General features: G+C 37.8%; 1 protein-coding gene and 1 pseudogene across 3 annotated transcripts; both read left to right on the forward strand.

The window, feature by feature from the left end:
• The first annotated feature begins 50502 nt into the window (after nucleotides 1-50502).
• NMNAT3 (nicotinamide nucleotide adenylyltransferase 3) lies at nucleotides 50503-194737 on the forward strand. Of its 3 annotated transcripts, XM_072613512.1 has the most exons (7): nucleotides 50568-50713; nucleotides 96426-96511; nucleotides 99017-99119; nucleotides 140896-141046; nucleotides 172922-173105; nucleotides 183900-184009; nucleotides 193476-194737. In XM_072613512.1, exons 4-7 carry the CDS (start codon nucleotides 140896-140898, stop codon nucleotides 193820-193822), a joined length of 792 nt encoding a protein of 263 aa, XP_072469613.1. In that variant the 5' UTR covers nucleotides 50568-50713; nucleotides 96426-96511; nucleotides 99017-99119; the 3' UTR covers nucleotides 193823-194737. The 3 variants fall into 3 exon arrangements, with proteins under 3 accessions (XP_072469616.1, XP_072469615.1, XP_072469613.1); XM_072613514.1 differs by lacking the exon at nucleotides 99017-99119 and having other exon boundaries at nucleotides 50562-50713; XM_072613515.1 differs by lacking the exons at nucleotides 96426-96511; nucleotides 99017-99119 and having other exon boundaries at nucleotides 50503-50713.
• Nucleotides 68429-87313, forward strand: LOC140506383 (large ribosomal subunit protein eL36-like; annotated as a pseudogene).
• Nucleotides 194738-206348: the final 11611 nt, after the last annotated feature.

Genomic DNA, 206348 nt, shown 5'->3' on the forward strand with positions numbered 1-206348 from the left:
TCAAGATGATCAAAAAACTAGGTGCATATGCCTGGCATGGTGTCTGTGCATAAACTTTTCATATGTGTTCACACTTTGCTTCCCAGCTTCTTAAGGGCGTGGACTTTATCTTTTTCCTTCTTATATTCCATGCAGCATCTACTGAAAGGCTATGCACCTGTTAGCATAGCAACTCCCGGATGGGCTCTTTCTAGCAGTATCATCTTGGACAAGTTTCTTCACTTTGCTGAGCCTGTTTCCTCTCCTGATTTGGTTTTAGTCAAGAACTGTGATTTCATTGATGAAGGAAATCCTAAATAAGGAAATTCATTCTGCCAATACAGATGGGCATCTCCAGCTTATCATCATAAAGAGTTGTCTGTAGGCATTAAGAGGTCAACTGATTGAGGCACCCAAATTTACTCCAACTGAGCCAATCGCCTTTCTCCTTCCTGGGTAGCAGCCTTCTTTGTAGTAGTTTTATGGTATACTGGAGTCTCCCTGAGATCTCCCTTGGGGCAGGTGGTCAAGTTCTCATCTGTCTCCTCTCAGTGTCTCTTCCTTCCCTCCTCAAGGGAATAAAATTACTAGTAACAAAATTACTAGTTAAGACTCTCATGACCAGAGTAGTACTAGATACTGTGAAACCTCATCACCCGTAGGGAATCAAGAATAACCCACAATAAGTAGCCTCAAACAATACAAGAAAATGTGAAACCAAGAGCCATACTATATGTTTCTGACTTAATCACTCTAAAAGTTTATAGAAGAGAGAGACTAGAATTTCAGCAGATGGGAGTGAGAGACTTGATGATCAAAGAGGTCAGTGCTCAATTAAGTAAGTGCTCTGCTGAATATAATCTAGAGCCAAAACATTTGTTACAGTCAAGAAGTGCTTAAAAGTCTCTAACCCTAGAGCCTGGGAGCATGCACCATTGTAGCATTGTTGCTCCTGTAAGTCTGGTTTTTCAGAAACATTTATCATTTCTGATAGGCTCTGCTGTGTGCCAACAGTCCCTGATGCTCCCTCTTCAATATAACCTTAGAAATCCTAACTCTACCCTGTTTCCAGCTTGTTCATTTTTCTATTTCCTTTTGTTCTTAACACTTCCTCTTGCACTGAGAAGGCTATTAAGAACTACCTTCTGGATACAACAACTATGCTTTTTTTTTCTTTCCAACTATACAGAAATACATCCGTACTCTTCTTGGGGGACCTAAGAAAACTAAGTCATTCTTTCCACAGAAAAAAGGAAACTGCTTTTCATTTATTTATTTTTTCTATTTCAAAGTATATCACTGAAAGGCAGCTTGGTACAGCCGGCAGAGAACTGGCCTCAGAGTCAGGAACATTTTGAATTTAAGTCCTAACTGGATATGTGATCATGGACAGATCATTAAACCTCTCAGTGCCTTAGGCAACTCTAAGACTGTCTTTCATTAGCAGAGGGAGTTTCCTCGTCTAGGAATAAACGAAACTGAAGTCTAGTTTTTCTTCCTATCCTAAAATGTATCCATGCTTTGAGATAATGGAAAGCAGTACCCACTTAGCCCCTACATCAGAGATGAATTCTACTAGTTTTCTAGGAGACTAGCAAAAGATTGCGCTTATCCAGGGATGAGAAACCTACAGCCTCAAGGTCACATGTGGCTCTCTAGGTCCCCAGGTGTGGCCCTTTGACTGATTCTAAACTTCACAGAACAAATCCTTTTATTCAGGGCATCAGACAGATAGATAGATAGATAGATAGATAGATAGATAGATAGATAGATAGATAGTCTTATCTATAGAGAGTCTTAGGAAGGGTGATTTGAAGGACTACAGATAGGGACCAACCCTAACACAGAACTTCACCACGGACTTGTCACAGTAACTAAAATTCTCTTATTAGAGATTCATTCCTTTGGGTCTTGAAGGTTTTTTTTTTAATTCTCGTTAGTTTCTGTTTCTCTGTGGATTGCTCCCTCTAGTGGTGGGAACTGTCAGGACCTCACAACCTTGATATTTAGGAACAAGCCCTGGTGAAGACCAGCCTGTTGCTCATTCTCATCACAGGATCCTAGCACTCAGAACTGGACACATTCCTAGGGACCATTTAATTCAACCCTATAATTTACAGGTTAAAAAACTGAGAACCAGAGTAACTTGCCTGAGGTCATACACATAGTAGGCAGTAAGGACAGGATCCAAACGCTGGTCCTTAGGGTTGGAAGCCAGTTCTCTTGCCTCTGTACCACTCACAGTTCCTCCAACCCCAGAGGGGTCATCTTTTTCATTATCAATATATTTTATATTTTTATCCATTTAGGGAGTTGCTGCAGGCAAAAAAGATGTCACCTGATGGCCAAATTCCTGATGTTGAGCTTCTTTGCCCTAAGGAAGACCTTGCTGTTGCTTAGTTGTGTCATCTCTTTGTGAATCCATGGACCATACTCTGCATGAAGTTTTTTGGCAAGGATACTGGAGAGACTTGCCATTTCATTCTCTAGTGGATTAAGACAAAAGCAGGTTAAATGACTTGCCCAGGGTCGCATAGATAGTACGTATTTGAGGCCAGATTGGAACTCAGGTCTTCTTAACTCCTGACACAGTACTCTATCCACTGAACCATCTAGCTGCCTTACTCTTTTAAGGAAGACTAGACCTTCATATATATCTATTACTGTTATTGATGTTATAAGCATATTTCCCATTAAGTAAAATCTTCAAGAGCCTCTGTTCTACTGACAATTCCCTTGAGAATACAGGATTGCTTACACACAATGATGAGGCAAGGAACAGGCCTTTTATATATCATTGTTGTTCATCTCCATGAATAATAATAATATCAATATGCCGTCTATGAAATGCTTGATCCTCATCACCACTCAGTGAGCTAGATAATGCAGGTGTTATGAGTGTCATGCTACAGATGAATAAACAGTCTCAAAATACAAATTGACCTTGACTTTGGTCACACAGCTAGTGAGAGTAGTAGAACCAGGAATAAAATCTAGGGTTTTCTTAGGTTATATACAGTACTCTTTTCACTTTACCATGCCATATCCTATGGTTTTTTAACCAACTCATTGCCAGACTCCAAATCCTTTATATCTAACTCACTGTCAGTGGGTGAAAGATGAAATGACTAAGGAAATAAAAGTTTGAACTTCTGAGCATTTCAGTGTATTATGTAATGTATGCCAATTGCTCAACAACCCGGGTCCATCCTCCTCAACTTAGGCCAGGACCCTGAATACAGGGGGAGACATACTTTTATACATTAAAAGCAATTAATCACATAAGACCAATTAATTAAAAGAAAACAATTAACCAGGATACGAAATTAGGTAATCTAATTTCTAACTGAAGGAAAGATTAGGGATTTTCCAAGTTGAAAGGGTGGAAGTGAATAAGTACAGTTTCCTGAAATCAGAAAAAGAGGTGTTCCTTTCTACCCAAGAGTCTGTGAACAATCAAAGGAACATAGAAACAATAACTGATTGATCAGTATGAGGCCAGTTTTCAGATAAGAAACATGTGTTACTTGAAACATATAATTGTGAGAAAATTCCTTGCATCAGTCTTTGGATCTGACCAAGTGTCTGGTTAGCATAACCTAACCCCCTTAGTTAAGAGTCTCCAAACAAGTAGAGGTGGTTCAGCTTCCCAGTAATGCGGAGCTAGGTTCAAACAATAAGATGATGTGTTCTCCCAGTCCCCATAACTGAATTAAGTTTTCTCACAAGACAGAAGTTGAACTAAACCCATAATTGAATAGAAAGGGAACTTAGCTAACTCCAGAATTGAGTCACAAGATGAAGTCAGCGTGGTTCACTTAGTTCCTACAATGAACCATTTGCTGTTCTAATCCTCCCAATTTCCTTACCACATAGGCCAGTGGAACCTCCAAAAGAACCTCACTTTCTCAGGAATACAGGAGACCAGATGATGCCTCCCATGAACCAATGTCTAATCCTTGATATACTCTTAACACTAGAACAAAGGTTCTTAACCTGGGATTTGTGAACTTATTTTGTAATAATTTTATTACTGGATTTCAGTATAGTTGGCTACCTTTCTAATCTATGTATTTTGTTTCCGCATTTAAAATCATTCTGAGATGGGTTTCATAGATTACCAACAAAAGGGGTCCAGGACACAAAAATGTTAAAAACCTTTGCACTAGAAAGAAGAAAATGACTATCAAAAGTTACAAGGGTAGAATGCCTTGGGTAGATCATTCTGACTAAAGGTCATTCATATTGCATATTATCAGTCATTTTTCTGAATAAACTCCTCACTCAGGCAGGCAAAGCTAATTTCAAGAGAAATAACAAGGAATAGGGTCCTTCTCCTGGGCTCTATGTACATGAATCTATATAAAGCTGGGCTAGTCCTGGAAAGATGAAGCTGCTACTCTATGCAAGAGGCCAGAGATGCAATACAAGAGTTAATTTACAAATTAGGCATCTATGACCTGGACATGCTGAGTCCTCAGCTATTGGACAGTGGCACTGTTGCCTCAAAAGATTCAGAACCATAGTCACCTCCCAGATCTTTTTACTTTGGCTCTGAGTTCCCATTAACATGAAATTATCTGTGAGAGTGTACATTTGGGCCAGCCATTGCATTAGCCTTCCTGTCATGCTCATAACCTACCACCCCATACTGGTTGGCTCTCCATGGGTTAACCTTAACTTCTCCCCTTGCCCATCCCCCTTCTAGCTTCACACTATGTTACCTGATACAATGGGACAACTCTATACTGAGACATTCATTGACTAGTAATTTCCTGCCTGGAATCTCTACATAGTAAAAAGACCCAGTCTCACTGTCCACTCTCCACTACTGGCCTGACCTACTTCCATAGCAGCTGTCTGTCCCCTCCCCCTCCTTGGTACAATGATACCTTGAATACAATGAACTTATTCCTTAATGATGATCATGCTCCCACCCTGTCATACCTTCTCCAGTATGGGGGTATGGGGTATTTATGGAAGACTAGCACTTCTGGTGTAAGAACTTGCTGAGCCCTTTTCAGGGCTACTCATTCACCTTTGGTGTCCACTTCTTACCCAAGTCTCATCTGTGGCTCCAAGAAGTTGTAGCATGCACAGTGGCCATACCTTAATAAATCTGTTTTGGAAGATGGACTATATCAAGTTGATTGTAACCAATAAACCTCAAACCCATCAGTGAGTTAGAGGGTGGGGGTTTACCTTGAGCATGTGAAGACTCTGTTGATGGCATGGTTGGATGAGAACAATTGTTCTAATGGTCATGAAGGCGGCTAAAGCAGGCATTGTAGAGTAGCACTTAGAGTTTGGTCAGAAATCAAATATGCCAAGATCATCCTCTGCATCCTAGGCCATCACCAGAAGTCCTGACTTTTGTCTTGCCACTGGACTTTGAAGAATCTGTAAGGGAAAGTGAGGCTGACAACTTTGTGCAACTCTGTCTCACTAAAATCCAATTCATGTAAGCTATCACCCTGTGATGTCATTGGTTCTCTTTGAAAGCCAGTTTGAATGAAAAACACCCTCTCTGATGATTCTGAACTCCAGCTGTCACTGAAACCTTCATTGCCTCTTCTGTCACTCTGATATTCTCATTTCCCTCAAATCAATCTACTTGAAAGTTATCTAACCTCTCCAATGTGCTCTCTGTAATACATGTTCCATAGGTAATAAACTTGCTTTCATCTTGAACTTTTTCTTTTATCAACCTCAGACACTTATGAGCTGTGTAATCCTGGGGAAGCCACTTAGCCTTTGTTTGTCTCGGTTTCCTCATCTGTAAAATGGGGATAATAATAGCATGTACCTCCCAGGATTGTCGTGAAGGTCAAATGAGAAAATAATTGAAAAGCACTTAGCACAGACCTGACAAACAGTAAGAACTACGTGTATGTTAGCTATTGTTATCATTACCATTATTATCATCATCAACAGCACCATCATCACTCCCTCTTATCTTGTTGAACTCACTGAGACCCAGCTTCCTTGGCCACCCTCTATAGCAGTGGTTGCATTTTTACTCATAACCCCCAACTCATTAGTCATAGTAGAAGAGTCAGAATATTCCTGACTTCCCATTATCATTTCCAAGTTCTCCATACACCCCCATCATTCAGTAATTTTTGCTCCTTTCGGGTTCATTCAGACCATATTTATCACCCAAACAAGATTTTGGCAGCTGCTATCTAGCAGTTATCACTTCATTTCTAAGACTCTCTCTTTGCTCAATGAATCCAGTTCCTGGTTCATAGTCTTTCTTTCCTCCCTAAATTCCATCCTCATACTAGGAGATTTCAATATACATGATACTCTTTAGAAACCCTAATGTCACAATTCCTCCACTTACTCATTTCCCATGACCTTAGCTACACAGACAGATGGTCATACTGTTGATTCTATCATCATTGACAAGTGTTCCACTTTCACATTCATAAACTCTGAAATTCCTTTATCTGATCTGTTGTCATTCACGTTTCCTTCTGCCTTGCAACCCCCAACCCTCTCTGTGACTTCAAATCCTTCAATTGCTCAGTTTTTTCTTAGGCCAGCATACTGGCTACACTTGCATTCCTTCCTTCTATTGCCCCCTTGGGAAACCAGTTCAACTTTAGGCGACCCTCTTTCTAGAGTTCTTTGTCCCTTATCCTGTCTCTGATCTTGCCTTGACACGCTTCAGCCTTAGATTACTTCCACAACTACCTCCACTCTTATTCACATGCTACTAAATGAAGATACTCACCTTCTAACTGGGTCCATTACAAATTTTTTACATAATCTCAACTAGGCCTTTACTGTGGCAAGGCAATCCTTTTATACCTCCTTAAGTAATTCACTGTATCATACCCAACACAACAGTTTTCCCATACCTTTTCATCCCTTCTAAAAAAAAAAACCATAACTCCCTCTTCCCCCACCTTGCCTCATATTTCACTGAAAAAAAATTGAGACCATTTATCAGGGTCTCTCTCTCTTTTCCCTTCCCATTTCATATTTCCCAGATGCTTCCCCAACTATTTTCTCTTTCACTGACATGATGAATTCCTAGTATGGAAACTCCTTTCCCCCAAGACAGATCATTAACTCATCAATAATGTATAGTTTTAGAGGGCTGCCTGGGACACTGAAGGTTTAAATGATTTTCCAGAGTCACACAGCTACTAGGTAAAAACCACAAGAGTTGAACCTGGGTTTCTTGACTCCCCGGTGAGTCATTTGTCCACTGTGCCATGTGTCATGATATTTATACAGTGTTTACATGAATTATCTTCCTTGAACTTCACAATAGCCCACTCAGTGGATACTCCATGTATTACTATCCCCATTTCACAGATAAGAAAACCGTAGCTCAGCGAAATTAAAGTGATTGGCCCAGGTTCACAAGCTGGTAAATGTTAGAGGCAGAAATCTAACTAAGGTTTTACAGTCAAACATGACATGGATTGTGTCATGTTATCACTGGATGTGGTGGATATGGAGTTTAGACCTTTTTGATTGGTAATCAGGAGCCACTGAAGGTTCTTTTGAGCACATAGGCAAAATTATTGAATTTGTGCTTTAAGAACAATCTGGAGTCCAGTTTAAAAGGGATTCCATCTGGGAAAGACATAGAAGAAAGATAGAAATGTTAGGGGACTATTTAAGAGGCTCATGCCATGAAGCAGTAGCCCAGCTAACACTGTTAATTGATATGTTGCCCAAATCTTTGGGATATTTATATGTAACTAAAATGTAGGCTCATGTAAGCTCAGTACAGCCATACTTTGTGGAATTCTGGCGTCTCACTCTCATCTACTAGCCTACTGGGATGTATAGGGTGTTAAAGGAGGACTAGCACCTCTGATACGAGGGCTTGCTGAGTCCTTTTCAAGGCTGCTGTCTAGGCTGGTGTCTACCTGATACTCAACTCTCACCCGTGGTTCCAAAAAGCTGTGGCATGCACAGAGGCCACGCCCCAGTAAACCATCTTAGCAGATGGGCTAAACCAGGTTTAGGGTAACTGATAGGCCTTAAAATTGTTGGTGAGTTGGGGGAGGAGGGTCTACCCCAAACATGTAAAATCTCTTTCCAGTGGAATGGGTGGATGAGAAAAATTTGTTCCAACATTCATGAAGGTGCTTGAAACAGGCACTGTGGAGTGCTTACAGAGATACCAAAGTCATCCACTACATCCTGGACCATCACCAGTCATCTTAACTTTTGTCTTACCACTGGACTTGGATGATTCTGGAAGACAGAGTGAGGCTGATGACTCTATGCAACTCTACCTCATTTAAATCCAATTCACCCACAAGTTAAAACATCATACCTTGATGTCATCGATCCTGTTTGAAAATGAAAGACAAACAACTAGCCTAGTCCTAACATCCTCGTGCTCTCATCTTTCTGCAAGTTCTTTGCTGCTATCCTGAACTCAGATCCATAAGTACTTTTGGACCAGATTATCAGAGGTGTTACAACAAAAATTAAGACCATGGTGAGCCTGATGTCTCCAATTCTAAAAACCCTGGTTCTTAGATTCATGGGCTGAAGACCCTTTTCTTTACTCCTTCATTAGCATCTCCTATTCTTTTTGGCCCCAACTCTCACCCTTCTTCAGATTTTCTAGGCAATAATTTACCTGAAGAGGTATATAAGCAGACCTGTCACCTTAACTAGACAGTCATGGAACCCTTCATAAAAGATTTTTAGACTCACTTACTGTTTGAGAGGGAAGAGATTCAACTCCTTCATTTTGCAAGTGAAGAACCTTAGACACAAAACAAATTTGTTAAATCTGCCAAAGCTCACATTCTCAGCTAATTGCTGTTATTGCTGACTCCACACCACCTTTAGCAAATCATTCAACATAACAAAAGGGGGTAGTCTGTGTCATGTCCCACTACTCACGATTGGTTCCCTCTTTATTTTTTATGGGAAAACAGGATGATACAATCATATATGTAGCTCTAGGATCAATTTAAAATACAGTTCAATCACTGACCATATTGCCTGATTCTAGAGTAAGCTGTGTCTTTGCTCTGAAGCAAACCAAAGCACAGTTCCAGGACAGTAGATATACTAGTAAATACTCAATTCCCATCACAGTATTGACACAGGAGAAAGAAAATCCCAGGAGCCTCAACACTAGAGGCATCACTGCTAACTGTGCTTTCTAGTCTCACCTGTCTGTTCCACCTATATTCTTGCCACATTGGGTTCACTATAATGTCTAGGTCAGTTTGATCAAGATATGTCAATATTATCCCTATTTTTTGACTGCAATGAGAAGCCTTGGTGTCTGGTGAAAACAATGTATAATCAGCCTTCAACTTGATCTTGCAGTCTTCCTTCTGTCCTGATGCGATGGAGGTATCCCTAGAGAGTCTTCCAGGTGCAGTATAAGTTGCTATTTATATCCACTTCTATCTCTGTGGTTCACAAAGTTCCATTACCCCCATTATACTGGCAATCATATTAGAAAAGGGATAGGAAGATGAGCTAACTCTTCTTTAAGAATACCCTAACTCCTAGTTTAAGATTTGGCCAGAGATATGTTAGTACATATACCTGTATGTATCTGTATATGTGTTTGCATACGTATGTATGTGTATAATGCACGTATATAATATGCATATATGATGTGTGTGAAAACACATAATACATTCACATAAATACATATAATATATTCACATATATACATAAACATTAACATGTGTACTCATATATAAACACAAATGTATACAGAGTGTTGCAAAAGCATAAGAGCAATTTTAAGTTACTAAAGTTGGAAATCACATTAAGACTTCTGAGACTATATGTGTATGTGTGAATACATACGCATATATGACTATATGCTTATATATGTATGTACATGTCATTGTGCATATGTGTTTACACATGAACACATAGATATACTATGTATTGTGTGAAAAAATGAGTGCACGTTTGTATGCATATATGTATGTACCATAATCCAGTGCTGGAGCAGTAGTGGTACAATCTTCTCCAGAACATAGATTGTTTACCTTTTCTGTGTTGTGGATCCCTTTGGCCTCTTAACTGGTCTGGTAAAGTCTATGGGACCATTCTCAAAATATTTTTAAATAAATATGAATAGTTAAAATGATAAATATTCCCTGTATGAAACACCATATAGAAATACATAAAAGAAACCAATTAAACCAATTATATTGAAATATAGTCATCAAAATACTTAAACAAATTCATAGATTTCATGTTAAGAACCCCTGCTCCAAAACAATGAATCAGTACAAAAGGAAAAGTGTTCATTTCTGGTGCCCTCATGAAAAAAAAGAGAAGGTAATTGATTAGCTTTGGAGTCTGGAGATTAAGGACCAAGACCTTCTGATATCCCTCTTTCAAGAGACTATAAGAGGACAAGCAATGGGACAATTATTCTAAATTTATAAAACCTGGGCTACCATTTTTTAAAATATTGATTCCCACCTCCACTCCCCCTTTTCATTTCCTCCATATTCCAAAAATATATAGGAGAAATAAATAACCCAATGCTTCTTTTCTGTGAATGGAACTGCTGCTAAAAGGGCACACATCCCCTCCCCATTAGTCAACTACATGAAACATTTAATATCTTTCTGTGATGGTTAAAAACCCAAGTGGAGAACAAAAATTCAACTTGGGAACCAGAGCTGAGCCAAACTGTCCTGGAATTGGGAAAAGTTTCTATTCAAGGGGGAAACTGAATTATTTGGGGGTGAGGGAGACGTTATGTGAAATGTGCAAGAGAATAAAGTCCTGGACTAGGGTGGGATCAATAGAAAGAGAGAGGAGGGGAGCTATGGAATACATGTTCAGTTAAGGACTTGGCAGCTGTGAGGATATAAGTATGAGAGCAGAATGAGGAAAAGTAAGGAATCAAACACGTGTAGCCTGCCTTTGGGACAGAGAGAGGAGAGTCTGACCTTAACTCTTGGGTTTCCTCTTCCCACAATTCCTTTACACATTTCAAGATTTAGAGTTTAGCTGAGCAATAGAACAGCAGTGCCATTAAGGGAGACAGGGAAATTGGGAGCAGGTTCTAGGAGAAGAATAATGACTTCTGTTTTAACTTTTAAATTTTATTGCATAGCGCTAATCATGCCAAAGATTCATCTCAGTTTACTGCTCATTGAAACCAAGTATTTTACATACCAAAATGCTAAATTAAGTTAAGTCACATTCATCTACTTTATATTTAGATCCTCTTGAAAAAGAAGTTTTAGCACAATTCAGATTATATAGGTGAAAAGAGTTTGGATTTTGGTTTGGTTTGATTTTGAGGAAGGGAGAAGGATTTATTTAGTCGGAGGTTGAATTATCAGGACAATTTCTTCAGTTCTCCATTTCATTTCCCACCAATAGACCACAACCAATTTAATACTAATCTCCAAATTTCAAATCAAGCAGTCATTTTCCTGAGAAGCTCTGTTATGGGGTCCATTGATATTCTTACCCAAAATAGTTGCTTTTGTGAAGTATCTGATTGTTCTAATGTGGATTATTTTTCTCTACAGAGTTGCTGCCAGGAATACCTAAAAGCTCTAAGCATACCATATACACACATGCACACACGCACACATCACCATCATCATCATCCTATATAAGTATATGATAGCACTTTGACTTTAGGAGCTTAGGTTCATTCCTTTGATCTCTTGAGAATCCAGAGTGTTTGTTTGTTTTTAATAGTTATTACAAAGGTTCTTGGATTTCATTTCAACTGTCCCATGGTCCCATAGTGCCACCTTGAGCTCACTCCAGCACCTCTTCCCCATCTCTCATGCTACTGGCAGTGGAGTTACACAAGGAGACCTAAGAACATAACATAAGTTTATATCAAAACCCACCATTATACCTGGTCCCCTCTCCCTCTATCTAATGCCATCTAGACCCTGCAGGCTTTAGAAGTCTGCTCAGGCCTCAACAGCCATCATAACCACAGTGGTTCAGGAGCAAAAGCATACCAGGTGCAGCAACACTGAAATACCAACATTGCAAAGTTCTAAACTGGCAGTGCTGGGGAAGACAGGATCTGAACTACTGGTGTCAAAGCCAGAAAACTGAGGAATACAGGGAGAGAGACAGGTAATCAGAACATGGCGCTGTGTTATGTAGGGAGCTATGAAGCAATCTACCAAGCCTGAGGGAAAGAGTATAGCATTTAGGGGATTGAGGGTGGGTAGGGAGGGAGGAAAGGCAGTTCTTACCACCTGTAAGTTAAATGGGGACAGAAAACTAAGCTGGTGAACTGTGAATTGTTCAATATGGGAGAAAATTAAGATTCTTTGAGATCTAACCCCCAAAGAAACCACAATCAGAGAGGAAGGAGTCAGAAACTGAATGATAAGGAAAATAAAAGAAGAAAGACTGAAAGTACCAAAAATTTCAGAAAGAAAACTCAAAAATCTTGAACATAAACAGAGAAGTCAAAAGGAAAAACATAACAACAGAAGGAAATACGGCCTCCAGGCAGTAAATGAGTTTAGGTATCTATGAATAAATATTACAAAATACAAGAAAATGATCCAACACTCGATAAGAGAAGGGACCCTGTGAAATTTGAAAAGAATATTGAACAACACCATGCTCTTCCTGAGTGGTCTAAAAGAGAAATAAGAATTATGAATGCAAAAAAAAATATTAAAAGAAAATACGTTCACTAGGCAAGCAAAACATATGGATGTAGAATACGGGTTTTGCAGAGACAAGTTAAGGATCATAGTTCTCCCAGAAGAACATGATAGGACAAAAAACATAATATCATAAGGAAGGAAATAATAAAAGACAACTCCCCAGAATGTCTAAACATAGAAAATGAAATTCCAATTGAAAGACTTCACAGTTCACTTCCAGAAAAAAACATACGGCTGTAACCTCCAAGACATATAGTGGTTATATTTAACAATGCAATTCAGAAGCAAGTGCTATAAGCCATTAGGAAAAAGACCTTCAAACACAAAGGAAAGGACATTCAAATAATGCAAAACTACTGTGCACCCATTAGAAAAAAGAAGATGGAATAAAATAATGTGTTCTGTCAAGCAATGGAGCTCAGAATGCAGCTCAGAGTGACCTATCCTGAAAAACTGATCTCTACCATATAGGACAAAAGATGTATATTCAATAATAAAGAAAAGTTTGAAACATTTTCAAAAAAGAAAACCAGGAAGAAATGGTTATTTGCCTCTAAAACAACAGAAATGCAGGAGGAGTTAATACATGCAGCAAGTAAAGACAGCAACAACAAGAGTGACAACACAGACCAGTAAGAGACTTTTTTATTCTAAATATGTACAAGAAGACAGGAATGGAGGCAGAAAACTGGTAGAGAGAACAGTAAAAAGGAAGACAAGGGGAATTATAGACACAACCTGGTGATACCCTACCTACAGGTATTTTTGTGGGTCTACATTACAACTTGGGAGGGTACATAAGGTAGAGGGAGGAGAACAGAGGGATAGAAAAGAATGAATGAAGCACTGGGGTCAAAGCAAGGGCTAGCAATGAGGGAAAGATGACCTCTGTGGTCTCAAAAAGGGTGGATTAGGAGGAAGGGGTGGATGAGGAGGGAAGGAGGAAAGATGGAAAAGTGAGGAAGGAGGCCTTACTTTGGAAGTAGGAGAGGGTTCCACTGATGAATGCTTCTATGTAAGATGGTAGGTGAAGGGAGATGAGGGCTTTATGGTGAGGCTAAAGATGTGGTACTTAAAAAATCTATTTGTCCTTGGAGAAGGGGAGTTGGAACCTCTAAAGGCAACTTACACATGGAGAAATGAGAAAGCATGAACAGAGGGAGGAGATTTCCATGCAAATGTATGAAAAAGTAGTCAACAAGAGAGAGAATAAATTAGTGATGGACTATAAAATCAAGGATGTGGTAGAGAAACTACCCTATTATGGAGTAATGTTCTCTCTGACACTACAATAATTGACTTTGTTCTGAGTGAGACATAATGGAAAGGGAAGGACTTGGGGTACATCATACAAGGCAATGGCAGAAGCCAGCTAGAAGGCAGAGTTTAAAATGGATACCTTAAAAGCTACAGTTGCATGAAGAATACACAGAAGAGAGACCACATAATTATGAGGGTCATAAATTGGGAAATTAGAGTCTAGAATAAACAGAAAGAGAAAATGAATGACAGAAATATTTCTTTAAATGGGTGCAAAAATGAAATTTAAAAACTAATGAAGTTGTGTGACCCTGAGCAAGTCACTTAATCCCAACTGCCTTGCCAAAACACACATACACACACACACACACACACACATATACACACAACAAAAACTAATGAACAGGATTAGCTGAAAGGAAGGAGGAGAGATCTACTTGATTAACTGAGAAGAAAAAAGAGGAGGAAGAAATATATAATCAGATAAAAGCAGAAGAGAAAAAAGAACTGATAAACAAAACTCTAAAGTAGGAGGGGTATCAAATAAGAAGACAGGATCAAGGGTGAGGAGAAGAGAGATCGTGGAAATAAAGTAAAGTAACTGAAGGAATATAATATTGTTTATAGCATAAGAGGGAACTTGAAACTGAAAAACTTATGCAAGGCAGCATTAATGCAGTTAGAATAAAATGGAAGGGAACAAATGGGGAAAAAAATCTTTGTATCAAATTTCTCTGATAAGGGTTTGTTATACAACATATACCAATATGTCATATTATATATGTATATATATATATATGTCATGTTATATATATATATATATATATATATATATATACACACACACACAACATATATACAACTTATATATATTTATATATACAATATATATATGCAACAAATAAATATATTAATAAATAAAAATACATGTTTTGTGTGTGTATATAAATAGATATGTAGATATATGTAACAGCCATTTGCCAATAAATGGTCAAGGGGTATGAACAACTGTTCTCAAAAGATGAATCTCAAGATATTTGCAACCATATGAAAAAATGCTCTAAATCAATAATAGTAAGAGAAATACAAATCAAAACAACTTTAAGCTTTCACCTTATCCCCTGCAAGTTGGTAAAAATAACCAAAAAATGGCAACAATCTTTTAGGGTTTGTGGAAAGGCACACTAATACATTGTTAGTAAAACTGCAAAATAGTAAGACTATTTTAGAAATAATATTAATATTAATATGCAAATAATATTAATATATAAATAATAAAATGAACAAAATGTTCATGCCCTTTGAACAAGAGATTCCATTATTGGGTTTATACCCCAAAGAAGCCATTGATAAGAAAAAAGTCCCCATATACTCCAAAATACTCATAGTGGCACTTTTTTGGTGGTATCTAAGTATTGGAAACAAAATAATTGCCCCTCAATTGGGGAATGGCTAAACACCAGAGCTTTACATGGAACATGGATGAGAAGAACTACATGAATAAGTCTTTTCCAAAGATTTAGCCAGTGACAGGCAAAAAGAGAAAGAAAAAAGGCTTGAACTTCCCATGCAAAATCTCACCCCTATTTTCTAACCTCTCATCCAAGCTCCATCTCTGTTTTAAAATTGTGTTCTGACTTTTCCGCTTTTGACAGATTAAAATTTCTTTCTTTTGCAGCACCTCCCTGGAGCCCCTGCAACAAGTTCTACAGGGATGAAATGTGTTGCAAACTTGACTACTTCTTTTTTCAGTGTAAAGACTAAAAGAAATAACTGACTCTCTGTCTCTCTCTGTCTCTCTGTCTCTCTCTGTCTCTCTCTGTCTCTCTGTCTCTCTCTCTCTCTCTCTCTCTCTCTCTCTCTCTCTCTCTCTCTCTCTCTCTCTCTCTCTCTCTCTCTCTCTCTCCCCCTCCCTCCATGATCTCCAAAGATGTCATGGCTTCAAATGTCTTCTCTATGTAAATCTAAACATCCAGTCCTTTTATCTCTTCTGAGCACTAAGCTCATGTTCCTACCTCAAACTCAACATATCTAAAGCTAATTATCTTATCTACTTAGACATCCCTCCAACTTTTCTTTTTTCCCTTGATGGCACCGCCATTCTTCCAGTCACTCAAGTTTGCCACCTTAATATCAACCCTTAAGTCTAACCAGTTTCTAAGTTTTCTCCAGAAAACTTCATCTGTTTGATTACAACCCTTCTTCCATTTGATCCATTGACTATGATTACCTCTCAACCGATGTTCCTAAATCTAACCTCTCCTTGCCACAATCCATTCTCCATACTTTGCCAAAATGATCCTATGAAAGTACAGGTATGCCCATGTGATTCCCCTGCTCAAAGAGTTTCAGTGGCTTCCTTTCACCTCTAGGATAAAATACAAACTCATCAGCTTAACATCTGAAGTCCTTCATAATCTCTAGCCTGTCTGCATAATAACTATATAGAACTTCAAGATTTGCAAAGTGCTTTACAAATATTTCATTTGATCCTCACAACATCCGTAAGAGGTCAGTGCTCTTTTTATCCCCATTTGGTTGTCCACATTACTCTTCCTTATGCTCTCTACATTAACCTTCTTATTATTCCCAATATATGACAACCATCCTCTCTTCCTTCCTTTCCTTTCCTTCTCACCTCACCTTCATTGAATCACTATCTCCCTACAAAGCTCAGCACAAATGCCACCTCTAGGCAGCAAGGTGGTACCACGGATAAAACACTAAATCTTAAATCAGGTATATCTGAGTTCATATCCTACTTCAAACTTTTACTAGTTATATGACCCTGGGCAAGTCATTGATGGTCTGTCTGTCTCAGTTTCCTCATTTATAAAATTGGGATAGTAAAAGCACCTACCTCCCTGGGTTGTTGTGTGGATCACATGAGAAATTTAGAAAATGTTTTGTGCACCTCAAGGTGCTATATAAATGCTAGCTATTATTACTGTCTCCTAAAGGAGACATGTCCTGATTCCCTTGCTTGATATCCTTCCCCACAGAATATTTTTAATCTATTTTTGCATATAGCTTGCATTTACATATGCATGTACATGTTATATCCCCCATTGGAATGTACAAGTCTTTTAGGATAAGGATTGTTTCATTTTTGCCCTTGTATCCCCAGCACCTATTACACTGCTTAGCGTGTAGCAGGCATTTGATAAATATTTATTGAATTGAACTGAATTCTTCCCGAATACTAAACTCCTAGATCAAGTTTACTGGAGAGAAAAGGAGGGGTTTTCAAAAAAAAAAAAAAGTGCTTCTAGAATCCAAGCAGAGGAGTTCAGAGACGAGTGGGAATTGGAACCAAAAATACAAAAACAAACCCCAGCAAGATATAAAGGCAAAGTGAAGGGGAAAAATGTGGACCATACTTTTTACTAGCACTGAGTTACGTGGCTTTTGTAGGCCAAGAGGAAAAAAAGACTCACCTTTTTATTGATTTCAAATTCTTTTCCACTGGTAGAGAGAGTGGAGGCCAGAATTCTGGATGACTAGATCCTTAGCAAGATGGAGCTCAATGGAAGGAAGTTTTACTTTACCCTCTAGCAAACCTAAGTGGAGGAGGGTGGGGAACAGTTGCTTAACTGCAGTAGTATTTTAAGTCTGGATTACTATATAGGTCAAGTTGAGACTCATCAGAGGAAAAGAGATCAATTCTCCAACACTAAGGGCTTTCCCCTTATTGGAGGAAGCCCTCAGCCCTAGGGAAGTACCATGGATCTGATAGGCTACATAGATCCCCAGGGAGTGCGGACGCCAATGAGAGGGAAAGAAAGTTGTCTTAACTGTCTATGGGCCTGATTGTGAGTTCTCTTTGTTTTGTATTTTAGTTGGATTAAATAATGTCTCTTTTTCTACTTGATATATTCTTAGCCTGAGTGCTTGCATGGGAGTTAAAGGTCCTTTTACCCTTTTTATAGTAAGAGTAGACATATGCTACATTCTGATGTGCTAAAAAGTGTGATTTATTAGAAGTGTCCCAATATTTAACCCAGTTTGTATAAATCTGACCCAATTCTGGGTTACAGGTTACAGTTTATTATTTGTTTTCTAGTAAAGTCAGCCTAGTTGAGGCAGAGACAAAGACAGAGACAGAGAGACAGTGGGGAAAGGGGGAGGAGGAGGAGGAGGCAGCATGTCTCAGGCAAGTTAAATCATGAACACCACTTTGACCACTTTTTCTCTTGTGAACAGAAATACATCAAACCAACAGACATGTTTGCAGCCCAGCCTCTGCAGCCATAACTGAAAAGAGAAATCATTGTGAAGAGGGGACCCATCTTCCTCATCATCACTAGACACAGCTGCTAATAAACTACCACCAGTAGGAAGTCAGTATGAGTCCTGAAAATGGCAGCACCACACACACACACACACACACACACACACACACACACACACATACACCAGATTACTGATTCTGCTTCCAGTCCAGTCCTCATAACCATAATCTAAGGAAGAAACTCCTGTGGAGAAGGGGCAACTATCCTTACCAACTGCCAGATAATTGCCACCTACAGAATAGGTAAGCCAGCCTAGCTAAAACAGAAAGGCACTCTGAAGGAAAGATATCAGGCAGTATGCACCAGGTAAATCAAACTAATATCATCACCTCAACCATCATCTCTCTTCAGACCAATGCGGAGAAAGCTCAGGACTATGAACCCAAGAGCCTTGGGAACAGCAATGCTTTTGGCCCAGCATGCTCAATCATCACCCTGGAAAGCCACCACTGCAAGATGCAGGCTGACAACTGCTCAACATCAGAAATTGATATCATTTTATCATTAGAAATGACATTAAAGAAGAGATATTGACATCTATTCTACTGCAACCATCTGAGACATTTCCACATGACTTTCAGCTGTTGGTTGTGGTGGCTGTTTCCCCCATTAGTGTGTAAGTTATTTGGCTGTCTTACTTCTCTATTTGTATCCTCAGCACTTAGCACAATGCTTTATATATAAGAAATGTTTAATCAATGGTTTTTTCCCATTCATTTATTCTCATCAAATTTACTCAATGGTTTTCTCCATTCATTTATTCTCATCTGGAGTTCAGAACTTAGTGTTCTTTAGTAGATTGTCTCTGTTTTCTTTGAGATATTCATAGTCAGGTTCACAATCACTAATCACATGAGCTAGCATAGGAACTGAGGTAGGTTAGACAGACATGGGCTTGCCTGAGATAGTGGGATGCTTGAATTGTGACTTGATTATCAACTAGAATCCTTCAGGTATTCAGCAGGCTTGTCTCAGTTATCTATATCATTCCCACTCTAATACAAAAAAGATCATGAAGAAGGAAGAATCAACAGGAAATAGGTATTGATTAGATATGATTGGTGATGAAAAGAGAAGAGTCTTAAAGATAACTGAATTTTTAAGCCTGGCTGACTGGTAACAATTATATGCTCTCATTCCTACCTCTCCCCATATTCCATCATTGACTGAGGCCATTTTCACTTTTCTCCTAGATTGTTCCACTGTGTGCAATGACATGAGTTTCAATGCTGACAGCACCAGTGGTGCCCATGTAAGTATGAGTAAACCACTTAACATTACCATTCAACAATTTCTCCATCTGTAAAATGTAGACAGTGATTCTGTCCTTCTCTGCTTCATAGAAGAATGTTGAAGATAAATGTGATAATAAGTAGGAAAATTCTTTGAAAGGAAAAAGGCTATGCAAATGAAAGGTGTCATTTATTGTTTGTTTTGCTTAAATTAATTTATCTCTTTTGCCTGATCTTAATTCATTGTAACATTTCTAGCCAATTCTATTATAATAATCTCCTGGTGACAACTGTCTAGAAGTTGCTACAAAGCAGGATAGCTCCCCAGTTACCTGCATAGATGAAGCCACCCAGCTTACTTAATTCCTTTAAGTTTTTCAAAGTTTCCACTATCTCTATTTATGCTTACAAGTTAGAGCTATAAGTAAAGAACTTTCAAATCACAGCACTTAAATGCTTCTAACTCCAGGGAAAATATGAACTAAAAAAGTAGCAATAATAAAATAAAGAGTGTTGTTCTTAGGCCAGTATTTTTTTAAAATCAAATTAAGAGTTCTACTCCCAACATGGAATGGGAACCAAGGGTGAATTGAAGGACAATACAGGAAAATTGAACAACTTGTGATCTTCCTTAAAGAGTTGTAGATTTCAAGAATGCCATTTATACCATAACATATATGGTTATATATTATATAATTGAGAAGTAGAACTCATAATTCTTTGGCTGAATAAATAATGTTCAAATTTAAGTATTTAAAAAATCCAAAGCCAACTGAAGATATAAAAGATTTTCAAATTGTCCACCATTTTGAACAATCTGTACCAATTACCTCCTGCTTTAATTAGTTCAAGTAGAAGAGAGGAAAAAGTTGACGGAATATGCAATAAAATCTAATCAAAGATAGAAACAGAAGAGTGTAAATAATGAACAGAAGGATCACAACCACCTTCAAGAAAAGATGCTTATTTTTAAAGTTCTATTTAGATACCACTGGCCTGTCTAATTTTTCCTGAGACAACCTTCCTTTCCAGTTAAGAATTGTGCAAACATTGCACATCTTCAGCATGCCTTGCTAACCACAGATTCCATTATGTGTTTAATAATTGACTATTCAATAGAGCATTGATGCATTTTTGTCGGGAACTAATTCACCTTTGTCTGTGCATCAGCATGAATGTACAGTGAATCACAGATGTGATCTTACAAGTGCTTTCAAGGGCTCTGTTCAGTTCGGTGTTCTCAGTGTTATTCATGCCAGGCACCGTTCACAAAAAATGCGTTCTCGCATGCTAAAACCATCCTGCAAATGTGATTTATGAAAGCAGGTGGATTGCAAGACTATACCTTCTCCCTTCTAATGAGAATGAAGAAATCACTATATGCAAGGTGCTTAACCCAGCCAGGAAAATTGCAGAGTGCAAAATTAACAAAAATGAATACCCTTACAGCCCATTAAGGCAGGGGACTTGCCCAACAGGAAATCAAGTTGAGATAAGTTGGAGGAGAAAGCAGGTATTACAAAATTCATACATCTCAGCTTTTCTGTAGTGAAAAACACAGGCAAGGAAAATCCCCACTGTATACTGTCGAGCTCCCACCTTCCTTTTATCGATTTGAATTTATGAATTTTAGAGGGATTGCAAACAGCACAAATGGTGCATAATATTTTGATGAACTGGTCACACTGTCCTATGTAATGCTCTCCTCTGAAGGAGAACTCATAATCCTTTGGCTGAATAAAATAAGCCCAGAACTGATGGTGTGGATCAGATGTTTAGGACGATTTGTATTATATTAACTTTTCAGGAAAAAAAAGGTTTATGAACTCATTCCACAACTATTCTTATTCACTGCAATCATCATGACTGTATTAAGTCAATTCCTCTAGACTTCATTTCAAGTGGATGCTTTGCATAGTCTGTGCTGGCTTATTCAATTAGATATAACAGACTGAGGACTTACTGCTGGTTCTGGTTACAAGTGATCAGAGTTCAGACTGCTTTGTGGAAAGAAAATAGTCCTCTGTTAGAATGGGTAGCAACATACTCCTCTGCAATACATCTTCTGAACTATCAAACAGTCTGGGTAAGGGAAAAAAATCATTCTTTCTGACCTTTGCAGAGGCTAGGTATGTGATTTGATGATTCATGTATTGTTATTCATAAGATTATCTGTTCCTTTCAAAAATCTAACCACAAAATCTGATTCAATGACTTTCTCACCATTGGAACACAGGTCACAGATTGAGTCTCTACTGTTTGGGGGTGGGAGGAAGGAGTCTATTTTTTTTTCTTTTTAAATTTGTTCTAAATTAACTATCCATCAATTTCATGAAGAGGCTCTTTGCTCTCATGTTTTAGACCTAAATGAAGCAAAGGTGTTCTTCCTAGCCCCCACAACTACAATTTTCTTTGTGCTCTTCAGTGCTTTTGTGATTTTCATCAAGTTGATTTTAATAAAGTCATGAAAATTACTATGGACTCAGAAGCCCAGGGCCTAAAAGAAACTGAACTGGATATCTCAATACATGTGAAAAAATATAACCCTTTCTTCTAATGTTTATTGGAGCTAAAATCTTGGCTTACTTGGAATTCATTTAGGTTGGAGGGAAGTTTCAAAACCTGATGAATATTAATTAATTATAAATTAATTTAATAAAAGCCACTAGCTTTCCAGACATTGCTGCCTAGTGTTCAAAACCTCTCAAATTACCTTACCTAATGTAACCTCCAAAGAAGACCATGGCCTAGGCAATCAAAGCAAATGATTGGCTTTGAAGCTAAAGAGGCTGAGTCCACATGAGAAGCCAACCAAGCTCCAAATGAATGATCAGACTGGGAGAGAGCAAGGATTTTCCAGATCACTGGGACCTAGCGTGGGGAATCAAGTTGGGAAATTAGTATGGGATGAGACAAGATAAGAGGCATTTGGAAAGAGCTGACTGTCAGATTGACCCATATCATCACAGAGTGGGTATTTTATGGAAACCTATTATGGGTTGTTGTTATTGTTGCTGTTTTGAAGGCTTTTGCCTCACCCTGCATTGATGTGCTAGCATGCTCCTCAATCCCAAGAACACTGTGGCCCAATCTGAACAAGTGATACTAATAAGGCTATATGGCCTCAGACATATTGTGAAATCAGTTTTCCTTCCTTGATTGCCTTTTCCTGGGCTCCTTCTAACTGAAAAACTACTTAGAGTTCCCTCAAAAAGTCCTAAATAATTATAGCTATTTCAGCAAAAATCATCTAGTGTAAGTGAGACAATACCATGCAGTAGCAAGAACACTGGCTCTGGAGTAAGAGGACCTGCATTCAAATCTTACCTTTGATGTTTATAACCTGAAAGAAGTTTGGGCAAGAAACAAACTCTCAGGGTCTCAGTTTCCTTACCTATAAAGTGAGGGGTTTGAACTAGATGGCCTTTGAGGTCCCTTCTAGCTCAATATGGATAAACAGAATAAGTAATCAGCTATTGCTACTTCACTGAAAAACTTGAAGGCTAAACACCATTTGGCAAGAATTCATTCATTCACTTATTCAATAGGTACTTATTAAACAGGTATAGAAAAGAGGAAGGCCAGGGCAGAAAGGTAAACATTAACCTTGAAGTCAGGAAACTTGAATTCCTGTCCTGCCTCTGACCCTCAGTAATTGTATCACCTGGGCAATCACTTAACCTGCAAGGCAAGCAACTCACTATATAAGCTACAGATCAGTTGTCAGTCTGCTTTGGTAAGTGGAGTTTGATAGTCAGTAAACGTTTATTAAGTGCCTATTATGTTTCAGGTGCTATGCTAAGCATTGCGGATGCAAAAAAGAGACAAAAAACAGTCCTTACCCTCAAGGAGATCATAATCGAACTGGGGAGACAAGAAGCAAACAAATATGTAGAAATAAGCTATGTGTGGGAAGGCTCGGATCCCTACTTAATTAATCACTCAGAGGCCTTCAAAGTGATGACAGAAAGTTTATTTATTCGATTCTCGAGAAGCAAGACAATCCTGTACCAGTTCACCTGGAGTAGGAAAGCCTAAGACAAAGGAGAAGCAGTGATATTTATAGACCCTAATGCAAGACCCACCTCCCTCCACTGACCATTATCCTCATTGGCTGAGAATATGATCTTACATTCTAGATGTGAAATCTAACCAATCCCTTTTGAAATGAAGACATCAAAGAATTATGTAAGTTTCACCCAATCATTGAGAACCTAATGTACTACACAGTTTTATATCCTTATATGGAATTATTCCACTCTAAAAATATTGTAACCTTGAGCCTCTCAGTCTTACCTCACCCCTGAGAGAAGAATTACAATCTGAGAAGTCTTCACTAAACCTATTCCACTCAGCTATATACAGGAAAAAATTAAGAGAGGAGGACACTAGAATTAAGAGGGGTTAAGAAACACTTCTGATAGAAGACTGGATTTTAGTTGAGACTCATAGGAAGCCAGTACATGGAGATGAGGAAGGAGAGTTTTCTAGACATGGCAAATAGCCAGAAGAAATGCCTAGACCTGTGAGATGGAGTATCTTTTTCATAGACTAATGAGGAGGTCAATGTCATGGGATCAAATGGCAGGGAGAGAGGTATAAGATGAGTGAAAAGGTAGTAGGGGGTCTAGGTTATGAAGACTTTGCATGCCAAACAGGATTTTGTATTTGATCCTGGAGTTGACAGGGAAATATTGGAGTTTATTGAGTAGAGAGTTACGTGGTCTGATGACTATCACTTTGGTGGATGAATGGAGAATGGAATGTATGGGGAGACACTTGAGACAGGCAGACCAGAAGGCTATTACAATAGTCCAAGAGTGAGTTTATGAGGGCCTGCACCAGGGTGGCAGCAGTATCAAAGGAGAGAAGGAGGCATATTCCAAAAATGTTGCAAGGGTGAATTAAAGTAGCTTGGCAACAGATTGAATATGGGGGAGGGGGTGAGAGTGTGTGACATTGAGGATGACACCTAGGCTGTGAGCCTGAGGGACTGGAAGTATGGTAATGCTCTTGACAATAATAGGGTTAGGAATAGGGAAGAAGATATTGAGGAATGATAGTAAGTTCAATTTTGGGTATGTTGAGTTTAAGATGTCTACTGGATATCCAGTTAGAAATTTCTGAAAGGCAGGTGGAGATGTAGACAGGTCAGCAGAGCAGTTAGGGCAGGATAGGTAGATTAGAGAATCATTAACATATAGAGATGATAATTAAATTCATAGGAGCCGATGATATCCCAAGTAAAGTAAAATGGGGGAAAAGAGAAGACAGCCCAGAACAGAACACTGGGAGACATCTATTGTTAGAGTATCACCTGGAAGAGACTCTGCAAAGTAGACTGAAAAAGAATGGTTTTGATAGATAAGAGGAGAAACAGGGTAGAGTAGTGTTCTAAAAACCTTAAAAGAAGAGAGTTATCAAGAAGATGATAATCCAAAGAGACAAAGGCTAGAATAGCCTAAAATAATGATGATTCACAAAAGGCCATTGAACTTGGCAACTAAGAGATCATAAATAACTTTGGAGAGAGCTATTTCAATGGAAGACAAAGTCCATACTGTGAGTTTCATATTGGGAATTCTCCACCTTCATTAAATCATAGGACTGGACAACCTTCTCCCTGACAAAAGTGCACAGTACTATGCCAGATGCATGGGAGATACAAGAACTTTGCAACCATACTAAGCCTAAGAAGAACATGGTATTTGAAGCTTGATAACTAGAGCTAGACCTGACTTATGGAGAACAAAGATGAACACCTGGGCCTTAGTTTTAAATACACATTCATGGGCATGCACTGATTAGCATAGTTACACAAACACACACACACCCCACATATAATACATACTCCCCTTTTAGCACTGATCAGGACACCTAGCAGTGGGAAGAAGGAGGTAGCGCTGCCATACTCTCACCTTCCAAACACACTCCTTTGGCTTTCTGTGAGTAAATTCTCTTCCACCTTAAAGGCTGCCCTTGAGGTTCTTTTAAACCCAATTTGTTCTGTATAACAATGTTAGGGGAGGTTAAAACACACTCCGATTTGCCTAAGGCACTTCAGCTCCTAAAAGCGGTTCTGGTGATGAGAATTATTGATTGCATTTTGTGAAAGGTTTTATTAGTTCTTTGGCTATTTCCATTATTCCCCTGATTCTAGCAGCAATTTATTCATTTGCTTGTTTTCTCAAAGGGGTGGAGAGCTCTTAAGTATTCTCCTTGGGATCTGAGGTTGAATTATCTCAAATTGGGCTTCAATTCTTAAATATTAGGTAAATAGATGAGTAATGAAATTGGATAAGTAAGCAGTAAAGTAGACACTACCATCAACTTAGTCATCTGGATGAGAATGAGCTACGATGTAGATTATCTTACACTGAATTTTAAAGTATTAGCCCTGTCTCTCCCCCACCACCATGGTATTGTTAACAAGTGACTTATCTTTCCTATGCTTGGGAAATGTTAATTAGTTTTGATATTATTCTAGGTAAAACATAAGCAGGACATGAAATTTGTTGCTAAAATCTTGTAAAGCATATACTAAAACCATGTATGTATTTTAAATTATCACTGCTATAGGGGCAGCTAGGTGGTACAGTGAATACAGCACTGGCCCTGGAGTTGGGAGGACCTGAGTTGAAATCCAGCTTCAGACACTTGTTAGCTGTATCACCTCAGGAAAGTCACTTAACCTTGATTGCCTCCAAAAAAAAATTATCTGTACCATAACGTAGCCTCTCTCAATTCACATGTATAAATCAATATTTGATTATGCTTATTTAAAGTAAATGTGATCGGGTAAGATGGTATGTCTCACATATCAAGACAGTGGTCCAAGTATATAATTTTTATTGTGCACAGTGAATTTAGTGATAAAGATTCTAACGATATTACATATGGTCTGTGTAGAATTTATCTTCTAAGTAGCTCATTGATCTCAACTATCTTGTATCATACAATTTTGTGTCATGATTGAGGTAGTAGGAAGTATGGCACATTGGAAAGTATGTTGGATTTGGAGTTATAAAATCTTAGTTCATGTTCTGACTCTACGTTGGACAAGTTCATGACTCCATGACCTTGAACAAGCCATGTCCACCTCCAGAGTCTCAGTTTCCTCATCTATCAAATTAAGGACTTAGGGAAGTTAAACTCTAAGGTTTAACATTCTGAGATTCTGTTCTTCTATAGCAGCAAAAAATAGAAATCATACAACCTTAGGTTCTTAACCCCCAAACTTGACATTGTCAGAGTAAAATTAGAGACCCAGTTATATGCTTCATGAAATGCAGTTAGAATCTATAAAAATCAAATGAAATCTCCTGGACTTAAATTTAGAAATCATGCCTCCCTGCTTTAGTAAAAAATAAATAGGTCTCTCACTGGCCATTTCTCAGTCTTCAGTATTAGTCAATCTTCCTAAGTAGATATGTTATATTAGAGTCAGTCTCACCCCTGTTTCTTACCTCTGCATTCCTTAGGTGAGTACATTATACAGTACTTTCAATTTACTTCTCTTGATGGCTATCCACTCTGAGACCTCCTACTCTTGCACATAATAGGCACTTTATAAATGGTTTTTGGAATGGACTGGATTAGATTTTCTTATTCAAGATTGCAACCTTCCAGTTCTTGATCTGGAAGAGAATGAGAGTCCCTAAATTCAATGGGTTAACAGCTTCATTTTTGACTAAGCTTCAAGTCAAAATACGTTGTGTTAAGACCTTAATTATTCAGATTTTTTAACTTTTCTAAGTAAAATACATTTATCATGAAGGAAAGTGTTTTTCTTCTGTTTGCAAATAATATTATTTAGTCCTTGCAGTAGGAAAGGGATTTTTATCCAGGAGGAAAAGGGGGAAAAAGGGAGAAAAATTATGTTGAACGAAAGACCTAGGGGAGATAATTACAGAAATACTGCAGGTTCTGCATTAGCTAGAAAATTGCAGCCATTTCATTGTATGAGTGAGACTACTTTCTTTTACTTCAAAGTGAATACTTCACCTTTCAAAGGGCTAATTATAGTACTGACTACATGTTGCACTCATGCTCAAATTTCATCTTTTCATTAACAACAGCAAATAACAAAGTTGTGCCTGAGCTGCAGAAATATTTCAGCTGATGGCTCACATAACAAGCAGAAAGAACATAGTAATCACTCATTTTATGACTAAGCCTACATTCTCTATCACTAACTTAGCTCCCCCACCTCCATCCATGCAGTCAGAACGCCTGCCACTTACCCTACCACACCCATACACATAAGCCTTTTGCTAAACTGTGGGCATATTCAGAAAACAAAAGAGTGGAAGAGTAGGAGAAAGGGGTTGCTTCAATGATCATGAACCAAGGATGATACAAATCACAACAGTAATAAAATGAATGTTTTGCTTGTTAAGGCACATATACCTATCACATACACAGAGAGAACTTCCTTACTGTGTGTAGGAGTTCCAATTCTGAAAGCATATTCAACCATTTGAATCCAACCTGCTTGATTGTGCATATGTCTATACATATGTATATAGAGGGGAAACCATACCTCAGTAAAAATCATCTTGGCAGATGGGCTAAACCAGGTTGAGGCCTCAAAACTGTTGATGACTTAGGAGGTGTCTGCTCCAAACATCTGAAGACTTCTCCCACAGGAATGTGTGGATGAGAACAATTTGTTCCAATGACTATGAAAGTGGTTAAAGAAAGCCCTGTTGAGAACTTGGTCAGATATCAAAGATGCCAAGGTCACCCACTATTTCTCAGGCCATAGACAACTGCTTGACTTTTCTCTTGCCACTGGACCTTTGATGATTCTGGGAGAGAAAGAGACTGACAACTTTGTGCAGCTCTGCCTCACTTAAATCCAATTCATGCACAGGTCAAGCCATCACCTTGTGATGTTGTTGGTCCTCTTTGAGAATGAAGGACAAGCAACATATGTGTGTATCTATGTATACAGATATATACATACATACATAAACACATAGATATATACATGCATATATATGTAAATAAACATATATGCATACATAGAAACATACATACAGAGGTACTGGCCAAAGTATCAGTATAAAGGCACACTTACCCTTTCTGAAAATGATCTTATGGGAAAAAATTCCTCCTTCAGGGTTTATTTCTGTGGTAAAGGCTGCTGAAGGGATAGGGCAGGCTGTCACACTCAGTCACCATCCACTGATCCTGATTTGCCAAAGGAAGAACAGGCCAATTAGTGTCTGGCAATAAGTCATCAGGTGCAAATGAAGGGAATATGCAGTCTGCTTCTTCCTTCCTCAAGAGGCACTTAGCCTCTCTTCTCTAGCAGTGATAACTCGGAGCTCTGTTGCAGGTGCCATCTGGCACCTGAGCAGAGCATGGACTTGGGCCTAAATGTGAAACAATAAAGATGGATGAAAGACTCAGGGCTTTGTGCAACCAATTACCATCATTTTGTGTGAGATCTGAGGGAGGCAAACAACCCTTCACAGGTGATCTGTGCTCTAACATGTGATATTGATTGAGTACAGACTGAAGCATGCTTTAAAAAAAAAAAAGTATTCTTCCACAGAGAAATTATCTAGACAAAAAGCTGTCGTTTCAAGGCAAAAAGGTATCTTTTGTCACTTAGAGTGCTTGCAGAAGGAAAACAAAAGGAGGAATTACTTTTCCATTGAAAGTGAGTATGCAATTTTTTTAAAAAAGAATCTTAAGGCTATGACAACAATATCTCCTAAGAAAATTGCAGAATCACAGAATTAGAAGGGATTTAAGAGATTATGTAGATCAAATTTTACCTTACGTATGAATCCTGCTGACATCATCTCCCCAAAAGTTGAGATATAACTTTAAGATTCTTTTTCAAACCTTCCCATGAAAGGAAATTCACTGTTTCAAAGTACCACATGACATTTTCAGATAGTTCTATTTGTTGGATAGATCTTTCCCATCTTGAGCTGAAGTTGACATCCCCATATTTGTCATCTACTAATCCTTGTCACACCTGGAGTTGCACATAATATGTCAAATTCTTTTTCCCCGAAAAAGATAATTCTTCAAACATCTGAAGAAAACAATAATTTCCATGCAAAGTTTTATCTTTCCCAAGCTTAACATCACCAGTTTCTTCAAATGATCCTCATATAACTTATTTCCAAGACACCTTATTATCCAGGTAACCCTCTATCTATTAAATTCTCTCACAAAATATGACACTCAGAATTGAACAAAATGATCCCAAAATGATTTGATCAGGGCAAGAAAGGTGGGCTTATTACCTCTCTTACTCTGGACATCACATTTCCATTAATGCACACTAAGATTACATAAGAGTTTTGTTTTGTTTTGTTTTGTGGTTTTTTGACAGCTACATAACATGGTTCTTTATTGAATTTATAGTCAGCTAAAACTCCCAAGTATTTTTCACATGACCTGTTCTCTGAAGAGAATATGTTGAAGTGCAAAGCATATGAAACTTGGCATAAGGCTAGACCTACCAGAGTTTGAATTCTACTTCTGACCCTTACTAATTGTGCGGCCATACACAAGTCAAACTACTTCTCTGATTCTTGCTTTCCTCACATGTAAAATGGAGAGAATACCTTTTATTCCTACGTTACTCAGTTGCTTTGAAGATCAAAGGAGATAATATGTACATAAAGCACTTATGGCTGTTAGCTATTTTTATTGTTATATCTCCCTAATTCTATGCATGGGCAGTCAATATTTTTAACCTAACTGTATTACTTTGTGATTCATTTACTAAGATGTAGCCCATTGCTCCAAAACATCAAGACCTTTTTTGGATACTGACTCTATCATTCAGCATAATAGGTATGTTTCACAGATTTATATCATCCGCAACCTGAATTAGCATGCCAACTATTAAACAAGACACTGAACTTTTTTTTAACAAAAAAGTATTAGTAAGTACAGTCTTATAACAAGTTATTAGAAGTCTTCCTCCAAGTTAACATTTATCCATCATCTGGGTAGTTTAAAAAATCTAGTCACGGTCTACCTAACTATATACACTAGATAACTTTTTATCCAGCCTATGTTTCTCCATTTTGTCCATGATAAAATATTCTTTGGTTTATTGCTAAGATTTGCAGCATAACCTTTAACTATAATTTGTGACAGCCATTTTCTTTCCCTTTCTGAGAATCATGGAATACAAAATCTAGAAGGATGCTAATAGGCTATCTAATAAAATCAGCACCTGACTGATCCTTCAGCAGCACCATCAATAGTCCTCTAACCTCTATTTATCTGCCAGTAGGCTTTGACAACCACTCAGCAGATCCTGTTCAGTTCTAAGGATCCAGATTCTGGGTAGTCTCAAGCTCACCCTGCTTGGTTCTGAGTACTCTGCTGGACAAAAGTTCTAAATGAGGGCCATATTCTCAGAGGTTCTCAGAGAAACAGAAAACTTTAATTCCACAGTTTTATCTTTGTTAAAAAGCTTCTTAAAGCTTATGGAGTCACACAACTGAGTTTGGGGGGGGGGGTCCAAAGAATTTGGCAACGGTAAAATTTTCTGACCATGTTACAACGAAAAATTAATTCAAAATCAAAAGTGTAATGATTATGAGGTGTTTCTGGCAGTGCTTGCCTGTGTCACATCACACAACTTCACTGCAGCCTTGGTTCTGAACACATAACATGCACACTTTGCACTGCACATGCCATCATGCACACAATGACAACAAACACTGCCAGAACACCCCAGATCAGATTTGAGACTATTGTATGTTATGAGTTGCAGCTTTTACTGCATATACAAAGTTTTCTGCTCTTATAGAAACATAGTAGTTTAATTACAGAAAATAAAGACTTTTAATATTAATGGATAAGTGGCTAAATTTAGACAGAGGAGGTAAAAATACTGATGATAATGTGGCAGTTTTCACTACCAGGTTGTAGTTTACCTAAATTGACAAGAAAAAGAAAATATGTTGAATCATGTGGATCTCAAGAGGGTGAAGTTTAGACAGATTATTGAAACTGAAAGATGAAGTTCTTACATTTTTGACTAAGCAGAAATCCAATTCTCTGTTAATTTTTTTCATAATGACTTATGGCTTTCAAAACTGGGCTATTTGTCACATATTTTCTAAAAACTCAATGATTTAAACATGTTGCTTCAAGGAAGAAATGGAACACATTTATGTTAAAAGATAAAATGGAAAGTTTTACTAAAAATGTTAACATTTGGAAGAATAGGGTGGAAAATGGTTCTTTAGAAATGTTTACAGCTACAGATGATTTTATAATTGAAAATAGGATTCCCAAAGATTTAATTGTAAGAATTATAATTGATCATCTGAAGTACTCTTAGAGATACAGTTTCAGAAATACTTCCCTTCAAATTTTGATTCTTAAAAATTAAGTTGGATTCATAAAAATCATACTCAACTGAAATAAAAAAGCATGAATCACCTGCCATTAAAAGTTCAAGAAGAATTTGCTGAGTTATCAAGCAATACAGGTTTAAAATCTGTTTCCTAAAAAATCGTTAAAATAATTTTGGCTTGGGATTAGGACAGAATTTCTGAATTCTGTCCTACAACCAACAATTTCTGAAATGGCCCTAAACATACTTCTGCCATTTTGTACTATGTATTTAAGCAAAGTGGTGTTCTCAGTATTGATGATAATAAAATCAAAATATCGATCAATTCTGAAAAACATTGAAGATGCTCTGCATTCTGCAGTATCAAATATTCCACCAACATTTAATTCCTTACATAAATATAAATAAGCAATCCATCTCATTAGTAATGCAAATTTGCTTTCATCTTTAATAAATGGCAAAATTATATGTATACCAAAGAATTATCTTAAAATAAATTTCTTTATAATTTATTATCTGTAAATGTTTGAGTTGTATGCCTGTTTTATATACTTATACACCCAGGGTTGTGCAAAATTTCTCAGGTGAAAAGAAGAAAAAATTTAAGAAGCATTGGTCTAGAAGACAGAAGTGGTGTGGCATGTGAATTTGTGGATTACCTAATCAGAAACCAAATCTGAAGCCCCTACCCACTGACCAAAGCTGCCTCCTTTAAGAACCTGCTTTATTTTAGAAGCCCTTAGTTATGAGACTTTGGCATAGTAGAGACAACTCTCCATAAAAGTAAACAAAAATGCTTAAGTACCATATAAAACTAAGTCACAATCTGTTTAGAATCAAAATTGCTAGAGTCACATTTTATTATTTGCATGGCCTTGAAAATTGTTTCTTAAGATCTCTGAGTAACAGACATGATCAAGTAACTTTTGTATCTTCTCCATAGTAATCTAGGACATTATTTCTCATTTAATGATTAAGTGTAAACTATTGAAAACCCGGAGAGAATATTTCTTTTTTTATATATATAATTTATTTATTTTCAGTTCTTAACATTCATTTCCACAAGAATTTGAATTCAAAATTTTCTCCCTGTCTCTCCCCACCCTCCACCCCAGGACAGCATGCTCCTCATCCACTCCTTCCTCCAGTCTGTCATCCCTTTTATTACTTACTCTTCTTCTACCCCCCTTCCCCTCTATCTTCCTGTAGGACAGAATAAATTCCTATACTCCATTGCCTATATAGTTTAATTTCTAGTTGCATGCTAAAACAATTTTTAACATTTATTATTAAAGTTTTGAGTTCCATATTCTCTCCCTCCCTCCCCACCCACCCTCATTCAGAAAACATGCAATTCAATATAGGTCATACATGTATGACAACACAAAGCACTTCCATAATAGTTATGTTGTAAAAGACTAACCACATTTCCCTGTGTCCTATCCTGCCCTCCATTTATTCCATTCACTCCCTTGACCTGTCCTCCCACAATAGTGTTTGCTTCTGATTATCCCTTTCCCCAATCTGCTATCCCTTCTATTATCTTCCCTCTCCTATCCCCTTCTTCCTTGCCTTTCTGCAGGGTAAAATAGATGTCCATATGCAATTGAATGTGTGTTATTCTTTCCTTAAGATAAATCCCATGAGAGTAAGGCTCACTTATTTCCTTTCATATCCCCCCTCTTCCCCTCCATTGTAAAAGCTCTTTCTTCCCTCTTATGTGAGATGATTTGCTATATTCTACCTCTCCCTTTCTCTTACTCCTAGTACATTCCATTCAACAGTAAATTTTATTTTTTTAGATATTCTCCCTTCATATTCAGCTCACCCTGTGTCCACTGTCTATCTGTGTGTGTGTATATATATGTATATATACACATATATATACATACATATACACCTGTATACATGCCTACACATATAAAATATATACATACATATGTACACATACATACATACATACCCATACCCACCTACATAAAAAGGTCTCATGAGTTACAAATGACATCTTATCATATAGGAATGTACACAGCTCAACTTTAATGAGTTCCTTAAGGTTTCTCTTTCCTGTTTACCTTTCCATGTTTCTCTTGATTCTTGTATTTGAAAGTCAAATTTTCTATTCAGCTCTGGTCTTTTCACCAAGACTGCTTGGAAGTCCTCTATTTCACTGATTGACCATTTTTCCCCCAGAAGTATTATACTCAGTTTTGCTGGCTAGGTGATTCTTCGTTTTAATCCTAACTCCTTTGACCTCTGAAATATCATATTCTGAGACCTTCAATCCATTAGTGTAGAAGCTGCTAAATCCTGTGTTGTCCTGATTGTATTTCCACAACACTTGAATTGTTTCTTTCTGGATGCTTGTAATATTTTCTCTTTGACTTGAGAACTCTGGAATTTGGCTATAATATTCCTAGGAGTTTTCCTTTTGGGATCTCTTTCAGGAGGTGATTGATGAAATTTTTCCATTTCTATTTTACCCTCTGGTATTAAAATATCAGGGCAGTTTTCCTTGATAATTTCATGGAAGATGATGTCTAGGCCCTTTTTTTGATCATGTTTTTCATGTAGATCAATAATTTTTAAATTATCACTCCTGGATCTATTTTCCAGGACAGTTTTTCTAAAGAGATATTTCATAGTCTACTATTTTTTCATTCTTTTGGTTTTGTATTGTAATTTCTTGGTTTCTCATAATGTCATTAGTGTCCATCTGCTCCATTCTAATTTTTAAAGAACTGCTTTCTTCATTTTGAACCTCTTTTTGCATTTGGCCCATTCTACTTTTTAAAGCATTCTTCTCCTCATTGAGTTTTTGGAACTTTTTTGCCATTTGGGTTAGTCTATTTTTAAAAAATTTATTTATTTTTAGCTTTCAACATTCATGTTCATAAGATTTTGTGTTCCAAATTTTCTCCCCATCTCTCCTTTCCCCCACCCACCCCAAGACACCATGCATTCTGATTACCCCTTCCCCCAATCTGTCCTCCCTTCTATCACACTCCTTCCTTCCCTTATCCCCATCTCCTCTACTTTTTTATAGGACAAGACAGATTTCTATACCCCATTAACTGTATTTCTTATTTCCCAGTTGCATGCAAAAGCAATTCTCAACATTCGTTTCTAAAACTTTGAGTTCCAACTTCTCTCCCTTCTTCCCTCCCTACCTATCCCCGCTGAAAAGGCAAGCAATTCAATATAGGCTGTACATGTCTAGTTATGCAAAAGACTTCCACAATAGCCATGTTGTGAAAGACTAACTATATTTCCCTCCATCCTATTCTGCTCTCTATTTATTCTATTCTCTCTTTTGACTTTGACCCTCCCCAAAAGTGTTCACTTCTAATTACTCACTCCTCCCATTTTCCTTCCCTTCTATCATCCTCCCAATTCTGCTTTTTAAAACATTCTTCTCCTCACTGGCTTTTTGGACCTCTTTTGCTATTTGGGTTAGTCTATTTTTATAAGTGTTATTTTCCTCAGCATTGTTTGGGGTCTCCATTAGCAAGTTGTTGACTCACTTTTCATGATTTTCTTGCATCCCTCTCATTTCTCTTCCCAATTTTTCCTCCACCTCTCTTACTTGATTTTCAAAATCCTTTTTGAGCTCTTTCGTGGCCTGAGATCATTGCATATTTATTTTGGAGGTTTTGGATGTAGAAGACTTGAATTTTATGTTTTCCTCTGATGGTTTGTTTTTCCCTCATCCAAAAGGATGGAAGAAAATACCTGTTCACCAAGAAAGTAACCTTCTATAGTCTTATTTTTTCCCCCCTTTTTTGGGTATTTTCTCAGTCAGTTATTTGACTTTTGAGTCCTTTGTCAAGTGGAGGGTATACTCTAAGGACCTGTAAGTTCTCAGTTCCTCCAAGGTGCCACAATCAAGGCAGAGGAGTTTACTCCTCTCCTGGCCTATCCTCTGGTCTGGTAGCAACCACAAACTTTTCTACCCTGGAACTGTGAGTAGGGTTCCCTCTCCAGAGCCTCCACTAGCTCCACCACGCCAGTGTTCCTCCTCACCCCAGGACTACTATTCAGGACTGAGACCCAGATCAGCTGCTTGATTTCCTCCAGGATCTTTAGGCAGAGGGCTCCTAAAATGGAAGCTGCTGCCACAGCAGCTGCCACTGCCCTGGGGTCAAGGCCAGGGCTGGGGCTAGACTCTGCTCCCTTCTGACCCAGGTAAAAGAGCTTTCTCACTGACCTTTGAAGCTATCTTTGGTGTTTGTGAGTTGAGAAATCTGGGAACCACAGCTGCTACCCATGATTCCCTACCCCGAAGCCTGCTCCAGTCCTGTCCTTGCTGTGTGGCCAAGGCTGGGCTGCAATCTGCTTTGAGCTTGGGCAATAGATCTTTCCTGTAGGCCTTACAGGCTGTCTTGGGCTGGACATCTCTTTTACTCTGTTGTTTTTTGGCTTCTACTGCTCTAGAATTTGTTTAGAGTCATTTTTTGCAGGTATTTTATGGGATATGGGGGTAAAGCTAGAGCAAGTCTATCTTTTTACTCTGCCATCTTGGCTCCACCCCCTAGGAGATAACTTTTTAATCTAACATGGGATACAAGCAATTAGAAAAAACAAAATGGATAACTTTGAATACGTGAGACCTAAAAGTTTCTGCACTGGATCCACTGGAGAAAGAAGTGGCAAATCAGTCCAATATCCTTGCCAAAAAAAACATTGTCCATGGGATCACAAAGATGCAGACATGACTAACCAACTGAACAATAATTACAAAAGTTTTTGCATCAATAAAATAATACACCAAGGATGAGAATGGAACCAATCAAATAAGAAAAAATATTGGCATCACATTTCTCTGATATGTGTTTGGTATCCAAGACATATAAGCAATTAATAAATTTATATATATATATGTATAGTTGTATGTATATATATGTATATATATGTGTGTATATATAAATGTATGTTTATATACACATGTATATATGTACACATATACATTTTGACTTCATATTTGTAATGGATTTTCTATTTCTTGCCTTCTCAATGAGTGTGGGAGGGAGTGGGAGAAGGAAGAAATTTGAAACTGAAAACAAAATCGAATTTAAAAATAAAAATAAACAGAAATAAAGTCAATCCTCAACTTTTGCAGAGGTAAAAATTGATGCAGAAGTAAAATATATATATATATATATATATATATATATATATGTATATATATATATATATATATATATATATATATATATATATATATATGCGTGTGTGTGTATGTATATTTATATGCAAATGTTGATACATTGACCCTATGGGAAATAGGGCATTGCGTTCCTATAACCACCAAAAACTGTAATCTTTCACTAGATTCTGCTGAAAATTTCTACACGCAATTCTTTTAACAAAACATTAATCTAATAATATGTACTTTTCCTAAGACAGAAGCCATGAAATAGCCTATAAAATGCAGTACACAAAATAAAATTAGTAACACAAAAAATATGTTTCTTAGCTAGCAATTCCCTAGAATTCTGTGACCTTTTGTGCTAACACCTTCATTTTTAAAAAAATTGATTTCATACAATATTCATTTTTCATAACAAATGAAATCTACGGTATCATATTGCACAGCAAATAAAATTCTTGAAAGTAAAGCATTTTTTATCTTGAATCTCACCTTCTTCTGTGTCAGATGGTGGTGTGAGGAGATTGTTCCCTCACTGAGCACTTAAGAGCACTTTAGCACTTTCTGTAGCAAATTCATGAAAACTTTTACTAATACTTTCCTACTTTTTATGGATATAACCAATCATTGATTCTTTAACTTCAAACTCCTGGCAGATAGCGGCTACAGACATTACCACAGTAAGTTTATCTAGCACCTTTATTTTCTCATTGAGCTGCATCACTGACTGCATGCTTGGGTTTAGAGCCCAAAGGATTTGCACTGTGCTTTGGGTATATAACTGCAAGACAAAACATGAATTTTAAAGCAAATGATGAAAATATTCAACAAATGCATGGGGGAACTCTTTACAACTGTAGGGTGAACAAGACAAGTAAAGTAGGATGCTCAGCTGCTCCACAAACTTGCACACATCTCGCCCTTCATTATTTTTCTTGACTGTGCATAGCCTCAACTATGTGATGTGAAAGTGAAAGAGGTTACTAATAAAATTAACAAATGCTTAAAGTCGCCAAAGTTAAAGGTGCAAATGTTTAAGATAGATTTGTATATGTTTAAGACCAAAAGCCAATACCCAATAAAAATGTGATCAAAAGACATGAACCAACAGTTCTCAAAAGAAGAATTATAAGATATTTACAACCACATGAAAGGATGCTCCATATGAGTAATAAGAGAAATGCAAATCAAAACAAACTCGAGGTTTGAACTCAAACATTGCAAACTGGAAAAGATGGCAACAAATGGCATCATCAATATTGGAGGAGTTGCAGGAATATAAGCACACTAGTGCATTGCTGGTGGAGCTATGAATTGGTACAATCATTTTGGAAAGTAATTTGTAATTATGTGATTAAGGTTACTAAAATGTCCATAAAATTTGATTGCTATTACTGGGGGTAAAAGTCATCACAATTTTATTTATTTATATTTTATTTCACATTATTTTATCATTTATTTATTAGTTTTCTATATATGCCATTATATAAACAACCCCAAAGAAGTAATTGATCAAAACAACATCTCTATGTACACCAAAATATTTATACTTTTAGTTTAGTTCTTTTTAGTTACAACAAAAAATTGGAAACAGAATAGATGCTCATGATCAAGAAATGGTTAAACAATTATGATACATAAATGTAATGGATTACTATACTGTAAGAAATAATGGAAGTGATGAAGAGAGAGAAGCAAGGAAAGGTCTATGTGAATTGAGGCAGAATTAAGCAAGTACAATCAAGAAAAGACTATACACAACTTCAAGGTAAATGGAAAGACACAGAGACACATCAAAAGTGAATGTTGCACATTATAAAGAACAGGCATGACTAAAGAAGAGAACTGGGAAAACACCCCAATCCTCACTTTTGCAGGTGTAGGAGGTTCACAAGTGTTGTACGCTGCACACATTTTCAGACTTTTTCAATCCATTGATTAGTTACACTATTTTTTTTTTAACTTCCTTTTTTTGTATTCAAAAATGCTATTTGTTACAGGAGATGGCTTTGTGGGTGAGGAAAGGGAAAGGATATGGCAGAAACTATGGTGATTTTAAAAATAAAAGCCATCAATAAAAACTTTTTTAAAAATAAGGCTTTATGAGCACAGAACTATAATTAGCACCCTCTGATGAAAGGGAAGCCTCTTCCTTTGGCAAATAGGCAGTGTTTAGTCTCGATTTGTGAAAATTTTAAGAGTAAGTTAATTTTTGGGGGGGTGGTGTTGCCAGTAATCAGCATAATCACAATTTGTCACTTATTTATTTTTAATTTTAACATTTCTTTTACAGTACAGCCAAATCTGCTGATTCCTTTGTGATTCTAGAATACAAGATTTTGCTATTTTTTTTTTTGAGCATAATCTGTATCTTCAAGGAAAAAATATATTTTTTTACAACACTAAAGTAGCCCCAGCACGGCCTTAAGTTCTAGCAAAAGCTCATCGTATTGCTGCATTTAATAATCTATGAACATTTCTATTGCAATTAGTATGTGTTTAGTGCTGCTGAAGATGGAAAGTGGAATACTAGAATTCAAAAAAATGTAGAAAATGAAAATAAGTGAAATCTTAAATATTTAATGAAGACTTCTATTTTCAGGTAACCAGTTGCTATCTCAAGCTTTCAAGTGTGAATGGGAGTTAAAGAACATTATTATGAATTATTAAAATAACTAAGGGGACTATTTTAGGGAAAAAATTATTTTAAACTAGAATAGAGTCTTCTAAGCTATCCTTTGCTTAAATATTTAACTCAGGATTTCACTTAAAAAAAAAACAAAAATTCTAAGTATAATATAATCATCTGAAATTGTGAATCAGATTTCATTGTGGAACTAATAACAGAAAATATTTTTCTTCCTAGTCACAGTAACTTGAATCCAAGAAAAGGCAAGTAAGGATTACTGAAAAGTCTGGATTCTAGAATATTCTTAATTTTTTTCTCCATTTAAGGTATGTATAGAATCTTGGGGCAGTTAGGTGGTGCAGTGAAAAGAGCACCAGTGCAGGAGTCAGGAGGTCCTGAGTTCAAATCTCACCTCAGACACTTGACACTCACTAAGTGACCTTGGGCAAGTCACTTAACCCCAATTGCCTCATCCTGGGTCACCTCCAGTCATCCTGATGAATATCTGGTCACTGGATTCAGATGGTTCTGGAGGAGAAGTGAGGCTGGTGACCTGCACAGTCCTCCCTCACTCAAAACAAAGTCAAGTGCAAGTCATGTCATCATTTCTGATGGAAGGGTCTTCTTCGGCAACAAAGGACAAACACACATAGAAACTAAAACTACAATAAAAGAATGATGCTATTAATAGAAAATGCTTTATAAAAAAATGTTTTATGATTCACAGTATTTATTATTTAAGATGCTTGTTTTTAAAATACTTGAGGGTGCTTGAGAAGTTTGTTCTTGTATTTATTTTAAACATTCTCTCCATTGTTCTTGTTTAATGCTAATTTTTTGCAATAAACTTTTTTCCTCACAGTCAGTACAGAGCTAAATTTTAGTGTAGGCCCTAACCAAATCATAAATTCTGGTGCAGAATTAATGACGTTTAACCTGTAAAGATTTATAAATTCCAATTCACTTTTAGAATTAGAGCTCCTTTGACCAAAACAGCCCAGAGTTAAATTGATTTATCCAGAATTTGATGCTCTTTTACTAAAGCAGTGATTTTCTAATTTTTGTAGTCTAACAACCCACTCTGGCTTCCACTTATTAGTGCCACAGTTCTCCCCCCAGCTAAAAAAATAAGAGGATGAACTATAAAGCTTTGGATGGAAGAAGAGAGAGGAAAATGAGGAGAAAGATCAGAAGAGAAATGAAAGCAAGGAGGGTAGAGGAGCAAAGAAAAATTAAAACACAGCATGAGGGAGAATGACAGAATGCTAGAATCAGAAAGACCTATGGCCTATGTGGCCAAGAGGCCACAGGCTCCTCACTCCTAAACTTTGGGATGATCTAGTAGTCAAATCTTCTCATTTCAGAGATAAAGAAAATGTGGTTTAGAGAAAAACGACTTGCATAAGAAGGGAGTAAAAAAGGCATGAGCTCAATATGGGCAAAGCATACAGGGAGAAGAGAATGTGTGGTGGTATCACAGGTTGCTTAGGAAAGAATGGTAGTGAATGAGTCACTTGCCCAGCCCCAGACACTACTGGATTTAGTCTCGTCACTTACACAAACACAAACACTACCATGTAAATTATTACATATTATCTTAGAATTTTTGAACTTCAAAGAACCTTAAAATTCAATAGATATTTATTGTTCAGTTGCTATGTGTAAGGCAATGTTCTGAGAGCTTTATGAGCTGAACCTAGATTTCAAGGTGCTGTAATGCCACTGTTCCAAAGACAAACATCTGCGTGTGCAAACACAGAGAGGCTAGACAAGATAAAATCTGGAAATAGTGGGTTAATTCGGTCTGGGAGGAGCATGAGAAATAGTATGACATTGTAGATAGAAAAAAATAATAATGACAACAGTAGCAACAACAATAATAACAGAGATTTGAGGTTTCCAAAGCTCTTTTCATGGATAATTTAATTTGAGACAGGATGACCCGTATTCAGATCCCAAGTCAGACATATATCATTGATGTGCACTGAGGCAGGCCACTTAATCAGTTTACTCCTTTGTAAAAATAGGAGTAATAATAGCTATAACACTTACCATGCAGGGTTGTTGTGAAAATTAAACAATACAACGTATGCAAAATGCTTTGCAAACTTTCCAGCACTACACATGAATGCCAGCGATTACATGAAGTGACTATGTGGATAGGTCAATTGACTAGACAGGGCTTCTTAAACTTTTTCCACTTGTGACCCCTTCAGCATTTACCAAACTATGGATTTTGTATTTTATCCTAATTAAATAAGGGAATTGAGGGGTAGGGAAGTGAAAATCTAACTTGAAGGTTTCTAGCCTTTATAACTAGGTAAATGAGAGAAGGGGCAGTTTTTAAGAGACCATAGTATCATAGATTTAGAGCTGCAAGGGATCCTATTGCTCATCTAATTCAAACCCCTCATTTAACAGATGAGGAAGCTGAAGAGTCAAAACTTAAACCCAGGTCCTCTGACTCCACTTTCAACATATGTTCCCCTAGTGTAATGGCAAGTAAAGTAGGATCTTTTGCTGATTTTTAGTATATTCAAGTCTTTAACCAGAAACAGTATATGTATTTGTATTGTTAATTATTTTAATGTGATTAAAGATCTTCCCCACCCATTAATGGGTCTGCCCATTAAGGAGAGTTTGATTAGGGGAGATTTGTAGGGGAGGCCTATACCTTTTTTTAATTTTCTAATGAGGCACTGGTCCTCAAGGGCTGTGACACCCTGTGGCTCTGAAGAGCATATAAAGACTCTGAGATGAGGTTTTTCTTTGGGGCTTACTGATTGGAAGTGTTTCTTTGACCAGATAAGACTCTATCAGCTGCTAGGGAGCCCCGTCCCTCCTCCTTTGAAAACACAGATATTGATGCTTCCTTCACTGGTAACTATGTATGTATTGTCAGTTATCTGTCTGTGGGTCTGTGATGTATTTATGGCTTACGTCAGGGACCTGGAAGCACTATCTGTTGATCTGTATTTTCTCTGAATTTCAGGCTTTTTTCCCCTAAACTACGCGAGTGATATATATGTGCTTGATTAAAGTGATAGCTGACCCCTCAAAAGTTGCTTTCCTTTTGGAAATGTAGATCTAAGAGCCTGTACAGCAGGCCCTCTTGTGTATGTTGGGGTCCTTGCTGATACACCGAGTGAATCAGATTGTGGTTTGTCCTTCATTCTCAAAGAGGACCATGGCATCAGGGAGATGACGACATGACTTGCAATTGAATCTGATTTGAGTGAGGGAAGGCTATGCAAAGTCATCAGCCTAACTTTCGCCGTCTGGGTCCAGAGGCCAGATATCAATCATGGTGACTGCAGATGGCCCAGAAGTGAACCAAAAAGAGCAATGTCAAAAAATGTCCTTGTCATTGAAAATATTGTGCCAGATCATTTCCCAATGAAGAGAAAAATGATCAAGGGATATGACCAAGACAGTTTAGAAATAAAAGGCAGGTTAGTCACTAGATTTGTGATTTCATTGCTACAGGTAACTCTAAGATGAAGGGTTTTTGATGCAGGTTGGCTCCAACTCTGTAACTAGTAGTCTTAGAGAGTTGCCTAAAAAAGAATAGCAAGAGATTAAGTGACTTGTCCAGGGTCATACAACCAGTATGCATGAGAGGTAGTATTCAAACCCAGATCAGTCTTGTGTCTACTATTTCACACTGCCTCTCATAGAATAATGCAAAGTACAACAACTCTATCAATCATCAGACTGTCAATCATTATAAAAAAATGAAAGTGACAGCTATTGGAAGGGACGGTGGCACAATGGTGTACTGTTGGTGAAGCTGTGAATTACAGCCATTCTGGAAAGTCACTGAAACTGTGCAAAATATCACCAAACTCTTTGATGTAGGAAAGTCCTACTAAGCTCATACCCAAAGATATCAAAGACAAAGGAGAAGGGCTCATATAATACAAAAATATTTATAGCAACATTTTTGATGTAATACAGAACTGGAAAATAAAGGAATTTCAATCAATTAGGACATAAATGAATGATGTTATTATGAATGTAATTACTATTCTGAAGAAATGATGAAAGTAGCAAATTCAAAGAAAGCTCAAAACACTGATGTAGAATACAGCGCATGTCAATTGGTAATTGTCAAGTTCAGAATAACAAAACATAAAAATTGTATTAAAAAAAGAAAATATAAGACTACAAGTCACAGTGAAGTCTGTGTTAAATTTTAGATGCAAATTTGGGAGTCATTGTCATATATCATTTAAGAAATAAGATTATATGAGAAATCATATGAAAATGCTAAAGAAAAGAGAAGAGGGCTTTTGAGGACAAAGCCTTTTGGGGATGTTCATACTTAAGAGGCAGGTTGAAGAAGAGCAATCTGGTAGGTAGGATCATAGGATAATAGATTTAGGGCTGGAAGAAGGTTCAAAATCCCATCATTTTGCTTATGAAAACCAACTGAGAGTTTTGAGAAGTAATTTACCCAAGAATCATTAGGCAAAAAGTGGGACAGGTTGGGAGCTGAACATAGGTTCTTTGCCTTCAAAGCCAACTTACGTGCCACAAGATCACTAGCACAATAATAATAGGTAGGATTTATACAGCACTTTAAGGTTCACACTTTACAAATATTACCTCATTTTATCTTTACAACAATCCTGAGAGGCAAATGTTATTGTAATTCCCATTTTATAAATGAGAAAAATTAATCTATCCACTGACACCAAGCTGCCTCTAGCTTCTAGCAGCATCACTATTAGGAGAGTTCAGTTTAAGATGGAAGTTTTAAAGAGACCTAGATAAGGGAAGTGATTTACCAGAGGTCACACAGCACCCATCCCAGCTGTCTGCTAAGCATTGTAGAAGTAAAAGAAATTTTTATTTAATTATAAACATACATTAATTTCATAATATAGTAATAACAAGGTTTTGAGGTGCTGAGAATCTGAGAATGCCAACACAGGGTCTCCTAGAATGAATTCACACACTCAAGCCTTCCCTTCATCAAGTGGCAAAATACTGTTATACTTTAGCAAAAGCAGGCATGTCCTTAAGAAAATTTGTGATAGATTGGGGTTTCTATGGAAAATGGGCATGGGAAATGAATGTCAGGGATACTAATTAGGTAATCTAAGGGGTTCAGATGTCTTTGGGAGTTATGGATGGGAAAGTGCAGGGATTATAACAGACATTAAGGTAGCTGTCAGAGGCGCAAACCTTTGAGATCTGGTGGGAGGAAGATTCCTTGGACCAATCAGGGACAAAAATCTTTTTGCCAGGCACCCTCTGTCCTGAAAAGATAATGTGTTCTGCAACAAGAGAAAATTTTCTCACAGGACAGGGACCTACTAAGAAATCTGTAGACTTTCAGAGACATACATGATCTTAGGACTGGAGCTTGAATACTCCATCAGTAGCATTTACAACATATTATAAAGCATGATGTAATAATATCTATAATATTTGGTAATATATTAATTTTACTTAATTAAAAGAGGCTTTTAACCTTGATGTAAAAGCAGCCTGATAATATGAAACAGAGAAGTGAAGAAGAATTTATTAAGTACTTACTATGTGCCAGGCACTGAGGATATGAGTACAAACAAAAAGTCACAACCACAGTCTATGTAAGTTCCTGCCTTGAAAGGGCTTGTAATGGGAGTATGGGGAGGGGAGAAAAAAAGATGCTGGAAATAGGAGGCGAAGAGCAAGATACCTGAGTGGGGGCATGGCAAAACATGGCAGTCTTGGGTTCCACCTAAAAATGGAGGTTCTGGAAGGAGCTCAACAAAGGGAAAAGGGAGGCACAGGGACATGGCTCATCTGGGCACTTCCTAAAAATGGAAGTTCCCAGAGGAATTCAGCAACAGAAGATGGGATCTAGGCAGCTTCCAGTATAGCGGGAAAGGGAAAGGGAGAGTCCAAAGACTTCACTTCTTGGTTCTGTCTATTGGCCACATTGTGCACGTGAGTGTAGATATGTGCAAGAAGATACAGAGGCTTATATCAGAAACTCTCCTCACATATGGAGCTAAGTCTGATTCAAATACGAACTCCTCTGATTGACAAAAGCTCTTCACAACTTGGCCCCTTCCTACTTTTCTAAAGTTCCTATACTTTATTCCTGTACTGGTATTCTGCTATCCGGCCACACAGGAACACCCAATGCTTCATATGCCAAATTGGTGTCTCTGTATTGGCTGTTCCCTATGCTTGTTACACATTTTCTCTTCACCAGTGCTTCACAGGAGGGCCTGGTGTCCATCAAGACTCAGCTCAAGTGACACCTTCTTCATGAAGCCTTTTCTGGGCATCCCCTCTGCTAGTGTGACTCCTCCCAAAAGGACTTTATACTCAATATTCTGTGGGCAGCTAGGAGGCACAATGGATAGAGTGTTAGGCCTGGAGTCAAGAAGACTCCTCTTTGTGAATTCAAAATTGGCCTTGGATTCTTACTGGTTGTATGACCCTAGGCAAGTCACTTAACCTGTTTGCCTCAGTTTCCTCATTTGTCAAACGAACTAGAGAAGGAAACAGCAAACCACTTTAGCATCTTTGCCACAAAACAGAGGGTCACAGAGAAGTGAATATAACTGAATATATTCAAATATATTCTGAATATACTTATAAGAGACAATGTGTGAGGTCCTTTTGGTGAGGCAGACCCACAATGGTGGAGAAAAGACAGGGACTCACCCGAGCTCTCCCCAAAACCCATCCAAATACTTTTAAATAATGTCCCAAAACAAATTCTGAAGTGGCAGAACTCACAAAAAGGTGAAGTGAAACAATTTTCCAGACCAAGACAATTTAGAAGGTGGGCAGAAAAGGTATCTTGCACTGTGTGTTCATCCTTCATTGCCAAAGAAGACCATGTCATCAGAGAAATGATGACATGACTTGCACTTGACTTTGTTTTGAGTGAGGGAGGACTGTGCAGGTCACCAGCCTCACTTCTCCTCCAGAGCCATCTGAATCCAGTGGCCAGATATTCATCAGGATGACTGGAGATGACCCAGGATGAGGCAATTGGGGTTAAATGACTTGCACAAAGTCACAGAGCTAGTGAGTGTCAAGTGTCTGAGGTGAGATTTGAACTCAGGTCCTCCTGATTCCTGCACTGGTGCTCTATCCACTGCACCACCTAGATGCCCCAAGGAGTTTTTCTGACTTCAGGCTGGGTACTCTATCCACTGTGCCACCTAGCCACCCTTGCGTAGATATATTATGTTTGTCCTAAAACAGATTCTTGCTTCCATGAAAGTTTGAGAAGTTAAACCTCGATGAAATGAGGACATTTCTTAGAGCTACAGGTCTGGCTATCAGGAAATTCAAAGAACTGAATTCAATGCAACATGCATTTACTGGTTACATATTGCATTGAGTCCTATGCTAGGCACTATGGGACATACAGAAGAGGGAAAAGAAACAATCCTTACCTTCAAGAAGCTTAGTATCTGGCTAGGGAAAGAAGACCAGAACACAGGAAACAAACAAAAAAAACCAAACCACAGTATATGGGATAGAAAAATCACACAATCACAAAACCAATCTTAAAGATTAGAAGAAATCTTTGGGTTAATTTTCTTTAATCTCACAATCAGAATATGAATCTCCTCAATCTCCTCCTCCCTGAAACTGGTCATCTATTATTTGTATGAACAATTCCAGCGACAGAGAACTCACTTCTTTGAGATGGCAACCTTTTTCATTTTTGGAGAAGTCATTTCACTAAACCAAAACCAGCCAAAGGGACAAGTTCTACTTACTGATTGAGGAAAAATGAATGGATGGAATTAGAAGACCTGTGTTCAAATCTCACTTCTGTCACTACCTGTGTGACCCTGGTAAAGTCACTTAACTTCAACGGTCCTCAGTCTTTTCATTAAAAAACTACAGGGTTGGACTAAATAGGTGTCTTCTAAGGTTCTTTCTAATTCTAAATCTATGACCTGCTAGTCCAGGTCTATCCTTTTGGAACAAAAAACCTCATGCTCCTTTTACTTCATTCAGATACTTGAAAGATATTGTCACCTCCTCCTCCCCCAAGGTATCTGTTTTCTCCTGGTTAAAAAAAATAATCACTAATTAAGACAATTCTGAAGGATTTATTAAGAAAAATCCCATCCACCTCCAGAGAAAGAATTGATGAAGTCTGAATGCAACATTTGCTTTACTTTTTAAATTTATTTTTCTTGGTTTGTGTGCGTGTGAATTTTCTTTCACAATATGACTTAGAAATCTGTTTCACATGAGTGCACATATATAACCTATATCAAATTGCTTTCATATTCTGTGGAGCAATGGGGAGGGAGGGAGAAAATTTGGGACTCAAAAATTATTTAAAACACATGTCAAAAATTGTTTTTACATGTAACTGAGGAAAAATAAAATATTAAATTAAAAGAGAGAGAGAGAAAGAGAGAGAGAGAGAGAGACAGACAGACAGACAGACAGACATGGTGCGGTATAATGAATAGAGAGCTGTCTTCAAAGTCAGGAAGACTTAGATTCAAGAGTCACTTCTGTTACACACTAGCTGTGTGACCCTGAGCAAGTCACTTAATCTCTTAGTGCTATATATAGGACTACAATTTTTGGAGAAGGTGCCATATTACATTGGCAAAGAGGAAGGTACTTCATCTAAAAGTTTTTTATACAAATAAAATCATAGAACTGGGACCTATTTCCTCATATGTAGACATATTGTCTCTCCTCATAAGAATGTAAGCTTTTTGTGGACGGGATACAGTTTTTGTCTTTCTTTGTACCTCTGGCACTTAGCAAACACAGTACCTGGTACATAGTAGCCTTTATTAATAGCTTGTTGTTTGATTAGTCAACAGAACAACTGTTAATATAATTACAGAAATTGTTAATATCAATTGTAATATTACCTACCATTCTTCTTCAATGATCCTAGTAATGCCAGAATTTCAGAATGTCCTTGCATTCCTGCTCTTAAGATATTTATCCTCAATTAGGTTGAGCTGAAACACATCCCAAATCCTCACCCTGAGTTCCTTGTAGAGGAACCTAGCTGGAGCTGAATTTCAACTTCTAATATTCTTGCCCCCTTCTGTTGAGATGCCAGGCACAAAGGGCAAAATAGCCAGAATGAAGTGGTTTTCCTTGATGGAACTACCAGCGGCGGCTGGCCTTGCTACCTAATATGACTCCTTCCCCTTTTTCATAAAAGTATGAGAATCTTTTTTCTGTGAGTTTGCTAGTGGCACATCACCCAGGGTGACAGGCTTACTACCGTTATCTTCATTAAAGATGCTTTATTCCTCCACTCATAAATCTTATTTCAAGACCTGACACTTTATATCTCTGACACTTAGCAAGCACAATACCTCGCACAAAGTAATTCTTTAATAATGGCTTCTTGTATCATTATTCCTCACCTACAAATGCATACTGTGTCACAGTATGGATTCACATTCACCCACGCTGACACTCAACCACAGCCATAAACAAGACTGTATTCATCAGACACACATACATACCCTTCCTCAGTTCTTGGGACCTTGTCAGCTTGGAAAGCCCCTCCTCCATGCCTTCTAATATTGGGGAGTTCCTTCCAGGAGGGCCTTCATTTTGGGGCTACTTCACCGGGCTGTGCTTCTGACTCCACCAGTATCATGCCCTTACCTGAGGGTGTTCTGCCTAAAAGAAGGTAAATTTTAATGGCTGAAACCTACCTGGTTATCTTGGGGTTTACTGCCTAGATTTCTTTCTTAAAGACCATGCCTTAAACCCAATTCACTCTGGCTCTCACTGATTGAACAGGTCCCAGTCCAAGCAGCACTTAAAGGTTATTTTGGGGGGGAGGTGTGAGAAGGGGCTCCTAGCTCACTCCTTTTATTTTTTTTATTAAAGGGTCACCCCTTGACTTCTTAACCAGGTCTGTCCATTGAATGGGTGTCGCCTCGCTCAAAGTGAGCCCTCCGGAAGACTTCAGCTTAAACAGGGCCAACCACGGTCTCCATTACATCCTGGGCCATCTCCAGATGTCCTGATCTCTCTCTCTCGGGCCACCGGACCCAGATGGCTCCGGAGGAGAAGGTGAAGCTGGTGACTTTGCCCAGCCGTCCCTCGCTTAAATCCAGTTCAACTGTAAGTCCTGACGTTCACCACTGCCATGGCCCTGCACCAGTCCCTCTTCCAGGACCTCCCCCTCAGTCCTCAGCGCCTTGGGGAGCGCTTTTTGTTTCTGTCCCTATCCCCCTCTCCAGCCCAAAGCCCAGCCTGGAGGAAGCCTCTGCCCACGCGTGCCCTTAACTCTAGCGGACATCTCCACTTCAGTCCGTACGCAGTAGCTTGCACGCGGTGTCCCCCTTGGGCCTGGACGCTCCTCGGGGGCAGGGGCTGTCTTCGGCCTTTCTTTGCACCCCCAGAGCTTAGCCCCAAGCAGGCGCTTAACAAAACGCAGGTTTGACGGACGGCTGAGAGAGGCCTGAGGCTAACCCCGCAGGGGGCCGTGCGGGCCGGCAGGCAGCCGCGGAGGCAGTCGCACCAGACCCCGCGTCCCCGCAGAAGCCTCCACCTGCCTCGAATGCCCGAACCAAGAAGAGTCCGGTCTGGCCGGAAAGTGGGGCAGCGGGGAGCGCGCTTTTGGTCGGCGGGCGGAAGCAAGAACAAATGGGGGGACGGAGCCCGAAAGGAGGCAAAGTTATATGGGAGCGGGGAGGACGCCAAGGGACAGAGCCCTAAGAGAAACAGGTGTGGGGAAGAAGGAGGTGGGGAGAAAGCTAAGGATGGCGCCCGAGAGGAGACACAGAAAGGAAAAAACGGGGCAGGGGTTTCGGGGCTTGCACGTGACAGGGCCCCAAAGGAGACCGTCAAGGTGAAGGTCGCCCAACAAGCAAGGTTAACGCAAGGTGCCAGATCCGACCCTTCCCAGTCTGTCAGGGCCCAGGGGGCGTTTCCGCCTCGTCCCGCGATTGGAGAAGCTCGCTAAAAACCCGCCTCCTACAAGACAGCCCGACCAATGCCTGGGAGGGGCCTGGGAGAGGGCGGGGCCTTGCTTCCTGTGAGCAGCCTCCTCTTTTGCTGGGACTGGGGGCGGGGCTGGGCGGGAGCCTGACCTCGTTGGAGCAGGTTTCGCGCCCGCGCTGCGCTGCTCCAGTCCCAGCCTGACTGACGGGCCGGCTCCGTCTAACTTGTGGGCAGGATTGACTGCCCGAGCCGTGCGCCTGTAAATCATGAAGCCTCCCAGGTAAGAGCCGTTCTCCCTGGTGCCCTTCGCCGCCAGCGAGCTCTCATTTCACTGCCACGCTCTGCACGGAAAGTGAAAACCACTTTTCCAAACACTGTTTGGACACGGACATAATGTGTCACCGCGCGCGTCCATCCAATTACAATGTCTCCAAGGCTTCCTCCCTTCGGGGCTTTTCCTTTTAAGCCGCTTGCAGTTTTTCCCCCGGGACTACCTTCCAGACGTCTCCTTTCTGGGGTAGATTGGGCTAGTCGTGGCTGGGCAGGAAGTTGTGATGCGATCTCCTACTTCCTGGTGTTTATAAATGTGGCCCCGGAGGCCCCCGCTGGGAGGCCCCCCGCTGGGAGGCCCCCCGCTGGGAGGCCCCCCGCTGGGAGGCCCCCCGCTGGGAGGCCCCCCGCTGGGAGGCCCCCCGCTGGGAGGCCCCCCGCTGGGAGGCCCCCCGCTGGGAGGCCCCCCGCTGGGAGGCCCCCCGCTGGGAGGCCCGGGGGTTCAAGGGCCTTTCCTAGGACAGAAGGAGGTCTGTTTTACAAACCCAGATACTGCATCATCCTAGAAAGAGAGGCTGTGCGATGCAGTGGAGGAGACACTGTCAGGAAAACTTGACCCATAGATTTAGACCTAGAAGCGTCTACTACCTGTCGTGTTCAGGCCAAACCCCTCATGTTACAGATGATGCCCAAAGAGGTGAAGGGACTCGTCCAAGGTAGCTCGGTAGTACTGAGTGGCAGAGCTGGAATTTGAAGTCTCAAACCCTGAATAAATCCAATCCTCTTTCCACTGGCCGACCTAAATCAGCACCTAAATGACACGTTGGATTGAGCGTCGGGCCAGGGAAGACCCAAGTTCAAATCCAGCCTCAGACTCTTAGTAGCTGTGTGACCCAGAGAAAGTCACTCAACCCTGTTTGCCTCAGTTTCTTCATCTGTAAAATGAGCTGGAGAAGGAGAAAGGACTGAAACATCTTAAACCCAAATCAAGTTAGTCTTCTCAGGAAAATGAGCGTTGAATTACACAATCTTCAATAATTTGAAATTATATGGTTTTGTGATACAAACTATACTTAGTTCTGCCTCTGTTTTTAAGCCTTCTCTAATTCCATGAGGCTTTCCCTGACTACTCAGACTTCCATTGAGTTTGCAGGCTGTACCATGCCACTTAGAACTTAATTATTTCATGATTCCTCTACTAAAGCTAAGAGTGCCTTGGTAAATAACAAACTACTCCACAGAAAAAAGGTGTGCACACAAAATACACTTTTAACCTGTATTATTAACATTTTCTGTGTCACTTTAATTATAGGCAATCGCCAAAATAACTCAAACTATGTTACATAGATGTGCCAATTTCCAGGTGTAAATGCTCACGCTGAAAAATTGTCTACTCCAGCACACCTCTGACTAAAATACTATTCTAGTGGGACAGTTACTTAAGACTTTTTGATGTCACACATTAGGGCAAACTCTGGCAAATCCTAGCAGATGGAAAGTCTTTTATATAGATCCCATATTGATTCTTGTCTGAGGCTAGCCTAAATTAGGGTACAGAGGCACCTTGCCAGGTTGGCTGCCAGGAGATGAATATTTTACCCCTGCAATTCAAAAATATCTTTTAACATGTGAACTATTTGCATGGGGGAGGGAATATCCACACTAATGAAATCATGAGACTTGGACGTATTTGCCATCTGTACTGTTGTTTCATAAGGCTTGTTTTGCCTGACAGCATATTTGTTACAAGTGTTGTGTTCTTTTTTTCTTTTCCTTTAAATTGATAGGGTTTGGGGGAGGAGGGTAGTACATGCTTGTTAATTTTAAAATGAAAGAAAAAGACAGTCCTTCATATTCAAAAAGGTTGGGAACTATTGCCCTAACGGAGTCAAGTGTTTGCCATCAGTTCTTTAGCCCAGTGTACTGTATCACATGTAGGCAACAACATGTTAGGTGGAGCAAAAAACAATGTGTGTGAGAATAGATAAGCTTCAAATTTATTTTCTGGGTCTTGTTGCCCAGTTTCATGAGACCAAGATGATGACTTGTATGACTGTGCATACCACAGAGGCCTTTGGGGTTGACACTTCTGGCAATGAACAAGCTAACTTGTAGTGAGAAGGCTTTTGTGTCTCCAGCCAGTCATTTTCCAGTATCAGTTTATGCCCTTAAACTAATCTATTTCCTGTTGGTAAAGGCTAAAGATTAGAACAAAATGTCCTTAAAAAAAATATCATTAGCAGTCTCACTAATTATTATATTATATTACATATGTAATATGTAATGAATATTATATTAGTCTCACTAATAATTCTATTACTATAACATTATTTCACTTAATTTGAATATTTGGTTCCCATGAATCTTAAACATTGACCATATTACTATCTCCCTTGAATCAAAGAAAAAATAATAATTCCTGTATGGAAACTTACAAAAGTAAGTTTTGGTGGTATAATTATCAGCATACTGCTTTTAGGTTGGTGGAGTTTTTGCCTTCACTAGGTTCTTAAAGTACTTGTGTAATGGAATAGCTCCTGAGTAATTTTGTCAGCAATGAGAAGAGAAAGGGATTCCATTTAAATTTTTCTCCAACACTGGTGTGGCTGTGTTCATCCTCTGTGGTCGAAGAAGACCATGCCATCAGAGAAATAATGACGTGACTTGCACTTGACTTTGTGAGTGAGGGAGGGCTGTGCAGGTCACCAGCCTCACTTCTCCTCCAGAGCCATCTGAATCCAGTGATCAGGATATTCATCAGGATGACTGGAGGTGACCCAGGATGAGGCAATTGGGGTTAAGTGACTTGCTCAAGGTCACACAGCTAGTGAGTGTCAAGTGTCTGAGGTGAGATTTGAACTTGGGTCTTCCTGACTCCTGCACTGGTGCTCTATCCACTGCACCACCTACCTGCCCCATAACACTGGTACACAAACAGATAACATTTGTATCTTTTCAAAAGTGAATGCTAGGGGTATTCATTTATGAAGAGGTTCTCTTAGAATGAATGTGTTTGTCAGTAAACCTAGTTCATAGTTGGCAGTTTTGTTTTGATTTGGTTTTTTGGGGGGGAGAAGTTCTTTTTAAACCAACTGTACTTTCTTTAGTTAGAAGCTCTAGTTTATTCTGATAACTATTTGCACTTGAAGATGGAAAAGGAGGAACCTTGACAAGATAACATTTCTAGCTCACCGCAGGAAATATGCATTTAGGATCCATATAAAGGAAAGAAAGTGATTGAGGTCTGATGCGAAAAATTTAACAGCTGTAGAATTGATACAGCTTTAGCTAGTTTCTACTCATAAGCTCATGTAAAAGCCAGAAGGAGCAGGTGTTAAGATAACTCTGCAATGTTTGTTTCCTTTCAATGAGTTCTTTAACCCAGTAGCTCATTAGTTGGTCTTATGTAAATTTAAGAAATACAGTCTGCACTTCAGTATATATGTGAGTTGGGATGGGAGGGGAGGGGTACGGCAGGCAGAAAGATTGGGAGAGGATTAAGATAAGGGATGGGATTATGAGCTCTATGCTTGGGAGTTCAGTTGTTACCCTTTGTACTCTAAGCAGACCAAAGACATCAGGAGGATAATGACTTGACTTGCAAGTAAACTGAATTTTTAAATGAGGCAGAACTGTTCAAAGTCATCAACCTCACTTTCTCCTCCAGAGTCTTGGAGTCTAATGGCAAGACATAGGTCATGATGGCTGGTGATGATCCCAGATTCAACTGGAGACATGGCCTTTTTAAGCTCAGGTCTTTCCCAGTTCTCAGTTTGTCTGATGAAATTCCCATTCAGTAATTAAAGGCTAGGTAAAAATTGAGTCAAAAGATGCTTTCACAAAGAATCACTCCGGCTGGGGGAGACCCATAGTATTTCTGGCCAGAAGAGTAGAGAGTAAGTGGATTTGAAACATCAAATTTTTAATCTTAGAGTGTGATGAAAGGGAATAAAGAATACTTGTTCAGGATTTGAATCCTAACTGTCATTTAGTAGCAGTGTAATAACTTAAATAGTTTAATTTTTCAGACTATGTTCCTTTAACAGAACCGGGATAATAATACTTGGCAATGCATACCTCATAGGGAACTTGTAAGGATCAAATTAGAGCTAATGTCACCCTAAGATACTCTATAATGTCTGTGGTCATTATTAATAACAGTGAGGCAGCAGGTTTATTGGGTGGAGAACTAGCCTCAGAGTCTAGAACACCTAGATTCATGTATTACCTCTGCCTCTTACTAGCTGTTCAATTCTGGGCAAGTCATTTAGCTTCTCAGTGCCTCAGGCAACTCTTTTGGATTATAAATTGTAGAACAGTTACTGGTCTGCCATAGTAGAGGGAGATTTCTCTTTGGGAGTTGTCTGCACCAAGAAAATCACAAGTACACAAAGAGGGAAAAACATCTTAATGATTAGGCTTCATTGGTACATAATAATTAAATCTAAGAATCTCTGATTTCTCAGTCATCAAGCCTCATAACGCCTCTGTGAGGTATATACAATATACTTGTTTCATAAATTATTAAACAGGAGTTTATTATCAATGATTTTTAAAACACTATTGACCCTGAGATATTCCTTTGAAAAGATAAAAATTTGAGAGGCTTGTTATAATAGAATCTTTTACTTAAAATCAAAAGAAGACCTTTTATTTTTTAACCAGCTGGCCTTTTGTCTTTGTGTGACTGACTTTAGAGGCACCATTGACCATTCTTTGTCTTGTGTTTTTTCTTTTAAGCCCTAACCCAAGTATAAAACAAATGGATATTTGTCACCTAAACACAATGTGTTCAAAGGGCCTTAGATGAAAAATACACCTTTATATTTATTCACAACCTGTTTTTTAAGGGAAACAAATTTGTGGACATTGACTAAATTAAGTGAAAATGACCTAGACCTTGTATCTCTTTAGCTTTGGAAGCAAAGAGCACTTAATTTCTACATCTAGATTCAAACTAGTTCCATACTGTGATACCAGCTTTTTCCCTAGGTAAGGGGGATTTAACCACTATCTGACAGGGCCGCTGCTAAAATTCTAACCCTAATTGGCTTGCTATGGCTTTTAGTAGATGGTTAGGCCTAAATTTCGGTTTCAGAGAAATCATATGCCACATCAACATAACACAACCCCACTTGGGTTGCCATATCAACAGACACATCAACATAATGCCTATTGGTTATTCAGAGGGTAGACTATTGTGTTTAGATTGTGAGTCTGCCTCCCAGCAAATGGGAGTAGGGGGGTGGGGTGGGATCTGCTAGGGCCATATAATCTCTGTTTTTGCCTTCTCTAATTGCCTCACTTTCCTGACTACCTGTCAGAGAGGGAGATGCCCTTTCTACGAGATCGATCATAATAAAATCTTGCTGCTTTGCCTTCTACCTTGAGAAGTCTCTGATTTTCATTTGAGTCGGTGGTCTCGGACCCACACAGTCTTATGTGGTTGAGCACTTCATCAGTCTTGCTGCTGGTCTTAGGTCTCCAGTAGAAATTTACTGATGTTCCAAGCTAATCAATATATAATCAGGAATCCTTGAGTTCTAGCCCATTTTATTTGCATTTTATTAAGACTAAAGGAGTGCTAGCATAAAAATTATAGGATCATGTGTTTAGAGCTAGAAGGGACCTTAAAGTTCATTTAGTCCAAACTCCTTATTTTGCAGCGGGCCCTGAGAGGCGAATAAGGGACTCATCCAGGGTCACATAGAAACCAGATACAGAGCTGGCAGAGTAGCACTGAACTCCTGCCAAGCAGCTCCAAGTTTATCAAATTTTTTTTCATTTCATCACACTGCTTTAATCTATCAGAAAACATTTATTAATCCAAGCCCTGTGTTAGGTACCAGGGATACAGTGACAGAAATAAAACAGCTCCTGCCCTCTAGGACCTTACATTCTATTGGAAGTGTGGTACATTTTTACACGTGGCAATCCCTCTGACCTCCCTCCTCCTAATTCACCCTTGCAGTTTGGGATCCTCACAGGGTGACTACAACTGCTACTTCACTCAGGGCTCTAAGGGTGACCCAGAAGGGCCATTCTTGAGTACTACCATTTATGAGCTCTAACAGTATGCTTCCCATCAGCCAACCTTAGTTAGTTTTTAGAGAGGGCATTTACTGAGAAGTTATAGCAGGGACAGTTGTTACAGAAGCATCCCCAGAATTGTGGAGTTGCCTACTGTCCTTATAAAATGAGAGTTGGCTCAAACAAAGAGAGTACATGTGGCTAGAGGGAAAAGTCACAGCTCTTGGTTATTGAAAGTGTGGGGAAAATGATTCATCATACTGTTGGGGGAAATTATACTGCTTAAATCCAACCTTATGTGACTGAAGGTTGTCCATATCCAGAATGTCTCTTGACCCCATGTAAGTAAGGTGGATTTTAGTGTGTGTAAGGTAGATTTTTGTTATTCTTCCTTAGAGTTTAGTTTCCCAGGATCCATGTCATAACAATCTCAGTTGGTGTAAACATCACCACGCTTGCACAGTGTTATACGATGATAAATAATATAAACATTTGTGCTTAAATTGTAAACCTTCACTGTGACTGCGCAGTGGGTACAACGGTGAAGTAATGTAAACCTGTGAGGCTGTTGCTGGCAATATGCCTTCTTTGTCTGTTTATCTGTAAAGCAGGTGGGCACTGATCAGTGAGTGGGGAGCACTTAAGCTGTGCAAGCTGGAATGCACAAGCTGGAATGCTGTGCGGGCTTTGATCAAAGCTTGGGGGGAATCTGTGTTTGTCTCAACTGGTCGCCATTTAAGCTTGAAGAGATTTAGGGGAGTGCATAAACAGTACTTGTCTCCATTGACCCCATTGAGATGTAGGGGTGTTTGCCTCCCCCCCTTTTTGTTGGACTCTGCAAGAAGGGTGTTTAAGGAATGCTGTAGGAGTTGGTGCTCCCATTATCAGCAACCCCTTTGAGAAGACTAAACTAGAATAAAGTAAGATTATCAACCCCTCCAAAGCTGTCTTCCTGTCCTTCCTGTCTGACCAGATCAAGAGTGAACTTGTTCTGGCAGCCCTCCTATGTGCTGGTGATATCTGTCTTACATCCCAGTACCTCTCTCAGAATGCTGCAGATGGCTACAGGGTATTTGGATCCCATCAGATCCTAGGTGCACCAATTCTTGTTTTGGGTTACCATACCCGGGACTTATGATGATCCACCAAAGCTTGTGTTTTGGGCTGTCTTGTGTTTCAGTCAAGTTGGCCCCTGGGTAAAATTGCTTTCCTATGTGGTTGTGAGGGCACCCTTGTCTAAATCCTCTGTAATGTAACCCTTCCAGAGCTGTACTAGAGTGACTTATACCTCCTTTCTGGCAAGCTCTCCTCATGACCTAATATGTTTTTTTTCTAAAACTTTCAGATTTAAGGTCTATTCTCACAAACAACAAACATTTTTCCTCTCCCCTTGTGGAATCCTCATCTAGTCTATCTCATTTCACACACAAGATAACTGAGCACCAGAAACTAAAATGACTTGCCTAAGGTCACCCAGGTATTACATAGAAGAGTCAGGATTTGAACCCAAGTTCTTTGACCCCAAATCCTGTGCTTTGGATTCTGCCTCCTCCACCTTCATTTCCAGTTCACTTATCTACAGAAATTCTGAGAAAAGCACAACTTTTCTCTTATTCTAAGAAGATATTGTCTGCATTATTACTGTATGTTTAAAGTATTAGAATTCCCTGAAACTATAAGATGGGATTCCCTGAAAGGGCCATGTCACTGGGGCTCAAGAACCAATTATCAAATGATTCATCAGTTTGTGAATCTAGGGAAGTTGGTGATTCCAGTAGCTGGGTCAGGCAAAAGTTTGAAATATAAATTAGACCACATGGGTCTTTTCAGTTCTGCAAATGAATTGAGAATTAATGAACACTGGAAGCACCTCTGGCCAGAAGCTTTATCATAGTGGGAAATGTAGCAAAGGGAGTTTAAAAGTAGAAAAGAAAGGCAACTATTTTGAACTCTGAAGAGACAACTATGTATAAAGGATAGACTTCTGGGCTTTAAAATAGGGTCAAACAAATACCTAAAGCCACATGAACTGAGACTAGGTTAGTTCAAGAAACTGGTTAGAAGTTTAAGTGAAGGGAAAAATCAGTCTGGTTTATGCTTAAATGTGTTAGACTAAACCCCAAAGATGCATTAGAGGATGAGGATTACTCTAGCATAGATAAATCTAGGAGCAGTGAAAGTAATTAGCAATATCTAGGAGGATGAGTATGATATGCAGGGAAGTGCAAGGGTAGACACATTTAAAATATTTTTTAAAAATACATTTTAATCCCAGAAAATTGCATTTCTATGGCAAGGAGGTTGTATGTACTCTGGTGAAGTCTTCAAAGCCTCCAGTGGATAGTAACCTTCTGGGGATACATTTTCTAAACTTTGCTTTAGCATTAAGATATCTCTTTGCTGTTCCCCAGGTAGGGTTAAACTGAAGATTTTCATTATGACTTTGTAATTCAGTGATTCTATACTTCAGTTCATTATTTTGTTTTATTTTGTTTTCCCACTTGATTCCTTAGGAAAGCTTTTTAACCCAGCTGAGTGTCATTTGGATTAAAGGGGAAAGAGGTTTGCTGACATCTGGCCCAGAGACTCAGAGGGAACACTGACATTCTCTTAGTTATCTCCAAGGGGGTATTTCTTCATACACCTCACCATTCCATCCCCTCTCCAAACTCAACTTTGTAATCTCCTACCTCTGTGCATTCACATAAGCTATGTGTGCCCTTTGCCAGGAATGCACTCCTTCCCCATTACTATCTTTTATAATCTCTGTTTTGAGTCAAGGCTTAACTCAGGTGCAACTATCTTTCATAAACTTCCCTAATCCCCCCAGTGTTTTTATTGTTCCCTCTCTCTTCATATTACCTTCTAGTTACTTTCTCTGTGCATGTTGTATTTTACTCAGTACAAGTGCCTTGAAGCAAGTCATTGTTTCATTTTTTTTTGTACCTTATATATAGACACTAGATTATGGATCCTTGATGTAATCAATGACATATTACAGTATATGCATGTCTCCTCATCCTGCGTGGTTCTTATCCCTATCCTCCCATAAGTTTGCCGCACGGGATCCACCTAGTTTTCTGGAGGTCTTTCTTGATTTCTTCTGTCATCAAGAGAATATCCAATGGAGAATTTAGACTATCTGCCTGTTATTCCTTTCTCTGGTCATGTGGTCATCTTCTTTTTGATCATAAATTTCTCAGATAACACCTTTTACTCAGATTCATCTCCAAAGCTCATTATTTACTATATACTGCAGCCCTCTCATAACTACCATGTCCCTCTCCATTGCCCTCTATGTGTTACTTATGTTTAGTTTCTCAGAGATTACAGTTATGTAACTGGAATAACATTGAATATTGGTATTAGAAAGATGAACCTTTATTTCTGAGAGAAGTTTGAGATCACTAACAAAGATTTTGAAATCACCAGCAGAGCTTTGCAGTTTCCTAAAGACAGTCCAGACCATTCTGCTGCCATTAGAATTCTAGACCCAATTTGTCCTTTTGTACTTCGTGTCATTCATACATACGTATGTATTTGTGCGTGTGGTTGTATATAGACATATACACACACATGCACAGTCCAGACCTTTGATTTCATTGGTAAACAGAGTTCCCCAGGGAGAAAACTATCCACTGAGGTAGATCAGCAGCTGTTCTGTCTTAACAGATTGACTGGAGCCTGAGGTTAAGTGACTCCTCCAGGGTCAAGAAATCAGTACGTGTTAGAAGTAAGGATCTGAACCCAGGTGTTTGGACTTTCTTTCCACTATGTCACATTGCTTCTGATGGATATAAATATCGTCCATCTAACATTCTCATAATCTAAGCAATTGTTTTTCATCCATTTGGATGTTCTTGTGTGGATAGTTAGGCCAAACTCTTTGAGTAGTTATTGACTGCTTCAAGGAGGCTTTTAAATATATATATATGACATATAAAATGTAAATATTTATTTAATCAAATTAATGTTCTCTGTACCTTCTAGGCACCACCATCCTCAATGTGCTAGAGTTTAGCAGGAATGTACACAGCTCAAGTGAATTCAACTATAAACATTTGGGGAAATCCACCCAACTCATCAGATTTCCCAAGGCATTTCTCTATGCCATTTTTCTTGCTTTTCTTTCCTTCAAAACCAAAGTGCTTTGAGAGAGAGAAGCTAATACTCTCCTTAGAAATATTTGTAAAAATTCCTCCTCCTCAAGTGGGTTGTTTTGCCTTTCTGATATTATGGTAATTCTTAACATTTTTATTGCTTTATATTATGGCTTTGATAAGTGAAACTTTGCTATATCTTGCCAGAATCCAAGTCACTTCCCAACTGTCTCCATACCATATGACCACCTACCCCCTGTGTGTCATCTTTGTCCATTATAATAAGCTCCTTGATGGTTGAGACTTTCTTGCTTCCTTGTATTTATAGTTTTAGCACTTAGTACAGTGACTGGTACATAATAAGCACTTATAACTGATTACCTATTGTCTATCATTATACTGCTTTGCATTGTTACCTATGGACATAGTTGTAATTAACAGTATATCTCTGTATCAGTATATATCTCTTCATTTATACCATGAGCTCCTTGAGGGCAACAAACTTGTATATTTCTTTCTAACATGTCCCATCATTAGCCTGGTGTTGGACGTATGTCAGACACTGAAACATTTTTTGATTAACTGATGTTTGGAAAATATTCTGATAAAATACACTTGTTTCTCTGAGAGAAATATCTCAAAATACCTGAGTCAGGTATTTTTATTACTTTATATCAGAAAATCAGGGTTTTTGTTAAATTTAGAAGACACCTTGAAAGGGATAGGAACTTAAAATAAGTGAAAGTTGTATTTAGTTTTAAAGATTTTTATGGAATGTACTAGGTAGAAGTGATTCAGAATTCTTGAATTTTAGATTAATTAAAACAAATATAAATTAGGCAAGCATGAAAATGGAGTTAAGAATAGCTTTGCTCAGAATAGATCTTGCAATTGGCAACAAGTATGTTTATACATCTTTAAAAGTCTGCTCCTGATTTCCTCCTGTTTTTGTTTCTCTCTTCATCGTATAAAAAAGACTTGATTCTTTGGACCTGGCAGGAACAGAGGGATCAAAGAGAACTGTTTGACTTAGAAGGTGTGACATGCTTTGGGGTAGCAGGTGACCTTAAATAATAGAGGGAAAGGGGTGAGGACATCTACAAAATTCCACAGCTGAAAATCTAGTAGAAATCATTTGAGCAATAATTTTAGCAAAATAAATGTTAGATAATATTACGACCAAATAGCTACTAGTTATTCAAATTCACATGTCAGTTCTATAAATTTGGTAAGGGTGATAAATATTTTCTGTGTTACTAATCTTTTCTAATCTTTGTGTGTTGTTGAGGAAGATACTAGTATTTAATGGATTAATTAACATCTGGAGGATCTCGCCATCCTATAGGAAATCTTTTTTTCATTTGGAGTCTGCAGGATTTTGCCCAGGACAGTGGTGAACTTTCTAAGCAGATGTCTTCCTGAGGATTGTTGATGATTGAGAATTGTTGATCATATTGTTAAAGAAAAAAATTAATACCATACCCTGCATTTTAGGCACAGGTCTGCCAGAAACAATCTTTATTAATTTAATGTTATTCTGATTCCAAGTGTTGTTCAGTTGCTTCAGTAGTGTTCGACTCTCTGGGATCCCATTTTGGGGTTTTCTTGGCAAAGATACTGAAGTGGTTTGCCATTTCCTTTTCCAGCTCTTATCATAGATGAGGAACCAAAATGAGCAGGGTTAGGTGACTTGCCCAGGGTCACACTACTAGTAAGTGTCTGAAGCAGTGTTTGAACTCATGAAGATGAGTCTTGGTGATTCCAAGTCCAGTGCTCTGTCCACTGTGCCACCCAGCTGCCTAACTTAGAGAAATGTCCAAGTTGCCATAGTGTCCTCCCCCTCCTCCCTCCATGTCCTTGGACATTTCTCTGCCTCCATCACAATCTAAGGTAACATTCATAAGAATCTTAAACAAGGAAAAGGTCATGATAGTTAAAATAAAATTTTAGGTTAATGTTAGAAAACAGTAATTACCTACTGTTCAATTAAAACTACTCAGTTCCTTCCTTGGCCACTGCCTTCAAGGACTGCTTCCTCAAAATAATCAATATCTCAATTCTTTTTGAATGGAGAATGAGTCATAGCACCAGTCTCTTCATGGAATGGGGAAGGCAATGATCTTAACTATAGAAGGGATATTTCTCCCACCTTAGCCTTTGTTCTTGACATCTTCTGCATTTTCCTAAAAGGAAAGCATGTTAAACTGGAGAAAACATTTTTTAAATGTTTTCAGTCAAACTAAAATGCTTCTATAACATCTATCAAGGATTCCTGTGTGATCTTTTATAGTCAGCTTACAGTAAACGTAATTGGATTTTGCATTTTCTATACCTCTTAACCCTGAATTGTGGTCTGCTACATAAAATAATCTGTAAATGTTTGCTTGTTGGGCCCTGGTTTTTTTCTTTTTCCAAGTTAATCTTTAAGTGAGTGTTCTTTGGGAGCTTCTGGAAGGTGGCATAGTGAAAACTCACAAAGAAGCTGAGCAAGCTCTTCAGTTATATCCTCCCTCACATTCCTGATAAACAAAAAGGGCAAGGAGCGAATTCCCCCAAGAGCCTTCAAAAAGAATGCCTCTCAGGTAACAAAAGGATGAGGAAATGAGAGAGCATTAGAAAGAGAAAAAAAGGCCTTCTAGTATGATGCACAAATATTTTGGATTAAAAGATCTAAAGGAGAATTTAACAGAAGGAAAAAATAATAATCCCAATAGTTTCCACAGAAAAAAAGCTGGAATTAGCACAAGACTTCAAACTTGATTTAAAAAACACATTAAAAGAAATGAAAGAAGTTCTGATTTTAGTAAGGGAATATCTAATGGTTATAATAGATTTTATATTAATAAAAACAAAACAAGACAAATTGACAAAGTCAACAACATGAAGAAAAATAGATTAAATGTTTGCTGGCTATTGTTTGGTGGTCATCAGGCATGTTCAGTCCTTTAGGATTCCATCCAGAGTTATCTTGGCAAAGCCACTGGAACAGTTTGGCCTTTCCTTCTCCAGCTCATTTCACAGATGAGAAAATTGAGGCAAAGAGGGTTAAATGACTTGCCCAGTTAGTAACAGTCTGAGGGCAGATGTGAGCTCATGAAGATAAGCCTTCCTTTTTCCCAGCCTAGTGCTCTATCTGCTGTGCCACCTAGCTACCCATTTGCTGGTTAAGGAGCAAGTTTGTGCTTTTTTTGGTCTTCTGGCTTTGGCACCTGCTTTAAATTTATTAAATTTTACAGGAAACAGTTCTGATCAAAGTTGGTGACTTTGCCCTTTCTCATTTCCCATTTTTTGGTCATTCAGAATAGCATATGAATCGGTACTGGACCTGTGATTTCATCAAAATCTGGGTTATCCAACTGAAGAAAATTCTTCTTAGCAATGGAGGTTTTGGCATTTTCTCTGTGACTTTAAGCCTTAGAAGTTTCCTGGACCACTGAGAGGTTAATTGACAGCTGGAAAAGGCAAACTACTCCAGTATTTTGCCAAGAACACCCCAAAATGGGATCACAGAGAGTTGGACACTACTGAAATTAGGGATGGATAGCCAGGATGTGTCTGAGACAGGCTTGAACCCAGGTCTTTCAGGCTTAGAGTCTGGCTCTCTGTCCACTAGGACAAGCTGCCTATCATCTATTGTCTGGTCCATCCTGGAACTTTCCTTTATTGAGTATCTTCTTTGGCACTATCCATAATCCCAGGTTATGTGCCTTAATGGAACTGTAGCCATTTCATTCCTTTCTCTTTTGTGGATCTATAACTGTGGTCAGAAAATGTAAGTAAGTAGAAGAAGTGTTAGATGCTGGTTCCACAAAAGAGTTAGGAAAATAAATATCACCAATCAGGTGGCAGTTTTGCTGTAATAACAAGAATAGCAATTGACATTTACATAGCAGTAGAAGGCTTGCAATTTGCTTTACACATATTATTTCATGTGATCCTTAAATAACCCTATGAAGCAGGTACTTCATAAAGGTATTATCTCCATTTTGCAGATGGGAAAACTGAGATTTTTAAATATTAAGTGACTTTCCCATATAGCTCATTAGTGTCAGGTAAGATTTGATGTGAAGCCTTTCAGTGTATCAGTCTTTCTACTATATCATGCTGCTCTGGAACTTGTGATCATTAGGTCACACACACTCCAAGGTAAGTTTATAGAAATAGTAAGTAAGGATAAAATAGCCTAGAGAGATATGGAATATAGAATTTGTTGGTGTTATTTCTGAGGAAACAAGAAAGAATGCACATTATCAGGGTTTATTTAGGGTCATTACTGAGATCATTGTAAAATGAGTTGGCAGACAAATGTTCATAAACATTTCCATGAGGGAGAGTTCTCTTAGGAGCATCATTGATATGTGTGAATAGTCAAAGGAGTTTGAAAGAATTTACAAATTTCATATCCCTTCAGCAACTATACATTTTGGAATCATTAATTATCAACACAAATAAGTCAGCACAAAACCCTGATAATTTTCTTTGCAATACACACACACGCACACACACACACATATGTATATATATGTGTGTGTATATATATATATATATACATATATATATATATTCCTTTGATTTCTCTCCAGCTCATCAAATTTATTTTCCTATTTAAGCCAATAGAATTGAGGTATGTAAATGGTTGAAACAAGAAATCAGTGTCTCACCTATGGACATTGCTAGATTTAGTAAAAGATTAGATACTATATTAGATTTATTCTTCTACAAATAGATATGTTTTTATGATGGTATTCTAATGCTGAAATATGTATTTTAAAAATCCTATTGTTTTGTTCAATGTCTATTCATATTACATATTTCCTTGAAATTGTATAGTATTTCAAATCCCTAAAGTAAGTGTTCTTTGGCAAATTCTGTAAGGTTGGAATATTATGGACATAGAAATAATAGAACTTAGTAACCAATTGGATATGAAATTGTGAGAGAAAGGAGAGTAAATAATAACACCAAGATTTATAGCATGGGCAACTGGGTGAATGTTAGTATCACTTTGAATGAATTAATGAAGCATTTATTAAGAGCTTACTGTATGCTCAGCATTGTGCTAAACACCCAAGATACAAATAGAAAAATAAGAAGATGGTCCCTATTCCCAAGGAGCTTACGTTCTTATGAAGAGACAGCACATGTAGAAGGTTTTAGCTACAATTTGAATGGAGAAGTCCCATGGTCCTTAGGGTGCAGTAGCAAAGCAAAGGTTAGTGCCTCTTATTTCCTGTCACATAGTAACAGGATGCTTCTGATGCTTTACCATTTGACATTGGCAAGCTTTGCTGAAAAAAAAACCATTCTTTTCTAGGGCTTCTGTGATCTGCAGAAGCAGTTGCCAGGCTGTATCTTCCCAGGATGATGGCTGAGGGAGGGCACTGGGCTAGAATGATTGCTGTCCTCAAGGCTCTTGGGTTCAGGATCCTGGGCTGTCTCCATCAGGCTCTGAGGGAAGATATGGTAGTAGAGGTAATGATAGTATTCTGACTTACCTAGCAAGGCTGCCTCCTCTCTCCCTCTGGATGCCCTGCTGCTTCAGCTAGGCTGGCTTTCCTGCCCTATGTGTGGCAGCTGGTTGGCAGTCAGTGGAGATAGCTGACCCCTACTCCAAGAGAGTCATTTCCCTGGATAATAGCTATATGGATGGGACTGGAAACAGGACCAATGGTCTAGAAGGTGCTAACCCTGCTAGTACTCCCTTGCCTTTCTGACTATTGGTGGCAATTGGTCAGTAGTTGTTGCTGGCAGTGATAAAGAAAGTGGACTGTTTCTCCCCAATGATGGCTGAAGGGGTTGGATTAGAAGCAGGTCTGATGTTTTGCGTGAGGATGGCACTACTATTCCCTAGCTCTTGACTCAGGGTCCTGGGTTGTCTCCATTTGAGTCTAAAGGGAAATGATCAAGGTTGTGGTGGTTTGATTTGCCCTGCACATGCTACCTTCTCTTTCTCCCTCAGGATGCCATAATGCTCCAGCTAGGCTGGTTTGTCTGCCCTGTGTGTGGCAGTTGGCTGGCACTTCAAAAATAGTAAAGTCAGTAAAAGGGTCCTGTTTGGAGAAAGCTTGGATTTGAACATATTGAGTTTAAAATGCTGGTGAGACATTCCAGCAAAAATATTTTGCTAGCAGTTAGAAGTAACAGTTTAGAGCTTGTGAGAGATCTGGGGGGGAATATTGAGATTTGAGTGCCAACTGAATAAAGGTGCCATGGGAGAAAAAAGAAAAGGGCAGAACCTGGGGGAACAGTTCTGTTATAGACACCTAGCCTTGGGGCAAATTGTATCCTTTACTACTTAATGTTTTAGGGTTAATTTCCTGAAAGAATTCATAGCTATACATGGAACCATAGAATTTTAGAGCTGGAATGATTCCATTCACCTCAGCAGATAATTTTAATCTTGCTGGTTTGCAAGTATGGACCTAGTGACCAACTATGTCTATCATGTGACCAGACGATTGATCACTTGGTTTTGAATCTTTTGGCTGTAGTGGACCTTTAAACAGATTAAAAACACAAAATGGTCCTCAGTCCTGGATAGTCCTGTACCATTTTTACAGTCTCTGTGTGAATATGGAGAAAATAAGACATATGGTACTAAGAATCAAATAGTTTTTTTTTTCTTTACCATCTACACGTCAGTTTAATTGTTGTTGCCCTAAATGTTAGGTATTTGTCCAATAACTAATGAATGAAGGGACTGCTAGATGAGGTAATTACAACAATGCTGAACTTCTCCCAATAAAATGAAACAAAAAGGTTAAAAAGGTACAGCTTAATGGAAAGATCTCCTTAGAGAAGTGAATGAAATGGCATTGGTAAAGTTGGTTTCATCATTTGCCTAAACACAAAAAAAAGACCCAAACACCCTTTGATGGGTGACTTGGCCATATCAACTTAAGTATAATATGAAGATACAGTTACCATGAAGATAACTGTAGCGTATGCAACAGTATCTATTGAAAGGATGACAAAATAAAGAAATATTCTAAAAAAGCTTGGCAAAATCCTTCAAATTAGGTCAACATGTACCTGGAAATGTGGTGACTTCGATATGAAGGTGAGCGCAGGAGAGGATAGAAAAAGTTCCAGTCCAAACCATTTTTAAATTCCTATTGTGTACAAAGCACTACACTAGGTGCTAGGAATGCAGAAATGAATGAAAAATAGTCCCTGACATCAAGTCCCTGACATACATTTTCTTGGGGGTTTTCAGCATATAAACAGATAAGTATAGACATAATCTCCCACCTCTTCAATAAAGGGAGTGAGATATATTTCCTTATCTCTTCTCTGGGACCAGAATTGACCAGTATAATTATCCATTGTTTGGCTTCATTTTATTATTCTTTTCAGTTATAAAATTACATATTTTTAATAGATTCAACACAGTAGTCTCCCTACATAAGCATAAATTGATGGTCAGAAGGTATGAAGAACTGGGAACCAGAAAGAATGAAAGCAGAAATAATGATATTCAGTGAAGAGGGCAGGGAAAGAAAATCAAGAATTTTTTTAGTAAAATTTTTTTAACGATTCTAAATAAGAAAAATGTGGGTGGGTGGGTATATGGGTGTTGTACAGTTTTATGGAAATGTTATGAAACTAAGCATATCAAAGAGTTAAAGAGATACTTACAGATAATAATGTTTCGAATCTATATGTCCATCTAGTTCTCCAAAGTAGAGACAAAATTTCTGAGTTAAGGCTATTTTTCTCACCTTTCACTAGTTCAACTAATTAGGTCCCTCCAAGCTTTTAGTTTCTTCTAGGCATACTAGTTTCATTCACTGCAACTGTACTTTGATTGTAATTGTTAGTATGTTTTATTATTACCAAAAAAAAAAAAAAGAAAAAGAAAAAACCATCATAGACTCAGGCAAAAGTCAAGTTATTTGCAGACTTGTGAATTCCACAGAGACAGCATGGGGCAATGAAAGGAGCTCTGGATTTGGAATTAGAGGACCTGGGTTCAAGTTGCAGTTCTGCTTCTACCTGGGTGACACTTGTCAAGTCCCTTGACCTCTCAGCGTCTATTTGCTAATCTATAAAATAAAGGAGTTGTTCTAGATAACCTTTGAGGCCTCTTCTAGCCCTGAAAATGTGAAGTCCTAGAATACTTGAAGGCCTCCTCAGTAAGATGCATCCCATCCAAAAGTGGTCTACCTAGGAATCTACACAGGAAAAGCCAAGTTGATATAGAATGGATATTTTTCAGATTATGACATGCAGTTAGGCAGCTCGTTGAATTAGTCTATCCCTGCATAGAAGCATTGCTGAAAGACAGTGAGCTAGGGTCAGAATTATATATGGAAAACTGTGCAGTGATTTCATCAAGTTCTTGCTTTTCCTAGACACAGTCGCATGAAGTGGGATTGACTATCATGCAACACTATAATCTTTCAAAAATCAAAACTGTATGTACCTGGAGGGTAATGGAGGTGGAAATAAATGGGCTACAACATGTCACCAACAAGGATGTGTGCAAGGATGGCATAGAAGATATCAAAGATATGTTTAACAGGAGAAGATGAGGTAGTCAAGTTTATGGTGAGGGATAATAGAGTTGTACTAGTATGCAAAAAAAAAGTTGTGGGGTTTTTTTTTTGATAACTATAGGAAGATCATAACACTGGATACCTGTACTTACAGATGGACATGATCAAGTACTGCAGAGGATGAGAAAGTGTTGTTTTAGCTTTTTGGACTTCAAAACCATGCCCTCTCTACTGCTGTGACCTCCTTGTCCTGGAACAGCCTATCACCCCTACTTCCTGCTCACAATGTAATATTTATCCCCTTCTCATGCCCCCCGTAGTCTTCTATTGATGAACTCTTCTTGGAGCCTCCATTTTGTGGAAGGGCTCAGACACGCCTGCTTTCATTCACCTCCTGGCCCTGTTCTTGACTTTCTGAACTGCAAAGCATGCACCCAGTTTCATTCTCCTCAGCTTCTCAGCTCCCTTTTGTGCATTGTCTTATCCCATTAGAATGTAAGCTCCTTGAAGTCAGAGACTGTCTTTTTGCTTATATTTGTATCTGTAGTGCATAGTGCAGTGCCTGTCATGTAGTAAGCACTTAATAAATCCTTCTTCCCTCCCTCTATCCTTACTTCTTTCCATCCTTTACTTCCTTCCTTCTGCCCGCACTGGTAAGAGGGAGTACCCTCTGTAATGAGGTTGTGGCCCTATTGAAATGGAACTTAAAAAATGATAATGTAGGCTACAATTCTTGCAAATAAAGAGGCTTTTTGTAATGTACACACTGCATCAGCGCATAAATATGTGTGCTAATAGCTCCTGTGTCACATTAGGAAATAGCTGAGTGGCATATAAAGTGGATGGGTGGTTAGGGTTAGACCAGCAAAGGGAGTGAGATACATTTCCTCATCTCTTCTCTGGGGCCAGAGTGTCTCTCTCTGTTTGTGTTGACATTTTTAATACCTCTTTGTGGTAAAGAGAATAAGTAGCAATTCTTCTAGGAATTAGTAATTGCATATTCTGTAGTGATGACACTTTGGAATTCTTATATTTGATCCCCCTCCCCACCCCTTTCTAGCTGTTGCCAGAATGGACTTTGACCAAAGAAGCCTCCTGCTTCCTCTAATGCACCCCTATGTCTGAGGCAGTTAAATGGTGCAGTGGAGAGAGTGCTCGGTCTGTGGTCAGCAAGACTCATCTTCCTGAGTTCAAATCTGGCCTCAGAGGCTTGCTAGCTCTGTAACCCTGAGTAAGTCACTTATCCCTGTTTGCCTCAGTTTCCTCATCAAATTATTCCAGTGTCTTTGCCAAGAAAACCCCAAAGCGGTCATGAAGAGTCAGACACAACAAAAAAAAATGACAACAACCACCACTTTATCTATAGCTTCTAACTAATATTGCTCTTGGGGCAGTCATGCTTGTTGGAAGAATAGTTTGGGACCTACTAATCAGAGGAGTCAGTGTTCATGAATCCTCTTTTGTTTTGCCTGTATGAGTGTGCAAATAAAACGAAAAATAACTGCAACAAGGTATATGTTAATAATTATTATTACTATTAGTATGTTAATTGTATAATATTATATAAATAACAATCATGTTATATACAAATTCTAATATATTATATAATGATGTATTAATGTGTTAATAATAATAGCTGTCTTTTATATAGTAGGTTGAGGTTTACAAAGCACTTTTCAGGTATTATTACAACAACCCTGGAAAGTAGGTGCTATTATTATCTCCCATTTTACAATTGAGAAGACTGAAGCAGATGGAGGTTAAGTGCCTTGGCCTGGGTAAATGTCTGAGGATGGGTTTGATCTCAGGTCTTCCAGACTCGATGGTCAGTTTTCTAATCACTGTACCACCTAGCTTCCTGTTCATTTTCACTTGAGTAAAGGATCAGTCATTTTAAAAAGCTGCTTTATATAGGAATTGAACTTTATTATCTCTTTGCTATTAAATATATACATATCTAAATGCTGAATGTTTCAGGCATACTGGGCAAATAAAATCATAAGTTCAAATCTGTAAGATAACATTTGGTCCTCTATTCTTATTTTCCTAGGCTTAAGACTTAATATGTATGAGAAGTGTGAATATTTTCAGTTATAAGGTCATTTCTAACTCTGAAGTTCTATGAGTTGAATAGCAGATGGGTGCTTGGACATTCAAATAGCCTTTTTACTTGGTTGGTGTTTAGTGTTAAATAATAAAACTCTTCAGCTTAGTTGAGGTTTACATTTGAAACAGAATGTAGCAAACTATACATCCAGAGGCATTTTCTTGTACTTAATTAAATGTTACTTTGCCGATAAATGTTGACTATCAATTAAACGGGACATTAAGCTGCAAGTAGCCTCTTTCCATGAAGAATTCTGGTCCATTTAAGTCAAGATGTCTTTGATTTATTGCATTAAATTCATCAACTGTGATGCATTTCCACAACAAAGCAGTGCTGTCCTCCACAATGCAAGCTTTATTTTTGGAAGAAAACATTGAGAAAAGTTTTCGACTCTTGAAGATTTCTTATTTTAGCATTACCAGCACTTAGATCAAATGGACAATCCACTTAGATTAGAATATCCATGCTTTTTGACGTAGTAGAAGTAGGAAAGTGCAGTTTGAGTAAGAAAGTGCTTGGATTGTAATATCTAGCACACTAAAAACAGTCCAACCTCCAATTAGTGTATTAGAATCAGCTTTTTTGATGATATCATTGTTGTGTTCCAGTTCTTATATTTCATTTTAGGTAAATTGTTATGGGTATTGTGAGTGACTCTCAAATGCCTGATACAGCAGTTCTGACACAACTGACTAGTTACTATTTAAATTTTTGAATTTTCTCTTATTTTGCTATAGCAAAAGATGTAGTAATACTTAATTCTTTCCTATTTCCTTCACATACTAACTTAGAAAATGCAAAACTGCTTAGTTTCCTTCTTCATCTAGAGAAGTAAAAATAATTATAATCGAAAATGGGTAATTTGCAATTACAATGCCTGCCTGATAATCAAAAGCTTTTTAAATGGAAACGTGAGCATATGTTTAGCATTTCTTGAAATGAGAAAAAGATTAAAATACCTATGATGTTCTTAAAGAGGGAGGGAATTATTGTTGGGAAATCTTGGTTGGAATCCTGCTTGCTATTAAGCTTTTATGATAATTGCATCTGCAGAACAATGTATAAAGCTGGTTGTTTTCCTTGGAAATGCTTAGCATTCAATAGAGTTAACTCATTTATTCTCTTCTGAATTATTAGTGTAGATTAAGGGAATGCAATGTAATTTTAATAGTTCTCTTAAAAATAATTATAAAGGTAAGGTATTTGCTGCAAAATCAACATGCATTCCAAAGGAAAATAGGATTTAGGGATTATCTGTTGATTTGGATTATTTTTATTTTGTTTGCCTTCATTGGTAAGGGTCATTGGCAACGTGTGGTAGATTTAGCTCATTTTTCTTGCCATTTTCTTGATGTGGAGCACTTTTGTTCCACCTGTACTTTAACAAAATAGGTTTAATTTCACCATATTATTTTAAAACATTAAGATGAATATAGAAAAATAAATATTTTGAGCTTAAAAATGAGAAGTTATAATATGTCATTGTTTTTGAAGGTTTTTTTTTTTAAGTAGTTAACTTTGTTGTTGCTTTTTTAAATTCTAAAGCAAGCTTCTTTTTCCCCTGTAGTTGGAAAGATCCCATCTGCTAACTTGCAGATGGGTGAGCCCATCTGCAACTATGTTGAACTCATATGAACCATAACAAATAAATTTCCCTTAGTGTGTTCTCCCTTTCATTGATGAAATTCAAGCAAAAACTGTCTGTCCTAATAGCCTCTACTTCCTCACTTCCCTCTAATTTCTCAGTTCTGCCATTTAAATGACATTACTCTTTCCAAGATTACCAACAATTCTAATAATCTAAATACATTAAATAACTTTTTCTCAGTCCTGATTCTTCTTGACCTTTCCACAGTGTTGGACACTATCGACTCATCCCTTCTTCCTTTATACTTTCTCCTCCTGGATATTCATGACGCTTGTTTTCTGATTTTTTTTTCTTGGTTTTTGACTGCTTTTTCTCATTCTAATTTGCTGGTCCCAACTCCTAAGCCTATGTACTCTAGGACTCTGTCCTGAATCCTTTTCTTTCTCCTCTCTCCTCTTCCTCTGTCTCTCTCTGTCTCTCTGTCTCTCTCTCTCTCTCTGTCTGTCTCTCTCTCCCCTTTCCTTCCCTTTTCTTCTCTTCTTTCTGTCATGGGTTAAATTATGATTTCTATGAAGATGACTTTTACATCTACATATATCTCACTTCCATCTCTCTTCCTGAGCACTACTACTGCATCACTAACTTCATAATAGACATCTCCATCTGAAAGTCCGATAGGTATCTCAAACTCACCTTGTCTGAAAGGAACTTCTTATTGTTTTCCCCTAATGCCTGCCCCTGTTCTGAACTTTCCCATTTTGTGGAGGGCACTCCTACCTCTATTGGTCACCTACATTTGAATTATCCTTCAATCTTCACTATCACTCACTCCCAATATGCAGTCAGATGCTAAAACTTTTGAATTCTGCTTCCACAACATGGTTCACTTCCATTCTTTTCTTTCTATTCATACTAAAAACTCCCTAGTCAGAGCCCACAGCACCTTTCACTTACACTATTGTGGTAGTCTCCTAATTGGACTTCTTGTATCTAGCCGCTCCAATCTTCACACAGCTGTCACGTTAATAATCCTAAACACAGGTAATACTTTTGTTCCCTTTCTCAAGAAGCGTCAGTGGCTCATCATATCTTATGATAAAATATAGACTCTTTGTTTGATGTTTAAAACCATTCATACTCTGCCTCCAACCTTTACCTTTCCAGGCTGGTAAAATTCCTCAGACCCTTCATGTACTCTACTCTCCAGCCTGACCATTTTCCCTTACACAACAGTCCCATCTCCTATCTCTGTTTTTGCACAGACCTCAGGAGTGGGGAACCTGTGGCCTCGAGGCCACATGTGGTCTAGGTCCTTAGATGCAGCCTTTTGACTGAGTTCAAGTCTTACAGAACAAATCCTTTTATTAAGTGAAGTTTCATGCCTTTCAGTGTTTTTGCTCATTCCCAATTCTTGGAATCCCTGGCTCCATTCAAATTTTACCTCAAGTCCTATTTCCTACATGAGAGCCTTTCCTGATCTTTGCCAGTTGTCATTGTTTCCCTCTCCTCGACCCCTCCCCTAGTATTTTCTATATATGATTTATTGGTATACGTGTTGTTTTTATCCTTGTATCCCTAGCCCCTATCACAGTAGGATATTTAATAGCTGCTTATTGAATTGAATTTTTGAATCCACATAAATATGGTAAATTGATGTGATTTTGTCAGATTGGGAAACTGCTGCTCTTGAAACTCTCTTCCTTAAGACTACTATATCCTAAAGGTTCGCATGTAGAAAAGAGAAGTTAAGTGACTTGCCCAGGATCACGCAGAAAGCATCAGAGGTTGGATTTTCCCTGTCTTCCTAAATCCAAACCCAGCACTCTTTCCACCACATTACTGCAATTAATATAAAATCCCTTGGACAGGTGATCAGATTCTGAAAGGCCATAAATGTCAGGTTTTGGAGTTTATATTTTATGCTATAGACAAGGCAGAGCCATGAAAGATTTTTGAGCAGGAGGGTGAGATATAGACAGACCTATGCTTAGGAATTCATAATTGATCCTGACTCTTTCAGTTTACTCTTAATTCAGCAAGCATTTATTAAGTACTTGCTATGTGCCAAGTAACTGCTAGGTACTGGGGATACAATGGCAAATAATGAAATAATCCCTGCCCCCAAATAAACTTAGGCTCTATTAGGGGAGCACATAAAAATATGTGCAATACACAGAGCAGACGCAGTATAACTTTGGATGGGAAGGCACTAGCAATAAACAAGAGAGGTTTCATATAAAAGACAATGCTTGAGTTGTCTTGAAGGAAGATGGAGAATCCAAGATGCAGATGTGTGAATGGGATGAAAGGAGAGTCTTACAGGCACAGGGGAGAGCCAGTACAGAGGCACTGAGTCACCAAGTCAGGAGATGAGTTGTTTGTGTGTGAGGCCTGGCAAGTAAATCACTATGGCTAGACCCCAGTGCATGTGGAGGGGAGTAATATTTAAAGAGACTGAAAGTGCAAAATTTAAATGCCAAATGTAGGAGTGTATATTTGATCCTAGGGGTAATAAGTGGGGGGAGAAGGGACTGACAATCATCATTTTGGGAAGATCACTTTGGTGGCTACATGAAGAATAGATTAGATTAAGGAAAGTCTTGAGACAGGTTACCAGTGAGGAGGCTATTTTAATAGTCCATTTAAAAGTTGAATTGGCTGTGTGAATAAAGAAAACCGTCCCATATAATGGATGTGGAAGTAAAATGAACAATTCTGGGCAACTAATTGGATGTGAATTATACTGGTGAAGGAAAAGTCAAAGATTACTCTATGGCTGTGAACTTGAATGACAGTAAGAATGATGGTGACCCAGACAGAAATAGGAGAATTAGGGAAAGGATTGGGTTTAGGAGGAAAAAAATGAGTTTCTTTTCTTTTTTTTTTTTTAACATTTTGAATTTTGATATGCCTTTACGATTAGCTAGAACTGGCTGTATATATTTAGAATAATCTGTTTACCAATAACCCTTAAACCCATTGGAACAGATGTAATCACTAATAGAATGAAGAGGAAAAAGAGAAGAGTTATCAGGATAGAATCCTGGGGGACACATTTAGGGTGTCCATGGCATGCCATGGGGGGCAGGATATGGCTAATCATTCAACACTATACAGATCAGAAAGGTAGGAAGTGAACCAATACAAAATGATGTCAGGGAAACCAAGGGAAGATAGTACATTTAGTAGGATAAACTTACCATTTGATAGTTTGGAGGTTTGTTTTTTTTTTTTTAAATACATAAACTTAATAGGTTGTATTATTTTTATTCTTTTTGATATCCACAACTTCTAGAACTGACGTTTTCTTTCCCTGTAGAAAAGGAAAGAATCAAATTTACATAATTTTTAGATTATTGTCACAAAAGCATAAGAGATGGAAATCTTCACTAGTATTTGTTATAAGAAAGTGTAACATAATGTTTTGTCAAAGCTTACAATTTGCTGGAATTTAAAATCAGGTAAACATGTATTTTCTGAAAATTCCTTGGAAATAAATCATTGAAAGGAAAAGCAGACTGGAGAAGGGATACAAGGGGAATTTAGGCAGTGTTTAAAAAAGATAAAAATTCAGGTTATTTTTACATGATTGATTTTTTTAAAGTCTTAATTCCATCAAAGGTTAATCAACAGATTTGTTGAACACATAGATCATAGATTCATAAGATTTATAGCTTGGAAGTAAGAAATTATTTAGGCCAACTGGCTCATTTTGCAAATGAAGACTCTGAAGCATAAATTGGGTAACTTTCCCCAGGTCTTGTCAGTACTAAGTAGCAGAGCTACAATTTGGACCCAGGTCTGTATTACAGAATCCCAGGATAGGAATCCATCTCAAAGCCCATCTAGTCCAACCTATACCTGAACAAGAATCCCCTCTATATCATTCCCAGTAAGGCCAACTAAACAAAATTGTGAAGTCAGTGAAATTTGTCCTCATTCTTTCATAGTCCACTTCCCCTAATTTTCCCTGTGTCAGATTTACTCAGGATCTCCATTGGGGAAATCCATCCTGGTCTGTTCTCTCTTCTGTCATCACCTCATACTACCTCCTAGCCCTACAACTAGTTGTTACGATGCTTCCCTCTCCCCTCAAAAACTTTTTCATCATGCATTCAGATAAGACTCTGTGCCTTCTGAGGTGATTACTTTATTTAAACAAATTATTGCTTGTGAGTTGGAGAAAATAGTTCAAGGCATTTCCTTAAGCTTATTAGGCATTTAACAAATGTTTGTTGGATTAGATTAGATTGTATTGAATTGTTTAGGATCAGCCTTTTCCTCCCAGATGATATTTGCATTTTTATCTGTGGCCTTGTGGAGATGATGCCTCTGCACTTGTGGTTAAATACAAAGTAGTAGCTGTGGTTATTCAACACCAGGCAGGACTTGTATATGCAAGGTGTTGTGCTCCTTATCTCACTAATATTTGAAACAAGAAATAGACTATGCTACTTTCCTTATGTCTTCTAACATCATGGAATAAATATTGGATTGTGATTTTTGGTATTTTTCACATTCTCTAGAAATCTGTTATCTTTGCTTTGGGACCACGAGACTAGCTTCATAATTATACTTCCTTTAAAGTGATTATTATGGTGTTGATAAGATATTTTTTTCTTCTGAATTAATGTATTATTATCACATAATTGATCATATTGACTTTTTCTGTAGTCCTAACCAGCTGTTAAGATGACTGAGTCAACTAGAATGAATCTTCATGATCCAGTTATTTCTTTCTTTGAGTTTGACAGAGCTTGAAATAGAGTATTCAGAAGAGTGAGTACAGTAATGAAAGTTTCAAGTGATGCCAGTTTGAGAAGAGCAGACTATTCATAAGTAACTCACTCAGTACACTGTAAACCTTCATTGTGTTTGCTGGTTTATTAAAGGTTATTGTCTGCAAGCATTCCTCCCAGCGAGGCCTTAATGTTTGCTATGGCAGTGTGTGAAAATCACATTTGGAGTGACCCCTAAATTCCATAAGTTCCCTAAAAATAGTGGATCACATTTGGAACAAGAATACTATTTATATTGGCACAAATACTGAAGATTATCCTTTTTCTATTTCACTTTGGTATTGATCTGAGTCACATTTTACAACTGGGTATATATATCAAATGGCATTTCCTACTGCATTGGCTACTTTAGAAAAGACCCATACTCTATGCTACTGTTTTTGTTCTTTTCCTATTTTCTGTGGTCTGATGGGTTTTTTTTTTCTCTGATTTTTTTTTTTTTTTTTTAGCATTAAACCCAAGACTGGATATTTTAGATCTTTGTAAGGAAATTCTGTCATTAAAACTTCAAACTTTTACTCAGTATATCATATTCTTTATAAATGAGCTAAACCTCAGATGCTAGTCTGGTACTGCCAGGGTATTAGATAATCAGATACCCTGTCTTACTCCCCTGGTGTTTGGGGGTTGACTTCTCTAGCCAACAATTGTAAAGTTCTTGAGGTCAGGGACTGTCATCCTTTTTCTTATCTCTGTCTCTCACACTTAGCACAATGCCTGGAACAGAGCAGGCTCTTAAATGTTTGTGGACTATTATTTATTGACCATAGCCTACTCTGGATAACACTGTGCTATGCTTGCTTGTAAATTGTCTGTGATGTGCTGGGACCTAATAATTCTATGATACCCCCTCATCTCCAATTCAGTTAATGCAGAGAATAGAGTCCTTTCAGACACCAGCCAAAAAGAAAAAGGAAAAGGAAGCACACAGTGAACTTGTGGGCTTGCTGCTAACAGCGGTAGTCAAACCTGGTTATTGCTGGGGTGAATGTGATGCCTTCTTTGAACCTTTCAGAAGGAACTTTTTATTATATTATTTTCATTCATAAGGAAGATAGAATCAGATATTACCTCATTCTGCAGATTAGATAGAAAGAAGAGAGAACCAAATGTTACTTTATTCTGCAGATTGAAAAAATAGATCAAGAGGTTAAGTTACAGATTCAAGGTTATACAGACAACCTAATGACAGAGTGAATTACCAAAGTAAAGGATGAACTTATTACTCAGTGAAATTTTATAATCACGAAGCAAGTAAAGAATTGCAATTTTACATTCATGTCATTTAGATATCTAATATTTTTTTGAGGGTCATAATGTCTTAAGACTAGCAACTGAAGAACTCTGTGCTCCAGCCTTTAAATTAAACCTTGCCTAAACCCAGAAATATTATTATGTTCTTAAAGATCTCCTGAGAATACTGTATCTTTATGTCTAGACAGTATGTTTACTTAAATGTCTTTCTTTAGTAGGGACTTAATAAATGCTCAGCTGGATTGAATTGAATTGCCAAGAAAACCCCAAATGGAGTCATGAAGAGTGAGAAACAACTCAACAATGACAACAAATTTAACCTAGAAAGTTTTCTTGACAATCAAGGTGTCCTGCAATGTCCTCTAGTGAAAGTGGAAATTTAAGAGTTGCTTTTGTTCTTACCATGCTTGTGCTAATGTTTTATACTTTGGTTTTCAAGTCTTACAGCAAACCTGCATGCTAATAAATTAAATTGCATTGCTCAGCATTCCAGTGTGCATTCTAGGAATTAATCCAAAATGGCTTAGACTATTGCGTGTTTCAGCACAACTGACTTTGGTCGTCTGCTATTGATCTAGAAATAAAAGCACAGTGATGCTTGCTGAAAATGGTATGTTAAAGTATTTTATAATGTAAATAACTGAGATTTTGAAAAATTAACGTAGATGCTTTTGAGTAAAGTGGAACCACAAAAATGATGAGAAGCAGACAGACAGAAATGCAAAGAATTAAGTAACTCCTTTGCCATATACTTTGCAATAGATCTCTCAGCTTCTGTGGGGGAAATTTGATATCAAAATCCATACTAGTTTCCAAAATTTGTACCACTGCAGGCAATTAATGATAATTTGAAAGAAATGCAAAGATTCTTTTTTCTTAAAACAATCAACACATTGATTTTATATTCTTTTGGTGTTTTGTGTTGTCTCTGGGGTACTCAGTCAGGGACAGGAGCCAAATGAATTCAACAACAGAATTAATTAAAGAAAAAGTACTATGATAAGCTCAGGGTGGTTGGAAAAAGCAAGGTAAATAAAATACAGTCTCTATCTTCAAGAACCTAACAATCCAATGGGTATGTATGTCATGTAAACAAATAACCATAATACAGAATAAAACATAAGTACATAATAACTATGAAGGAACTAGGATTCCTAGAAAGAAAGAGTGGCACTTGGTTTCATGTTGCTGGAATTTCTTTCCAGGTGTCAGTGTTGTTGATCTATCAACAAATTCACCTGGGAATGGAAAGAAAAGGACAAATGTGATTAGTAGAGTTGTGAATTCCTTTCTTCAGTATTACACATCTAACTTCATTGCTATCTCATCTCTGTAATGATGCCTTGGAGTTACAATAAGCCTTATCCCTTTGGGCCTGAAGCCCAAAGCCATGAGCCAGAAGGGACCTTGGAGACCACCCAATCCAAACCCAACTTTTACAGATGAGGAAACTGAAGCCCTGAGAAGTATTGATTTCTTTTTTTTGTATTGTATTTATTTAACTTTGGAGCATTAGGGGGATAGACAACAAACACAAAGAAGTTTAATACAGAATATTCAGTAAGTTCCCTATAGACGTGTAGTAAAAAATGTTACGTGAAATTAAGATAGACCTGACTTAGAGATGGGAAAGCACAGCACTGTGTTCAGTAGGCAGAGGGTAATAATAACAATAGCTAACATTTATATAGCATTTTAAGGTTTACAAAGCACTTTACAAATATCTCATTTGATCATCACACAAGTCTAGGAGATAGGTGCTATTTATCTTGCCCAATTTACAGATGAAGAAAGTGAGGCAGACAGCAGCAAAGTGATTTCCTAGGGATTATGAAGCTAGTAAGTGTCTGAGCCTGGATTTGAACTAAATCTTCCTGACTCTATACCCAGCATTCAATCCACCATATAGAGGAAGTGAAGGAAAAAAAATTTTTTAAACGAGTGGGAAAGTACCATTGTCCCAGATTTTGGAAGGTCTTCAATGCCAGGCAGAAATCTTAAATTTTATTCAGTAAGCATTAGGGAGCCATTGAAGATATTTGAACAGAATAGCATGGCTGGATCACTTCATAAATTTTAGTCTGAAAAGCAAGAGTTAGTAAGACCCCTAAACCTGGGGTCCAATGACTTCAGGGGTTTCATTCACAGATTTTAGGAGGCATATGAACTTTAATGGGGAAAAATTGCAATTTTATTTCAATATAATTGGTTTCCTTTGTGGTCCTATATATTTTATTATATGCATTTAATAACGTTTTAAAAGGGGGTCCACTGGCTTCACCAAATTGCCAGAGGCATCTGTCACACACACACACACACCACACACTCACACTTATATTCACACACATATATAGGGTAAGAAACTCTGCGTTAAAGGGAAGGAGAGTTTAAGTGAAAAGTCCTATTGAGATACTGTTGTCTTTGAAGGCAAACAAAGAACAGAAGTAGTTAGCAAAGATTGAGCTTCCTCCATATTAAACTCAGATTGTTGTTTAGTCCTTCAGTTGTGTCCAATTCTTAATGACTCCATGAACCATTGCACACCAGACCTTTCTGTCCTCCACTACCTCTCAAAGTCTGTCCAAGTAAATGTTCATTGTTTCCATGACACTATCCATCTTATCCTCTGCCATCCCCTTTTCCTGAATCCCATCTTCTCATTGTGTGGCCAGAGTATTTGAGCTTCAGCTTTAGTATTTGACCTTCCAGTGATCAGTCTGAATTGATTTCTTTAAGTGTTGACTGATTTGATCTCCTTGCTATCCAAGGAACTCTGAAAAGTCTTCTCTGGCATCACAATTTGAAAGCATAAATTCTGCAGTGCTCAGCTTTCCTTATAGTTCAGTTCTCATAACCATACACTGCTACTGGAAAAACCATAGCTTTGACTATGTGGACTTTTGCTGGCAAGGTGATATCTCTGCTTTTTAGTGCTGTCCAGATTTGCCATAGCTTTCCTTCCAAGGAGCAAGTGTCTTAATTTCATTGCTGCAGTTGCCATCTGCAGTGATCTTTGAGCCCAAGAATATAAAATCTGACACTGCTTCCATTTCTTCCCCCTCTGTTTGCCAAGAAGTGATGGGACCAGTTCCCAAGATCTTAGTTTTTTTGGTGGTTTTCTTTTCTGTTCAAGCTAGCTTCTACACTTTCTTCTTTCACCTTCATCAAGAAGCTTCTTAATTCTTCTTCATTTTCTGCCACTTTCTTCATTTACTTTCTAAGACAAGAGGATCCAAATAGTTTCCCACTTAAATTCCCCTTCCCTTTCACAAAGAGTTTCTTGCCCTGTGTATGTGTGTGTGTGTGTGTGTGTGTGTGTGTGTATGTGTGTGTGTGTGTGTGTGTGACAGACTCCTTTGGCAATCTGGTGAAGCCAATGGACCCCCTTTTAAAATGTTATCTGCACATCTGATGGTTGATATTTCTCCCAGCACCTTTTGATTCATCCACCCTGACATTTCACATGATGTACTCTGCATATAAGTTAATAAGGTGATGGTATACAGACAGCCTTGTCACATTTCTTTTCCAATCTTAAACCAATTTAAGTTCCATGTTCTCTTCTAACTGTGCTTCTTGGCCTGCCTACAAGTTCCTATGACAAATGAGACAAATGAAATGATCTAGTAATCCCATCTCTTTGAGGACTTGCCACATTTTATTGTGATCCAGACAGTCAAAGGCTTAAGTGTAGTCAGTGAAGCAGAAGTAGATTTTTTTTCTGGAACTCCCTTGCTTTTTCCAAGATCCAGAAAATGTTGGCCATTTAGTCTTTAGTTCCTCTGCCTCTTTCAAAACCAATCTGCTCTTCTGGTAGTTCTCAGTTCACATATTGCTGAAGCCTAGCTTGAAGATTCTTAAGCATAACCTTTCTGGTATGTGAAATGAAAGCAATTGTTCAGTAATTTGAATGTTTTTTGGCATTGCCCTTCTTTAGCATCAAGATATAAACTTGTTCCAATCCAGTAGCCACTGTTGAGCCAAATTTGCTGGCATATTGAATATAGCACTTTAACAGCATCATCTTTAGGGATTTTAAATAGCTCAACTGGGGTTCCATCACTTCCAATAATTGTATTGTTAGCAGTGCTTCCTAAGGCCCACTCACTTTGTTCTCCAGGTTGTCTGGCTCTAGATAAGTTACCACACCATCTCACTTACCAATGACATTAAGATCTTTCCTTTATACTTCTTTTGTGTATTCTTGTCACCCCTTCTAATCTCTTCTGATTCTGTTAAATCTCTACCATTTTTGTCTTTTATCATGCCCATTTTTGCATGAAACTTTCCCTTGATGTCTCTACTTTTCTTGAAGAGCTCTCTTGTCTTTCCCAGTCTATTGCTTTCTTCTATTTCTTTGCATTGCTTATTTAAGAAAAAACCTCCTTATCTCTCCTTGCTTTCCTCTGGAATTCTGCATTGATTTGGGCATTTCTTTCCCTCTTGTTTTCCTTCTTTTCTTGGCTGTTTCTAAAGCCTCATCAGAAAGCCTTTTTTCTTTCTTGCCCTTCTTCCTCCTTTGGTATGCCTTTTTTTGTTGTTGTTTCTGCCTCCTTCACAATATTGTGAATCCCTGTCCATAGTTCTTCAGGCTCTCTAATCTACTAGCTCTCACCCTTGAATCTACTCACTTCCACTTCATATTCATTCCTTTATGTAATTTTTCCTGATTCCCACTTGTTAGTTCTCTCTCCAGATTACCTTGTATTTGCTTTTCTCAGTCCTTGATGCGTATCCCTCTCATGGCATGTAAGCTCCTTTAGTATCTTTAATATCTTGTACAAAGTATGTGTTCAGCAAACATTTGTTGAATTAAACTGTTTTGTCTTTGAAACCAAGAGAGCAAACAACATATAGTAGGAATCAACAAATGAATTATGAAGTGCTCACTACCTGCTTAGTATTAGGGAACACAAATTGAAAAGGTGAGGTAGTCCCTGATCTCAAGGAGCTCACTCTAATGGGGTAAACAACACATAAAAGAAAGCTTAGCTACAAGGTGGAAAGAAAAGCCCAGGCCTATTTAGGATGCCCAGGTCAGATGACCATGATCAAGGATTTTCAATGCATAGAGGTAGAGAAGATGGTAAGGGGGCAGGGGGAATACTTCATTTCACTGAAAAGAATATAGTTGATGACTTCCATTTTCTAAACTGTGTGAACAGTCACATGGATGATGTCCAAGAGACTCAGGCCTGTGGAGGGGCTTTAGGGAAGGCTGAAGAGAAGGAGTATGCCCCTAATGCCATTCTCCACCCTCCCTGCCTGACTGGGATCTCAACCGTCTGGACTGAATGGAATGGAATGAAGGGTAACACCAAGGGGGATGATACACCTATTGGTGGCTGGTCACAGGTTTAGACCTTGAAAGGACTTTAGAGGTGATCTAGTCAAATCTCATTTTACAGAGGAGAAACCCAGACAAATGAAGTGACTTGCCTATGGTCATAGTAATAAATGGTAGGACTGTGATTTGAACTCAGGTGCTCTGACTCCACATCCCACACTCTCTTCACAGCAATGCGATGGCTAAAGAATTGGTTAGGAAGAGGTCATGGAGGCCAAGGACTGAAATAAGCAATAGGGTCAATCATTTAGGAAGTCTCTAAGGTCACTGGAGGGGCAGCTAGGTGGTGCAGTGGATAGAGCACCAGTGCAGGAGTCAGGAGGACCTGACTTCAAGTTTCACCTCAGACACTTGATACTCACTAGCTATGTGACCTTGGGCAAGTCTCTTAACCCCAATTGCCTCATCCTGGGTCATCTCCAGGCATCCTGATGAATATGTGGTCACTGGATTCAGATGGCTCTGGAGGAAAAGTGAGGCTGGTGACCTGCACAGCCCTCCCTCACTCAAAACAAAGTCAAGTGCAAGTCATGTCATCATTTCTCTGATGGCATGTTCTTCTTTGGCAGCAAAGGGCGAAGGAGGAACACACACACAAAGTCACTGGCAGGTCCAAAAGCTTGGTTGCAAAGTAGTAAAGAGAGAGTAGTTAGCTAAGTAGAGGCAATCTTTCCCAGAAGTTTAGCCATGTTGTTCAGACATGCCCAACTCTTCCTAACCCTATTTTCGGGTTTTCTTGATAAATATACTGGTGTGATTAACCATTTCCTTTTCCAGCTCATTTTACAGATGAGGAATTGAGGCAAACTTAACTTGGGTTAAGTGACTTGCCTAAGGTCACACAGTTAGTAGGTGAAGTTGGATTTGAAATTATGAAGGATGAATCTTCCTGATTCCAAGCCCAATGCTCTCTCCATTGCATCACCCAGTTGCCCTAAAAAGTTTGGTACTGAAGAGGAGGAAACAGATAGTAATTTATCTGGATTAGGTAAAAGGTTCCAAAGAAGACTTAAAACAACTCAGGAGACCAGAGTGAATGAACAGGGAGATTAGAATGCGATAGAGAAAAGGACTTTAGACACATGAGGGAGAGGGAGTAACTGTTGGAACAAAGACTGAGCAAATCAGGGGGAAACAGAGTCAAGGCTATAGGTAGAGGGATTATCCTTGGTGAAGAGGAATAGTTTCTTCTCTCGAGGAGAGAAGAGGGAAGATAGTAAAAGATGCCAGGAAGTTAAGAGAACTAACAATTAATGGCTTCAGTCTTCTCAGCAAAATGGGACACGGAGGCACTTGCTTTAAGTGAGTGAGAATAATCCATCTAGGGAGTAAATGGATTGGACTGTGACCCATTCACAAATAACACCCATGGGCAACTTTTATTTGTCTGTGCTAGCTTAAGGAGTTGGTCAGCAAAAAAGCAGATTTGCCTGTCAAAGGCAAACAGGGCAGTGTAGCCTGATATTGGGAGTAGAGGCAAGAAAACTGTTATATGTCAATTCAACTTTTTACATAAGTGACTCCAGCAACAGAATCCACAGCGTAGCAAAGAAAACTTTTGTCACAAGGGTTAACCACAGGCACTGCCATCATTGTGAACACTAACAAGATCACTTTCAGTGAATGTAAAGCAAGGAGTACTTGCCAGTGACCTGCAGAGCACATGTCGTGTTTTATGTTTTTGTCAGTGACAAAGAAGAGCTACATGTGTACAAAGAGCATGTTTAGTCACCCTCCCAGCAAATAAAAAGACAGCCTTTTGCTGACCTGCCATGAATAGTAGAAAGGTCGCCCTTCTGCTGTGGCTGCCACTGGGGCTATGTGCCGCAGCCATGGCCATCCGAAACCCCATGGCCGTGGGCTTCAATAAAGGCCACAAAGTCACCAAAAACTTTTCGAAGCCACAACACTGCCACCGCCCTGGGTGCTTAACCAAACGCACCAAGTTTGTGAGAGATACGATCCGGGAGGTGTGTGGATTTGCCCCTTATGAAAGATGGGCCATGGAATTGGAAAAGTCTCCAAGGATAAGCAAACCCTTAAGTTCATTAAAAAAAAAAGGTGGGAACTCACATCTGGGCCAAGAGGAAGAGAGAGGAGCTCAGCAGTGTCTTAGCTGCCATGAGGAAGGCCGCTGCCAAGAAGGACTAAACTGGACCCGGCCAACCTTCCCCGCTTACTCAATAAAGATTTGACAAAAAGAAAGAATAGTAGAAAGGTCTTATCTTCCTGGGCTGTGCATCTTAGAGTGAATGAGTACCTGCTGACCACTACCTAAACTAGAAATTATATAGTAGTGATTGGGGACATCAACCACCTAAACATCTGCTAAACCTGTGTGTCAAATGCATTCCCAATATGAAATTCCTGACTTATTTTAATGATATTTTAATTCCTTATAAGACAATAAGTCCATTAGATTGGCTGATTAAGGCCTATAAGGAGAATGGTAGGGTAGCTCCAAGTCATGAAAGATTTGCCATAAGTATAGGGGAGCGCCCCATATTCAAGAAACTCCTTAGATTTGCTGTAAACACTTGAATACATAGACACTCCACTCTGCCTTTCCATTTAAGAAAGATATGCTCTGTCTAATGAAGCCACAGAGGAACCCCACTACCACCATTTTCTAGATTATCTCCTCCCTAGTCCCTCTCTTTCCTTATAAAAGTATATATATAGGTGAAATATATTTGTAAAGCTTTCATTTGCTTGGTTATATTCTTGATATTTATGGAATGCCATATCTTGTATAATGCACAATACACATATGCATGCATATATACGCATGTGTGTATATATATCCACACATATATCTATCACTAATTGCTTATTGAATATTTACATAAACTTGTGTAAATATCCAATAAGCAATTAGTAATGTAGTACTAAAGCTCATTAGAACTGTATATACACATACACATATATATATATATACATATATATATATATATATATATATACACATTTATATTAGGATTATATTGTATAGTATGTATAATGGATTATATTATATATAATGGATGTGATATATATACTATGTTTTGGACTTTGTCCATAGAATTGTCTTGATGAAAATACTGAAGTGGTTTTCCATTTCCTACTCTAGTGTGTCCCCATTTTACAGATGAGGAAGTAAGACAAATAGGACTTGTCCAGGGTCACACAGCTAGTGAATGTCTTTGGCTGGATTTGAACTTAGCTCTTCCTGATTCCAGACCCAGTGCTCTAACCAATGTATCACCTAGGCGCCCCATACAGTCCAGCATTACTAATTGTTTAGTGCTCATTGGTAAAATAGAACTGAAGCTGACTGGGGCTTGATACACACACATATATACACATACATATACATTCATTTATTTACACACACACATATATATGGTTATGTTATCTATAATGGATCTTTTATGGGTTATATATAACATAATGTATGTGTGTATCTAGCCCCAGACAGCTTTAGTCCTGCACTACCAATTGCTAATGGACGTTTCAAATTGGATACCCCTACCAGTGACATCTTAAACTTATCATGTTCAAAACTGAACTCATTATCTTTCCTTCCAAACCTTACTGCAAACTTCCCTTGTTCTGTCCAAGGCACCTCTCCACTACCAGCCTCCCAGATTCAGTGTTATCCCACAGTCTCCATCTTCCCTCACCCCACATATCCTATCTGTTGCCAAAATCTTGCCGTTCCTTCCTTCACAACGTCTCTCACATCTAAAGCCTTTCCACATATCTACTACCTTACTTCATGCTTTCATCACTTCTCACCAAATTATTGCCACAGCCTCCAGTTTTATCTCCCTGCCTTGAGTCTTTGACCACTACCATCAGTCTTCCACATCACCAAAATAATTTTCCATAAGCCAATCTGACCATATAATTCCCCTACTTATTTGGTCCCTAAAATGAAATGTATTCTCAGCTGATCTTTCAAAACCTGACACAACCTGGCCCTAACCTAGATTTCTTGCCTCATTAAACATTATTCTTCCCATACACTTTAAGATCCAGCCAAACTGGCCTTCTCTGTTTCTCACACATACTCCATCTCCCATCTCCATACCTTTGTAGTTAACAGTCCTACAGGACTAAAATACACTTCCTCCCAAATAACCTTTATTCAATAATTTTGTATATATAGCTGACATTTATATAGCACTTTAAAATTTGCACAGTATTTGTGAGGTGTGCTGTTATTATCCCCATTTTACAGATGAAAAAACTAAGGCTGAGTGGTTAAGTGAGTTGCCCAGAGTCCCGCATACAACTAAAGTGTCTGAAATGGAATTTGAGCTTGGATTTTCCTGACTCCAAGTCCAGCATTCTATCCACTATTCCATTTAGTTTCCCATTTTATATATGTAATATATTTTATATATAATCATACGTGATATATAATACTAATTTATAATATAATATTTTATATAACAAATATATATATAATATAAATATATTATAGAATTTGTATTATATGTAATTATATAGTGTATAATGTACATATTATAATTATATATGATATATGTGTGTATATATATATATACATATATAATGGGAAACTAGATGGTATAATAGATAGATAATAGTGGATATATATATATGTATATATTTGTCAAAAAGTGGGAATTGAAGATACTATCACACCTTCACACCAATTAAAATTCTGAAGATCCCAAAATGGAGATGAAGTGGCAATCAGAGCACCCAAGAAGGAAGGATAAAGGATAGAGATGGAAAATTAGGTTGCCCCACTCCCATTTATTGATGGCTTTGTGCTTTGTGTCAGCAGGTGCTTGAATGGGCCTTGAAGGCATGTCCCCTAGGAAACCCAACTGAGCATTCACTGGAAGGCCTAAGACATCCAAATAACCCTTTCTAAGACCTACTGGCTAAGGAATGTTTATCCTGAAAGGTATCACTCAATAAAAGTAGAGCTAAGAACACATAGGTGTATTTATGGTGCTGTCCATCAGAAAGAAGAGTGCAACATCTTGCGGTAAATTTACGAGAATTTATCACCCTTCTCACTTTGGTATTGCTTGACATAGGCTTTGCTTGCCACCCAGGTGCTATAAATTAGATTCTAGCAACCTCCAAAATAAGCGACTAGGGGAACTACTCTTAAACCTCCTGAGAACTAATTCTAATCAATAAAGAGGAACCAGTTTTTAAAGTAATTAAAAAATAAAAGCTAGCCTTTATATGATGCTTTAAGATTTGAAAAGCACTTTTCCACAACTTGTCTCATTTATTCCTCTCAAAAACCTTGTGTAGTAGGTACTAGTTTTATCCCCCTTTTACAAATGAAGAAACTGAGACTAAGAGAAGTTAAATGACAAAATAGGAACAATGGTAACGTTAGGGAATTTATAGTAGACAAGGAAATTAAATTTTTTTAATGTATTGAGGGAGCATATTTCAAAGGACTCAGAGGAAAAAATAGGTAACATCCAGCATCCTAAAATTTACAAGGAATGTCATCCTTAAGAGGGATAGGAAGCTCTCATGAATGAAATTTCAAAGAAATAAACACAATTAAGTTCAAAGAAAAACAAAAAAGGTTGGCAAGCTATTGGCAACTCTCTAAAGAGAGACTTATTGACCAAGTTAGATTCAAAAGGATGTGTATGGAAATGGACACAAGGATAGGTAATGGCATATGAATACAAAAGAGGGGTATGTCCCAGAAGAATTGTCAGGAACACTAAAATTGCTAATGAGCTGAATCCAGAAATGAATGTTTAGGATAATTAAATGAGCTTTTTCTTTATGAGCTATGTTAGGAAGAAGAGGAAGGTCAAAATAGAGATAGGCCACTGCTTGAGATAGATAGGATGATGGTAATACTTGAAATCAGAACTACTTAGCTTTCGTTTTACTTTTTTTTCTCCAAGGAGAGTGAACTTCAGACCAGGAAAACTAGAATAGCGAAATACATATATATAAAACATATTGTATATATACACATATATGTATATATGTATGTATACATGCATACATACATGTGTGTGTGTTTGCCAGGGAGTTGGGTTCAAGTCGCCAGGGTCAGACAAACTACATTCCAGGATCCTTACGGTCTTTGATCTTTGAAGAATTATGAAGAATGAGAGAGATGTTACAAGACTAGCAGCGCACAAATATTGTCCGTATTTTCAGAATTAAAAAAAAAGAGAGAGAGAGATTAGACTCTTAAAACTAGTCCAGGTAGTAGGTAGTTACTACTAAGAGCTAGGTGGCACAGTGATTAGAGTGCAGGACCTGGAGTAAGGGAGATTCCTCTTCCTGAGTTTAATTCCAGCCTCAGACACTTATTTGCTGTGTGACCCTGGACAAGTTGCTTAATCATGGTTGCCGCAGCTTCCTCATCAGTAAAATGAGTCAGAGAAGTAAAACCACTCCAGTATCTTTGCCAAGAAAACCCCAAATGAGGCTGCAAAGAGTTGGACGCAACTGGGAAATGACTCCACAGTCAGAAGCATGGTTTCCTCCACAACAGGTGAATTCATCTTTCTGTTTTTGACAGAATTATTAGATCAAAGGACTTCCATGCTAGAGTTTGACAGCATTGTATTTGACAAAGTTTCTAATACTTCATTTGGATATGAGTTAAGACATGGGATTTAAGCAGAATATTTGGCAAGGTCTTTCATGTTGTTGTTGTGGAAAAGATGGAAAGATATGAAGCAGGAAGTGATTGAATGACAGAATCCAAAGTGTAGTTATTCATTGATGAAATCAGTGTCAACTTGGACTCTAGTGGAGTACCCCGCTAGAATACATGCTATTTGGCATTTTTATTGAGGATGTGGGTGAAGATGTAGATGACATGCTATCAAATTTGTAAATGACACAAAGCTGGGAGGTATAACTGACATTCATGACAGAGGCTAGAATGATGAGATGAATCTAATATGAAATTTAATGGGGATAGATATAGTATTTAAAAATTAACATCACAAGAACAGTGTTGGGAAAACGAGGCTAGAAAACAGGTTTTGAGAATAAGATCTGGGAAATTTAGTGGACTGCAATGTTTATGTATTTCAACAGTATGACTATAAAACCCCCAAACCAGGACAGACTTAGGCCATATTAAAAGAAACATGATGTCCAGAATGAGAGAAATAATAATCTAGTTGTGCCCTTTTCTAATTGGATCACATATCATGAAAGACATTTATAAGTTGTGTCCTAAAGAGGCTAACACCAGAAACTATGCCACACAAAGATGTTTACCGTTGAAAAGAGAATAATTAGTGAGGAAAGGACATAAAAACTGTGTTCAAGAACTTAAAGGATCAATCTTGTTCTGCTTGGCCCCAGAGAGCAGAACTAAAAGAAAGGATTAAAGGATTCAAAAAGTAGAGTTAGGCCTAATGTAAGGTGAAATCACCAATAATTAGAGCTATGCAGTAGTAGAAGATTCCACCTGTAATGATAGGGTGTTCCTCTTCACTTGAAGGTCCTTAAGCAGAAGTTAGATGACCATTTGTTGGGATAAGTAGCATTTTTATTCATCTATTAGTTTTTCTAAATCAGTCAGCAAGCCCTTATTAAGCTTTTGCTAAGCATAGGGAAGAATGAATGAATGAATGAATGAATGAATGAATGAATGAATGAAAAAACCCTCAAGGTATCTTCCAACTTTGAGGTTCAGTGATTCTGATTCTGTGTAAAGGACAGATCATTTCTGATTGGGATTTACATACAGGGGGGAGGATTTGAGCTGTGCCAAGAGAAATGGACAGATTTCAGTAGGCAGAGAAGAAAGAATTCCCAGTTTGTGAGAAACAAAATAAGCAAAGGGGATAGAAAAGTAAATTTAGTTTAGTGGAACAATAAATAGACCCATTTAAACTAGATTAATTAATCGGTATCCTGCCTTATACAATGGAAGGAATATCAAGCACCTCTTCCTTTCTCTGAAGATAAGAAGGGTCTACGGGTTTGAAATTCTACATATAATATTCTAAGTTCAAAGAATCTCATCCTTTCAAGACTGGCTATTGGGATAATTTTGGGGAGGTCACAGTAATTCATGGAGATCATCAGGATGTCAACATGCTACAGTGGAAAAAATGCTGGATCTGGAGATAGAATCTGGGTTCAAATGTTCTCTATGATTCCCTACCTGAGAGACCTTCAGCAAGTCACCTAACCTTACTGGGCCTCAACTACCTCATCTGTTAAATGAGGACATTGGACTAGACGAGGAGTTAGGAACCTGCAGCCTTGAGACCACATGTAGCCCTTTCAGTTTCTCCTATAGATTTAGTTATTATCTCTATGTTGATGATTCTCATATCTACTTATCCAACCCTAACTTCTTTGCTGACCTCCACACTTACATCTCCACCAACCTATTGGACATCTCAAACTGGATCTCCTTTATACATATTAAACTCAACATGTCCTAAAATAAACTCATTATCTTTCCCCAAAAAATGCCCCCCTCTTCCAAACTTCTTTATTATTGTTGAGGGGTACCACTATCCTCCCAGTTCCCTAGGCTCTAGAATTTAGGTGTCATCCTTGGCTTTTCCCTCTCAATTACCTATCTGATCTGTCGCCAAGGCCTGTCAGTTTTACCTTTGCAACATCTCTCCTATAAGCTCCTTCTCCTCTCTGACACTTCCAATCACCCTGCTAAAGGCCCTCATGCCTGAACTATTGCAATAATAACCTGCTGGTAGGTCTCCGTGCTACAAGTCTCACCTCACTCTGATCCATCTTCCTCTCAGCTGTCAATGTATTTCCTTTTTTAAAAAAATAGTATTTAATTTTTTCCCAGTTACATGTAAAGACAATTTTTAACATTCATTTTTTAAAATTTTGAGTTCCAAATTTTCTCCTTCCTTTCCTCACACCTCCTCTCCCTAAGATGTTAAGCAATTTGATATAGGTTATATATGTGCAATCATGTAAAACATATTTGAATATTAGTCATGTTATGAAAGAAGAAATAGATCAAAGGAAAAAAACACACTGAAAAAAGTTAAAAATAGTGTGCGTTGATCTGCATTCAGACTCTATCAGTTCTTTCTCTGGATATGGATGTCATTTTCCATCATGAGTCCTTTGGAATTGTCTTAGATCATTGTATTGCTGACAAGAGCTAAGTCATTCACAGCTGATCATCATATAATATTGCTGTTAATTGTGTACAGTGTTCTCCTGGTTTTTTACTTTACTTTGCATCAGTTCATATAAGTCCAAGTTTTTCTGAAATCAGTCTGATCATCATTTCTTATGGCACAGTAGTATTCCATTACATTTATATACTACAACTTGTTCAGCCATTTTTCCAGTTCATGGGCATCCCCTCAATTTTCAATTCTTTGCCACCGCAAAAAGAGCTGCTATAAATATTTTTGTACAAATAAATTCTTCCTCCCCCTTTAAAAAAATTTCTTTAGGATACAAACCTGGTAATTGTATTGCTGGATCAAAGGGTATACACAGTTTGATTGCCCTTTGTCATAGTTCCAAATTACTCTCCAGAATGATTGGATTACTTTCCAATTCCACAAGTTGTGTGTTAGTGTCTCAGTTCTAAATTATGTGCCCATTCTGACTTCTTTATTTTGGTATATGGTATAAGATACTGGTCTATACCTAGTTTCTGTCATATTGTTTTCTAATTTTCCCATGAATTTTTGTCAACAGTGCCTTCCTGTCCCAAAAGCTGGGGTCTGTAGGTTTATCAAATACTGGATGCCGTGGCCATTTACTACCATGTCTTGTGTGCCTAACCTATTCCACTTATCCACCACTTTATTTCTTAACAAATACCAGATACGGTTTGAGATCTGGTAGAACTAGGCCATCTTCCTTCACATTTTTTTCATTAATTCCCTTGATATTCTTTACCTTTTGTTCTTCCAAATGTTGTTATTTTTTCCAGTTGTACAGAATAAATTTTTGGTAGTTTGGTATAGCATTAAATAAGTAAATTAATTTTGTAGAATTGTCATTTTTATTGCCTTGACTTGTCCTTTCCATAAGCAATTGATATTTTTCTACTTGTTTAGCTCTGACCTTATTTGTATGAAAAGTGTTTAGTAATTTTGTTCAAATAGTTCCTGGGTTTCTCTTGATAGGTGAACTTCCAAGTATTTTATACTGTCTACAGTTATTTTAAATGGAATTTCTCTTTTTACCTCTAGCTGTTGGATCTTCTTGGTAACATATAGAAATGCTGATGATTTATGTGGGTTTATTTTATATCCTGCAACTTTGTTAAAATTGTTCATTATTTCAACTAGTTTTTTAATAGATTCTCTAAATAATACCAACATATCATCTGCAAGGAGTGATAGGTTGTTTCCTCATTACACATTCTAATCCTTCAATTTCTTTTACTTATCTTATTTCTATAACTAACATTTGTAGTACAATATTGAGTAATAGTGGTGATAATGGGCATCCTTGCTTCACCCCTGATGTTAATAGGAAAGCTTCTAGCTTATCTGCATTGAAGACAGTGCTTGTTGAATGGTTTTAAATTTATATGCTACTTATAATTTTAAGGAAAGTTCCATTTTTTTATGCTTTCTAAAAGTGTTTTTAATAGGAGTGAGTGTTGTATTTTGTCAAAAGCTTTTTCTGCATCTATTGAGAAAATTATATGATTTTTGTTGGTTTTGTTATTAATATGGTCAATTATGTTGATAGATTTCCTAATGTTGAGTTAGTCCTTTATTCCTGGTATAAATGCCACCTGATCATAGTGTATGATCTCTGTGATATATTGCTGTAATTTCCTTGCTAGTATTTTATTTTAAATTTTTGCATCAATACTTATGAGGGAAATTGGGCTATAGTTTTCTTTCTCTGTTTTTGCTACACCTGGTTTAGATATCAGTATCATATTTATGTCATAAAAGGAATTTGGTAGAACTCTTTCTTCACCTACTTTTAAAATATTTTATATAGTAATGGAATTAATTGACCTTTAAACATTTGATAGAAATCACTTGTGGAGGCATCTGGCCCTGGGGGTTTTTTCATAGGGAGTTCATTGATAGCTTGTTCAATTTCTTTTTCTAAGATGGAATTATTTAAGTTTGCTATTTCTTCTGTTAATCTGGACAATTTATAGTTTTGTAAATATTCATTGATTTCAGTGTATTCTTTTTAAAGCACATTTTGCACTCCCATCCCAGTAAACTCCAATGTCCAAATCATCTTCAGGATCAAACATAAAATGCTGTTTGGCATTCACAACCCTTCATAACCTGCCTTCCTCTCCTGCTTTCCAGTCTTCTTACACCTTATACCACCTTCAAATACTTTGTAATCCAGAAGCAAGATACTCAGTCTCTCAACTTTGGGTATTGTCCTGGCTGTCTTCCATGCCTAGAATTCTCTCCTTCCTCAACTCTGCCTCCTGGCTTCCCTGACTTCCTTCAAGTCCCAAGTAAAATTCGACCTTCAACAGGAAGCCTTTCCCAATCCCTTTTGTTTCCAGCACTTTTCCTCTGATGATCATCTCCAATTTATCCTGTAGCTTATTTGCACATAGTTGTTTGAATATTTCCCCTCCACTACATTGTGAGGCCAGGGACTTTCTTTTGCTTTTCTTTTTATCCCCAGTACTGAACAAAGTGCCTGGCACATAGCAGGTACTTGATAAATGTTTATTACCTAAATGATTCACTAGCAGCATAAGAAAGAGAAATGAGTTAAAAGTGGCTGAGATTTAATCCCATGTTGCTTAAACTGATTAAGTTATTAAATCATTCTCATTAACAAAATCAGAGAAGTTGGAAGCAGGAGCTGATTTTGTAGATGATTGGTTCTTCTCCTACTGGAAAGTGTTTTAAGAAGATCCTGACTGAGCTTGCCTCCCTTTCCAGGTCACCTCATAGATAGTCTCCTGTCGACTAGTGCATCATATTAATTTTCCTGCTTATCTGTTCAGATGCTATTGCTTTGCCTTAGTCTCTTATACCTTTATGTTCCTTAACCTTGTCATGTGTTCTGAATTTCAGATTCACTACTTTTGATGTGACGTCTGATACAAGTAGCCAAGTAGAAAGAAGGAAAATGCTGTTGTTTCTGGCATCCTACATGGCCTGTGAGTTTTTCTTTCCTTCTTTCTTTCCTTCTGTTCCTCTCTGTCTCTGTCTCTCTCTCCCTCTCCCTTTTTCTCCCTTCTCCTCTCTTTTTCTTCTTTGCTGAGTAGTTTGCTTTGCTTTTCAGGAATAAAAAGATATTTCCTTTAATTTCTCCTTTGTGATATTTGGTATTCTGCAATATGCATGCATTTCTCTCCATATTATGATAAACAGATATCCATATCCCTCCAAACATCCTTTATTTCTTGGAAGCAGTTGGACCAGACAATCTACTTTGTGCATTAATTATTCCACAAGCATTTATTAAGTGTTTACTGTGTACTAGCCTCTGGGAATACAGTAACCAAGAAAAAGAAACAGTACCTGACTTAAGGAATTTACATTCCACTGTAATAGGGAAAAGGGGGTGAGGAGGGAGAGAATGGTAATGTATACATAGAGAAATAAATGCTCAAAATATGCAAAATAAATAAGAAGTAATTTCTGGAATGAGGAATGATACTATAACTGAGAGAATTAGGAGTTGGCATTTGAGCTGAGCCATGAAACGAATTATGTATTCCAAGAAGTCTGGGAGGGGAGACTTCTGAAATTACATATAGTCATCAAAGTCAAGAAATCCTGATTTGTTTAAGAGGAAATATAATGCAAGTGTGGTGTTGGTCAAATTCTTATTTTTCATTTGCAAAGATATTTGTCATGTAAAGTACAAAAGATTCATCTCTTAAGTAGACCAGAAAAAGGAGAGTGAAGTCTCTGATTCTAAGATTATTTCCTATATGGCACTAGGGTTCCCCAAAAGCTATAGTATGCAGTAAAATTAAATTAAATTAAAAATAAAAAGTTTAGTTTTCATTGTTTTTTTCTCAGATAAAAGTATGTGGAACCATTCTAAGACAAAGTAGTGACTCTCCTCTCCATTGCTTCCTCTTTTCCCTCCCTTCTACTTTTTTGAAACAGGAAAGAATCCAATAGAAGCCACTTTTCTTGTGGTACTGGTTTAAACCAATTTATTCTGTGTAGGAGACATTTGCATTTTAAACCTTACTCTTTAATTATGGAACAAATTATATTAAAGGGATTTAAAGCATCAGTAAGCATATGGAGGAAATATCTGAGGGAATAAACAAAATTCCCTGAGTCCTCTTAAATTATACGACAACTACTCTCCTAAGTCTCTGAAGGTAAACTGGCCTTAGCCAATGAAAGGTAGAAGGCAAGGTCATAAAGGACAATATGGGTTTTAAAGAGGCAACATGGTATAGTGGAATGAACTATGAATTTAGAGCCAGAGGAAGTGAGTATGAATCCTGGATCTGGTCCTTAGCAATCTGTGTAACACTGGAGAAGGGGGCAGATAGGTGGTGTAGTAGATAGAGCATCAGGCCTGGAGTGACCTGGAGTGAGGATGACTCCTCTTTCTCAGTTTAAATCTAGCTTCAGACACTTACTAGCTGTGTGACTCTGGGCAAATCACTTAACTCTGTTTTCCTCAGTTTCTTCATCTGTAAAATGAGCTAGAGAAGGAAATTGCAAATCTGCTCTAGTATCTTTGAAAAGATAACCCCAAATAATGTTACAAAGAGTGGGATGCAACTGAACAACTACAAACCTTTGAGAAGTTATTTAACCTTTGGAACCTCACTTTCCTCATATGTGAAATGAAGTCTGACTAAATGGTATGTAAGGACTCTTGACTCTCCAATCAAGGAATCTGTGATCCTCCCCAGACTCTCACCTTTTTTCCCCTGGCAAAGATGAGCCACATGTACTTCAGCATCTAGAAATCTTGTTCTTAGAAGTTAATTCCCTACTAGCTTCCCAGTGATGCCATTTTAATGCCTTTCCCTCATCCATACCCACACAGGCATATGCTGTTCACTCCAGCCAGATCATTCATAGCTTGAAATCTCTTAAAACAGTTCTCTTGAAACAATAGCAGAAAGTAGCTGATCATACTACCTGTGGATCCACTTTAGAGGAATGAGTGGACAGATCAGAGTAACGAGGAAGCGAATTAGAGAAGAAAGCATGGTACCTTACTCCTGGGTCATTGTGAAGAGAGAGAAATAAAAATGTGGCAGAAAGCCCTACTATGATCTATTTCTTTGAAAGTGAGAATATTGATATTTACATGAGTGGCCAAGATGAACATTCAGCTTTGTGAGTTATTGATGAAAACTTGAAAATGCACCAATTATAGGTTCTAGGAGCTAAAGGGGAAAAACAAAAATTTTGTATGCATAAAAAGATTAGTAATTGTCATTTAAGAGAAGCTGCTTGCCATTTTTTCCTTGTTTTCATGAAGCACAGTGACAATTATATTTATTATTAAATATATACCTGATTAATTGTTAGTTTAAATTTTCAGTTACTCCTCAAATGTACTCTACAATCTGACATCATCCCACTTTTCTAACTCAGGTTTGCTAATAGGCATCTCTTGTACTTACTCTGTGCTTTACTTTCTCCATATCTTTGCCCACACCTTTCCATATGTCTAGGTCATCCACTGCATTCTGGACCATTGCCAGTCATCTTGACTTTTGTCTTTCCACTGGACTTGAAGACTCTGGAAGATAGAGTGAGACTGAGGACTTTGTGCAGGTCTGCCTTACTTAAATTCAACTTACATGCAAATCAAGATGTACCTCTGTGATGCCATTGGTAGTTGTTGATGATAATAATAATGTTAATAGTCATCTTTTTTCAGTATTAATAAGGTCCAATATTTTTTCCATACTTTTTGTATCCTTCTTCTGCCCTTTTCAAATACTGAAGAGAATGAAAATGTAAGTAGGGAACAGTGGATTTTCACAAGCAACGTTCTACAGTGGACCACTTGTTTACCATCATGGGATGAATGAAAGATGTTGTCCACCAGAGTTGAATGAATACCTACCTTAAGGACATTTAGGTGGTCTCATATCTCATTACCCATCTTGGGTATTACTAACTTCCTGTTAGTCATTTTTATTCTTTCCAGTCCAAAGATCATTCCCCTTGACAGAGAAAACAGAAACAAAATTAGTTTGGGGTAATATATATTCTTATCAGACCATTTTAGGTATATTCCATACCTGGCAGTCTCATTTTTGTTCATATGAATCAACACTGCCAGAATGGTCTTCTTTATACATAGACTTGGCTATGTGCCCCTTCTGCTGAAATAAACCTTTATTACTCCAAGTTGCTTGCTAAGTAAATTTCAGACTTCTTGGTATTCAAGATTCTCTACAATCTGATGTCATCCTGGATATCTACCATTATTTCATGTTACTTTACTTCACAAATAGCCAAAGTTGCATATTCTCTCTCCTGCATTATGCTATTTACACTCATTTCTGCCTTCAATGTTCTCCGACCTTCTCTTTGTTGAATTCTTACTCATCCTTTAAAACACAGTTAAAATGCTATTTGGTGTTTATGCTAATCTCTCTGTTGGTAAGATGTCCTATCCTTAGACTCACATAAATTTGTCTTTAAACTCACTAATGTGTTTATGTACTATTTTATATTTTATTTATCTATGTCTGGGTATTCTCTACTAAATGGTAAGGTTCACGAGGGAAGGGACTGTATCTTTTTTGAACCTTTTATCTCCCTCAGTGCCTAGCACAGTGTTCTATAAATAGAAGATGATTAATAAATATTTTTTATTGAATATGATTGTAGAACTTGACTGCTTATGCTGAAATTTGTGGGCTTGCTCATGAATATAATCAGCTGTTCAAGAAACATGATCATCAATTCACAACTTAATGAACAGTTAGAGGTGGCGATTACATTCCTTACCAAAGAGAAATCCTAGCAGTTAAATCTCCATTTCTTGGTAAAATATAGACTCTGGACTTATATTTGATTGACTTTCTCCTAGTATGCTTATGTTATAACCAGGAAAAATGATTAAAGATCCTTCAAGAGCTTCTATCCTAGCCCCTTTCTTATTAATTATATATATTCTGGTTCTCCATTACTTCTTATTAGAGCTATGGTTATTATTTTTCCTCCTTAGGAGTTACAATAGCAATTACTTTATCCATCTCTCTGCTTCCTTGAGGCACTTGGTAATAGTGACAACTAGCCTTTAAAAATACTTATATTGAAAGAAAGTTAGAGTGACTTTAAGGAACTCTCTTATTTTATTAACTTTTGGGTAAGGGTTTTGGAACAGGTTGCCCTCTGCTAAATTCAGTAGAAAGGGATTTCTATTGAAATTACCAGTTACCAATGTTCTCTTAATTTCAAAATATAATGGCCCTTTCTTAGTCCTTCATCCTTCTTGACCTCTCTGTAGCCTTTGATGCTGTCAATCACCTTGTTTTCCTGGATAGTCTCTCTTTGCAAGGTTTTTGTGATGCTTTCTTCTGCTTCTCCTTCTATAGTCTGTCAATCATTTCATGGTCTCTTTGGCTGAATGTTCATCCATGTCAGCTATGCTCCCTCTTCAATCCCTGCCCCGGGTTTTCCCCAAAGGTTCTATCCTGAGGCCTCTTGTTTTTAGCATATATCATCTTTATGAAGATGATTCCCAAATTTTTGCACCAACCCCCAATCTTTTTTTCCTGAACTGAATTCAGTCCCATTTCTCCAAATTCCTTTTGAACTTCTCAAACTGGATGACTTGTTGGCAACTCAAACTCAACATATCCAAAACAGAATTCACCATCTTTCCCCCTAAACATGCTTTGCTGAACTTTGCTGTTACTATCAAGGAAAACACCAACCTCCCAATCACCAAAGTTTACAGCCTTGGTGACATCCTTAACTCCTCCTTTTAACCACTCACCACAGCAGTTTTCCCCTTCTGCTCATTATTTTTACTGTGTAGGGTATTAATGCTGCTCTCATAATTCTCATTTCTCTTTTAAACCACTTAGGAATAGTGTGTGTGTGTGTGTGTGATTCCATATTCTCAAATTCCTTAGGGTCCTGTATCTCGTGTTGTATCATTCTCCTTTATTTTGCAGTATTTATTTATAGATGCTGGAACCCATTTGGTAGATCTGGAGGCCATATTTCCTTCTACTGTTACTTCTGTTGTTTTCTATTGATTTATATGTTTATATTCAAAGTCTTTGAGTTTTCATCTTCCTGAAATCTTTGCTACTTTCATTTTTCCCCTCTTATTTTTCCTTATCACTCAGTTCCTGATTACTTCTCTGATTGAAGTTTCCTTGGGGGCTGAATCTCAAAGCATCTCAGCCTCCTCTCACACTGGGAAATTCATAATTCACCAGCCTAGGTCTCTACACCATTTAACTTTTGAATGCTCTGAACTGGCCACAACTGAGTGCTGTTCTCTTTCCCTCAGCCTTGATGGACTGATGCACAATCTTGCAATACCCCTAAATGTATAGTGTCCTATTCTGGTGACCTATCTCATTCCGTTTGTTCCTTAGTTCTGTGGCCTGAAACCAGGGCAATTCAGAGCTTTTCAGTACTGGTGCTTCTGGTTTGCAGCCCCTGGCAGGCAATTTTGTTCTTGAAGAGCTATCGCCAAGCTGGCTGTCAAGGCCTAGGGAAATTTTTGCAGCCTAGAGCCAGAGTTTCCTTGGCACTGGAAAGGAAAAGAAGGAGAAAGTTTTGATGAAAACCTGTGTCATGTCCTTGGATCTGCTAGAGCAGCTTTGCTGCTGGTAGCATGGGAGGTGGGAGAGGAGTGCTGAGTGAGCTCAGGTTCAGTTCCTGGTTTTTTTTTTAATCTTCTTTTGGATTTTAGGCATCCTAAGCCATAGAGACAGCTGAAGTTGCTTTACCTTTGGCACAAAATTTCTGTTTTGGAGAAGTCTGAGAGGTCATTGGGATTGGGAAAAATATTTAGTCTGCCATCTTGTTGCTTGTCTAGATAGAGTCCCATAGCAGCTTTTCCAGATATTTTCATCATCCCTCATACCTTCCTTGGCTTCCTTGTTCTTCATCCTGTCAGCTGTAAACTTTCCCTCATGGTTCACTGATAAAAAGAGCTTAGACACCATCTTTCAAGAAATTATCAAGGAAAACTGGCCTGATATTGTAGAACAAGAGGCTAAAATAGAAATTGAAAGAATCCACTGATTTCCTGAAAGAGATCCCAAAAGGAAATCTCCTAGGAGTATTGTAGTCAAATTCCAGAGTTCCCAGGTCAAGGACAAATTACAAGCAGCCAGAAAAAAATAAATCAAATATTGTGGAAATACAATCAAGATAAAACAGAATTTAGCAGCTTCAGCTTTAGCTAAGGCATCAGAGGACTTGGAATATGATATTGCTTTCTCAATGAGGGTGGGTGGGGAGGGAGGAAAGGAGAGAATGTAGAACTCAAAAGTTTTAAAAATGAATGTTAAAAATTGTTTTTGCATGTATCTTGGAAATAAAGTGTACAGGCAATGGGGTCTAGAAATCTATCTTACCCTAAAGGAAAATAGAGAGGAGGGGGATGGGAGAAGGGGTGTTGTGATAGAAGGGAGGGCAGATTAGGGAAAGGGATGGTTGAGATACACACTGTCCTGGGATGGAGGGAGGGGAGAAAATTTGGAATTCAAAATTGTGTGGAAATGAATGTTGAAAACTGAAAGTAAATTATATTTTAAAAAAGAAAGAAAATGTCCTATATACACAAAAATACTTATAGCAGTTCCTTTTGTGGTGGCAAAGAATTGGAAATTAAAGGGATGCCCATCAATTGGGGAATTGTAACAGAATGCTGTTGTTCTATAAGAAATGCTGAGCAGGATGGTTTCCGAAAAACCTACATGAGCAATCTATCTACGAGTGATGACTTGATGTCTTTTCCTCTCAACTTTCTTTTTAACTCGACGGTCTAGTTTCTAATCTCATCATTCAACTAAAATTTCTCTTTCCAAAGTTACCAGTAGTCTCTTAATTTCCAAATCCAATGACCTTTTCTTAATCCTCATCTTTCCTGACCTCTCTACAGCCTTCAACACTGTTGATCACCCTCTTTTCCTTAATATTCTCTTCTCTAAGTGTTCGTGGCACTATTCTCTGCTTGCCCTTCAATCTATCTGACCATTTATTTTCTGTCTCTTGTGCTGAATCTTCATCCAGGTCAAGCCCAATAAACAAGGGTGTCTCCCAAATTGCTGTCCAGCTGACATCATGTTGCAGTTGAGGTCAGCAAAAGTCTTAGACAACTGTATATAAATTCCTTAAATAGAACATTACTGCACAAGAGAGACAAATGGGCATGGGAAGAGGTGCTAGGAGCTCATATGAGACTGATTCTTCCTTAGATATAGGTATTTAGAAGAGTGCCTGACCATTGAAGTTTTCTGACTATAACTAGCACATTATTGCAATAAATCTGCTTTAACTTTAGTGACTAATGCTTATTGTTTGTAGAAGAACCTTTCAGGTGGTTTTTCCACCACGCATCCAAATTCAGGATTTCATGAATATCTTTTTGTAGATTGTGATGTTCAGTTATGTAGATAATAATGCAGTGTCATACTGGGTTTGGAAGATCCATTTCATTTATTGTCATTCATATCCAGAAAATTTTATATCCTCCTCCCCTCTCCCAGTCTACACTGGTAAATAACATGGCCTCTTCCAACTGGTATACCAGGTAGGGTATCAAACCTAAAGATTACTGTTTTCAAATACTGATAGCCTTCAGCATAATGTAGTTGTGGCAGAGAGCCTTAGCTTTCCACTTTTCTTTTTAACAAACGGTATCAGACTCAGCATTATGAGGGGAGAGTAAGTATAACCCCTTTCCAATTTCAGCATATAGAGAGAATCCTCTCTGAAAGATTTAAGGAAATAGTATGGAGAGGAAGCACAAATCACCAGTGGGCATTGAAGAGTCCCATTGGAAGGAGAAGTTACTATACCAGTGGAGTAAATGAGTCTGCTTAGAATACTGGGCGAATATCCACATGGAAATGTCCAGCCAGCAGCTGGAAGTGGGAGACTAGAGGTCACGATCAGGGAATGATAATTTTGTTTTAAAAGTCATCCACATGTAGGTGATTGTTGAATTAATGGGAATTCAGCTATTAGGCTGTCACCTATTAAATCTTCTATTTTCATATTGTCCTACTTCAAGATGATACCTCTACTAGCTATGTTCCATTTCTGATTTGTTTCTCTGATTTGTTGTGATCTGGAAAAACAAATAACCAAAATTATGTAAGTAAATATATATAAAGCAAATCCAGGGATTACATAGACCAGTCAAACCATAAAAGGTTGACCAAATAATCATGAGAAATTTGACCAGTCAGGGAAAATATTTGCAAATTGGTAGCTGAATAATGGCAGCTCAGTGGTTCAGTGGATAGAGTACTAGTCCTGGAGTCAGGAAGTCATCTTCCTGATCTCAAATCTGGCCTCAGATACTTTCTAACTGTGTGACCCTGGGCAAGTCACTTAACCCTGTTTGTCTCAGTTTCCTCATCTATAAAATCAGCTGGAGAAGGAAATGGCAAACCACTCCAGTATCTTTGCCAAGAAAACTCCAAATGAGGTTACAAAGAGTGAGACATGACTGAAAAACAGCTCAAAAGCAAGAGTCAGGTTCTGAGTAAGAACCTAAAGGTAAGATGAATGAATTTGAGCATATGTATTTTGTATGGCAATTTTCTCTTCTGTGGGTCTTTTTAAACTTATATGTGGGTCTTTGACTGTGTTGTGCATGGTTGCAATTGCCAGAGGACTCACCTTCTGATAAATAGAATGTTACAGTATGTTCTTAAAGAATCTGAATCCAAGACTGAGATTTTGAGCTTGTTGACAAACCTGTTACTCTCCAACACACACATTTACACACATACACACACACACATACAGGAGAGCACACACACAAGCACACACGTGTATGAATTCACTTGAAAACTTCATAAACTCTAAAGCCTGGAAATAGCCCAACTCATTTGAGATTTTGCTAACTTGAAAATATTGGAGTATTGTATCCACAAATTAGAAATACAGTAACTCAATTTTGAGGCACAGTTGTTATATGGGGGAAAAAGCTCATGGAGGGATGTAAACTCTCTGAAAAGGATTATTCTTCATTTTTATCAAGTATCAGAAAACAGTTAAAATTGCCCAACCATATGACCAATAGCCATTCAATAAAGAGTTCGATAATTCAGCATAATGAATCTGTTTCTCAGAGAAGGGAATAGTGTGGGTTGTTATGTCAGTGAACCATAGAAAAGCAGATTTACTCTTGGACGTCTCATCCTTTAATATTCTATTTTCAGCTTTTCTTTCATAGAAAACTGCAACATCTAAAAGTTATTAAATTCAGATTTAAAAAATCAATTATTGTGGTTTTCTTCTCGTGTTTTTTTCTTCAAACAATACAAATTGAGCCTGCACATCTAAAATAGGTTCAGTTTGGGCAATATATCTGTATATCTACCTATATAGATATAGATACATAGATAAATATATTCATATGCATACACATAAATATATACTTTGTATAGTATGTATCTACTTAGTTTATATGTATTATATGTAGATATACTTTTATAGATATATATTATAAATAACTATATATGTATATTTATACATAAATATACTGTGTGTATATGTATATATATATACATATACACATACATATATAATTCATAAACACACACAAAACATACAGTGTCCACTCATTTTCAGTTTCTTGGGCTATGTTGTTGTTGTTCAGTTGTTTCAGTCATATCTGACTCTTCATGACCCCATTTGGGATTTTCTTGGCAAAGATAAGTGGAGTGATTGACTGTTTCCTTCTCCAGCTCATTTTACACTGAGGCAAACAGGGTTAAGTGACTTTCCCAGGATCACACAGCTAGTAAGTTTCTGAGGCCAGGTTTTAACTCAGGAAGATGAGTCTTCTGACTCCCAGACCAGTACTCTATTAGCTGCCCTTGTGCTGTACATATAGGGAGTGGGGGATTCCTGTGTATGTATACATATGAATATATTAATTTATATATGACTATATATAAATTTCTGTGTAGTCATATACATATACTCATATATATGTATGTACATATGTACATATATAGTTGAACTATGTATCTCTTTATATTTATCGTTTATATTTCGACTTTGTTTAATATTGGAGTTCATGAAAGAGTTTTATAAATAAATGTAAATCAACTTTTAAAATTTTTAAATGAAAGCCTTCTTAAAATGCCTGTATATTTCTCTGCATGATTATAGAATATAATGAACTTAATTTAATCATTTCTTGATGATTCATTGTCATGATGAGCAACAGCTACTTCACTGGCCAAATATATAGAATATAACTGTAAATGAGATGCAAATGTGGATAGTATCCATAGAGCTGAAGGGTGCTGAAGGACACTGGAGGCAATATTGCTATCCCACATCAGATAGCACAACACAATGGCTTTGGAGTTAGAGGATCTCTGTTCAAATTCTGCCTCCTGTATTCACTCAGATATGACCTTGGGACCCCATATGAACTTTGAGGAGAACTTTGATTCCTCCCTTACTTAAGGAAATAACCCAAGCCTATTTTTCTGGCACTTATCAAATAATTTATAGGTATCCTATAAGTGTAAAACATCCCTTGCTTTTTGCTTTTACCTTTAAAACACAATCTTTTGTTGTTGTTGTTGTTGAACCATCACCCACTTATCTTGAAAAGCTTATTCAAAGCCTTCTCCTAGATTACAGTTCTTTTCCTCCCCACTTTCACTGCCCTCTTCAGGATCTGGGAGTGTGTTGTGCTGCTTTCCTAAATATTAACCCCGTCCTCTAACTCCTCATTTCCCTGTTGAGTTTGATACATTTCTATACCAAGCTTTTTCTAGATATGTGTTCAAACCACCTTTGTTTCAGATAAGAATGAGGTAAGTGCCCACCTACCTCTTCTGTGTTTTGCGTATTCTTATCACACATGCAAATTATAAGAAATGACAAGTTCCACTCCTTCATTCTTTCTACTCTAGTGTATTTCTCCTATTGCCCTACCTTTTCTTTCCCTCTGTTCCCTCACAACAGAATTAATCCCACCTCTCTCTTACACTCCACAAAACACTTTTTTTTCTTGTTTAACTAACTCAATACCCTTTTCAGGATATTAAAGCTCTGAAGGAATTTTCGTTTCTTCTCCCCCATGATAGTGTTAGCGCCAAATCATTATACAGTTCTTTCTAGTTGCTCAAATAAATTTATCTTTCTAGTTTTATCTTTATTCTTATATTTTATTTCAGAGTTTTTACTCCACTTTGGTGTTTTAATCTGGAATGTTTGAAAGTCTTCTATTAAATATCCTTTACTTTTTTTTTCTTGTAGGATTATACTCAGTTTTACAGGGTCAGTTGTTCATAATTGTAAGCCTATGTTTTTTACCTTTTGAAATATTGCATTCCAAGTTCTCCTCTAGTTTTTAGTGCAAACACATATTTTTGTGTGTGTGATCCTGATTGTAATTCCTTGATACTTAAACTGAATGCTTACAGTATTTTTTCTGGATATCACCATATTAGATTTTGACTGTGTCATTCCTGAGACTTTTCCTTTTGGAACTACTTTCATGGGATGATCAATGGATTTTTTTTAATCCATCTTTCCTTTGCTCTGTGGTTCTGATAGACTTGGATAGTTTTCATTTGTAATTTCTACAGTTGTAGTTTCCAAACTTTGGGGAGGAAATGGTATTCAGGGAATCCAGTGATTTTAAATTATCTCTCCTTGATCTTTTTTTTAAGTCAGTTTCATCTAATGTTAGCTGTCTTACATTGTCTTATGTTTAAAAAAATCTTTTGATTTTGTTCTAATATTTCTTGTTGTCTTATGGAGTCATTAATTTCAGTTTAGTCTAGTCTTATTTTCAGGGATTCCATTTCTTGGGCAAGACTACCACTTTTTCTTTTGATCTGTTTATTTTCCTTCCAGTTCTTTCCTCCACAGCATTTATTGTATTTTTTTTTATTCTTGCTTAATTTCTTCTAGGTATTCATGTGGTCCTTTTGGAAAACTATTTTTTTTTCTTTTGAGCATCTACTAGCAAATGTTATGGAGTTATATTTGTATATTTGTACAATTAATATATAATATATAATTAATATATTAATTATTATTAATTATATTGTTTATTATTAATTATAATTTATTATTAATTATAACATAATTAATATATAATATATTTGTATAATTAATATATAATTTTTTTATACTAGGTGGTATTTTCTTTGATTTAATCATCTCTCTAGCTTTCATTCCTGAATTGGAGTTTGGGGTCAGGCTCTGACATGTGCTATGATTTTGAGTAGGGTGGTTGGCCATGTTTAGTCTTCCTCTGGGGTCATCCAAGTTGTTTTAGTAGCTTCAATGCCACTACCATCCCCATCTTTGATGTCCAGAGTTCTGAAACAAAGTCCCTGGGCCTGAACTACCCAAGTCTAAGCACTGTCGCACCTTATTCATCCACATTTGTTGCCTGCTGCTCCTTCCAAGGGCTTCTGAGGTTCTCACAACCTTGAGACTTTCTCAGGAGAACCTTCTGCTGACTCAGGACAGAGTCTCATACATGTTCCCAGTCATCTCTGGTCACCATGGGAGGAGACCCTGTGCTATTGTTGGCTTAATTCTGACACACCTCCCTCCTCTTCTGCCTTTTTTTGTGCTGTTTTTGGCGTGAAGTCACTGCAGTTCCTCAATTGATTTCTTGATTATTATTCTAATAAATATGTAAGAGTTAGGCAGACTGCTGATGGCCGTTGTGGCTCAAAGCGATAGGAATCAGTTTTCAAACTCAGTTAGGTATAAAATGAGGGAGTTGGATTGGATGTCCTCTGATGTCCCTTTTCACTCTGAATCTAGAATCCCATGATCTATTCCAACCTTCTTATTTTACAGATGAGGAAATTTGGGCTTAGAGGTTCCCCAGGTCATGTGGTTAGCTAATAATAATGATGATGATGATAAATCCCAGAGTTGTAAAAATCAACTTATTATTTCTTGTTGTTGTTACTGCCAATCATGTCCAAATCTACATGACCCCATTTAGAGCCTTCTTGGCAAAGATACTGGGGTGGTTTATATTTACTTTTCCAGTGTATCCCTGTTTTATAGATGAGAAATTAAGGAAATAGGGGTTAAGTGACTTGCTCTGAGTTACACATCTCGTAAGTATCTGAGAACAAATTGGAACTCAGATCTTTCTGCCTCTAGGCCCAGTGCTCTATCCACTGCATTTATCCTAAGTATAACTAAGTATGGTTTTCAAATTAAAGAGGAAGTCATTTGTCTTATGAATTACTTGATGTGCCTGGATGACATCAAGCTATATGCCTTATATGAAAAACAAATTATACAGCCACTTCATTTCATGAAATCTTCATCTATTTCAAAATGTTGCTTGCTCTCAGCAAATGTAATTTTTTAAACAAATAGTAAGAATAGATAGAGAGTAAAAACTTTGATCTTGAATATGGAATTCACCTTGAAACAATGGATGATGGTAATAACTACAGATACCTTGATTGACTCTAGGCAAGGCACATCAAGAATAAAGATAACAAGCTTTGTGTAAAATAACTTATGGCAATGTTGAAATTATTGCTGTGCATGAAAAAAAGCAATCAATACCTACTGGTAGTATTAATGTAAACTAAAGAGCTATTAAAAGGACTGTCACAAATGGGGAAAGTATCCCAACCAAAACCTGTATCATATTTGAAACACAAGGGCCCATAGCCTTAAGGCAGCTAAAGAAATGTTAGTACTTCCTTACCAGAAAGACTGAGAAGTATTCTTATATTGAGAACATGTGACAAACAGCTAAAAAAAACTTACAGAAATGCTTTTGGAACATGCAGTTAGCACTTTACCAACAGTAATAATGGCTGATAATACTTCAGTACCGTTAAATTTGTCATATGGAACTCAAAGTGACTTATTTTTGATGGAACATAAAATAACTAATATCCAAGAATGGAATAAAAAAGTCCTCTGTACAAAACATCATCAAGACCTCAGTTAATAACGTTAAAGAAAAGTAGCAAACAAATGGCTAAATTACAAAGATTTCTTTGTGGAAGTGGGAAAACTTTTAATGATAATTCAAGACCAGATCATTGCCACAAGAAATCATAAAAGGATTATCCTTAATGAACTTAGAGTAGTCACTGTAGCTTGTGTAGTGCAAGCTGTAAAAATTTAGCATCTGTAAAATGCCTATCAAGACATCACGTAGTGGCTAGAATTATATATACATCAAAAACTTTCTGTCTTTCGCAGACTGTCCGTACAACATTTCTCATTACAACAAATACAGACCTCAGTCAATAAACTGTACTAGACCTGGATCGTTATTGCCTAATATATTGACTTCATAAAAACTTAAGAATGGTGTTTTCAATAGATGTGATACTAAATATTCGTAATTTGCAATCTGTATGGGAAAATGTTTTCAAAATAGGGGTTTGACAGAGAATATAAAAGTCATATGGGAACAGAGTGCAATATACACGTTATTACCATTCCATCTGTTACTGCAGTTGTCTTTAAGATGCTTTCAATGAGCTTACATCCCAATACTTTTATTGAATTGCAAAGAACAACCTTTATCCACTTATGCAATAGTTTGTAGGAATTATGGAATAATTTCACAATAGCATCTTATTTCAGGACCATTTCATCTGAACCCTGTTAAAAAACTGAGCATTTATTTAGTACTTTGGGTTTGGTAAAGTGCTTTACATCTTATTTCCTTTGATCCTCCCAATAGTGTTGTTATATCGGTGCTGTTATTATTCCCATTATATAGATGAGGGAGAGAAAAATTAAGTGACTTAACCAGAGTCACTCAGCTAGTCGGTATCTAAAGTCGGATCTGTATTCTAGTCTTTCTGACTTTAAGTCCAGCCCTCTGCTCTCTGCCATACTACAATGCCAGACTAGAACTCAGGTATTCTGACTCTAATTATGTATATCATGTTGTCTTAGGGGCTACTGAAATAGAAATGATTTCTCCTTAACCCTGTAGAGCCAGGAGAGCTAGCTCTTGACTGATATGGCATTATCATGACACAATAATCCCCACTGACAGCTTCTGAGTTTTAAATGGCTTCTTGTTTCATTCCTCCCTCACCCCTGTTCCCAAATCTGCAGGGATTCTTGTCTGTCTATTATCAAAACTTTTCTTTGGCTTAAGAAGAAGCTGCTGGTTGCTGCTCGACCCCTACTTGTAATCATTGCTGCTGCTAATCTCTTCTGATCTCTCCCTCTGTCCACTGTTCTTCTTTCTTGTCTGTTCTGTTTCCTCTGCCTTCTCCCATGCTAATTAGCTTCCCCACAATCAGCCAGTTACAGAGTGTTCCTTTCCACTCACATGGCAGACTATCAAAGTATAGCACTGTAGGTTTAGTTGTCAGCTCTTTGGCTTTTCTTGGCTTTATTGCTGTGTGTTTAGGGCCCTACTTCACCATTGAAGAGGATTGATTTCCTGCCACAAACAACCTCTGAAACCCTTCTCTTATTCTTTCCAGAACTAGAGCTATGTCATACCTCTGAAAAGGCTAGATTATGGCTAGGTGAAGATTTGTTCTACATGGGAAAATGTCCATGTTGCTTTTTAAATGTTCTAATTGCTTACCATTTTTTGTAAGTATCAGTAGTAATTTGGGGATTGCCAGGTTTAAATAGTCTTTGGTAAAGTTCTTAAGACATATTTGGTAAAGTTCTTAAGACATATTCTATAAGTAATTCATTTAAGAAAGAGTAGAAAGATACATGAATGAGGAGAACGAAAATAAAGCACAGAAGTACAAGTATAATGTTCTCTATCTTGACCAGGGTACAGCCTTTTGACTGAGTCAAAGTTTTGCAGAACAAATCCTTTTATTAAGGAGATTTGTTCTGTGAAGTTTGGATTCAGTCAAAGCACACTTGAGGACCTAGACGGCCACTGGGACAGAGGTTCCCCATCCCTGATCTAGACCATGAGTGAACAGCTAAGAAGATAACTCCTACATCCTTTCAGCAAAAGAAGGACTTCTAGATAATGGGAGAAGAGGCACAAGGGAGAGATTAAAACTGGGAGAATGGAGGGGAGAAGAGCTATACTCTAGAAATAGGACAGGTGTATTTATCTAATTCCAGCTGCTGACTAGGAGACCATTCTTCTCTGAGAAACTCCTCCATGGACAACATTCTTCCTCAGGAGAAAGGGATATATAAGCTCCTGAGCAGGGAGAAACTGGCCTCTAAAAAGATAATGGCAACCTGTGTTCAGAGATAAGGTAGCACAGTCAATGGGAAAGACTGCTCATGGAGAGGCAGTGAGTAGAATTGGACTGCATACTTTGGTACAAAAAGTATTTTCTATCTTGAGACATAACTTCTTTCCATATTACTTTTTCTCATGAATTACATAAAGAGGTTGAAGTAGGAATAAATAAAAGTGTAGACTATAAATTGTTGGGATTGGAAGCTCAATTCCGTGTGGACCGTCTCGGGCGGGTAAAAGTGGGACTTCTAAATCTTAGAGTCTTACGAGGCCCTCCATGAACAGCGGGGATTCGAGAAGGTCAGACTGAGCTAGCTCGGCTAGCTCGGGTATTTCCGCCTCTCCCCGGGAGATACGTGATGGGTGGAGTCTCCCTGCCCTCGAGGTCGTCCCGGATCTGGGCACACTATTGTTATCTAACAGCACGGTATTTAGATGCAAACTATGCTGCTGGAGAGTTAAGTAGGATTGAGGAAGCCTGAAAGCCTCTCTTAACACGTGTGGAGCCAAAGAGGACAGTAGGCTCCGTTCTTTTCTTTCCTCTCTCCTCTCCCCCTCTCTCCCCGCTTGTACTTCTACTTCCAATCCCTTAAGCTTAGCCTCCTTAGGAAATCTCCCCCTCTTCCTCCTAAGGAAGACCCCCCTGCACTTGTAACCGATTCCCTGAAATAAAGCTCAACCCCTGTTCGACTCTGGAACGTCCTTTCTCTCATACGTTTATCCGGTTTGGCCAACCGAAGACCTGGGACAGGTAAGAAAGACTCGGGTAGCCCAATACAGGCCTCTAGGTCTGGCAATAAATAAGAGACTAAAAGTTCAGAAAAGACAAGACAGGAAGAAAATGAAGAATACAAAGCAATGAAATTATTCTTGGAGGTGGAGGAAGCACAGAAGTAAACTAAAAAAATAAAAGAAGTTGGGAGGAATAGAGAAGAATGGATATTAGACTAACCACTTAATTGAGAAGGGGAAAAACAGAGGAGGGAGGGAAGGGGAAAAAATATAACACTAAATACATAAAAGAAAGAAAAGGAAATCAATAATTATATAAATAAAACTTCATAACTAAGGAAGGGTTTGACAGTTGGGAGGAAGGGGTGAATGGAAAAAGACAGCCTATGGGTATTGAATTTAGTTTAAGCAGAACTAAGCAGAGAGACCAAGTACTGACTTAAATGAAGGGGGAAAAGTTTTAAAGCAATATTAGAGACGTAACTGGAGAAAAATGTAAATCTAACTCATGAAGTTATATATGACTAGATGAAACAATCCATTAAAATGAAAGAGAGGCAAAATGGATAAGAAAAACAAAAAAGCCACATTGTTGCTTACAGGAATTATATCTAAAAGGCAAACATATACATAGAATCAAAAATTTACTATGCATGAAGTATATCTTAAAAGTATAGCATGAAATAAAGCAAAACTAAAAATTCACAATATCAATAGAAATAATAAAAGAAATCATGGTATACTTGAAAGAACTATAGATGATGGACCAATATCAATATTTAACTTATATATACCGAATGCCATAGTACCTAATTCATAAAGGAAAATCAACTAAATTACAAAGAAGAATAGTTGTGCCATAAAGGTAAGAAAGTTTAATGTTCCTCTCAGAGCTGGACAAATCTAACAGAAAATAAAAAGGGAAATGTAGAATTGAACAAACTTGAAGAATTTAGAACTAAACTATTTATGGCACCTTCTGAATGGGATGGCTAAAGAGTATATATATTTCTAAGCACTACATTGGCACTCTAACAGAAAAATAGATGACAAGTGCCTATAGAAATTGCAAATGAATGAGAAAAAACAAATATTAACACATCCTTTACAAGTAATAATGCAGTTCAAATGGCAGTCATTTCCAGGCTCACAAGCAAAAGATACAGATTTAAACAGAGACTTAATAATTTAATGTTAAATAACAAGTAGGTCAAGAACATATCATAGAGTTAACTGCAAAAGACAATACTAATAATGAGACAACATTCGTATGAAAATTTCTGGTCTGCATATGAAAAATATACCTCTATATTAATAAATTAGAGAAAAGATGATTAATGAATCAAGTATGCACTTTAAAAGATTAGAAAGTCGATAGCTAGACACCGCCAAAGTAAGAATAATAGAAGTCATATTGAAAATTAGTAAGAAAGTAGGGTTTTTTAGTATTTTATTTTTCTTCAATAAAGTGTAAAAACAATTTTCAACATTCATTTTTAAAACTGAGTTCCAAATTCTCTCATTTTTCCCCAGACCCCTCATTGAGAAGGCAGGCAATTTGATGTTTTACATGTGCAGTCATACAAAACATATTTCCATATTAGTCATGTTATAAAAGAAAACATAGGCCAAAACAAAAACCCAAGAAAAATAAAGTTTAAAAAGTATGCTTCAATCTATAGTCAGTCTCCATCAATTCTTTCTCTGGGGATGGATAGGAGTTTTCATCCTAAGTCCTTCAAAGTTGTTTTGGATCATTGTATTGCTGAGAATAGCTAAGTCATTCACAGTCAATCTTCTTATAGTATTGCTGTTGTTGTATACGTTGTTCTGGTTCTGTTCATTCACTTTGCATCAGTTCATGTAAGTCTTTCCAGTTTTTTTCTTATAGCACAATAGTATTCCTATCACAATCACATACCACAAATTGTTCAGCTATTCCCCAATTGATGGTCATCCCCTCAATTTCAAATTTTTTTGCCCCCAAAACACAGCTGCTATAAATATTTGGGCATAATTCCAAATTGTTCTATGTAATAGTTGAATCACTTCACAACTGAGAGGAAGTAGTTAAATTGGAAACCAAAGATTCTGTAGAACTGATTGACAAAACTTGAGCTGGTTATTTGAAAAGCCAAACAAAACTCTGAGAGAGTTATAAATTTTATCTTATTTCTGTTAATCTATTTTGGTTTTTAGGTTACATTTTTTTCCCAGATATATCCCTTCCTTACTCTGTGAGTCATCCATTTCAGCAAAGATTTAAAATTATCAAAGCAAACTAACACACTGATCAAGTCTGAGAGTACATGGAATATTCAACACCTATCATCCCTCACCTGAAACAGAAAAAGTTTTATAGGAACAGAATTTATGTGTCAAGGTTAAGAAAGGAAATGACTAATTGGGAGAAATCTTTGTATTAAATATCTCTGATCAGAGTCATTATCATGTCCAAGATTGATATCTCTACTTCATTTTTCATTATCTTCATTTTGTTCATTTATTTTTACAAGTGACAAAAAAACCCCAATCTGATAACATTGAACCAGTTTGCTTTTTTTAAAAAGATAGAAAATCAAATTAAAAGAAAAAGTGAACGGAGTGTAATCATAATAAGCCCAGAAGAAATAAACACAATTATCAGAACCTGTCATACCACAGGTATATGCCAACAAAACTGGGAACAAAAAAATAGAGGATCATCTATAAATATGTAAAATAATCAAATTGACAGAAAACCAAATAGACATCTTCCAGTCTCAGAAAATGAAATTGAACTAGTTTTAAACAATTAGCAAAGAAAAAACTTCTGGTCCAGATGTCTTTTGGAGAATTCTACTAAATTCCAAGAGCAATTAATACATAAACTATACAAATTATTTCCAAAAAGTGCAAGGGGGAAAAAGTACTCTCCCAAATTGCTTTTATGAGACAAATAGAGCCCTAATGCCCAAACCAAGGAAGGACAAAGCAAAGAAAAAGATTACAGACCTTTATAATTGATAAATATCCATTTAAAAGTTTTAAATTTGATTAGAGCAAAAAGGTCATAGCAATTGATCCACAAAACCATGAACAAGTTAAATTTCTACAAGAAATGCAAGAAAAAATATTTAATATTAGGAAAGTAATTAATATATATTAAAATCTAAAACATAAAAAAATCACAACTATTTTAGCTAATACAGAAAAACATTTGTCAATATAGTATTCACTTAGGCTAATAAAGATGACACAGAATAACACATGGAAAGATTTTTTTTTTCTTAATGATAAAAATAAATCTACCTATCAAACTCTAGAATTATATGCAGCAGGAAATCACTACACTAGAATATACTAAAATACACCAAAATATTTCCAATACTTACAATCATAAAAGAAACTGAGATAATAGCTTCAGGAAAGATTCAGGCTACAGAAAAAAGCCACAAAAATCAACAGCATTTCTGTATCAATTACAAAATCCAGAGAGCAGTAATAGAAAGGAAAATACTATTCAGAATAACTACTAAATGCATAAAATTTGGGTGTGGTTTACCAAAGCACACTCAATACTCATCAATTACAAAGTGCTCATTAAGTAAAAACAAGAACAACTTAAACAGAATAGTTCTCCTATCTGGGCCTTGCCAATATGATTTAAAAATACAATACTAGTATCATTAATTTACATATTTAGAGCTATACCAGTCAAACTATCCAGAGTATACGTAATAGAGTGGGACAAAATAATAACAAAATTCATTTGGAGGAACAAAAAAGGTAAAAAATGGGAAGATGAAGAGAAAAAAAGTGGAAGTGAAGGGGATATAGCATTACCATGCCTCAAACACTGTTATAAAACTATGATTATCAAAAATATTTAGCACTGATTAAAAATAGAAAGGTACAGTCAGCAGACATTTATTAAGTGCCAATTATGTGCCAGGCTCTATGATATTGGGGATACAAATACAAAAGAATCAGAAATAATGGAGCTCAATAAGCCAGTGTTCAGTAAATGTTAAAGTATAAATTACTTAACAAAGAACTTCCTAAAAAGAACACTGTGAAAATTGCAAAGTAGTTTGGTAGATACTAGTCACAGACCAACATATTACAGTAAACAATAAATTCAGAATTATACAAGATGTATATTAAAGATCATCTCATTTTAAAAATTAAAAGAAAAACATCACATATCCTTCAAAGTTTTAGGTAGGGAATAAATTCTTAAGCAAAGGGTAGTCATATTTACAAAATATAAAATAAATAATGTTGATTTCATGAGATGGGAAAATATTTCCATAAACAAAATTAACTGGAATAAAAATGGAAGCAGTCAGCTAGGGAAAATCTTTATGTGAGACATCTTTAATAAGAGTCTGATATTAGATACATAGAAAAGTAAATAGAAATATATAAAGCCAACCCCCAGTATATTTAAGTGGACAAAAGATATGAATAATTCTCAAAAGAAAAATTTCAGACTATTAAACACATTAAAGGCTACCCTAAATTATTAATAATAGAAATACAAATCAAAACAACCTTGAGTTTTTACCCTCAAACACTGTAAATTGACAAAGACCACCAAAGATGAGAATAGTAAATGGTGTAGGAATGACAGACACAATAACATGTTTTTATGAAACACTGAACTGATCTTTTTACCCAGAAATTTTACCGCTAGGGATATAGTCAAAAGAAAGTTTCCATATTTGGCAAAATATTTATATTAGCACTTTTTTATCATTGCAGAGAACTAGAAACCAGGATGTCTCATTAATTGATGAGTGTCTAAACAAATTTTGGTGCCTGAATATACTGGAATACTATTGTGCTGCAAGTAGTTACTAATGTGATCAACATAAAGAAGCATAGGAAGATATAGCAACTGATGCAAAGTATAATCAGCATAACCAGGAACAACATCAAATGTATGTGTGCGTTTGTGTGTGTGTAAACTACAACAGTGTGTGTGTGTGTGTGCGTGTGTGTGTAAACTGCAACAATGGTTGGTTGGTTGGTTGTTGTCCGTCTCAGAAGAGGACCAAAATGACACCACCATGATAAAGTGAAATTTCAGTGTGTCAAACTGTGGCTGATCAGACCAATATGAGCTCAGAAAGCTCTACCACAGGTTAGGCACAGATAGTCCGTGTGAATATTTCAGGTGGATACTCCAAATTTGTGCATCCTGCATTTACTTTGTGCTGTCTCAGTTATGCTTTGCTCAAAGAGCACAGCACCCTTTCTGATGTGGGCACACCATGCTGAGCAATCCTGTGCCAATGTCTCCCATGTTGCACAGTCAAATCCAAAGTTCTTAAGAGAGATCTTGACAGTGTCCTTTTATCTCTTCTTCTGGCTACCATGTGATCGCCTGCCCCATGTGAGTACTCCATAAAATAGTTTTTTTGGCAAGTGTACGTTTTGCATTCGAACACTGTGGCCAGCCCATCAGAGTTGTACTCTCTGAAGCATAGTTTGAATACTTGGCAGTTCAGCTCGAGCAAAGACTGCAGTATCTGGTACCTTATCCTGCCAGGTGATCCTCAGAATCTTCCTAAGACAGTTCAAATGGAAGCAATTCAATTTCCTGGCAAGGTGCTGATAAACTGTCCACATTTCACAAGCATACAACAATGAGGGGGGCGGAGCCAAGATGGCAGAGTAGAAACACACAAATACGCTAGCTCCGAACCCACAGCCCATGAAATATCTGTAATAAAGCGCCGCCAATAAATTCGGGAGCAGGAGAAGCCACATAATAGTGGAGCGGATAAGATTTCTGTTCCAGAGGGACCTGCAAACCTCTTGCAAAAGGTCCGTCGTGCTGCGGACACGGAGCCCAGCCCAGCCCTGCACTGGCCCCGGCACCAAGAGGAACAGATCCGAGTGGACTTCAGGGACGGGATCTCCAGCAGCCGCATGGGTCCCTCCACCCACAGGTGACAGGGGTCGGTGAGAAGGTCTCTTTGGTGGGTCGAGAGGGGAGTGGGGTGCCCCCATACTCAGGCCCCCTCGGAAGGCAACAGCGGAGGCGGGAGCAGACCAGGGCTCCCCAAGCAGGCAGGAGCCTGGATCCATTGTTGAAGGTCTCCACATAAACCCCCTGAGGGAACTGAGCCCGTGAGGCGGCCCTGCCCCTACCTGAGCACCTGAACTTAATCTCACACTGAATAGCAGCCCTGCCCCCACCCAAAGCACTGAGGCTGGGAAGCAGCATTTGATTCTCAGACCCCAAGCACGGGCTGGGAGGATCAGGAGGCGAGGTGGGTGTGAGGAGAATATTCAGAGCTCAAGCCACTGGCTGGGAAAATGCCCAGAAAAGGGAAAAAAACCAAGACTACTGAGGGTTACTTTCTTGGTGAGCAGGTTTCTCCTCCCCTCCCTTCTGATGAGGAAGAGCGGTGCTCACCATCAGGGGAAGACACGGAAGTCAGTGCTTCTACATCCCAGCCCACTCAATGGGATCAGTTCTGGGAAAAGGTCTTAAAGAGCCCAAACAACTTTCAAAATCATGATAGAGAGGTGGAGGAAAAACTGGGAAGAGTAATAAAAGATTTGCAAGCAAAGTATGAACAACAAATCAGCACCCTGCTAAAGGAGACCCAAAAAAATGCGGAAGAAAATAACACCCTGAAAAATAGGCTAACTCAGTTGGCAAAGGAGGTTCAAGAAGCCAATGAGGAGAAGAATGGTTTCAAAAGCAGAATTAGCCAAATGGAAAAGGAGATTCAAAAGCTCACTGAAGAAAATAGTTCTTTCAAAATTAGAATGGAACAGATGGAGGCTAATGACTTGATGAGAAACCAAGAAATCACAAAACAAAACCAAAAGAATGAAAAAATGGAAGATAATGTGAAATATCTCATTTGAAAAACAACTGAACTGGAAAATAGATCCAGGAGAGACAATTTAAAAATTATGGACCTACCTGAAAGCCATGATCAAAAAAGAGCCTAGACATCATCTTTCATGAAATTATCAAGGAAAACTGCCCTGAGATTCTAGAACCAGAAGGCAAAATAAATATTGAAAGAATCCACCAATCACCACCTGAAAAAGATCCAAAAAGAGAAACTCCTAGGAATATTGTGGCCAAATTCCAGAATTCCCAGGTCAAGGAGAAAATATTGCAAGCAGCTAGAAAGAAACAATTCAAGTACTGTGGAAATACAATCAGGATAACACAAGATCTAGCAGCTTCTACATTAAGGGATCGAAGGGCATGGAATAGGATATTCCAGAAGTCAAAGGAATTAGGACTAAAACCAAGAATCACCTACCCAGAAAAACTGAGTATAATACTTCAGGGGAAAAAATGGTCTTTCAATGAAATAGAGGACTTTCAAGCATTCTTGATGAAAAGACCAGAGCTGAAAAGAAAATTTGACTTTCAAACACAAGAATGAAGAGAAGCATGAAAAGGTTAACAGCAAAGAGAAGTCATAAGGGACTTATAAAAGTTGGAACTGTTTACATCCCTACATGGAAAGACAATATTAGTAACTCTTGAAACTATTCAGTATCTGGGTACTTGGTGGGATTACACACACACACACATGCACATGCACACACTCATAGAGACAGAGTACGCAGAGTGAATTGAATAGGATGGGATCATATCTTAAAAAAAAAAATGAAATCAAGCAGTGAGAGAGAAATATATGGGAGGAGAAAGGGAGAAATGGAATGGGGCAAATTATCTCACATAAAAGAGGCAAGAAAAAGATTTTTTTTTAGTTTGGAGAAAAAGAGGGGAGGTGAGAGAAAAACATGAAGCTTACTCTCATCACATTCCACTAAAGGAAGGAATAAAATACACACTCATTTTGGTATGAAAACCTATCTTACAATACAGGAAGGTGGGGGACAAGGGGATAAACAGGGTGGGGGGGGACGATGGAAGGGAGGGCATGGGAAGGAGGGTACAATTTGAGGTCGACACTCACAGGGAGGGACAGGATCAAAAGAGAGAATAGAAGTAATTGGAAGCAGGATAGGATGGAGGGAAATATAGTTAGTCTTATATAACACGACTATTATGGAAGTCATTTGCAAAACTACACAGATTTGGCCGATATTGAATTGCTTGCCTTCCAAAGGGAGGGGGAGGGGAGGGAGGGAGGAAAAGAAGTTGCAACTCAAAGTTTTAGGAATAACTGTCGAGTACTGTTCTTGCCGCTAGGAAATAAGAAATACAGGTAAAGGGGTATAGAAAGTTATTTGGCCCAACAGGACAGAGGAGAGGATGGAGACAAGGGCAGAGAGGAATGATGGAGAAGAGAGCGGAGTGGAGATGGGGGCAATTAGAATGCTCGGTGTTTTGGGGTGGGGGGAGGGGACAAGGGGGGAGAAAATTTGGAGCCCAAAAATTCTGTGAAAATGAATGTTAAAAGTGAAATAATAAATAAATAAATAAATAAAAACAATGAGGTCAGCACAACGGCTCTGTAGACCTTCAGTTTGGTAGCCAGTCTAATGCCTCTTCTCTCCCAAACTTTTCTTCAGAGCCTCCCAAACACTGAGCTAGCTCTGACAATGCATGCATCAACCTCATTTTCAATGTGTACATCTCTGGAAAGCACATCACCAAGATAAGTGAACTTATCCACAGTATTCAAAAGTTCTCCATTTGTTGTAACCAATGGTTCCATGTATGGATGGTGTGGTGGTGGCTGATGGAGCAGCTGTGTTTTCTTGGTGTTAATTATTAGACCAAAATTAGCACAGGCAGCAGAGAATTGATCCATACTTCGTTGCATCTCAGCTTCAGAGGCTACATTGAGTGCACAGTCATCTGCAAACAAAAAATCATGCACCAACACTCCCTCCACTTTGGTCTTGGCTTTTGTAGCCTTTTCAAATTGAAGAACTTACCATCAGTATGGTAGTTGACCTTGATGCCATGTTCATCCTCATTGAAAGCATTTGTCAACATGGCTGAAAACATTATGCTAAAAAGCATGGAAGCAAGCACACAGCCCTGTTTCACTCCACTGGTGACTGGGAAGGCACAAGAGTGTTGTCCATTATCCACAACCTGGGCAAGCATGCCATCATGAAATTGATGTACAATATTGAAAAATTTCTCTGGGCAACCAAATTTTGACATAATTTTCCATAAGCCTTCATGACTAACAGTGTCAAACGCCTTGGTCAGATCCACAAATGTTGTGTACAGACCTCTCTTCTGTTCCTGCCATTTCTCCTGGAGTTGTTGAGCAGCAACCACCATATCGACTATTCCTTAGCCCTTTCTGAAGCCACACTGCCTCTCAGGTCTATGACCATCTTCCAGGTGAAGGATCAGCCTATGAAAGAGGACTCTAGTAAGAATTTTGCCAGCAATGACTAAGAGAGAGACCCCCTGTGATTGTCACAAGACAATCTATTCCCTTTACCTTTACAGAGATGGACAACGGAGGCATCCTTGAACTCCTAAAGGATAACCTTCTCTTGCCATATAACCTGGAAAATTTCAGTCAGCTTTTGTATGAGCAGTGGTCCCCTTACCTTGTAAATCTCAGCTGGAATACAATCAGCATCAGGTGCTTTGCCACATGAAAGGAGCCTAATGGCCCTTAAAACCTCTTCTTCAGTTGGAAGTTCAGCTAAGGATGGACTGACTTCAACCTGAGGTAAACAGTCATTGGCCTCAGCATTGACTGATGATGGTCTCTTGAGAACACTGTGGAAGTGTTCAGTCTTTCTCTCTAGGGTCATGTCCTTATCACTCATCAATGTGGCTCCATCAGCACTGAGTAGTTGTGATGCACCATTGGTTTTTGGTGTATAAATAGCTTTCAGGGAATCATAAAAATGCTTTGGATGGTTATTATCAACATAAAACTGAATTTCATCTGCCATCTTACTGAGCCAAGAATCCTGAATCTCTCTAAGCTTTGCTTGTACTTTGCTTTTAATGGAATTATATGCTGCCTTCTTAGAGGTGGATGAGCTATCCTGCTGGCATATCCCGTGGAGTTCTCATTTTTTGTTTAGCAGTTTCTGAAATTTCGTTATCATTTTCATCAAATCAGTCTTGGTGTGTGTGAATGTTCTGACCCTGATGAGCAAATGCAGTGCTGTACACCAAATCTCTGAAAGCTGCCCATTCCTTTTCAGCTCCACTGTTTTCATTTATGTGTTGGCTCAACTTATCCTCCAAGATAGCAACAAAGTGTTCATGCTCAGAGAAGAGCTCTAATTTGTTGACATTTATTCTTCTGGTAGTCATTTTGCCTTGGGGGGGGGGCACTTTTGATGAATGCAAATATTTAGCTTGGAAAGGATAAGTCTATGATCAGTCCAGCACTCTGCACCACACATTGCCTTTGTCACTCTCACATCTTGTCTGTCTCTTCTCCTTACAATCACATAGTCTATTGGATGCCAATGTTTGCTGTGAGGGTACATCCATGCACTTTTATTGTGTTTAGGTAAATGAAAGACAGTGTTGATGATGAGGTCATGTGATGCACAAGTCTTCAGCAGTAAATGACCATTGTTGTTGCTGTTTCCAACTCCATTCCTCCCAAGACTCCCTGCCAGATCTGGTAGTCTGAGTCTACTCTAGCATTAAAGTCTCCCAGAATTATAAGCTTGTCCTCTTTTGGCACATTGATGATAAGGGTCTCTAGGTCTTCATAAAATTTTTCTTTGACTTCATCAAGGTTTGTCATGGTGGGAGCACAGGCACTGATGATGGTGGCATGGTGTTTTCCTGCAAGTGGCGATCGTATTGTCATGAGCCTGTCATTCACTCATCTTGGCAGGCATACCAGTTTGTTGATTAGATTAGTTTTGATTGCAAAACGCACACCAGCTTCACAGTGCTCCCTTTCACTGCTCCCACCCCAGAAAAAGGTGTATCCAGCTCCAACTTCAGTAAGCTGGCCTACATTTGCGAACCTTCTTTCACTCAGGGCTATTTGGATGTGATACCTGTTGAGTTCTCTTTCAACAAGAGCAGTTCTTCTTTCAGATCTACTGGATTTTGTGTTGTCTATTAGTGTGCGCACGTTCCGTGTGCCAATGATGAGTGGAATCATCTTTGCAGATGTTTTCATTCATTTTGTACATTTTTTTGTGTTTTGATAGCATCACCTGCTATGATAATCAGGCCAGAGTTGGGTAAGTAGACAATTGCTCAGACGCCCAGGGGCCTGCTGAATCCCTCTGCTGCTTCCAGTGAGAAACAACTCTATGGCCTGGGCTGCCTGTGGCAGGGTTGTGACTACAGCTCCCAGTGTATCCACACCTGCTGTTTCATCACTTGGAGCTCCCAGTGTATCCGCACCTGCTGTTTCATCACTTGCCTGTCACCACAGGACTTTGAGGCATAATAGTGAAATGGTATGGGTGATGTCTTTTGATTTGTGTGTAAATTGGATTTAAGTGAGGCAGAATTGCACGAAGTCGTCAGCCTCACTCTGTCCTCCAGCGTCATCATAGTCCCGTGGCAGGACAGAGTCAAGACAACTGGTGATGGCTCAGGATGCAGTGTATGATCTTAGCATTTTTGGTGTCTAACCAGGCTCTAAGTGCTCCACATCACCTGCTTCATCTGCCTTCATGGCCGTTGGAATAACTTGTTCTCATCCGCCCATTCTACCCAAGGAAGTCTTCACATGCTTGGGATAGATACCCCCCTAACTCACCAATGGGTTTGAGACTCCTTGGTTACCCTCAACCTCATTTGGCCCATCTGCTGAAACAGTTTACCGGGGTATGGTTGCTGTGCATGCTGCACCTTCTTGGAGCCACAGGTGAGAGTTAGGTGGAACAGGTGGACACCAAAGCTGGAAAGAGCCCTGAAAAGGGCTCAGCAACCATCACAGCAGAGGTAGTGATCTTCCCTGAACACACCCTGCACCCCAAACTACAACAGTATAAAAGGAAAGAAAAACAACAACCAAACAATCAAAACTGAGTGCTGCCAAATTGTAATGAGCCACCTTGAATACAAAGAAGAGAGTTGGGAAGATGCATTGCTTTATTCCTTCGCAAAAGTGGTAGGTTTGGGATACTGCTTGTAACTTCAAACTTTTTTGATATGTTTAGTGTTGAGGAATTTTTTTTGTTCCTTTCTTCATACTTTATTATAAGGGATGTCTTTAGAAGGAGGGTGAAAAGAGGAATGCAGTAAGAAATGTGTGATGTAAAAATGAAACAAAACAAAACAAAACAGAAAGAATGGATGAATGCATGAATGACTGGAAAAGATTTATTAAGTGCTTACTATGTGCCAAGCACTGTGGTAAATTTTGAGGATACAAATAGAAAGGAGCTCACATTTTAATTGGAAGTTATAAGAGGAACAACAAATGAATGGAAGTTCTATCAAAGGGTGTATGGGAAAGCCCATATGTCCTAAAATTGCTGCAGAGGGTCAGATGTCAAGGCCAGGAGGTCCATAGGTTGTAACCATTAGTCAAATGATAATTCTAGGGTGTAGAGGCAGGACAAATGGTAAGACCTGAAGGACCTTAGAAAAGCAGTGGCAAGACAGATCATCAGGACTGATGATCATCTCATCCAATCTGTGTGAGCAATTAAGCATCTAGATGAGTTCTAGGTGGCCAATGAGGATGAGGGCAAGGGGGCACCTCAGTGATGTCTTCCCACCTCTGGCAGTCCCACTGTGTTATGGGTAACTTAGTGCCGTGGGGTGGGGTATAAGAGAGGACAGAGGCTTCTCCCCCAGGGGTGGCAGACTTTCATCAAGCTGTTATTGTATGGGTTTTTAAATTTAAATTTAAAACAAAACTTCCATCTTTATTAATCAATTTTTTTTTTAAAGTTTAATTCATTGAACATCACCAGTCCCTACAGTGACTATGACACCATGGAGAGTGCAGTCCATACTACATAACTGCCTTTCCTTCCTTACTGTTATTCAGGTTCTCATCAGCAAATACCCTGGATTATTGTGAGTTCGTTCTTTATTGCAGAAGAAAACCATGCCATCAGAGAAATGATGACATGACTTGCACTTGACTTTATTTTGAGTGAGGGAGGGCTGTGCAGGTCACCAGCCTCACTTCTCCTCCAGAGCCATTTGAATCCAGTGACCAAATATTCATCAGAATGACTGGAGATGACCCAGGATGAGGCAGTTGGGGTTAAGTGACTTGGCCAAGGTCACGCAGCTTGTGAGTGTCAAGTGTCTGAGGTGAGACTTGAAGTCAGGTCATCCTGACTGCTGCACTGGTGCTCTATCCACTGCACCACCTAGCTGCCCTGCCCTGGATTATAGATTGATTGTGGAAGCTCCAGCTTTAACACAATCACAAGACTGCTACTTCTCCCCTCCTCCTTTCTCCCCCCACCCCTGCCCCAAATCAACTTTTATCTATTTTTTACGCCTTTACATTACAGGAGAATCCTAATTTATATCCTTTTTTTGTTTTGCAAACTTAAGAAGCCCCTCTCTACTAGAACACAAGTTGAAAAACATTTAACTGATTCTCTAAATAGATTTTTTTATTTAATTGAGGGAAATTCTAAACTAACAAATTTATATTATATTGCACACCTCCATTTCAGTGGAACATGATGTATTTGCTGGCATCACCTGATTCCCGGGTTGCCCACTGGTTAATTCAAGGTTGCCTCTCTTCTCTTTTATTTGAATAAGTCAAAACTCATCATGTGGTTGCAAACTATCTATTCTTTTTTTGTCAAATAGTTAACATATTTTTCAAGTCCTTAGAACTGAAGTGATCATTGAAGGTATTCCTATGAGCCTGTAGTAATTGGCATGATTGCTTAATTGGCATGTTTATTTCCTCTAAGATATGACAAATTCTAGCTGTAAGAAATCATATAGCATGCAAAATTGTTTTTAGTGGCAATATGTGTACATAGCCACAGCAGCTGAATTTAACTAAGTCTAAAGGAAAAAAAGTACATTGAGTTCATGTGAAGGTTGATTGCCCTAGAGAAGTTCACAAATCTTGTACTGATGAAAATGATTGCCCTTGGTACTAAAACATTTTGTTGTCAACCCAACAAAAACCAACTTGGTATTTTTTGTTGTTGTCAAGAATAAGAGTCTGGTCAAGAGGTTTGTATTATGAAAGATGTTTATAGAAACCATTTCCATTCTGCTTAAAGCAGTCAGCTTTATGTCTATAATAAACAGTGATGTTTCAGTTTCTTTAGTTCCCTCAATGCATCCATAGTAGCTCACCATAGGGAAAGGTAAAGCGACCTCCTTATCTCTTATCTAGCTTATTGCATGACATTTTGGATTATGACACTTTACTTTCTTGGCCTCCTATTTGATACCCTGGAGAGGGTCAATGAAGATGCAGTCTGACACTTCGTTTGATTTTGATGTTCCTGATGCATCTGAAACCAGTACATAATCTAGAGACAGGGTCATTATTTTTGAAATAGTAGCATGATATCTTTTAGATGTGAAGATGACACTGAATTCACCATAAGTAAGAGATGACCTTGGAGTTTTGTTTTGTTTTGTGTTTTCTAATGATGGGTTCCACTGAGGCTTGACACTGTTTTACTTGAGCCCCAAAGCATTTATGAGAAAGATGGCCAGGATTAGTCTAGCAGTTTATAGATACGAAAAAGAGGAAAACTAACAGAACCAGGGTGATGGGGCAGTCTACAGAGGTTGGAAAAGTACTTTAGAGTTGGGTTGGAAAATCAAAACTAGAGGCATGTCCTCATACTCTCTGTGTTTGGAACAGGCAAACTGCTCAGCCACCACTGTACAATTATTATCTGTAGACAGGCAGAGGTAGAGGTAGCTGCTTTTATGGGTAATCTAGAGTTTAAGTATATGGTGTATCTAGATGTACTACTTTTGCGGTCCTGTGCTGTCTTGCTCTGTCCATAGTTCTGACCCAATTTTGTCCATCACCGTTCTTTCCACAGTGTCCAGAAAGTGGCACCATCATCCACATGGACAGTCAGCCTCTGGCTGCCATGAGCAGTGCAGTTCTTGGCTTTCCCTACCCTAGGACTTTCAGTAGATAAGAGTGGCTGTCCTTCCCCAGTACTTCTTCCTATCCTAGATCTTCCATAGTTCCATGCAGTTTCACTCTACCTATAGCTCTTACCCAATCCTCCACAGCCATTAGCAGGTGGAGCACATTATCTGTTTTTACATTTCTCACTCAGAAGTGTATCTCACAGGTGAAGCTTCCCTAGCAAAACCTATTCCATAATTATAAGGGAATACTGAATAGTAGGTATCAGACACTCAGCTGGCTGCACCTAACCCACAACCCTTCTGAGTGAGTCCTGTAGCAGATTAAAATGCAATTTGGAAATACTTGACAAAATAAATAAGAATGTAATAAACATGGATAATATTAATATGTGGTTTTCTTGGTCAATGTGTGCCTATAGGGCTCTTTATGTACAGTTTAGTGGCTCCCGTTTCTATCTGAGTTTGACACCACTGCTATAAAGTTCCCTTATCTTGGTCAGTTGTAATATACTATCAGAAATGACATCCTGATCTGAATTTATCTGTGGCGCTACAGTTCTCTCTGATCTCTGGCCTCAGAGAAACTAGCCTAGAAATATACAACACTACATTTTTTTAAAATTAATTTTATTTATTTTCAGTGTTCCACAATTGCTACTATATAGCTTAGATTTCTTTTTCCTTCCCTCCCCTGTACCTTCCCCCTCACTCCCCAAGATGGCATACAATTTTACATAAGTTCTACACATACATTCCTATTAAATACATTTTCACCATAGTCGTGGTACATAGAAGAATTGAAATGAATGGGAGAAATCATATAACAAACCAAAACATAATACAAAAGAAAATGATCTGCTACATTCTACAATTGAATTCCATAGTTCTTTCTCTGGATATGGAAGGTATTTTGCCTTAAAAGACCATTGGGAATTTTTTTTTTAAGTCCTTTCATTGCCATGAAGTTCCTCTACCAGAAAAAAACTCTTGCACACTGTGGTCATTGCTGTACACAAAGTTCTCCTGGTTCTGCTCCTTTCACTCAGCATCACATCATATAAGTCTTTCCAGGCCTCTCTGAAGTCATTCTTATAGCATAGTAGTATTCCATTACATTCATATACCATAACTTATTCAACCATTCCCCAATTGATGGGCATCCCCTTGATTTCCAGTTCTTGGCCACCACAGAGTACTGCTATAAATATTTTTGTACATGTGGAACCCTTTCCCATTTTTATGATCTCTTGGGGATACAGTCCTAGAAGCGATATTGCTGGGTCAAAGGATATGCATATTTTTGTAGCCCTTTGGGCATAGTTCCAAATTGCCCTCCAGAATAGTTGGATCAGCTCACAGCTCCACCAACAATAATTAGTGTTCCAACTCTCCCACATCCTCTCCAATATTTATCATCCTCCTGTTCTGTCATGTTTGCCAGTCTGACAGGTGTGATGTGGTACCTTAGAGTTGTTTTGATTTGCATCTCTCTAATCAATAGTGATTTAGAGCATTTTTTCACGTCTATAGATATCTTTAATTTCTTCCTCTGAAAACTTCCTGTTCATATCTTTTGACCATTTATCAATTGGGGAATGACTTGTATTTTTGTACATTTGACTCAGTTCTATATTCTAGAAATGAGGCCTTTATCACAGACACTAGCTGCAAAAATTTTTTCCCAGTTTTCTGCATCCCTCCAAATCTTGGTTGCATTGGGTTTGGTTGTGCAAAAACTTTTCAGTTTAATGTAATCAAAATTATCCGTCTTGCACTTCATAATGCTTTCTATCTCTTCTTTAGTCAAAAATTCTTCCCTTCTCCATAAATCTGATAAATACACTATTTCTTGCTCTACCAGTTTGTCCATAGTATCTCTTTATAGCTAGATCATGTACCCATTTGAACTTTATTCTTGTGTACAGTGTCAGGCATTGGTCTACGCCTAGTTTCTGCCACACTGTTTTCCAGTTTTCCCAGCAATTTTTGTCGAATAGTGAGTTCTTATCCCAGAAACTGGGGTCCTTGGGTTTATCAAACAGTAGATTACTATAATCATTGCCTACGGTGTCTTACATACCTAGCACATTCTACTTGTCTACCTTTCTGTTTCTTAGCCAGTACCAAGTGCTTTTGATAACTGCTGCTTTATAATACAATTTGAGATCTGGTAACACTAGATCACCTTCCCTAGCATTTCTTTTCATTAGTCTCCTTGATATTCTGGACCTCTTGTTCTTCCAGATGAATTTCAATATTGTTTTTTCCAGCTGTAGAAAATAATTGTCTGATAGTTTGATTGGTATAGCACTAAATAAATATATTAATTTAGGTAGAATTGTCATTTTTATTATATTGGCTCGGCCTACCCACAAGCAACTGATGTTTTTCCATTTACTTAGATCTGACTTTATTTGTGCAAAAAGTGTCTTGCAATTGTGTTCATATAGTCCCTGGGTTTGTTTGGGCAGGTAAACTCCCAAATTTTTATAGTGTCTACCCTAGCTTTAAATGGGATTTCTCTATCTCTTGCTGTTGGGCTTTGTTACTAATATATAGAAATGCAGATTTGTGCGGGTTTATTTTGTAACTTGAAACTTTGTCAAAGTTGTTTATTATTTCAAGTAGTTTTTTACTTGAATCTCTGGGATTCTGTAAGTATATCATACCATCTGCAAAGAGTGATAATTTAATTTCTTCTTTGCCTATTCTAATTCCTTCAATTTCTTTATCTTCTCTAATTGCTGCAGCTAACATTTGTAGTACCATATTGAATAATACTGGTGATAATGGACATCCTTGTTTCATCCCTGATCTTATTGGAAATGCATGTAGCTTATCTCCATTGCATATAATGCTTGCTGAAACTTTTAGGTAGATACTGCTTATTATTTTATGGAAAGTTCCCTTTATTCTTATGTTCTCCCATGTTTTTAATAGGAATGGGTGTGGTATTTTGTCAAAAGCTTTTTCTGCATCTATTGAGATAATCATGTGGTTTCTGTTAGTTTTGTACAACACTACTTCTTTTAAGGAATTTCAGACATGGCAAATATTAATTTTTATTTCAGACATGGTGAATTTTATAATTTAATGTTCTATCTCCCCTAGCATCCAGGCAGTACCTCTTACTCTCATGAGTTCCTGCTCCAGACAGCTCCCATTTCCCTCAGCACCACTTCTGTTGCCATATGGACCACACATGCCTCCAAAACTAACTGGAAAAAGTTATTCAGAATACCTAGGACCACCAATAATGGAGGGATAGAACTTGGAAAGAACTACATACCCATCCTGAGGATGAGAAAATCTCACTGTTCCTGTTATATGAACATCAATACTTAAAGGATATATAACTTTGTTAGTGAGACTGCAACTACTGGTTTAGATTGCAGCTCTTCCATGACCTAGTAGATGATCTTTGAGAGTTGTTGTGGTCGAAAAATTTGTCACCTTGCAGCCATCCTGGTGATGAATCTTTCCAAATACAGACTAGTCTTCAGATGATAGGTATAATAGTCTGTCACAGAGTCTATACATAACACTTTTCTAGCTTGGTGTAAAATCTGCCAGATTTTCTACCTTATTGGCATAGCCTGCAGGTAGCCTTAAGCTACCTCCATACTGTAGTGGACATTGTAATAGGAATGACTTAAGTGGAAGAATACTAACAATATTTCAATATTTCAATGGATTTGTTTTCTTATTTACATGGTTGCTCCCTCTCATGGTGCAAATTACAATCCACCCCTACTTTCTCATCCTGTGAGATTATTATCCACGTCCTCCCATAAATCCTTAACAGAGGCTCCAACCCAATATAGTTTAGGATTTTCTTTTTATCTCTTAACATTAAATGGGTATCAATATGTAGACTTTCTCTGTGTTTAGCTCTCATTCCTGCTGCATGACTCACCTCTCCTTTTCTGTTCATATGTCTCTGATACTTTCCACAGTTTTGCATGCAATTTGTAATATGCTATGGCCTGTTAATAGCTATCATGTGTCTCTCCATTGCCTTTTGGAGAGCACTTAATTTTGATTCTTTGGAGATTGTGGTATTACATGATTGATATAGTCAGCATATTTCTGACCATCCCCTCCTTGCCACTGAAGTCACTACTAGAATTTTTGTCCCTCTGCAATGGATGTTGGTGTAGTTATCTTCATGGTAACCACTTTTTGCTCATGTACATCATAAACATGACAAGGAAAAGTGACCAAATGTCCCATGAGCTAATGTTTCTTGTGTTTAAATACATGATACAATCAACTCCTTTTATTCATATTTCCAAAGAGAACTCATGAATCATTCCTCCATTTTGCTCTTTACTTATTTTTTGTCTCATGACTTCATTTTACAGGGAGGACATTAATATTGAAATAATCCATTTCTTACAATGAACATCAGTGTGTTGATCATCAGACAAGAATCTTATGTTCAGAGTACCAGGAGTTAAATTAAATTAAAATATTTATGGATAATCCAAAATACTCTGTGAATATTAATACTCTTAGTCCCCTTTTCCACCTTTTCACCACCATCACTTCAGTACTAAATAATAGTCAACCTGATTGAACTTTTCTATACTTAGCTAGACTGCTCCTTGAACAGTAGTAGTCACAGTCTATTGCCAGGACAATTCTTGAAGCCTTTCCATTGTGGTGAACTTTGCAAGGATTTGCATTCTTCTAGTTTCACCTTCAGAAATCCGGGTGCACCTCTTTATCACAATGAGTCATTGCAATGTTTTTTTGATAGAGAATAATAACATTAATTCATATTTGTATAGTACTGCATGATTTCAAAGTACTTCAAATATGTAATCTGACTTGATCATCATAATCCTATAAGATAAAGAGCACCAATATTATCATCCACACTTTACGTATGAGAAAATTGAAGCCTCTAGAAGTTAAGTGACTTGATGAAGGTCACATGTCTACAAAGTGGGGCAGCTGTGAACCAAACTCATGTCATGTGATTTCAAATGGACTATAATACCTGTCAAGGAACATGGTTTGTTCTTTTATTTAGAAATATGATTTATTTATCTACCTTGATTTGAATTAGATTCCAAAAGGGCAGATGTTCACATATCCACTTAAACTTAGTAAATTCTTTATCACCCAATGTTATGATATGTCCTCTGTTATCACTTAAGTTCCTGTTGACAATTAACTTTTCATTAATCCCTAAAATAGCCCTGTCCATACCCAGATTATGTTTTTTAATGCTTAGTTTCTATCAACATTTTTATCAGTAGCTTATATGAAGACATAGATGCCATATTTGTCAATAAATTTCTGTTATATTAAGCATATAATGTAGCCAAGGTAAGAATTTTGACTGTGTTTCAACCATAAAATTGCATTTCCTAGCATGCTAACATTTTTAAGTACAACTTGTATGATTGCTTCTCATCCATTTAGTCTAAGAATGTTTGCATGCTGGTCACCACAGACCTGAAATTTAGTGGGGGGGGGGGGGGGAGGGCATATCTCCTTGTTTAAAAATAAGCCATTTAGCCTACATGAGGAAGGAATATAAAAGGAAGAGACCGATTAAATGTCATTTTTGTGCATCAGCTTCACACTTGGATCCTGTTCAGATGTTGCTGTAATTTACAGTTTCTGGTAGCTTTGGAAAAATAGATAGAAATTCCAGTTTTCCTAAGATTCCATAGATAGATGTTTTAATGGGTCTAGAAATTATATTTTGCCAAAATGAAATAAAATTTTGAAAGGTTTGTTCATAGTTGTGAATAATGGTTATCTTATTCTGATATAGTCATAATGATGCTGTTCTTACAAATAGCTCAGAACATTTTGCAAATAAGAGCTCGTTGAACTTTACAACAATCCTGGGAAGAAGATCCCAGCTACCTTTTTTACCGGCATTATTCTTGCTCAGCATGTAATGCTTCTGTTGACTGAATGTAGTGCTAAGCACTGAGAGAGACATGCTAAGAGAATAAATCTCTTAATCTTTATTATGTAGTTAGGAAAACTAAGTTACAAATATCTCGGGCCAATTTCCCATGTCTAAGCATCAAATCAGAGGGCAAACTAAAGAGCTCTCCCTGGCTCTGATGATTTAGCCCCAAACCAACAGAAGGGGGAGCTAGATAGTACAATGGATAAAATGCCAGCCCTGGAGGCAGGAAAGCTCATTTTCCTGCATTTGAGTCAAGTCTCAGATATTTATGAGCTGTGTGTCCCTGGGAAAATCACTTAAGGAAATGGCAAACTATTCCAGTGTCTTTACCAGGAAACCCCCAGGTATGGTCATAAAGAGATGAACATGACTGAAAAATGACTGAACAACATGCAACAGACCAGTCACCCTGGACAAAAGAAGTTTCACTTGATAAAGAATTATGGCAGTTATCATTCTTCATGCCCAAAGAGGAACAAAATGAACTTAGTTATGTTGGAGTTAAGGTATAGCATGTCCAGCGATGGCTGATCTGAACAATATGAGCCCAGGTTGGGCCCAAAAGTCTGTATGAACATTGAAGTATAAATGTTTAAATTTGCACATCTCACTTTTTTGTTTTTTGTTTTTCGTTTTGGTTTTTTTTTTGACCTGTTGCAGTTTTGCTTTGCTCATAGAGTACAACTCCTTCTTTGATATAGGCATGCCATGCTGGGTGGTCCTGTGACAGTGTCTCCCCTGTCTCACAATCGTTTCCAGAGTTCTTCAGAGAGACCCTGGGAGACTTCTTCTATCACTTCTTTTTACCTCCATGTGAGCATTTGCCTTGCATTAGTTCTCCATAAAATAGTCTTTTAGGTAAATGTATGTTTGGCATTCAAACAATGTGACCAGCCCATCAGAGTTTCTCTCTCTGCAGTAGAGTTTAAATGTTTGGCAGTTCAGCTTGAGAAAGGACCACCTCAGTGTCCAGTACTTTTTCTTGCTAGGTGATCTTCAGAATCTTCCTAAGACAATTCAAATGGAAGCAGTTCAGTTTACTGACATGCCACTGGTTTCACGGGCATACACAATGAAACCAGCACAATGACTCTGTAGACTTTCTGTTTGGTAGACAATCTAATACCTCTTCTCTCCACACTTTCCTTTGGAGCCTCCCAAACACTGAACTAGCTCTGACAGTGCATGCATCAACCTCATTATCTGTGTGTACATCCCTGGAAAGTATACTGCCAAAGTAAATGAATTAATCCACAGCATTAAAAATTTCTCCATTTGCTATTAACTAGTAGTTCCATTTATAGATCATATGATGCTGGCTGGTAGAGAACCTCTGTTTCCTTGGTATTGATTATCAGGCCAAAATTAGCACAGGTGGCAGAGAATCAATCCATACTGTGTTGCATCTCACCCTCAGAGGCTGCATTGAGTGCACCATCATCTGTGAATAAAAAGTCACACATCTGCTCTCCCTCCACTTCAGTCTCAACTTCTAGCCTTTTCAAGCTAAACAATTTACCATCAGTGCAATAGCTGACCTTGATACTGTTTTTGTCTTTGTCAAAGACATCCAACAACATCACTGAAAACATCATGCGAAAAAGAACGGGAGCAACCACACATCCCTGGGGTAACTGGGAAAGTGCAAGAGCCTATGCAAGCATACCTTCATGAAACTGAAGTACAATACTGATAAACTTCTCCAGGCAACCAAATTGTGCCCATAAGCCCTCTTGACTGACAGTATCAAAAGTCTTGGTCAGATGGAAGGACATTTTGTACAGATCTCTGTTCTGCTCCTGACATTTTTCCTGGAGTTGTTGAGCAGCAAACACCGTATTGACCATTCCTCAGCCCTTTCTGACGCCACACTCGTTCTCGGATAGAAGACCATTTTCCAGGTAAAGGATCAGCCTACCAAGGAGCACTCTGGGAAGAATGTTGCCAGCCCTCTCCCACCCCCGTGATTGTCACAGGACAACCTATTTCCTTTTCCTTTATAGAGATGGACAGTGGAGGCTCCCTTGAATTCCTGGGGGAGAAGCTGTTCTTGCCATATAACTGGGAAAACTTCAATCATCTTTTTTATGAGCACCGGACCTCCTGCCTTGTAAATCTCAGCTGGAAATGAATCAGCACTGAGTGCTTGCCACACAAGAGAATCTGAAAGGCATGTAAAACCTCTTCTTTACTTGGAAGTTTGACTAGAGAAGGATTAGCTTCAACCTGAGGTAAATGGTCCATGGCTTCAGCATTGATTTGTTCAGCCCGTCTCTCCAGGATCATGTCTTTATCACTAATCACTGTGGCTCTATCAGCTCTGAGTAGTTGAGATGCACCATAGGTCTTTGGCCCATACGTAACCTTTAGGACATCATAAAAATGCTTTGGATTGTTACTGTCAGCATAAATGTGAATTTCATCGGCCTTCTTACTGAACCAAGAATCCTGAACAGTAGAGAGCTAGTACTGATGGAATCCAGAATGTGAGGTACTTGGGACTTGTACTAGCATAAAGGCTGATGTTCTTAGGAAATTGGCTCACCATTCCACTCCTGATAAGCAAGGACAAGATCATCCTGACCCTGAATGTGTACCCCGAGGTTATTACGCAGAACGAACTAAGATATGGAAGTAAAAGATGGAAACTAAAAATGTTCTCATTAGAATAACCTTGCTTGCTTGCTTGAGAGAGTGTATAATCTTGACCCTCAGATCAATAAATCAGTCATGTACCAGTCATGTACAGATGGTACAGGCTCGCCTAGCCCCCGCTGCTGTTATCTTTCTTTTCTCTCACCGCTGTGCCTCTGATCAGCCTGTTGCTGGCACTGAACCTCTCTAAGTTTCACTTGTACTTTACTTTTGTTGGAATTAAATGCTGCCTTCTTAGAGATGAATGAACTGTCCTCCTGATAAACCCTGTGGAATTCTCATTTGTACACACACACACACACACACACACACACACACACACACACACATACACATAAGTAGATAGATACACACATGCATACATATACATATATTAGATAGACAGACAAGTTGGGTGGCTACTGCTTAGGAACCTTTTTACATAATTCTTGGAAAGTACAAACCATGACAGGAACTGGGGCAAGCATAACAAGAAAGGTGAGACTGCAAAGGCTTCAACTTTTTTCTCCTACCTTGCAAATTCAAAGTTCTTTGGAACTGGAAAAAGAAAAATAAGGTGGCCAAAGGAAAAGGCAGTTTGACCTGCCCATTGAGTATTCTTTTTTTTTTCTCTTTAATCTCTCATGTTTGTTAAAATCCAGAGGGAAGACTGCCACCTTTACTCTCTTGAATTTAACATACTGCCGGTGTTTGGGTGTCTGATAGTTCTTCACTGAGGTTACAGGAAGATATAGAAATAATGAGGGAATCTCGAATGTCTTTTAGTAAGCTTCCCTGTATTTGGTAGTTGGGCCAACCCCTTAGTTCAGGTTCTTATCATCTCTTACATGTTCATCCTGCTTCGGGTCTCCACTCATTTCAGTCTATGCTTTGTAAAGCTGCCAAAGAAATTTCCTTATGATGCATTCCTGACTATGTTACTGCCCTGCTTGATAACCTCTAATGACCCCCTATTACCTCTAACATAACATCTATTGTATCTAATGCACTAACAGACTTATGCTAATTTTTGTACACTCCTGCCTAGGAAGAATTTGTTTACCATATAACAGGAGATAATTACAGAAGATCAAACTAGCTGAAGAGACTTGCTCTGGTGGACGTCAGATGTCTAGGACTCAGCAGCAGTGTGACAAAGAAAAGAGGTAGTTTCCTGTGGCAGTCTGTTTTTATGGGAACTACTGAGGACTCTAGCTTCACTTAACCTCTGGCCTAGACCTAACTGCTTTATTCAAGAAGATGTGTAGGTTATATTGTGCAGTATTGACAAGATGACAGAAAGTAGAACTATTCCATTCCTGTTTGTAGAAAAGACAAGGCTATGAGAAAAATTGAAACCTGTGATTGGTGAAAAGATGATAAAGGAATACCTAGCTACTTGAAATTAGCTTAGATCTGTCAGCTTGGACAGATTACATTCCCAGTGTCAGAACCTTGTCATGTCAAAGCATTACAACCAGTGAGGTCAGGATGGCATTTGTGTCCCTGTCAGCAGCTAGTAAGAACCAAAGCTATCAAGAGATCAGGTAGAGTGAAACAGGGCACTAGGCAGGGAACCAAAGTGCAATAAGAATAGGACAGCAGTGGGAAGACAAACTAACTAGGAAAATGGAATCTAAGAAACTAGGATCAAAGTCACGAAGAAGTCAGATTTCATGAAAGTAGGTCACCATAGAAACAAGCTGTTCTGTTACAAGTTGTTGACTATATATTTGACTGTGCTCCAGAGGCATAGGAGCCTTCTCTAACTTGGAATGTTAAATGGACCAATATTTGGAAAGCTAGAGTTCTAATACAAAGATCATTAAAGAACTTGCAGACCTGTTTGCCAAGCCACAGGTGAGTGATCTTTACAGAATCCTGGAAAATGCTAGAGTTGCCAGAGACTGGAAACTGACAAATGTATGGATTTTCAGAAAGGGAAGAAAGTGGATTCTGTTCATCTTCAATTGTCAACTTTGATGTTGATCCTCAGAAAAATTTAGAATGGATTATTAAATGGTTGATCTGTAAGCACTTAGAAAGCAAAACTAGTTATTAGGTGTAAGCACAAGCTCACTAAGAACAAGTTTTTCCAGACTAACTTTCCCCTGACTTTATTTTCCTCATGGCTGATCACTTCATTGCCAGACTCATTGGCCTTCATCCTTCGTGAGCTCTCTGCAGTATTTGACACTATTTACCACTTTCATCAGGATACTGTCTTTACTTTGGGATTTTGTGACATTGCTTGCTTCTAGGTCTCCTCCCTGAACTCTCGGTCTCTTTTCCTGGATCTTCATCCATATCATGTATCCCCAAGGCTCTGTTTTAGATCCTCTTCTGTTTCCTCTGCCTCAATCTCCTCAACTGTAAAATCAGAATAATACTAGTAATATAACACCTCTCTTTTGGGGTTGTTGTGAGGATCAAATGAGATAATACTTGTAAACTTTTTTATAACAGTTCCTAATGCATAGTAAGTGCTTAATAAATGCTTTTCTCTCATTCCTTCTCTCCTCCACCACCCCCATGGCATTTTATAATAGGAAAGAAGTGCAGCAAAGTCGGAGTCCATCAGTTGGGGTATGGATAAATCAATTACTGTACTTGAATGTTGTGAAAGGACCGGTGATCTCCCTGAGGCAACTTCTTTCTTCCACACACAAAATATAGAAGCATTGTCTAAAAAAAGATAAAGCTGCCCCTGGAACCCGTTGGGTGCCAATTTCTCTGATGTGACTTCCTAGACATCGAAGGGAATAAAAATCCCAGCCATGAGTCTCTCAGATTCATTGGGTACCTAAGACCACACAAGTTGCCATATATCAATGACCTAATGACCAGACACTTTTCCATATGGAGATGAAGGAGCCTGCATCCAGAGAAGTTAATTATATCCTTATTCCACATCCTTTCTGGACCTCCTCCTTAGAGGAGGTTTGTATTTGCATTTACTCCTGAGAACCTCCTCCTTTGTTAAGGGTCCAGTGATTTACAAAGTGCCTTATTTCATCCAAAATTGAATGGAAAGTAAGAGAGTGGTAGCATTAGAGCTGTGCCTCCAATAAACAGAATATTGCCATGCTGTAAGAAATTATGGATATGATAAATAGAGAAGCATAGAAAGACTTACATGTAGTGATGCAAATGAAGTAAACACAACCAAGAAACAATATGCACAATCACTAAATAGTGTAAATAGAAACAACCGCAACAGTAACAACAAAATCAAAACCAAATGCTGCAAAATTCTGAGGAGCAAGATTTTCCTCAAATAAAAGATGCAAATCTGTACCTCCCCAAATCCTTTGCAGAGGAGTGAATTTTTGCATATAATGTTAGATTTTTTTCAATGCATGGGTTAGTTTTGCTAAACTTTTTTTTTCTTCTTCATTTCAATTTATTATAAAGGATGACTGTGAGTGGTGGGGGAAGGATTGCAATGAGAAATGAACCTGATCTTAAAAAATATCACTAAAATCCATTTAATTTTTTTTTTTAAATAGGCTGCTTGTCGTGATTTAATTATATTGATAGCACTGAAGCCGAATCTGGATGACCATTCTCAGGAATGCTGTAATAGGAATTCAGCAAATCAGGGAGGGGTTTTTTAGAATTGCTTCCATGGTTCCTTCAGACTTCCAGGTTCTGTGATTCCTTTGTTGATGCCAAAGCATACATTTGGAGGGTCTTCTCTGGACCTAGTTGAATGTTAATTGGTAGAACTGAATATTCACATATTTTATTGTATCTGAATGTTAAGTGTGTATTTCATAGATACACACTGTCATGTAGGATTTTTGCCCTAGCAGTCACACCAGTGATAAATAACTGCTTTTCATTATTATGAAAAACTGATTCGAAAAATATTGTGGCAGTGTGTATTGACTCTCATTTTTCCTTTTAGATGAGATGTGCTTCTAAGCAAGATTTCGATGCTCCTGACAAAATGAAGTGCAAGATACCAGTTATTCTTCTTGCCTGTGGCTCCTTTAACCCTATTACAAATATGCACCTGCGTTTATTTGAAGTGGCTAGAGATCATCTTCACCAAACAGGTCAGCAAAATAAATCTTTTGTTGTTGACAGTGCATTTAGATTGAATAAAGTTGACATTTTAGATTCTTTGAGTTTGGGCTATTATTGTTAAAAACTATTGTATTAGGTTAGTAATTTATATCGTCTCCAGGAAAATGTACTGACTAAAAAAAAAAATACCGTGCCATTTTTAGTATTTTTTCCTAGCTGAATAATACTTAAGCAGGTCATATTCCTATCACATTGAATACGAAGAGGTTAGTACTTCATAGAACATTCAGTCCCATCATTTCAATTCCAGTTTAAAATATGTAATAAAATTAGAAAGTGAGGCATGTACTTTGTAACTCCTATCACAGGATGAGTACCCAAGCACATTAACTGATGGTGATATTGACATTTTCTCTTTCGTGACCATAGCCTTTCCAAAGGTCACATCTAAAGAATTAATAGCCAGACACACACACACACACACACACACACACACACACACACACACACGTCTATGGGAGATCTTGAAATGTGTACTTTGTCAACAAGAGACAAAATACATGTTTGTATTTTTGACTGTAGTCAGATAGATATGTACATACATGGATACACAGATACTTGGATAGATAGAAAGACAGACAGATCTATATATATATTTTTCTATAGCTATAGATATCTCACCCTCAGTCCTGTTCTTATTTCCATCCTTTTTCACACATACATTTTTGGTCTGAACTTGTGAAATTCATCAGTATGGAGGGGGAAGGGGAGACTCTATTGAAACTCCCTTCTTAGCTGTAGACAGTTTTTATAGAGTCGCCCAGGATGATAATAAGGTTATATGATTAACTCATATCTGATACATGTCAGAGGAGGGACCTGAACACAGTTCTTCTGACTCTAAAACTAGTCCTCTATCCACTATACCACACTGCCTCTCATCAGTCATATAGATATAATCCAAAATGCCTGACACGATCGAGCAATTAGGATAGACAGCTTTAATATAAATGTTGGGAGTGATCCTCTAAAATGTGTGGTATGTATTGACATACAAAATAATCTGTTTTGATCCCTCTGTTAATAAACATTTAACACTGGAAAGGGAGATCACAACATAGTGAGGGAAACAATATTCAAACAACTACGTAGAAACAAACTACATATAGGACAAATTAAAAATAATCAACAGAGGAATGGTAGTGGAATTAGAGGTGAAAGGCTTCCTGCAGAAGGTGGTATTTTTGCTGGGACTTAAAGGAAGTTGGGAGGTGGAGATTAGGAGGGAGAGTGTAAAAAGTATTTGTTCATTTTGGGTATTTCTTTCAACTGATATAACTTGAAATGGTACTTTTAATACAGAACTAATTCCCAATCACTTTTTTTGCAGAAAGAACCACAGGCACCAGTAACCACTTAAAATTATTATTAAAGAAATTTCATGAATTCGCATGTTTATTTGAAAGTATATGTCTTTTTTTTGTTAATATGTAATTAATTTAGTGTTCAAGAAGAGAAAGCAGTGCCTAATTATTTTTCTTTTTAAAAAAAAAAAAACTTTTTTTACATTATTTTCTAGTGTGGTTGGTAAACTTTGTAAACATGAAACTGATTTTTGCCTGCTAGGAAAGTAGAAAAAGTCATAGAATCTTTCTGTCTGTATGGCTGTCCCTCTCTCTCCCTCCATCTCTCTCCATTACACACACACACTCTCACTCTCTCCCATTCCCTCTTTCTTATTCTCTCTCTGTGTCTCTCTCTTTCTGTGTCTCTCTCTTTCTCTCTCTCTCTCTCTCTCTCTCTCTCTTTCTCTCTTTCATCTTATCTCATTTTAGATTCTCATTACCATCAAACAGCATTATAGATTTAATATGCAAGAGTAGGACAGTCAACGTTTTATTCCATGAGATAAGTAAATGTCATATTACTAAACATATCGCACAATCATAGAGTTAAAGGAACATTAGCTATCATCTTATGCTCTCCCCTCATTTTACAGATATGGACATTGAGGCACAGAGAGTTCAACCCCTACAGGTATTAGGTAACAGAGCCAAGATTTGAACTCAAGTTCTGTGATACCAAGGTCAGGCCCCTTTTCATTGCACCATAAGACCTTCTATGATGTCTGTTACCAGCATAGTTGGACAAGGTTTTTTTTGTAGTTTTTATCTTTGTTGCTTTGTCAGAATTTATTCCTTTACAAAAGTGGTATGTTCTAGGATCTGCCCAAGTTCCCAGAAAGGATATTCCTGAACTATAGACTAGAGGGACTTCCTAAAGCCATGATGACCTCAAGTTGTACAAATCCTTCAGTTTTGAATAGATCCTTGAAATATGGATTCACACAGAAGTGATACATCACTTGTGTTTTGTTAGAGTTAGAATAGACCCACCCCAACCTAAACCAGAAGAACATTATCAACAAATGGTCATCCACCCTCCACCTAAAGAATTCTGGAACAACTCATCAACTGAAAAGGCAACCCATGATACCTTATCCAACAAGTCCAGACCTACCTCTCTGCAACTTCTACTCATTACTCCCAGATCGTTGTCCTTGCTCCACACAGAGTAAATCTTATGCCTTTTATTGCCTCTTGATTTTGTTGTGATATAGAGTGTAATTATTTATTATATTATATTTTGTATTGTATTTTTTCATGTGCATTCACAGATTTAAGGTGTAAATTCCGGGTTTTTTTTTTTCAATTTAAAAGATATTCATGAATATAGTGACCACTGACCTGTATTTAATATACTCTCAGGTATATCTTTTATAAATCAATCTTTGTATCATTTTAATTACCCTAAGAGAACTTCCGTAATTATAAGATTAAGTCATATATCCAAAAAGAGAGGAATCGTTATCCACATTGATTTAGGAATGAATTCTAGGTTTTTGTCTACAATAGAGCACAGAAGACATTTTTACCCATTTTTGTGTGTCCTTTAAAGTAATTCACCTGGATGTGATATATTTGTTTAATGTGCTATTGAGAAATAGAAAACCAAGCCTATCATAACTAGTGTCAGTATTTTTGTTATCTATCTAGCAGTGATGGTGGTGCTGTACCTGACCTGGTTAGCAAACAGTTGTAAGCCATCCTTATTTGTCATTATATTTTTGTGGACCATGCTACTCCCCTTTTAGATTTGTCTTTTTATCAAAGCTATTCCTTTAGCTCTTTCGCCCGGAAGTAGCTTTCCTTTCAAACCAAGCCAAAGAAGAAGGCACAAGCCTCACCTCAATGCCAGCTAATCTCAGTAACTACTATTGCTGATTCATTAACTAGAGGAACCTCAGCATAAATGTTCTCTCTGCCCAGGGGAAGTTATAAAAATGAACCATTAACTCTCTTCTATATATCTGAGCCCTCAGAGAAAATAATGCTTTGCAAAAATATTGAAATTTTTGTCTCCTTCCCAGTAAATGCTTTAATCACCACCTTTCAACTGTATTCCAACAATAATGTACACAGATCTGATCACAATTGCCATTTTAAGAAACAAAATAAATGTAAATACAAAAACACAAAAATTTAAGAGAAAAAATTCTCCCCAACTTGAGGAAATACATCAAGTTTAAACTCTCTCTGGAAAGAGGGAAGAGAAGGAAGGAAGGGTAGAAGGAAGGAAGGGTAGAAGGAAGGAAGGAAGGAAGGAAGGAAGGAAGGAAGGAAGGAAGGAAGGAAGGAAGGAAGGAAGGAAGGAAGGAAGGAAGAAAGGAAGGAAGGAAGGAAGGAAGGAAGGGAGGAAGGAACGGAGGAAGGAAGAAAGGAAGGAAGCAAGGAAGGAAGGAAGGAAGGAAGGAAGGAAGGAAGGAAGGAAGGAAGGAAGGAAGGAAGGAAAGAAGGAAGGAAGGAAGGAAGGAAAGAAGGAAGGAAGGAAGAATGGAAGGAAGAATGGAAGAATTTATCACTCAGCTCTATTTGCAGTCCAAGTAATTTGATGATCTGCCCACACAACCTTGGTATAAAGATTGGTGTTAATTATATCATGGCAACTACTACCCTCCAAGTCTTCCCCTCTCCAGGCTCTACGTGACCTCTCTACTTCCTAAAATTCTTTATGATGGGAATGACAAGACGGTTTAACATATTCTGTCATGTATTTATATTGTACATTCTATCAGGTTACAGCATATGTGCATTTTCATAGAATACATTAAATTGTGAAACTGTAAAAATCCGTAGCTTTGTTACCAGTCAAGTTGGATAAATATTATCAAAAAGAATCCTATGAAACACCTCAAAACAACAATGGAAGTGAATAAAATAAGTTTCTAATAGATCCAACAAAAAAGTGAAGAGTATCTAACATTTCATGTTTGATCCAGAGCAACTGCTTTTACTGAGGAAACAGAACTCTCTATACTTCATTTTATCATTTAACATTCAAAACTGCATTATATAGTGGCAAAGTTCGCCTAAAAATCATCAAAATGGACACGTTAAATGTAGGCACTGTTTGCAAATACCTTTAAAGAAATTCTTAAAAACTCTTCAGAGATACTCATGATTTTACAGACCATAGTTTGCAATGCTGGCCCAAGTCTAATATTCTTTCCTACCTCTAAAACTAGGAGTTTTAGTGTATTTTATGTCATGAGTCTTGTTGGCATTCTGATAAAACCTATGGTCCCCCTCTCAAAATATTTTTAACTACTAAAATATATTGTTTGACAAGAAAATCAATTATATTGAAATGCAGTTATCAAAAAAAAAAATTTTAAGTTTACAGATCCTAGGTTAAGAATTTCTGCTTTAAATTGAGTTTCCTGGTTTGTCAGAACTTGAGTAAGAAGAGATTCTCAATCTTTTCTTTTATACTCATTCAATCAATAACATTTATTGAGTGCTGTACTTGACAATAGGGGTCTGTTTCATTCCAGCAAGAGAGAATAAATTACTCTCCATTTCAGGTACATTATCCTTTGAATTGGGTGGAAAAGTGGGTGGGAAAAGGTTGACAAATGAAGGCCAGTTTACTAAAGTTGGAGCTGGATACACCTTTTTCTAGAGTGGGTGGGGTGAAGGGAAGCACCATGAAGCTGGTGTGGGTTTTGTAATCAAAACTAATCTAATCAACAAACTGGTATGCCTGCCAAGATGAGTGAATGACAGGCTCATGACAATACGATCGCCACTTGCAGGAAAACACCATGCCACCATCATCAGTGCCTATGCTCCCACCATGACAAACCCTGATGAAGCCAAAGGAAAATTTTATGAAGACCTATGTGCCAAAAGAGGACAAGCTTATAATTCTGGGTGGCATTAATACTAGAGTATAATCAGACTAGCAGACTTGGCAGGGAGTCCTAGGGAGGAATGGAGTTGGAAACAGCAACAGTAATGGTCATTTACTACTGCAGACATGCATCACATGGCCTTCTCATCATCAACACTGTCTTTCATTTACCTAAAGGCAATAAAGCTTCATGGATGTACCCTCACAGCAATCATTGACGTCTAATAGACTATGTGATTGTAAGGAGAAGAGACAGACAAGATGTGAGAGTGACAAAGGCAACGTGTGGTGCAGAGTGCTGGACTGATCATAGACTTTTCCTTTTCAAGCTAAATATTTGTGTTCATCAAAAGTGCCCCCCCAAGGCAAAATGACTACCAGAAGAATTAATGTCAACAAATTAGAGCTCTTCTCTGAGCATGAACACTTTGTTGCTAACTTGGAGGGAAAGTTGAATCAACACATAGTTGGCAACAGTGGAGCAGAAAAGGAGTGGGCAGCTTTCAGAGATTTGGTGTACAGCACAGCATTTGCTCATCTGGATCAGAACTCTTACAAACACCAAGACTGATTTGATGAAAACGATAGAGAAATTCGGAAACGGCTAAACAAAGAATGAGAACTCCACAGGATATGCCAGCAGGATAGTTCATCCACTTGTAAGAAGGCAGCATTTAATTCCATCAAAAGCAAAGTACAAGCAAAGCTTGGAGAGATGCAGGATTCCTGGCTCAGTGAGAAGGCAGATGAAATTCAGTTTTATTTTGATAGTAACAATCCAAAGCACTTTTATGATTTCCTGAAAGCTATTTATGCACCAAAAACTAATGGCTCATCACAATTTCTCAGTGCTGATGGAGCCACATTGATTAGTGATAAGAACATGATCTTAGAGAGATGGACTGAACACTTCCATAGTGTTCTCAAGAGACCATCATCAATCAGTGCTGAGGCCATTGACCTCAGGTTGAAGTCAGTCCCTCTTTAGATGAACTTCCAACTGAAGAAATGGTTTTGAGGGCCATTAAACTCCTTGCATGTGGCAAAGCATCTGGTGCTGATTCTATTCCATCTGAGATTTACAAGGTAAGGGGACCATCGCTCATACAAAAGATGACAGAAATTTTCCAGGTTATATGGCAAGAGGAAGTTATCCCCCAGGAGTTCAGATGCCTCCATTGTCCATCTCTGTAAAGGTAAAGGGAATAGATTTGTCCTGAGACAATCACAAGGGGGTCTCTCTCTTAATCATTGCTGGCAAAAATCTTGCTAGAGTCCTTTTTTTATAGACTGATCCTTCACCTGGAAGATGGTCATATACCTGAGAGCCAGTGTGGCTTCAGAAAGGGCTGAGGAACAGTCGATATGATGGTTGCTGCCCAACAACTCCAGGAGAAATGCCAGGAGCAAAACAGAGGTCTGTACACAATGTTTGTAGATGTAACCAAGGCCTTTGACACTGTTAGTTGTGAGGGCTTATGGAAAATTATGTCAAAATTTGGTTGCCCAGAGAAGTTTATCAATATTGTACATCAATTTCATGATGGCATGCTTGCCTGGGTTCTGGATAGTGGACAATCTCTCATGCCTTCCCAGTCAACCAGGGAGTGAAACAGGGCTGTTGTTGACAAATGCGTTCAATGAGGAAGAAGTACCATACTGATGGTAAGTTCAAGACCAAAGTGGAGGGAGTGTTGGTGCATGATTTTCTGTTTGCAGATGCAGCCTCTGAAGCTGAGATGCAACAAAGTATGGATCAATTCTCTGCTGCCTGTGCTAATTTTGGTCTAATAACACCAAAAAAACACAGGTGCTCCATCAGCCGCCACTACACCATCCATACATGGAACCATTGGTTACAACAAATGGAAAAGTTTTGAATGCTGTGGATAAGTTCACTTACTTTGGGAGTGTACTTTCCAGGGATGTACACATTGACAATGAGGTTGACGCACACATTGTCAGAGCTAGCTCAGCATTTGAGAGGCTCCGAAGAAAAGTTTGAGAGAGAAGAGGCATTAGACTGACTACCAAACTGAAGGTCTACAGAGCCATTGTGCTGACTTTATTGTTGTATGCCTGTGAAACATGGACAGTCTACCAGCACCTTGCCAGGAAACTGAATTGCTTCCATTTGAACTGTCTTAGGAAGATTCTGAGGATCACCTAGCAGGATAAGATACCAAACAATGAAGTCCTTGCTCGAGCTGAACTGCCAAGCATTCAAACTGTGCTTCAGAGAGTGCAACTCTGATGGGTTGGCCACGTTGTTTGAATGCAAAATGTACACTTACCAAAAAGAATATTTTATGGAGAACTCACATGGGGCAGGAGATCACATGGTAGCCAGAAGAAGCGATAAAAGGACACTGTCAAGATCTCTCTCAAGAACTTTGGATTTGACTGTGCAACATGGGAGACATTGGCACAGGATTGCTCAGCATGGCATGCCCACATTAGAACAGGTGCTGTGCTGTATGAGCAAAGTATAATTGAGACAGCACAAAGTAAACACAGGATGTGCAAATTTGGAGTATCCACCTGAAAATATTCACACGGACTATCTGTGCCCAACCTGTGGTAGAGCATTCTGAGCTCGTATTGTTCTGATCAGCTACAGTTGGACACACTGAAATTTCACCTTATCATGGTGATGTCATTTTAGTAACTACCCAACATTTGGATTGGGTGAGATATGGGTGGGGGAGGGTAATAGTGCCTACAATAAGCTAACACAGAAATAGATTCATATCCATTAATAAATATCACAAGGCATGAGATATGAACGCATCTCTAAACTTAGACTATTTCTGGGCTACTAAAGAAAATAGTGGCATTTAATGAGTACAGTATGGATGTAAAAGTGTTATTTGTATAATGGAAAGAGTGCTGCAATTAGAAATCAGGAAATCTGGATTCATGTCCTAATTCTTATACTTACTAATCATAGCAGTTATAATCAGAGAGAATGGGAGTTTGCGAGATAGAGAAGGCACAAGGTTGAACTGTGGAATATCCATGTTTACAGAATAGAAAGAATAAGAAAAGCCAGTGCAGACAGAAAGTGATTTCACAGTTAAAGAGATGAGAAGATCAGGTTGGTGTAGAGCCAGAGAAACCAAGAGAGTAAAAGAGACATAAGGAGGTTGACAATGTCATATATCTCAGAAAGATCAAGGAATGAGAAAAAGTCATTGGATTTGTCTGGTAGAATATCATTAGTGACCCTTGAGAGAGACTTTTCATTAGGGTAATTGGAATGAAAATCACATTTCAAGGGTTAAGGGTGGAACTATACTACAAAGCAGCAATTATTAAAATAATTTTCTGCTAGTTAAAAAATAGATTGATCAATGGAACAGATTGGGTGTACAACATATGAAAGGAAATGAACATAGTAGCATAATATTTGATAACTCCAAAGACCCCAACTTTTGAGACAAGGACTCACTATTTAATAAGAACTGTTAGAAAAATTGAAAACTAGTTTGGCAAAAATTGGGTTTAGAACAGCATCACGTATAGTACACCAATATAAGTTCCAAGATGAATACATGACCTAGATATAAAAGGTCACAGCAGGAAATACGTATCATTTCTGTGAATAGGGGAAGAGTTTATGACCAGACAAGGGACAGAGAAGATCACAGATGATAAAATGGACAATTTTGATTACGTCAAATTGAAAATTTTAATGTTTAATGTGTCTAAAATTAGACGGGAAACAAATCAGGGAGAAAAATCTTTTTATCACATTTCTCTGACAAAGATCTCCTATTCAAAGGAACTGATAAAAATACATAAGAACTAAAGTCATGCTACAATAGATGAATGGTAAAAAAGAATGTGAGCATGGTTCTTAAAGAAAGAAATCTAAGTTACCAATGGCCATATGAAAAAATTCTCCAAGTCACTGATAGTAAGAGAAATGCAAATTAAAGATTCAAGGTTCCACCTCATACACATAAATTTGGACAAAAAATGAGTTGTGGAAGTTGCTGTGGTGATAGGGAGGAAAATACATACACCATTAATGGGACTCTGAATTGTTCCATCCATTCTAAAAAGCAACTGGATCTATACCTAAAACATCACTAAATTGTGCATTTCCTTTGACCCAGTGATAACTCCATTAGGCTTACTCTCCAAAGAGATCAAATAAGGAGGAAAAGGACCCATATTCAACAATTTGTATAATCACCTCTTTTTGTAATATCAAAGAACTGGAAATTCAGGAGTGCCCATCAGTTGAGGAATGGCTGAACTAATTGTGCTATCTGAAAGGAATGGTATACTAGTGATAAAAGATACAGCTTCATGCAAACCTGGGGAAACATTTATGAACTGATGCCAAGTGAAGTAAGCAAAACCAGGAGACTAGTTTATACAATAATGATAGTATTGTAAAGAAAAACAACTTTGAAAGACTTAAGAATACTGATCAGTGTAATGACCAATCACAGTTTCAAATGACTGGTGATGAAATTCTCTACCCCACTCCTGACAGAAAAGTGGATTTATGATATAGAATGAGATACTCATTTTCTGCCAAATGGCAGAGAAGTCCAATGTGGAGGATTTATTTTGCTTGACGGTACGTAGCTGATATAAAGTTGTTGTTTTTTTCTTTCCTTTTCAGTTTAGGGGGAAAAGAGAACAATGAGACATGGTTATAGATAGATTTACCAAAATAAAAACAAAGAATAGGGAAAAAAGGTCATTGAAACCTTTTTAAATGCATAAAAAAGATCAGTAGAAAACAATCAGGCCAGCTTCAAAAATATCACATTAAATTTATTATACTACAAAAATAACCAAATTGTCCATAATATAGGTTTTTTGCTTCAGGAAAATTCTCTTTTTCCATTATGTGTATGGAAATATTCTTATTTGGTTAGTTAAGTTCAGATTTTTTAAAAAGATGGAAAGAAAGAGCAAGTGTACATAAAAAATGAAAGTAGCCACTGTAGATCATTCTTTCTAAGAAGATATTTTGGTCTTAAGCACTATCAGTGTCAAAAGTTGGGTTCTTTGTTTTGCTTTATAGGATAAAGGAAATCTGAACATGATTACAGACAGAAAGAGACCAGTGAAGGAAGACACTATGCCTAGTGGAAAAAGTGTGCAGAACTCATGGCACAAGGAAAGAGAGGGTGAAAATAAGGTCACAGGTCTTAGAGGGGTTAGCCCTAGAAAGGAAGGATGGAAATTTTTCTCTTAAACAGTATGAAAAGAAAGTGGGAAGCTAGGTGGCTCAGTGGGTAGAGTGCCAGGCTTACGGAGACTCATCTTCCTGAGTTCAAAACTGGCCTCTTATTATTATAATATTATTATTGTTATTAATTTTGTGACCCTGGGCAGGTCACTTCACCCTGTTTGCCTCAGTTACCTCATCTATAAAATAAGTTGCAGAAGGAAATGACAAACTGCTCCAATATCTTTGCCAAGAAAACCCCAAATGGGGTCACAAAGAGTTGGATATGACTGAAAAACAATAAACAAAAAGTATGTAAAGTTAGAGTTGGATAAGTGGTGGTAGGAGGTAGAAGAGAGAAGAGATAAGAGAGTTTACTCCAGATGTTCTCAATGTCCTCAGTGAAGTATAAGGCAAAGTTGCCTGCTGAGAATGAGAGAAAAGATAGAATTGGATCTTTTCTCTGTCCTGGACTCCCTGCTGCTGTTTCCTCATCCACTTGGGCATTCACTGGCCTCAGTGTAATAAGTGCACCATGGGATATAGTCTGTTCACTTCACCTTCCCTGGATTGACCTCCAATTTAAGAAAAGTTGGAAATGCTTGACTTCCTTACTAAGTGTAACATTTTATACTATAGTGATTAGATCAGTTTTATTTAGTATTCCTATATCTATACAAAGAAGTAAGAAAATAAAATTTTTTCTGATATTTTTATTATCAGTCCATGAAACTTTATGAGATTAGTTTCTAACTAGCATGCCCTATATACTGTCGGTGCTGTAGAATGAATTGCATCATAAAGATAACAATACTATCCTTTTCTTCCTTTGGCAACCTCAAGAAGAAAACAAAAAGATGTTTTATTGCTCCCAATTTTTTTCCTCTAAGAGTTTAAGTCAAAACTGAAGAGTATTTATTGTAATAACGTTTAAACTAACAATTTTCTTTGGTGAAAGAAAATGTGTACTCCCTAGTGTCTGATCAGTGTCCAACATGATGAATTTCACAGTAGCTACTGTTGTGACTTTAATTTTGATTTTCCATTACAAAATGTATGTTGAGAGAATTAAATACCTCATGATAAGGTGGTGCAATATAATCTAACGATAAGATTGAAGGGTAAGCTATAATAATTCCATTTAAGACTGCAACAGTGCCAACTTCTATGCTCCTGAGCTTTAGAGGATACCAAGAAACCTAAAATAAATATTCTGTAAACTCAGTATGTTATTTTAATATTGAACTAGCTCAGAAAGTTTTTTAATCAAATAGAGCCATTTAATATATATATTCATGGATAATTTTTCAGGCTGTTCTGAAGCACTACTCATTTATACATTTCTAATTTAAATCACTTTTTTCTGGAGAAGACTGATTAGAAGCATTGAATCAATGATGTTCAAATTCCAACAGTCATTCTAGATTATTTTTTTTTCATTTAGATAAAGAGCTTGAGGATTTGGGGGTGTAATTATTTTATCTGAAATTCCTTAGAGTGTCAATTTTAACTAACAACAAGCCAACATTTTTCTTGCCCTTGTAGTTCTTCTCTGGTAAGTTACCAATTGAAGTAGGGAAGTCATAAGATTTAGAGCTGAAAGCAACATGAGAGATCCCTTCAACTTTAATTTACAGACAAAAATCTTAGTCCCAGAGAGGTGAGATGACTTGTCCAAGTTCTCACAAGTGTAATAAATAAAAGATTTTAAAAGTTGTTCTTAGGAAAATATGATTTTTTATGCCTTATGCAATAGTGCTTTGCTGTAACAATGCTCCTAGGTTACATGTTTTGGGATTATTCAATATTTAAGTACTTTATAACAAGGTCTTCAGCTTCTTCCTTTGGACCCCATTCAACTCTAACCCCTGTTCTATTATTAGCAAACTCTTCTTTATCCTGAATCTCTTTACTTTGCACTCTCTCCGTCTTGCACTTGTAGAAACCTAAATCTCCAAAAGATAGCACTTCCCTGGCTATTGTCCCCAGGACTGGGGCCCTTCCCACCCTCTAACCCCCAATCACTGGTTCAAGAGGAAGAGTCAAATTCCTTGCTCCTTATCTCACTTACATGTTGGTGCTTTGCCACCCTCACTCATTAACCCCTCCTCTTTGTTTGCTCTATCTTCATCATCCACTTCAATCCTTGTTGCAATCCTCTACAAATTTCCAGCTCAGTCTCCCTCTTTTCTCAAGGTATTCATTAACTGATACACACTCGTACCCTTCACCTTAACTCTAGCCTTCATGATTGGTGACTTCAGATTACACACTGATGTGATATCCCCTTGAATGTCCTGATCTCCCATTTCTTAAACTTCCATGACCTCCATTATCATTTCACCTCAGCCACCCATGGGGATGGTAATACCCTTGATCTTACCATCACTCAAACTCCAAAATCTCTCTTTGAAATTACAGCTTGCTTGCCCTCAGTTTCTCCCCTTGCCTCAAAAGCTATCCTTTTTCTTCATCATGAACTCCATTCTCTCTACCTCTCCTTGTTCTTTCAGTTCACCACCCCTACTCTGGCCTTCCTTCACAGTCTTGACCCTATTCAACCTGCCACTTGAACCAATTCAAGCCTGCATCTTGAATACCGTGCCTTCTTGTCTGATCTCCAGTTATGTTTTGCCAAACCTCAACCCTGGGTTATCTTCTTGGCTTAACATTCTCTTCCACTTGTATGCTACCAATACCCCTTGGAGAAAGTCATGAAAGTACTACCTGGGTCTACTAAAAATTCATGATGTCTAATATCAATTGCATTATCATTGCTGCAGCAATTATTTTTCCCTGATAGTATCTATTCCAAAACCTCCTTTCTCCTCCAACCTCCTCCAACATTTTTCTATACCTCCTATATCTCAGATAACGGAATGTTAATTCCTGTTTTACTGAAAAGGGGACCATATGTTGCAAATTCTTTCCTCCCTACCCTGCTCCTCCTCCCAGTCCTCTGTATTCACTCTTCCTTTACTAGTCTTTGGTAAAGAGATACTTGTTCTCTTTGCTTTAGCTAACCCATCTGTTTCTCTCTCTTTCTATCCTCTTCTATCAATCATGTTCTTTCTTCTCAATTTCTTTATTCACTGATTCATTCCCAGTCATTTACAAACATACCTAGGTATCTCCCATACTTGGAAATATTATGTTGCCAGATACCAGGGACTTCTTAAGCTAAGGTTAACCTACTTGATCAATAGCATACAATTAATTGATGGGAGAGAAGGAACCAGAATCCAAGTCACCTAAATCCATTTTTGAGTAATGAGCAAACTTAACTTTTGGCTTATTCATCAGGAACTATAACTGGTCTTTATTAACTATTCATGGTATAGCAGCCAAGAGAGCTGGCCTTAAAGCCAGGAAACCCTACGTGGCTTCAGATCCCATCTTTAACGTATTTTGGTTTTGTAACCTGGGCAATTCAGAGCTTTCTAAAACTATTAAATTGCAGCAAAGTTGCTGACATATTAGTAAAAGTAGTTTCCTTACATGGGAGTTCCTTATACCAATAAAATAGCAGTCCAGTTCCTATCTCTATCCCCTACGAATAGGGGGAATGATCTTCCATCACTGAATTCAACAACTCAATCCAATAAAGATTAAACATCAAGAAATATAATAAACAACAAACATCAGTAGCTATTATTTTCAAGACACTGTACTAGGTGCTGAGGATAAAAATATAAAATACAATCTGACCCCTAAAGAAACTGGCAGTGCAGTAAAGGAGCTAATACCTGCATACAAAAAGTAGTAAGTATGGAGGAAAGGTCAAGAGTTTTGAGAGAAATTCAGTGAGGGAAAGATGAGGTTGGGGGAAGATCAGGGAAAACTTTACTCGTTGACTTTAGGAAGACTAAAAAATCTCTCTCTGAACTAGTGTCTATGCTTGACATTGTTGTTTCAACCCCCTTTCCTCTCATTTGAGGTCTTTGTGAAGCAGTCCCACCCAGAGCTCTTTACTTGGCCAGCGGAGGGTCATATCCAGAGGAAGGTATGAAGACTGAAAGAAGAGAGGATTAAACTAGGGATCCCTTCCAAACCCCACTACTCAGTAGGAGGTGCTGACTTGAATAAGATAAACACTATTCTGGTATTGGAGAAGAAGGGACTTAACTCACCATGAGCTAACATGGTGTTAAAAACAGAGACCTTGACCTATAAAAATAAATAAATAAATAAAAACAGAGACCTTGTTTGATCAGGGCAAGACAAGAGCATTCCCATATTCCTAAGAAGCCCTTATTGTATGAGCACAGAAACTGTAGGACCTGAAAGGGCTCAAAAGAAGGTTTCTTTTAAAAATAGAGGTGTACCAGGGGTGTTCAGATATTCCAGTGAACCAGTTCCCATCACCAACTCCAAAATTAGTAGCTCCTAAGGATTAGGTAACAAGTATTATGTGCTAGTGAGTGGGAAAACTTTAAAAGCTTTTGATGCAAGGGTTGTTTTGTTTTGTTTTGTTTTTATTTTTGTTTTGTTTTAGCCTCATCTATGGTATACCATTGAAATTAATATAAAAGGAACCCATAATCCATGAGTACGTGTCATATTCTTAAGATATATTTCATATTAATAGAATTCACAACTTTTTGGCATTAGAACAGGTTTTTTTGTCAACTATATAATTTTGGATTTAGTGATGAGAACTGGTCCTTCTACAAATCAATAAAAAATAATATGACATGCTCATATTGTTATCAAAACCCATCTTAAAATCCACCATCACAGTCTTCTGCTACCTATCAGCCTTGGTAATGTTATAATGTAAATGCATCAGATTCAGACTCAGACTAGTTGGTCTAGAAATGGTCCATAGGCCCTATTTTACATAAACACCAATATTAACACCAAGTATATTATCTTGATGACCCATGCAGTGCAAGTGAAGAATTAAAGGATGTACTGATTATTCAGCAACATTTCGTCTTACTAAGTAGAAAAGGAAGCTTTTTAATTTTGTTTTAATTTTGTCCATAAAATTATGCTCTGTAAGTGTAGTGCAGCATTTAACTTAATGATGACCTATTTTCCAGAATCTGTAGCAGATCTTAGATTGTGTCCTTCAGTGTAATAATAAGTACATTGAAAAATTTTATTGAAAAATGACGAGGATGTTAGCACATCATCAGAGTTCACTGGCATGCAAAAGGAGGAAAGTCGGTTCTCACCTGAATTTCAAAAATAGGTCTTACAATGGAAGGCATTCAGTATTAACAAAATACCTTTCCTCTCAGATCTACACATCTACTTGTCTTCTTATCATATTTAATGGAAATATTGATGTCTGATGAAAGGAAAATATCTTGCCTTGGATCAATAAGGTCATTACATTTTCAGGACCAATCAAAGAAGATGATATAGAGCAAGGGTGGGGAACCAGCAGCCTCAAGGCCACATATGGCTGTCTAGGTACTTGGGTGCAACCTTTTGACTGAGTCCAGGTTTTACAGAACAAATCCTTTTATTAAGGGGATTTGTTCTGTGAAGTTTGGATTCAGTTAAAGGGCCCAACTTGAGAACCTAGAGGGCCACATGTGACCTCGAAGCTGCAGTTTCCCCACCCCTGGTACACAGTGTGGTTAGGAAGAGGGAAATCAGTCAACAACAGTCAACAAGCATTCATTAAATGCTTACAATATACTAGGCACAGGAAAGTGATTAAACACCTGAAAAGCTACTTATTGGAAAACCTCAGTCATTTATAATAAGAGCTCATAGGATTAATGTATAGAATTTAAAGGTAAAGATGATAATTAAATTCAACTTTCTTTCCAATAAACCTTCTATTAAACAAGTTCAGATGATTTTTGAAGTTTCTGGCTCCTCTAGGTTGCAGGCTCAAGCAAACTGAAGAACATTTATCTTGCAAAATATTCCCAAATTGAATTGGGTGGTTTATTTGAATCCAGAGTTGAGTGACTGTAACAGTAAGCACCCCAGCATACACAGGAGGGCCTGCTGCACAGGTTCTTAGATCTGATTTTCTAAAAGGAAAGCAACTTGGTGGGGGGGAAGGGGGTCATCCACAATCTTCTTTAATTACGTTCACCAACAGAGAAAATACAAGCAAAGAAATAGAGACCAAAAGACAGGGCTTCCAACTGTCTGTCCATAAACAGTACACACATCACAGATCAACAGGCAGATCCAACTGTCTGACCAGCATATACATACATTGTTACCAGAGAGAGAAGCACCAACATCTAGATTTTCAAAGCCAGGGGGCTCCTTAGCAGCTGCCTATAGGCTCCTCTGCTCCAGCAAACACTTTCAATGAGTAAGCCCAAAGTAAAATTTCACCTCAGAGTACTTATAGACTTTTCAGAGCTAGAGGGCACCACCCTCTGACCCAGTGCCCAATAGAAATGTGGGCCTTCCTACAAAACAAATCGCCTTAATCAAGCTTCCCTTGTGTGGGGAAGATCTTTAACTCTTTAGAAATTAACAAAAGGTATGGGTCTTGGACAAAATAAGCCTCCCCTATTCAAGCTCACCTTAACATGCTCCACCTGAGGCCTATTAATGGGCAGGGAAGATCTTTAACTTTGCATTAACATTATAGTGACCCAGAACTGAAATTCATTTAATCTACTCTTTGTGATAATGTTATCCTTAAAAGCACAGTTGCAAACCAGTAGTATATACACTGAATATAACTTTACCACCTTCCTTTTTCTCTCTCCATTCTCTGTATGATTAGACTAAAGGTGAGCAGTACATAATAGCAACAGTGAAGGATCAAGTAGCTCATGTGAGCATTGGTCTTTTAGAAAATCAAGAGCTTTTAAAAATCAGGAGGCCCTATGATTTGGAAGTTATTCAGATGTTTTTAATACTTAATTTGAAGGGGAGAATATTCTATATTACATGTAGAAGGGGGGGAAAGAATGAGCTAAATAATTAAAAGGAAACTTTGGAAAACTAGAGGATCATTGTAAGTTTTTAATATAGTAAGGGAACTTAATATCTTAAGGCTCCAACTAAATGAATTTCTATTCATTTCATCTGTGGACTATGTTACTCAACTGGGTTCACATTAAATATTTTTCTCATTGTAGAATATTTTGGAAAATAAATGTAGTTCAATTGACTCAAACCCCTATATCAGTTTATCTGGGTACCTCCAAATTTACCTGAACTCAATTTGCTCCTTGCTGATTGACCAAGAAAGTGCAATAATTTAAAAGTAAAATATTTAATTGGGATCAAAATAATTAGCAAAGCATGGAGAAAATTTCACGCATTCCCAAGGTTCAGCACAGTTGGGTTTTTTTAGGTTATATCTGTGTTTATTTTTTCTCAAGGTGGGCAGGCAGCATGCATACATCCATGCACAGGAGCCAGTTTGGAACTGAGCTCACTTTGGGGTTAGGGTGTACAGTCGATATACCCTTTTAACAGGGGCTGATGTTATTCCATCATCATTCTACCCCTGGACAGATAAAATATCTCTTTACCAGACCATTTCCAACCTTGGACTATCTAGATAAAAGAATCTGTCTCCATCCAAGCTTGAGTAGAACACAGTGGGCTTACCTACTTTAGATTAAATTACGTGCAAGCTTTGGTGGGGGCTGACCAGGAGAGTCAAAGCAATCTCATTATCAGTAAGGTCCTTCTGAAGAAAACTGAACTTAAAGTCAGGACTTTGGAAGAAGGAGACTGGGGAAGCTCTGGGTCTCCAAGATATTGGTTATTAAAAATCATTTTCCATATTCCCCCATCTGATTCTAATAGGAGGTATGGCCTCCTCAATGAATCACTAACTGATATGGCTCACACTCCATCAAGGGTTTTGGGACTTATGATGGGTAAACAGTATGGGGGGCAGGGAGGAGGAGAAGTTGATCAACACATCAGTACAGTCATTTATCAGTTGTGTCTTATCCTACTTTTCATAACTCCATTTGGGGTTTTCTTAATGAAAGATTAGAATCTAATCTCTGCCTTTCCTCCCATCCCACTCCCCCTAATTTTCTAGTTTTTCTCTGTGGTGAATCTGTATGGATTCTCAGGATTAGACCAGTATCTCAAGGTTTATGACTGGTACCATTGGCAGACTCTCTCCACACAGTTATCATCTTCTCCAGCCCCAAAGTCTCTTCCCATCAGACTCTGCATTTCCTGATATGTTTCCATTCTCCACAGGCATTAAGTCTCATGGAAAATCTAAACCTGGGAAATACAATGGAGTGAGTGACTTCTCTCTGACCTCAAGAAATATGCAAAATGCCAAATCTTAATTAACCCATTTCTCTCTAGCATACGCCAGTGAAACAACAAATATTCATTAAAGGTCTAAGGTATACAGAACACTAAAGTAGGCACTGAAAGAGATTCGGAGTTAAATAAGATATGACACCTTCCTTCATAGAGATTGTAGCCTAGCAATAAAGACTGTTTAATAATTTTAAAAGCACAAAGATTTTAAATTGTCCAAAGCCAAATGTTTGAGAGGAAAAACACAAAATTGTTTGTGACAGGAGAGAAATAGCAAAGAGTACTAAAGATCCTTTTATGAAAGATCAAAAAGGAAGTTTAAAACTATTAAATAAGAGGGAAATCTGTTTATTCTTTGCCATGTTTTCAGAAACTGCACACAAAAGAAAACAAGACATTTGGAAATGAAAGAAATAAACACCCCCACACAAAAGACATCATGTCCATTAAAAAAATAATAATAATTCCAAAGACCTGAGGAGTCTTTATATTCTGTATGTGGCATCTAAGTTAGTTCAAAGACAAAATCCATGTACAGAGAGAAATGAGAAAAACTAAAGGAAAATCAACACAGAAGAGAAACAATTTCAGAGGACACTGAGGAGCATTTGAAAGAAACACACAAAATGAATAGGCTTGAAAGAAACTGAGCTCTGGTTCTACTAGGACTAATAGTGATTCTAGACAGTTTATCTTTTGCTTCAAGTTTAATTGATCGAAACTGGATCTATTTTTCTTCTCGCACTCAGTGATGCAAAGCCAAGGGTGAAGCTCTTTGAAATAGATGGAAACCTCATTAAAAGTACTGATGAGGGCTGGAAGGGGGGTGTGAGACCCCTACAAAGACCAGGGTACCAGGGGCTGGTGGTCTGGAGAAGAGTTCATGGACTCAAGCATTGTTGAGGTCAAGGTAAAGATTCATTACAGCAGGCAAGAGTTTAGGGAACCTGTAACCTTAGAGGGGTACAGGGAAAGTTTATATAGGATATTCTATAATAGCACTTGTGCCAAGTATGCTAACTAGGTGTTTTGGAGTGGGATTAGGGAGTGGTTAAGAACTGGCCGGTTCCTAAAGGAACATGCACTTTTGGTATCTACCGCACAGGTATCTGATCCAAAATTCATTGGGAAATAGCCCAAGGTGGGGCTACCTGGAGGTGTGGTTTTAGACCTGAAATGTCACTAAGTCAACCAGCGGTCTGGACTGGCTCAGAAATACCAGGTTGCTCTCATCAGTGTCTTGTCAGACAAGGTAAATGTAAGGTAGTATACGTATGTCTAAGTCTAGGATACATGATTGGTCAGTGAGTAGCAAATGTCGTTATGACCCAGCACACAGGCAGTTCACTCATTACACAGATGGTTCAAACTAATGAGTTCTGTAGGGGCAGCTGGCTACTATAGCAGGAAGGGAGATAAGGGTTGTTGCTGGGGCAGGCTGTGTCCTTGAGCTGGGGAGAAACTTCCTGGGACAGTGTTTTGAGGCTAGGGGCAAATGTGATTTTTAAAGAGAAATGTGATTTTAGAATTGAGGCCCAAGCACATGCAACCAAGCACCCCATCAGCACTATGGGCATATAGAGGAGGACAAGAAATGAGCTAATTATTTTTTTAATTTTATTTATGACTTTAGGCATGTTTATTTGTTTCATTTTTTGTCCTCATAGTCACAGGCTGTCCCTGATCCCTGGAATAAATTTCCACATTCATCTTCTCCTCCTAGATTTCCAAGCTTCCTTTGAAGTTCAGATCAAATGCCACCTCCTAGATGAAGCTTTTCCTGATCCCTTTGTGCTCTGTCTTGGCTGACAAAATTGTCTTATGTCTACATTGTATATATGTGATATCTACATAATGTGTTGTTCTTCTAATAGACTGTAAGTTCCTTCATTGAGGCTGGAGACTAATTTATTGTTATCTTTATATCTGCAACACCTAGCATTGAGCCTGGTACTTGTTTATTGACTGATTTTGCAAGTCCAAGATTGATCATTGCATTAGCCTTTGATTATTGTTTTTGTTTCTGCTACTGTAATTATTACATGTTGCTATCCTAGCTCTACCTTCACTCCACATCAGTTCATATAAATTTTCCCTTGTTCCTCTGAATCTCTCTTATTTTTCTTTTTTATAGCATAATAACATTCTTTTTCATCAATAAATCCAGTTTACTCATTCATTTCCCAACAAATGAATAGCTACTTGGTTTCCGTTCATTTGTCACCACAAAAAGTTAGGCCAGCTAATTGATTTAGAGTAAGTAAATTTTTGGCTTGAGAAATGTAAAACTTTGTATATAAATCTACCAAAGAAAATTAAAGGGACCATGAAATGGGACCTCTGCTTCACTGAAGAAAAATATGTAAACATTGTAAAACTTAAATATTGTGAAAAAAGCATTGCAAAATATAAAATAAATAAAAAAAGGAAAGGAAACTTTGAACCTGATGTGCTGAGCAAATACCAGGCCTAACAAATTTAATACTAGTCCTAGATTGCTTATTGATTTAAAAACAAAGAAAAAACAACCCCCCCATAGTAAAATACATAAAAACTAGGGGGAAAAGAATTTTAAGCACAGTACAAAAATTTAAAGCATTCTTTTCTTTAATTTTATAATTCTTTACCGTGGAAAAGCTCGGAATATCACCACTGTTTTAGATAACAGAATTGATAGCTGAGCAAAGGAATATAATTTGGATTATAAAATTCTTGCTTTAATAAAAATTCCTTAAACAGTAAAAAAAAAAAAAAAAGGAAATAAAAATAGAAAAATATGCATAATTAGAACTAAACTTTCAAGTATCAGCTAGATTCCTTTCATTCATGCTTGATTTTAGAGCCAAGTTTATTTTAACATTATTTAACATATATACTTTAACATCTATAATATATATTTATTTATATTTATATATATTAACATTATTAACAATAATAATGATGACAATAATAATTAGCATTTACATAGTGTTTTCAGGTTTGCAACACTTCACAAATAGTATCTCATTTTATCTTTACAAGAACCCTGGGAGCTGGGTGCTATTATCACCTTTTTATAGATGAAGAAACTGAGGCAGACAGAGGGTAAATGACTTGCACAATGTCATACAACTAAGCATATGTCTAAGGATGGATTTGAACTCAGGTTTTCCTGAACCCAACTCCAGTCTTCCATCTGCTGTGACGCCTAGCTGCCTGGTTGCAACTTTGATCTTCATTATTTATTTAATGCCATAGCTTGTTTATTTGTTAGATTATTTATAGCACCAGCTGGTTCATTTATTTTTTGGATAGATTTTTGACTCCATGGTCCCAGTTCCTAGAGTCCTGTGCAGGGAGGATGGTCAGGAGGAAAGAAGACAGAGGGACAAAAAGAAAAGCAAATCAAGTCATCTTACCTCACCTTCTAGGAAACTTACCTTTCCTCGGCAGGAAGGAGCTTTGTAGATCTGTTTGGAGTTGATACCATTATTAATGTCCTATCTTTGTTTTGCTGCCCCTCATGTGCCTCACTCAAGCCAGAATACATTTAATTGACCTTCCGTCATTCATCCATGCTTATCCTCATCCTTGGTTTCTGTAATGTTCTCTCTTTAATATATTATTTCAATGCCACATTTAGAGTATAAATCTTATCTACTTCACCATGGTCTACAGTTGCAATCCTGTAGATTTAGAGTAGGAAGGGATTTTAAAGATCTTCAAGTTCAAATGCTATAACCAAAAGCTGAAAGAGCTCAGGTGTCTGGCCCAAGGTCACATAGAAAGCTAGTGGGAGAGCTGGGATTTGAACCCAGGTCCTCTGATTTTACCCTGTTTATTTTCCCTTTGAAATTTTTTTTACATCTTTCTCTCACTCTTGCATGTCGATTAACAAGGTCCATTTTGCATGTCCACTTCTATGGTTTTTCTGTTAGTCGAGTCTCTTATCACCACCACCACCCAAACCAGATTACTATGATGTCCTCTTATTGGCCTTCCTCCTCCCAATTTTGCTCTTCTCCAATTCATCCTTCACTATGCTGATAAATTAGTCTTAAAACACTTCTTTCATCATGTCATTTAATCCTTGCTTTTATGGTGCTCACAATCTACTAGAGAAGGTGCAACCACACCTATGCTAGAATAAAGTACCTCTACATCATTACAGACTAGAATATGAGGAGAGGTACAGATCAAGGAAGACAAGATCATTTCTGGATGAAGGTCTTGAAGCTTCACGAAAAGATAGCATTTGAGTTGGGCTTTAAAGGATAAGGTTTCAAAAGTTAGTTTTGGGGGACAGCTGTGTATCACAGGGGATGGAGCACTGGCCCTAGAATCTGAGGGACCTGAGTTCAAATCTATCCTCAGACACTTACTAGCAGTGTGACCCTGGGCAAGTCATTTAACTCTGATTATTTCCAAAAACAAAAAGTCTTGGGAGGAAAGTAGTATGCTAGTTGTAGAGTACAATTAAAAACATTGAAGTGGGAAAGCATTCGACATATACAAAAGATAGAGAGCAACCTACTTTGGCTTTCCATTACTTTAAAAGCAAGGACCCCAATGTGCACAGGAGGGCCTGCTATCACACGTTCTTAGATCTGCTTTTCTAAAAGGAAAGCAACTTTTGAGGAGTCAACAATCACTTTAATCAAGCACATGTATCATTCACTTAGTTCAGGGGGAAATGTCAGCACCCTGAACTTTAGAGAAAATACAGAGAAATCAAAATCAACAGACAGGGATTCCAGTTGCCTGACAGTAAGCAATACATTCATCACAGATCAACAGACAGATAACTAACTCTCTTACCATACATACATAGTTACCAGAGAGAGAAGCACCAACATCTGGGTTTTCAAAGCCAGTAGGCTCCTTAGTGGCTGCCCAGAGTCTCATCTGGCCAAACAAACACTTCCATTGAGTAAGCCCCAAAACAAAACCTTACCACATAATATATATATACACTTTTCAGAGACAGAGGGCATCACAACCTTTGAGAACCAGTGCCTCATTAACAAAAGGTTAATTTAATTAACAAAAAATTAATTTGTTGGCCTTCCAACAAATCTCCCCTAATCAAACTTCCTTTAACAGGCAATCCCATTAGTGGGTAGGGAAGATCTTTAATTTTATTAGCATTATAATTTCCCATGGCGGGCCTGTACCTGCCATACATATGGCATGCCGTATATATGGCATGCAGGTCACTTGCAGCCCACCAAAGGATTTCAGGAGGCCCACAAAAAATGTGTAGAGGATATGAAAGGAAGCAAAGTTGTAACGAATGCTTTGTCCCTGCCCCACTTGCCCTGCCTTCTACAAATCACAATTGTGCCCATCATGTAACTTGACAGATGGGTTGTCACTGCATGTGATCTCCTGTTTGTCATGTGACCCACAGCAACCAACCATCATTAGTCTGTCTCGTCTGAGAGGAGCAATTTTTTGATAAATAAAAATCTTTAGTAATTAATTGATATTAATTGAGATTTCCCTTTTTTAATATGGCTTATTTGCAAAATAGTTTAATCATTAATTATACCATTGCTTGAAAAGTGAGCTACTAAAAACCTATATGCAGTCAAAAGAAGTTTAGCCTGTTTTAATTTTAGCCCCTACCTACTGCCAAGCTGTGCACATCTGGCCTATGGGATAAAGTTCCTACTTCTTAACCTGGCACTTAAGGCCTCACCTATCCTTCCAAAAAGATGAAGCACACCTTTGTAGTTTTCTTCAAAAGAGTTCCCACTCAGAGTTCCTTGTGCCTCTTCATCCCTCCCCTTGATCCCTTACTCTCCTGCTTCTCTATAAGGAGCTTACCTATCCCCTATGGTCCATAGTAAATCCTAACTCCTTCCTAGAGCTTTTCCCTGATTAAACAAATACATGATGATTTCTGGCAGGTGAGGTACCCTATGTTTCCTTGTATTATCCTCAACACCCAGCATGGTGCCTTACTCAGAATAGGCAATTAACAACTATGTTGGCTGGTTGATTAGCCACTTTTCATGCACCTATGTTATCAACTCTTGAACAATCCATTAAGACAAGAATTTAAGGATCAAAATTAAAAATTAATATTACATGCTATATAAAAAATAAATCCCTATTTTAATTTTCCTAAATAGAAAATCTCAAGCTATAGTTTTATCTCTTTTACATAGAAAATTGTAATAGTAGTAGAGTATAATAAGAGAGAATTATATTCAACCCTTAGTCCTTGAGCCACTTATTATTCTTTCACATATAACTTATGACTGTTCAAAATTTCTGTTAGAATATTGTATTACATTAGACCCTACAGTATATACAGTAGTAATGTGGATTTCTTTGTTAATGATGATTGCAAAAGCAGTTCCAAAGTCACTTCACTGTGAAGACCACTGATCAAAGTCATTTAAAATCTGGCAAAGCCTCATTAATTCACATTAACAACTGGACAACACATTACAAATTACCAGACTTTGAACATTAGAATACATTATAATGCAAAATATAAAAGCAGTAATGTTACAAAACATTTTTCTCAATTGTTTTGACAAGTGTAGTTTTGTTTTAAATATTTATAGTAATTTGTAATAATAGGGTGATATAAATGTGCTGAGGCATACTTTGTGAAAATAATGAGATCTTTATAGTCCAAAATGTTATTAAGCCATTGCCTCAGAGGAATATGAGACTGTAGGACTGTTTTTGAATGCTAAAAGAATCCTTTTAAAGTGCTGGCAGAAATCAATCAATTTGTTCAGGTTTCTAGTAGCAGATTCTAATTTTATGCCAAGTAATTTTATAGAGATTCAGAGCTCTGAATTAAGCAAGCTAGCTTAATCAATATTTGTACTATATACTGTGCTAGGTGCTGAAGATACAGAGACAAAAATGAGGCAGTTCCTGCCCTCAAGGAATTTATATTTGTTCTGTCAGAGGCAATATATAAAGATACATGGTATTTATACAAAACAAATGCAAGTAATTGCATAACAAAAAATGCATGCAATTTTAGTAGGACACTAGCAGCTGGGCTGATCTGGAAAGACTTTGTGTAGAACAGGCCTGCACAACCTGCAGCCCGCAAAAAGTATTGTGCAGTTCTGGTGTAGAAGGTGGTGTTCAAGCTGCAAACTGCAGAAAACAACAGATCCTAAAGGGCAGAGGTGAGGGGCAAGTGATTACAAGCTTCAGGGAGTGTCCACTAAAAGACATGTAACAGAAGGTAAAAAAGGTCAGTTTAGAAGAATTATAAAATGAAAGAATCATATATATAAAGAGGCTGAAAAGGCAGATTGAAAAGTATTTTACATGTCAGCCAAATTTCTGTTTGACCCTGGAGGTAATAGGGAGCCATTGAAGTTCACTGAGTAGAGAGAGGGGTGCCATGGTCCTTTGTTGCAGGGTGGAGGATGTTGTTACTGACCCTGCTTTGCTCTCTGGGTTCAGTGATCTTTGGCACCTGATTCCTGATTACTTTTTCTCCATTCCCCAAAGCTTGAAACTGCACTAAGACTTTTGGGGATATCCTGTATAACTGGACATCATTGTTTTTAATTATTCAGTATCTTAAAATAGGTCAGTCAGTCAAACAGACTAGATAGTTCTAGCAGTAAAGATGAAGTTCTTTTCAAAAAGATCTGAGCTGGCCTCTACAACTTGGATTATAGTCCTCTTGGAGAAAGACTTGAAAGTAAAACCCTGATTGATATATTCCTAGGACCTGTGCCCTTAATTGAGAGACTCTTGGTCTCACCTGAGACCAGAACCTTTAGGAAGTCAGAAAGGCTGCCAGGGTCTACTGGATCTAGAGCAGTTGATCTATTGGGAAATGTTAGAAAAGTCTATCAGGAACTAACAAGGAAAAAAAAAAGATCATAAATCTGGAGCTTAAAATCCTCAATTTATAGATGAGGAAATTGAGGCATCTATCCTTTCATTTGGTGCATGAACTAACCACCAATTTTATTCCACCTTGATTGGCACTCTTTGTTCTCAGAGAGACGGAGAGAATTCTAATAAAATAAAAAAGAGGTGACTAAGTGAACAATGCCATATTCTAGACCAGAAAAAAACTGAAATAGGGGTTAATATGACTAGCTGGTATGCTTGGAGCAGCTTATTGCATTATTGCTGGATTCTGACAAGGGATGAAGAGGTAAGGAAGGGGGTGGGGTAAAGGGGTTAAGCTTCCTGAGAGCCATTGACTGAACTGAGAGAGAGGCTTATGCCCTAGGAACAAATAGGACTCTACAGGACATTGACACCATAAAATCTAGATCTCAAGGTCCTTACTATCTGAGAGTTTGGAAAACTCTTTGGCAGAAACATATTTGTTGTAAGGCCTATATATCTGGAAGGGGCATAAGAGATCATCTCTATTTCAGACTCCTTGTATCATAAACTAGGAAACTGAAGTCCCAATAGGTGCCTAATACTGTTAATGTTCATTTAAAATATGTGCCTACCCATTATCTAAATTATTATCATCACAAGCAATCTATTGCTTCCCTAAACACGTTAATAAGAAGTGATATAGAGTTTTTCTTGATTTACTATTTCATGATTTTATTTCTCTGTTTTTGGCTTGTTTATTCTTACTGATCTGGCTCATTTCAATGCTTTAACAGTAGCCATAGCTTTCTCAGAGCAGACTGACTCAGAAAGAAAAACTGAATCATCAGATGTGGTCTCTTTGTAGCAAACAACTCAGAAAAGCATGTATGGGTATCAAGAGAGTCCACATGTACAAAATTCTTACATATTTATACCCTTAAAGGTCTGATTCATTGCCACCAGATTTTCCATGAAGGCTTCTTTAATCTCCCTGGCCGTAAGTGATGCCATCCTCTTTGAATCTCTCATATGCTTTATTTGTACCTCTTGTATGTACTACATTCTATTTCTTTCGTAGCTATTTGTGTACATGTACCGTCCCTCGTACAGGCCTCCTTAAGCACAGCTTCTATTTCTTATTTCGTCTTTGTATCACAAGGGCCTTGCACAATACTTTGTACATAATAAGCATTTGTTGAATTCCTTGATTAAGAGCCCAGTTCTAGGCTTTCAACTAGTCTCCTTAAAAGTCATATCCCTTTCATTTTAGTGCTTATTTAGCAATTTTTCTTAGTAACTTAGATGGCACCAAGTTTAAGAAGATTCTTTAGTATTCTGTAATGATTTAAAATTAACTAATTTTTGGTCAGCTTTCTTTCCTCTTTCAATAAACCTTAACACTATTGTCTCCTCTACAAGAGAATGAGTAAGCAAGCCAACACCTCCTGCCTCAAGGGAATCATGTGAATGCATCTAACCCCACAAACCCTCATTTAAAAATACACTTCCAAGGTCCACTGATTGAACGCAGACAAGTTTTATGGGCTCTCTCAGATGTGATTTGTTGCTTTGGGCCTTGATCCTGGTCCTGGCTCGGCCCTTTGATCCCAGTGGTTTTCTTATTGCCCATAGGCTTCACCAAGTTACATGGAAAAGTTGTTTTCCTCCGACCCTCTCAATACTCTTTTGACTGGTCATGCGGATCACAGGATAATAAAATTTGGAGCGGAGTTCCAACCTTTTTGTGTTTTCCATGCAGCACCTATTCATACTGATACTCCCTCATTCCTTCCAGCTTCATAATTCCTCAGCATCCTTAAATTCCATGATATAATTCTTCACTCCTCCTCACCTCTACATAGAAATGGTCACACACTGGATCTCACCATAATTCACAAGTGTTCTACTTCTTTAATTGAAAATTTTGACATTCTTCTATCTAACTATAACCTCCTATCATTCCATCTCTCCCTATGCCTAATGCTCCTAAACCTATTCTTTGACCTCACTATGATTCATAGTCCCTCTACTCCTCCAGTCCCTCCACTTTCCAAGACCATTAGCTGTACTTGGATTTTACTTTCCAATCTCAGCTGCACAGTTCTCCATTTTATCACTACAATGTCCTCTGCTCTCTAATTATTTCACCTCTTTCTCCTGTCACCATCATCTCTTTCCAAACTTCAGCTCCGGATTACTCCTGCCATCCACACCTTCCTTCCTTGCCCACAGGCTGGAGCCCAGAATGAGCTGGAAGAAGTCAAACATTCTGACTAGGTACTTTATTAATTAATGTTGTTCAGCTCCAACTGGACTCTCGCTGCAGTAAGGGAATCCTTTTATTCCTCTCTAATTGATTCCTTTGTCTCATTCCCCAAAGAAGCTTTTCTGATTTCTTTTCTCCTAAGACCACTCACACATCTCCCTCCTCCTAATCATCCCTCACCTGAGACCTTCACCTGTTACTTTACTGGCTGCCAAAAAGTGATTTCCCTTAAGCACAGATGTGACCATGTCATTCTCCTACTCAGCTAACTCTAGTGGATCTCTATTGCCTTTAGGATAAAGTGCAAAGTATTCTCTTTATTCTCCCTTATTCTCTTTCTTATTTATTTAAATATATTAAATGTGTTAATATAAATTTTCTTATTTATTCTCTTTTGAAGTTTTTCACAAGCTGACACCAACCTTTTTTTCTAGCCTCAGTGAATAATACTCTCCATCCACATTCTACAGTACAATCAAACTGGCCACCGTGTTACTGCATCTCCCATCTCCATGCTTTTGCACTAGTCATCCCTCATGCCTAGAATGAACTCCCTTCTCACCTCTACCTCATAGACTCCTCTTCCTTCAAGAAACAGCTCAAGTACCATCTTCTACATGAAGCCTTTTCTGATCTCCCCCACTGCTAGTACCCTTCCTCCCAAACCAACTTATATTTAACTATTTTGTATTTATTTGTAATTATTCTCTTTGTATTTATAATGTATATACACATGTGCATACATACATATACATATTGTGTAGTGTGTGTGTGTACTTGTCACCCAATTATAATATAATCTAATTGTAATTCTGTATTGTTTGTATTTACATCTCTAGCACCTGGCATAGAGTAAGTAAATGCTTGTTGATTGATTGATTGAGATCCGGATGCTGAAAGTGGAGGCCTTCTGAGCAGGGTAGAAATCACCCAGTTGTTCCTATTCTTGCTTCCCTAGAGAGATGGCCTGATCCTATGACTCATGGGGTTCAGATTTTGACAGAGTAGTCCCTCCAGTCCTAAAAGAGTACAGGGAAAGGCTCAAGAGAATACCCCAGTACCAAGAAGCAAGTGTGCCAAGGAGGTAGCACCCCAGGAGCTGCCTTGACAAATAGTGGAATTGAAGACTAGGAGGCTAGGGTATAAGCAAGGGAGGGTACAAGCACCATCCATGAGAGCCTCAAACTGAATGCCAAGCCTAGGGCTGTGGATGCTGATCATGGATGAGGAGTATTGGTATAGTCAATGCTGCTGAAATACTCCTGTGAACTACAAATGGGGTGATTCCTTTAATTTTTTTTCTTTCTTTCCTTTCCTTTACCAGGAAAGCATGTTCCTGATTCACAAAATTTATCTCTGCTTCTTAAAGTTTTTTTAACTTTTCTGCTTAGTTCTCTTTTTGCTGATTTTCCTGATAAATGTAATTAATCACCACATTACTCACCTGTGTGTCATTGTACAAACACAGAGATTAAAGACAATATGGCAATGCCCAGGAGAAGAGAGACCTGCCATTTATTTCTTCCAGAGGAATTTTCTGACTGGGGGCTCAGAACTATAGGAAGAGAATTACTGATTCATTTTTGCAACTTCCTAGAGCAAAAATACTCGAATCTTTCTCTCTAGGAAATGAGTTAGCAGTTTGGCCAGGGGGAGGCTGAAACTGGAAGAAGGAAGACTGCCATTTTTCTTCCCCTTATTTCCCAGTTTGAAAAAAAACTACTCCTTCCAGAGGAAGAACTAAGGGAGATTCTGGGGAGAAAGTCATGCCAAACGGGAGGAGCCAGGGGAGTGACTGGGGAGGACTAAGAACCCTACCCAGAATGAGTAGAGGCAAATAAGAGTGACAGTCCCCCTACCACCAGCAGCGTGGTACTATGCCACCACACCATTTCATCTGAATCTATTCAGATAAAAATGCCAAGATCCAAAAAACTTAAGTAATTATCCTGAAGTCACATAAATAGCAAAAATAAGATTCAAAACCCAGTCTTCTAACTCCAAATCCATTGTTCTTTCCATAACATTAGGCTGCTTCTCCAGTTGTTGACTTCCTTTTTATGGAAAAGTCCTGTACTTCAGCCAAGTCTCTATCAGTTGAGTGGGCCCAGGCACATATGTTATACCTCAAGATGCCTTAGCCAATACCCTGCTTTGTAAGACCCATCCTTGGCCAGGCCCAGAGTGTACAAGACCTTTTAATGAGTATTACTCTTCATGGGAAACTGAGAAAGAAACCCTTTTTTGATTTTAAAAAATGAATCTAACTTTTTGACTTTTAATGAGCCATCCCTTATTCTGAACTTAGAATATTATCTTCACTTGTGAGTTCTTACAGTGTTTACAACTGAATCATATTTTTCCAGTTGATAAATTTATTTTCATATTTCATTAACGTAGCTACCCAGATGGAAAGGGAGCTGCTTTTCAGGTAAAGTCAGGGAGGATTGCATACCATGCTTAGCTTGGTTTCAATATCATGCCTCTATACCTTTTCTAAAGTCTTATCTGTTTGGGGCCGAAGGAATCATACATAACTGCTATTCGAAAACAAAACGATCCCGTTAAGTAACATGCAATTTGTTGTTACTGTTGTTCAGTCATTTAGTCATGTCTGATTCTTCATGACTCAATTTGGGGTTTTCTTGGCAAGCATACTGGAGTGGTTTTGCTGCTTCCTTCTCCAACTTATTCTACAGAGGAGGAAACAGGCAAACAGGGTTAAGTGACTTACCCAGAGCCCAACAGCTAGTATCTGAGACTGGATTTGAACTCTTCCTGACTCCAGGTCTGGTACTCTATCCACTTCACTGTGCAGGTAGGTAGAAAAGAATGCCGCTTGTAAACAAGTTCTTCATTTCCCTATTCAATTTGCTGTCTTGGTACAGTTGTTAGAATTCAGAATTCACTAGCTTTACTTTTCGTTAGCTTGATTCTCTGTTTTGTAAATGAATGTTGGAGAAGAAGTTTATATACTCATTCAGCTCTTTCTTAATGTTGTTTAATGGAGCTAATACTCCCATAATAGGATTTTGAACATTATAAACTGACAAATAGATACATTGATTTTCGGCACTTGCATAAATTTCAGAATCCCATTATGTATATCCATAAATGGATAAAATATCTCTCCTTTTTCTTACCAAGGAAAGTACCAGGTGATTGAAGGTATAATTTCCCCAGTAAATGACAGCTATGGAAAGAAAAATCTGGCAGCTGCAAAACATCGGGTCGCCATGGTACAACTGGCCCTGGAGACATCCAGCTGGATTCGAGTGGATCAATGGGAAAGTGAACAAAAGGAGTGGATAGAAACAGTGAAGGTGCTGAGGTAATAATACCATTCTTTTGTGACTGGGGATGACAAGAAAACCACAGGGAGTTTACATGGAAATCCTTGGTTTAAAAAAAACAAGCCCACAAAAAACGTGGTAATCAAACCTTTGGCCAAGCCTTCTTAATCACAAATAATGAAGTGTTCATCCTTCAAGACACATACACAGTTAAATTGTAAGGGTCATTTAGCTACCACAATGGGAGTTTCCATGTAGTATTCTCTCTCTCTTTCTCGCTCTCGCGCTCTCTCTTTCTCTCTCTCTCTCTCCACCAAAAGTCACTCCTGAGAGTTACTATTAGTCATAGACTATCATGGACAGTATATCTGACATGCACAATGTAAATCGTGATTACATCTTCCCCATAGTGTACATATACAGAATCAAACCACTACAGAAAAAAATACATCCTTCACATCATCATAATAGTTAGCATTTTGGTAGCACTTTAAGGTTTTCAAAGCACCTTATAAACATTATCTCATTTTATCCTCATAATAACCCTGGGTGTTGGTGTCACCTTTATCCCCACTTTACAGATGAGGATACTGAGACAAGTGAAGGTTAAGTGACTTTCCCAGGGTCACACAGTTAGCTAAATATCCAAGCTTGGATTTGAACCCAGAATTTTAAAGAAGTAACATAAACAAATGACTTATTGGATCTGTTTATTACAAAACTGATGTTTGATTCCAACATTATTTTATCTTATGCTTCATTTAGCAAAGAGAAGGTTTGACAGAGTGGAGAGTCGGGGAAGTGGGGTCATGATAACTGTCTTCAGGTGTTTAATAGGATGTCATGTTCAAGAGGAGTTAGATTTATTCTTGACATTAGAGGGCACAACCCGATGCAATAAGCGGACGTTGTATAAAAATGAATTTGACCCAAGAAAATCCTTAGCAGTTAAAGCTGCCTTACAGTAAAATGGGCTGACTCAAGAGGTAGTGAGTTTCCCTTCCCTGGTAGCTCTCAAGTGAGACATAGATGGCCTCTTGTTAGGGTTGTTATAGAAGGAATCTTTTTCCAGGTTCAGGTTGGGCTGGGTAATCTCTGAAGTCTCTTTCAACTCTGAGACCCTATGATTGTTTGTTATGTGTGATCATAGACACAATAAGTTTTTGTATCATGTGTGAAAATAACTGATGGGCAAATGAAAACCCATTTTAAACTATAGATCAGTTTTGCTGAGTTTTATATCACTACATTACCTCCAGTTGCTGTGGTGATAAAGGAGAGAAAATGTTGTTATATGAAAGTCCAGAAAAAAACAAACCTGTATTATTCAACACTGACCTATATCCACAATATTATCAAAGCCATCTTCTGGTTTGTGTTGTTTAGACAGTCATGCAAAAAAAGAAAAAAAAGCCTACACATTTCAAGGTTACAAAAGGTGACATGTGACCTCAAGGATACAGAATGGGACAAAACTGGTCTAGTACAGGAGGCAGTATAGAAGATTAGAAAACAAACCTAGACTAAATGTGCTATAATAAACCTGAACTCAGGAATACCTGAATTCAAATAATGCCCCTTATACTTAATAACTGTGTGACCACAGGCATGTCACATAAGTTATCTGAGCCTCCATTTTCCATAAAATGAAAATAATACCTTTGATACCTACCACATAGGGTTACAATGAGCCTCAGATGACATAATTATGTTAAATGCTTTGCAGTTTTGAAGGTTCTACATAGATAAAGCCAGGGTCCCAAGGAGCATCTCTTCCCACAAGGGGCTCTGAGTTCAAGTAGCCCAAGGCTCAGTTTTTAGGGGAACTTGATCCCCAAGAAAAGGGATTGATCTGTTTCTCATTTTCTATAGCTTATCTCCCTCCGGCCAAGTTCTATGGTAAATCTCTTAAGTAAAACTGAGGTATAGCTCACATCTAGGACTTCACAAAAGGATTAATAGATTGCCTTTTACAAAAGATACTTGGTGTGCAAAGTAGATATAAAGTATAAGACAGCTATTTATTTCCTCCACTCAAAAGAAATGCTTAAAACACAAAAGACTCATAACCACACATTGACAAATACTTAAAACATGAAACAGTAACCAGCCTTCCTATTATATACTCCACGGAGGTAAAGACAACTTTATAGGGTGGTTCAACGGATATTTCCTGTTCATTTTGGGTTTCCACTGTCTGGAAAAGTTACAAGTCCAGATATATTGGCCAGCAAGACCTAGATCTTTAAATCTTTTGGCTTTAAAATCCTACTTGCAGCACTGTCTTTTTCCCAGAAGCGATTATAGAAATCACCTTTTATGGGGAAACTAGTCTAGGAATTCTCCAACTAACAAAGTAGACTTCAAGCCTCTAAACAGATGTCTCTCAGGACTGCCCTTCTATCTCCTGTCCTTGGGAAAGGAGATACAAAGCAAAAGAGAGAGTCAGGATTTTGAGGTTCATTCTTTCATCTAGGCCAGCATATGTTCTCATAGGCCTGTGAGGTGTTGCAGGCAGAGAGGACAGCAAAGTTCCCTCCTTTCCTCACTTTAAGTCCAGATAAAGGTAGGTTCTGAACCAAGTAGAACTGAGAGTCAGAAGGATAGACAGGGAGATAGAGAGGAAAAGGGTAGGGGAGAGGAAGGGAAAGAGGAAGAAAGAGAGAAGGAAGGAAAGAGAAGGGAGGGAGAAAGAGAGAAAGGAAAGAAAGGAGGGGGAGGTGTGAGGAGAAAGAAAGGTGAGAAGGGGGGAGAAGAAGGGAGGGAAAGGAGAGAGAGAGAAGAGAAGAGAGAGATGGAGTTTTTCTCTACAATTTCACCTACAGGCTTCCAAAGGGGACAGATCCTTCTGGCTCAGTCATTAATCCTTTTAAATAATCCAGTCATGGGGCCAAGCAATCCCTCAGAATTGTTATGTTGCTAATATACTTAAGAAAGGAGCCAAATCCCATGCCATATAGAAACAGAATTCAGGCTCAGTAGTGCTCATCTCACTCCTGCTATGTAAACATAAGTTAACATAATCCTACATTCTTATGAACTCCCCATCCCAGAGTTTCTGAACCTCTAGTTCCCAATATATAAAACCCATTACCCAACTCTAGCTTCTCGCTCTCTTACTTTCATCATATTCAAAGCAAAGCTCCCATGTCCCAATCCAGATCTGTCTTCCCTTTCTACTGTGTCTTCTGAAATGCCTGATCCACAATTAATAAACTTCTTTTCCTCTTAAAGCCCTCCCTTTCTCACCACTTCCATCTTCTAACACTCACTGAGACCTGATGGATGATACCACTTCCCTCACCACCCTTTCTATACTGGTTGTACTTTCAACAATACCCTCCAACTCACTGTTGTGATGGGAAACTCCAAATACTCCCTATTCCCCATTGCCACTTCCAGACTCTCCTACCACCATCATGCTCTCCTCCTTTGAAATTCATACTATGCAAATTTATTACATAATCTAGATAGCTGTCTATCAACTCCCAGAACATCCTTTCATTCCTCAATGAGTTCAGTGCCTGGTTCACAATCTTTCCTCCCCAACTCTTGCCATCATACCAGGAGATCTCAACATACATACTGATACTCTCTCAAACAACTTAACTTCTCAGTTCCTTAATCTTCTCAGTTCCCATGTCCTATTTTACCTCAGCTACACACAGAGATGGTCATACCTTTGATCATGCCACCAACCACAAATGTCTCACTTCCATGTTTAAGAACTTCAAAACTCCTATATCTGATAGGATCTTTCATTTTTCCCTTAGCCTTCTGACCCTTAATGCCACTCCTTGTCACCACAGGGACCTCCATTCTCTCTGTCTTCAGTTCTTTCCCAGGCCATCACCCCATACTAGCTATATTCTCTTCCCTTTCCTACCTAGAATACTTGAGGAGTTGAACCTTCAACTCTGATCTCGAATCTCTGACCCCCTTGTTCTTTCACCTATCACATTTTATTAAAGCTCAACTCTGGACCATCTTCCTCCTTCACTTCTATTCATGTGCCACTGAACAGAACTGAAGGAAATCACAAAATCATCCTGATTAAGTCCACCACAAAATTACTTCATTTCAGTTGGTCCCTCACTGCAGCAAGGCAGTCATTCTACTCCTCTCTGTTCAGATACCTACATCACAGTGGCTGTTCTCAACTTGCTCATCCCTTTTCAAACCTCCCTCACCCTACCCTTTCTGCTGAGAATTTTGCCTTAACTTCACTGAAAAAAATTGGGGACATTTGTTGAGAGCTTCCTCTTTTTCTTCCTCCTTATCTCATGTCACTCATATATCTTCTTCCACTATCCCTTCATTCACTCTGGTCTACAATAAAGAGGTGGCCCTTCCCCTTAATAAGACAAACCTTTCTATATGCACCCCAATCTCATCCTTTCCCATCTTTTCCAGAAATGACCTCCACGTTATTCCCACATTATTTCTAAAGTTTCTCCCTTCTACTGGCTTCCTGCAAACCTAAGTCTCTATGTCTATGTCTCCCTCACCCTTAAAAAATACTCACTTGATTCTACTATCCTTGGTAACTTGTCCCACATCTCTCCTCTCCTTCTCACCTAAACTCCTTGAAAAAGTTATTCTAAGTGTCTCTGTTTCCTCTCACTCTCTTCCAGCCCTTCTGCCATCTGCCTTTTGACCTCATCACTTAAGTAAAATTTCTCTCCCTGGAGTTACCAGTGAACTCTTAATTGCCAGATTTGGTGACCTTTTCTTAAGTCCTTGACATCTCTGCAGCATTTGACAGTCACACTCTTTCTTCCTAGATACCCCTGCCTCTCTAGGTTTTTATGGCATTGCTTTCTTCTGATTTTTCTTCTATATGTCTGACCACTCCTCCCTCTCTTTAATTGGTCCTTCTTCTATTTCATATCTACCAACTATGAGTGTCTCCCATGAGCGCTGTTCTAGTCTTCCTCATAGTGATCTCATCAGCTTCAATTATAATTATGTAAATTATTATAATTAATATAATTATAATCTGTGTAAATGACTCTTAAGCTGCAATATTTCATCACCAACTGCTTTTTGGATATCTTCAACTGGAGGATCCTTGGCATCTCAAACGCAGCAGGTCCAAAATAAGTCTCATTACCTTCCCCAAAAAAATCTTCCTGTCTTCCCACCTTTCATATTTCTGTAAAGAGCACTACAACCTTCTTGTCAACCAGGGCTCTTACCCCTTGTGTGTCGTCCTTGACGCTCAGTCACTCATATCCAAGTTCTCACATAGCCGATTAATTGCCAATTTTGTTTCATATTCATAATATCTCTATACATCCCCTTCTCTCCACTCACATAGCCGCCACCCTGTTTCAGGCCCTTGTCATATTGGTCTGGACTGTTGTAGCACCTTCTAATTGGTCTTGCTGCCCCAAATCTCTCCCCACACTAACCCACCTTCCATTCAGTTTCCAAAGTGATTGTCATTTAAAACTCTTCATAATCTGGCTCCTTCCTGCCTTTCAAGTCTTATTCTGTTTCTCTCCCCTCTACATACATACTCTTTGATCTATATATGCTGACCTAATGGCTGATCCTCACACATGACCCTTCACCTCTTTAATTGGACGTTTTACTGGCTATCTGAAGTGCTCTCCTCCTCACTTCTGACTTCCTTCAGGTCCCAGTTCAAATTCTACTTTCTGTAGGAGGTCCTTCCTGTTTCTGCTAGCTCACAGAGCCTTCCATCTACCGTGTATATATCCTGTATATACCTAGTTACATACATCTTATCTCCACTGTTAAAATGTGAGCTCTTGATGTCTTTTTTTTTTATCTGCAATGTTAGCACAGTGCCTGACACATCATAAGAATTTGAGAAGTACTTTGTGATTAGCTGATCATTTGAATCCAAAGGACTTACTTTCACATCATAGGTCTGCTATTAATTATTCTTCTTACTATGGTCATGTCTTTTTTTCCCTACACCTTTCAGTTTCCTTACAAAATGAAAATTCTATAGTTCTGTTTTTAAATTTGGATTTGGATTTTTAGCCCCATATTCTCATTGGCCAAATCTTGGGGACTCCAAATTCAGGTTTTTATTTAAGGTAGAAAAAACAGACTATAAATCTAGAAATATTTATTCAGAAGGCACTTAATTGGATTTTTAAAAGTTGGGATTAGTGCACAGCATAGATAATTTAGCTATTTAAATGATCCATACAGTTTCAGTGTGCAGGCTCTGCATATTAGTGTAATGACTTATTGACTTGCATTTGGGAGACTTTAAGGGATAGTTGCCAATGAAGCACAAACTCATGCCTGTAAAACTTGAAAGTATTTTTGATATCTTGTTGCCAGAGGAGATCATGGTATTTGTCTGCCAAGTTATGATGGCAACAAAGCTCTGCTGAACGGGTTTGTAAATTGGAGGTTGTGGGTTTTACCTGCTGTGAATCACTGAGGCTCTGGGGAGGAGAACAACATGGATAAATGATAATAATTCATAGATTTTTTTTTAATCCAGATTTCATTTTCGTTTTACCAAGAGGAAGAGGGCTGCAGTCACTAAGGAGGAATATATGCTTTACTTACTAGTTCATGTACATTTCATAGCCGAGATAGTTATACTACTTCTATACCTCTTGTAGTACATGTTTAGAAGGCATGAACTGAACTTTATTATATGGTATTTTTTTAAAAAGCCATCCATTGGTCTAAAAAAATTGTACTAAAAATTATCCCAGGAGGTCAATTTGCGCACAAGATCAATATATATTGATCATTTTGTAAGAATAAGTCATATACAGCAATGATTGTTGTCCTTCATTCTTGAAGAGGACCAAAATGACATCACTATGTTGAGGTCAAGGTGCAGTGTGTCAGCTGTGGCTGATTAGACCAACACAAGCTCAGAGGCTTCTGCCATAGGTCAGGCATAAATAGCCCATATGAACCCTTGGAATAGAGATGTCTCTAAATCTGCACATCTCATGTTTCTTTTGAGATGCTGCAATTCTGTTCCACTTGTAGAGCACAGTGTACCTTCTTTGATTCAGGGAAGCCATACAGGGCAGTCCTGTGCCAATGTCTCCTGTGTTTCAAAATCGATTAGAGTTCTTCAGAGAGACCTTGAGAGTATCCTTGTATCACGTCTTCTAAACCAGTATGACTGTATAGAAGCCCATCTCCCCTCTTTCATTTCAATATACCAAGTAATATAAAATGAAGAAATATTCAATACCCTTCAGAAACCATAAAGCAACAAAGATGGTAATCAATAAAGGAAATAGGAATAAAAGCTTAAGAATAAAATGAATAAATGATTGAAAATGTATTAAGCCATCACTGTATGCCAGAAAATATGCTAAATGCTAGTAGTACAAATACAAAAGTGAGACCATTCCTTCCCTTGAGGAGCTTTCTTTCTGAGATGGAGAGATAACGCATAAAAGGAAGAGATGAGGAAGGAAGGAACTTGTAGTGTGGAAATGGGATGATGAGTGAATTCATAGGGACAACTGAAATGCCTTTTCTAGACCCAAAAAAAAGAAGAAGAAGAAGTAGTATTGATTTGGTTGCTATACCTGGAATAGGAGGTAGAAAAGAGAGGTTCTGTGGAAAGGAAAGTAGTGCCGGGGCAAATGGCAATATGTCCCAGGTAGATAGCTCAGTGTGACATGAAGCATAGCCTGAGTCGGGGATGGCTGTACCAGTGGGCTGGTTCAATTTGTGCTTGCTCACCAGTCAAGAAGACTCTGCCCCAGGACAAGGATTCAGAAACTGGATGGATTAATGTCCCCTTCAACTGGGAGTGTGATTTCTAAAAGTCTGGTCTTAGAAATACAATTTCCAGTGGGGAGATATGGGGCAGCAGCAGAGAAAATTGGCAAGATGGCATAGAGTAATGATATCTAGATTAGTGAGTGAGTAATGTCATAGAAACAGCTAAAATTATACTAAAGAAAATGATAAGAGTGAGGCAACATACCAAAAATATGAAATGCAGCTAAAACAATCCTTGGAGGAAAAAATATATGTCTTTAAAAGTTACAATTTAAAATGGAATATTAGCAAAGAGATTACAACAACTTATCTTGAAGATAATACACTATGATCAGGTAGGATTTATGCCAGTAATGCAAGGCTGGTTAAATATTAGGAAAATTATCAGCACAAAAAGAAGTTATATTAAAAGTAGAAAAAGAAAGGAATTATTAATTGGGCATGCAATTTTTAAAAATGGAAAATGAATTAATTACTCCAAAAAAAAAAACAAGCAGAAAAGAAACAAATAAAATTAAAACAAAAAAGATTAGTGAACTTATAAACCAAAAAAATATATAAACAAAATCAATAAACTATTAGAATTTTTGAAAGGAATATGAGATCAAATTGCCAAAATACAAAACAAAACAATTGAATCAATGACGACTAGAAAGGAAATAAGGAAGATTGTTAGAAACTTCTATACCCAAGTATGTCATAAAAACTGAGTTTAAAAAGAAAATGGATAAATTTCCACGAAAGTACAAAAAGGCTAAATAATTAAAAATATCCCTAGTATTTATATTAATTTTATGTAAAACGTTAGTGGAAAAAAAATTAGAGCAGTTTTTCTACCCCCAAAAAGAATTCTTTCAGACTTAAGTGGATTTGTCTGCCTTATGTGTAAGAATGGTTCACCATTAAAGAAACATTTACCATAATTTAATGCAGCTGTATGTACATGTGCATATATGTGTGTTCATATATATGTATTTATGAAAAACATGATTGTGTCAATAGATGAAATATAGTATATATAGATGCAAATAAGATGCAATACTCTTTTATACTAAAAAAAAAAAAAAAAAAGGAATGGAACATCCTTCTCTCTGTTAAAAATTGACCTTAGGAGTTGAAGTAACTTTCATGCAACAGGCAAAAATGGACTATGACTAAATCTGCTACATTTTTAACTGTTTCTACCCAGCAATTATCAAATTATATGACTTGAACCCAAACTTCATTATTTTTTAATCAGAATTTCCCTGATAAACTACCTAAGAAAATTGACTACTTCTTATTATTTATGGTAAGCCTACAAGATAAAGGTTTTGCTTCACCATTTGCAAAAAGACTACTATTAATCAATGCCAAATCAATGGATCAAATGATATCGACGTGTAGCTTTAATTTGCATTTTTCTGTATGATTATTGATAGTTTGAGTTTTTTTCTTTGACAGTTGTTCTTCATATTCTTTGATAATTTACTTGTTGGGAAACAAATCCTAGTCTCATACATTTGTGTCACTTTCCAATGGATTTTGGATGCCAGGATTTCAAAATAGATGTCAGATACAATTTTTTTCCAATCCATAATTTTTCTTATTCTTCTTCTTATTAATATTATTATTGTTATTATAGTTGAATAAGACTTTCCTTACAACACCCCTGTGAGAAAGGGAGTAAAAGTGTTATCCATTTTCCAGATGTGTAAACTGAAGCTCAGAAAGGGGAAGAAATTCACCCACATGGTGGGTGTTAGAGTCAGAATTTAGATCAGGTCCCCTGCCTGAAAGTCCAGTTGTTTATCTGGTATCTTTCTTAAAGTATCCTGCTGGCATCTAACATTTTAGAAAACTAGTTTGATTGACTAAACAACTAACACCAAAAGAGTATCTTAAGTGCTAGGACAGGCAAATAGATGGAAAGTTAATCAAGGAAAGCTCCCTAGAAGTTTTGAATCATGCAATAAACCTTAAAAGAAGCATCATTTAGGATAGAAAAATTGAGCATGGTTTTTGGTGAGAACTGTAGAAGAGAAAGGACACTATTGTCACTTAAGCCACCTACCAGGAAGTCTGGAATCATGGATCAATTTAAAAGCATTTACTAAACATCTACTGTATGTTAGGCACTGTGCTTAGTGTTGGGGATACAAATATGTTTAACTGATACCTTGGAATACCCCCAACTCTTATTCCTTACTAACCCCATTCCCACCCCAACCTTACTTCTCTCATCCTCAGTCTAATTCCACTCTTCATAAGTAGAACCTCATAAGCCCTGCCTATCTATCTGACTCCTCATCCCTCCCACATCCCTCAAATCTCACCTCTTTAGCACATTCTCCATGCCTTTGGAGCCCTTGGCCTAGGCCACCTGATGCTACTGGTATCACTGAGCTGGCTTTCCCCTAAGCCTCTTGCAGTAGATGAGGATAAGGGAATCCTCATTCCTGCTATTAATGTTGTAATGGGGCCGGAGTATGAATACTGCATTTCTGATACCCAGACTGAGATTCTAATACACACATTTTCTCATGGACACATTGTTATGTGTGATGATTCAAGTTTTGGCATATGCCTAGTACTGTAGTTTGGATACATTTTGGGCTAAATATGTTTCTTTGTAAACTGCTAGCCTGGGAACCTAACCCCCTATATAATAAGGGGGAGATGCCTTCAGAATTCCAAGAAACACACACAAATGATTTTTTTAAAAATACAATCCATTCATCAATTGAAAGTTGCCTATATTTGATTTTTCTTAAATCTACGAATGCCTGCATTTTCTTTGGCAATCTGCATCCTTTTTGAGATGCCTTTGTAATGGCTGTGTGTGCTCTTAGAGAAATAAAGAATATTCAACAAATATTTTTTTAGTGAGAAGACTTGGAACATTCTGTATCATTTTAATTTATTTCTTACAAAACTTAAAATAGATGATGAATATAATGTATTTATGAATTGCTTCATTCAAAGCTGAAATAAATAAAGTCATATGGTGATTTAAAATCTGAAAATATAAAGTCATCCCTTTGTGTATCTGTGATAATTAGCTAATATCGAAACTTTTTTTTCTTTTTTTGTAAAAAATCCAGACACCACTACAGTGAATTGCTAAGATCCTTACCCAGGAGGAAAGAGGCCCCAAGCTCCAGGGCAGGCTCTGAAATACCTACTGAGGATATTGCCACTCCAGAAAATACAGGTTTGTGATTATTGTAAATAGCACTTTTTTTCTTAAATGAAGAAAATATTATAAAACGAAGATTAGCAGCACGAAGTGTTCGAGAGGCTACATGATGCAGAGGATTTGACTAGTGGAGACCTGGGTTTAAATCCTGGTCCTAACACCAGCCAGCCACATGACTTTTGGCAAATCATTTTACCATTCTTCGTCACCTCAGTTTCCACATATGTCAAAGGTGTAAAATGTTTCCTACCCACCCACAAGGTTATCGTGTTGATCACATGATTAGATCTGAAAGGTTATCAGATTCAAACCTGCTCCTTCACCCCCCGTTTTACAGATAAGGTAACTGAGGCTTAGAAAAGCAGTATACCAGGCCTATGATCACAGAGCTAGTAAGTGTCAGAGCCTGAATTTTCCTAACTGCAAGTCCAGTGACCTTGTAACTTCTCACACCGATGGAATAGGGTGGCCCTTAGTCACTGTGGTTTGGAGTTGTCATCTCAAAGAAAGCAGTAGCATTTGTAGCTGCAAAATGGACTAGAGTCCCTTCTATACAGACACTTACCTAGTTGTTAGTCTGGGATGGTGATGGTTATTGTTGCTTTAATAATCCCTAGACTGAAAATCCTTTATTGGAAATAAAATATTGCTGCGATTTTAAGCAGTGAAAGTATGCACTAAAGGGACTGGCCCTTTAAAATAAAGTTGGTTCACCAGATGCTGAAACATTTTGGAATTTTAAACACAAATTTAAATGATGATGGCATGAACTATGTGGGCTTTTCTTGTTCCTGTTAATTCCCAGGGTTTTTCCAGTGTTTACAAAGCATGACACAAGTCTCACTTGGAGCAGTCAGGAAAACATTCTGATCAGACAGTCCTCCCAAAAGGAAGGAGATCCCCCCTCTGACCCTTATTATCTAGTGACCCTGGGTAAGATGTTTCAATCTCCCTGAACCTCAGTTTATTCATCTATGACATAGGAGCGCTAGATTAGATGACCTCTGGAGTCCTTTTAATTCTAGACCTATAATCCTATGTGTAAAGTCCATTTTAAATATTAAAAAAATAAAAATTAAATAAATTTCGTACTGGCTGTAGTATATCTTTCCAGGTTTATTAACATTACTCCCCTTCACATAGCCTTTGATATAGCCAAAGTGGTCTTCCTGATGTTTCTTGTGCTTAGAATAACACCCCCACTTCAGCCCCAATTAGAATCCCTAGAAATTAGCTGAAAAACTATCTTTTCCATGAGTACTTTCTTGATTCCACCAGCTGCTCATCCCTCTTTCAAAAAATTATCTTGTATTTATTTTGTGTATAAATGTATGTCTGCATGGTGTCCCCAGTGGAATGTGATCTTGAAGATGAGAACTGTTGCCATTTGGACGGAGTTTCTCATGTATGCCCCAAGCCCAAACATGCAACCCCAGAGATTCCCTAGATGTAACTCAGTATCCATGAACCTAAATGACTGTCAGTAGACTAGCAATGTTCTCATTTGGTCATTTTATCTCTAAGTGGCTTTTCTGACTATCTCTTTGCTCCCTTTTGGGAGACTGGGCTTTCTTGAAAAGGGAAGAAGTAATCTGGCCCACTCTGCTTTTCAGTTGTTAACTACAAAAAAAAAAGGATTGGATTGGTTCTTTGTTGAAATGTTTATTTTTTGATGCTCTAAGTCACTACTGATCAGAGAGATGCAAATCAAAACAATTCTGAGGTACCACATCACACCTATCAGATTGGCTAACATGACAAAACAGGAAGATGATAAATGTTGGAGAAGATGTGGGAGAGTTCGAACACTAATTCATTGTTGGAGGAGCTGTGAGCTGATCCAGTCATTCTGGAGAACAATTTGGAACTATGCCCAAAGGGCTACCAAAATGTACATACCCTTTGACCCAGATATACCACTTCTAGGGTTGTATCCCAAAGAGATCATAAAAATTGGAAAAGATCTCACATGTACAAAAATATTTATAGCAGCTCTTTTTGTGGTGGCTAAGAACTGGAAACTGAGGGAATGCCCTTCAGTTGGGGAATGGTTGAACAAACTGTGGTATATAAATGTAATGGAATATTATGGACTTATATGAACTGATGCTGAGTGAAATGAGCAGAACCAGGAAAACTTTGTACACAGCAACTACCACAGTGTGCAAGGAATTTTTCTGGTAGACTTAACCGTTTAGAGCAATGCAGGGACCTAAAACATTCCCAAAGGACTCTTGAGGCAAAATGCCACCCACATACAGAGAAACAGCCATGGAATCAGAATGCAGAATGAAGCAGACTGTTTTCTCTTGTGTTTTGTTTTGGTTTGTTTTTTCTCATGGCTTCTCCCATTCATTTTAATTCTTCTGTGCAACATGACTAATGTGAAAATGTGGTTAATAAGAATGTATGTGGAGACCCCATATAATATTGCAAGCTGTCTTGGGGAGGGAGAGGAGAGAGAGAGGGAGAAAATTTAAAACTTATGGAAGTGATCGTTGAAAATTAAAAACAGATAAATTAATTTTGAAAAAAAGAAAACAAGAAAACTGAAAACAAATTAATTAAATTTTTAAAATATTTATTTTTGAATTCTAAACAGTAAGAGAATTGTTGAAATGTTTTTTTTAATTCTAAACAATAGGGTCACTTCTAGCTCTAAACTTAATATCTTCTGATCTTCAAAATGCAAGTTAATGAAAAATGACTGTTTTTTGGTCATAGAAATTAAGAGTCTTGAGCATTCTTTTCCAACATTGTTTTTTAAAAAATAATAGTAATTAATAATATAGAGTACTTTAAAATTTGCAAAGCATTTTATACATATTCTCATTTGCTCTTCACAGCAACACTTTTAGAAAATCTCTAAAAACTTCTAAGCCCTCTAAATAACCAAGACAACTATAAAGGCCTTTTTCTTACTGTTTTAATTTCAAGTAACTAAAAGACATTTTAATCAAGTGAAAAATAGGGGTTGTAACATAGCATAATTTGGCCTCTGTGAAGTAAACTGCATCTATACATACATATATATATATATATATATGAAATAGGTATTCATTTTTATACCATACTAAATGCATGTGGTATTCTGTTGTTCATTTCATTCAATAAATATTTTTTAATCCCCTACCATAAGCAAAGTGCTATTCAAGGCTCTAAGCTGGATGCAAAAAAGACTTGTCAGTTTCCCTGACCTCAAAGAGCTTGCAGTGGAATAGGAAGGAGAAGACATCTCCACAAATAACTCTAATATGGGGTAGAATGTGAAAGTGTAATTAAAGATACAAAGTGCTATGGTAATTCAGAGAAGGGAGAGATTATTGTGGGGAATGATGTAATAAGGAGAGCAATATTTTTCTTTTTATCTACCATTGAGTCTGCTGTCATGAAATTTCAGCATTTGGAATGGACTTTAAAGACCATAGAATTTAAGGCCAAAGGGACTTTACTGATCTCCTTGTCCAGCCTTTTTAGTTTACAAAGGATGGACTTTAGACCCAATGAGCTGAAGTGACTTGCTCAATATCACCCAGGTGATAAATGGTGGTTGGTTGTTGTCCTTTGCGCTCAAAGAGGACCAAAATGGAAAATGGTAGAGCTGGTATCTTAATCCATGTTCTCTGATTCCAAACTCAATGATCTTTACTCCACTGCCTTGGAAATTATGAATCTCCTTTATAACATTCCATGTCCAGTGATCATCCTGCCTCTAATGCTTCCCGTTAGAGCTAACACACTACTTTCAGAGTCAGTGGACTTGTTCTGTCACCTCTCTCACAGTTAGAAAGTTTCTCCTTATATTAAGCTGAAATCTACCACTTTTTAGTTTCTGCCTATTGATCCTCATTCTGCCCTGTGGGACCAAGCAGAACAAGTCTAATACCTCTTCCCTGTGAATGTAGCATATTACTTTCTGCAGCTTCATTTTCCTGCTGCCAGTAGAAATGTTTCTCCCATCATTTCTGTGATTTGCTGCTCTCCTTAGACTCACTTACATATTCTTGTTCATCTCTGAACTCTGCTCTATTTTAGCTTGCAAAGCTTCTAGATTGATGGCATCTTAAGTCCCTTCACTGTTCCCCTTGATTCTTATATATGATTCTCTAAAGCAAATGTTCACTTGTTTGGTTGCTTTGCTGAATTAGCTTCTTGTATTAGATGGTATTTCCTTTCCTTTTTATAGGAGGAAAGACTTGATCTCATTTCATTTTAAATTGAATATGTTGTGTTCCAAGGCTCTGAGTCACCTTACATGAATGACTTGTCACTTTTCAAATAATCCTCTCTGTGTGTGTGTCTCTCTCTGCGTCTCTCCCTGTCTCTGTCTGTCTGTCTCTGTCTGTCTGTCTCTGTCTCTCTCTCTCTCTCTCTCTCTCTCTCTCTCTCTCTCTCTCTCTCTCTCTCTCTCTCTCTCTCTCTCTCTCTCCCCTGTCTCCTTTCTTGTTTCCCTACCCCCAATACCTCTGCTCTTATCTGACTTCATCTAATGGAAACCTCTCCTAATTAAGCCTTACACCTTCAAGGATCCAACCACATCCTGTAGGTTGCTGGTGGTTAATGCTCCTTTGGCTAACCCCTTCTCCTTCTCTGAATGACACCACACAGGTCACTTCTGTGACCATTATTGATTTGGGGCCACCAAACAAAACATCTGGGAAAAAAATGCTACAAGATCCTTTGGCACAGACTCAAGTTTTTTCTGCTCATTTGAATTGTAGCCCAGGCAGAAGCCCATGGGCTTTAGGACCATTATCCATTGAGGATGCAGCCTTTCATTGTTATTTAGTGAGCTGCCAGAGAACACTGAGGACATTATATTTGTTACACTTTATTGCCTTTAGGACAAGTTATATTGGTTGTCTTTTTACAACACCAGCAATTTGTTCTCTTTGAGCTTGAAAAGCAGAAGCTACTTAGTCTGGAGAATTTCACAGGAAACATTTGAATTCCTTTGTTAGGATGGATGACGGTTTTGCCCAGAGTTGAAATCTGAAGTGGACTTGACCGCTAGAGGCAATCTTTTGTAATGTACTGTTTGCCATTGTGGAACAGGAAGGACTGTCACTGCTAAGAGAAGGAAGCATTGATGTGATACTGGGCACACTTTTACCCTATAGGCAATATGTTTGGGATACATTCTCTTTTATTTTCATCATTAACTTAATCGAATAATACCCAAGCCTAAGGTGCTGAAAACTCAGTCCACAAAAAATTAGCTTCAGATTGGATTCTCTTTGGTGGGTAGGAAAGAATTATACCAGAAGAGATAAAATGATTTCCCAGAGTCAAATGTATCAGAAGAACTAAACATGGATTGTCTGAATATTCTTAATCCATCTAGAAATTACCTGAATATTTTAAAGAAAAGGCAAGAGTATAGACCAAAATCTTACACCATATACCAAGATAAAGTCAAAATGGGTACACGATTTAGACATAAAGTGTGATACTATAAGCAAATTACAAGAGCAAGGAATAGTTTACCTGTCAGATTTATGGAGAATGGAAGAATTTATTACCAAACAAAGGATAGAGAACATTATGAAATGCAAAATGGATAATTTTTATTATATTAAATTGAGATTTTCTGCATAAACAAAGCCAATGAAACAAAGGTTAGAAGGGAAGTAGAAAGCTGGGAAACAATTTTTATAACCAATATGTCTGATAAAAGCCTCGTTTCTAAAATATGTAGAAAATGGAGTCAACTTTATAAGAATACAAGTCATTCCCCAATTGATAAATGGTCAAATGATATGAACAGGCAGTTTTCAGATGAAGACATTAAAGTTATCTATAGTCATATGAAAAAAATGCTCTAAATCACTATTAATTAGAGAAATGCAAATCATAGCAACTCTGAGGTATCATATCACACTTATCCCATTGGCTAACATTACAAAACAGGAAAATGATAAATGTTGGAGAAGATGTAGGAAAATCAGAGCACTAATGCATTGTTGGTGGAGTGGCAAACTGATGCAACCATTCTGGAGAGCATTTGGAACTATGCCCAAAGGGCAATACCACTTCTCAGTCTGTATCCCAAAGAGATCATAAAATTGGGGAAAGGACCCGCACGTACAAGAATATTTATAATATTTCTTTTTGTGGTGCCAAATAATTGTAAATTGAGAGAATGCCCATCAGTTGGGGAATGGCTGAACAAGTTATAGGTATATGAATGTAATGGAATATTATTGTTCCATAAGAAGTGAGGCAGATTTCAGAAAAACCTGGAAAAATGTACATGAACTGATGCTGACTGAAGTAAGCAGAACCAGGAGAACATTGTACACAATAACAGCCACATTGTACAGAGACGGACTTTAATAGACTTAGCTCTTCTCAGCAGTGCAAGAATCTAAGACAGTCTCAGAACACTCATGGTGGAAAATGCTGTCCGCTTCCATACAAAACTGTGGAGTCTGAATGCAGATCAAAGCATCCTATTTGTGCTCTCTCTCTCTCTCTCTCTCTCTCTCTCTCTCTCTCTCTCTCTCTCTCTCTCTCTCTCTCTCTCTCTCTTTCTTCTCTCTTGTGGTTTTTCCCATCTAATTCTTCTTTACAACATCACTAATGTGAAAATATGTTTAATATGAAAAAAAAACTAAAGGCTAAGAAGTCTGCATGTATAGGTAAAGGAGTTATAAAGCACTATCTGATGGTCCAGCATCAGAATTAGATATGTTTTTATCAGTGGAAAGAAGATGCACAATCAAATGCTTCACCAATGCACACAAAAGACAACAGCTTTTCCATCTGACTTGTACCCTCCTTTATATGTTGTCTCCTCCTATTAAAATATGAGTTGCTGGAGAGAAGGGACTGTCTAGCTTTTCTATTTGTGTCACTACTGTTTAGCACAGTGCTCTGCACCTAGTAAGTGTTTAAATAAAGGCATTTTTGGTTAATTCGTTCATAAAGGATGTTACCATCTAGCCTTGGGGGCCCAAAGGCCTCACTGTCCCACATTTAGGTTTCCAGGCCACCGTCTTCTCCACTTAGAGCGGGTGCTGGGAACTTGTCTTTGTACGATGTTTATTAAATTTTGTCACCTTTCATTCCTTGTCTTCCCTGATCACTGAATTAAAGGTGTGCTAAGCTCCCTAACCTTCTGGGTCCCTGAGCCAATTTGATTCTTTGGATTCAGAGACCATTGTCTGGTCTCTGGTCTGAGACCTGAACCTAAGGATGTCTAATTTACCACAAATATTATGATTTCTAATTACTTCTCCCCCTGCATGCTAATGCCATTATCTCTGGATTACCTAGTTGTAGCATCTATTTCTCTTTTCCCTTGACCACGAATTCATTTTCTACAGCTTGTTTATAAGGAAAAAAAGGAAGACAAATTCACAGGATCATAGAATCATGGAGCTAGGAGGCATTTTAGCAGCCATCTAGTCCACCTCCCTCATTTTACCAATGAGGAAACTGAGGCTCAGAAATGTTAAGCAACTTGTCCAAGTTCACACAGCTACTAAGTATCAGAAATGGTATTTGAACACAGGTCCTCTGTATAGAGATGGTGTTTTTTCCAAGGTACTATGGTGTCTTTCTAACACAGTAAGTAAAGATTATTAGGAGTGTGATTAAAATAAATTTAGCGTGTTCTAGACTTAGTTTTCTGGTCTAAACCTTTGCTAAGACTCTGTGGGTATAGCACATTGTTCTATTTTTCCTGTCTCAGATTCTTTTCCAGATATTTGAACTTCAGGTTTCTAGCACTACACGTGACAGTTAATTAACCATACATCCACCTTCACTTCCCCCTGCCAAGGAATATACAGGAAGACACTAGTAAATAGAACAATATATGTCACTTCACAATCAGAATTCATGCAAATATGCAAATCACCCCCAGAGTTTACAATAGATAGCTCTCTTTTTACAATAGTGACAAGAGAGTAAAACCTGGATCAGGTTTTGGACCAGTGAGTTGCAGAAGCAGAAGGTGGTTTGGACATTATGTAATCTAATAGATGAGGAGATGAAACCTCAGAGACATAATGTGACTTGCTAGTGACATGGGGCTCGAATCTCGTTAGGGTTCTTTCCATTATAACTCTCATCAACACGTTTGTTTATTTCTGAGAGGCCAGTCTGAAACAGTGAGAAGTATCAATTATAGATTACTTTAACATCATTGTATTTTTTTCAAATTGAGTACGTATGATAGGAACTAACCAAAAGTAGAGGTCATGCCTTAATAGAAAGATAAGAATCATTGGTAATTAATCCATTTATGATAGATAAATGAAGCTTTTTCATGGTTATTATTAACTTAGCTAAACTTCTCCCTCATAATGTTTTTGCACTCCTAAGCAGAACTTTTACTAACACAGATGGTACAGAAGTAGCCGCCTACTTTAGCTGTGTCCAAATTACCACAGACTCTAAATTAGCAGGATTACTTTGTGAGGCTTTAAAGGATACTAGGAATGCATGTCCATTTTTTAACTAGGTCTTTCCCACCACCTCCCACCCCCAACATGTGCAATAGTATCTATGAAGCTGCAGCCTCCTTTTAGTAGACTATGGCATTACACTGAAATGAGATTTGCAGTGTTCTGGGGATGGAATTATTTTATGAAAGAAGCAAAAGACAAAGTACTTTAAAATGAGTTTTAAAAGATAAACGTATTCTGACATGTTTATTTTTGTTCTTCGCAATATTACAAACAAGGAAACTGAGTTATGCTAAGATAACAGCTTACCCCAAGGTACTTCTAGACACCATGTGATTAAAGTGCATATACTAAACAAATATCAACACAACACACTGCTCAGATTCTTTGGTTCTGTTGGAATTTCTTTGTGTAGAAAAATGTTTGAAACAAATGGTCTGTAATTGAGGCTGAGAGATTTTTGTCATCCTGATATTTTCTGTGATGTGATTGAGCCTATACATGTTAGATTACCTTTGACTCTTAATATGAAGATGTGGCACAAAGTGAAATGCCCGTGGTCCTTTGGACCACAGCTATTTGTCTTACGTTGAAAATGTTGACTTTGGCTTCCTCCCTCAAATTTTTCAGACCAGTTTTCCTGGACCTTTCTTTCATACTTATCTTACTTTCAAAATTATATGTATCTTTTTCTATCCCCTCTCCTCTTCTTCAACATTTAAGCTCAACAAGGTCCCTAAAAATAGAATAGTGTCTTGTACCTAGTAGGCTTTTAATAAACATTTATTGGATGGAACTGAATTTAGCTACAAAACTGTAATCAGAGATCCTCTCCCTTACCTTGCATGTTACTTCCAAGGGTTAACTGAGGAACTAACTAAACATGTGTATAGTCTAGCTCGAGGTCTGTTTATATTTTTTGCTTTTTTAAAGCATAAACACTGAAACATTTGAGTACCTTCCATCCTCCAGAGCAAAAAAAATGAATTCAGTTTTCCAGATAAATGTGATATCATCTTTAAAACAATCCTTCTGTAACTTCACAGTGAACCTCCTTGTTTTTTCAGCTGCTCCTGAATTAAAGCTGCTCTGTGGTGCGGATTTCCTGAAGACATTTCAAACCCCCAACCTCTGGAAAGATGAACACATAAAAGAAATAGTTGAAAAGTTTGGCTTGGTATGTGTTAGCAGGGCTGGCCATGACCCTAAACAGTACATCTATGAATCAGCCATTTTAACTCACTATCAGCACAATATACACCTAGTCAAGAATGTGGTACAGAGTGATTTGAGTGCCACGCACATAAGACAAGCCTTGTACCAAGGGAAGAGTGTGAAGTGTCTGCTTCCAGAAAAAGTCATTTCCTACATTAAGGAACATAACCTCTACCAGGAAGAGAGCAAATCGACATAATGAAAGAAATGGGATAATGCAGGAAATGCGATAGATTAAGGACACAACACATTATCAGGTTCTCTGAATGCTCCATCTCTGTCTACCACCACCACCAAAAAAAAAAAAGACAAACACAATTAATTTTATTGTTACACATTTTCTGAAAATATAGCAAACATTTCCTGTAGGGAAAATTATTACATTATAAAGGAAAGTGTGTTATAAAAGTTACTCCATTGCAGGTTGATGGATTATGAAATTAAAAAAAAAACCTTTTGAGGCCACAATGTTAAGAAGTTTGTTAAGGCTCCTTTATTCTACATGTGAAATTTGGCTTCCACTGTTATTAGGAGCTTTCAGAGTTTGTACAAATAATAAGTGGGGTTTTTTTAAGTATGGCAAAGTGTTCCCTGCTCATGTCATCAGTACTATGCATACTGAATTCTTTAATAAGTCCTCAAGCACAATAGCCTCTTCTTTATTGGAGATATTTGACAGGATGCTCATTACCTTACAGTGGACTTAGTAAGCTTTTGTTTTGAAAAGGATAGTTCTAATTGAGCAATATCATAACAGGAAGTTCAGTAGTAACAAGTGTGGACCCCTTGGCTGTGCACTCAGCACTTTCCCAAGCAGCACTGGATATTCCACAGAGAACCATTTCAGAGAAATGCATTTCTGTTCAGTATTAATAAAAGGGAGAATTTAGCTGTTTTCTAAGCAAGTATTTTCACATATTTTAATATAATAAATATTTTTAATACTGTTCTAGCAGAAAACATGATATTCCTGACTACAAATGTCAATGCTCTGATTTCTCAGGTTTCTTAAAAAAAAAAAAGTTGATTCACTTCATTTTAACAGTATCTTTTGAGTGTTTCATGTCTGCATGTTGGCAAACATAAAAAATAAAATGACATCAGAAAGTCCTAATGAATTGTTATGTATTTTTGTATTGTTATGAATAGTGTACCTGAGGTTGCTTTTATTGGCCATTCAGAGATACCAGCTGGTGTGCCGGTAGAACTTAAATGAGCTGAATTCCTCATCACAGGGTACCAAAGACCCAGCAAGAAAAACCTGCCCTATTTCTGAATGTGATCAGGAATGTTTTGTAGTTTGAGCCACTGCTGGTAGAATTATTCTTTCTTTCCCCAAGGGAGCCTATTAACATGTGTTCGTTCTGCTCCTGGTTTGTTAAGAGACTTTCATTTGGATGGGTTTACATTTGCCTATTTGCTAAGGAATTTCTAGTTCTATTTGTGAGTATGCATATCATACAAAGAAAAGTTACTTAGATAAGCATAGCCCACTGATTCCATATTCTTTCACAAATTCAGAAGGCATTATTTCACCCTGGTTTTTCATTAAATCCACTAAATCTTCTCATTCTACTAGCTCGCTGTTTCCCAGACTGAGGTGAAAGGAGACTGTAGACCCTGATCAAGCACCCTCCTTCAGGGGCTGCTCTCCAGCAGTCCCACCCTATCCCCCTCTCAGCATCATGGCACAGTAAAAGAGGCACTGAAGTTTTAAGTTGGAGGATCTGGATTTGACTCCTAACTCCGCAATAGCCTATCTTTGTAACTATTGACAAGCCACCTTCCCTATCTCAGTTTCTTCTTCTGTTTATAATCAAGGCCTAGGAACATTTTAGGAATTTCTCACTTGTTTGGTTCTTTTTTGTTGTTCAGTTATTTTCAGAAGTCATATTCAACTCAAGAAGTGGGGTTTCTGCCTCTGCCGTTGTTGTTCAGTCATGTCACAGTGCCATGGACCACACTCTCCATGAGTTTTTCTTGGCAAAGATACTGAAATGGTTTGTCATTTCCTTCTCCAGCTCATTTTATGAATGAAGAAACAGAGGCCAACAGGGTTAAGTGACTTGCCCAGTCCCATAGCCAGGAACTATCTGAGGTCAAGTTCGAATTCAGAAAGATGAGTCTTCTTGACTCCAGGCCCAGCACTCTATCAGCTGTGCCACCGAGTTGCCCCTGTTTGGTTCCTTGCCCTTACACAAATGAACTGGGGACGTTGGTTTCAGCTCTTTCTTGAGGCCACATGCTGGTTGCCTTATCTCATTCACCTCAGAACAACCCTGTGAGATAGCTGCCACAGGAATTATCCCACTCGCACTCATGAGGCTTAAAATGGAAAAATGTTATTTATAATTAATGGAAACATAAAGGACTTGAATCCAAGGCCCTAAAACATCAAAAGAAGCCCTCTTTTCCCAACAGGCAATCTCTTCATCAGAGACCTGTGACTTATAGTACTGAACTGAACATGGGACTGCAAAAAAGGAGTAGAGAGAGTAAAGAAGTGGGATTTCTGCCTCTGTGTTGTTGTTCAGTCAGGTCGTGTTGCCACGGTCCCTAACGTCCATGAGATCTTCTTGGCAAAGATACTGGAGAGGTTTACCATTTCCTTCTCCAACTCATTTTACAGGTGAGGAAACTGAGGCAAATAAGGCTAAGCAGCTTATCGAGGGTCACACAGCTAGTGTCTGAGGCCACATTTGAACTCAGGTCTCCCTGACTCATTGTGCCATCTAGTGGCCTCTTTATTGATCCGACACTCTGAGGTCCTTTTGTCTGCATCACATGGTTCTTACCGCATGAAATCGTTAATCATTGCTCCAATTCATTCCTTTCTGTAGTATCCCCCTATCCCAAGTGAGTGCTTCTCCCTCCTTGCAGGCCTCTCCCTGCTCTCTGTTTTGAACCTTCTTACAAAAAGTCCAACAGGTTCTGTCTCAAAAAAGGTCTCTCAAGGAACTACAACAATAATAATCGTTATTGTTATATATGTATGTATGTTATTTATATATATGTGTAATACTAGTTTGCGAGGTATTTTATATTGATTATCTCCTTCACCTGAGGACAACCCTGTTCACTAGCTACTATGAGCATTATTATCCCCTTTTACTCACCCTCCCATTCCTCTGACTGGAGAGCTGGAGGGTAGAGCACTATGCTCCTTCCAAAGCCTTCTTTTCCAGAGGGTTCACAACCTTCCTAGTAACTGTTCATCAGCAACTTCTTGGCTTCCACTCCCCAGAACACGTCCCCACCACTTTTCAGCTTCCTTTGGTTTGTTGTATTCTTTCGTTAGATTGTAAGCTCCTTGGAGGCAGGGACTTTCTCTCTGTGACACACATAGCAGTCACTTAAATGCTTGTTGAATTGACTCAAATGTAAGACCTTAATAACATGACCAGTCATTCAGAGGGGCAGGTCTTTTGGACTTCAAATTCAGCACCATACTCACTGGGCAGCACCTCCTCTCTCACATACCCCTCTTGTAGCAGTCCAATAAGTATAACACGTGTAAAGCATTTTGCTAATCTTAATGAGCCGCTTAGATGCCAGCTCTTATCATTATTATTATTATTTTCAACTCTGTGCTGGCTTATAATGATTCATTTGCCTCTTCTTTCCTCTGTCCCTGAACAATGTGTCTCCCATATGCATCGGTACTGGTTTCCAAGTTGAGGGAAACACAATGCTCCACCCAGCCCTTGTTTTCCATTCCCCATCTTCCCTGGGAACAGCTGGGTGGCATTATTTGAATAGCTCTGGATCCACTTCTTGAAAGATCTCCATTAGAAATGGGAGGGGCAGAATTAGCTGCTCTTGTACTAAGGGAGAGTAAGATATGGAGACCCTGTAAAGTAACAGGGTTAGATTAAATTATTTTTGATCCCTACCAGCTCTAAATCTTAATGTCCTACAATCCATGTTATTCACTTCCCTTTCCGGCAATGCACAGACATTATTAATCCAGCTTCATCTTAACACCTTCTTTTCTTAAACCAACAGTACACGTTGGCCTAGTTCACACTACTCATGAGTGAGCATCATGGTGCAGTGGATAGAGCATGGAACTTGGAGTCAGGAAAGCCTGAGTTTGAATCCTGCCTTGGGTACTTATGTAGCTATAGGACCCAGGGTGAGTCACTTAACATCTCTCAGCCTCAGTTTTCTCATTTGTAAAATGAGGATAATAGCAACCACCTCACAAGGTTATTGGAAGGATGAAATGAGATACTTGTAAAGTACTTTGCAAACCTTGAAACATGGTAAGTTTAATTATCATCTTATAAGCTCAAACTACAGGAAGACTTTGGGGACACTATATAAATGTTAACTTATCATAGCTGATCATTCTCATTTCATCTCTAGCAATATTTATAACCTGCTTTGAGCTTAGCTTCTTATCTGTGCATTGTGGATAGCAAAATAGAAAACAACTTCAGGGCACAGTGCTGGCCATAAACATGACTGTGTAAGCATAGGTTTACAATGGCATATTCCTGTGTGTATATGCATGGGTATTCATTTTCAAACAATTCAAACTAAGAAATGTATATGATGTTATAAGGGAAAATAATATTAAAGAAGATACATTTACAGCTGTTTCACCATTGTACCCCAACCACCATGGGACATTTCCACTTTATGATATATATCATGTCCCCTATTAAAATTTGAATTCTTTCAGGGAATGGTTTGTTTTGTTTTCCTATTTGCATTCCCAATATTTAGCACAGTGCTTTGCCCATAGTAGAAGCTTAATAAATGATTTTTGGTTCATTAATTCTTAGAAGGCAAAAGAATTGTGGGCTTTATAAAAGTTAAAATTATTCTTAAGGAAGGACTGGCAATAGGGATCATGAAATGAAAGATCTTAAAGTCACCAATATAAATTAAAGCTGATTACATTGAAGAAGTCACTGGCAGTGGCATCATTCTTGGAAATATACTAAAGCAACATCAACAAATCTTCTTGTCTAGATTGAGCACTTACCAATAGTTTTAGTCTCTTCTTTCAGTGGTAGGTAATGCCTGGAATCGTTTCCTCTTTCATGTTCACCATGGGTTGAGTATAACAGCCTTGACTGCATACTTATTGTATAATGCTCTAAGGCAAAGTATCTCACAGGGCAAATTCTCTTTGGATTCTATTCAGACTTGAAAGAACTCCTTATTATATCTCTTCACTTATGCCTGTAGACAGATTATTTAACAAGGTTCCAGTTTAATTAGATATCCATTGAAGAACACTTCAATAAATATTTCTATGCTTACTCGGGGAGTTGAGAGTAGATACATAAATCCTTGCCCTCAATACAGTGTAGTTTAACACAACGTATAAATAACTGACCTCTAGGAGCTTATTTTCTATTGGATGAGATGACATACAGAAATATTTACAAAATACAAAATTATAAGGTAATTCATATGATCAGTAATGAGTTGGTAAAGAACAGATAGAGATACTCAAGAAAGACCTCTTATAGAAGGTTATTGGGTTGTGATTTCTGTATATACCTTGTATCTACTTTCATGGCAAGCTTTAGGGGAGTAATTATTTCCCTATGTGACCTTTGTGGTTTGTAAACATTTCTCTAGTTGACAATCCCCACCAAACACCCTGCTCCACAGCCTTCTTTCCCTTTGACTCATTCCTTTATTAATCTGGTTTCTAAGACTATCAAGGGTTGTGTTCTGATAGTTCCTCAAAAATTCATAGAAATGTATAATCTCCCTTATTAATTAGGTAAGTTGGAGCTCCCACCTGAGAAATCAGAGAAAGCCCTTTTCCCATAAGCCTTTTCTCCTGTTTCTCAGACCCCCTAATCTCATAGGCTTCAGTAAGCTTCAACATTACTAACTATATAATTTGATAACAGAGTAAATACAGATGTATTTAATTTTAATTTTAATTTTTCAGAAACATAATCACAATAACAAAAATGGCAGCCAGAAAGTCACTCTGACCACTCACGGCAATTGCAGACTTTTCTCTTCAGCTCAGTAAACACAGTCTCAACCATTCGGCTCTCTCAGGAATTCTTCAGAGGATATTTTCTCCACCACATGTGTTAAAAGTCTGTTCTTTCTGAATACGTCTCTTTAGTCTTTCTCAAATATGACAGTTAACTGAGTCTCTTAGAAAAGAATTTTTCTCAATCCTTTCTTTCCATCCCTCACAGAGTCTACTTCTAGGCAAGACCAGTAAGTCAGCAGATGACAGTTAAATTGCCATTCTCCTCAAGATTATAGTCTGTTTTAGAGGTACAGTGACAGTATGCAACAGTATTCCTTGGGGAAGGGAATGGAGGGTATGATTGAGAATAGGATTCCATTTATATATGTTTATATATAGAATATTGCCCTCCTTGAAGGCACCAACTATTTCATTTTTGTCTTTGTATCCCCAGCACTTAGTTTAGTACCTGGCACTTAGTAGGCACTTAATCAGTACTTATTGATTGACTTTTACTACTCTTCACAATTTACCTTTTACTATGGTAATTTATATGCCATGTCCCCTAACAACATGCCCCACTTTCATGTACTGTATCATTTTTATTGCCAATCTCACCAGATACTGCTTTAATTTTCATGTGTTCCATATGGGAACTTTCTCCCTTTCCAGATGCAGAGCACCATCACCTTTCTATATCTTAGTGGAAAGTTTCATGAATTGCCGTGACCATAAACAATTTATTTCCTGGTGCCTAAATTGTTGATCATGAGGTTCTCCCCCATTTAGTTGAGGCTATTTCTCAGGCATCCAACATAACTTCTATCACTGAGCACTTTCTATCATAGTAAGACCTGGCCCAGCTTACATGTTGCTAGCCTAGCCTTCAGGAACCCAGGAGCACATTGAGTTTGGTTCTCAGGGTTCTTTAACACACTCAGGTGTGAAATATTACCAAAATATTCATTTCTAATCTTTTATTTTTTCCCTTTTACTAAAATTTAAAATCCACTGTATTCCTTGAAATATTATAAAGTAGTTATACATTCTAATTTATTTTTATTAATTCATATGGAGATGGTTGTTTGTGTGTGCACATATATTATAGGACAAAAAATGCAATTATTCTTTCCATACACTACACACTGACCCAAAAACTGGATTTTAAAATTTCTTTCCGTCTGATAAAGCTCTTCTTTTGCATTTCATTAGCTGGGATACATTGTGTATTTCACAGTAACTGAAAGATAGTAATTTTGTCTCCTGGGTAAATATTACATATATATGTACATATATATCTATATACACACATATATATGTATGTATTAATGCAATTGAATTTCTGGCCTTAAATAATGGTTTGTGTTTTATAATATACTTTGTCCAAATATTCTAAGCTTTATGTTCTAGCCTGGAGAAACAAATTTTTCATTTTTATTATCCTTTCTGTCACTTGGGATAGGAAGATGTGAAATCACATTTTAAACCTACAGTGTGTTCCATACTGGCAAGGTATGTTCAGTAATTGGGTTAATATATGAATATGAATTTCCTCATTTCTGCTCTCTCGCTTCCCATTGCAATAATGTTTTGATCCTCACTTTTTGCATAGACTTGCTTGCATTTGGTTCAGCTTCCATTGCATTTTTTAACTAACATCATACCTGCCAATATATCTTGATCAAACTATATTTATGCATATGTATATAAAGTTTTAATTTTTTAAAATTTATACACATTATATACACAGAGATATGTATTATATATGTATCGCTATATCCAAAACAAAATAGTCACTTCCTACTTATTATTTTTGTTTTACATATTGAAGAAATTATATTATCATAAAAAAAAACTCAGAATAGGAAAGAAAAATCCCCAGTCTATCGTGTGAAATGCAATTCTCTGCTTGTATTTATTTTTGTGTGGAACTGAAAGATGTTAAATAATCAGATCCTCTTAGCCAAGGTGTTTTCATTGCTTGCTCTAATTTTGACCTTCTCCAGACATATAACTAAGGCCTCAACTCATATATGATCAATTCCCATGGCCACTCCTGACTAATTTCCACTCAACTGTATGTTTTCCTTTGTCTCCACTTAAAAAACAAAACAACAAAACACAACCTATCCCGATCTGTCTGAGATGGTAATAATTCACTGTCATGTCATGTAAAAGTGTAGTTCATTCTGAGATAAATATATATCCGTAGAATTTAATGTGTAAATATATAACATATAAAAACTTGAAGTTAAATGAAAGGTGATTAATGAATTACAAATGAATTTTTTGCCCTATACGTCAATTTCTTTAAATAACAAGCACTTCTAGTGAACTTTAAATGTTTTTCTTCTTATAGAATTTAAAATCTATATGCAGCTTTCCAGAATCATGTCATTCATATATTCCAAAGAACACCTATCTTGCCTTAATGTTTGCCAAAGTAAAAGTATAAAACAATGTTATTTTAGATATAATTTACATAAATGATTTTCTCAATAGGAAAATAAGATTACTCATATTTAGAAACAAAGTCCTTTCACTAATAATGGGGATAATAACTATTTTCTTAGCATTTTAATCCTTACAAAGCATTATTTCATTTGAATTTCACAACAGCTCTGTGAAGTAACAGCCATAAGTTCTTTAGATATTATTTCCCCATTATATAGATACTAATCATCCCTCCATTAGAAAATAGCTATTATAATTTGTCTCTTTCTGCCATCTCTGTGTGTAAATGCTTATAAAATTGTAAATTAAAGTAAGAGTTTATTCATAATTCATATTACTTTAATGGAAAGTGTGAAAATAGAAAAGGATGGTACAGCATTTGCAGTGAAAGAGGTTAGGAGAAGAATTATGGAGGAGATACAGGAAAAGGGAAGATCTGGACCAAAACTGTGTATATGTATTCGTCCTTTGTTGCCAAAGAAGAAGACCATGCCATCAGAGAAATAATGACATGACTTGCACTTGACTTTGTTTTGAGTGAGGGAGGGCTGTGCAGGTCACCAGCCTCACTTCTCCTCCAGAACCATCTGAATCCAGTGACCAAGATATTCATCAGGATGACTGGAGATAACTCAGGATGAGGCAATTGGGGTTAAGTGACTTGCCCAAGGTTGCAGAGCTAGTGAGTGTCAAGTGTCTGAGGTGAGATTTGAACTCAGGTCCTCCTGACTCCTTCATTGGTGCTCTATCCACTGCATCACCTAGCTGCCCCTAATTGATCAAAAACAAATTGATCAAAATCATTTGTTCACTTGCCAACAATGAATACATAGGCGGAACAAGGAATAGGGAATCCATCAAAGAGGAACATAGGGAAATACTGCAGCCTGTATGTAAATATAGATCATCATATTAACCAATAGAATTATTTTTAGCATGAGCTCATTATAAAGAAATGCCCTTTTACAGTGGTATAGAAGTGTAAAGATGTGTGTAAACATGGATCAGGTATAGCCACTTTTCAGTCACAAGAACTGGTACTGTAAGACTCCTGGAGTTCCTGGCTGCCATCCCAATTCCTTCAGAACTGAAGTCTTCCCCTGCTTTCAGACCTAGATGCCAAAGTTCCAACTTGTCACCATCAGCCTGGTAAGTTTCCTGTCACCTGATACCAAACCTATACATTTACACCAACAAAATTAATGCATGTACAATGAGAAGAAAAATAGTCCAACTGGAAAAAAAAATTTGTACCAAATTTCTCAGACAAATCCAACATATATAGATATATATTTAAGAACATATAACATAAATATATAACACAATCTCTTTGCCAATAAGTAACTGGTCAACGAATATGAACAAACAGTTCTCAAAAGATTTGCAAACTATTAGCAATCATATGAAAGAATTCTCCAAATCACTAATAAGAGAAATACAAATCAGTATAACCCTAAGGTTCTACCTTATACTCAGAAAACTGGCAGGTGCAAAACATGGAAATAGTTTTGGAAAGGTTGTGAAAAAAGATACAGTAATAAATTGTTGATTCATCCATTTGGGGAAGCACTTTGGATATAGAAAAAAGAGGTACTAAAATATCTTTTGACCCTAAGATTCCAGAGTTTGAAAGGGAGTCAGAAGATTAAAGGGGAATTTTTTATGGGCCACTTTTATAGGGCTTTTTGATTCTCTTCTTTAATTACATTGATTCTTGTGCTAAATTGGTGTCATAATTGCGAGGTATATATCCCCAAGGAAGGAGGTCAATGACAAAAAGAAAGATTTCATAGACACCAGAGTATTTATAGCAGCATTTTTAGTGGAAGCAAAGAATTGGAAATATGAGGAAAGTGCATTGTTATAGCATAAGGCAGACTTAAATATATCGCAGACTTAAAAAACACATTATTAATTGTGTGTATTAAAAATGTGCATTCAAAGTACTTGGTAAACAGAGAATGGTTTATAACAAAGCATTATGTGATATGGACAATTACATAATCACATGGTACATAAAAAGGGACTACTTATGTGACACTTCAGAGCTCCCTAAATAAGATTCCTAATGTAGAGTTTAGCCACACTGGAAAATCCAAGTAGATGAAGAAAGCATATTGCTTTGTACGTTCATCTATGGAAAGAGGAAGATTAAAGAAAGGATAAAATTATTTACTGCTTGGAGTAGATGGGATGATGAGAGCTGCCAGCAGAGAAGCAGAAGAGCAATTCAGTTATGATCTTGTGTCTCTTTTCGCTTTTCATTTTCTGTTCACATCTTTAAATTTTTTTAAGCTGGTTTGCGTTCCCTGTGCTTACCATGTCAGTGTCTTCAAACTACTACCATTTTTTCTTCTCACCAAAACTATCTATCCATTTTATCCACATTCAAGATGTGTATATTAATGAACCATCTATATGGGTGATCTCCATAACTATATGTTGTCGTTTTCTTCATTTATTTGGTTTTTCCAGTTAGAATTCAAAATAATCAGTCTGCCAAGGAAAACTAAGGACAACCAAAAGGGTGTATGTGTGTCGGTGTCTCTCTGTCTGTCTATGTCTGTGAAGTTTTCCGACCAACCACAAGGTGTGAAAAAGTTCCTCAATCACTGCAATGGAACTATAGGGCCATTGAAACCACACTGGGAATTTCTAGTGATTGACAGAAAAGATTATATGCCTCTGGAGTCTATAATAGTTATATATGGTCTAGCAAGTAGACTGGTTCAACTGGAACATAGTACTTGAAAGAGAATGATGTAAAATCAGTATAGAAAAATAGACTGGAAGGCAGCTAGTTGGCATAGTGGATCATCAACCCTGTGAAGCATCAGCCCTGAAGTCAGGAGGACCTGAGTTCAAATCCGGTTTCAGACACTTAGTAACCCTGATTGAAGAGAGAGACAGACAGAGACAGAGACAGAGAGAGAGGAGGAAGAAAGGAAGAAAGGAGGGAGGGAGGGAGGGAGGGAAGGAAGGAAGGAAGGAAGGAAGGAAGGAAGGAAGGAAGGAAGGAAGGAAGGAAGGAAGGAAGAAAGAAAGAAAGAAAGAAAGAAAGAAAGAAAGAAAGAAAGAAAGAAAGAAAGAAAGAAAGAAAGAAAGAAAGAAAGAAAGAAAAAGAAAGGAAGGAAGAAAAAAGAAAGAAAGAAAGAGAAAGGAAGGAAGAAGGAAAGAAAGAAAGGAAGAAAGGAAAGAAGGAAGAAAGAAAGAAAGAAAGAAAGAGAAAGGAACCTGATTATGAAGGACTTTAAATAACCAATAAGGGGTTTGTATTTTCTCCTAGAGGTCATGGGGAGCAGCCATTGGAGCTTTTTGAGCAGGAAAGTTACAGGATCAAACCCATGCTTTAGGAATATCAATTTTGCAACTGTGGGGTGGGTAGGTAGATTAGATTGGGGAGGGTATAAAATGGAGACAGGTAAGCAAATTTAAAACCCTTCTAGATCTTACCTTCCCTACTAACTATTTTCTTGTACATTTTTTTTTTCCTTTATCATCTAAATTCCTTGAAAAAAGTCATCTATATTCAATGCCCCCACTTCCTTCCCTCTTATTCTCTTCTAAACACTGCACAATCTGGCTCCTGACCTCATCAACTCAACTACAACTGCTCTTTCTCTCACTTGTTACCTATGATCTCCTAACTGACAAATCTGACCATCTTTTCTCAGTCTGAATTCTTGACAACTTCTCTACAGCTTTTGACATCATTAAACACCTTCATTTCTTGCCTGCTCAGTTCTAGGGTTCCACATCACTGCTCTTTCTTATTTTTTCTTATATGTGTCTGTCTGCTCCCTTTCAGTTTCCTTTGCTGGATCATCATCCGTGTCTCTGTCCTGGCCCTTCTCCCTTTCCTCTGTGCTCTCTCACTTGATGATCTCATTGACTCCCATGAGTTCAATTTCACTTTCATGCAGACGAAACTTTGATAGGTCAATCAATCATTCAACAGGCATTGATTAAGAACCAACTATGTGCATACATTGTGCTAAGCACTGGAGATACAAAGAAATCCATATATGTGTGTATCTATGTATGGATATGTGTGTATTTATGTATACATATGTATGTGTGTGTATACATACACATACGTGTGTGTGTGTGTGTGTGTGTGTAATATGGTCAAGAAATTCTCAAGGAGCTTATGGTCAAATGAGAGAGAAAACATGCAACTATATACATACAATATATATACAAGGTAAACTAGAGATAATCCCAGTGGGAAGGAATTAGAAGTCAGGGAGTACGGAAGGTAGGGGAACATATCAGGAAAGGCCTTTTGCAAAAGATAGGTTCTGAGCTGAGACTC

Source organism: Notamacropus eugenii, chromosome 5 (assembly GCF_028372415.1).
Source record: "Notamacropus eugenii isolate mMacEug1 chromosome 5, mMacEug1.pri_v2, whole genome shotgun sequence".
Taxonomy (NCBI): domain Eukaryota; kingdom Metazoa; phylum Chordata; class Mammalia; order Diprotodontia; family Macropodidae; genus Notamacropus; species Notamacropus eugenii.

Coding starts and splice junctions, on each gene's coding strand:
- NMNAT3 (XM_072613515.1), top strand. CDS start 140,896: ATGAGATGTGCTTCTAAGCAAGATTTCGATGCTCCTGACAAAATGAAG. Junction 141,047..172,921: donor AGATCATCTTCACCAAACAG/GTCAGCAAAATA, acceptor TTTCTTACCAAG/GAAAGTACCAGGTGATTGAA. Junction 173,106..183,899: donor GAAACAGTGAAGGTGCTGAG/GTAATAATACCA, acceptor TAAAAAATCCAG/ACACCACTACAGTGAATTGC.